This window comes from Mauremys reevesii, linkage group 1 (assembly GCF_016161935.1).
Source record: "Mauremys reevesii isolate NIE-2019 linkage group 1, ASM1616193v1, whole genome shotgun sequence".
Classification (NCBI taxonomy): domain Eukaryota; kingdom Metazoa; phylum Chordata; order Testudines; family Geoemydidae; genus Mauremys; species Mauremys reevesii.
This window is the reverse complement of record NC_052623.1, coordinates 20,412,991-20,701,348: the sequence shown is the minus strand read 5'-3', so window position 1 is coordinate 20,701,348 and position 288,358 is coordinate 20,412,991. Positions and strand designations below refer to the sequence as shown.

General features: G+C 47.6%; 3 protein-coding genes and 5 long non-coding RNA genes across 9 annotated transcripts in view; 2 read left to right on the top strand and 6 right to left on the bottom strand.

The window, feature by feature from the left end:
* The window catches only part of LOC120404777, a 10,542-nt gene extending 8,799 nt beyond the window's left edge, over window positions 1-1,743 (bottom strand). The window contains exons 1-2 of the long non-coding RNA XR_005598175.1: window positions 1,563-1,743; window positions 1,290-1,447 (exon numbers count right to left, since the gene is read on the bottom strand). This is a non-coding gene — a long non-coding RNA (uncharacterized LOC120404777). The remainder of the gene's footprint in view (window positions 1-1,289; window positions 1,448-1,562) is intronic.
* A 43,098-nt stretch (window positions 1,744-44,841) lies between these two features.
* Window positions 44,842-176,840, bottom strand: CAPN5 (calpain 5). 2 transcript variants are annotated; one of them, XM_039512069.1, is made up of 13 exons: window positions 176,641-176,840; window positions 137,578-137,754; window positions 93,895-94,026; window positions 69,120-69,328; window positions 64,890-65,082; window positions 62,457-62,650; window positions 61,121-61,198; window positions 58,161-58,356; window positions 56,919-57,041; window positions 55,801-55,997; window positions 54,916-55,037; window positions 47,473-47,609; window positions 44,842-46,271 (listed from the first exon to the last, which is right to left on the bottom strand). In XM_039512069.1, the coding sequence occupies exons 2-13, from the start codon at window positions 137,737-137,739 to the stop codon at window positions 46,089-46,091; spliced, it is 1,926 nt and encodes a 641-aa protein (XP_039368003.1). In that variant the 5' UTR covers window positions 137,740-137,754; window positions 176,641-176,840; the 3' UTR covers window positions 44,842-46,088. The 2 variants fall into 2 exon arrangements, with proteins under 2 accessions (XP_039368003.1, XP_039368004.1); XM_039512070.1 differs by lacking the exon at window positions 176,641-176,840 and adding an exon at window positions 168,650-168,798.
* LOC120389935 (olfactory marker protein) lies at window positions 81,059-81,558 on the bottom strand. The gene has a single exon (XM_039512071.1). It carries the CDS (start codon window positions 81,556-81,558, stop codon window positions 81,079-81,081), a length of 480 nt encoding a protein of 159 aa, XP_039368005.1. The 3' UTR covers window positions 81,059-81,078.
* A 7,420-nt stretch (window positions 176,841-184,260) lies between the features above and the next one.
* LOC120376392 lies at window positions 184,261-189,257 on the bottom strand. Its single transcript, XR_005587278.1, has 4 exons — window positions 189,172-189,257; window positions 186,821-186,994; window positions 186,138-186,205; window positions 184,261-184,623 (listed from the first exon to the last, which is right to left on the bottom strand). It is a non-coding gene; the product is annotated as an uncharacterized LOC120376392 (long non-coding RNA).
* Window positions 188,662-189,903, top strand: LOC120397966. Its single transcript, XR_005594104.1, has 3 exons — window positions 188,662-188,937; window positions 189,138-189,332; window positions 189,658-189,903. It is a non-coding gene; the product is annotated as an uncharacterized LOC120397966 (long non-coding RNA).
* LOC120397974 lies at window positions 189,642-190,322 on the bottom strand. The gene is made up of 2 exons (XR_005594113.1): window positions 190,243-190,322; window positions 189,642-189,904 (listed from the first exon to the last, which is right to left on the bottom strand). It is a non-coding gene; the product is annotated as an uncharacterized LOC120397974 (long non-coding RNA).
* LOC120397970 lies at window positions 190,169-191,680 on the top strand. Its single transcript, XR_005594106.1, has 2 exons — window positions 190,169-190,219; window positions 191,201-191,680. It is a non-coding gene; the product is annotated as an uncharacterized LOC120397970 (long non-coding RNA).
* A 15,064-nt stretch (window positions 191,681-206,744) lies between these two features.
* ACER3 (alkaline ceramidase 3) lies at window positions 206,745-276,496 on the bottom strand. The gene is made up of 11 exons (XM_039534891.1): window positions 276,243-276,496; window positions 250,461-250,571; window positions 237,633-237,685; window positions 234,083-234,135; window positions 231,267-231,348; window positions 229,889-229,924; window positions 219,425-219,483; window positions 216,129-216,230; window positions 212,027-212,131; window positions 209,751-209,796; window positions 206,745-209,528 (listed from the first exon to the last, which is right to left on the bottom strand). The coding sequence occupies exons 1-11, from the start codon at window positions 276,343-276,345 to the stop codon at window positions 209,475-209,477; spliced, it is 804 nt and encodes a 267-aa protein (XP_039390825.1). The 5' UTR covers window positions 276,346-276,496; the 3' UTR covers window positions 206,745-209,474.
* Between the last annotated feature and the right edge of the window lie 11,862 nt (window positions 276,497-288,358).

Sequence of the window (288,358 nt, the reverse complement as noted above, 5' to 3'; positions counted from 1 at the left end):
ATTTGCATTTTTGGCTAAAAATACTTTGCAAAAATTGTTTGCTTTCCTTAGAAAATATTGACTTTTTGTTGTAAAAACAAACAGCTGAAAACCAAAACTTTTAATTCAGAAATGTCAAGATATTTCTTCATGATATTTTTGATCAAGATGAAATGTTTTAACACTCCTGAATCAAAATATTTTATTTTGGGTCAGCTTGACATGAAACCATATCCTCCTGAGACATCACAGTGCCTTGAGGGAGACTGCTGAGCTGACACGTCCAAGAGCTACTGCAGTTGCTCATGTGTACTCTAAACCACCTGCTGAAAGAAAGGATGGTCTAGTGGTTAGGGTGATAGCAGTGGACTTAGGAGCTCTGGGTTCAATTCCTTGCTCTACCACAGACTTCCTGTGTGATCTTAAGGAGATCTCTCAGACCCATCTGTAAAATGGAAATAATAGCGCTTTCCTACTTCACAGAGGCATTGTTAGGAGAAATACATAGAAATAATAAAGTGTTCAGATACTGTTGTGATTGGAATTGTGTAAATACTCAATTTTTTTTATATGGAACGGCTGCCATATGAGGAGAAATTAGTAAAACTGGAACATTTCAGCTCGGAAAAGAGACGACTAAGTGGGGATATGATAGAAGTCTATAAAATCATGACTGGTGTGGAGAAAGTAAATAAGGAAGTGTCATTTACTCCTTCCCATAACACAAGAATTAGGGGCCACCAAATGAAATTAATTGGCAGAAAGTTAAAAAAAAAAAGGAAGTATTTTTTCACACAACGCACAGTCAATCTGTGGAACTCCTTGCCAGAGGAAGTTGTGAAGGCCAAGACTATAATAGGATTCAAAAGAGAACTAGATAAATTCCTGGAGGTTCAGTCCACCATCAATAGCTATTAGCCAGGATGGGCAGGAATGGTGTCCCCAGCCTCTCTTTTCCAGAAACTGGGAATGGTTGACAGGGGCCAGATCACTTGATGATTACCGGTTCTGTTCATTCCCTCTGAAGCACCTGGCATTGGCCACTGTCGGAAGACAGGATACTGGGCTAGATGGACCTTTGGTCTTACCCAGTATGGCCGTTCTTATGTTTTAGAGAAAGAGTTCTACTACTTCGACCAAGCAATTCAGGGCAACTCTAAAGAGTTTAAACAAAAGGCCTCTGTGCCTAACTATGTCATAGGCAGCAGTCAAATCCAAGAAGATGGCTCCCGTCTTTAGATTTTTTGAAAACCATTTTTGATAAAGGTGGTCAAGGCCAATACCGTTCAATGTGTACATCAATGACCTACCAGCTACACTCTTGCGCAAGTTTATCTATGCTGATAACACCAAGCTCACGCCTTCTCAGAAACTGACATGATCTTGAATGAAGAAGCTCCTGGCAGACTACTGCAGTCAACGGTGCCTGCAGCCGAGCTTTTCTAAGACCATTTCCAGTGTATTCCATCTGCACAATGCAAGCGCAAGCCACAAGTTAAACATTTTCCTTAATGGCCAACACCTGCAGCATGATCCAAACCCATTTTTCCTTTGCTGTGACATTAGATGGGTCATTAACGTACCACAACCACTTGAGAAAGACGGCAGCCAAAGTTAGCACTCAGAACAACCTGCTAAGAAAACTGGCTGGCTCAACCTGGGGTGCAAGTGCCCAGACACTTAGATCATCAGCCCTTGCCCTCTGATATTCAACAGCAGAGTACTGTGTTCCTGTCTGGTGTCACTCGTCTCACACGAAGCTGGTCTATGTAGACCTTAACAAAGCTATGTGTATTGTTACCGGAATTTTATGGGCAACTCTGTTACCATGGCTACTGATACTTGGTAACATAGCTCCGCCCCTTATTCACCGTGAAAAGTCCTCTGTCAAGTTGCTGGCTAAGATTTGTGAGAATAGCGACCTGCCATTGTACGCAGACCTCTTCTACCACCCACCAGCTCACCTGTCTTCTAGACGCTCTTTATGGTCACTTATGCCACCACAGGACATGATGGTGGAATCTGGTTGGCGCAATGAGTGGTCAATAACTACAGTCATTAATCACTCTCTCATCACAGACCCAACCATCTGTCCACCAGATTTTTATTTCCAAGGCACCTGTGGTCATTGCTGAAGCGGTTTGGAACAGGACAGGGCAACTGTATGGCCAATCTCTTTAAATGGAGTTTTTCTAATGACCCAGGATGCAGCTATGGTCAACTTTAGACTATGTCACATTTTCTTGTTGAGTGCTCACTGACTTATTTTGATGGCGGGCTACCGGCTCTCCACCTGGCTGATGATGACACCATTACGGTAAATGGCTGGGTACATTGCGCATATGCCGATAATGATCCTCACGGTGCCTAATGGAAGCTGTAGTTTGAGTACCTCATGCCCCCATTCTCCTTATGGGCAGGGCTCACTGGTTAGACTACATCTCCCATGATGCACCACAGCCATATGACACACCGAGAGGGGTCAACAACAGGGGATATCATGGTGCGTCATGGGAGACGTAGTTTGGCCAGGGAACCTGTACCCCCAGGGAGAAGGGGGCATGTGGTGCATGAACTACAACTCCCATGAGGAACTGAAGAAGTGCAGGCAGACACCGTTTAATCTGAAATTGACACAAAACATTTCAATTTGGTTTGTCAAACCAAACTATTTTAATTCAGGGCAATCTGATCCAAACCCAAACATTTTATTTAAATTTTCTTCATGGAAACTTTCAGTTTTCAGATGAAATTTTTCAGCATTTTAATTTTTCCAGCCATTTTCCAGGAAAGTTTTAGACAATAATAATATTTTGTTTTCTTTTCCAACTAGCTGTGATCAAGGATACAGCAACTAGTGGTGGGGGATTCAGCCTTAAAAAAGTAAGGTATATACTGTTGTATGTGGGTTTCTTAATATAATTTTCTCTGGATACATAAAACAATCATTCTGCATCTACAGCAATCATCACACAACTAAAATAAGAAGTTCAGTTAGGTCTTGTCTGCACTGCGATTAGCACCAATTTTAGTCATTGGCGGTAGCAATCTATGAAGTTTAACGATCCTAGTATAGACAAAGAAAGCTGCCATTTGAACACGTGGAGTTTGAAACTAAGGTTAACTCAAATTATATATATCATGGTTTTCACATTCATAGGTTTAAAAAAACCTGAAGGGACCATTATGATCATCTAGTCTGACCTCCAACATAACACAGGCCACAAAATTTCACCCAGTAACTCCTGCACAAAACCCATAATTTCTGATTGAGCTAAAGTGTATCTTTTAGAAAGACAACCAGTCTGGAGTTAAAGACTTCAAGTGACAGAGAATTCCTATGTAATTTGTCCCAGTGGTTAATTACCCTTACTGTTAAAAGTTTGTGCCTTATTTCTAGTCTCAATTTGTTTAGTTTCAGCTTCTAGCCACTGGATTTTGTTATACTTTTGTCTGCTAGATTAGATTAAAGAGCCCTCTACTACCAGAAATATTTTCCCTCTATAGACCATGATCAAGTCCCCTTTTAACCATATGTTGATAAACTAAGAAAAAGTACAGAGAAGAGCAACAAAAATTATTATGAGCATGGAACAGCTTCCATATGAGGAGAGATTTTTTAAAAAAAGGGAAAAGGGGGACTGTTCAGCTTGGAAAAGACACAACAGAAGGGGAAATGATAAGAGGTCTATAAAATCATGAATGGTGAGGAGAAAGTGAATACGGATTTAATGAACTATGGGGTCATGGGGCGAAATTAATAGGCAGCAGGTTTAAAACAAACATAAGAAAGCACTTCTTCACACAATGCACAGTCAACCTGGGGGACTCAATACCAGAGGATGTTGTGAAGGCCAAAAGTATAACACGGTTCAAAAAAGAATTAAATCAGTTCATGGAGGACAGGTCCATCAATGGCGATTAGCCAAGATGGTAAGGGACTCAACCCCAGGCTCAGATTGCTAGAAGGTGGGACTGATGCATCACTTGGTAAATTGCCCTGTTCTGTTCACTCCCTCTGAAGCATCCGGCACAAGCCACTCTCGGAAGATAGGATACTGGGCTATGTGGACCATTAGTCTGACCCAGTATGGACGTTCTTATGTTCTTATTCAGCTTGTTTGGTCATTTGACCTCAAATCATTGTGATAGCTCTGTAGTGAGCCCTTTCCAATATGTCAAAGATTTTTTAAAGAGCGGGCACTAGTTTTCCCTGTCTACATTTGGAGTTTGCACTGATGCCTGGCTAACTATGGCTGAAATCCCCAATATAGACCAAGCCACAGACCAGATCCAGTGGGTGCCCTTATGAAGTTTCTCCTTGTTCAAAAGCTTTTTAAACAGTTTTGACCATTATGCTCATAGGAAATGTCTTTCAAACCAGTAAGAGCTTTAAATCCATAGACATTTTAGGCCCAGTTTTCAGGTTTATACTTGGCATAAGAGCCAATGGAGTGGAATAGGACACCTTACACATCCCTAATTCTGGGATTCAGGGAGGACTAGTTCAGCCCACCGCATGATCTGGAACAGTTGTATCCGGCTGCCAACAGCCAACCCATATTTGGGGCTGAAGATCTGGTCCTTTAATTGCAACTCATTCTGCTTTAAGGGATGCTGGGCTGGATTTATTAACAGCAGATAGATATTGTGCCATTCCTTAAGCATTAATGCAGGGCACTTCCCGGGCATTAATGAACCCTATGAGCAGCTGGCATTCTAAGAGCAGCTAAGGGATCCCAGATGCCTTCAGAAAATGATTGCAGCCAAAATAATCACAAATATGAACAGACAGTGGAAAAATCCATAATTGGAGGCATTTTTGTAATCAGTCAGGCCAGTTTCAGTTGTGTACAGAGCAGCTCAAGAGAGCTATGATGGGAGGCAGTGCGGTCCTGGCTCTGCCACTTGCTTGCTGTGAGACTTTGGACAAGGCAGTTGGCTTTTCTGTGCCTCAGTTTCCCCATCCATAAAATGAGGATAATGACATTCATGTCTCTTGAATGGCTAAGTTCCACAGATGAAAAGTGCTACATAGGATGATTATTGCCCCGCTCATTAACCAGTCAGATTGCCTGCATTATCTTGCCTCATCACACCATGCTTATTGTTACATGATAAGGGTCTGTCACAGTGCCGACAGAGACACAGCCTTAGGGGTATAAGCAACAGGTTCGGAACACGTTTTCCAGAACACCCCTAGATCCAGGGGCTCGGAGCTCAGTAAAATTGCTACAGTCTTTCATCCCTTCCAAAGCAGACAAAGTGAGTCCCATGCAGGTCACTCTGCGATGTCCTTTCAGATGATACCATACACAGAGATTCTGCTTGTTGCTACATTTGGTGTCCCCCATCCCCATTGTCCTTGGCCAAAAATTCTGCTGCTCCCACTCGTATGCAGCGTACTCCAAGATAGCTGGCTTATGTATGTAGGGCCCGACTGTGCCTCCTACAATGAGAGCACCTGAGTGGGGAGGGGCAGGAACACTTGTGGGCTACCTGGTGGGGGCGGGGAGTGGGGAAATGATTGGGATCGCACTGCCCAAACCCCACGTGGATAAAGAATTTGTCAATACACAAACCCATCCAGGGGGAGGCGCCATGTCTATGCCCTGGCTCCTTGCCTCTTGTTGCCCTGTCTCAGTTCATTGATAATGCCACTTACTCCAGCTCCATGGAGCCCAGGACCACCGAGCCCAGCTGTCTTCAAGAAGCCCTGTCAGATTCATCTCCGTGCCCAGGTCTTTCCATAAATCCCAGCTCAATTTCCCTGATCATCTCCTGGCAGCGTCCTCCTCATCGCTACGCTTTTAGAATCCTGGTGTGGCGTGGGGAGAATCAGACACTGATTTCTTGCTCCTGAAGGGAAATATTGACTGAGGCTCAGTTAAGCTTGGTGTGCATTCAAAACAGGAAGCCAATAGGCCAGATCCACTCCTGCAGAGTGGAGTTGGGGTGGGGGGGGTTCGAAATTACACAGCCGCCCCCCAGCAGGAAGGATGCAGAGTACAAAGCCAAGGTCTGCTCCATTCACCAACTTTTGAATGTTACCAGGTAGCTGGAGTGCTAATGGCACACAAATGTCCAGATTTATTGATAAATGGCCTGTAGGCAGACAACAGGGCAAGGTGCTGCTTAGCAAGAAGTGCCAGTGAGCTACAGAGAGAGAGGTTTTGTAATCAGCACTACAATTGTTTGCTGGGGTAGGCAAGTAGATATGCAACTCACTGATTTGTTACAATTCCTTTGGGACAGGTGTCTCCTACACACCTCTTGGAGGCGGGATAAAACAGGGAGGCTGAGGAGTGAGGAGTTGATTCTGCATTGCCTTGCACCTTGTGCAGTTATTTGCAGCCGGACACAGTGGGTGTACAGAGGCTAGGTAGTGTTATAAAATCCACTTTGTAGGGGTGTAAATGATCACACAAGGGGAATGGCTATGGTGATCAGGCCGTGAACAAGTACTGGGACTGGATTACTATATGTCAGCCTGACACTGATCCGAGGCAAGATAACGGAGCAGCTGATGAAAGGAGGGGGGTGTAATTAATGCAAATCATTATGGAAAATAGATCCTGTCAAACTACACTGATATCTTTTATGAGATTACAAGTTTGGTTGATTATGTCAACACTATTACCTTCAAGAAATCTAAGTATATAAAGGCATCCGACTTGGTACCACACAACATTTTGATTAAAAAACTAGAACAGTGTGAACTTAACCTGGCACACATTAAATATAATCATAGACTTTAAGGTCAGAAGGGACCATTATGATCATCTAGTCTGACCTGCACAATGCAGGCCACAGAATCTCACCCACCCACTCCTGTATCAAACCTGTGTCTGAGCCATAGAAGTCCTCAAATCATGGTTTAAAGACTTCAAGGTGCAGAGAATCTTCCAGCAAGTGATCCATACCCCACGCTGCAGAGGAAGGCTAACTGATAGGTCTCAAAGTGTTAATTGTAAATAGGAAGTTGTCATCGAGTGGGTGTGTTTCTAGTGGGGTCCCACAGGAATCAGTTCCTGGCTCTACTCTATTTAAGATGTTTAATCAATGACCAAGAAGAAAACGTAGAATCTTCACTTATAAAGTCCACAGATGACATAAAAATTGGAGGAGTGGTAAGTAACAAAGAGTACAGGGAACTGATTCAGAGCGATCTGGGTCACTTGGTACACGGGTGCAAGCAAACAATATGTGTTTTAATATGACTAAATGTAAATGTCTACATCCAGAACAAAGACTGTTGGCCACACTTACAGGATGGGGGACTCTATCCTGGGAAGCAGTGGCTCTGAAAAAGATTTGGGGGTTGTGGTGGAAAATCAGCTGAACATGAGCTCCCAGTGTGATGCTGGTCAAAAGAGCTAATGCGATCCTTGGATGCATAAACAGGAGAATCTCGAGTAGGAGCAGAGAGGTTATTTTACCTCTATATTCGGCACTTGTGCAAATGCTGGAATCCTGCGTTCACTTCTGGTGTCCACAGTTCAGGAAGGATGCTGATAAATTGGAGAGGGACCAGAGAAAAGCTCTGAAAGTGATTAAAGGATTAGAAACCTGCCTTATAGCGATAGACTCAAGGAGCTCAATCTATTTAGCTTAACAAAGAGAAGGTTAAAAGGTGATGATTACAGTCTGTAAGTATCTACACGGGGAGCAAATATTTCATAATGGACTCTTCAATCTACCAGACAAAGATATAACATGATCCAATGACTGGAAGTTTAAGATAGACAAATTCAGACTGGAAATAAGGGGTACTTTTTTTTAATAGTGAGAGTAATTAACCGTTGGAACAATTTACCAATTGTTGGTGAATTCTGCAACACTGATGATTTTGAAATCAAGATTGGATGTTTTTCTAGAAGTTCTGCTGTAGGAATTACTTTGGGGCAGTTCTGTGGCCTGTGCTATATGGGAGGTCAAACTAGCTACCCTCTTGGCTTGGAATCTGTTCTCTCAAGCCCTAGGTCAAGACAGAGGCACATTAGCAGGGCCACGCTGAGACACTCAGACTGCCAGTGCCCATACGGAACCTATTCTTTGCCCTTTAGTCTCCAAGGCTGACAACTTGGCATCTTTCACCAGCACTAAATCCTCTCATCTGTCTGCAGCTGAAAAATATGTTTCCAGGGACCAAGGAGTGATCAGTCCTTTGATATATGGACTCTCCATTGGTTTGAGTCTCCACCTCCTTGCACCTTGTGGTCATGTACATGTGTCAACCTATTGATACCTTCACTGACCCAGTGCTCCTTGCACTCATTTATATTGCAGCCGCCAGGGGGGTGGGAGAAGAGAGAAGGGGAGGCTACTCCAATGACTCTTCAGCTGAGTTAGACTCGAGAGTGACAGCTGGGCACGTCTACCTTATTGGTTCTTAAAACATAGTGGCCGACTAAAAACCAGCAGGGCTGTACCGCAAGTAAGGAAAACATAAGAAACATGGACAAAGCTCTTACACTGGGTGTGAAAAGCATGGGTTTTCTACTGTAATCTCTCTCCGCTGGCACTCTCTGAAATCAGCTCATGAAAGACAGATGGAGAACAATCACCTGACAGGCCATACTGCTTCTGGAATCACTCCAGCGAGCTAATTCTCAGGAGCACATGCTAATTAACCACTGGCTAGGAGGAATTCCAGTCTTTAATTCTAAGCACAAATTCTATTCTTCTCTCTTGAAGCTTCAAGTTTCAACTAATTTCTCATCTAAAAATGAATTTGAAGAATACGATTATCTTAAGGAGGAGCTGCATTTTCATACAAGGGCATTCACTAAAAGCATAATTGTACCTAATATAGCACAGCATACAGAACATCCTCTGACCTAACAAGCTGTGAATGGTCAATCAGCATATTCACCATCTTAGATATAGCCCCAAAATGGTCTAGCAGAGAGAGATTAAATACACTGATGCTCTCTGCACATTATCACACTCACCCAGTATCCTCAAAAGGAGAGGTTGGGTTGTGGTTAGAGGGTTTCCAATGTATTTTTACTGTTTACCTGAGAAACAGTAGGACATTAGGACCTCAGGTTTCAGAGTAGCAGCCTTGTTAGTCTGTATCCGCAAAAAGAACAGGAGTACTTGTGGCACCTTAGAGACTAACAAATTTATTTGAGCATAAGCTTTCGTGGGCTACAGCCCACTTCATCGGATGCATGTAGTGGAGAATACAGTAGGAAGATATATATATATATATATATATATATACACACACACACACACACACACAGAACATGAAACAATGGGTGTTACCATACACACTATAAGGAGAGTGATCAGTTAAGGTGATCAGTTAGGACTTCAGCATTACGAACACCTCGGGAATCGAGGTTGTTAGTAACTCTGCAATGTCCGTAAGGCTGAACAAAACGTTATGGTTCTTCTTTCAAAAATGTACAACTGAACATTGATTTAATACAGCTTTGAAACTTTACTACGCAGAAGAAAAATGCTGCCTTCCCTTTTATTGTTTTAGTAGTTTATGTTTAACACAGTACTATACTGTATTTGCCTTTTTTTTTTCCCCCTTTGGTCTCTGCTGCTGCCTGAGCGTGTACTTCCAGCTCCAACTGAGGGGCGTAGTTGATTGGTCAGTTTGTAACTCTGAGGTTCTACTGTATGTATAAGGAGCCTGATCTACACCAAGTCAGTGGTGAGTTTTGCCACTGACTTTAATAGGAGCAGGATTAGGCTCAGGAAGCATAACAATGGCCCTTGAAGGGACTGTAGGCTGATCTCCTGCATATCACAGGTCAGTAATATTCACCCTGTCACTCTTCCATAGAGGAGTAACTTATGTTTGACTAAACCAGATGTTCTCAAACTGGGAGTCAGGACCCCTCAGGGGGTCACAAAGTAATTACATGGGGGGTCGTGAGCTCTCAGCCCCCACCCATATTAAAAAGTGTTTTTAATTCATAAGGAGGGGTTGCACTCAGAGGCTTGCTATGTGAAAGGGGTCTCCAGTACAAAAGTTTGAGAACCACTGGACTAAACCATACCTTCCAGAAAGGTGGCCTTGATCTGAAGACACCAAGAGATGGAAAATCCTTCACTTTCTTTGGTAGTTTGTTCCAAAGGATGATCACGCTCACTGTTAATAATTGTGCTTTATTTCTAATTTGAATTTACCTAGCTTCAGCTTTCAGGCATTGGTTCTTGTTAAGCCTCTTTCTGCTAGATTAAAGAGGTCTTGAGTATCCAGTATTTCCTCCCCAGGAAATACTGACACACTAATCAAGTCAGCTCTCAGGCCTGGTTTACACTGTAGTCAGGTCAACCCACACCCTGCCCTGAGCGATATAATTAAGCTAACCCCTGGTGTAGACAGCTCTAGGACGTAGTTACTGCCTCCTGGGGAGGTGGATTACCTACAGAGAACCCCTCGTATTGACATAAGTAGTGTCTACACTAAAGTGCATGTTGTATCAAGCAGGCAAGGTACTAACAAGCTTCAACAGGACTTTATTTTTTACAGTGGAAACCTCTTTACCAAGCTGCTGCTGCACCCTCTGTAACTCTCACTCAGCCTCCTCAACTTCTCCCCCCTCCTTCCTGTTTCCTGTCCTTCCAGACTCCCAACAGCCAGTGCTCCCAGTTCTAATAATTACAAGCAACACCTAAACACCACAGTGCAACAGTAGCCCAGCTACAGAACTGACACTGTAGGGTTTCAAGTGTAGATAATCCCCCAGTTGTTTTGTACTAAACTGACTGAGCTCTTTAAGGCTTTGTCTTCACTGCCAATTGAAAGACAAAACTTTTGTCATTCACAGGTGCTTAAAACCCACCTCGAAAAACAAAAGTTTTGCGGTGGCAAGTGACAGTATAAACGGCTCGTTGTCAGCAGGAGCGCTCTCCTGTTGACAGCGCGAAGCCTGCTCCTAAGGGGTGGAAGTATTTTGTTGGCAAAAGTGCCGACAAACCGCATTTACACAGCCCGACTTTTAGCGACACGGCCATGTCACTAAAAGCTGTGCAGTGTAGACAAAGCCTAAGCCTCTCACTGCAAGGCATTTTCCCCAGCCCTTGAATCATTTTTGTGGCTCTTTACTGCAGCCTCTGCAATTTTTCAACATCCATTTTAAAATGTGGCCGTCAGAGCAGGTTTCACTATTCTAGTATCAGTCTCCGGAATGCCATAAACAGAGGTGAAACCACCTCCTTACTCTCATTCACTACACCCTGTTAATACATCCAAGGACCCTCCCTGGCTCTTTTTGCAACAGTGTTGCACTTGGAGCTCAAACAGAGTTGTTTGCCTATTGTAATCCCAAAAGCCTTACCAGAGTCACTACTTTCTGGCAAACAGTCCCCCATTCTGGAGGTGTAACCTCGTTCCTTGTTCTTAGGTCCATGACTGTATTTAAAAACATTTGGTTTGGTTTAGTTTACCAAGCGATCCAGATTATTCTGTAGGACCACCCCGTCCTCAGGGTCTCATTCTGAAGGGAGCTGTACAAACATGTAACAAAGGACAATCCCTGCCCTCAAAGGGCTTGCACACCCTGTAAGGGACAGATTTTGAGTTTACAGGAAACACAAACAAGGGACGGAGAATAGCAACACCACCCAGGGACAGAACTGTGACTCAGACATAGTTTGTTCCCTGGTTCCTGTTACCCAGGGTTTTCAGAACCCACAGCAGTGGTAACTTACCCGTAACTGTTTTACTTTAGGTGGTGTCAGGAATAAAATTTGGCTGTGCCTTTAAAAGCCTGCTTTTAAATTAACCCTATACTATGTGGTGTTTTACTTTATTAATTTATGGTGGCTAAATGCACATAATATGGTTGCAATTGTCTTAATTACATTCTGGGGGACGTACACCCCTTAAATTTAGGTAACAGTTCCCATCTTGCTCCCAGCCAGAAATAATCTGCTACTGGCCCATACCTAGAGCAGGTTACTTCTCCCCCGTAGCAACTCAGCTGCACTAGCATTATGGGACAGAGCTGGAGGCAAGGCTCTGCCCACTCCCCCCAGTAGTAGAGACAACCACTCCCAGAGCACCCCCCTCATGACCAGGGTTGTCTCTGCCATGCCTTGACTCCATTTTCTCCTTCTTAAACAAACTTCACACAGTCAAAAGGAAATGAAACATTCCTCAGCTGGAGGCCCAATGTATTCAGGCCTCAGGGCCCAACCCCAGTTCAGGGTCTGTCCCCTTGTAATCCAAAATAACAAAGTCTTTCAAAACTCACACAGTCCTCCTCCCAGTTTCAGCTGGGCACAGGCCCTCCTCCCTGACAATCTGCTTTTTCTGCCTCCCAGATGGATTCTGTCCTTCTCCACAGGCCTTTCCTACTAGTTCTTTCCCCACTTCCCAGCAGACATTGGCACCGATTCCAAGACTTTCCCCCTTCTCTGCAGCTTTGCCTGATTCCTCTCAGGTGGGGCTCATTCTGTGATCTGGGTTGGCTTGCCCCAGCCCGCCAGTGTTTCCCGGATGAGCCAGCCTGTGACACTCCCTCTCTCAGTGGGTAGTTATGGTGGGTGATGCAGATGGTGGCAGCAGCCTGTCAGAAACTGTTCCCATTCACACACCAGGGGTTCAGGGAAGTTTCACAGAGGTGCAAAGCAGCAATTCATACTGGTTAATTCTAGCATTTGATCAGCAGAGTCCTCAGCTGTGAGGAAGAATGGCCTAGTGGCTAAGGGACTAGCGGGGCCTTGCAAGATGTTGGTTCAAGTCTCTTCTCTGGCACAAGCTTCCTGTGTGACCTTGGGCAAGTCATTTAGCCTCTCTGTGCCCCAGTTCAAAATGGGGATAATAGCACTGCCTTCCCTCACAGGGGGGTTGTGAGGATAAATATACTAAAGACTGAAGTGCTGATACTACAGTAATGTGATCCATATAAGTACCCCCTTACTCCATTAGCTAGAGGTGGAACTTGTATCCATTCTCATTGTAAAAGCATCAAACGGGGCAGGCTTTTTTGTGTGTGTTTGAAGTCTGAACCACCCAGATAGGAACATCCCCAAATCAACAATAATTATAATGATTATTTCTTGTTATCCCAGTAGTGCCTGGTGGCCTGTGGCACTAGGCAGCGTAGAAACACAGAACAGAAAGACAGCCCCTGCCCATACGAACTTACAATCTAAATTTAAGATGAGAGAGTCACTAGGTGGGTGTGACAGACAGATCCGATTATAAGGTAGCAGTGAGATGAGTGGCTGTAGCATAGAGTGGAATATGGATGTAGGTAACTAATGTTAGGCATATGAGTTTGAACATCTTAGCCAAAGCATTTTAAAAGTTAGGCAGCCGGGGGACTGTGATGCCTCCTTCAGGCTGATCCAGCCGTCACAGCTCATCAGGTGCCTAACCATTGAAATGCTGAGGCTAAAATGTTCAAACTCACATGCCTAAATTTAGGTACCTACATCCATATTTATCACCTAAGCGGCCTGGTTTTCAAAGGAGCTGATCACCTGCAGCTGAGAGGAAGGATGGTCGAGTAGTTAGGGAGTTAGCCTGAGCCAATCCCCTCCTCTGCCACAGACCTCATGTGTGGCCTTAGGCAAGTCACTTAGTCTCTCTGTGCCTCAGTTTCCCATCTGCACAGCAGGGATAACAGTACTGCCTTAACTCTCAAGGATATTGTGCAGATAAATCCATTAAAAGATTATAAACCCCTCAGGTAATGGGGACTACATAAGTACCTCAGCTAGACAGTTCCTATTAATTCAATGGGAGCTGCTGGTGCTTGTCACCTCTGAAAATGAGGAGACTTATTTAGGTGCCTGATTTTGAAAATGTGAACCTTTATCTAGAACAAAATATTTTCTCTTGCTTATCTTCAGCACCTGCAAATACGACTCACTAAGTCCATTAACTATGCTGTGTTTGTACAGTGCAGGTACAGGATCTTGGGTCACAACTGGGGTTCTTTTGCACTACTGCAATAATAATGTGCTTAGAAAAAAAAGTTACCCTAAGGTCCAGTCCTGCTCTGAAAAGTGTCTGTATGGAAAAGGCACCTTGATGTGCAGCAGATCTGTTCCCTGTGTGTGTTCAGTTGTATCTGCCCACTGCATGACAAAAGTCAGATTTCACTGCATTTCAGTCTGCTTCACCCTGCAAAGCCAATACCGCCCGGAGAGAGTGAGCTGGACCGTACGCCTTGTGGTTTACTAATTTTCAATCAGTTACGCCAGTGCAAAGCCAAAGAAAGCAACAGGGCTTCACAGATGTCCCCAAGGACTTATTTTGGCTCTCAGGATCTATATTGCTGGTGGTCCTGAGAAAGAAGGACCAAACCTTGCAGGGCCGGCAGTCAGACGCCTATTGGAAACAGTTAACGTCTCCCATCCAAAGATCTCAATGTGTTTTACAAGCATCGTTATATTATGATGAATGGTTATTGTTTATTGTATAGGTCCCAAAGATAGGCACTTCAGAGGACAAAGAATGACACTGTCCCTGCCTGAAAGAGCTTTCAAGCTACACTGTGGGCATGAGACAGTGAGTGGTTGTGGCAAACAGCAGGGAGTGGTGGGAACAAAGGATGAAGGTTGCGGCAATACTGTTACATAGTTATTGAGGCACATTATAGGAGTTCAATTAAGGTTTCTTTTCTCTGAACATATATTTATAAGAATAAGATTGGTCTCAGAGAGTGAATATCTTTGATTTAGCGGCAAAGAGTTCTGTGGCACCTTATAGACTAACAAACGTATTGGAGCATAAGCTTTCGTGGGTGAATACCCACTTCGTCGTCATGCATCCAACGAAGTGGGTATTCACCCATGAAAGCTCATGCTCCAATACGTTTGTTAGTCTATAAGGTGCCACAGAACTCTTTGCCGCTTTTAGAGATCCAGACTAACACGGCTACCCCTCTGATGCTATCTTTGACTTGTGTATTGTGTGTATCATAGACGAGGCATGTGCTTAGGAGCGATTGAAAGCCGGGCTGATGGTTTTGGAGACTCAGGAAGAAAGGTTATTCTGTCTATCAAGAGCAGCATGAAGACAGGGTCAGAGACACTTGCAAACATACTGAATTCAGTGTCACAACAACGTGGTGAAGTAGGAAAGTATTATTACTATTTATTACTTGCATTACAGTGACACCTGCAGGCCCCAGTGGAGATCGGGGCCCCATTGTGCTAGGTGCTGTACAAACACATAGTAGAAAACAGTCCCTCTTACAGTCTACATAGACAAGACAAACAGTGGGTGGGAGAAAGGAAGCATCATTAACTCCTTAATTTCAGAGGGGTAACTGAGGCACAAAGAGGTTAAGTGACTTGGCCAAGGCTACAGGAAGCCTGAGAATTGTACCCAATTCTTAAGGTATTGGGCAATACCTTAACCACAGGACCATCCTTCCTCCATTTAATGAAATTAATTCTTCTCTGCCTCACAGGGATTTTCCACTCACAATGCCCTTGTGGGTTAGGGGATTGTTCATCCTGTTTTTACATATGAAGAAACAGAGGATACGTGACATGACTGGAGGGTGGAAGATCTGGGCTTGGGCCTGGTAGAGGTAGGACTTAGGGATGGACAGACACATCAAATCCCCAAAGGGCTCAGAGAGGTTTGGCTTAGGATCTACATTTTTGGAGGATTATCTAAATGTTTTTAAGACCTTCTCAAGGGTGAGTATCACTAATTAGGTTTCCATGAGAAATGCCAACTCGCTACTGTGGGGCTCACTTTCATTGCAATACTCATCCTGAAATCTCACGGTGGATACAACACAGATGAGCATCATGGACATGCAAACAAACCAACAGAGAGATGAAAACGAATGGAGAACCATACTCAGGCTTAAAAACAGGTAGCGATACCTGACTCACAAATGGCCAGCTGCCTCAAACATGGCGATCCATCTGACTTGTGGGGAACTCTGACCTTTCACTCTCCTCCAAACTGCCAAGGGGCACTATCTTGGAAGAGGTAACCACACACAATGCAAGTGATATCTTCAATAGTACACCATTATTATTAATCACATTTATTATGGTAGGTCCTCAGAGCCAACCAAGAAGTGGGGCCCATGGCATGAGGCGTTGTACAAACACAGAGTAGTAAACAGCCCCAGCTCTGACTATCATACAAGGCACGACCCTCTATATGTAACACATCTGTAGGTAGGTCGTGTGTCCAACCCCTTCCAAGCTCAACCCTCTCCAGAGTAGTGTCACCTCTTGGGTGACTGGAAAAGTCACACTCACTGCATTCAGGGGTGGCTCTAGGTATTTTGCCGCCCCAAACACGGCAGGCAGGCTGCCTTCGACGGCTTGCCTGCGGGAGGTCCCCGGTCCCGCGGATTCAGCGGCAGCCTGTGGGAGGTCTGCCGAAGCCGCGGGACCAGCGGACCCTCCACAGGCATGCCGCTGAAGGCAACCTGCCTGCCGCCCTCGGGGTGACCAGCAGAGCGCCCCCCGTGGCTTGCCGCCCCAGGCATGCGCTTGGCGTGCTGGTGCCTGGAGCCGCCCCTGACTGCATTCAACAAATTGAACAGGATACAAAAAATTGTGGGACAAAGAAGAAATTGTTTAACGGTGCCATGTTGTCATTGTCCCCATCCCTCGTTTGCACTTTTGTCTACCTAGACTGTAAGGTTCTCAGGGCAAGGATTCAGTCTTCAAACATCCCTGGAAAGCAACTAACATGCTATTGACACAATATGAATGCTAGTAACGGTGCATGGAATCACAGGAATGAGAGATGGAGAGGACACTGACCGAGCCACGAAATACATTTCCCTGCCTATCTATGCATGTAGATTCTCCTGTGCTTTTTACCCATCCCGATTCCTATCATGGGGCTTCCACTACATCCTTGGAAAGGGTATTCTTCTATCCAGCAGTCACCCCAGTTGAGAAGTTTTCTCTGACATGCAGCCTAAATGTTCCTTTGCTTGCTCTATCTCACTAAGGTACTTTAATGGCCCTCTGTCACCAATGTTTCTGAGTTTCTTACAATCTTTAATGTATTTATCCTCATGCCACCCCTGTGAGGTAGGGCAGTGCTACCATCCCCATTGTACAGAGAGGGAACTGAGGCACAGAGAGGCTAATTGACTTGCCCAATATCACACAGAAAACCTATGGTAGAGCAAAGATTTGAACCTGAGTCTCATGAATCCCAGGCTAGCACCCTAACCAACACCCCATCCACCTATTACCAGCAGCCCCTTTCTCATAATTATAACCCCTTGGATCATCCTAAAGCAACCTGCGGCCCATCAGGGTAATCCGCTGGGGGGCCGCGAGACAGTTTGTTTACATTGACCGTCCACAGGCCCGGCCGCCTTCAGCTCCCAGTGGCCTCGGTTCACTGTTTCCGGCCAATGGGAACTGCAGGAAGTGGCAGCCAGCACGTCCCTGTGGCCTGCGCCGCTTCCTGCAGCTTCCATTGGCCGGGAACAGCGAACCGCAGCTACTGGGAGCTGCGGGCGGCCGTGCCTGTGGACGGTCAATGTGCGCAAACTGTCTCGCGCCCTGCCAACACATTACCCTGACGGGCCGCAGGTTGATCACCACTGTCCTAAAGTCTTTTTGAGGTATCCATATAACAGACACGTGGGTCACGTACAGCACCACCCTCCTATTTCTGGTAACTATATTAAAACATGTACATTAAGGTAACACCCTAGAGGCTTCTACTAGGTTGGAGCCCCATTGTGCTAGGCATTGTACTAACATAGTCAAAGGCAGCCCCTGCCCCCAAAGCACCTACAATCTAAAAGACGGGCCCAAGGATGACAACAATAGAAGGAGGCCTTAGCCCAGACTAGTTGGGTGCATAATCCTTGACCAGTCAGAATAATAATCACGATTTCTGATTAATAGTAAAACTGTCCATTATTTCTGATTCTCCCAAGAAAGCTTGATTTCATGGACAGCAAAGTTCCACCTTGAATTATTCATCTGGCTACTTTCCAGCTCTGATCTCAGTTTATGGGGGAAAGGGCTGAAATCCTCACAAGACTGAAGGCAATAGGAGTTTTGCCATTTTTTATTTATAATTGGAGCTATACCAATCTCCTAGAACTGGAAGGGACCTTGAAAGGTCATTGGGTCCAGCCCCCTGCCTTCACTAGCAGGACCAATTTTTGCCCTAGATCCCTAAGTGGCCCCCCTCAAGGATTGAACTCACAATGCTAGGTTTAGGAGGCCAATGCTCAAACCACTGAGCTATCCCTTCCCCCAATTGACTCTACTGGGGGTAGGATTTCATCCAGAATATTTTGCTAATCAGACTTCCCTCTCTTCCCAGATTGGCTATGGAGTGGGGTTTTTTTAAATAGGAAAGTTTTTAAAAGTGTCTTTAAAAGTTTACTGTTTTATAATTATATACTTTTGGCCAGGTAGGTCACCACACTGACAAGGGAGTCTCTATCTCCGACTTTGCCAGTGCTCTCCTACCGAGAAAGCTGTCTGGTTATAACTCAGTCGGTGTCTTTACACTAATGGATGAGGTCACGAAGATAGGTTACACTTGGAATGAGACGAGAACACCACCCCAGCATAAGAGACAGCAGTAAGATGCAGAAAATGTTAGAATTAATCACAACTCGTGATCCGAATGATACAGATTATTGGTAGACTCTTAACACACCCAGGGGCATTGATTAGCTTAGGGTATTTTTCACTTTAGGGGCTTGAGCCCCAAGCCCATGGAAGTAAATGGGAGCCTTTACATTGACGTCACTAAAGAGCTGATCAAAAGGCCACTGACCAAGGCTGGGTTCTTGGCTTTGCCAAGCGAAATATTCGTCATAAATATGGTGAACATCTAGACTATGGTACTCAGGGCACAAGGAGGAATGGCCATTTTTGACAAACACGGGTAAGTGATATGGGGGTATAATCTCATGTTGGTGCATAGTTATTGACTGTTCAATTATGGCTTCAGCGATACAAATACTTGCAAGAGAAAATATAGATGAGCAAGACCCAGGGGAAGTGGATCAAGTTTGTATAATAAGCTTGTCTGGCCCCAAAACAGATGAAATTTAGATTGGGTTGTGCTGCCGGCACACCCGGGACAGCTCATGCCAAAGCTCCTAGACCACAACTGAACAGTAATGAATGCGTAGTTGGAACCCAGTCTGGCGCATCTGTGTACTCAAATAGGTGTTAGATTTATAAAAATGAGTTTAGTATTTAGACTTTATGAAAGGCCTGTAGGATGCTGCATGTATTAATCCAATTTAGCATCAGTACCCCATGTTCTAAGGTTATATTTAGGGAGGGTCTAGATAATAAATGCTGCATCGGCACAGCTGCACCACTGCAGTGCTTTAATGAAGACACTCGAAGCGGACGGGAGAGGTGGTAGCTGACATAGCGCTGTGTACACAGGGGTTAAGGTCAGTATAATTACGTCACTCAGGGTGTGGACTTTTCACATCCCTGAGCGACACAGTTACAGGGCCGTCCCTAGCCATACGCCAAGTACGCAGCTGCGTGCTGCTCCAGCCCCTGCCCCACCTTTTCCCCATGGCCCCTGTCCCTGCTCCGCCCCAGACCCGCCTCGTCCCGCCCCTGCTCTGTCCCAGCCCCACCCCCCCCACTCCACCTCTTCCCCGCTCTGCTCCCGCCATGCCCCTGCTCCACCCCCACTCCCCTGAGGACTGCTGCAGGGCTGGGCCTACACTCACCGGCGGTGGGAAATGTAGCGACCCAGCCCCTGTTGCGCCACCGGTGAGTGCTGGGGGTTCCTCCTACCCCCCAAACCAGCCCCCCCGGGGAAGCCTGGGGGTCCCACACACACACTGCCTGCAGGGGGGCTGCGTAGGGCCCCAGAATAGCTAGGGACGGCCCTGCACAGTTATCCCGAAGTAAGTGTGTAGGGTAGACCTGGCCTAAGTGTTTGCATTGTAAACCTCTGCAACTGCGTAACTCCCCAAACAGGAATGTAAAGGCTGGCTTCCTATGGCAGGTGTTCGGTCCTGAACACAAGGCAGCCCACTGAAACCAAATGAGCCATTGTGAAACATCAAAGGACAAAGACTTTGTTGATGGCTCCCCCCACACCCATGAAGAGGAGATGTGCACAAGGACTCGTCCCATCAGCTGGAACGCTGAGGGAAGGGAATAAAAATCCCTGACAAGAAGAAATAGGGTCTTTATGCTTCTTGGATTCAGAGGGGCAAAGATTATTAAGGCCATATCTGCACTACGGATCTTCCAGCAGCACAGCTGTACCCCTGCAGATGTGCCGCTGTAAGGTCTCCTGTGTAGCTGCTCTATGTCGGCGGGAGACGCTCGCCTGCTGATGTAGCGCTGTCCACACCGACGCTTTTCTTGGTGAAACTTATGTCAGTCAGGGGTGTGTTTTTTTCACGTCCCAGGACCGACAAAAGTGTTGCCAACAAAAGCGCTGGTGTAGACATAGCTTAAATCTTGATCTACACCCTCTAATGTTTCCCACCCATGTGCGGAATGAATTTTGTTATGTGCATCAATATGGAGGTGACACATCACCTCCATACTGGTGCACCTAACAAAATTCATATGGTGGGGGGTGGGGCCGAGGGATTCGGAGTGTGAGAGGGGGCTCGGTGCTGGGGCAGAGGGTTGGGGTGCAGTGGATGAGGGCTCTGGGGTGGGGCCGGGGATGAGGGGTTCAGGGCTGGGGTAGAGGGTTGGGAGGTGTGTGGGGGTGAAGGCTCCAGCTGGGGGTGCAGGCTCTGGAGTGGGGCCGGGGATGAGGGGTTTGGGGTTCAGGCTGCCTCAGGGCTATGGCAGACAGAGAGGACTCCCCAAGCTCTCTTCCCCCACAGCAGCTCTGGGGCTGGGGCTGCGGGATAGGCGCCTCTCCCACGGCTGTGGCAGGTCTGTGCCGGGGCTGGGTTGGGGCCACGGAAGGGGCGCCTCTCCCCTGGCCACGGCAAGTCAGGGCCAGGCTGGGTTGAGGCTGGGGCAGAGGAATCTCTCCCCGCCACAGCCCTGAGCACCTGCGTGGCACTTAATAGGCTGCCGTGCAGCCGCGCAGCTTAGAGGGAACTTAGGTCTACACTACAGAGTTAAGGCATTTTAAGCTGACCTAACTATGGAGGTGAACACACCACAATATTCCTCCTACCCCTTTAACTCACCTGCTAAGCAGACCTAATAAATCCACCTCAGCGAGAGGCGTAACGCTTAGGTCGACATTGTTAGGGCGACAGTGTCAGTGTAGACTCTGCATTGCTTATGTTGACCTAAGTGGCCCCTAGGAGGTGTCCCACAATGTCCCACCGTAACCACTCTCAGCACTGTTTTGAACTCTGCTGCCCAGCAGCCAGGTACACAGGTACATGCCCTCCCTCTTTTAAAGCCCCGGGAACTTTTGAAAGGCTCTAGCCTGTGGCAGGTTCCCAAAACACTCTCACACTTGGAGCACTCAGAGAAGCCAACCCTCATTATATTTTTATGAGTGATGGGGATTTTGACTGGGCTGGAGCCAGTGTCATGATGATGGAAGAAGCTCCAGATTTTTGCGAATTTGAATCTTCTGATTGGCTGCTTGCCTCATTTGCTCCCCTCCTGGGGACTGAGAAACCAATCAGAGGTGGTGTAGGAAGAGCTCTTTCTCCCTCTCTCTCTCTTCAGCAACTTGAAGCCATTCTCACAGGAGCGGAAAGCAAAGCTAAAGAGCCCAGAAGCTCCCGGCAGCTCCTCCATTTTTCCCCTCCACCCCTGCAGCACCCAGGCTGGAAAGGGGCGACGGGAATGAAGGGCCCAGCCTGGCTACAATATAGACACCACTGTTATCTCACAGGAATTAAATCCAGGCTCTCCAACACAAAGAAACATAGACCGCTGCCATTAGAGCGGAAAGAGCCATCCTTTACCAGGGAGAAAGCAACGGGCTGCTAATCAATCAGGCAAACCACTAGAGGGAGACATGATCCCAGGCCCCACGCCCATGTATTGCGATTAGAGCTGTGCAAACAACTGATTTTCCAGTTCGCTGGCAGTTTTGAAACACTGCGGTGGGGAAACAAATGATTTTGGATCAAGCCAAAACAGAAATTTTTGTCCCATCAAAAAGTCAGAAAAAAAAAAATAGTTTGGGGTCAAACAAAATGTTTTGTTTCATTTTTGGACCTGGTTAGCTGGTTTTAAATAAGAGCAAACGAAATGAAGGGCTAGATTCACAAGGGGACTCAGGCACCATTCACAAAACAAGAATGGGGTTGCCCCCCTTCTACCCAAGTGTCCCTCCTCTCAGGTTACTGCTCCAATCACTAGACTATAGGGTCATCCTCATTCTCTGGCCCAGTGACTATTTAATTATGTAATACAAAGTGGGCCAGCTTCCACGGGAGAGATTGAGAGCACCCCCAGTCCAGACTAACCAACAGCCCTCTGGTTAGGGCAGTCACCTGAGATACAGGACGCCTGGGTACAAGTCCCTGGTCCACTGTGGTGATCGGAACTTGGGTCTTCCACCTCCCAGCTGAGTGGCCAACCACAGGGCTATTGGGCATAAGGGTGGCAACATGGCCACCAGGATTTTGTGAATGGTACATAAGTCGCGTTGTGACTCCAGCCCCCCAAATCAACCCGCTGCATTACAGAAATGTTTGAAATGAACCGGTTTGACATTTCTCGTGTTTTTCTTCAACCGAAGCAATTCACCAAAATCAACATGAATTCGTGAAACGTTTCAGTTGACCTGAATCTGCATTTGGGGGTGCGGGGGAAGTTTTGGCTGCAATATTTTGCCCTGCTCTAATTACAGTGGAACAGGCAGCGTGGAGTAGCAGCCCTGCCACATTCCAAGTACACATTCAAGCATCAGGCGGATGAGGTTGCACATACACTTTCAAAGAGAGATATTTCCATTCTTATTACACACACACCACACACACACACCCACACCACATGCACACACAGTGCCAAAAGAAAGCTGGAGAAATGGCTGCTAGCCCTTCCCCCACCAGAGTTAATTTAAAACAAAAATTGTAGTGTACATATGACATCTAAACGGATTTTAGTTAAACCAGGACAACTTGTGTGTACAGACAAGGCCATAGATATTGCAAGGGGAAGTGATACTGGCAAGACTCACAGTAATACCAGTGAATAAGGCTACACCCATCATGCAGTTTAGACAGATGTTCTGGTCTGTGCAAAGTCCCGTGGTGGCAAATAGATATGAACACTGCACATTACTGCCGTGAGTGTGAATGCCACTCATACGTAGAAGAGTTATATTGTGGACACTGTCAGGGTTGCTAGGCTCTCAAGAACAAATGCTGCAGGCTACTCACCAACTAAACAAATTATATTTACCTTGAGTTTTAAAATCTAGGTTACTTAACATGCTCCTGCCCTTATGACCAGTAAGGCTTTGGTACATTTAATTCCTGCAAGCTGCAGTACAGATACTAACACTCTGCATTTCTATACAGCTATGCTTTTCACTGAAATAGCTCAAAGGAAGAAAAAACAGAAGCAGCTGCGCAATGGAGGCTCTGATGTGGTGGTGATTACTGAAACTCAGTGGAACGAGTCGCATAACTGGAATGTCAGTATAGAGGGATACAGTGTACTGGAGAGATAGGAAGTGACCAAGAGGTGTAGGGGTGATGCCCTTGTAATGCTGACAGACCCTAGTCATCCGGGGGGGGTGGGATTGAACCTATGACCTCTGAAGCTTAGTGTATGAGCCTCTACCGCATGAACTAAATGTCACGTGGCACATACCAAGGCTGTAGCAGACTCATCCATCACTCAGATGGTCTAGGTGCAATCAGAGAGGGACAGAGCAGCACACCAAGCAGACCTGGGTTACTCTATAGCTAGGATTTCCAGAAGAGCCCAGCACTCAAAATTGGGGCCAGATTTTCAGAAGAGCTCAAGGCGTTGGGTGCACGGGGGTGCTGAGATCTTTTGAAAATCTGTCTTTCATTTCGATGCCCAAATGAGAACTGAGCTCATTTGAAAGTCTGGCCCCAAGTTGTGGGTGCTGAGCACTTGAAAATCTGGTCCTGCGCTCTCTTGAAAAGTGGGCCCCACAAGTCAGATATATAGAAGCACCAACAGGAGACACTTCAACTAAGCCACATGATCATAATGTCCTTAAAGTCATTGGGCCAGATCCTCAGGGATCTGTAAACCGGCATAGTTCCACGGGAGCTACACTGATTGACCCCCCTTGAACATCTGGCCCGATGAACCTAGGAAGCTAAGAAGAGTGGGTTGGTGACGTTTTCGGAGATACGATGCAAAGGAATAAAAAACAAAGGAAAAATGCCAGTGAGCGTATGGGCTCTGGTCCACTGGTGCCCCTTTTCTCACGCCAGCCCAAGTGGGGTCGATGAATGGCCCAGCTGCTGACTGGCACTACTTTCTCCTGGCCGTTTGAAGCATTCTCTGCCCATTCTCCCCTAGCAATCAGGCAGAGAGGAGTCTCAGCCCACCTGAGTCTTGGCTTCAGCCAGCAGCTGCAGGAAACATGGCCCATGGTGGACACTTGAAAGGAAATTCTGTTGGCTAGCCAGAAAGCCAGCAATGCAGGCCTGGAGCTAGAGAAATGCTCTGAAAGCCTCAGTTTCCAGCCAGACACTGCCAGCTAGGCAGGACTGCACCCAGCAGCAGGAGGTGAGCAAGAGAGGTGAGGACAGGACAGGCCCTAGCCCAACTGAATAGCACGTAGCTTCTGTCAGAGCCAGTCCAGGATGCCCAGCTCTGGTCTGGGCTCTGGGGGTGCCGTTATTTTTATGATAAATGTATAGCTTTCTTCTGCTCTCTGCTGAGCCAGCTAGTTCTTATGTGGTCTGTATCGCCACTGCATCTGAGCTCCTCCAGTAAAATAGTTTATTTGTAACGGAGTAAATGCAAGTATCAGAGGGGTAGCCGTGTTAGTCTGGATCTGTAAAAGCAGCAAAGAGTCCTGTGGCAACTTATAGACTAACAGACGTTTGGGAGCATGAGCTTTCATGGGTGAATACCCACTTCGTCAGATGCATGTAGTGGAAATTTCCAGGGGCAGGTATATATATGCAAGCAAGAAGCAGGCTAGAGATAACGAGGTTAGTTCAATCAGGGAGGATGAGGCCCTGTTCTAGCAGTTGAGGTGTGAAAACCAAGGGAGGAGAAACTGGTTCTGTAATTGGCAAGCCATTCACAGTCTTTGTTTAATCCTGAGCTGATGGTGTCAAATTTGCAGATGAACTGAAGCTCAGCAGTTTCTCTCTGAAGTCTGGTCCTGAAGTTTTTTTGCTGCAGGATGGCTACCTTTAAATCTGCTGTTGTGTGTCCAGGGAGATTGAAGTGTTTTCCTACAGGTTTTTGTATATTGCCATTCCTAATATCCAACTTGTGTCCATTTATTCTTTTCCGTAGGGACTGTCCAGTTTGGCCGATGTACACAGCAGAGGGGCATTGCTGGCATATGATGGCGTATATTACATTGGTGGACGTGCAGGTGAATGAACCGGTGATGGTGTGGCTGATCTGGTTAGGTCCTGTGATGGTGTTGCTGGTGTAGATATGTGGGCAGAGTTGGCATCGAGGTTTGTTGCATGGATTGGTTCCTGAGTTAGAGTTACTATGGTGCGGTGTGCAGTTACTGGTGAGAATATGCTTCAGGTTGGCAGGTTGTCTGTGGGCAAGGACTGGCCTGCCACCCAAGGCCTGTGAAAGTGAGGGATCATTGTCCAGGATGGGTTGTAGATCCCTGATGATGCGTTGGAGGGGTTTTAGCTGGGGACTGTATGTGATGGTCAGTGGAGTTCTGTTGGTTTCTTTCTTGGGTTTGTCTTGCAGTAGGAGGCTTCTGGGTACACGTCTGGCTCTGTTGATCTGTTTCCTTATTTCCTCGTGCGGGTACTGTAGTTTTAAGAATGCTTGGTGAAGATTTTGTAGATGTTGGTCTCTGTCTGAGGGGTTGGAGCAGATGCAGTTGTACCTCAGTGCTTGGCTGTAGACAATGGATTGTGTGGTGTGCCCGGGATGGAAGCTGGAGGCATGAAGGTAGGCATAGCGGTTGGTAGGTTTTTGGTACAGGGTGGTGTTAATGTGACCATCACTTATTTGCACCATGGTGTCTAGGAAGTGGACCTCCTGTGTAGATTGGTCCAGGCTGAGGTTCATGGTGGGGTGGAAGCTGTTGAAATCGTGGTGGAATTTTTCCAGAGTCTCCTTCCCATGGGTCCAGATGATGAAGATGTCATCAATGTAATGTAGGTAGAGAAGGGGCGTGAGTGGACGGGAGCTGAAGAAGCATTGTTCCAGGTCAGCCATAAAAATGTTAGCATACTGTGGGGCCATGCAGGTGCCCATAGCGGTGCCACTGATCTGGAATATATATTGTCATCAAATTTGAAATAGTTGTGTGTGAGGATAAAGGCACAGACCTCAGCAACCAGCTGTGCTGTGGCATCATCAGGGATACTGTTCCTGACAGCTTGTATTCCATCTGTGTGGGGGATGTTTGTGTAGAGAGCCTCTACATCCATGGTGGCTAGGATGGTGTTTTCTGGAAGGTCACCAATGCATTGTAGTTTTCTCAGGAAATCAGTGGTGTCACGGAGATAGCTGGGAGTGCTGGTGGCATAGGGTCTGAGTAGAGAGTCCACATATCCAGACAGTCCTTCAGTGAGAGTGTCAATGCCCGAGATGATGGGGCGTCCAGGATTTCCGGGTTTGTGGATCTTGGGTAGTAGATAGAATAACCCTGAAGGTATGTTGATTTGCTCCAGTGTTAGTGTAGGGAGTGTCCTGAGTAGATGGTGCAGTTTCTTAGTGTATTCCTCAGTGGGATCTGAGGGAAGTGGCTTGTAGAATCTGGTATTGCAGAGTTGTCTAGCGGCCTCCTTTTGGTAGTCAGACCTGTTCATGATGACAACAGCAGCTCCTTTATCAGCCTCTTTGATTATAATGTCAGGGTGGTTTCTGAGGCTGTGGATGGCATTGCAGTGCAGAACGTTCACTGTACTCCAGCAATCACTGGCTGGTGGCTGGACCCTTGTGGGCCATTGCAGCCAGCTCATGGTTTAGAGCAGGGATCAGCAACCTTTGGCATGCAGCTCACCAGGGTAAGCATCCTGGTGGGCTGTGCCGGTTTGTTTACCTGCAGCGTCCACAGGTTCGGCCGATCGCGGCTCCCACTGGCTGTAGTTCATCACTCCAGGCCAATGGGGGCTGTGGGAGCAGCGGCCAGCACATCCCTTGTCCCGCACTGCTTCCTGCTTCAATCCAGATCTCAGACCCTAGCCAAAAGGGGCCTGATTTTCAGTAGTGCTGAGCTAATGAAATACAGTCCCCATCAGAGTCAATGGAGTTGCAACCTTATACCTGCACTGTGTTTGTCCCAAAGAGGCAAATCAGGGCTGTAGCAGAAGTGTGACGTTAACAACGAGCACAGACTCAGAATACCTAACCCTAAAAGAGCTTTCTATATAGTCCACAAAAGGAGCAGAAACTCCATTATTTATGTACTTATATGGCCCTTATCACTGTAATTTCTGGGCACCTCGCAATCATTAATGGATTTACTATTATCCCCATTTTGCAGCTAAGGAAACTGAGGAACGGAAGGGGCTCAGATACCACAGTGATGAGTAGCAGTGCAAAGCACAACGCAGACAGATGGGTGAATCCCCCAGGTCTGCTACAGTATGTCCAGCAGCAAATAAGACAGGACAAAGCCCCCTTTGGAAATGCACACAAAAATCAATGCTTAACAGGCATGTATTCCTCTGAGACTCATCAGGAAACCAGCATCAATATTTAAACTGCCTCCAGTAAGGTCAATCGACTTGCCCTGCATTCAATCTATTTGACATGCCACAGCAGACAGAGGGCCGGAACAAAAGACCCAACCTTTCCTCCCTTCCCATGCTTCTGCATAGCCAGAGCATAACAATGCACTGCTGGGCCATCCGATACACGCTTGTTGCCCTGAAACAGGCAGAGCCTCAAAAGGAGGGTAATTGCCTTTTGTACTCAGACCTCTGACAGCGACCGTGTCTTTGCCACAGCAACAAAATTAATCGAATGACATCTCATTTCACAATGCAGCCAGGCCTCCTTTCAGCAGAAAGCAGCCTGGCAGGCTGAACGGATCTGGGCAATATGCTTCCCTTGCTGTTGGAGCCAGCTGGTATTTCTGATCTGTTTCACCTGTTATTTATGGCAGAATGTAAAGATCCCAACTCAGATCAAGGCCCCATTGCGCTAGGCACTATGCAGGCAAAAGGGTAGTAAAGGGCTCTGTAGGAGAGGGAAAACAAGAACCAATGGATGGAGGTAAAAGCCAGACAAATACAAATTAGAACTAAGACATTTTTAACAATGAGGATGATTATCCATAGGAACAAACCACCCAGGGAAGTGATGGATTCTCCATCCCTTGATGTCTTCAGAGCTAGACAGGATGCCTTTCTGGACTAGGTGTGTCAGTCAAACACAACTCTCTGGGCTCAGTCCAGGATTGAGAAGGTTAAGTCTAGTGGTCTGTAACATACAGGAGGTCAGACTAACTGATCTAGTAGTTCCATACGGCCTTAAAAAATCTATGAGACATAGTAAGAGACAGATCTTGCTCCAGAGAACCTACAATCTAAATAGACGAGGGGTGGGAGAGCTAAAGGCGTATGGCCCTCATTGCAGAGAGAGAGAATTAAGGCACAGAGAGATCAGCTGACTTACCCAAAGTTACCCAGAGAGTGTATGCCAGAACTAGGAACTGAGCCCAGATCTTAGCCCCACGTCAGTGCCTTAATCACAAGCAGGGCAGGCTCCAGGCACCAGCGAAGGAAGCAGGTGCCTGGGGTGGCCAATAGAAAGGGGCGGCAGTCCGTCCGTTATTGGGGCGGCAGGTCCAGGTCTGTGGTGGCAATTGAGCGGTGGGTCCCTACTCCCTGTCTTCCTCTTTGGCACCACTTCGGCGGCAGCTCAGTCACTCCACCTCTAGTCCTTGGCAGCACTTTGGCGGCAGCTAAATCAGGTTTTTCTTTTTTCTCTCTCTCTCTCTCTCTCTCTCTTTTTTCCGCTTGGGGCAGCAAAAAAGCTGGAGCTGGCCCTGCCCACAAGATCCTAGTTCCTCTTTCTGCTGCAATTTAGTTTGTCATTTGTTACGGAGAGGGTCTAGTTGTGTTTTAACAGTAACACCTTGCTCGTAGGCCGGGCTTTTCATTTGTAAATCTCAAAGCACTTTACAGAGGAGGTAAATAGTATTAGCCCCATTTCTTAGATTGGATCACAGCTGGGATACGTGACATAGCTATGGTCACACAGGATATCAGTGGCAGAGCAAGGAATAGCATCATTAAAATGTAGGCTGGAAAGGGAAATCAAGAAGTTGTCTAGTCCAGCCCCCTGCACTGAGGCAGGACCATGTATATGTAGACCATCCCTAACAGGTATTAGTCCAACCTGTTAAAAACCTCCAGTGATGGGGATTCCACAACCTCCCTTCGAAGCCTATTGCAGATCTTAACTACCTTTATGGTTAGACAGTTTTTCCTAGTATCTAACCTAAACCCCTCTTGCTGCAGATTAAGCCCCTTATGTCTTGTCCTACCGTCAGTGGACATGGAGAACAATTGATCTCTATAACCATCCTCTTTATACCAGCCCTTAATGTTTGAAGACTGTTACCATGTCCCCCCTCCGGCTTCTTTCCTCAGCATGTCCAGTTTTTTAACCTTTCCTTATTGGTGAGATTTTCCAAACCTTTTATCATTTCTGTTGCTCTCCCCTGGAACTCACTCCAATTTGTCCACATCTTTCCTGAAGTGTAGCACCCAAAACTGGCCCCAGTGCTCCAGCGGAGGCTTCCCCCGTGCTGAGCAGAGTGGGACAATTACCGCCCGTGGCTTACCTACGACACTCCTGTGAATACACCCCAAACTGATATTGGTCTGTTCCACAAGCGCCTCAGAGAACCCATGTCTCTTGTTGAGGCCCCAGCCTGAGCCCTGGACCACAATGCCTTCAGTAAGGAGTCCACCGCAGCTTAGCTTCTCTTCCTGCTTCATCCAGCAGCAGACTAATAGATAGATCGCTAACGCTATCACTGACATTGCCATCTTTACACTGAGTAGCACCAGACGCCGTGTCGCCCCCCTGATTTCAGCCTGGGTACCAGTATCAGAATCAAGCCCTTAGCAGACAATGTTTCATCCTGAACGGTTTTCCTCAGTGTGAAAATCTTTGCGTCAGTACAATCCAATCCACCTCCCTGACGTCTCTCACCTTCAAGGGCCTGATCCAAAGCCAGGGATGCCACCTCTGAGGGACAAAAACCCAGGACATCCTGAGCCCACAAATCTGGGCAGCTGGCAGTGTGCGCTGAGCACCCGTACAGACTTCCCAGACAGCCACCTCCAATAAAGAAGGATCCTGGGAAAAGCTGGACAGCTGGCAACTCTATCCAAAGCCCACTGAAGTTAATGGGAGTCTCGCCCCTGCTTTCAATGGGCTTTGGATCTGCTCCCAGGTGAAAAGAACAGATCAGGACTCATAATGGGTCACAACTTGAAGACCTATTCAGTGTTTCCTCAGTCAAGACTCTAGTGACTTCAGTAGGAGTTTGGCTTGAGCGAGGACTCTATAAAAAAACAAGGTTCTCGGATTTAACCCAACAGTAATAACTAAGATTTTGCTTTTCTACGTACCCTTCATCTCAAGCCCTTTGCTAACATGAATGAACTGATCCTCACGTGACTCCTGGCAGATATTATTATTATTTATGATCTGTACTGTGCTATGAAGTAGGAGCCCCAGTCATTGCCCGGTATCCCATTGTGCTAGGCGCTGTACAAGTTGAGACACTGAGATATTACAGCCAAAATGTTCAAACTTAGGTGCTTAACTTTAAGAACTCAAATCCTTATTTAGGAACCTATGTAACTGTGGTCTGACTTTTCCTCTGACTTTAACAGGAGCTGCAGGGGCTCCGAAGCATTAAAAAGTTCTTATTCAGTTTATTATTTGTATTGCAATAGCACCCAAGGGCCCCAATGTGTTAGGTGCTGAATGGATACACAATAAGAGCCAGGCCATGCCTTGATGAGCATATAGTCTAATGACAAGGGTGGGAGGGGAATTGGACACATAGTGATTTGTCACAAGTCATGCAGCAGGTCAGTGGAAGAGACAGAGAGTAATAAATAAATAATAATATAAAAAAACCGAAGCCAAGTTTAAATTAGGCCTGGTCTACACTAAGGGGCAGATTGATCTAAGTTATGCAACTTCAGCTACGTGAATAACGTAGCTGAAGTAAACGTACTTAGACCTATTCATCGCGGTGTCTTCACTGCAGTGAGTCGACTGCTGCCGCTCCCCCGTCGACTCTGCTTGCGTCTCTTGCTGCGGTGGAATACAGGTGTCGACGGGAGAGTGCTCGGGAGTCGATTTATCACGTCTAGACTAGCCGTGATAAATCTACCTCCGCTGGATTGATAACTGCCTTAGGTGCTTAAATCAGACCCATTTTAAGTAGCTGCTCTGTTCCTAGTCCTGTTATTTCCAACATTCAAAGATTCCCCCTAAAAAGTAGGTTTTATTAGCATCCTTAATAATGATTGGCACTGTGGTGTAGTGACATAGTCCGAGACAGTCCCTGCCCTGCAGACCTTACAATCTAATTTCTAAATCGGAGTTGAACTATCACATTTGTGCCTGCGACACCCAAGTTTGCTCCTCCCACTTTTCCACTGCCCTGTTACCAACCGGAGCGGTAAGGTTACCCTTTTCTTATTCGTGAACTTAGTACTGGTGGGAGGTGCTCAGTTTGCTGCTCTGGAAACCGACATCCTCTCCCCACACAGAACAGACACAACAAGAGTGGTGGCAGAACATCTTTCCCCTCAGTCTTGATCTGGAGGGATTATCTCCAAGGGTGAGAGGGTAATTCAGTCCCCATGGCCCAATCAGCCCTTGACCTCTCTCCTGAGGACTCATCTACGCTGGAAACGTTCACTGGCATAGCTACTTCTCTCAGGGGTGTACATCCACCTCCACCCCCAAGAGACGTAGCTAAGCCAACCTAACCCCTAGTGTAGACAGCGCTAGGTTGACAGAAGAATTCTCCTGTTATCCTAGCTGCCCCCTCTCGGGGAGGTGGATTAGCTGCAGGGGTTCTCCATCTATTTACCAGTGTGGGCCACATAGGCAGCTCTGTGTGTGATGTGGGCCACATCCACACAATACAGATACTACTTGGATGGCCTCAGGATGTCACAGGGGCTGCAGCTGTGTGCTGATTGGGCCGCAAGTGGCCCGCGGGAACCACTGAACGATGGGAGAACCCCCCTCCTGTCGCTGCAGGGAGTGTCTGCGTTGCAGCCGTGCTGCTCTTACGTTTTTAGGCCTGGTCGACATATCTTAGATCGAATTAAAATTACTTACTTAGCGTCCTCGCGGTGCAGGATCGACGGCCGCTGCTCCCCCGTCGACTTTGCTTCTGCCTCTCGCCGAGCTGGAGTTCAGCAGTCGACGGGAGAGCAATCGGGGAGCGATGTATCGTGTCCACACTACACGTGATAAATCGATCCCCGATAGATCGATCGCTACCCACCGATCCGGCGGGTAGTGTAGACGTACCCTTAGTGTAGCCAGAGCCTAAGAGCCACAACCAAAATGCCCACCAGTCAATTCATCTGAATCAGCTGATCTCCCTGATCATGGCTCAACTCCTCCCTTAACCGAGATCGGACTCGCCAACATTTTTCAAGCTAAACCCAACCACATGGGCCCATATCACCGGCTGCTCTTGACCGCGTGACATCTCCCCCGAACGCTTGCAATTGTCAGTGTCTGGCTTGAGAAACAAACAAACAGATTCATATTGCTGTATCCCAAACGCCTCTTCTCCTCCTAGGCTCATCTTCAGCTGTGACAAAGGCTCACTCAGCAGCCCGGGCTACGAAGCCTGCAGGATGGATTACTGCACCTCCTTAAATGTCCTCTTTGGCAGGACTTGGCAATCAAGCGTGTGTCAGGGAGGAAATTACGTCCTCGCATTACACCTGCCTTGACAGAGCGTCCATCAGCCGCTCCCGACACGCCGGCAGATGGGGTTTAGCATTGCATTCTTTGTTTATAGGCTTCTGCAGGCGCCTTTACCAAATTACATGAACGATCTGTCAGCCACTGCCACAAAGGCCAGCCTCGGGCCAGTCTGGACACACAGCCACAGAGGAAGCTTCTGGGACAGTCTCTGTCTCTCACTCCAGCCCCTGGAGTAGTGTATGAAGACTGTAAAGGAACCACAACGGGCTGGGAGCCGTCCCCCATTACAGGCACAGCGTAGGGCCGTTAGAAGCTGCAGAGGGGACCCCCTCACAAGGCTGGCAGAGGGCACCGTGGGGACCAAAGAGGTGGGCGTCACAGCCTTTACGCAGCTCGGGGTGAACTGTTGTAAATCGGAGCTGCTAGAGAGTTGCTCTAACTTATTCCAGGGACCGTTTGGGCCCCCCAGAGCAGCCCAGAATCAACACAGACACAGCACAGAGACAGGCCCACTAGCATCTCGCTCCGGGCTTTGGTGATCTGTGGTACATGCTCCCTGCTTGTGCTGCTGGTTAGTTAGGAGTTAAGACCTGCTGCTGAATCCTTGCCTGCCTTTAAGAGCAACTAAGGTCCTGTCTCCTTCCTCACGGGGTGCCTCTGATTGCCCTGTTCCCTCTCCCATACCTGGAAAGCACGGAGCACATCCTGGCTCGCCCACAAACAGATCATTGCATATGGCTGTCTCCTACCGCAGTCAAAGGGAGCCAGTCCCATTAATGCACAGCAATTACAATCTGACAATGCTACCTCAAGTAAGACAAATCAGATGTGCCTCCACCTAAGACAGCCAGTAGTAGTTTCTCCTGATTCCCCCCACCCCCATTCTGCTGGGCTCTGAAGCCATTCTCTGCAGTTCCAGGAAAGGCTTTGCTAACCTGTGAGCTGGCAATACCTTCATTAATCACAGAATAATCCTTTCCATGGTAACCCAAGGATTGTGAAGTCACAAGTTAGCAAGCATGAGACAGAGACACTGGACACAAACAGCTGGTCCAGGGAAAACAAAAAGTGATCGCTATATCTTGCCCAGAGCTACAAGGGGCAATTTACTTAGAAATAATATGGGGAGTGGGGCAGGGAGAGGGTGTTGTACGTATGGAGCAGATTCTGATCTCAGCTCCACTGGTGTAAATCTGGAATAACTGAAGATAGAGGTTCCGCCAAACTTACCCCTGTGGAACTGAGATGAGAAATCTCATCTTATGTATTGAACTCATTCTGCATTCTCTGAATTGCTCCTGGCACAGCACAATTGTTCTAACAGTGAAATGAAAAGCTTTAAATGAAAAAGTCAATAACCTCCACTGAAAAGCCCAGATCGCCAGCAGTCTATCATTGTGGACTCACAATGACTAATAAATACAATTCAGATAAAGCTATTTGGAAATCTGTGGAATTCAGAGTTTGCCATGCAACAGGTGATAACATTCCAATCCTGACCGCCCATCTACCTAGGTCCTGAAGTAGCCCTCATTACCATAGTACCTAAGCACCTCTTAATCATTAAAGGGTTTTTTCCTTACCCGGTAGGGGAATATTATCCCCATTTTGCAAATGGGGAATTGAGGCACAAGGTAGACATACTAAGTGACTTGCCCAAGGTCCCACAGAGAGTCAGTGGCACAGCCAGGAGCAGAACCCACCTCTCTTAAGCCCCTGTCTGAGGCCTTAACCACAAGACCATGCTGCCTCTTCATAGCTGTGTTGTGACCAAGAGCACTCCAGCTGTTCCCGGGAAGCTGTGGGTCCCTCACTGCAGAAATCGGGCTGGAACTGAAGTCCAATACAGCCAGGCTTGATAGAATGAAGCCACGTTTTCATGGAACAGCTTCACTAAACAGCCAAAGCCTGAATGATCAGTAGGACTCTTTCATGGGGCGAGCTCAAAATCCTCCCCACTGGGCCACGGATCCACTCCCACGTGAGCATGGCACCTTGGAGGCTGCAGGAGCGGCCTGGGCCCCTGCCAGCTCCCTCTGTGGAGGGTTTTGGCCAGGGGGCACCAGGAAGTCACAGATCCACTGGCCCATCCCAACTCTAAACTCTGTCCACATGGCTTTGGAGGGAGCATTGCTATGCGGCGGAGAGAGGGATGCAGAGCGCTCCTGTGCGGTATCTCCACAGTCTGCCCACCATGCATTACAGCCACACTACTTCCATGGCACGCAGGGCCTGAAATGGCCACAGGTCCAAGAAGACAAAGGATTTTACCCCCAAGGGTCAGTGTAACTGGAATTGCCTTGCCATTTGGGCCTTTTACTTAGGTCAGAAGCCAACCGCTAACCGCCTGGGGTTAGGAAGAAGTTTCCCCGAATGGTAGATTATTCTATAATTGCCCATGCGAAACACTGGAACTGTCCGCGATCAGAGACAGGCTACAGAGATGGACCCCACCGGTCTGATCCACTCTGCCAATTCCTACGTTCTACAGAAGCGTTGATGTTGGCAAATCTGTTCATGACATGGGATCTGAGGCCATTTTCTCTGTCGTGTCATTATTTGCACAATCTTTGGTCATCCTTTGGCCACAGGCTGGTGCTGGCGCTCCCCCCACCCCCAAGCACAGCAGGTGGGGAGCCCGGCCCGAAAAGCAACGTTCTTCTCCGCCAATGAATTCAGCCTCCTTGTTGTGATGAAGTGACCCAAGCTAAATTAAGTAGATGCGTGGAAACGACAGAGCTCTTTAATCCTTGCTACGGAGGCAAAGCAGGACAATGAGTCCTGGACAAATATGGCTCTGAACATTTCTGAGAAGTTTTCACTTTGAGGCAGAGTTGATTTAGACTCAGACACTAGAACCGACTCATTTATCAGTGAATGTTTAATAACTCGTTAGGTACGCGGCGTCCCGCAGCCCACCCCTACCACAAATACTCCATCTGAAGCCTTCCTTTGCCTCACATGGTGGGGACCCCTAAGGAGAGTATGGACACTGATATGTCTAAAAGAAGAACAGAGGATTCATGGGCATGATCCTGGTGTAATCGAAATCAGCAAACGCTCTGATATTAACAGCTACGATGGGAGAGCCTGAATGCGCTATATGACAGGCTTGGCAAGTGACCTGACAGCTTTCTGGTTAATAACCTACGTTTTAAACAAACTGTCTGAGTGGGGCTGCATTGCTTCGAAAAAGCTCTGCCCCTGAGTCAAAGCCCATAAGGACGCCAGCAAAGCCAGGCAGAAAACTCCACCAGGCAAACAACTATTAAAGAGTAGCCACCGCCGACTCAGACAGAGCTGGGAAACAAAAATGCAAGCAAGCCACCCAGGAAAGTGTTAATGTATTTACCGCCTGTAGACCCAGCAGCTCTAAGAGGCTTTCCAGCAAATCCTTCAGAATCAAACAATCCAGACATCCCGTGCCGTACAGCCCCAGGCCGGCACTGGTTCCTGACTTACCTTAGCAGTACATGGAACCACAGTCGCCTTGGGTGCTCAGTGAATAGTCCAGGTTCCAGGGAAGCCCAGTCTGCCTGGAGAAGAGATTAACGTCCCAGGTAAATGAACAGCCCCCGTCTGAGTTAAAGCACGGATCCTTCTCCTCGCCTGCCTGCCTGCCTGCCTCGCTCTCTCTCTCCGTGCCTGCTTTGCTTACAGTACCTGGTACAGTGGAATTGCCTCCCCATTCATACTCACTGATCCTTCTTATTGAGGGGAGGAGCTGAAGAGCGATTACAGAAGCGATGCTTGGGATTGCACTGACACAGGGTGCAGCCGGAGGCCTGGATTTTAAAGGGCAAGGTGACAGCTTCACGCCTGTCAGAACTTCTCCAGCCCGAGGGCCCGGTCCTGCTTTCCTGAACTCGCCGGGCAGTTTGGATGGTGGTTTGTTTGTTTTGCAGTAGCACCACAGGATCCAGTCATGGTCAGGGACCCATTCTTAGTAGGGACCTAATACAATGACAGGCCACAGTGAGCCTTAAAAGGAGACACTAATACAAGGAATGTGCGAAGAATGCAGGATTGAGCCCCGCTCTAGATACTGGTGCAGGATTGTACCTGCTCAGCTGTCCCAAGCCGGTGAAGCTCACAGTCTAAAAAGCAGGCACCAATCCAAGCAGATGCACGGCCAGACCCCCTGGGGGTGGCACTGTAGCTTCGCCCATTTATCTGTGTGCTAAGAAGCTCCAACCTGCTAAAGAATTTGAAGACAATCAACTTTGTTATGACCGAGTTACTGAAAGGCCAATATTTCCAAAGCAGAGTGGCTAGGCTGAGCTTCCAAACTCAAACTGAGCCACGTAAACGGAACTGGCTTCATTTACAAAGGAGAGTCGAGCGTCCAGAAATCACTGGGAGCACTAGGTGCTCAGCATTGTACCGATCAAGCCATGTATATTTAAATGCCTCAGTAGCAGGGTTTAGGGGCTTAACCTCAGGCACCCAGGTTTGAACATTTTGGCCTCAGCTTGTAAATGCATATGAATGAATTCAATACCTAGAAACTAAGGCTGTCAAGCGATTAAAAAAATTAATCACGTGATTAAAAAAACCCTAATCTATTAAACAATAATAGAATACCATTTATTTCAATATTTTGGATGTTTTCTACATTTTCACATATATTGATTTCAATTACAACACAGAATACAAAGTGTACAGTGCTCACTTTATATTTATTTTTTATTACAAATATTTGCACTGTAATAAACAAAAGAAATAGTATTTTTCAATTCACCTCATACAAGTACTGTAGTGCAATCTCTTTATCATGAAAGTTGAACTGACAAATATAGAATTATGTACAAAAAATAATCTCTAGTATTGTAGTGCAATCGCTATTGTTAAAGTGCAATTTACAGATGTAGATTTTTTGTTACATAACTGCACTCAAAAATAAAACAATGTAAAACTTTAGAGCCTACAAGTCCACTCAGTCCTTCTTCTCATTCAGCCAAACACTCAAACGACTTTGTTTACATTTGCAGGAGATAATGCTGTCTGCTTCTTATTTACAATGTCACCTGAAAGTGAGAACAGGCATTTGCATAGCAATGTTGCATAGCGGAGTCGCAAGATATTTAAGTGTCAGAAGACGTTTTCTGACCTGTGTCACACAAGATGATCTAATGGGCCACAAAACTCTATGAGGTAGTGGCAACACTTCAAGAATGAAGCCAAGTCACAAGTGATTTTGGTTCCCCGGCCTGAGGTTCTGCCAAAGAACCTGCTTGTCAGAAAGTGCTGAGGCCCCACCCGCTGGAAATCAGCCCCCTTTATGGGGTCTCTCTGGGCACCTGAGAACCCAGGTTCCCCCAAATCACTAGGGGCTTTTTGTGAACCTTGGCCTGAATACGTAACACCTGCAGGGAGGGAAATGGGGGAGGCGATGGATTTGGAAAGAGGGCTTGGGGATAGCAAACACGATGACGGCTGGGTGTACCCAGACCCTCTCTGGCTCAGGCTGAGGAAGGCAGCCTGGGCCGCACAGCATTAACACATAGGGTCCTGCCTATGCTCTGGTCTGAAGTGAGCCACCCTGGAATGGATTGCTGACTGCGATGCACAGCGGGGAGAGGAGTGCATGGACTCTGGCATAGAAAGGGTTACACACGCTAGGCAATGTGGGGCCATGCTTCACTGAGCAGAGATTCCCCTTCCCTGCAAACCTTCCAGTCTGTTCACCTGCCCAGCTCCCACCTCCTGTCTCCAGTGACCACAGTGACCTCTAGTGATGACAGCTGGAGCCCTGCTGCCTGTGCTGGGCTTTCACCATGTCTGCTGTGCCAGACACCCTGACTCAGCTGTATGTGCAGCAGCATGAACGGAGCCCCCAGGCACCCCCCTTGCATGCCTGTGAAATACTCAGTGTGTGTGAGCTCGTGTCTCCCTCTAGTGGCGGGGACCAGGAACTATCACAGCTGGCACACACCCAGGAGTTACTCCAGGGGTGGAGGGAGGTCTGTGGTTTTGGTGCAGGTCTCAGGTCCAGTCCTTGCTGATGACCCGTGTTCTCGGCGTCTAGCCATGGCCTCATACAGCTGGTCAGGGAATAACCGTGTGAAGCAGTCACAGCTTCTGCTATGTTAGCCTGAGCCTCCTGCCTCTCCATTTACCCCCTCAGGTCAAAACCGGGTCTCTCCCATGTGGGACGGTGGGGGGCAGTGTGTGTCCTTATAACCCACTGGTCAGGGAGTGCTAGATATTGTCCTGGGTGCCCGATCCAGAGAGGGTATGAGTCTGTCACAGCCCCCAGTTGGAGATGCTGGCTCTTTAATTCGAGCTGTGGAGATTCATGCGTTGAACTCTGGAGGTTCCCCCAGGTCAATCCTGGTGCTGGCCAAAATGGCAGCTGTTATACCTTACAAAGGGCTAGGCATTAAAATCCTGCTGGTGCCTTTTCCGCTCTGCAGGGGGCTGGAGGTCGCCATCACCCACTCCCCTGGCAGGGCCGGCTACATGATGAATCTGCCAGGGCCTCTCCCGTCCCCACCTCCGTCAGGGAGGGGAAGGTGTGAAGATGCGACTGCAGAAGGGGGCCGTGCAGCAGCGCCCACTCCACCACTCCCAGCATGGCCCAGGGACTGGCAGGGGCACTGAGCAGTTCTGAATGTGACAGCTGCGGAGCTGCGGGGTTGAAAAGCAAAGAGACGAGCACAGGGGGTGGAGGAGGATTGCTGGAGAGCCTGGGAGGGGATCGCTTGGCCTCTCACGACACAGGGCTGGCTGGCAGTCGGAAAGAATCACAGAGGCTCTTTCCTCTGGTACTGAACGAGAAACTCTAAAGAAAACAGTCTCATCCCTCAAGTCACTGGGTCTCACTTTTTGTTTCACTGTGGAGCGTCTGCCTAGACCCCTCCCCCTCCCGCCTGACTTCCTGCTGGCGGTGTAAAGGAACAGTACCCCTCTCACAAACGCCACCGTTCGCCACGAGAGGGACTGTCCATGTTCATCTAGTCTGACCCACATAACGCAGGCCAAAGATGCTCGGCCCTTTCCACTCAGCAGCTCCCGCTGAGCTGGGTGGGAGCGGGGTGTGTGGAAAGGAGGACGGGATTTGGCCTGTAACGTACAGTGCTTTGTGCAGAACCACATGGCTAACGTCGGGGGGAGAGGGGGCACGGCGTAATCAGCCCCCAGGGGATAGGACCCACCTTGCTGGGGGAGTCGCATCCAACCGGCTTGCAGTGTGCGTGAAGCCAGCAACTGGCGCTCTCCCACGCACTTCCCACCAATTTCCCCTGTGTGCATCCAGGATCACACGTGTACGCATGTGGCTGGAGAGAAGCAGCGCAAGGATCCTCTGCCTTGGACAGCGACCACTCAGCACAGCCTCCCGCACCCCTTGGGTCACTACCTAACCCCCAACTATTTCATGCCTTGGGCACTGGCCAAATCAGGGTTCCAACTGCGCCCTAGAAGGTGCAGTGCTGGGACCAGGGACCTGACTGAGATTCTTGCCATCAGTTAATCCAATAGGCCCCGTCTCTTTGTCAGGAGCCCCTCGATTCCTGCAGCCTGGCTCTGCTCCAGGCTGGATTAATGCTTAGGCACGTGCCTCGGGCCCAAATTCCTGCAGGGAGCCCAACCTGAGCGGTGTGGTGCCCCATGCGCCGGGTCATGACGCCGCTCACTCACCTTTGGCCTCTGTCAGGATGGGGGAGCAGGCCACATCGGCCAGGCCAAACCTGAGTGGGCAGGTCAGCGCTACCCCTCCTTGTCGCCGCTGTGGGGCCGGCTCCTGCACCAGGGCTCCCCTCGGTGGCCTGACCAGCCTTGCCCTACTCCCAGCAGCCTGGCCCCTCTGCTCTGCCTCGCTCGGCGACAGCGCCAACACCTGCTCCGGGGATGGGAAGCTGCGGAGGGTTCCTGCATGGGGCAGCCAGGAGAGCACTGCGGAGGCGGGAGGTGGACACAAGGTGGATAACAGGGCAGTGTCTGTGCAGCAGGAGCCAGTGGCCAGGGGCACTGGAACAATTTGTACAGTGGGGGTGCTGAGAGCCGTTGAACCAAACTGTTAACCCTGTGCATGATGGAAACCACTTCAAGCCGCACCCCCTAGTTCCAGCACCTATGCCAGTGGTTGAGTAGCCTGGATCGGAGAGGGTTAACTAAGCAACAGCTGAGCAGCGGGAGCAGGCCCTGGGTTAACAGATCCCTTGTGCAGCTGTGCTGCTCAGGACCTTGCTAATATAAATGCACCCACAGTGCGGGAGCATCTCCATTAACTGTGTGCCTAGCCCCAGGGGTGGGTTACGCCAGGCCTGGCTCCGATGACACATTCGCCTCCCCCTCCGGCAGTTCCCGCTCACTCACGCCCTTGTGCTGGGGACCGGGGGGTGGGGTGGGGCGAGGGGTGCAGGGGAACCAGGATCTCAGGCCAGGAGCTGTATTGAGGCTGGCAGTGGGGAAACAACAGAGCCCCACAAAGAGGCACAACAGCGCCACCTTGTGGAGATGGGTTACAATCCTTCCCTCCATGCGGTTGCTAATACAGATCACAGTGGGAGTTTTGCACGCATCAAGGAAACATCAAACCATTTACCTCTTGTTAAATATAAGTGAATTGTGATCCTCAGCAGGCTCTTCTAACTCACAAGCAAGGTCCTAAGTGGCTGTTGTCTTACTGATCTGCCCTCTCCTGCCTCAGTGGTGAAATTCCCCACTGTGCAGAGAGACCTTTGCAACAGTTAAATCTCTCTTAAGATCTATTTTAAAGGGTTGAGAAGGGGATAAATGGTGCCTAGGTCTCGTGCTGGCTCTGCACTGGAGTGAATTTCACCCTATAATCCCAGCCAAAGATTAGCGAAATCAGCAGGTGTGGGGAAGCTAGGGAGGTAGAAGGGACAGCAGCTGTGGCAGGAAGGTGATGAGAAAACTGACCAGTCCTTGTTTTCTACCTCGTTCCATGAACTGATGCATGTTTCGCTCCAGAGGGGGGTGCCTTTCAGTGCCTGGTAATGCCATCCCTGTGTCCATAGTTGTAAAGTGCCGTGGGACCCTTTGGAAAGAAATATCCTATATATATGTAACACTACACGGTACACGCTATCCAAAGCCGCCTAAGCACAACACACCCTTTACAAGCAAAGTGTTACCAAGTGACATAGGGATCATTTTGCCTGCCGCTGAAATGCAGCCACCTCTGGGGTGGAACACGGCAGTTCTTCAACAGCACACAGCAACAATGCACAACTGTTCAGGGCAGGCAGGGAAGAACACTGCACCCAGTTAAATGACAAAGAAATATTCAGCTAGGAAACTGACAACGGCCTGGGGAAAGTCTGATGTTAGCTGCTGAACTCCAGTCTCCCAGATCACAGGCATTCGTGCAGTTACACCCCGTCCCAGCTCTCCCTGCTCTGACGGTTTAAACCATTAGAAACACTGGGCCACACTGTGCACAGGTGAGACGTGGGCCCTCATGCGACTTTCCCCATCCCTTGTGACCTGCACGGGGCCCAGCCCTAGGCAGGTTGGTGAATGCACAGGCTGTGCCAGGGTAATGCCAACACTGGCATGAGGCACCCCCCTAAGAGGGTGAAAGTGCTGTCAGGGCTCCTCCCCCGTCCCCCCAATGTGCTGGCAGGCTGGCCAGGAAGAACCATGCTGCTGCAGGATCCATGTGGGACTCCTGGCAGAAACCCTCCTGGAGCTGTGGGAGGCTGCGCTGGTGCAGGGGTGGGACAGAACTGACAAGGTATCACGCGAAGGCTCAGCCCCAGAAACCTCAGCTCAGAGACCAGCCTTTGCGGGTCCCAGCGTTTGCAAAAGACGAAGAGCAGCAGGTGCAAAGGGGGCAGCCTCTGTCTGAGCAGGGCCCCTGGCAGCTCTGAATTGCCAAAGGCATTTCACAGGGACATTTGTTTTCAGCGCTCCCACCATGGACGTGCACACACGTCTCACCGGCTGTGACTGTGTGGGCCTTGTGAGGAGGGATGGCACCACTGTGGTGAATTAGGAAGCTTGAGTCCCTCTTCTGGAGGGGGGCTGAGGATGTGCCCAAGCCCATTGTTCTCAGGAGTGGGAGAAGTCTCAGGGGTGAGGAGGAGTGTGGTTTTAGCCACAGCTGCTCCCTTCTGTTTCCTCCTTTCCCACTCGTCCCATAAAGGGCTGGCCAGCCAGTCTGCTAGAGGAGGTTAGTGCCTGATCCCAGCAGCCTCCTTCCCTTCCTGCAGGCGGAGTTCTGAGAGTGGCCTTAAAGCCCCAGATCCAACTCCCGCAGAGCTGCCCCCCTCCAGCAGCAGCCCCCCACCCAGCCTTCTGCCCTCCATCAGGCCCTTCCAGCATCAATTCTGGAGGCTCGGTGGTAGTAACCAGGCTGCAGAATATAGCACTGCACAGATTCAGAGGCTACACTGGTGGCCTCTCCCGCCCCTCGAGCAGCTCAGAATTAGGGCACAAAAGGGGTGCATGGAACAGAATCTCACACAATGTGGGGGCAGGGATCCATTGCCATTGGAATGCTGCTTGTCTGGCGTGAGAATAGGCGTAACCTTCAGCCACCGCAGCTCACACGACTCCCTCTTACCTGGACCCGATCCACGTAACGACGTCTGTCTGTGCCGTGGCCGACTGTCTTCCAGGAGGAGAAGAGTCCTCGGGACTGGAAAGCGGCACCCTGACACTGTGTGGCTAGTGGCCAGGTATACCGTGTAAGGGTTCGCTCTCAGATGAGACGGATGCTCCCCAAATATAGTCCTCCCCACACGTTCCCTTTCCCTGTTGAGTGAATGTTTATTAGCATAATCGGGGTGCGCATGCTGGTAGCTGTTTACTGACTTCACCTACAGATCACACCCATGACGTGGCTTGAATGAAAAGCTGGCAGAGAAATCAATTCGAAATGGAAGTTTATTGAAGAGAATCTAAAACGGAATAACCAATCCATCCAGTAGCCCTTGGGTTTGAGAAAGGGTTAGGGAAGACCACGATATCTGGGACCGCGGGCGTTCAAATACAATATATGCAATTTATTTATAGAAGGTACAAGCTGTACAATTTTGGCTTTTTTTTTTTCTTTTTTAACTGCATGTTTGGACTGTTCTTTGATCTGGTGCAGCATGACACTTGGATGCTTTGGGTATACAAAGGTGTTTTCCCAGCCCATTTTAACACACACATGCCACAGTGTTTTATGTAATAAAGTGCAATACTGGATTCTTTGTGAGGAATGAAATGATTGACGGAAATAGCAGGCATTAAATCAAAGACAGCTCCTAGACCAACTAGGCTGACTATAAAGTGCTGATCTGTTCCCAAAAAACCAAACAAAACTAATTTAACTAAAGACTTCTAATCATTTTACTGAAGTGGAAAAGACAGCAACATTTACAATGGGATGTCAACAACGCCCCTCCCAAATCTGCTTTAAAAAGAAAAGATCCAAATAAATGATGTAAGAAAAGATTCTTCCGAGGAGGGGGAATAAAGCCTACGTTTATCATTTTGTTTCTTGAGAGAAAGAAAAACTGACCTAAAAGAATTACAGATATTAAGACATTTTGGTCCTGATACCATATGATGAAATTAAAAAGGCTGTAAAAACTCATCTGTCCTGTCATTATGACTTGCTTGTCTGTAAGAAATAGACAAGATAGTTTGTGTATTGTGTAACTTTCCTTAGGAGCTAGTTCAGTGGTCCCCAAACTTTTTCAGTTGCATCTCCCCCTCCTTCCGGGGGGCAGGAGGTGAGTGGGGCAGGACAGGAGAGGGGGAGCCATGCTCTGGAGGTGGGGAGTGAGTGGGGGAGGAGAGGGAGCTGTGCTCCAGAGGTGGGGGGGGGGAGTGAGGCAGGATGAGGCGGGGGAGCGGTGCTCCGGAGGTGGGGGGGGTGAATGGGGCAGGGCGGGGGAGGGGAAGCCACACTCTGGAGGTGGGGGGTGAGTGGGGCAGGACAGGGGAGAGGGAGCTGCGCTCCAGAGGTGGTGGGGGAGTGGGGCAGGATGAGGAGAGGGAGCTGTGCTCTGGAGGTGGGGAGGGGTGAATGGGGCAGGGCGGGGGAGGGGAAGCCACACTCTGGCGGTGAGGGGTGAGTGGGCAGTATGGAGGAGGGGGAGCCACGCTCCAGAGGTGAGAGGGGCAGGATGGGGGGGGGAGCTGTGCTCCAGTTAGGGGGTGTCTGGGGCAGGGCGGGGGAGCGCTAGCCATGCTCAGGGCAGGGAGCCATCCCCGAGTGCTCCTCCCAGCTCCAGCAGCAGCAGCACCTGCTGCTCTTCCTGCCTCCGGTGGTAGAGGCCAGTTACTGCGAGTAACCAGTGTCGGGGCAGCTGGAGCTGGGGTTGGAGCAGAGCTGGGGGCAGAGCCGGGCTGGGTGGAGCTCCCTCCCCGCCCCCTGGGGGGCTGGCCCAGGCTCCGCCACCCCCCCCAGATGTTCCTCTGCACCCCACAGTTTGGGGACCACTAAACTAGTTAAAGGGGCCAAATTGGCTATTCCATTTCCCCCTCTCCCAATTATCAATGGAAGACGGGGGCTGATACTTGGCCAGGTAGAGCACACACAGCTGAAAGTGAGGCAGCAGGCACTGGGTGGTGCAGCCGTAACCTCCGCCTGGTAAGGTGGGGCCGCTGCCCAAGGAGGAGGGGATTCACTGGTTTGGAAAGACTGTGGACATTTTCCAATGTTTTCTCCTTCCAGCTGCTCTACCGCCAGCGTACAAACTGGGGCCCACTACGCATACAAACGTCCATGTGCATTTACACCACTTGTTATCTACTTTTCTGAGATGCCTCCACAGATGTGTGATTAAAGGAGACGTCAGTGATGATGAATTTCCATACGGTTGTCTAAAACCAAGCAGGTAGATTGAAGAGGCATATTGCTTGGTGAGACCAATCTGCCCATCTCTGGGGGTGCGCGACATCCCCATGTAAACAAACAGCATCAGGATATCCCAGTCTGGCTGTCACAGAATGTACCATATGCCCAGTGCTTTCACACCGGCACGAACCACTTTAGTATTGCCTACAAATGATGCCTCGTGTGAGTAAAAGAATCATTTTGGTTCCCAAAAAGGCACCTTGTTTAACATTGAAAACATAAGACTGGCCCCTTTAAGTGTGATGCATGCATAGTTCATGCCCTCTTGCAGACAGGACATACACTATATATATTTTATATTCACATATATGGCTCGAGAAGAAGAGTCCTGGAGAAGCTAGACATTGGTGAGTTTGTTACTGCTGAGCAGTCTCACAGCAATGCTTCCTGAAATGCCACTGGATTTTTTGTTCCCCTTATCTTGGAGATGAAGGGTTTGCTGTGACAGACGGTCATCGGGGTCACCAGTTAGGGCCACCTGGCCCAGGAACTCATCACTTATAATGTTATGGTTCCAGACCTAGAGAAACAAAACACAAAATGACAAGGTGTCCGGTGGCACTTTAAAGACTAACAGATTTATCTGGGCATAAGCTTTCGTGGGTACAAAACCCACTTCTTCAGATGCATCACAAAATGGGTGCTGCTCCTGTTGGGCCACATGCAAGCTTTCTGCTGCAACCTATTCTGCACGTACAAACGTCCGTACAGGGTATACGGGGGATGCCTTTATCATTCTAGTCTTGCTGTTATTGATGAGTTCTCTTGCAGTAGCACCGAGAGGCCCCAGATGAGATCAGGGCCATATTGTGCTGGGTACTGTACATACAAGAAGCGAGACAGTCCCTGAGCTGAACAGCTCACAGTCTAAATAGAGCAAACAGACAAAGGATGGGAGCAGGGAAGTATTGTTATAAATGGGGACCTGGGACACAAAGAGACAAAGTGACTTGCCCAAGGGCACTCAGGAAACCTGTGGCCAGATCTCCTGGAACTTAACCTCTAGACCAGCTTCTCTCTCCACCTCTGCAGCTGGTGAACCTTGATCTTCCTCCACTTTTGAAATGGTCACTGAGCTAATCGTTTTCCTGGGTGGACGAGTGGACTTTTTAACCCTTGTCACTGGCCATACAGAGGGTATTTTAATGACGTGATGACTTGTGCCCTTGCCTCTCCCAGGATTAAATACACACCTCCTCTGATCCCTGCGGACTGGGGTCAGAACGACAGCATGGAAGCATGTAAGTGACTACATGAGCTGAAAGGCAGTGGAGAATCAGACCCCACATTCCTTTTGTTTTTAGGGCTCCCTTAAGAGGCTACACTTGATGTGAAAAGTATCTGTAGTACCTCATAATGAGCAACTCCTGAAGCCCTTACTGAATCCAAACTTGGGCAAACTCCCATTGACTTTAGTGGGAATTAGACCAATGAAGAGCTTAGTCAAAAAGCTTGACAATTTGTCCACTAGTACCTGCGCATTTTCTAAAGCGCCAGGCCTCCTTAAGCCCACATTTCTGGTTAAGAGCCTGACAAATTAATACTTTTCACTTAACATGTTAAATAACTGAGTCTCACAATCCCCCAGGAGGCAAGTATGAGCATCACTGTTAGGGAAACTGAGTCACGAAGTATTTTGATGAAATAGTCAGTGCTGCCCTGCAGATCAGGGAATAGAACCTGTGTCCTGCCGGCTCCCCACAGATTGGTCTTTTAGTCACCTGTACAATGATGGGCTGTCCTGCCTTCTTGCGATAGAAGAGACCTTTCACATCAAACTCTGGAGCCTGGGTGTTTTTCTGCACTGAAGATCGAATTTTGTTCCCTTCGCACTTTATGATCACATATGGGTCTGCTCCTGGGGAGAGGAAAGAGAATTAACCTCTTGCCACAGCTAACGTCATTCCTCCCAGCCCTTGCTTGGGTCACTCCTGACAGTGGGTATAATAGTCGATAACCCACAAATGGCGGCAGGAAATCAAGCAAACTCTGTAAATAGGGACAATGCTACTTGCCCACCTACGCGTTGTCCTTTGAGATCTACAGACGTCCGGGGGCCAAGGCTCATTTGCATTATGTGTGATGTCACCCTGGATGTGGGCTAGCAGCTGAGCAAACCAGCGGAAGGTGGTTCCCAAACAGTGAAGTGACAACATCACTGTAACATACAAGCCCAGATGTTCCAAACTGACTAGTGATTTTGGGTGCCCAGCTTGAAACACTCTGAAGAAGCCTGATTTTCAGACAACAGGTGCTCAGCACATTCTGAAAATCAGGGGCCTTCCTGCTGGGCCCTCAAAATCACTAGCTGCTTCGGAGCATCTTGGCTGTAGGCCTTGACAAAAAACAGTCCCATAAACATGAACAGAAGAAAACACACCAAGGCCACACTGCAGTGCAATGAAGAACTTACCTTGTTACCAGTGCTAGGACCTCTCTTCACTGCTCAGTGAAAAAGATAAGCACATACGAGACGTAGGTAACTGTTTTTTCGTCTTTGAGTGCTTGCTTGCTCATGCCGATTCCAAGTAGGTGACTCCCAAGCCTTACCTATGAGGCGGGGTCGGAGTTCACAGAATCACTGATTGTAGCACTGCTCTGACGAATGTGGCATCGTCTCTAGCCTGTGGCGTAATGGCGTCATGCGACGTAAAGGCGTGGATCGATGACCACCTCACTGCCCTGCAGATGTCTTGAATAGCAACATGTGCCAGGTATCTTTGCCAAGTCATAGCACGCCAGGATACAGGACATGATCCAAGAAGAGATCCTTTGGGACCAGGCTGGAAGCCCTTTCATCTGCTCCGCAATTGCAATGAAGAGTTGCATTGATTTTCGAAATGGCTTCGTTCTTTCCACGCAGAAGGCTAATGCTCCTCTGACATCCAGGGCGTGGAGCATTTGTTCCCTGTTAGCATGCAGCTTAGGAAAGAACACAGGAAGAAAAAAGCCCTGGTTCGCGTGGAATTGAGAAACTACATTTGGGAGAAAGGCTGGGTGCGGTCGCAACTGCACCTTGTCCTTATAGAAATCCGTATATGGGGGTTCCAAAGTTAAGGCCTTAAGCTCAGACACCCTCTTGGCTGAAGTTATAGCCAGCAAGAACACGACTTTCCAGGAAAGGCAGAGGAGGGAGCATGTTGCTAAGGGCTCGAAAGGAGGTCCCTGCAGTCTAGAGAGCACCAGGTTGAGCTCCCATGGGGGAATTGGCTGTATTGGAAGTATTTTCACACAACACACGGTCAACCTGTGGAACCCCTTGTCAGAGGATATTGTGAAGTTCAAGACTGTAACAAGGTTCAAAAAAGAACTAAGTAAGTTCATGGAGGGTAGATCCATCAATGGCTAATAGCCAGAATGGACAGGGATGATGTCCCTAGTCTCTGGTTGCCAGAAGCTGTGAATGGGCGACGGAATGGATCACTTGATGATTACCTGTTCTGTTCATTCCCTCTGGGGCACCTAGCATTGGCCGCTGTCGGAAGACAGGATACTGGGCTAGATGGACCATTGGTCTGACCCAGTATGGCCGTTCTTATGTTCTTGACCAGAGTCCAGGAGAGCTCTGATGAACTCTATTCTCTGAACTGGGGTTAGGTCAACCTTGCCACATTCAGTATCAGGCCGAACCTGTGGAACATCATTTGAATTAGGCTCACAAGGACCTCCACCTGGGCCCTGGAGCAGCCTTTGATTAGCCAGTCGCTGAGGTACAGGAATACTTGCACCTGCCGTTTCCGCAGGAAGGCTGCCACGACCGACATGGACTTGGTGAACACCCAAGGGGCCGCCAAGAGGCTGAAAGGGACGACTGTGAACTGATAGTGGGTGTTGTTGACCAAAAAGCGGAGGAACTGTCTGTGGGACGGGATGATGGACGCGTGGAAGTACGCATCCTTCAAGTCGAGGGCTGCGTTCCAGTCCCTCAGATCCAGGGAGGGGATAATGGAAGCCGGGGAGACCATGCAGAACTTTATCTTTTTCATGAATTTGTTCAGGTTTCGCAGGTCTAAAAACAGGCCTGAGACCACCCTTGGCTTTCGGGATTAGGAAATATTGAGACTAGAATCCCCTGCCCCTGAATTCTAGAGGAACTTCCTCTACCGTTCCGAGTTGTAGGAGCATTTGCACCTTCTGCATGAGAAGTTGCTCATGAGATGGGTCCTTGAAGAAGGACGGAGAAGGAGGGTGGGAAAGCAGGAGGGACCAGAATTGGAGAGAATATCTCCTGTGCTCAAGACCCATCGGTCTGAGTTGATTTGTGCCCAGGCACGGTAGAAATGGGATAGACGATTCACAAAAGGGAGGGGAAGGCTCTGGAATCTGAACTGGTGTGTCGCCCCCGGGCGCACCTTCAAAAGTTTGGCTTGGAGGCTTGGAGTGCCGGTCTCAGTGCTGGCCTGGCTGCCCATCTCTTATCCTTTCAGAGGTTCCCAGGCTACAGCTGTTGATGATGGAGGGGCCTGTGGCTCCGAAACCACCAACAAGGATCTGGACCCCGGCCCTTTGGGTTGGTGGTAGGCCCATGGGGTCCAGGACGGCCATTGAGCCAGCACTTGCCACTGCGGTGGCCATGACATCATGGGTAGTGGCTGTCCACCTTATCTGGAGTGGCCAGCTTCCCCTAGAGGTGTATGATTCTGCCTCCAAGTCCGATGAAGACTCCGACCCTGGCAACCACGGTGGTGCGGAGCGAGATGGTGCCGGGGAGCTGTGCCGAGGTGAGGGCGAGCGGTGCCGCATCATTGCCGGCTTTCCCCTAGAAGGCACTGTGCCTCTTTGAGGTAACTGTGACAGTGCCAGTGCCGGCACCCACGTGGGGAACTGCGCCATCATTGCTACGAGGTCCCTCGCCTCCTCGAAGGCATCTGGCATGGCAGGAAAGTCCAAGTCCTCCTCCCGACACTCCCTCACTGGGGAGTCCACTAGAACCGGACTCGACGGACCTCCCTGCAAGGCTGGAGACAACAGTGCTGGCTGAGTGGGCGCCGGAGCAGGGTGTCCTGGCATGGGACACATTCTGCCAGTGCCTCCTCGCTCCACTGCTTTAGTGGGAGAGAGACTTCTGTCGGCCTTCTTTCTTTTGTGCGGCACCGGCGAATGGGAGTGGTGCTGGGCACTCACACTGGAGGAGGTCTTCAGCGCCGGGGAGTGGCCGTGCCTAGGGTCCCTGGAGCCCGAGTCCTTTCTTGGCACCGCAGCCTCTCTTATGGCGGCCGTGGCGCTCCACACCAAAGTGTTGGCTTGGGGTCGGACACAACTGTGCTGACTGGGGACGAAGGGCTGACTCCATAAGGAGTCATTTCAGCCTAAATTCCTTCTCCTTTTCAGTCCTTGGGAAGAAGCCGCACAGATTTTGCACTTTTCAGTCTGATGGGCTTCCCCCAAACACTTGAAGCAGGAGTCGTATGGGTCTCCCTTTGGTATAGGCTTCAGGCAGGACCCGCACAGTCTGAACCCTGGAGACCAAGGCATGCCCCGGTCCCCGGGAGGAGAATGTGGTGGGGGGAACCTCCAACTGAAGCTTATCTAAACTAACTAGGAACTACTTGAACTAATACTAAGTTTTCAACTATTTACAGGTATAACAAGAAAGAGTCCACTAGGGGGTCGCTTGCCATCGCAAGAGAAGAGCTGCTCCAACGACCATCACTGGCGGTAAGAAGGAACTGAAGAGGCGGTGGGTCTGCCGGGACCTATACACTGCCGGGAAGGTGTCATTCAGGGGACTCCACAGCCGAGCCGATGGGTACCGCTAGGGGGAAACCTTCCGACGACTGTGCCGACCCGACGGGTACCGCTAGGGGGAAACCTTCTGACGACTGTGCCGACCCAACGGGTACCGCTGGGGGAAAACCTTCCGACGACTGTGCCGACCCAACGGGTACCGCTGGGGGAAAACCTTCCGACGACCGTGCCGACCCGACGGGTACCGCTAGGGGAAAAACCTTCTGACGACCGCACCAAACTGAGGGTACCGCTAGGGGAAAAACCTTCTGACGACCGCACCAAATTGAGGGTACCGCTAGGGGAAAAAGCTTCCGACCGTGCCGACCCGACGGGTACCGCTAGGGGGGAAAACCTTCCGACGACTGTGCCGACCCAACGGGTACTGCTAGGGGGGAAAACCTTCCGACGACTGTGCCGACCCAACGGGTACCGCTAGGGGAAAAACCTTCTGACGACCGCACCAAACTGAGGGTACCGCTAGGGGAAAAACCTTCTGACGACCGCACCAAACTGAGGGTACCGCTAGGGGAAAAAGCTTCCGACCGTGCCGACCTGACGGGTACCGCTAGGGGGAAAACCTTCTGACGACCGCGCCGAGCCAATGGGCACCGCTAGGGGGAAAACCTTCCGACGACCGTGCCGAGCCAATGGGCACCGGTGGGGGAAACCTTCCGATGACTGTGCTGCCCCGACGGGTACCGCTAGCGGGAAAACCTTCCGACGACCGTGCCGACCCGACGGGTACCGCTGGGGGAAAACCTTCCGACGACCGTGCCGACCCAACGGGTACCGCTGGGGGAAAACCTTCCGACGACCGTGCCGACCCGATGGGTACCGCTGGGGGAAAACCTTCCGACGACCGTGCCGACCCGACGGGTACCGCTAGGGGAAAAACCTTCTGACGACCGCACCAAACTGAGGGTACCGCTAGGGGAAAAAACTTCCGACCGTGCCAAACCGATGGGCACCGCTGGGGGAAAATCTTCCAACGACTGTGCCGAGCCGATGGGCACCGCTAGGGGGAAAACCTTCCAACGACTGTGCTGAGCCGATGGGCACCGCTAGGGGGAAAACCTTCCAACGACTGTGCCGAGCCGATGGGCACCGCTAGGGGGAAAACCTTCCAACGACTGTGCCGAGCCGATGGGCACCGCTGGGGGAAAACCTTCCAATGACCACACCAAGCCGATGGGCACCACTAGGGGAAAAACCTTCCGACGACCGTGCAGACCCGATGGGTATCACTAGGGGGAAACCTTCCGACGACTGTGCCGACCCGATGGGCACCGCTAGGGGGAAAACCTTCCGACGACCGTGCGGACCCGATGGGTATTGCTAGGGGGAAACCTTCCGACGACTGTGCACGCCTACTTGGAATTGACATGAGCAAGCACTCGAAGAAGAAATGAGGGTTACAGAATAGTTGGATTATTTCTTGGGGGCAACATGCGTCTTAGGGAGGAGCTTGAGTGCAGAGAGGGTGGTGGCTTGTGGCAAGGGTGACCAGATGTCCCGATTTTATAGGGACAGTGCCGATATTCGGGGCTTTTTCTCATATAGGTGCCTATTACCCCCCACTGCCTGTCCCAGTTTTTCACACTTGCTGTCTGGTCACTCTACTTGGGACAGGCATTCTGTACACTAGGGGGCGACACAGAGACGAGGCTGCAGATTGGAGTGGGAGGTGGGATGAGCAGGGGTGGAGGAGGGAGCAGGATTCTGTGAGGTCTTGAGGGTGAGGAGAAGAGTTTAAGCTAGACGTGATGGGTGGCAGGGGGAGGCTCAAGGATGGGCGTGTTACAAAGTCAGCCTGCCGGGCAAGGCAGATCATTGTAGCAGCTGTGCATTGGCTGGACTGGAAGGAGGTGTCCCGGGGGCAGGCCAGACACAGGGTGAAGCAATCTAGTCAGGGCCCGGGTGAGTGCGTGAGCTGCAGGGCCAGAGAAGAAGGATCCCGCATTAACCAACATTTCCCCGTTAGGAAGCAGGCCAATGTCCCCATGTTTGTAGTGGGGAATGAATCATTGTTTGAGGGCCAGAGCAGCCAGGCTGCAAGGTTAATGCTCTCACAAGAGACTTTGGTAACTGCCAAGGAAACACAGGCAGGTGTCAATGTTCCATCCAAGTGCACACTGGGAATGCTGAGGAACGAACCAATCCTCTTCCCAAGGCCAGAGACTGAACTTCCTCATCTCTTGTTCCCAGAGGAAACTTGGCAGTGATTTACCGCCCCCCTACTTTCCACTTCCCGGGGCTCCTTGCTTCCAGGATTAGAAACAGCTGCAGGATTTCGCAGCCATGTTTTCCAAACGCTTCTTTGGAAAGACCCATGAAAGCCTCATTTTCCACCAGCCAGAGCCAAATTCCACCCATAAATCGCTGCCCTCAAATGTCTGGGAAGGGTTGGGAGACAGGAGAGACACAATTGCCCTGGGAACCACCAACGCACATGAATTGCTGGCTGTGGAGGACATCTTGCTGCTGGTATTGCTCTGCCCTGATCTCAGTGATCTCACATGTAGTCAGAGGGCAGCATGCTTTGCGGCTTGAAGCCAGGGAATCAGAACAGCTGGAATACGGCAGGGAAATGCCATTCCAGAAGCTGCACCTGGCATCTTGGTGTAAAAGTCACCACCTTGCAGCCGCCTCATCACACTGTACCCGGGACCCGGTTCTTCAGAGCCAAGATCTCAGAGGGTGTAGAAGAGGCTCTGTCAATTGATTTCCTTTTCAAAAAGAGCACGTCGTTAGAACAGCAGCAGGGTACGTGATCCCAGAACACTGGTTATCCATGAAAACCAGAGCACAGGGAGGATGAGGAGAGAAGAGCCCTACACCCTATGATCCAGATGTCAGGCTGGATTCTCCGTTCACATCGTTGGAGTGGGAGGTGGGATGAGCAGGGGTCGAGGGGGGAGCAGGATTCTTTGAGGTCTTGAGGGTGAGGAGAAGAGTTTAAGCTAGACGTGATGGGTGGCAGGGAGAGGCTCAAGGATGGGCTTGTTACAAAGTCAGCCTGCTGGGCAAGGCAGATCATTGTAGCAGCTGTGCACTGGCTGGACTGGAAGGAGGTGTCCTGGGGGCCGTGGGCAGGCCAGATACAGGGTGAAGCAATCAAGTCAGGGCGCGGGTGAGTGCGTGAGCTGCAGGGCCAGAGAAGAAGGATCCCGCATTAACCAACATTTCCCTGTTAGGAAGCAGGCCCATGTCCCCGTGTTTGTAGTGGGGAATGAATCATTGTTTGAGGGCCAGAGCAGCCAGGCTGCAAGGTTAATGCTTTAGCATCTGTTGGATCATCAGCGTGTGCTGGAGGCCCTGGAACATGATCTGAAAACAAAGGACTTGGTCCTACTCGCCTTGTAACAAAACCAAAGCGCAACACTGGCTCCCCGTCCCTCAGCGAGTGCAGAACAAGCAATAAAATAAGCCCGCACCTCCTTGGGAATCCTGGTTCTTCAGCCCAGCTGCTGCCAGGACATGGACCTGGGACACCACTTGTGGATAGCCACACATTCCACTCCAGCAGGTGCGGGGAGGCTCATCCAAGGTCAGCTCTCTGCATGGGGGATCAAGAGCAAGGGAGACGTCATGTCAGACACGCCTGGGCTCCCAGAGCTCATGCCTCTTTCTAACAGCAGAGCCGTTGGCTCCGATTCTGGGAGTGCTCCGGGGCTGGCGGAATTTACACCTCCCTACCTACCTTCCTGGCCATTTTCCTTCTTTCTTGCAGAGAATAAAAAAGGGGTGAAAGAAAGTGCAAATTCTAGGGCAGGGTACATGTTAATTGTGGAGCAAGCTCCTTCTAGCTAGCTAGCTATTGTACTGACATGGTGCCCATCACCCGAGCCTGTGAGCACCTCCCCATCTTTAACATATTATCCTCTCAGTGAGATACTCTTCTCCCCATTTTACAGATGGGTCACTGAGGCACAGAGAGACTGGCTCACGGTCGCACAGGAAGTCTGTGGCAGAGCAGGGAACTGAAATTGGAATCCTAGGAACTCCCAAGCCCCCAGTTAGTGCCCTAACCACTGGGCCATTCTTCCCTTCCTCATTTGTTTTACTAAGAAACACCTTAGTTTGCACGTTGGGTCATTAATCCACTAGGTCGCCCAGTGATCATGAACATCTATCAGGTTCTGAAGCAGCTTGTGATCTGCAAATTCACCTGCAAAGTCACATTGTGCCAGAACACTCCTACAGCAGGCCTTTGCTGAGAGCTTCCTTCGGGCCAGGGCAGGGGTTGGGATCCGGGCCAGGGAGTTTACCCTGTTCCAGTTCGGCGCGTGACGCTGAGGATAAGAAGATGGGCTCCTTACCGGCAATCTGCAGGCACATCTGTGAAAACCCGGAGAAGGAACTCGCCCACGTGACCCGGGTCGAAGGTAGTTGGAATGATGACGTAGCGACCTTCCTTCAGGTCTGTCCTCAGGAAGATGCTCCGGGAGTTAATGTAGACGGAGGTGGCCACTTGCTGCTGCACAGTGTGCATCCTGTAATTCCGGTTCAGTTCAACCTGGGCATAGGTCACAACAGGATACTCAGCCCCTCCTTTCAACACCCATGGAATGACAGCCCCTTGTGTGGGTCCATCTGGAGGGACTGAACCCACCGTGTCCGGGTCTAGAAGCAGAAGCCTCTGCAGCTTGAGCTAAAGCATCAGCTCCAGTGGAGGCAGGAGCAGACTCAGAAACCGCTCTATGTGGTCTAGCTACTAGTGAGAGATGACGCACCACACCAGGTAGGTTACAGGGAGGTTCAGTGCTCGGGGTAACAGATCCCTTCTGCTTTGCTGGGTGTATGTGTATTTACTGCCCTACCTCTCTGAAAGCTCGCCCAGAGTCCCAATCTTTCTGATACTAACACCCTCGGTGCCCCCTCCTACCGCTTTCATGCTGGCAGGTATGACTAAGCCAGTGGCACCCAGTCATTTCCCACTCACTGCCGCATGGCCCAGGCCAGGCTTACAATGTAGGCACCTCCTCCACCATGTCTCCCCGCGGTGCTTTTTCTACTACAGGTCTTTGGTCCCTCCGACCTCAGGCCCAAGATCTGGTGACCACAGACCCTGTCTGGGCGATGCACTGTCTTCCCATGAGTATGAGTTCCTGACACCAGCGATCTGTGTCTGAGAGCCTGACACTAGTGGGCAGTGACACCGTGTGTGGGGTGCAATCCTACCCTCCCTGTGTGCTACCAGCTGCAGAGAGGGGAGGGGCCTAGTAACACCTTCAACTCAGCTGACCATGTCCCCTATAGTCATGGGGCAGCTTGACATTCCACCTATCCCCTACTTATGCACTGGGGAGCGCTACCAACAGCAGCGTTCCACCAGGGTCCTGCTCGGGTAGCGGGGGAAGCTTCCTCAGCCATCTGCCCCCTCTAATGCACCCAAGCAGCAAGCACTCAGGCCAACAATGCACATACTCCAGCTTACCTTCTGGATCTCAAACCCGATGGCCAAGTTCTCTCCTTTGCCCTCTTTGCGGCTGGTCCTCTTTGGTTTCTGCTGGATGCTGATGAGCACTTCGTCTTCTGCCTTTTTCACGTCAAACACGTACTAGAAGCAATGACACAGCCGAGAGAGGAAAGGTGAGAGTAAGGCGTGCCGATGGCGAGGGGGAGCCGGGAGAGAAGGGGTTAACTGTGCCAAGAGGGGTGCATGAGCTTTCTCACCTCTGGGTATAACCTGGGCCCAAATCCAGCAAGTGACCATGTGTTGAGTAGACTAAGCCTGATGTCTGGGACCAAATTTCATCCCAGAGACTCAATAACCAGCAGTCCAGGTCTGCTCAATCACTATCCCCTGTTGCTCTTTCCCTGCACTCCTTCCTACCCAGCCTCTCTGTCTTCCTTGGCCTGTGTCTGGGTTTACCACAGAATCGTACTCTACTCCCTCTGGCTACTTCACCCCATCCTAGCCTCTTGCTAGACTCTTTACACCATGGCAGGATCTCAGGGATTACTTACCCCCTGGATTTTCTGCTTGCCCCTGTCAGCCTCCCTCATCCCAGGAAATGACTGATGCCTCTTTCCCCTGCAGCCCCCTTGTGCTCTCAGACTCCTGGCTTTATAGTGCCCCAGCCATTACCCACTGGGCTTCACTCTTACTTAACCCTGCCCCTCCAACCCTGCACTTGTGTGGGGAGTTCAGCACCCACTCTGACCTGGCTCTGTCTGGGCAGGCCCAAGCATGGGTTGTACAGGATTTCTCCCACCTGTCCATCCTATCACTCTTGGATCTGAGCCCCGCACAGTTTGTAATGTATTTACCCTCACAGCACCCCTGTGCTATTATCCCCATTGTACAGATGGGGAACTGAGGTACAAAGGAGTCGGGCGGAGCAGAGACTTGAACCCAGGTCTAGTCTTAGGCTAGTGTTCTAACCACTGGACCATGCTTCCTCTCATTTCCAAAAGGCAGAGGGTTTGCTGTGCACAGACGTGTTTCCTTTGGTTTTGATGCACTGGCTAGCTCACAGCAAAGCTCTCAGCACCACAGACAAGCTCGTTACAGGTGGTTAACCCCAGGACAGCCCCATGGCTGGCTGCTCTGTTTAGGAGTCTGGCAGCCACTCCAGACTTTGACCTCCAATGGCCCAACTAGGCTCCTGTTACCCTGCCAGGCCTCAGGTCACTTCTGGCAGGTCCCCTTTATCACTCCTCTCTGCTGTCTCACCTGGGGGTTCTGCAGGAAGGTGGCTTTGTGGTTGATACAGCCTCCGGAGCGGTTCCTGAGGGGCTCGTCATGTCTTGTCCATGCCCCGCGCATCACCGCCTCCTCCCATGTCTTGTGGATGCTCAGGTGGGAGGTGTTTATGAGACGGCACTTGATGATGTCGGTGAAATATTTGCAGAAGTCTTCAAATGTCATCCTACGACAGGAAAGGGGTCATTGGCAGCGCTGAGCCTCGTGTGCCTACAGCTCACGTTGTGTGGCCAATACACTGCAAGCAGCCTGTGATCAGCTGTTATGTACTGGGTGCGTGATCCTGCCCTAGAGTGGCTACGGGACATGCTCTCAGAGAAAGCAATGAGAACAATCCTTTAGCTCAAGTGGCAGAGACTTGTGCTTTCTGGAGCTGAAGAAGCAGGGTTCTAGTCCTGTCTTCCCATGCATATGCGGGTGATTTATCTACTACTTGTGTCTGTTCTAGGTGGAACACCAGAAGGATTTGAACCCAGCATTTACAGAGCTAAGGCTGGATTTCCAAAGGTGTTTAAGGGAGTTCGGCACCCAAATCCCATTGAAAGACTCCTTTGAAAATCTCTACTTAAAAGTAGGGCTGTCAAGTGATTAAAAAAATTAATCGCACTGTTAAACAATAATAGAATACCATTTATTTCAATATTTTTGGGTGTTTTCTACATTTTCAAATAGATTGATTTAAATTACAACACAGAATTTTTTACTTTACTGGGAGATATTCCAATCTCCTAGAACTGGAAGGGACCTTGAAAGGTCATTGAGTCCAGCCCCCTGCCTTCACTAGCAGGACCAATTTTTGTCCCAGATCCCCAAGTGGCCCCCTCAAGGATTGAACTCATAACCCTGGGTTTAGCAGGCCAATGCTCAAGCCACTGAGCTATCCCTCTCCCCATCAAGTGTACAGTGCTCACTTTATATTTATTTTTTATTACAAATATTTGCACTTAAAAAACAAAAGAAATAGTATTTTTCAATTCACCTCATATAAGTACTGTAGTGCAATCTCTTTATTATGAAAGCTGAACTTACAAATATAGAATTATGTACAAAAAATAATTGCATTCAAAAATAAAACAATGTAAAACTTTAGAGCCTTCAAGTCCACTTTGTCCTACTTCTTGTTCAGCCAATTGCTCAGACAAACAAGATTGGTTACAATTTGCAGGAGATAATACTGCTCGCTTCTTGTTTACAATGTCACCTGAAAGTGAAAACAGGCGTTTGCATGGCACTGTTGTAGCCGGCGATGCAAGATATTTACATGCCAGATGCACTAAAGATTCCTATGCCACTTCATGCTCCAACCACCATTCCAGAGGACGTGTCCATGCTGATGACAGGTTTTGCTCAATAATGATCCAAAGCAGTGCGGATCGACGCATGTTCATTTTCATCATCTGAGTCAGATGCCACCAGCAGAAGGTTAATTTCCCTTTTTGGTGGTTCAGGTTCTGTAGTTTCTGCATCGGAGTGGTGCTCTTTTAAGACTTCTGACAGCATGTTCCACACCTCGTCCCTCTCAGATTTTGGAAGGCACTTCAGATTCTTAAACTTTGGATCGAGTGCTGTAGCTATCTTTAGAAATCTCACATTGGTACCTTCTTTGCATTTTGTCAGAGCTGCAGTGAAAGTGTTCTTAAAACGAACAACATGTGCTCGGTCTTCATCCAAGACTGCTATAACATGAAATAAATGGCAGAATGCGGGTAAAACAGAGCAGGAGACATACAATTCTCCCCCAAGGAGCTCAGTTACAAATTTAATTAATGCATTGCTTTTTTTAATGAGCGTCATCAACATGGAAGCATGTCCTCTGGAATGATGGCTGAAGCATGAAGAGGCATATGAATCTTTAGCACACCTGGCACATAAATATCTTGTGATGCCAGCAGGCACTTTGGCAGCAGTCCTTCACTCGCTCCGGGTCTTCGGTGGAACTCAAGGACCCGCCGCCAAAATGCTGCCGAAGACCCAGAGTGCCGCCGGGTGAGTAAAAATTAAAAAGGTGCCGGCGCGGGGCCCTCTTAGGCGCGGGGACCAATTCCGGGGAAATCGGCCTAAAGCCGGCCCTGGATGCCAGCTACAACAGTGCCATGCAAATGGCAGTTCTCACTTTCTGGTGACATTGTAAATAAGAAGCTGGCAGCATTATCTCTGGTAAATATAAACAAACTTTTTAGTCTTAGCGATTGGCTAAACAAGAAGTAGGACTGAGTGGACTTGTAGGCTCTAAAGTTTTACATTGTTTTGTTTCTGAGTGCAGCTATGTAACCAAGAAAAAAATCTACATTTGTAAGTTACACTTTCATGATAAAGAGATTGCACTAAAGTACTTGTATGAGGTGAACTGAAAAATACTATTTCTTTTGTTTATATTATTTTTATTACAAATATTTACACTGTTAAAATGATACAGTGAGCACTGCACACTTTGTATTCTGTGTTGTAATTGAAATCAATATATTTGAAAATGTAGAAAAACACCCAAAAATACTGACTACATTTCAATTGGTATTCTGTTACTTAACAGCGCGATTAAAACTGCAATTAATCATGATTAATTTTTTTGAGTTAATCGCATGAGTTAACTGCATTTAATTGACTGCCCTGTTTAAAAGCATGGGCTTCTATGGCTTGAGTGAAGGACTACAAGTGAAAAACCCCAAATGCGGACCAGCCACTAGGCGGCGACAAAGAGCCATATTCGCCTAGGGTTCCAGCCACACAGCGCTAATTCCACATGGTCTGACGCGTTCCCCTGAGGTTGTGAACCGGAGCCTTCACTGAAGCTTGTCTGGCATGGATTATTTTCAGACCTCCCTTGCTACATGCCGCGAGTCCCGTGCCAGTTCAATGGGAAATGGTTGGGTGGGAGTACTCAATCCACACAGCTCCCCCTTGACATTGTACAGAACCCAGCAGGGACTCACCAAAACTCCCCATCGTCGTCCACTGTCATCCCCAGCTTCTCTCTCTCGCTCTTGCTCACCTTCTGCCACTCCTCAGAGCTGCCAAGGGGAACAGAAGGGAATCGTTACTGAGCGGAAAAGGGGAGACATCCTGGGGTTCAGCTGTTTATTCAGCATGGGGGAATCTGCCCTGAGTGGGGGCCAGCACGAGGTCTGTGCATTACTTTAGCCACATTTGAGCCCTCCTGTGGAGCAAAGGGGATAGACAGCTGGATGGCATAACGCTCATGTAGCCCCTAGGCTGCTCTAGGTTACACTGGGGGCTAGTTCAACCCCCAAGGATCAGGGGAGTGGGTAAGTGGCTTTGATCTAACATTTCCCTCCCCTCCCTGTGTCCGGAGCAGAGCACACCTCAGCCAGACTGGGGATCTGGCCCACAGAGTTTGCAAACCCCACCAGCTGTGCCAGAGGAGCTTGCAAACTTGAACTTGCGCAGCCTGGCTGATGCACTTAGAGCAACCACCTCAAGCTCCACCCGTGGGGCTAACAGATTTCACGAGCAGCACGGCAGAGCTGCTTGGCTACCCCAGCAGGGCCAGATCCGTGGCTCCAGTGCCAGCCTCAGCAGCACAAAGCAGCTGGAAAGCTGCCTGGAAAGGGGCAGTGAAGTGGCAGCTGAGGTTCCCCATGACACAAAGTGTGTGTGGGGGGGGGGGGAGGGGGGAATAGATCTATGCTGCCTCTACATCATTTGCTCCCCCCACCTGCACGGAGGGGGCATCCGGGTGGGATGTGCCAGGGCAGAGCATACAATTCTCCCACAATTCTCACCAGCTCTAAGGTTCCTAGGGGTGCCGCAGGCTGAGTCCTACTGGGGGCCATCTTGCCTGGCCTTGGATTGGGGGAGCCAAAAGGTGACTTCAAGCCACCCTCTACTCCCTCCTTCAGCTGCGCTAGGTGTAAACAGGCAGAGGATCTGGCCCATAACACCCACTAGACCCTTGATGAACCGTATAAAGTCTGCTGGGCCCCAGGGAGAGTGTTCAGCGCTGCGCAATCCCATCACAAACAGCCCCTGAAGCAGCGCCCGGCCTCCTCAGGAAAAGGCCTGTATACATGGGTGTTGGAGAAGCCAAACTGCCCATTGCTTGGCTGAGACATCATGTGGCATCAGAAACATTTTCAAACAGCGAAGGGCTCCTGAGTTTCACCAGCTCCGGCACCCCTGGGAGACAGTCCAGCCCATCTGCCCATAACACCCCTCGTCACACCACAGGCCCCACAAACACACAGGATCTCGGCTGAGGAACACTGGTGGGTGGGTAGCTGGCAACCCCCTGGCCCCAGCTTTACTCACGTGTCGCTCCACGGGCCGTTCCACTCCCTCTCCCCCCAGGGGTTCCGCAGCCGGATCATATCCAGCTTCTCCGACTTGAAGAAGGCCAGCAGGCCGTGGCCCAGGCGGACTTTCCGCACGTCCGTCACGGCGTAGGCGTGTCCTTTGACGAGGCCGCAGCCCAGGCGGGCTTCCATGTCAGCTGCTGTGGTGGCCTGGCCAGGGAAAACACAAAGCAGAGCCACGGCTTTCAGCTCCAGAAAGGTTATCATAGAATCATAAGGGTTGGAAGGGACCTCAAGAGATCATCTAGTCCAACCCCCTGCTCAAAGCAGGACCCATCCCCAAATTGCCCCCTCAAGGATTGAACTCACAACCCTGGGTCTAGCAGGCTCAAACCACTTAGCTATCCCTCCTTCCTATGACAGTCTGTAGCACTATGTTCACCCTGTTTACAAAACTATAATGGATTTTGTACAAAGTAAGCCTTGTGAGGTATCATTTGAAAACCCATAATATGCTGTTTATTATTGTCCTGGTAAAATATGAGTCACAATATTAACATAAGAATGGCCATATTGGGTCAGACCAAAGGTCCATCTTGCCCAGTATCCTGTCTTCTGACAGTGGCCAATGCCAGGTGCCCCAGAGGGAATGAACAGAACAGGTAAACAAGTGATCCATCTCCTGTCGCCCATTCCCAGCTTCTGGCAACCAGAGGCTAGGGACACCATCCTGCCTAATAGCCATTGATGGACCTATCCTCCATGCATTTATCAAGGTCTTTTTTGAACCCTGTTATAGTCTTGGCCTTCACAACATCCTCTGGCAAAGAGTTCCACAGGTTGACTGTGTGTTGTATGAAGAAATACTTCCTTTTGTTTTTTTTTTAAACCTGCTGCCTATTAATTTCATTTGGTCACCCCCAGTTCTTGTGTTATGAGAAGGAGTAAATAACACTTCCTTATTTACTTTCCCCACACTAATCACGATTTCACAGACCTCTATCATATCCCCCCTTAGTCGTCTCTTTTCCAAGCTGAAAAGTCCCAGACTTATCAATCTCTCCTCATATGGAAGCTGTTCCATATCCCTAGTCATTTTTGTCACCCTTTACACTGTATGGAAAGTTATAAGACTCTACATTATCGAGACACATTCCAAGTTTAGAAAAGCAGGCACAAACCGGTTCCTCAGAGACAAAAGGCAAACTGACAGCTCAGCCAGGTGTCAACAAAATCAGATGGACTATCACCTGGTCAGGCAGCCATTCTTTGGCGGGAAAAAGAGTGTGAGTGAAAAATTTACATTTTGGCAAAGAAGCAGCTGGAAGTTCGCATCCCCACAGGCCTGCTGTCTCCTGCACCCCAGCCGGAAATGAACCCACAGATCCCCACCGCTCTGGGGGTCTCCAGAAGGCAAGAGGCCTCTGAACTCACTCCGGGACCTCCATTACCAGGGTCTCCCTAGCTGTGGCTGCCTCCCAGTCCACCCCTACCCCCCACACCGAGAGTTTTCCCCCAGTGTGGAGGTGCTTGCAGAAGGTAACACAGCTTGGGGCTGTAAGAACTTTTCCTAGCAGGTTGCATGTGGCTAGGGGGATGGAGAGATTTTACTTCTTTAGCCCTGTCCCTGTCCCTGCTCCCTCCCTGTGCAGGTCCCTAAAACCAGGGCGAGCCCCTCCATGGAATCCCAGGAAAATGGGGAGGGACGGTGCATGTGGATCCCAGGTAGAAGAGCTGCCCCATTACGATCGTCACGGGTCTGCAGCTCCAGAAGGCGGAGAGTGGGAAAGCCGAATGTCCTGCAGGGGGAAAGTGAGCGAAGGGAGATGCGTGCTGGCTATCAGGGAACGCTGACGCAGTCCGGCCCTGACACAGTCTCCTGAGGGAAGTGCTGGATGCCTCAGCACCCGAGACAGTTAAAACAGGACCAGGCTGGAGAATACACTGTAGGGAACACGCATTCGTTTGCAAAAAAGCAGGCGGGTGGCTAGATCCCGTACAGAGACTGTCCCTTCTCCAGGCTCTACGATCCCTGACGACATCAGGAGAGGGGTTCCGTTGTTACGGGCAAACCCAGGATGCACTAGCATCGCAGTGACCGAGTGACCATGTCCACAGCGGGTTGAAAGCCAACCGGCCCAGACGCACTGCAAATCAGCCCAACCTTGTAAACCAGCCCAGACGCACTGCAACAGGGACTCCGAAAATAAAATTCTCCCTTAAGTGTCTGCATCACCAAGGGGCCCAATGCTGATCTCCCTGGGGAAGATCAGGCATCACTCCGTCAGCAGAGAGAGCTAAAGCAGACTCACACTATCTACCTGGATTGTCAGCTCTTTAGGGCACGGACCATCCTTCCACTGTGTGTGTGCACAGAGCCCAGCTGATCCCTGACTGGGACCTCTCAGTGCCGCTACCAGACAAACCACAACAGCTGCACACGTCTTACTTTGATAGAGGAACTGATGAGCCCTCCCCGGTTGTGGACCTTCAGCACTCGCTCAAAGAGGAGATTTCGTTTGGCTTCGTCGTTAACATAGTTCCCTTCGAGCAGGTCAATGGGCTCAGAGACGCCGCCGGTAAAATCTACTAGTGCATCCGCTGTGTTGCCTCCATCTAGGGCCTCGTAGCACCCGGAGAGCCTGCAAGAGTGGGGGGAACGAAGACAGCACGTGTGGAGGTTAGCAGCAGTCACAGGGCTCTAGGAGAGAGTTGGAGCATCGTGCGTGCCCAATAATGCCCCCCAGATTGGGCTCTGACAGCATTTCCAGGACTGGGTGAGCCTCGACTGGTTTGTGTATTAAACAGGGGTGGACAAGCGGCTTTTCACGGTGACTGTCCCTCTTCCCGCCTCCTTATCTCTGCCCCCGGTTAAAAAGACAAAGCAAACCCCAAACCACACACACATAGCTAACAAAGCTGGGCCCATCCTTCATCAGATTTGTTGGCTTGCAGGTTGTTTCCCTACCCACTCCCCATTGCAAGGACTGTCTTCCCCAATGGGGCCCCGATCCCAAGGATGCTACCCTACTAAAATAATAAGTCATAAAGAAGAGCCACCAACCACCACCAAATCTTCATGAAAATCTCCGGCCAAAACTTTCCTGAGGTTAAGAGGTTTGATGGACTTCCCTCCCCTTGGATTTCTCATGAGCAGGGACAGGAAATGCTGAATGATTCTTCCCACCCGATTTCTGACTCAAGCAGAAGTGAGGAGCATCAGAAATCTCTCTGTGTGGCCAGCCCTGCACGAGTTTGGATAAGCAGCAGCGTTTGGTCTTTATCTGAACTGAAGCCATGGGCCAAGATTCTCCTCCTGGCCACCATTCCCCTGTAATTAATAGCAGCAAATGGTTGTGGGGTTTAAGGCACGGGAGTGGGGTCCCTAGACCTAGGCTCTATCCTCAGCTACGCCTCAAACTTCCTCAAACCACCCAGCAAGACATGTAGGCCAATGCTGAACGCAGCGGGAGTCGTGGTTGCTCTGAAACTCAGGATGATCATGTAGGTGCTTAACGTCAGGCATGCAAGTTGGAAAATATTGTCCTTAATCTCTGTGGACCTGTTTCAGTGCCTGTAAATTGAAGACACTAAAACTTACATTGCAGGGGGGTTTGGTGAGATTTCACTTGTTCGTCGCTTTGAGAGCTCGGGACGGAAGGTGAAAAGCACAATTATTACGTTCGTTGTTGTCAAACACAGCACAGGGCTGTTCCACACGTTCAGTTCTACGGGAGCGTTTTCTCCCCTCACAAGGAATCTTGATCAAAAGCTGGTAACAGCTGGAGCGGACTGAAAGATGTAATTTCACTTCCTAGGGGCTCCCCCAAATGCTGCCTGGTTTTGATCCAGATGGATATATGTCCCATCTGAACTTCTCTAGCCAAAACCTCAATGAAATATCACACAGAACTGCTGAGCAGCCCCTGCTTCCATGCAGAAAACTTGGGAAACCACAAATTTTGCCCCATTTGGACACAAAACCTTAAAATCACGCAGGGTGCATGACGAACAATCTGGACATAATGACGAAGTCTTGGGATGAGCCAGGCCTCAGTTCCGAGTTTGTGATGGCGAACACCACCAGAGAAGGTTTATCGGTAGCATTTCAACAGGCACTGGGGGAGCATTTCATTTTCATACCAAGCAGGGATGTAGTCATGGGCAGGCCTGGGTGGGCTGCGGCCCACACACTTAGCATATAGGCCCACCCAAATCAGGGCCGGAGCCCCCCAAATCCACAGACTGGGACTCCCGGACCCTGGCTCAGTGTCCAGCCATGTCCCTCTCCTGCCGGTGCCACATGCTGCTGCCCCAATCTCCAGAGTCCCAGCTAGGGGTGTGCCTCGTGGAGGCGGGTCTGAGCCAGTGGCGAATTAGCCACTGGGCCAATGGGCCGTGCCCAGGGGCCCTGGCCAATTGTGGGGCCCTGGCAAAATGGTCACCCCCACAGCAGGGGAGCAGGGCTGGGGTGCTCCTGCTGGGGAGCGGGGCAAGCCCCCACGCCCTGACCCTGCTCCCTGGCAGAAGCGCTGGGAGGGTGGAGCAGGGCAAGTCCCCATGCCCAGCCCCATTTCCTGACAGGAGCACGGGGGAGACTGCAGGCGGAAGGGATGGGGAGGGGCCCCCACTTGTCCTGGCCCAGGGTCCCACAAAATCATAATCCGCCTCTGGCACCAGGGGGGAAGGTGACCCCCGTGTCATTGCCACCCACCCAGTTTTCCTGTCCTAGCTACATCACTGATACCAAGGAGGGGAAAATTCAGTGGTGGGGCCAATGGACAGGTGACAGCGTCAGAATTCACAGTGCTGGGGCACTCCAGACACTCCAGCCCCCAAATGACTTGGACCCTCTAGCTGGGCAAGCTTTGAGCAGATAGCGGAGATGATGTTAACTTAACGTGGCAGTAAGAAGAACAGACTTCCCGGCTTGTGCACTAGCAAGTCCCCGAATGGACGAGCCAGGAGGCTATTGGGAGAGTGGCCTGCTGTTTCCTTCTTAGCCGGAACGAAGATGCTGGTAACCATCTGTGTCTGGGAAATGGGAGTGGTGGTGGTGGGGAGACAGCAGTTTTCATCCTGTGTCTAAGCCTGGAGTCCCCAGCTCCCTGGGCTAGTGTCAGGCCTCCCAGCTAAAAGGAGCCGTTCGCTGACAAGCCCAGGAAACTGGAGCCTCTGGGCCTGAGTTTGATCTCACTTACACTGGTGTGCAGCAGGAGTAATGGCCGAAGCCAAAGGGGTGATACCGACGCAGAGTGCAGATGTGGAGAGAACTGAGGAACTCACTCTCTGTTCAAGGGAGAAACCATTACACGGAAAGCAAAACTCTGGGCTAAGTGCGTGTGATGGCAAACTCCAGGGGATGTAAAGGCTCTGCTCTGGTCTGCAACCTTGCACGGAGATCTCTTGCAGGAAGTTCCAGGTGATTTCAGGGAGGTGGGGCAAGCAGGACGGGGAGCAGTAGCACACATATGGCACCAGCTGCTTTCAGCACGTCGAGGAGAGGCCATCCAGACTTTCTCGAGCGCTGGGTGTCCCCGTATCCACTGCAGGAGGGTCCCGATCAGGATTAGCATGCGGCTAGGATTCAGTGCGAGGCCACGTTAGGGCTAGGTCTCAGGTTTGGATTTGTCACAGCGGAGCTGACGAGGATGCTGCCATGCTGACGGTGTCACGAGCTCAGCAGTTCTCCTGAGATTTTGGCTGCATTCAAGGCTATCATGGGAAACAGCCCCCTGCCCACTTTTTAGACCTAACCTGGAACCAGAACTGGGAAGAGTGGGTATGGATGTGGGGGCTTGACTGGAAAATGCTCCCCACTCCTTTCTGAAATTCAGAGGGACTCCACTAAGTTCCACTAAATGTCCATTAAAATAGTTCCAAACTTTTAGCAAGCTCACCCACTCCAGGGAAGATGACAATCATCCTCCACCCAGTGCCTCCCTTCGCCAGGGATAGATACAGAACTTTACAAAGTAAGGACCCATGATCAGTAATAATCATACCTAGCGTTTATACATAGGGTTGTCAGGTGTCCAGTTTTTTACCAGAAAGGCTGGTCAAAAAGCGACCTGGCAGTGTCCGGTCAGGTGTGCTGACTGGACACCAAAAGTGTGGTTACTGTGGACTGCAGGGGAGGTGTTGGGTCATCAACCCTTGCCAGCCCCTGCTGCCTCCTACCTGCATCTCGTGGGCAGGCAGACTGCAGGCTGCAGCTCCTGTCCAGCCTGGGAGCAGAGGGAGCCCAGCTGGGGGAGGAAGCAGGAGAGGATCTAGTGAGGAGAGAGCAGGAGGGGCGGGGGGAGAGCAGCGAGCAATGTGGGGGGGAAGGGAGAAGTCAGCAGGGGCAGGGTCTTGGGGGAAGAGGCAGGGCAGGGCAGTTCGGTTTTCAGAAATTAGAAAGTTGGCAACCCTTTTTATATGGCATTTGTCGTCTGCAGATCTCAAAGCACGTCAGTATTATCATTCCCATTATGCTGATGGGACAAACGGGCACAGAGAAGGACTTGCCCAAAGTCAACCAGCAGGCCTGTGGCAGAGCCAGGACTCAAACCTAGGGCTTCCAAGTCCCAGTCCAGTGCTCAGTCCACGAGGCCACACTGCTTCCCATAGAGATAAATACACAGAGCAACAGGCAGGGCTGCAGTTCGGCCTCAGCGGCGACTGCTCGTATACCTACTTGGCATAGGCCTTCTCCACCAGGGCACACCAGAACTCGTTCTTGGCGTTGGAATGGCAGTAGATGAGCTGGTTGTGAAGTGTCGGCAGCCGGTCGTCTATCACTACGTCCACCCAGTCGCCGAATCGCCAGAACTGGAAGTGGAAAATCCCAGCATAGTTCTCTGGTTTTTCGGCATTCCACTCCTGTTCCTTCCAGTCTGGGATGACCTGTGTTAGTTGGGGGAACAACGGATTATTCACTTGTCCTGGAAAAGAAACTCCTCCCTCCAGCACTAATGCAGGGAATATTAGAGTGTCGTGGAGCCGGTTAGAAACGAGGGGTCTGCTTCAATGGTTCTCCTAGCCCAATATCCCATCTCTGCTATTGGCCAATAATAGCGGCTTCAGAGGAAGGGCAAAGCACCCGGCAAACAAGCCTGACTGGTGTACGGGGCCTGCAGCAGTTTAACACTAAACAGGTTGAAATGCAGTTACATTGACACAGGTGGATGTAAGAAAATGGCATCTTCTTAGGTCCCACTGGGCATGACTCTGACGTGACCTGTTGACTTTAGTGCTGATTTACATTGGGGGAGGTGAGAGGAGAATCGGACCCTCTATGTCTAGAGTCCGAGGTGCGCACATTACTGACTGCAACAGAGCAGCAGAATTCATCTCATGAGCCCCCCTGATAGCAGGTGCTAGGACTCCAGGGTCGGCTTATTCACTCACCAGGTACTAGAGAAGCGGGGACTGTTGGGCCTGGGCCAGAAGAGATTCTGTAGGGGACAAGTCAAGGTAGGGGAGAAAGCTTAGGCCGAGGCCTTGTTATTTGTACTGTCAGTTAAGCTGTATAGGGACAACAGGCTGACTTGACTGGTGAACTCCACCAGCTCAGACTTCCATTAACCCTGAAGCACCAGCACTGCTAGAGCAGAGACAGATGTTGCCTGTTTATCCTCAGCAAAATTGTCGGCTCAATTCCAAATGCAAAATCCTTCCAACTGGTGATGACGTTTGAGCTGGTGACAGCCCGTCTAGAGCTCAGACGCCAGCTAGGCCTTGTGGTGCTGGCAGTTTTGACTTGTACCCTGAGGTCACAGAAGGGTCAAACACTGAAGCCACCAGCATCTAGTGTAATTCCGCTGGTTTCGCTGCCATTGCTCCCGATTGACAGGGTGGGAGCAGAATCAGGCCTAGGCTGCCTCAGTGCTGCTTCACTTGGCCTGTGATGGGCAAATTCCCTTCCCAGTGACACAGGCAGGAGAAGCGAAGTGGGAGGAAGCCTCCTGGGGGATGGGGAGGAAGAGGAGAACCTCCGGAAAAATGCTGAACGGGAATGAACAGGCAGAAAATACTCTGCGAGGAAACAACGTCACCATAGGCAACTTCTTAATAAGGGATGGCACTAGAGGAGACCTCAGAATCCCCCAGTTTGAAGTACAATTTCCTCTGATCTTCACCAGGCCCGAAACAAGATTGTTGGTGACGCTGATGCATGTAGCACAGGAATTGCTGAAGAGAGTTGATGGGCCTGGCGAGGCAGGCACCCAGCTCGCCTCTGAGTCGGCCTGGAGGAAAGAGAGGGTGACCTACTGTGAACTGAACCCCCATGAGCCATTTCAGGGAGATTCATCTGAAGCCCAAACAGCCCGGCAGGCGGGCTGGGAAATGCCCCCCGCAAAACTCCAGCTCGGCGGCAAACCATCTCTTGGAAGCTAAAGCCAGCAAGAGCCTTGCTTTGTGGATTTATTTACTGAACCGTCTTCCAAAGTCACATCAGCTAAACTGGAGAAAGGTCCCCATGTCTGAACAAGAATGTCCCTACTCACATTCACCCCTTACCTCACAGACGAGTTACCAAGGGATCTCACAACCAGCATAATGTCCCATGGAAACAAGCCCTAAATAAGGATGTTCCTCTGGTTGTGCCCTGGGAAGGCTGGGATCTCCCTTTGTGGCAGGGAGCACCAAAGCCTCCACAGAGCAGCTCCGCAGCCACAGCACACGCTGGGTGCTTGTGTGGGAAGATTCCTCCCTCTTCCCGTGCATCAACTCAGCCTAGCTATTTGCTCCGGGTGCCAGCCTGAAGCTGTGGCCCTTGGCAATGACCCTCTCCACAGAATTCATTTTAGTTTCCATGCTACAGTGGGCACCATCCAAATCATGGCCTGTACCATTCCTGATAGTTAAAGGTACATCAAGATATTAATTATGCCTTCAGTACCACACCATGCCAGCGCAGCTCGCTGCAGTACAGCAGTTCACCGCAGTACCACGCCCCGCCAGTGCAGCTCGCTGCAGCACCATACCCCACCAGCACAGCTCACTGCAGTACCACACCCCACCAGTGCAGCTCGCTGCAGTACCCTACCCCGCTGCAGTACCACACCCTGCCAGCGCAGCTCGCTGCAGTACCACACCCCACCAGCGCAGCTCGCTGCAGTACCACACCCCGCCAGCGCAGCTCGCTGCAGTACCCTACCCCGCTGCAGTACCACACCCCGCCAGCGCAGCTCGCTGCAGTACCCTACCCCGCTGCAGTACCACACCCTGCCAGCGCAGCTCGCTGCAGTACCACACCCCACCAGCGCAGCTCGCTGCAGTACCATACCCCACCAGCACAGCTCACTGCAGTACCACACCCCGCCAGCACAGCTCGCTGCAGTACCCTACCCCGCTGCAGTACCACACCCCGCCAGCGCAGCTCGCTGCAGTACCATACCCTGCTGCAGTACAACACCCCGTCAGTACAGCTTGCCGCAGTACCACACCCCACCAGCACAGCTCGCTGCAGTACCATACTCCGCTGCAGTACCACACCCCACCAGCGCAGCTCACTGCAGTACCAAACCCCACCAGCGCAGCTCGCTGCAGTACCATGCCCCACCAGCGCTGCTCGCTGCAGTACCATGCCCCACCAGTGCCGCTCGCTGCAGTACCATACCCTGCTGCAGTACCACACGCCGCCCGTGCAGCTCGCTGCAGTACCACACCCCAGCAGCGCAGCTCGCTGCAGTACCATGCCCCACCAGTGCCGCTCGCTGCAGTACCATACCCTGCTGCAGTACCACACCCCGCCAGTGCAGCTCGCTGCAGTACCCTACCCCGCTGCAGTACCACACCCCGCCAGCGCAGCTCGCCGCAATACCACGCTCCGCCAGTGCAGCTCGCTGCAGTACCATACCCCACTGCAGTACCACACCCCGCCAGCATAGCTTGCTGCAGTACTATACCCTGCTGCAGTACCATGTCCCGCCAGCGCAGCTCGCCGCAGTACCACGCCCTGCAAGCGCAGCTCACTGCAGTACCACACCCCGCCAGCGCAGCTCGCCGCACTACCGCGCCCCACCAGCACAGCTCACTGCAGTACCATACCCCACCAGTGCAGCTCGCCGCAGTACCATGTCCCGGCAGCGCAGCTCGCCACAGTACCGCGCCCCACCAGCACAGCTCACTGCAGTACCACGCCCTGGCAGCGCAGCTCGCCGCAGTACCATGCCCCGGCAGCACAGCTCGCCACAGTACCACGCCCTGGCAGCGCAGCTCACTGCAGTACCACACCCTGGCAGTGCAGCTCGCTCCCTGAAGTGGTTCTGATCAATAGAAACTGAACAGAGAGAGCCCTGAGAATGAGTCACTCTCTGGAGGGTTTTGAGATTTCCATGAGCAGTTAGTGTCAGTGAAGACATCTGCGCTCCCTCTGGGAAGCTGCCAGCAACGGATTACAGAGCACTCAAACCCACCTCCCCATCGAGTCGCTCCTGACTGCAGATCACACTAATTAATCATCCTATTGGGCCATTGTGTTAATCAACTCACTATTCATGCAGGACTGTGAGTCATTAAAACATTTCTTCCAGGTGGCTTCCCAGCCAGGGTTTAACACAGCCATGCCCAGAGCCCGTAGCCCGAGAGCTCTCGAGAAATCTCAGGAGCCCAACATCTCCACATAAAGCCCTTTATTCGGAAAGGCTGGTGAAAATGCCCTGCACCACAGACATCAATGGGAGCAGTGTGGGAGCCGCAGAGACCAGCAGCAGCATTGCAAACTCTCTGTGCAGCCTCACCAATGTGTCTCCCCAGCCTGTTGGGTCCTTGGTCTCACTGCATTGATTCCCAAGGGGTTAGTGAGCTGGATCCTAGGCTGACACCACCAACTCCTTGCACCCGGGGCCCAGAACCGCTGTTAAGTGATGAGGGCTGTTGTTCACAACTGCCTTGGGCTGGGCTTGGCTTGACCTGAGATACAGGCTCTGAACCCCAGAAAACAGTGCTTAGCTGGGCAGGAGGTTGAGGGTTGTAGTGTCCCCTAGAGGTTCCAATCAAGATCCCCCTTGTGCTAGGTGCTGTACATACACATAGTGGGAGATGGTCCCTGCCCTGAACAGCTGACAAGATGAAGGATGGGAGGGGAAACTGAGGCACAGAGAGGTGATGTGACTTGCCCAAGGTCACACAGGAAGCCTGTGGCAGAGCAGGGAGAAGAACTTAGATCTCCCAAGTCTCTGCCCAATGCCTTAGAGTGCCAGCTCATCCCTCCTCTCAGAGCAGCACTAGCTATGGACTTAGAAGTAGCTTGTGGGTTTTACACCGTTCCTCATAGAAGGGGCACTGCAGCGTGCCATTATAATAATGAAAACACCGATCTCATATACAGGGCTTCTGATCCATAGATTTCAAAGCACTTTACAAAGGAGGTCAGCATCATTGTCCCTATATGTCGATGGGGAAACTGAGGCACAGGGCAGTGACATCCAAGACCACCCAGCAGGCCAGTGGCAGAGATGGACTAGCACCCAGCTTGCCCAAGTCCCAGCCCAGTGCTCTACTCATCAGGCCACACTGCCTTCCTCTCTTCCAGACGCTAAGTGGGTGCCCCCAAAGCCCCAATTCCTCAGGAGGAACAGAGGCCCAAGCCAACGTTAAGGATCACTCATGGCAGGATACACTGAGCTATAGTAGATTCACTCTGAGCAGCTCTAGCCTGTAATCACAAGGCTTCAAGGAGCTGACTTCAATTTCACTTTGCTGTAGAGAATCCCCAGGAGCTCCTCTGGCAAACTTCAAATGAAGGCAGAAACCACACCAGAAATGACTAGTTGTGGTCAAGGAAAAAGGCAAAGTCATTCAATATCACCTTGAAAGCCCATTAGCAACCAATCAAACAGGAACAGAGGGCAAGAGGGGAAATTGACACGCAGCTAATGAAGCTACAGCTAAGTAGTGTCAGAAAGACAGCGATATTTGTGCCATTAGCTGCCATGGGTGCAGGAGGGACATGTACTAATGAGGGCAAAGCAGCCGTAATTTAAGCATCAAGCAGATTAAGATGAGGGAATAGCCACAGGACTGTAAATGGAGCCACTGCTTTCAGGCCGTGATTCAGGAAAGCGTCCCTATTCAGGACAGCATTCAAACATGGGCATAAAGTTGAGCAAGTACTGAAGTGTCTTCCTGAACTGGGGCCTTAAACCCTCTGTCCTAATACCACAGGTCATTCCCAGCTGGTACTGGGCAGGAAAGCAGCCAGCTGAGACTTCTGCTTTTTGGCTAATTCCAGTTCTAGTGTCTCTTCATCCTTCTCTTCACCCAATCCTTTCTTGCCTCTTTCCTGTCTCTCCCCTTTCCACCTGTTGCTTCCTGTCTGACACAGAGAGCGTAAGCCAGAGGTGGGCAAACTACGGTGGCCTGTGGGACCGTCCTGCCCGGCTCCTGAGCTCCCGGTCAGGGAGGCTAGCCCCCGGCCTCTCCCCTGCTGTCCTCCCTCCCTGCAGCCACACCGCCACATGGGCAGCGCTCTGGGTGGCGGGGCTGTGCGCTCCTGCAGAGGAGTGCAGCAGCGTGTCTGGCTCCGGTCAGGTGGCACAGCTGCCAGAGAGGCATGGTAAGGGGGTTGGATAAAGGGCAGAGGTCCTGGGGGGCAGTCAGGGGACAGGGAGCGGTTGGATGGGGCAGAAGTTCGGGGGGGGGCAGTCAGGGGACAGGGAGTGGTTGGATGGGGCGAAGGTTCTGGGGGGGGCAGTCAGGGACGGGGAGGTTGGATGGGGCAGAGGTTCTGGGGGGGGCAGTCAGGGGACGGGGAGGTTGGATAAGCGTGGGAGCCCCGGGGGGCCTGTCAAGGGACGGGGGTGTGGATAGGGGTCAGGGCAGTCAGGGGACTGGGAGCAGGAGGGTTGAATAGGGGTTGGGATCCCGGGGGCGGTTAGGGATGGGGGATCCCAAGAAGGGGATCCCTAGGGACAAGGAGCAGGGGGGGTTGGATGGGTCAGAGGTTCTGAGGGGGGGAGTCAGGGGGCAGATAGGGGGCAGGGGCCAGGCTGTTTGGGGAGTCACAGCCTTCCCTACCTGGCCCTCCATACAGTTTTGCAACTCCGAAGTGGCCCTCGGGCCAAAAAGTTTGCCCACCCCTGGCGTAAGCTGTCTTCAGAGACTGTTTTCTTTGTTACCTGTCTGTACCACCTAGCAGAATGGAGTCCTGATCTCTGAAGAGGGTTCCTAGCTGCTACTATAACCGCTTTGCTAAAGAAAAAGAAGTTTGGAGGGGAATAAAAAGCCAAACAAAAAAGTTTTCATGATTTCTAAAAGATTAACAACAGTGAATATAGATTAGAAAATGTGACCATTCCTCATGTAGGGCAGCGAATCTAAAGGAGACTGTGGAGAGGACTTCGTCATGGTCTACAAGGGGCTGAGATTTCTGACTGGAGACGGGCTCTTGAATCTAACAGAAAAAGGGTTGGCTAGGATTGGGAGCCTAACTTCCTTAAACTCCTTTCAAAAGCCCAGTTTAGCTCATTACTTAGATACAGAGGAATAGTGAAATAGTGCCTTGATGTCTCACTGTTTCCTTGTTCCCCCCATCTCTGGACTCTTGCCTTATTCTTAGACTGTCAGCTTTCTGGGGCAGGGGCCATCTCTGTGTTCTGTTTGTACAGCACCTGGCGCAATGGAGTTTTAGTCCAGGATTGGGGCTCCTAGCCCCTATGATGATAATATGAACAAGGCTGAGAAAAGCTAGCAGGCTGAACTCTGACACAGTACAGCTACTTGTTGTGCTGAGGGAGTGGAGATTGGGCAAAGTGGAGCTGTTTGGAAAGCTGGGGGCAGCTGGGTGTGTATGGGGGTGTGATGGGACACCTGCCCCACACTGGGCTCTAAGGGGTTAATAGAGCCCTTGGGAGACTGCGCAGGAGTTGGAGGGGGCGCCGCAAGCAGCTGCCATGTACAGGGTCCCTGGGCTGGGACCCAGAGTAGTGGGCAGGCCCGGCTCCCGCCCCCCGTCGCCTCCACTCGCTCTAGAGAAAGTGGCTGGACTAAGGAACTGTGACATTCCCCCGGAAGGAGGGAGCACAGAGTGTGGCGCAGACGGAGGGCTGTGTCATGACGAAGATGCCGCAGTCCTAGGAGTGACAAGGGTCCCTGGAGCAGACGTGACTGTGGCGAGACGCCACCAGAAGAGGGCGCACTGGCTAGCAGAGCTGATCCCCGGGACAGCCAGCAGGGGGCACTGCAGTGATGAGTCCCACCCCGTCCCAGGAAGGCAGAGGGGAGAACGGTGTGATGATCAAGGATGGGGGGTTGTTGGGGGTAAATCAGTGTTATGCAGGCAGCGAGGGAAGCCCAGTACTTCTGTGCCAAGGCATTTGCACTTGAAGGGATCCCGATTGTGCTGCTTTCTTACCTCCCCAATGCATCAAGGAAGTAGTGGCGTAGGTGGCTCTTGATGTGTAAATGCCTGGTTGGTTCCTATGGCTCTGCTCCAAGGCATTTGGTGCAGGGACATTGACCCTCCCTCTGCCCCAAGCTCCTTGCCCAGCCACAGACCCCTCCACCCCTACCCCACCCCCTGCATCTCCAGTCTCACCCACACACAAGCCTGTTTCCCCACCATCCCCTGCTAACCCTGTCACTGCCTCAACTTACCTGATACCCCACCCCCGCTGTGCCCCCACATCCCTGCTCATCCCCCTCTCCTCCGAGTCCCATCTCTCCCCAGCTGCCCAGTTTTGCCTCCACAGTCTCTATGTGAGATGTTATCAGAATAAGCGTTGGCATTTGATTCATGGTGTTCGTGGGGACTGGATTTGTTCAGCCAGAGGAAGCCACAGAAATGAGGGGAAAAAGGAGGCAAAACTTCCATTTTAATTTAAAAAATGCTGCCTGCACAAGTAGCTACACTTCACTTCACAAAAAACAGATTGTGTGGTGCTAAACCTGAGCCAGCCAAGTCATCATTAAAGCGCAGCACTGAGGGACTTCAGAGCAAATCCCAGGAGAAGCCGAACCATGAAGTCGCTACAAACACCTCCATGATCTGCAGGCCACCAGGTTCTTGCTTCCTTAGTAACCAGGGCAGCTATCCCTGGATCGTCCTGACAGAGGCATGGACACATGACTGCCTTCAGTCACCACCCCACTCACCATTTACTTTGTGCACTGTAGACCGGTTTAGCCAGCCCTTCTGGCTCGCTCTCAGAATACAAGTCACTCTATGGGACAGCCCCCTGGAATTCCCAGGAGGCACTGCTCCAAACACAGGGTGGCGGGTACGTGCACACGGTTCAGTGACAGCGGAGAAGGCCCAGCCCAAGCCATATTTGCTGCAAGAGAGTCAAGTCAGAGTCACACAATGGTCACAAAAGCACGGTGGTGGCTGTAGTGTGGGCAGGGCCGCAAGGCGTTTGTACATTGTGAGGTGATTTGATTTATCTCATAGCCCCCAAGAGGCCCATGGGAGGACACGACATGGTTGGTACACACCACTGAACCAGCAGGTCCCGTTCATGCCCTTGTAACCTCTCCTCCTAACCACGACTTTGGAACAACTAGAGAAGAGACTGCCCCAGAGAATCCACCCCAGGTTTTCCACTGAGCCCAGGGCAGGCTGGGACAGGATTGTGGGAATGAGTGGGTGCTGTGGGAGCTCATCTCTGTGCCTCGATTCAAGGAGCCCCCAGTCTCCAAGGGGGAATGACTGACAAAGGGCTCCAGCGAAGGAAAGCAGAGGTCCAATAACCACACAGCTCCGGGGCTGATTTTCAGGAGAGCTTGGGGAATTGTTTGTTTGTTTTTTTTAAACCAGTAAATGCCAATTAAGAATTGAGGCATCTGTGACCGGGAAGAATGGCCCTGGGTGGGGAGAACTCAGGGATTTCATTTCCTAACAGGAGGCGGAGAGCGGGGCTCTCTCCAGGGGGGCTCCCCAACTCCGAAGGAGGGAGACTCAAGCTGTGCCTGTCATGAGAGCCACATACAAAGCAGGTGAAGCCCATCTCTGTGCAGAAAGGCTGGTGCATCACTTAATGGGTGCTTGGGACTTTCTGCTCACCCCTGTGCAGACGGTCAGTTTCTGTAATGAGGCCAGACCCTCGGCTAGTGGACATTGGTACTGTTCCAGGGGCATGGAGATTGGCTAACGTCCCATCCCTGAAACCGTGTCATGTGGATCTGAGATACACCGAGGAATCAGAAAATTCTCTCTCTCACTCAACAGCTACACAAGCAGCTAAATATCCAGCTACGCAGCTCACTCCAGGAATGAAGTTATTACGTTTTACAGATCTTAAGCTTTGCAGTGTGTGTGTATGGGGGAAGACACCTAAAAATCATGGGGTGAAGACTGATGGGTTCTCCTTTATTGTGTGTAAGACCAGGGCATTTTAGGTCAGAGGGAGACACATCCAACCTCATTCCTCAAGGGCTTTTATTTTCTATTGTACACAAATACATACCCAGCAGGATAAGCGCAGCATGAACTCGACACAGGCGGTGAGACACAATGAATTACCATTAAAGTGTCCTGACGACTCATAACAGCGATTTCAGTAATGGCTAGAGCTGGGACAGTCTGATTGGCCCATGTGGCATTTCAGGCCAGGAGCCAAACTCCGCTCTGGGATGTGTGTGGGTGGTTTCAGGGGAAGGTTGCCGCTAAAATCCCAGAGCAAAATCTGGCTCAAAGTTGCTACATTTTGTGACAAAAGGGAATAGGAAAAACTTCAATTCCTGATCACCGGGTGTCTCATTTCTTCAGGGAACGGCTCTAAACAAAGACAGAGAAAGTGAACAAATAAAAGTGACAGCACAGAAGAATGCACCTGCCATGTTGTTATTTTCTCCTGGAGAGACCCGTGTTACTCTGGTACCGCAGTGAAGGGAGCTCTCTTCCGCACGTGTCTGATGTTGTCTCACCAGCTTGCGTGACTCTCCGGCACATTTGCCTGCCTTCCTGCCCCACACCATTGCTGCGTACGCAGTGGCTGCCACTCCACCTGCTTCCACGGTCGCCTTGCGGTTCAGAGTCTCTCTTTGGCAAAGAAATGAGCTTTCCCCATCCCTTGCACAGGGAAGCTTGTATAAATCAGCTATAAAAATAAGGATGAACTGTGGGTGAGATCAAAGCTTGAGAACTGAGCTGAGGTGGGTTTGTTTTTCATGCAATGACATAATATATACCTCCGGAACAACCAGTGCTTTGTCCTAAAAACACTCTCAGGTGTAATCCTGTTCAGGACCATGGGACAAAGAGTAGCATGTACTGAGCATTTCCATAGCACTTTTCATCTGTGGCTCTTAAAACTGCTTTACAAAATAGGGTCCATATCATCACCTCTTTCACAGAGGGGAAACTGAGGCACGGAGCAGTTCAGTGACTTGCCCAAGTTCACATACCAAGCTGCACAATGGTAGTGCTGTGAAGAGAACCCAGGTCTCCAGCTTCCACCCATGTAGCCTATACACCAGACCCCTACAAAGCTCTATGCCTGGCAGGAAGTGTTTGCAGTAACAGTCCCTTAGGTTGTAAGCAATTTGGTGCGAGAGAAGTTTCTTATTCTATTGCTTGTAAAGCACTGGGCAAGCTTACAGCCCTAGGTATATAATTAATAACCAATATATTTCCATGTGAGCTTGGAGAGATCACATACCTGGACTGTACTCTACAAAGGACGAGCGCTGCACAAGACTCACATCTGGCTCAGAGCTACAAAGGGTTAAACTCTGCTCAGAAACCTTTGCTTTGCCCCTATAACTTTCCTAGCTCGGCACACAGCAGCGGATTGACCTTCCAACTGTCTTCAATACATAACATCCCCAGGCAGCGCACTGTCCCCGAGTTCAATTCGTACCACAGCAAGGCAAATGCACCATGAGAGTTACTCGCTGTGCAGCAGGGAACAGATGAGCTGCTGACATTAACATGGGTCCAAAGCCTGAAGTCCTCACTGGAGTTTGACCAGCAGGCCTGAAATTTGCAAAAGTGGCCACTGATTTCCGATGCATTAGCTGAGGGCATGAGGGGCACCTTGAGACTCCCTGGGGCATGATTTTCAGAGGTGCTGAGCTCCACAGCTCCAGCTGAGGTCAACGCGAGCTGCAGAGGCTCAGCCCCTCTGAAAACATGCTGCCTTCGGAAAGCCGGGGTACCCAAAGTCACCAGACACGTTTGAAAATGATGGCCTTGAGAGTGGAGCTCAAAGCGCTGGTCTGCGGCACCTCCCTTACTCCACACGACGACGTGCGGCAGAGATCCTCAATATTTCCACTAGACCTTTAACGTCTATGTAAGGCAGTCGGTCGGGTTTGATCAAGGCAGCCCCACAGCTTCCAAGCCAGCTCGTCCCCATCTCGGCAAGCTGCCAGTCAAACAGCTCACCTTGCACAGCTGAACTAACTAGCGTGCAATACTGCGTTCTAGGCTACTAAAGCAACCGTCCTCTCTCTCTCCATTCAGCCACAAGACACAACCTGTTGGGGAAAGTCTCCCGGGGCAGTGGGGAGCAGCCAGGGCAGCATTATAGTCACTTGGCTATTCTCAAACCATGACTGCTGGCTGCAAATCAACAGGGCACAATTATTTTGTCGTGCTGTCCCTTTAAAAGAAATGACCAATCACTGAATCGAAGTGAAGAGAAAGAAACATGAAGAGAGACACGGCTGGGGGCAAGAGGTGAGGGATCTGCCCAGGATGAGATGGATCAGGCTTTGAACACTACAGAGCACTTGAGGTGGGCTGGGTCGAGGCCATCGGTGAAGGAGAGGAGGAAGTACATCACCTTGCGGATCTTGGCCAGCTCCATCAGCCTTTCCCCGAACTCCTGGGCATCTGCCTCGTTACACTCCACTTCCTTGGTCCCTGGCTTCTTCCAGAAGATGCCCACCGGCTCCAGCAGCTGCCTGTTCATGAGGTTGGTGAGGTCGGGCGTCCAGTGCTGGGAGGTGCCCGTCACCATCACCTTCCCCGCTTTCTCCATCTGGATCTTCCAGTGCAGGAAGTGCAGGTTGTGCTGCCGGACGAAATCCACCCGGTAGATGTACTCGTTGGGCCGCAGCAGCTTTTCGCCATCCTGCGGCCGCTCGTTCCTCTGCTGCAGGCTCTGCGCCCGCAGCCGCATGCACTTGGTGAGCTGGACGTCCTGGACGAGGGGGAGCTCAAGCTCCGACGCGTCGCCAGCCATCGCTTCTGCCTCTCTCCTCCCCGGATCAGTTCTCAGCACTGTTTGGCTCTCAACAGGCCACCCTGGGAAAACGCAAACCCGAAGCCAATCGGCCCTCCCTCCCCAGTCCCAGCGGTGCTAGGCAACCTGGGTCAATGACGCAAAGTGCCCTCAGGGTTTCCTCTGGGTGCCCTCTTGTCTCATTTGCAGATGAGGAACAGATCCTGCCACTGTACAATAATCTATAGGGACAGGATCTCTGATGTCAGCCTCCCTGACAACCTCCTTGACAACCGCTCCCATGCAAGCCAGAGCACAGTTGTTTGTATTTAAATGAGGCCTCTTGCAGCGGGGCCACCACGTTACAGCGCTGGGCAGCAGGACACACAGGGAAGCAGCTCCAAGGGCCACCTGATTTCTCAGGGCAACCATCTTAGGGGCCAGGCTGTGCTCAACCTATGCAGAGGCAGGTGGCCACAGGGAACCTCTCTGCAAGGATTGCATCCTGAGCACAGAGGCTACTTCCTGCTAAGGGGGCAGAGAAAGTGGCTCTGCCCAGAGGCATGATGGTACTGAAGGGGTCTAGCAGTGGGGTGGGCACGCTCCCCCTTACAGCTGCTGTGAAGCTCCTGAAGGCAGTGGCTTCCTGTGAGAGGTAAAACCTCCCAGGGCCTCTACTAGGGTGGGACAACTCAGAACCATCCCACAACGCAGAACAATGGCTAAGCGCTACAGCTGGGCTGGAAGTATTTACATCCACAGTTCTAGGAGTATCATGGGATAGGCCTGAGTTCCATGGGTCTGTCCTGCCACCTTGGAGGACAATCATGGGATCCTGCATTTAGATGCTCAGAGTGTGTGTCTCTAGTGCAGACATGGGCAGACTATGGCCCACGGGCCACCGTCCTGTCCGGCCCCATAGCTCCTGGCCGGGGAGCCTAGTCCCCGGCCCCTCCCCCGCTGAGCCCCCTCCCCTGCAGCCACGGCGCTGTTCGTGCCATGCTCTGGACCGCCACTCCCGCTGGGCAGCGTGGGGAGTGCAGCTGGCTCTGGCCAGGTGTCACGGCTGCGAGCTCCTGCTGCTAGTAAGGGGGCAGGGGAGGTTGGGTAAGGGGGTGGGATCCCAGGGGCTGTTAGGGGCCAGGGGTCCCGCGAGGGGCTGGTCAGGGGACAAGGAGCAGAGGGTGGTTGGATAGGGAGTGGGAGTCCCAGGGGGGCTGTCAGGGGGTGGGGGTGTGGATAGGAGTCGAGGCAGTCAGGGGACAGGGAGCAGGGGGGTTGGATGGGTGGAGGATTCTGAGGGGGCAGTCAGGGGGCGGGAAATGGGAGGGGGCAGATGGGGGTGGGGGCCAGGCTGTTTGGAGAGGAATAGCCTTCCCCACCCGGCCCTCCATACAGTTGCGCAACCCCGATGTGGCCCTCGGGCCAAAAAGTCTGCCCACCCCTGCTCTAATGGTTGCAGCACTGGACTGAGGGTCAGGACTCCTGGGTTCTTCTATTCCCAGCTCTGCCGCTGACTCGCTGCGGCCTCTGCTTATAGGGGTGTTGTGGGACTTAACGTTTGGAAACTACTTTGGGAGCATGAAATAAAAAGTGCTGCATAAACATGAGGTATAGTTATTATCCTAGGGCAACACAGCACCAGGCTGCATTGTCACATCAACTCGCAACAGCCCGGCAATGACACACAGCCACACAATGTCATCCCTCAGGGGCATGATTTCATGGGGTCACCATGGTGTTGCTCTCCAGAAGACACACGTGCTCGGGTCATGTCTGAAGCAACGGGCTCCTGAAAAGGTATCGAGAGCTCATCTCAGTGCAAAATGCGACAGAGACCAGGAACTCAGGCAGGGTCGTGTTACTGTGAATGCCAGGGATTGACCCAAGCTTGGGGAGATCGGCACCGAGGTTGCTAAGAGCTGCACAGAGGGACAAGGTGATGGCACCACAGCAAGGAACAAGGGAGGTCTAATAATAGCCCCACGCCTTCCCACTGTCCTAGGCTTGTTTACTGGCTCAGAAGCACCTTTAGGACCAACTTTCCCTCCTGCCCAAGGGCTTTAAAGTTAAAAATGTATTCAGTGACCCTGGAGAACGTTCCGCAGCTGAGCTCCCGGGGCTAGTCACAGGGACCTAGCGGGGCATGTTCTGAACGGTGATGGATCTTTTACCTACTAACCCGTCAGTCCAACGCGCGTGGCAAGGGCAGGAGGAACAGAGCAGCCATGCCGGTACACGGGGTGGGAGAGGGGTTCCCCTGCAGGACTTTGAAATGTTGGCAAAGCCGAATCCTGTGGTCATTACACAGTCAGACCTTCCACTGAGTCAAGTTCTGCTCTCAGCTACCTACAAAGATGCAACCGTCATGAGTCTGGATTACCCCTCCTGGGGATATGGCAGCTGGGGAGAGGACTCGGAGGGCAGAGACTCCATAGCATCCCCTTGTGGAGTTTTAACTTGGATCATTCCACTGGGGCACAGGATTTGCCCCCAAGTTCTCCTCATGGAACGGCCAGTGGCTCTGAGCCCAGGCCCCGGGGGAGCCAGGTACCAGCTCTGGGATCCCTGGCCCCTCAGCACAGCTTCATTGGAGCCACTCTACCAAGGTTTCCCCCAGCAGCATCTGCCCCTGAACACACTCCCTTGGAAGGCACAGAGAGAAGCAACAGAAGAGCGAATGCAGCCAGAGGCTGATTTGTCCAATGTAGCCCATATAGATATATAGACACATGCTAGGTCAGTGGTTCTCAACCAGGGGTCTGGGGCCCCCTGGGGGGCCACGAGCAGGTTTCTGGGGGGCCACCAAGCAGGCCGTAAGTCTGTAGGACAAAGATAACTGAGCCCTACGGCCTAAAGACTTAACCTAAGAATTAACCAGGAAGTGACCTTCTGTCATAAGGGGCCACAAGACAGCAGTGACCCTGTATCACAAATGCCACCAGTCAGAATGCTCCATCTAGTGCTGCTGAACAGCTGACAGGTAACCACAAGACAATAGTTTGTAGCAGCTTTGGATACGTTACAGTAAGAGCAACAGCTTGAAGTAAATGGCCTAGTAACCTATGGGAGAAGAGCCCCCCAGCGTTAGTAGGGTGAGGAAGGATAGATAAGGAAATGAGGCTGAAATCCCTATTGCATACGCATGAGGAACAGAGGGCATTAGCGTAACCCAGTGGTCCCCAACCTTTTCGTCTGGCGGGTGCCAGATGAAGGACCGTGGCAGCGGTGGAGCATCCGCCGAAATGCCGCCAAATTTCTGCAGCATTTCGGCGTCGCTGCCTCTCGATGACGTCGCTTGTCGGCGGCAAGCGGCATCATTGAGATGCGTCGTCGCCGAAATGCTGCTGAAATTCGGCAGCATTTCGGCGGATGCTCCACCTCCGGCCAGGACGCGGGCGCATTTAGATGGGCGTAACCCATTATAAAAGTGGGTACTTGGCCAATGAGCCCCAGGGAGATTTCCGGGAACTCGCCAGGCTAAAGACCACTCGATGGGAATATCTGAGCGCTGGATTACCCTCAGGCTGCTCTGCTAGGTCACAGTGTTTGTGATTAGCTAATGGTGCGAATACAACCCTGACAAATTCAGACGGCCTCCCGAAGTGCAAGCACCATTCCCGCCTGCACAGAGAGCCTCGCTCTCAAACAAACTGCCAGGCTGTGGCCAATCTGGAGGCAGCTGAACCCTGGAAACCCCTATCATGTTAAATTGGAAACACTAAATAACATCCAACCCACAGGTCAGGCAACACCGCAGGGCTTCTGGAGAAGACGTGCATCCTACACCACCACCGATCCAGCTCCAATGATTCTCCTCATGCTACCCGACGCCTGCCGCACGCCGGCTGCAGACCCCCCCACACACTGACTCTCCTCGTGCTGCCCGCTACCTGCCCCACGCCGGCTGCAGACCCCCACCCGTACTGACTGTCCTTGTGTTGCCCGCCGCCTGCCCCACGCTGGCTGCAGACCCCCACCTGTACTGACTCTCCTTGTGCTGCCCCATGCCGGCTGCAGACCCCCACCCGTACTGACTGTCCTTGTGTTGCCCGCCGCCTGCCCCACGCTGGCTGCAGACCCCCACCTGTACTGACTCTCCTCGTGCTGCCCGCCGCCTGCCCCAGGCCGGCTACAGACCCCCACCCACACTGATTCTCCTCGTGCTGCCCGCCGCCTGCCCCAGGCCGGCTGCAGACCCCCACCCGTACTGACTGTCCTTGTGTTGCACGCCGCCTGCTGCACGCCGGCTACAGACCCCCACCCACACTGATTCTCCTCGTGCTGCCCGCCGCCTGCCCCACGCCGGCTGCAGACCCCTGCTGCACTGACTCTCCTCGTGCTGCCCGCTGCCTGCCTCACGCCAGCTGCAGACCCCCACCCGCACTGACTCTCCTCGTGCTGCCCGCCGCCTGCCCCACGCCGGCTGCAGACCCCCACCCGTACTGACTCTCCTCGTGCTGCCCCACGCCGGCTGCAGACCCCCACCCGCACTGACTCTCCTCGTGCTGCCCCACGCCGGCTGCAGACCCCTGCCCGCACTGACTCTCCTCGTGCTGCCCCACGCCGGCTGCAGACCCCCGCCCGTACTGACTCTCCTCGTGCTGCCCCACACCTGCCCCACGCCGTCTGCAGACCCCCACCCGCACTGACTCTCCTCGTGCTGCCCGACGCCTGCCCCACGCCGGCTGCAGACCCCCGCCCGCACTGACTCTCCTCGTGCTGCCCCACGCCTGCCCCACGCCGGCTGCAGACCCCCACCCGTACTGACTCTCCTCATGCTGCCCCACGCCGGCTGCAGACCCCCGCCCGCACTGACTCTCCTCATGCTGCCCTACGCCTGCCCCACGCCGGCTGCAGACCCCCGCCCGCACTGACTCTCCTCGTGCTGCCCCACGCCGGCTGCAGACCCCCGCCCGCACTGACTCTCCTCGTGCTGCCCCACGCCTGCCCCACTCCGGCTGCAGACCACCACCCGCACTGCCTCTCCTCGTGCTGCCCCACGCCGGCTGCAGACCCCTGCCCGCACTGACTCTCCTCGTGCTGCCCCACGCCTGCCCCACGCCGGCTGCAGACCCCCACCTGCACTGACTCTCCTCGTGCTGCCCGCCGCCTGCCCCACGCCGGCTGCAGACCCCCACCCGTACTGACTGTCCTCGTGCTGCCCGCCGCCTGCCCCACGCCGGCTGCAGACCTCCGCCCGCACTGACTCTCCTCGTGCTGCCCGCTGCCTGCCCCACGCCGGCTGCAGACCCCCGCCCGCACTGACTCTCCTCGTGCTGCCCGCTGCCTGCCCCGCGCCGGCTGCAGACCCCACCGCACTGACTCTCCTCGTGCTGCCCCACGCCGGCTGCAGACCCCCGCCCGCACTGACTCTCCTCGTGCTGCCCTACGCCTGCCCCACACCGGCTGCAGACCCCCGCCCGCACTGACTCTCCTCGTGCTGCCCCACGCCTGCCCCACGCCGGCTGCAGACCCCACCCGCACTGACTCTCCTCGTGCTGCCCGCTGCCTGCCCCACGCCGGCTGCAGACCCCCGCCCGCACTGACTCTCCTCGTGCTGCCCTACGCCTGCCCCACGCCGGCTGCAGACCCCCACCCGTACTGACTCTCCTCGTGCTGCCCCACGCCGGCTGCAGACCCCCGCCCGCACTGACTCTCCTCGTGCTGCCCGCCGCCTGCCCCACGCCGGCTGCAGACCCCCGCCCGCACTGACTCTCCGCCTGCCCCTGCAGACCCCCGCCCGCACTGACTCTCCTCGTGCTGCCCACTGCCTGCCCCACACAATGGCTGCAGACTCCTGACCCCAAGAAGGGGGGTCTCCGAGGTCTAAGGAGAGTGGGGCAGGCCCCCTATGTGCCCCTCCTAGATCTGGCCCCAGGCTTTAGCGAGAGTTTTGCCGGTGTATGGCCTGCAGGAGAGGAGCCATTGTGACTGAAAAGAATGCAGCATTTCTTGCTCTAGACAGAAAGAGACTGGGAGAGAGAGTTACGGACAGGACCGCCAAACTGTATGATCCAAAGTCCTGGTCCAAGCAAACTGCCCCATTGCCATCCCCCCCGCTACCACAGGAGCTGTGAGCGATCACCGAGGTACTGAACGCTCATCATGGCAGCGCTCCGATGAGCTGAGGCAGCAGGCGGCACGTCCAGTACACAGCCCAGGGAAGACCAAAGGCTGCTGCCTGCCCTAGCCACTGCAATGCCATATCCGCTGCTAGGAGGAAACCCGGGGGGATTTCTGACACTTTGCACATGACGCACATGAACCACCAAGGCAGATCAGCCTGAATCGGAAGCTGCTTCCCAATTACATCCATAACAGGCCTCTCAGGTGGCTGGGGTAAGGGCTGTGAGGAAGGGAAAAACATGAAAAGCCAGGCTCCTGGGACACGTGCAGTCTCACTCGGAGGAATTTGTCCCCAGCTTTGCCCGGGTGGAAAAACACCAGCTAATGCTCTTGTCAAAGCCAGGTAAAATATAGAAGTGTTTGGTCCTATCTCATGTATAGCCCTGAACACCTTGGACCACAGTGGTGTAGAGGTAAAAAAAGAAGTAGATAAACTAACCTAAACTAAACTCCATAATCCTCAAATGAGAAGTGGGTTTACCCACATTTACCCTCAACTACGCTACTGCTGGGCCCAGTTCTGGTCTCACTCTGGTGTCAATCAATGGATCGTAAAAGCAGAATCTGCCCCAGGATCCCTACCCCATTCTTTCAGTGAGCTTTATTGGCCAGGTTAGTACATTTCCTCTTATCTGACAGTCTGAATCAGAAGGGAAGAGCTTCAAGAAGCCCGGGCTGTGCTTTTCTTTCTGATATTTGCACTCGCGTATTTATTAATCAGTTAGAAACAGATTCTGCTACTGAAGTATATAGGAACAGTATTCCTTTAAATGGCCTGTGAACCCTCTAGTGGGGCTCACTGCGTTTTCTATGTTAGAAGCAGTCAGAAGCCAATCCGCATGTACGGAACTAGCCCTAGCATGGTTGTGTATATTAAGTAAACACAATTACTGGAGCTCCAACTGCACTCATGTGGTTTGTTCCCATTGTTATCGCTGTGTAAAGAGCCGAAGACACAACCATTCCCCTTACCCATGCTTAGGTTGGATATTAGGAAAAACTTTTTCACTCAGAGAGTGGTGAAGCACTGGAATGGGTTACCTAGGGAGGTGGTGGAATCTCCTTCCTTAGAGGTTTTTAAGGTCAGGCTTGACAAAGCCCTGGCTGGGATGATTTAGGTGGGAGTTAGTCCTGCTTTGAGCAGGGGGTTGGACTAGATGACCTCCTGAGGTCCCTTCCCACCCTGATATTCTATGATTCTATGAACAGCACCTTGTAGCCGCGCTGATTTCAACAGAAGCCTGGAGTTTCAACATAAGTAACGGGGGCAGATCACAGCCCTTAGAGTGCTTGCAGCGCTATGAAGCTCCTGATCCCTTCGGAAGTACTAAATGAGAATGATCTTGACTCGTAGAGAAGGACCCAAGTTGCAACAGTTGGATCCCAATTTGGGGTCTGATCTGACTTGTCTCAAAGTTTGGATGGTGTTACGATTGAGGGTTTGGGTCAGCCCATTCAGGAGGCAGCCGGAGTTAGAGTGGTCAGACCTGGGTGTGGACAGGAAACTGTCTGAAGGTTTGGGGGGCAGGGTTTAGATCCAGTGTTTCTGTTTGGACCCATCTGAATTTCTCATTTAAAAGTCACGTGCTATCTGGCTTGGTACCTCTGTGGTTAGTGCCATGAAAAACCCAAATTGCCAAGTCAGTTTACAGATGGGGAAACCGAGGCACAGAAAAGTGAATTGATTTGCCCCAAGTCACACAGCAGGCCAGGCAGAGCTAAGCATAAAATGCAGCTCTCCTAGCTCCCAGTCCTATACTCCAGCTGCAGCACCTTCCTGCCTCCCCACATCTTCACAGCCAGTTCCTTTGGCCAGGGCTGTTTGATCTGCAAGCTTGGGATGTGCCTCTTGCCGTTATTTTGGAGACAGAGGGTGCTGACGGGCTGTAAAATGATGCTGCTGGGGGGCAGAGAAGGAAATGCAACATAGGTCTCCAGAACCTCTCCCCCAATACTGGGACTGACGACAAGGCAAGCCGGCCCCTTGAACTGAAGAACCAAAGGACTTCAGAGCTCTCATGAAAATTATTTTGGCAAGGATCACTAATATAACAACTCATGGCTTGGGTTAGCATTTCCTTTTCTGGAGTGTCCCACTGAGCACTCAGCAAATGTTTGATCTCTTCCCTTTTTTATTATAATACTCTACAGTACGGGCCTGAACAATTCAGCTTCAGTTGACAGTAGTAAGCAAGGCACACATTTTTAACAGTGAGGGTGATTAACCACTGGAGCAAACCAATGGTTTTCAGATCAAGACTAGATGTCTTTCTGGAAGATCTGCTTACTCAGACACAAGTTACTGGGCTCCATACATGAATGGCTGGATGAAATGATTTGGCCTGTGCTAGATCAAGGGTGGGCAAACTATGGCCCATGGGCCGGATGCGGCCCGCCAGTCATTTTAAACCAGGCTTTGAGCTCCCATTGGGGAGTGGAATCTGAGGCTTGCCCTGCTCCGGCGCTCCAGCCGAGGAACAGGGTCGGGGATTGCTCCACATGGTTCCTGGAAGCAGCGGCACGGCCCCCCTCCACCTCCTATGTGTATGGGCAGCCATGGGTCTCCATTCTGCACGCTGCTCCCACCCCAAGTGCCGCCCCTGCAGCTCCCATTGGCTGGGAACCGCAGCCAATGGGAGCTGCAGGGGTGGTGCCTGCGGATGGGGCAGCGTGCAGAGTCACCAGGTCGTGCCTCACGTAGGAGCCGGAGAAGGAGCATGCCGCTGCTTCCGGAAGCTGCTTGAGGTAAGCACCGCCTGGAGCTTGCATCCCTGAGCCTCTCCCTGCGCCCCAACCCCCCTGCCCCAGCCCTGATCCCCCTCCCACCCTTCGAACCCCTCCATCCCAACACAGAGCACCCTCCTGAACCCCCAACCCCTCATCCCCAGCCCCACCCCAGAGCCTGCACCCTCAGCAGGAGCCTGCACCCCTTCCCACGTCCCAAACCCCTGCCCCAGCCCTGATCCCCCTCCCGCCCTCCGAACCCCTCGGTCCCTGCCCGGAGCACCCCAAACTCCTCATTCCCAGCCCCACCCCAGAGTCCACAACCCTAACCAGAGCCCTCAACCCCACCCCTGCACCCCACTCCCCTGCTCAGAGCTCCCCCCCACACACCCTGAACTCCTCATTTCTGGCCCCACCCTGGAGCCCACACCCCCAACCAGAGCCCACATCCCAACCCCAATTTTGTGAGCATGCATGGCCAGCCATACAATTTCTATTCCCAAACGTGGCCCTTGGACCAAAAAGTTTGCCCACCCCTGGCCTAGATAACCTAATGCTCCCTTCTGGCCTTAAAATCTATGAATCAGTAGCAACACTGCAGTGGGCTCTTGGCAGGTGATGTACAATGCTGCCGCATTTTCCAGATTACTAGAAAGAGGAGTGTTGGGAGAAGATTCTAGCCTTTGCCCCAGACCTGAACACAGCTCCTCTTTAAAAAAAATAAATAAATAAAAAGGATACAAGAGGCAGGCAGGCAGGAGCCCCTGAGAATTATGGGCTTGGAAAATTATGAACAAACAGAACAGAATTGCCAGGGGACAAACAGCAATGAGACAGGCAAGCAGAAATAATTAGCTCTCTAATGGTCACTACTTCTGCGAGATCGGAGGCTCTTAGGGGAAGGCCGGAAGCGAATGGTGAGTGGCGAAGGCAATTTGTATACAGCATTTAATAGCCTCAAAGTTAAAAAAAAAAAAATGCCCAAGCTTGCATCACACACACACAGAAACCCTGAGAGGCAGTGAATTGTCAGTGCAATGGAGGGAAAAGCTTAGAAAAGCCTCGTTGATTACCCAGAGAGTGACTGGGTCTGTCAGACAGCCAGAGGTCCCACTGAGGGGAAGCAGGGATGCTTTAACAAATAAACATCCCAATACGGAGCTTCAGTCCACAGGTTTGATTAGGCTAACCATGCTCTAAAAGCTAAACATCCGGGCTGTGCTGCTTCTTGGTTACTAGCAGCACAAAAGGGAAGACAGGGACAGCTTATGCGCCTGCGATGTGGGGCCTGATCCCAAAGCTCCCCGCAGAGGCTGATGGGAATACTTGACTTCAATGGACACTGGATGAGGCTCTTAGCACAGCACAGCAGTGCAGAGTGCAGCAGCACGGGGCTTCCTGAAGGCAACACAGCTACTGAGCTTCTTAGCATACCCAGCACTCCTGTAATCGGTGGCGGACTACTGCACGGGCCAGCGGGGCTCGTGCCCAGGGACCCTGGCCAATTTGGGGCCCACAGAAAAGTCTCCCCCTGCCACGGCCCCAGGGCTAGAGGAGCTCTCGCTTCCTGCCACGGCCCTGGGACCGCAGTGGGGGCACAGAGCTTCTCCAGTCTCAGGGCCACCGTGGGGAGGTGGGACCTGGAGAAGAGCGAGCGGGGCCACGGGGAAGGGGTGGAATGGGTGGGGCCACAGAGGAAGGGGCTGAATGGGGTGGGGCTGTGGGAAGGACAGGGATGGAGTCAAGGCAAGGGGCAGAACAGGGTGGGAGCATGGGTGGCACCACAGGAGAAGGGGTGGAACAGGGTGGGACCAGGGGCGGGGTTGCAGCAGAAGGGGTGGGAGGAAGAGAACAGGGGTGGGGCCGCAGGCTGAAGGGGTGGGGCAGGGCCACGGTTCTGGCGCTGGACCCTCCCCTCCCCCCACTTGCTCCGGCCCAGGGCCCCGGGAGGCCTTAATCCGTCTCTGCCTGTAATACAGGAACTAGCTAAAATAAGAATAATCAAAGCTCATGCTCCAGGGTGTAAATCTCACCCTATACACAACCAACCACAATGGGCCCATGCTACACAGCTGCTTGCATTCCTTGAACCAACCGGCCTACAGTCAGTCTGGGGGCCCCTGCTTAGCTTCTTGATTGAAGCTCAAGATTCAAGGCCAGATCCTCAGCTGATGTACATTAGCATCACTCTGTTGGCATCGATGAATGATCTGGTCCTCAGTGTACAGGCTGCCCCAAGTTTCTCTGCCAGGCAACATTACAGGACAGGAGATGCATGTGTTTTGGAGATGGCAGAGGCAGCAGAACTGTGGGTAGAGGGGACTCGTTATTTTCTACAATTCTGTAGGTTTTAAAAGCCATTAGATGCCTCACTCCCTCCATCATAGCGTTCCTGTTATACCATTTTTCTCAAATTAATGTAACTGCCTCACACGAAATTCCACCTTGTGCTTGCCACCACGTTCCCTCTGCCACCCAGCAGCACCCCGATCCCACCCACAGAGCAGGGGCTGCTTTCGCAAACAGTGCTGCGAGGAGGGAATATTCTGCAGGAGCGGCAGGAATGCATTGCATTGCATTACAGCACAGGGAGACAAGGTGAAGACAGGCATTACTGTCTGACACCTCTAGAGGGCACCACTGGCTCCCTACTGCCGCTGGCATCTGGGAAAGCCTTCTGTAAGCTGCATTTACACCGGCAGTCAGTGAAGCTTGTCTCAGTCGGGGAGGCAGTGGGGGGCTGTTTTTCCACACCCCTGACCAACAAAGTTTTACTAACACAAGTGCTAGTGTAGACAAAGCCTAAGTCAAGCTTCAGCCCTGATTTAGCTTCCTCTCGCATATCCTTTGTAGATGCTCAAATATTGCAACAGGCGATTGTGTAACGTTAACCAGACTATGGGTAGATTCCCATCTTCCCCCACCCAGCTCCAAGCCTTGGGGTGCCTGACAATAACTCAGGGGATAGAATCCCCATATGTAATTAAAACTGTCATGAGAACCTCTGCACTCTGCCCAGGACCGCAGCGTCTGAGCTGCATTAATTCAGATATTACAGAGATGGGTGCAGTTTAAATAACAAGAGAGGGATGAGATATAAACAAAGATAGGGCCAAACCAACCCCCTGGATCCAAACATCCTGAAATTTGGTGTGCGTAAAATCTGGACCCTAAATGTACAACTTGAGCTTGGTTCTGGTGTTAATTCATTAAAACAAAGAAAGGGCCGATATCCTCAGGTGATGTAAACACTGATTTACACCAGTTAAGGATCTGACCCAAAGAATCAGATCTGGTGTGGTGACACAGAGATCAGTGGAGTCACTTCTGATTTACACCAATTTAAGTGTGAGGAGAATCAGGCCTGAAGTGATTTATCAGGTGTATAATTTTAAACCGTTTTCCAGCAGGAGACATTATTCAGGAGACGACCTGTTAACTTCCAGAACAGGTGACACCAAAGCTTTGCAAAGGTGCCTTCACCAAGCACAGGGACTTCCCTACCTTCTGCCACAGAGATTCCCGGGAGGCCAGAGAGGAGCAGGCTGCCACGAACCAGCAGTTCCCAACTTGGCCCTGGTGCAAGTCATGGGAACTGATTCCATCCACAAAGAGATAGGGGTCGTCACAGATCTCCTAGAGGAAGAGAGGGGAAAAAAAACCCACAAAAGGTGAATGGGAAGCAGGGTTAGGCTTGAGAATTGGGGTTACCCTTGTCTTCACTAGTGGCACTGTGCACCCCTCCCCCGGCGCACACACATACACCCCTCTAACTCCAGCTACCATCCTAGCCAGACTAGGAAATCAACTTGTGGATGAAACCAAGGACCAACTGTCTTTTGCGCCGGTGTCAATCCAGAGTCACTCCATTGACTTCAGTGGAGGCGCTCCAGATTTACGCCCTAATTTAGCAAGGTATCCTTGCCCATGTGTGACGTGCTCATGAGCAGCCCCAATACTTTAACAAGACAACTCAGGTGCTTGAGGACCATGTGGGATCAGGGCCATCCCCAGGAGCAACTGAGAGCGGAAACGGCCTCTTGGTGCCAAGCACCATCACCTGGGGGCTGCTCGAGCTGAAAGGGCCAAGCCATTTACAACACACCTTTTGCAGAAAGTGTGTCGGCTCTGCAGCAAAACAAGGCAGACTCTAGTCTCCTGTCTACGGCGTGTGTACGGCGTTGTGCTTGGCACAGCAGAGCCTTTATCTCAACTGGGCCCTCTAGGTGCCACTGTGATACAAATAATAGATTCTGTACCTGTTAGCAGTGGGCGTAGCTGAACCAGCACTACTAGAGAAATGCTAAAAATCCACAGAGCAGACAAGGGAAGGGGCTTTCCCTGCTATTCAGATGCATTTTCCCTTTGTTTAACTCAATTCCACTGACCCCATTCTCCTGCCTTGCCCTTTGCACTCTTCAGATAGGTGGACTGTATCCCTCTGCTCCTAACCTCCATTTTCACTTAGCCGAGCTACAGATATTTTCCTCTTTTAGCCTTTCCTAACAAGTCAACCCCTCCAGCTCCTTCCCGGTTTTGGCTGTTATTATTATTGGTTATTATTTGTACTGCATTAGTCCCTGCTTGACTAGCGCTCCTAGGCGCTACACACAAATAAACAAACACGTGGTTTTGATTTGCCTGGGGGGAGACTTTGGCACATACTCAGGGGCAGAGTCATAGGTTCCTAGGCTAGATGGGAGGATCATCTGCTCTCACCTCCTAGTCACCCCTAATGCAGGTCTGCCCCATGCTCTTGAGATGACACCAACAGGGTTCAGCCCAAGCGCTGCAGCAGGAGGGTGAGATGTAAAGGCTGAAGGAAAATGGCTAGGAAAAGCCATGAAAACAGGGTGGATAAAAATTAATAATTTAAAAAAAAACTCTGATTTTTTTATTTAAAATTGGATTTTTTTGATAAAATGCTTTTTGAGGAAAAAACCTAGCTAAAGGTAGTTTTAACTAAGACACATTATAGCTCAACAATATCTCATCACGGAATAGGGATTATAAATTCTAATTCTATAGCAGGGGTCGGCAACCTTTGGCACGCGGCTCACCAGGGTAAGCCCCCTGGCGGGCCGAGCCGGTTTGTTTACCTGCCACGTCCGCAGGTTCGGCCGATCGCGGCTCCCACTGGCCGCTCCAGGCCAATGGGGGCAGCGGGAAGCGGCAGCCAGCAGAGCGGCCAGCACACCCCTCAGCCCGCGCCGCTCCGCTTCCTCTATTCTATGAGAGGATTTATTCATGTAATGTTTAAGAACAGTTTTGTAAATGAGTTCCAATAGTTCATGGATTAGAGATCCAATCTTATGGGGCGCCAGGGCTTCTGTATAGACTATTTAGGTTAATCTTTCTATCTACCCAATGGGACTCAGTGCTCTGTCTAGAAGATACCATCAGAGATGCTTAGTTTTGCAGTTCTCAGACTGTGGGTTTGTGTCTCCAGAGATAACATGCTTGTTAACAGCAAAAATGTTTTTAAATAAATAAATAAATAAAGGTGAGAAATAACAGACGTCAACCCTATTGTCCCTCTGCAAAGTCAATCCCTTGCCTCTCTCTAAAGGTGCAAAGTTTCAAAAAGTTCAGTGAATAGAAGATTGGTGGGGGCGGAATAGATCTGGACAAGGAGAAGAAGTCTGGAGATACAAGAGTGAAACTGTTTGAGCAGCATATTCCAGAAGTCTTGAGGTCTTTCTGAGTGTACCCTTCATTAATTTGAGATCTATCATGCCATTCTCTCACTAGAAGGGAAAACCTATAATGGCAGCAGGCCGTAAAAGAGACCCAATTTGGGAATATTTTAATGAAATTCCTCGACCTATGGGTAAGACAGGCATGCGTGCAAAATGCAAACAACGCAACAAAGAAATGCAAGGCCTGGTTGCCCCAATGAAACAACATCAGGAGAAGTGTTCCTTCTCAGGAGGAAGTTGCGTTGAAGATGATGAAAGGAGCATGTCTGAACATGCAGGATCTTCCAGTTGGCAAACTTTTTTATTTCATACTTCTTTCTTAGGACTTCCTGTCTTCCTTCTGGACTATTCTTGAATTCTCATTTTTGAGCAAAAAAAGTAGCAGTAAAAGCTATAACAAACTGAAAAAAAAAAATTCAAATGGCTAGTACGCAGCTTGGTCACAGACAATTTTGCAAATGCATCCAAGATGAGAAGAAACGATTTAGAAGAGAGCAAAGAGAGTCCCAAGCTAATATCATACGGTTGCAGTGCTCATTTGATGCACCTCCTAGCCAAAGACTTCAGTGTTCCAGAAATAAAGGCTAATGTCGTTGAAATTGCAAAATACTTCTGTAACAACCACTCTGCAGCAGCCACTCCAAAAAAAGTGGGAGGAACCAAGCTAACTCTCCCACAAGACGTGCGATGGAACTCAGTAGCAGACTGTTCTGAGCACTATATCAAGAACTGGCCTAATCTGATGACAGTTTGTGAACAAAATAATGAAAAAAATAGATGGCACTGTCACAGCCAAAGTTCTCAACATTGGGCTTAAGAGAAATGTTGAACACATGCTGAGTATCCTGAAGCCTATTTCTGTAGCCTTGAACAAAATGCAGGGAAATAGCTGTTTTATTGCTGAAGCTGTTGAAATTTGGAAGGAACTGAGTGAGATCTTAAAAAAAGAGAAATATGGAACGACAGAGTTAAATTACTAGCATTAAAAAAACGAATGGGACAAGCACTATCTCCAGCTCATTTTCTTGCAGGTTATGAACAAACAGGAAAATGAAGGTGAAGACGACTGAGTTAACTGCAGAAGCCAATATTTTAAGTTTCTCATGTTGACCTGGCTGACATAGTTGATTTAATTTTTGGTTGTTTTTGGGTTTTTTTAAGATATTTAACTATTTTAGTTAAAAACAATTTTAACAAAACCAAACTGGATTTTAAAAAACTTGAATGTTTAACTAAATTAAAAAATTCATATGCTTGTTTTGTTAAAATATTAGATGTTTTCTGTTGAGGAAAAAAATCCAGAATACATAATATTGTTGTTTTAGTTAAATAAAACAATTTAAATGCCTGTCTGGTAATGTTCTCCTCCTAATACAGCATGACAAGAAAATCCTCTAAATATAATGATTAACCTGTTGAACTGGAAATAGTTCACCTCCCAGTGACCTCATAAATATCTGCTTCAATTACCTTTGGTAAATGAAATAACCAAACAATCATTCATTTTCTGATATAGCTGTAAAACTAATCTGAAAAGTTTTCAAAATAAATCAATTAAAAATGTATAGTGTGCACCTTCTAAAAATAAAACCTACATTTATCTCTGAGTTGTGAAGAACATGAATTAACGTTATAAGAAATAAAAAGAAAGCGCTTTTATGTAGAAATCCATGATTAAATCGAGTTTTCCTGACTACTGATTTAAATCAAATCCACCCTGCATGAAAAACACCAAGGACTTTCCCCCCCTTTTTCTAGATGGATTTCGGGCAAAGGGCACATTACAGATGCAGAGGTGAATGACACCACCGTGCTTTTGATTTCAGAGGGAAAGGAGAAGAGAGGAAGCAGCAACATTGTCACTGACCCTATAAGGCCCAGAGCAGACATTTCCCCTCGAGGCTGGTTTATCACACACATACCCCGCACTGCCTGGCTCTGAGAGAAGGAAGCCAGGTGAATTCTAACATTAACACAGCCCCACCTGAAAGACAATCAGTGAGTCAGTCACTCTCTTGTCAGGCTGTGTGTGATCACCAGAGTCAGACACAAACACATGCACCCAGGGCTGTGTTAAGCCTTATGGGTCACGCCGGCGGGAGCGCAGGCTCCCAGGCAACCAGCACAAACAATTCTCAAGGTGCTAACCTGCCTCTACCTGGGCAAGAAGGTGGGTTTTCAATCAATCAAGGCCTCCTCTCTACAAATGTTTACAACACAGGCATTATTTAACAGCAGTGACAAATTCCGGCTTTGAATGCCAGTGAGCTACTTGGAGAAGGAGAAAGTGTCCATCTTATACCCAATTGAATGCCCTTATAGACAGGGCCACAGTGTATGTAGAATAAATGAGCCCACGGGCTCTGTCCGGCCCTTCTGACTCACGTGAGCAGGCCCACTGACCCCAGTGGAAACATGCACATGAGGAAGACCAGTAAGATGCAGCCATCATGCACTGGGCCGGATTCACCAGCACTCACTGGCTCCTTTGCACCAGAGGGGCATAAACTTGGCGCAGCTGTTTCTGCCGGAGCAGCACAAAGCGGGCAAGGCATGCTGCTGCCTCTGGCCCAGCATCTTCATAACGATCATTCCCCACACTGCTCATACAACACTTTCCACCCCATCACAGTCAACGCCACTGCACCGGCGAGCAAAGTGAGACAGCGTTTAAGGGACTCCTTCAAGAACAGGTGGTGGGGTGAAATCTTGGCCCCCTTAAAATCAATGGGAGTTTTGGCATTGACTTCAGGGGGGGCTGGGATTTTAACCCTGCAGTACCACATGGCTGCCGCTGGAAACTGGCCAGGGAGCCAGCAGAACCAGCCCCAGTGCAGAGGATCCTCCAGCAGCACAGAGCCAACGTCCCGGCTCCTACCCACCTGCACTCCCTGCTGCAAGTTAGAGGGCAAGGACAGAGATAAGGGGGCCTGGCATTTGCCCTGCGCCGTGCCGATCCCCAGCGACCATTTCACCCTGGTGGCAGCACATTTCATGTTGCTCTTATTACCGCATGGGGTCCAGCTCCACACACAGCTACTCCAGAATGAGGCTCAGGATATGCCACCGTTGCACCGCCTGGCGCCACCCTACGCAACAGGCTTCTTGGGATCTAACCCAGTGGAGTCAATGGCAGCACTGAAAGTAGAACCCAGAACTCACGTGTCCTGGTCCCATACCCGACACAACGGACCACCCTGCCTCCACCAACTCAGTGTAGCCACCAAACCCACCACGTAACAAAATCCCCTGGTGCACCAGAGCCCTGAGCTGCGGTGATTTATATCACAGTGATGCCCAGAGGCTTCAGCTGAGCCAGGGCTGCAGTGTGTTAGGTGCTGTACAGCCAGACACTAAGAGCCAGTCCCTGCACCACAGAGCTACATAGACAAGAGTGGCAAAGGAACGGGAGATGAGCCCAAGCACAGCTTTTGCTATGGAGCAGGACCACACGCTGTCCCCAGCTGTCTTTTAACATCCCTTTCTACCCACCACTGTAGATGTGTCCACGTGCAAACAGCTCTCTGGGAGCACAGCCTGCAATTGCCCTTCCCTTTAAAGCAGTGGTCCCCAAACTTTTCAGGGTTGTGCCCCCCTTAGCCCTGTCCGCCCCACACCAGCCCAGGCTGGGAGCAGGGACGTGGCTCTGGGGGGGGGGAGGGGGAGGGGAGGATGCAGACAGGGGTAAAGGGGCTGAGGCTGGGGGTGGGTCTGGGGCTGGAGCAGAGCCATGGCTGGGGTTGGGAGCAGAGTCCCAGCCGGGAGCCAAGGCTGTGGGGGGGGCAGGGAATTGAACTGAGGCTGGGGGCAGGGCCAGGGCCACGACTGGGGAAGAGATTGGAGCAGAGCTGGAGGCAGAGCGGGGCTGGGTGGAGCTCCCTCCCCATCTCATTCCTGGACCGGGCTCTCCCAGACCCCCCAAACGTTCCTCTGTGCCCTCCTGGGGGGGGGGGAGTGCCCCACAGTTTGGGGACTTCTGCTTGAAAGGACTGACAAGTCTGGGTGGCATTAGAGGACCCTACAGGTCAAGATTTCAAAATCAAGTAAGATTTTGTAGCATTCCCCTCTTAGCTACAAGCATGTGTAGGCTCATGTCTCAGAAACTAGCTCCTGGGTCCTTTTGTTCTGTGCACAGTGCCCAGCAGGATGGGCTCCTGGTCCGTGACGAGGGTTGCTGGGCGCTACTGCACTACAAATAACCAATCAAGAATCTGGGAGGGAAATGGAGCCCAAAGTCAGGGTGCTGGGGAAAGAGAAAATGTCTCCATCCGGGGTGTTGCGATAGCACCCACCGCTGCAGCATGTGGGCACTGAGCAATCTGAGTCTCAATTCCACTGAGGTCAACGGAGCTGTGCCAGCTTACCCCAGGACAGGGCTAGGGAGATTCCCCCTTGTAGTCTCCAGTGTAGGGAGCATGTTGTGGGTGCGGCAAAGGAGCATGCCCAAACTGCTACAGTGCTTTGGCTAATATTGGCTACTTCAACAGACCCTGGGCCATTGGCAATTAAGCATAAGTTAGGGCAGCCCTGAGACTGCTCTAATTTACACCAGGAGGGGGTGTGTGACGTCAGAACACAGGGAGGCAAAAAGTTGGCTTAAAGTCATATTTTCTCCCCTCCCCTCTGTTTCTGTGTTAAGTGGAACTTGGGCAGAGATGAGAATCAGGCCCAGAGCCTTTAAAGCATTTTGGGTCCTTCTGGATGAAAGGTGCTCTGTACAGGTGTGATGGGGCATCTGCCCCACACTGGCCAGTAAGGGGTTAATGGAGCCCTAGGGAAGCTGCACGAAAACAGCCAATAGGAGAGAGGCTGTGAGGAGCGGCCAATCAGGTCCCATATATAAAGAGCCGCAGGGCAGAGCAGGGTCAGTAGCTGCCTGGAGCTGGAGGAGGGTGGCCTATGTCTGGAGTGGGCTGTAACCCTGTAGCCCCTTGGACAGAGCAGTGCAGACAGGAGCCCGGGGAAAAGAGAAGGTGCTGCTGAGACTGAAGAGGGCACTGTGGCTGCAGGGAAGTGACCAGGGAAATGCAGCGATAGCAGAGGCAAAGGAACGCAGTAAGTGACGGCAGTTCGGAGTGTCCCTGGGCTGGGACCCGGAGTAGCGGGTGGGCCCAGGTTCCCCTCACTCGCCACTGGGGAAGTGGCTGGACTAGGAGCTTAAACTTCTCCTGGGGGGGGGGGGGAGGGGGAAACAGTGACATGGCCAGAGGGCTGAGCCACAAAGAGTCCCTGAGGCTGCGAGAGGGACCGCAGGCAGACGCAGTGATGGTGTGCAAGCTGTGCACGGGGGGCGCTGGCCTCGAGCTAATACCCAGAAAGAGCAGGAGATGCCGGACTAGCAGTGACACGACCATGACAAGAGCCACACCCCAAAAGTGACTGACTTCAATGGAGCCATGCCACTGTACACCAAGTGAGTGCCTGGCCCTTGGACTTTAAAGTCCATTATGAAAAACAAACGTATTGGAGCAAATGGATGTGCTATATTTTGTGCTTCATGGCATGACTCCGTCTCCTACAGAAAAGCATCTGCATTATTCCTTTTCTTTCCCCAGTGCTGACTTGTTGGTTTTTCCCCACCATGATTTCAGCGACAATTAAGCCAGAAACCATCCTCTTTGCACTTTTCTGCCAGTCTGATTCCATAGCGGGATGCGCTCAGTAAATCACCCGACGTAACTGGCTTCTTAACTGGTCACTGTCCTCTTGTAAATATATCCCGAAGCGGAGTATTGCCCTGGATTCAAGCAGGGGTCTGCTTCATCTAAAGCCATCTGTCTGCGGGGCGGGGAAATAACCATGCACAGGCTGCATGCCAAGATCACTTTCCATTAACAAGGTTTTACAAGAAACAGACCATTCCAGTTCCTCTGCCGAGCTGGATCATCCCAGAAGAGTCCAGCTCAGGGAGTCCTGGGTAAAGCGGCTGCAGTAGCCCAGGCTGTCAGATAGGCTTATCCTTCTCTGGCCCACAGCACCATGCTCTCTACTGAGAGACAGTGAGATGGGAACAAGCCTCCTATGCTGCCAAGGCAGAACTGTAAGGGTGTCTCTCCACTGTAGTTTACTCAGGGGTCACCCCAACCCCTCATTCTGCCCACACAAAACGCCCTCTCACCTGAGGTTGGTGGTGCTTTAACCCAGGTGAGCTGGCCTGGCTGAGAGGATAGGCTAGAGCAGGGGACTCAAACTCAAATGACCACGAGGGCCACATGAGGACTAGTTCATTGGCCCGAAGGCCGCATTACTGACATCCCCCCACCCTCGCTGCCCCCGACAATGCCCCCACTCCACCCCTTCCCTGCCTCCATTCCAACCCCCTTCCCTGAAGTCCCCACCCCAACTCTGCCCCCTCCCTGCCTCCAGAGGGTGCAGGAGGGGTGTGGCGGGTGCTCAGGGGGGAGTGCAGGAGGTGTGCAGGGTGCAGCAGAGGGCTCAGGGCAGGGAGTTGGGGTGCAGTCAGAGGGCTCAGGGTGCAGAAGGGGTGTGGGATGCAGCAGGGAGTTGGGGTGCAGGAGCGGTGTGGGATGCAGCAGGGGTTTGGAGTTCAGGCAGGGGGCTCAGGGCAGGGAGTTGGGGTGCAGGAGCGGTGTGGGATGCAGCAGGGGTTTGGAGTTTGGGCAGGGAGCTCAGGGCAGGGGGTTGTGGTGCATACGGGGTGTGGGATGCAGCAGGGGGCTCAGGGCAGGGAGTTGGGGTGCAGTCAGAGAGCTCAGGGTGCAGACGGGGTGTGGGATGCAGCAGGGGGCTCAGGGCAGGGAGTTAGGGGGCGGGGTGCAGGAGGGCTCCGGGCCAGAGCCCAAAGCTGCTTACCTAGAGCAGCTCCGGGGTGGCAGCGGCGCCCACCAGGGCCAGGACAGGCCTGCCCTGGCCCCAGCAACCAGCTGGAACCATGTCCCTGCGGCCCCTGGGAGAGGGGGGTGCAGGGCTCCGTGCACTGCTTGCTGCTCCTCCAGGTACCTCCCCCGAAGGTCCCATTGGCAGCGATTCCCCGTTCCCAGCCAATGGGAGCTGGGGGGGGGGTGCGGTGCCTGGAACCAGGGCAACACACCGGGCCCTCCCCCACCCCGGCTGCAGGGACATGATGCCAGCCACTTCAGGGAGTGGTGCAATCTGCTGTAGTTTGCCCACCCCTGGCCTGGAGGTAGGCCGGGGGGTGGGGGGCACAGGCTGCTTGGCGGGCCGCAGGAAATAGCCCCGCGGGCCGCGTGTTTGAGATCCCTGGGCTAGAGCTCGGCCGGTAACCCGCCCACTGTGCAGTGAGGACGCAGGCTAAATCACTTGAGCACTGATAGTCCTCCAATGCCTTCCCACAATTCCCCCTCGAAGGACAGACGAGTTCTCAACAATTCACTTGGAAAGCGTCAGAGCGGTTCAGCGTTACTGCAGCACAAAGAACCCTGGGATACACCTGCAGGCGTCCTAGGGACCCGCGTGGGGGAGCGCAGCACTGGTGAGGCACAGTAACCTGGGTAGGGCTTCGCGGTGGGGCTGCCCCCACCTATCATCCGAGAGAACGCTGCAGGGAACACACACCCTGTGACTGATGACACACGAGGCTCCATTAAACACATGGGAAAGGCGGCTGCTCCTCTTCTGCAGTGGTCCCTGCCCAATACCACAGAAGAGAAGCCCGTATAGCTCCTGGATACCTCCTCTGAGCAGCATTCATTATTACAGTAGTGCTTGGAAACCCCAGCCAATATCAGAGCCCCACTGTGCTAGGCACGGTACAGACCACAGCAAGAGACACTCCATGCCTCACAGAATTACAATCTAAATAGACGGGGCGGGACTGAGGCACAGAGCAGGGACATTACTTGCCCGAGGTCCCCCAGCAGTGGCAGAGCTAGGATTAAAACCCAGATCTCAATTCCTAATCCGGTGCGCTCTCTACCACAGCCTCCACCTGATGGCTCTAATTACTTAGCATCCCACTGAACCAGTAGCCCTAATTCCAGCCTCTGTCTGGACCATTTGCTTAAAGGTAACTTCCCTGCACTTGCTATCTCTTCACTGTTGCCCCTTCCCGAAATCACTAGAGGAAGAGCCCATAAACCTCACAAGCCCCCAGTTTCAGCTGCTGCCACCTTTCTACTGCAGCTCCAGCCCGGTATCTCTGCATGCAAGCCCAGCTCCACCGTACTCCACCCACGGCGGCTCTCGCTGAGCCATTGCTGCCCCTAAAGTTACTATTGTGGGGAGTCCATACAACTCTGCTCCAGGCAGGGCAGACACTGCTGCCATCTCTGCACCACAGCCTTTGCCCAATGGACAGGGAGCAGTTCTTAGTAGCTCTTCCTAAGGGAGCGGAGGCCAGGTCTGAGAGGCTTCTGCAACTGGCTTTAACTGATGAACCCATCTATCACTGGGCCCTGGTTGGCTCATGTTTGCTCCATCTGATGGTTCCTTTCTCTGTCCTCTCTAGCTCTGTGAGATTCCTTGGCTGAAGGGCTGCGCCTGTTTGCTTTGCAACCTGCTCAGTGGCTGGAGTTTTCTGCTGTGTTTTGAAACCATTCACCCTTATTCCCAGGGTGTTGATGGATCTGTGAATTCCTTTGGATTCAGTCCAGGATCCTTGGGAGGGGGGTTGTTGTCCTCTTTATTTCTAGACTAATGTTTGGCTAGTGATGTGATTTAGACTCTCATCCTGCAAACACATCACTACAAACTAAACTTTAAGCACATGACTAATTTAGTTCAGTAGGTCTAACCATACGCACAAAGTGTAGTGTGCGCTTAAGTGCTGGCAGGCTCACGACTGGCCATGTCAGGGACATATTGGTTTAACTCAGGCTTGCAAAATCATCAAGAAAATTTAATAGCCCAGGCACAAGATAAACTTGCCCGTCCTTACCGCAACAATGACAAAACAACCTGTATAGAAGTTACTCAACTAGGCGAGCAAATACAATTTCGGCTCCAAAAGGAGATGGGAAAGGGTCAGATGGAGTGATCAGAAACGTTTGGGCCAATGTTTTCCAAGTGTTAGTATTTCTGAGGGCCCCGGCGTGATGCGCCTTCGGGAGATGTGGTTTTCAGAAAGTGCTGAGCCCCTCCCCTCGGAAAATCAGGGCCCGGTATGGCGTCTGAAGTGGGGCATCCGGAAACAGAGGCATCCAAAATTGCTAGTCACTTTTGAAAATCGTGGCCTAGATACACTTGTATCTGCTACTTATTCCGACCCCGCACACAAAGACCTGCAAGTTCCGTGCAGCCCACCCCGTGCACGCAGGACCTGTTTTTAAGGTCACTTTCGAAAAACACACTCGCAATGAACTGCGTGGTACTTTCCTCGTGTACCTCAGAAGAAAGCCCTGGAGAGAGGACACTAGAGTTGGCAAACAGATCTAAAAGGTCATTTTTCGGGCTTAGCCATCTCAACAGCGTCCCTTTAAAGGTTTCTGTCGTTGGTATCCAAACGTCTCACAAAGCAACGCAGAAATCATGGTCAAAGCAATTAACCAGAGAGAGAGCCGCAACCGCCAACGGGCTGTGAGCACACCGCGCTCCATTGAGACCAGCTGCTGGACAAGCAGAGAACAAGGGAAGGAAAAAAGATGAAATAAGAAAGGCTCCTCTAACAGCAAAGCCTCTCCTGACACTGTTGTCCACTTCCTCTCGCCCACGCTCTCGTGCATTATTTATGGCCGAGGCCAATGCGAAGTGCTCTGGGGGCTGTTCCAAAGCCCATGAATGGAAAGACTCTAATTGACTTCAGTGGGCTGGGATCAGGCTCTGAGGATATACACAGAACACCAGCTGCCTCTAAGCCACGTTTCTGAAGATTAGTTGTTTTGATATTTGCAACCACAGACCCATTAATAACAATGCTACATAGATCTTACTAACACTTTTCAGCTATAGATCTCACAGTGCTTTAAAAAGCAGGGAAGTGTCATTCACTTCCACCCACCCCCCAACAGGGCAGTGGCAGAGCCAGGAATAGAATCCAGGTGTCTTGAGTCCCAGTCTAGTACTCTGACCACTGGCTATAGCTGCCTCGTTAATTCACTGCAGCACTTTCCTGATGCCAGGTTTCATACTGACAAAACACAGCTTGATTCCCAGTCCCTTTGCATCGTTCCATCTTAGGGAAACCCTCCAATGGCACAAATCCTTCTTTCCACCCCTTTTGACATGGAAAGCAGGCCCACACTGTTTTCCACTTGATTCTTAGCCAGCAAAGTGGTCCCTAGGGGGCCACCAGCTGGCACAATTTAGAGCAGCCCTTAGGTTGCTCTATGTTACACAGGGGGTCATTTCAATTGGACTGTGGATTGAGAGGGAGGCACAAAAGGTGGCTTAGAGCCGTCTTTTCCTACTCCTATCCCTGAGCCCACCAATTTGTAGAACAGATTTAAAAATTTTATTAAAGTTAATGTTTAAAATTAAATATACACAAGTTAAGAGGGAAGGTACTGTACATCTGGGGTCAGGCTTGAGTTATGAGGGATTACAGGTATCGGCTGCAAGGATGAAGAGATACATACATATTGGTAGATTTTGACTGATTCCTAGAACAGCTTTTCCCCTCACTTAGTGAATTTAGCACTTGTGAACGATGCCTAATGACCAGGCGTGGCTTTAGCGTGGGATCATTTGCACTCACAGAAATCATGAAACCAGGCAAACATACACTTCTCCTGGCCCAGTGGGATGGGGAAGTCCCAGTTAGGAGTATGTACTGTGCCCAGGAAGAACCAGTTGAAAGCAGTCTAGAGTCAGCTTAGCCAGATACACAGGGAGGAGCACAAACTAGCAATCTTCTTAAACATTGCAGGACTTGAGGCAGTTGATATCTTTAATAGCACGCAACTAAGTCAGGCAGAGAGGTCAGGTTATGACACAATTTTGCAGAAAGTTGAAGAGTGCCGTATACCTAAAAAGAACGTAGACCTTTCAAATGTTTCATTTCACCTTAGAAGACAAAGGAAGGAGAGTCCATTGAAGAATTCCTAACAGAGCTGAAGCTAACGAGCCAAACCTGCAACTATGAACAGTTAATTGACTCAGTTATAAGGGATCCAATTGTAACAGGAATCAGAGCTCCAAAGCTGCAAAAAAAGACTAATGGAAGATATGGATCTCACTTTGGATAAAGCAGCACGACCTGTGTCAGGCAGCAGAAATCACTCGCAACAGAATAAAAATAACGGAAGGAAAACAGGACACGGTTACTCTCGATAGAGTGACGAGAGAAAAAAAAACCCAGCAAACACTAAGTCAGTACAAAAAACAAAGAGGAGCAAAGCACAAGAGTTTGCAAGGAACACTTCAAGGATTGCACGAAACGTGGACACAAACACAGACCTCAACAGTGCCCAGCGTTTGGGAAGCACTGCAATATTTGTAAGAAATAAAATCATTTTGCCAAAGTCTGCAACCAGAATCAACAACTGCAGAAGGGGAAGCAAGGCAGGTATGCTGATACAGTAATCCAGGAAGCCAGCACAGCAACACAGGAGAGGAGCTCTATCTAGGAGCTGCATCTGAAGAGGAAGGAACGGATGAATGGACAGTTTCTTTAGAGACTAATGGGCTCTTACAACCTACAGATTGGACACCAGTACTCTGGTAAATGTTGTTTCAGATATTAGTGTTAAACGGCTAAATTAAAAACCAGAGAACATGATGGGCAAACAGGACAAAGCGAAAGCTTATAATGGAGACCACATTCCTATCAGAAGTACATGAGTACTAGAATAAAATGGATCAACTTTGTGATAGTTCAAAGGAATAAACCATCTATACTGGGTTTAAAACACACGAAGCCCTTGGGCTAATCCAAAGATAGAGGAGATGAGAGACACATTGTCCGGAACATTTGATAAAACTGTAGTTGAAACAGAGATGGAGTCAGACATAGTGCAAGTCAATTGGATAAAAAAGAATTGTCCTGTCTCAAAAAGGAAGTGCAATGAATTTGCTGTAGCTCTGCTAATGATGCGACGTAACAGAGGGTAATTAAGGCTAATTGCCACAGGGTGGCCAGGACATGACATACCAAGTCCATATTTCCAGTTCAAACCAGAACTGTCTGTTATTGATGGCATATTGTTTAGAGGAAATAGAACAGTAGTGCCAAAGATGTTACACGCTGACATGCTCACAAGAACACATGAAGGTCACTTGGGCATGGAGAAATGTAAACACCGGGCCTGAGAGATACTGTGTTGGCCACAAATAAACAATGAGAGAGAGAGAAAGCTGTTAAAATGGGTCAAACGTCAAGAATACCAACCTAAACAGAAAAAAGAGCCTATTTTGAACTGTTAAGAGCCTAGTCTAAAGTTGGTGTGGATTTATTTACATATGCAAGACTATGTTTTGGATTATTATTCTCATTATCCAGAGGTTGTTTTTTTAATAAAACACCACATCAAAACATGTAATCATGTGCATGAAAACTATATTTTCCAGACACGGAATCCCTGAAGTGATCATGTCTGATAACAGGCCACAGTTTGATGGATGTGAATTTAAAAGATTGGCTAGAGAGCACGGGTTTAAGCATGTAACTTCAAGTCCCAGGTATCCTCAATCAATCCAACGGTCTTGTAGAGAATGGTGTGGAAATTGTTAAAAGGACTTTTGAAAAAGGCCACTGACTCAGGAACATATTTGGCTACACGGCGCCACAGAGCAGCACCAATGAATCATGGACTGTCACATGCAAAGAGATTGTTTGGCAGAAAGTTGAGAACAAGACTCCCTAACTTAGTATTGCCATTTGGGATCACTACTGATTTAGATGTGCATAAGCAACGTCAGTGTAGAATTGAGGTAGGGGCACCTAATCCTTGTGCTGTCTGACATACACCTCTGGCAGTGCAGAGGTGGTCAGAAGGGTGCAGGGACAAAACAGGAAAGTGTGACATTCTAGTGATGCCACAAGGGCCCAGGAGCTGTAAAACCCCACAGCTCATTAATGAACAACAATAGTTAGCCTGGCTTATCTTCAAGGCCCTTTACAAACCCTACCTAACCCTCACTAGAACACTATTAGAAAAGCATCCCTTCCCCTCCCCATTTTACAGAGGGGGTGGAGCTGAGGTATAGGGCCCAATCCTTATGAAGACACATCTGCATTTGGAGAAAAAGGGGGAAGTTGATAGCAATGAATATAAATTGGCAGCTAGGAATAGTAGAAAGTTGATAAAGGAAGCAAAAGGACACAACAAGAAATCTATGGCCAGCGGAGTTAAGGACATTAAGGAAGAGTTTAAGTATATTAGGAACAAAAGGAACCCTAACAATGGTATTGGTCCATTACTAGATGGAAATTATGTATGTAGGAAAATCCAGATGATACGCTCATAATATGATGACGGTGAAATACTTTCCATTTCAGTAACCTAGAAGGATGTTAAACAGCAGTTCCTAAAGTCAGACATTTTAAAATCATCAAGTCCAGATAACTTGCATCCAAGAGTATTAAAAGATCTGGCCAAGGAGCTCCCTGGAAGGCTAATGTTAATTTTCAACGAGTCTTAAGATATTGTGGAAATTCCAGAGGACTGGAAGAAAGTTAATATTGTGCCCATAATTTAAAAGGGTAAATGGGATGACCCAGGTAATTATAAAACCTGTCAGCTCATAATCCCAGACAAAATAATGGAAAGGCTGATACAGGCCTCTATTAATAAAGAATTAAAGGAAGGGTATGTAATTAATGCCAATTTTTATGAGGAATACATCCTGTCAAACTAACTTTATCATTTTGGGGTGGGATTACAAGGTTGATAAAGTTAATAATGTTGATGTAATAAGCTTAGACTTCTGGAAAGCATTTGATTTGCTATTGAACTAGACTTTGCTATAGGAAACTAGGAAAAGTAGATGACCAGCAGAGCTGGACCCTGCAAAGCTTCACATGAGCAATCCTGATTCATAGGGCCTGATCCAAAGCCCTGTGAAGTCCATGAGAGACTTTTCGCTGACTTCAGTGGGCATTTGAGCAGGCACACAGGCAACGCCATTGATGTCAATAGAACTTCTTGCATTAGCAGGCTCAAACCTGACCATCCTAGTGTTGAGTGTCCTCAAATCCTATCAACCTCAATGGGACCTGAGGGCTAAGTGCAAGCACCCCAGGGGATCCTGCCCAGAGCTAATCTGAACTTGACATAAGTAAGTGAACATACGTACTGGTCCCCTGTGTTCCCAAGAGCCCCATGCAAACTGTGAGTATGGATGGCGAAAGGGCCAGCTCCCCAACATCAAAATCATTATCAGATCCAACCCGTGGCAGCTACGCTACGAATCAGTTGGTTTTAAAGCTTTTTTTTTACTGGTCTTGCTTGCTGCAGAAATAAGGTCAAGATTAACTCAGGCATCAAATTGGAGCTCCAGTCTCTGAAGCTACTTTATCAGCAAGGCGCCGAGGAGCATGGTGCAGAGTGTTAATTTTAGAGTTTTCATGCCTGGCTGAAAATGAAGGGATAATAGACCAGAAGCAAATTAGCTGCCACATTCAAGCTAAAGCAGTCAGAGGTGTGGGGTGTGTGCACATCTCCACAGAACTCCACACAGTATATATTAAACCAACAAGGAGTCCAGTGGCACCTTAAAGACTAACAGATTTATTTGGGCATAAGCTTTCGTGGGTAATAATCATGGAGTGAAATTACAGACATATATAATATTACATGATGAGAGAAGAACCTCACTAGAGGACAACCAGTGTGGACAACCAGTGTGACAGGGATCATGGGATCAGAGCTCGTTCGCGCAATGAAAAATGATGAGAGGTGTCTCAGGAGAAGAGAAGCCTTTTTAGTGAGCCAGCCAGCCCCCAGTCCCCCCTAAAGCCCAAATTAATTTTAAAAATTAAAAAAATTTAGTTCTTTTAGTTCTCTTTCTTCTCTGTGTCTTTTTTTTTTTTTTTTGGTTCATATGGCTACTTTAAATCTGATATAGAATGTCCAGGAAGATCAAAAGTTCTCTCCTACTGCTTTTGTATGTTTACATTCCTGATGTCCAATTTGTGTCTCCCCTTTTTTGGTTTTTTGTGATACAGACTAATACGCTTACCTGCTTATACTATGATATATATATATATATATCGGCTCTGCATGGCGCGCTGCGCTGCTGCAGAGGGTCTGGGCTATCATGCGTGGGATGGATAGTAGGGTTCAGTTCAGTACACAGAGCAGCAGCCAGCAGCAGCAGCACAGCAGCAGATATCACTGCAATCAAGGCCACATACACACACACACACACAGCACACACACACGTACGAGTACTCTTATGCTAGCTAGCAGCTCTGCAGCCTCCATGACCATAGTATGTGAGCACCTCACAGTCTCTAATACATTCATCCACACAACATCCCCTGAGGGAAGGAAGTGCTGTTTTACAGATCGGGAACTGAGGCACAGAAAAGGAAAGTATCTTGCCCAAGGTCACACAGGAAGCTTGTGGCAGAGCAGAGAATTGAACCTGGAACTCCCAGAGCCTAGGCTATGGCTGTAACCACTGGCCCATTTTTCCTCCACTGTCTTCCATGGCCCACACATGTGCTTATGTATCTTGCTGAATCAGGGCCTAGCTCAATATCTACCTGCTACACTAACGCTGCCACTCACAAACCATGGGGCCAATCCTGCGAGATGTTCCCACTGAGATGAGATGGAATTGAAGGCCTTCAGCAGTGCTCAGAATTCAGCCCTATTTACTTCTATGACTGTTACTGCTGTATATTAACACTGCTGTAGGAACTGCTGGAGAGGGCTTCCCCCCCACTTTTAACGCAGTTACATTAACATGGGGAAAGAGTCTGAGCCTGCTGACTTCAGTGGGAGTTTTGCCTGAGAACATTCTGCAGGATTGATCCCGTCCTTCTGGTGCCTGTAAGATAACAGGCTCTTTTGCTAATTTCTTATCAGAAGCTTGCTGCTGTGAGCCCCTGGTGCTCTGAATCTTATCAGACCAGGTCCCCCGTGGGGGCAAGGGTGGATGTTATCTTTGTACAGCACCGAGTGCAACGGGCCCTGTGTCAGACTGAGGCCCCGGGCTCTGCTGGAATACAAATAAGGTCATGTAAAAGCAGGGTGGTTTGTCAAGACCCAAGAGCTATTTAAATAAGAACAACAGAGAGAGGCTGAGAGGTGACAATCATGTCAGTACATTTCATAGGCTTCAAAACAAGGTAGTCTAAAGAAGCAAGTTAAATGACAGGCAGACCCTTTGCTGGCAAGAAGCAAAGCTTTTGGATATGCAACCGGCTGCACATTTTATTGCATGTCACAAATACATTAACAGCCAAATGGTTCATAATAGGCAGCAGGTTTAAAACAAATAAAAGGAAGTTCTTCTTCACGCAGCGCACAGTCAACTTGTGGAGCTCCTTACCTGAGGAGGTTGTGAAAGCTAGGACTATAACAATGTTTAAAAGGGGACTGGATAAATTCATGGGGCTAAGTCCATAAATGGCTATTAGCTAGGATGGGTAAGAATGGTGTCCCTAGCCTCTGTTCGTTAGAGGATGGAGATGGATGGCAGGAGAGAGATCACTTGATCATTGCCTGTTAGGTTCACTCCCTCTGGGGCACCTGGCATTGGCCACTGTCGGTAGACAGATACTGGGCTAGATGGACCTTTGGTCTGACCCGGTACGGCCGTTCTTATGTTCTTATAGCTCAGAAATGCGAAGGCTGGAGGGAATGCTATTCCTTAATTACAGCTTCCCGGGTAGGGGATATTTTGCTGGGCTATAGGAGGAAACTACAGGTGTGGATGAGCACCACTGAGCTCTTCTGGAGAGAATCAGAACGGCTCAGCTGTGTGTCAGAAAATCTATACTGCACCCAGATAAAAGGAGATTCTCCTTTAGCTCAAGTGCTAGAGGTCTATAGTTCTGGAGCATGAGGATCTAAATTGTAATCCAGATGTTGCCATGAGGTTTGGGTCATCATGGTATGCAGCACAGTGGCAATTATGAAGTCCTAGGCAGCCACTGATTTGTTACAATGCTATATTGGTTGGTATGGATGGTTAGAATGGCAAAGTGCTGCTTCACTTTCTAGAGTTACCTTCTTCTAGCAGAGTGAAGGACAGGAGGAACTTAACCACTGACTCTTCCATTATCTTTACCCTCCAGCCTCTGCCTGCATCCAGATGGGAGAATACCAGATCCTGCTTTGAGTGAATCAGTTCACTGACTCCCGTCCCCTCACAGAGAAACTCTTGGGACACCCTAGCTGCAATTGTGCATCCCTTACTCACCCCCCAGGTGCTGAAGGGAATGGAGTTACTCACATGAGGAAGTGCTTACTAACATGAACAAGGATCCACAATGTCGTAGGGTTAAAACAGAGTAACATGCTCCGATCTTTGAGCACCTCCTAGCGGTCAAAAAGGGGGACACCAAAGTTAGGAGGAAGTAAAGAGGACTAGATATAATGGGAGAAAAGCACCTGGCCCAGAACAAAGCAGATGAGAAAAAAAAAAAAATCAGCCACAATAGGTCAACCTCTGAGTGATAAAAACTGCACTTTGCATAGCAGCGGCCATGTGTCTTTACAGAGTTAAATAATATCAGACAGAGAGAATAATGAAGGCATGCATAAGGGAGAAAAACCACTATGGGGAGCGATACATATTTTGGCAGAGACCTGAACTGAGATGGAGGACTGGCGAGGAGGAGGATGCTCCTGATCCCAGGAGCTGCAAAGACGAAAGGGAATTTATACACTGGCGATAGCAAATTCCTGTGGAGCAACAGAAAGGAGGGGAATGGAGGCTGCGCGGTGGGAAGCAGAGGGAGAAAGCGGTATCTTGATCGTTATCTGCAGCTGTTATAGGACACCAAAACCACTGCAAGGCATTGAAACCAACTATCGAAAGGGATTTGTGCTCCCCGGGAGTTTGCTGAAGGCACTTGCTTGTCGGGGTCACAAACCTGCCCAGAAATTCATCTGGAATCTCTGAGTACAGTGCTGGCACCACCTCTTGTGATGAGAAATCTACAGGATACGTGTACCGTGTATTACAGTGGCATGGCAGAGGCTTAGTACATCGTTCGCAGTAAGCCTGCTTCAGCAAGGAGGAGATGGTGCTTCTGACCATGAGCAAAGCCAAATATTCTAGCCCTGCTGTAATAACGATGAGGGCATAATGCTCTCTAAGACATCAATTGCCAAAAGAGCAAGCAGGTTGGCTAGTTGGGACCTGATCCTGCAAAACTCCAGTAAAATGGGAAAGGGTATCATTGATTCAGATAAGGCAATAGGCTTTTGTAGGTACAGTTCTGCCTTCCTGCCTTAGGGTTTTGTCACGCCATTTATAAAGGCAAACCCAGACATGGAAGCACTGGTCCTGGCAGGTGGGGGTGGGGGGTGTATCTGTTTGGTGGGGAGGCGAGGGATGCATGGGAGAATGCCTGGGAATTCTACCCATTCACACCAGCCAGGCTAGGTTTCTGTGAAGCGAAAACAGTTGTTACCAGGGTGGATAAAAATCAATATTTAAATTTTAAAAAAATCTGATTTTTTAATTTAAATATCAGTTTACTCAAAAATAAATGTATTTTAAATTGACAACCTATGTTAAGGCCTAAATGTATTATGATCTATTAAAATCATTTAACAAAAATAATATTAAGCAGTACGTGTTTGCTGCCAAGTTTTAAAGTAATTCAAACCATGAAATTGGGGGAAATCACTGGCTAAGCACCTGGAACCAATGGTTTTGAGGAAGGGTGGTCCAATAGTTAGGGCTGCAGACTGGGATTCAGGACACCTGGGTTCAATTCCTTGTTCCTCTACAGACTTCCCATGTGTCTTATCAAGCGGAGTGCCCCAAGGGTCGGTCCTGGGGCCGGTTTTGTTCAATATCTTCGTTAACGATCTGGAGGATGGCATGGACTGCACTCTCAGCAAGTTTACAGATGACACTACGGGTAGGGATAGGAAACAGAGGGACCTAGACAAATTGGAGGATTGGGCCAAAAGAAATCTGATGAGGTTCAACAAGGACAAGTGCAGAGTCCTGCACTTAGGACAGAAGAATCCCATGCACTGCCACAGCCTAGGGACTGAATGGCTAGGCAGCAGTTCTGCAGAAAAGGACCTAGGGATTACAGTGGACGAGAAGCTGGACATGAGTCAACAGTGGGCCCTTGTTGCCAAGAAGGCTAAAGGCATTTTGGGCTGTATAAGTAGGGGCACTGCCAGCAAATCGAGGGACGTGATCATTCCCCTCTATTCGACATTGGTGAGGCCTCATCTGCGGTAATGTGTCCAGTTTTGGGCTCCATGCTACAAGAAGAATGTGGAAAAATTGGAAAGAGTCCAGTGGAGGGCAACAAAAATGATTAGGGGGCTGGCTGAGGGAGGAGAGGCTGAGGGAACTGGGATTGTTTAGCCTGCAGAAGAGAAGAATGAGGGGGGATTTGATAGCTGCTTTCAACTACCTGAAAGGGGGTTCCAAAGAGGATGGATCTAGACTGTTCTCAGTGGTACCAGATGACAGAACAAGGAGTAATGGTCTCAAGTTGCAGTGAGGGAGGTTTAGGTTGGATATTAGGAAAATCTTTTTCACTAGAGGTTGGTGAAGCACTGGAATGGGTTACCTAGGAAGGTGGTGGAATCTCCTTCCTTAGAGGTTTTTAAGGTCAGGCTTGACAAAGCCTTAGCTGGGATGATTTAGTTGGGGTTGGACCTGCTTTGAGCAGGGGGTTGGACTAGATAACCTCCTGAGGTCCCTTCCAACCCTGATAGTCTATGATTCTATGAACCAGAGTTTGTGGAAGTGCTAAATCAGCTTTTGACAGTAGTAGCCTCCTCTGAGGTGCAGAGAGAATATCTTCTTCATTTCAGTTTATTCAACTAGTTCAGTTCAATGGCTAGTTCTTCAAAGAAACCAACTGAGAATTAAAAAAGCAGAAAAAGCTTGTTTTTCTTTTCCAATTTATGAATAAAAATAAGGTGTGAGGATGAGATCTACTAGTTCTATAATCTCGAAGGACACGGTGACCAGAAACAATCATTTTAATTAGCTAACTATATGTTTTGATAAATTTTGATAGAAGAAAGCTTTTCTTACTGTATCCATCACATCTAAGGTAGTTTAATAAAAAAATTAAAATGCTTTTTTGTGCATTTTAATTGAATTCCAATTTCCATCCAAACAGAGCTTGACACAAATCACAAGTTAATAAATCAACCATCTAATAAAAATGAAATGCATCATTCACCATTTTCTAAAATAATAAAATGTAAAAAATAGGGCTGTGAAACGATTAAAAAATAATCACAATTAATTGTGAAATTTAAAAAATAGTTGTGATTAATCGCAGCTTTAATCACACCATTAAATAATAATAGAATACCAATTTAAATTCAGCATGGAAGCATGTCCTCTGGAATGGTTTTCGAAAGCACGAATGGGCATACAAATGTTTAGCATACCGGGCATGTAAATACCTTGCACTACCAGCTACAACAGTTCCATGTGAACGTGTTTTCTCACTTGTGACATTGTAAATAAGAAGTGGGCAGCATTATCTCCCATAAATGTAAACAAACTTGTTTGTTTTAGCGATTGGCTGAACAAGAAGTAGGACTGAGTGGCCTTGTAGGCTCTAAAGCTTTACATTGTTTTGGTTTTGAGTGCAGTTCTATTAAAAAAATAATTATTCTACATTTGTAAGTTGCACTGTAATTCTTTTGTTTCTTTTTTACAGTGCAAATATTTATAACAAAAAATAATAATATAAAGTGAGCAGCGGACACTTTGTATTCTGTGTTGTAATTGAAGTCCATATATTTGAAAATGTAGAAAAACATCCACAAATATTTATAATCAAATTAAATTGGTATCCTATTATTGTTAAACAGTGCAATGAAAACTGTGATTAATTGCAACTTTTTGTATGTAGTTAATTTGTTTCGCATGAATCGCTTGCATTAATTGCAAATGACAGCCCTCATAAAAATTAAGAATAAACATAAGCTAAGCTATATAATTGCTTAAATAAATGTGTACAGATATAGTGTATACTCCTGGTTAACAAAAAAAAAAAAGCACCAAATTTAGAACAGAGGGAATATTAGATTGCAAATCAACATGTTTTAATGCAGGGATCTCAAATGCAAATCACCACGAGGGCCACATGAGGACTAGTACATTGGCCCAAGGGACACTTCACTGAAACCTTTTCATACAATGATACAAAAGTATAGTCAATAATGAAAAAAAAGAATAAGAGTAATATAGTATGCTATTAAAAGTCAATGTATTAGCCCCGGAGCACCCACAGAGTTGGCACCTACGGTGGGCCGCACAAAATAACTCTGCGGGGCCAGCTGTGTGTTTGAGAATCAGCATTTCTTTTAGGAAAATAATTAAAGCACAACTGCAAAATACAATTAGAAATTGACGTTTTAAATCAGCAAACAAGAAACCTTGATTTAAATCAGTCCCCCCGGATCCTTACAAGAGACATGGATAACACTGAACAACTAAACAGCTGCTAACCTCATCCCCACTGCCTTGTTCAGCCCAAACAAGGCGAGTGGGGAGAGGAGAGGTGGTGGCTTCACAAGAGGAGGAGCTTATGTGGTGCTCTTAGGCCTCTCTGCCACTAATCCCCTTCCCCATATCTCTTCCGCAGCCTCCCACACCTCCCTCCTAACCCCACTGCCTCCCCCGGGCCTGAGCTCCACCAACCCCTCTCCCCTATCACCCATCCCTCTTCCCTGGGCACAGCCCCAAACTCTTCTCCACCTGTTCCCCGACACTTCTCCACCTCTGATTCCCCTTCCCAGTCCCCAACCTGCCCCCTCCCCACATTCTCCTCCCTGCTTATGATTACATTATCCCAACTGTTTGCTTGAGTCTTTCTTCCTCCTTTAGTTAATCAGTGCTCGTTTCCCTTGACAATTCTTCTGAAGTAAAATCAGAGTCTGCAGGTGGGTTTTAGGCACTTTAAAATATCACTCAAACCAGAAACTTTAGTCTCATGGCAGACCTTTCAAAAGCAGCCCCCCCCCATTGCAAGGAACACACCCACACGGACATTTGCTGAAAGCTGCCTCGGTTAGGGCTCAAACCTACAGAGTATGGGTGCAACTCAGGCTCAAGGACCACGGAAGGTCATCTTGAGCCACTCAATTACTGACACAGATGGCCTGGCAACCCACTGGCTTCAATAGAGCCCTAGTCTTTACCCTTTGAGGCCCATCTGTTTACCACGTGCTGACCTGCAGTGCCAAACTTTACCACAGTACTGGTTCCCTGAAGGGGCAGTGAATGCCAGACACAAGCCGAGATAAATCCCAAGTAACAGATCAGTTTAGGAAAGATCAGACCCATAGACTGTACCTATGTGTGCACAAAGAGAAGACGGAGGGGATTTTGTAAAATGGTGGGGTTTTAGGGGAGCTGTATCTTGGGAATCCCTTACTCAAGTGACCCAACATTTGAAACACTAACACTACTCAGCAGTCCCATGAGGCACGGAAAAGTTCAAGACAATCTACTTCAGCATGTGGATTTTAAACCACTTTGAACAGTCCACCTTTAAATGGAAAACAATACTGAAACTGAACTATAGCAGAGCTGGCACTGGGCTAGAACAGAAGTTGCACCCGTGTAAGATTTTTTGGCTGCTGAAAGAAACTATTTGGCTGGAGTGAGTTCACACTGTGCTGCTTGTGCTAACCCATGTTATCATGGGTATGTCCATACAGCAGCACGCCGGATCACTAAAAGCATAGTGCATTGTGGGTAGGTAAAATACACTCAGGGTTCAATCGGAACATAAAATACGTCCAGTCGACATACTAGTCTACATCGGGCCACAGGCCAAGGTCATAAGGACCTAAGGATACTGGCTTAATACACCCAAACCCAGCTCCCACTGGGAGTTGCCTGCATGCACCTGAAGGCAGAATTTGGCCCATAATAGTTAGAAAAGCAGATTGTTCACCTCTCACATGGATTCCCCGAGTCTTTGCGTGTTCCAGGCTGTACTCAATAAAGGCCCTGGTTTTGCTTTCAATGCATGGGCAGAATGTACAAGTTTTAGAAAGAGCCACAAACTCCACTCCAGTCTACTTTGGCTCAGTGAGGAGAAAAACGAGCCCCAGCCTTTTGCTTAGCTAATCATATTTCTAAGTGGATACGGCTAAAAGCTAAGCTCTTCCCCAGTCCCTGCCAGGAGCAAGCCAGCCACTTGATTTGTTTTCTCCCCGAATCCATTTCCCAAGAATGAGCTTTCTGGCAACGCTGCGTCATCTCGCAGATTAACGCAAAGGCAAATGGTAAACAACGCCAAGACCAATTACAGAATTAAACAGCTGTTGCCTCTGCAAAGTTTTTGGCATCCCCAGTGAAACTCCAAGTCAGAATGAAGAGCAGGGAGGGAGCGAGAGCCGTGCTGGAAGGAATAATGCTCATCAATGCCAGGAAAGGCTACCACACCAGATGTGAGAGAAAGGCCAACAAAACAGCAACACACCCGGAGGGCAGGCGTCGGCCTGTAGGTCATGAGCTTTGTCCCTGCAGTTTGATCAGTTGTGGCTTTATGAAGGTCTAGATCGGGGTCGGCAACCTATGGCACGCGAGCCAATTTTTAATGGCACGCTGGGGCCTGCCGGGACCCCAGCGTGCCATTAAAAATCCTGCTGCCGCGGTAAGCTGCAGGGTCTGCGCTCCCGGGCTGGAGCGCCGGGCCGAGCGCAGCAAGCCGCAGGCCCCTCCCCCGCCTTCTCCCCTCTCCCGGAGCCCTGCCGCCGCTGCGCACAGCGCTCTGGGGGCCGGGGCTGCGCGCTCCCGCGGGGCAGCGTTTGGCTCCGTGGGGAGGGAAAGACGCTCCCCGCTCATCCAGAGCCCCGCCGCCGCACGCAGCCCCACCCCACCCCTCAGAGCACTGCGTGCATGGCGGCAGGGCTCCGGATCAGTGGGGAGCCTCATGGTAAGGGGTCCGGGTCTGGGGGGGGTTGGATATGGGGTGGGGGCATACAGGAGACAGGGAGCAGGGTGGGTTGGATGGGGGGGTGGGATCCTGGGGAGGTGGTTAGGGACGGGGGTCTCTGGAGGGGGCAGTCAGGAGCGGGGGTGGATGGGGCATGGGAGTCCCGGGGTCTGTTAGGGGTGGGGTGGATAGGGGTCAGGGCAGTCAGGGGACCGGGAGCAAGGAGGGTCCTAGGGAGGCAATTGTGGGGGGGCGGAGGTCTCTGGAGGGGATGGTCAGGGGACAAGGCGCTGGGGGGGCTGGATGATTTGGGAGTTCAGGGGACTGTCAGGAGGTAGGGGTGTGGAGAGGGGTTGGGGCAGGTACGGAGCGGGGGCGGGTTGGATGGGTCAGGAGTTCGGGGGTCCTGTCTGGGGGTGGGGAGCAGTTGGATAGGCATGGGAGTCCCGGGGGTTCTGTCTGGGTGTGGGTGTGTGGATAAGGGTTGGGGCAGTCAGGGGACAGGTAGGGTCCTAAGAGAGCAGTCAGGGGACCAGGGGCAGGGAGACTTAGATAGGGGGTGGGGTCCCAGGAGGGGGTAGTCGGGACAAGGAGCGGGAGGGTTGGGGGTTCTGGGGGGGCAGTCACCCAGCCCTCTGCCCTGAGCCCTGCAGCCCCACACACACACCCAGCCCTCTGCCCTGAGCCCTGCACCCCCACACACACCCCAGGCCCCTACCCTGAGCCCTGTACCACCCAGCCCTCTGTTGACTCCTTCACCCCCCCCCCGCATGACCCCAGCCATGATTCTGGCACCCCCACACATACCCAGCCCCCCTACCCTGACACCTGCACCCCCCTCATGTGCCTAGCCCTCTGCCCTGACTCTTGCATCCCCACCACATCCCCAGCCTCCCATGCACCCCACACATCCCCACCCCCACCCTGAGCACCAAATGGGAGCTCCTGCACCCCCACTCACATTCCCACCTGCATCCCTCGCACCAAATGGGAGCTGCCCAGGTAAGTGCCCCACACCCGAACCTCCTGCCCCAACCCTGAGCCCCCTCCCTCATTTTAGCTCCTGGCCAGACCCTTCACCCCCAGCCCTGTGCATGGTCCTGTTGTGTATTTGGTTGTCATGGTTTCTGAAAGCCCGAACTGTGCCATATGCCATCAGGCCGAAAGTCGAAGCGGACCCGGAGTGCCTGGTCACCAATGGAGTCCTAATACCAGTTACCCATAGCTCATGGGCCACTCCTCACTGTCAACCCAGTGTTGTGTGCAGAGCAATACCCGCTTCCCCGCATCGATGACCTCTTCGCAGGCCTGGCTGGGGGACAAAAGTTCAGTAAGATTGATCTGAGTCAAGCATATTTACAGATGCACGTCGATGAAAAGTCCCAAGAGCTGTTGACTATTGTGACTCATAAGGGCTTTATCGATACTGTCGCCTACCCTTCGAATAACATCGGCTCCGCCCTGTTCCAGAGAGCTATGGACCAGATCTTGTGTGGCTTGTCAGGAGTTCAGTGCTATCTGGATGACATCCTGGTCACTGGAAGAAATGAAGAGGATCACTTAAAGAATTTAGAGGCTACCCTGCAAAGATTGGAAGAGTATGGCCTACGAGTTCGCAAAGACAAGTGTGAATTCTTCAAGCCCTCTGTTGAATATTTGGGACACATCATCGATTCTGCAGGTCTTCATAAGGCCCCTGCAAAAGTTAAAGCTATTGTGGAGGCTCCCCCACCACGAAATGTAAGCCAGCTGCGCTCGTTTCTAGGACTACTGAACTATTATGGAAAGTTCATCTCACAGTTAGCCACACTGCTAAAACCACTTCATGAGCTCCTTGGGCAGAACAAGGCCTGGAAGTGGACTGAGGCCTGTGATGTTGCATTTAACAAAGCTAAGGATGCATTGTTAAATTCTGAAGTTCTAACGCACTTTGATCCATCCTTACCTCTGCAATTGGCCTGCGATGCCTCCCCTTATGGAGTGGGAGCAGTTGTGTCACACATTATGCCTTCGGGAGAAGAGAGTCCTATTGCTTTTGCTTCACGCACTCTAAGCAAAGCAGAAACTAACTACGCCCAAATCGAACGTGAGGCATTAGGAATTGTTTTTGGAAGTTTCATCAGTACCTGTTTGGGCGAAAGTTTACTCTTCTTACAGACCATCGACCTCTGACGTCAATTTTGGACCCTACACAGGCATTCCCCATTAGCTGCTAGTCGTATGCAACGTTGGGCATTGTTACTTTCAGCACACATATGAAATTAAATATCGAAATCCACTCTGCACGGCAATGCAGATGGCCTCTCGAGGTTGCCTTTGCCGGTCAAACATCAAGATAGCGCCCAAAAGGAAATCTTCTACTTTGAACAGGTAGAGAATACACCCATCACTGCTACTCAGATAAAGAAGGCAACTCGCGTTGACCCAGTATTGTCCCAAGTTATGGACCTGGTGATGCATGGAAAATCTCGACAAACCTCTCCGGTCTCATCCGACCTTGTTCCCTACATGTCCAAACGGATGGAGTTATCGGTCCAATCTGGTTGTTTGTTGTGGGGGAGACGTGTCATTATTCCACCACCACTGAGATCACAGATGTTAGAACAGCTACATTCCGGTCACTGTGGAATAGTGCGCATGAAGGAAATGGCACGAAGCTATTTTTGGTGGCCTGGATTGGACAGCGCTATTGAAGAGAAGGCAAAAGCTTGTCTGTCATGTCAGGGTGTGAGGAATGCACCCCAGTGGGCACCCCTACACCCATGGGACTGGCCTGAAAACCCGTGGCAACGTGTTCACGTTGACTTTGCTGGCCCCTTGAAGGAAGCATGTTCTTGGTGGCAATAGATGCCCATTCTAAATGGCCAGAAGTCTCTATAATGCAGTCCACTTCTGCAGAGAGTACTATCCAAAAACTACGAGGACTCTTTAGTCGTTTTGGTCTGCCAGAACAACTTGTGAGCGACAACGGACCGCAGTTCGTTTCTCAGGAGTTTCAAAATTTTATGAAGGCAAATGGGATACACCACATCACGTCAGCACCATATCATCCGTCCACCAACGGATTAGCTGAAAGATTTGTGCAGACAATGAAAACGCTTTGAAATCAGCAAGGGGACAACACTCCATTCAAAAGCGTCTGGATATCTTCTTACTTTCCTACAGAAACACCCCTCATGCTACGACCCAGGCATCCCCAGCCTTTCTAATGTTGGGACGACAGCTGCGCACTTGCTTTGATCTGCTGAAACCTTCTGAACCCAGACAAACTGTGCAACATCAGCAGCAATATCAAGTCATCAGACGGGCACCCAGAGCAAAAGACCTTTAGCCCGGGACAGCCAGTTTTGGCTCGGAATTATACTTCCAGAGCTAAATGGGTCCCGGCCACAGTCATCACTCAAACAGGACCTGTTTCCTACACAGTCCGGACTGCAGAGAATGTTACCTGGCGGCGACATGTAGATCAGCTGTTGCCAGGTCATGCCAGTCCTCAGGACCCATCTGCAGTTGAGGGGTCTGACTTCACCTCTTCTGGTGAGGCACCAAATCACGAGTCACCTGTTCCTGACTGTTCTCCTCCATTACTGCCGGCGGCTGAGATACCCCTTTGCCCAGCACGAGCTGATACCACCTCCTCACCCGTTCGTGCTGCGGACCCTGAGCCCCTAGTGCAACACCAGAAGTTCGCCGTAATCCACCTAGAGACAGAAGGCCTCCTCATCGGCTGGATCTCTAGCTAGGGCGAACCCATGGTTATGGGGCAAAATAATCCCCAGGGTTTAGCCGGGAATGGAGGCAGTCTACCCTCCTTCTCTAGTCTAGTGTGTGTTTTGTTTTTTTTTTATTTAGGGGATGTTCTTATTAGGGGGGGAGGAATATGTTGTGTATTTGGTTGTCATGGTTTCTGTTGCTATGGCAACTGAGTTAGAGTATTATGGTATGTAAATAAAATGGAGGTTTTGGTTAGCTGCCTGCTCTCTGGCCTCAAGTGATTGCTTCCTACACCGGCTGCCCCAAGGATATAACAGGTCCACTCCCACCCTCAGCTCAGTGCAGAGAGAGGAAGATGGGCCAGAACCAGGGAGAAGGTAGGTACCCACTGTATGTGGGCAGGGCCGGGACCCCAGACCGGCAGCGGGCTGAGCAGGTCCAGCAGCCGGAATCCCGGCTGGCAGGAGCTGGTGGATGGAACCCGAGTGGCAGTGGGCTGAGCCGCTCAGCCCACTACTGGTCTGGGGTCCCAGCCGCCGGCCCCGCACAGCCTGCTGCTAGTCTGGGGTTCTGGCTGCTGGACCCTTGCCAGCCGCAGGCCCCACTCAGCCCGCTGCCAGCCTAGGTGAACAGAACCCCAGACCAGCAGCACGCTGAGCGGGCCGGTAGCGTAAGATCAACATTTTAATTTAATTTTAAATGAAGCTTCTTAAACATTTTGAAAACCTTGTTTATTATACAATACAACACTAGTTTAGTTATATAATATATAGACTTGTAGAGAGAGACCTTCTAAAAAAACATTAAAATGTCTTACTGGCACGCAAAACCTTAAATTAGAGTGAATAAATGAAGACTTGGCCCAGCACTTCTGAAAGATTGCCAACCCCTGAGTTAGATTTAAACCAGCCACACAAGCCAGGCAAAGGGACTCCAAGTAGTGGGCCTGATTCTCCCTGCACACCACCTATACGCCGGTGTAACCCTACTGACGTCAGCGAGGCTACTGCTGATTTACACCAGCATAAGAGAAGGACCAGACCCCATGAATCTGAAAGGGCTCCCTCCTTATACAAGAGCCCAGTCTGATATGGGGCTGAGTGTTACCTGAAATTGGGCCAGCTAATAAGCATAGGGAGGACTAACGACTCACCAGAGTTTGGCAGAAAGCTGCACATTTATTAACTGATAGCTAAGCTCAAAAGAAGGCGAGGGGTGTCCACACTCTCACACTCACGCTCCCAGGACAGGCACGGCACTGGAGATGTCAGGATCCTTCAAGGTAAGTGTCCCACAGCGCAGCGACGGATGGTGTGATGAAGGTAAGTCTTCCCATGGCACGATGGAATGCAACATGGCGAACCACTGGCCAGGCAGTCTGGGCGAAGGGCCTTCACGGGAATTACAATTTTGTGAGTGCACTGCTGAGCACATGGCCCCTTCCCCTTTTAAGGACTTGCTCCTCATGGCCTGCGACTAGAGATGGCCGCGTCTGATTGGTCACACTCCACCTCAGGCAGTATCCAAGCAGTGTCCATGCATTTGGCGTGTGATCGCTGCCTAATCAGAGTCCCAGACATCTTGTCTATCTAGGAGCTCTTCTGATCTTCCAGCTGCTCAAGCAGCCCATTCATCCCACAAGCATCCCAGGAGGGAGGGGGAGGGGGAAAGCCATTTCACAGGTATTCAAAGAGAGAGAGGAGACGGGGTGGGAGGGCAGTGTCACAGACCTTTTGAGCATACAGATCACTGCTGCTCCTAGAGTACCACCAAACCCTAACGATTTCAACAGAAGCTGAGGGCAAGCAGCAGGTCAGTACTTCAGCACTCTAACACAGCCACTTCCAAACTCCCACCGACTACAACTGGCCCACTCCCACGTGTGCATCTCTGCAGGGCTGGGACCCTCAACGTTGTTCCGACTGTATTTTTCAAAGACTATTTTATAAATGAAACTAAACGCACTTCAGAACCTTTCCGCAGCATGTTTCCAGCGGACTGCGCTGCCTCGGCAGGGAGCCAAGGTGCGTTCTGGTCCACACAGCCGCATGGCTCGCCCTGTGTTACTGTTTCCGAGAAGGGAGATATGGATCAAAGCGCGATCGCTAGCAGGGGCTCAGGATAGCAGTGAATGTTTCCAGTGACGATTAGGCTGGGAGAACAGCTGCGTGCACTGCCTGCACTGCTAGAGCCCAGTGGCACCTACCACATTTGCTAGAATGTTTCTAGCCTCAAGATTCAAGGTAACTAAGGCTTTGTCTACACGACCATTTTTGTCAGTAAAGCTGTTGTGTATTTGGTTGTCATGGTTTTTGTTGCTATGGCAACTGAGTTAGATTATTATGGGTTAGCTCAACCGGTTTCAACTGGCTGAGTGAGCTCTCTGTATATCTGTAAATAAAATGGAGGTTTTGGTTAGCTGCCTGCTCTCTGGCCTCAAGTGATTGCTTCCTACACCGGCTGCCCCAAGGATTTAACAAAAGCTTTGGTCGGTCAGGGGTGGGAAAAAATCTGCTCGTTGGGGGTGGTTTAATTATGCCGGCAGGAGAGCTCTCACCTGCTGGCAAAGAGCGGCTACATGGAAGACCTTACCGAGGTATGTAAGGTCTGTAGTGTAGACAGAGCCGAAGTTCCACGGTCAGTTTCTATTCATGCTGTTGTCTTCTGACAGCCTCTGCTGAGTGGTAGCAGATGTCTGGGGCCCTGCAGGTTGGCTTCCCGGGGGGAGAAGTCAGGGACGTGCAGTCTGGCTGTGCTCTAGGTGTAATTTGTTTTATTTCCACGTGCACACACGATTCCTCCCTCCAAGAATCTCAGCCACACAGGTACCTGATTCTGCCTTCACGACTGACTCTAACCAGAGACCGCAGCAGAGAGCAAGCAAGCCCTGAATCTGCGCTGCTCTGACTCCCAATGCTCTGAATTAACAGATCATTGAGTGTAAGGGAAAGCTGGTTACTGAAAGCATGAGGTGAAAGATGCCTCCCTCTGCAGCTCCCCACAAGGCAGGGGCTCTTCTAGCAACATTCTCTGGCTCCTCCCCTTAGCCGCCTGCAAATACCTCAATCAGTAGGGAGGGCAGCTTGGAGAGTTCCCTGAATGGCAGCAGAGTAGCCTCAGGCTCAGAGATCATGTTCAAGAGCGGGGCCGGGAGGCTTGGATCATTTTCGCGAAAGCTTAATAGCAAAAAAAACCAACAACCTTGGAGAAAAAGCCAAGGAGAAACTCAAGCCTCTTTGCCGGATTCCATCAGCACAGCTCAGAGAATCCAGCTGCCTGAGCAATGAAGAGGCGGCTCGCTCTATAGCGAAGACACCGCTGTAAACATTTCCCCTGCAGATCTGAGGCTGGAGACCGCAGTGGGAGGGATGAGAGGAGAAGCTCTCCATTACATGCACTGGAACAGCTCCAGGGGGCACTTGGAAGAAGAACACTGAATAGCCATATGATAGTAGCGCACAGATCCCAGTCCACACCAGGGACCTCTTGTGCTGTGCAAACACATAGGGTGAAATCCGATCCCTCCTGAAGCCACTGGCAAAGCTCCCATTGACCTTCAGTGGGGCCATGATTTCACCTACAGGGCCCGCCCAAATTGCGTACAATCAAACAATGAGCAACATCAAGGGTGTAGGCAAGGGAGACAACCAATAGCCAGCGTATAATGTTTACATGTGTACAGACATTTTGAAGTGTTGTAGCCGAGTCGGTCCTTGAATGTTACACACACAAGGTGGAGGAGAGAATATCTTTGATTGGACCAACTTCTGTGGGTAAGAGAGAGAATCTTAAATTTATAACTTTGCTGGACACTAAAAATTATGGTCGTAATACTGACGTGGGATTTATGGCTTATTGCAACAACCTGTAACCCACTAACCCCCCTTTTTGTCCTCTGACTACAGGAGTGTCAACAGGCCACTTCACCTTGACTGGTCATATAGTTTAGCATAAGTAGTTACCACATGTTCCATCTGTTTGATTTTGCATGTGGTTATGACACTCCTTCAGGTCTGGGAAAGGTACCTGAAGAGCTCTGAGTAGCTCAAAAACTTGTCTCTCTCATCAACAGAAGTTGGTCCAATCAAAGATATTGTCTCACTCTAGTGCAGGGGTTCTCAATCTGGGGGTCAGGACCGCTCAGGGGGTCACAAGCTGTCAGCCTCCACCCCAAACCCCACTTTGCCTCCAGCATTTATAATGGTGTTAAATATATAAACAAGTGTTTTTAATTTATAAGGGGGGTGGGGAGAGTTGCACTCAGAGGCTTGCTATGTGAAAGGGGTCACCAGTACACTAGTTTGAGAAACACTGCCCTAGTGGACAGAGCATTGGTTGGGACTCAGGAGATCCAGGTTCTAGTCCCAGCTCTGCCACTGGCCTGCTGGGTAATTCTGTGCCTCAGTTTCCCCATCGGTAAAATAGGGGTGGCGATACTGGCTTCCTTGGTAGAATACTTTGAGATCTGATTAAAAACACTGTATAAGAGCCAGGTATTGTTATTAACAATTTCAGTAGGAGCAAGACTAGACCCCACTTTATGAAGTTTACACACACACACACACACACACAGTTGTAAGAATTAAGACAGAATCTGGGCCTGTAATTAAGAATTTCATCTTTTGCAGCAGAAAGTAGCTATTCTCCCCACTAAATCCCAAGCTTTGCTGGGGTGACTGACAGGAAGGAAACCCACTGGGGCTTTATGAAAAAACCCGTGAAATCACTTGTGGAGGCTTCCTGACCTTTAGAAGATTTGCCTTCTGTTTACAAACAAGCGAATGGAAGCTGCAAATGAGGCTGATCTTTGTTTCCATGTGCAAAAGAACCTCGTGGATTAAAGTGGCAGCAAAGGAAGGATTTGGGGCCAGATTCCCTTCTTTGCTGAATTTCTGCTCCGCACAGCAGGGCTGCCTTGGAGCTGCTCTGATTTACACCATTTGGCAGTGGTCCCTCTGGATCATCTGCCAGCTGAGCACAGCCAAAATGCAGTCCGTTTAAACCCCTCCTCCCCACCCCTGATGCACCTGGACCCTCAGGGGGAATTCTCAGCCAGCCAGATCCAACCACTTTCCAGCTCTGTCTCCATGTAGTTTGCAGGCAAGATTACGAAATTCAAAGCCTGATTTTTGCAAGCTTCTCTCACATGAGTAAGCCCAACTCATGCGATTAGTGCTATTGACTTTCTACTCATGTGAGGAAAGGTTCTAGGATCAGGCCCTAAAGCGTATATACTGCCCTGAGAGCTTTACTGACTGGGTCAAAGTTGTCCATGCTCAGACTGAGCTATCATCAATGACATTAGCACAGCTTTCTGTCAGAACTGCTTGAGCTCCTCCCTGCCACTTCTGGCTCTAATGCTATCAGACGATCTCGCAAGACGGAGACACCCAGGGATTTCCCATTTCAAACTCCCCTCCCTGTAGAAACACCCCCCCACACACACACACACACAAAATACCTTTCATCTATCATGGGGGCCACAAAGGCTAAGAGCGAGAACTGTCACTGCTTGGATTCTGAGTTTTCTCCCTGGGAAGGGAGGTTTGCAAACACACGAACAGGACAGGAGTGGACTGTAGCTACTGTTCTGATTTCCACAGAGGTATGGGGCACAGATGGCTCAAGAGCAGAGGTAGCCAAACTTTGCCCAACTGCAAGCGGCATAAGCTTGCCAAAAGTCAGAGAGCTGAATGTAACAAGCATGAAATGGAGCAGATTGCAGCCATCCTTATACTTCAATGCAGAGCGGATTAGCAGTGCGGTGTGCATTAACAGTCACCAGTGTCTTTCGGGTAGATTGCCTATTGCAGAAATATTTTCAGAAGAGCTAGAAAAAAATCCTCCCCTGCGCCCCCTTCAGATAACGACCCTCTCCTTTCTTCAGAACCAGTGAGTATTCTCTGAACAGTTAGGGCCAAATTTTCAATGCAGACCTCTGTTTTTATGGGTATGTTGGTGGCACCAGGCATGGCCCAGTGTTGACAGAGGGGTGGAAAATGACAGTGCCAATGAAGGCTCCCTGTATTAGGCCTCTGCTTGTCCATGGTTAGACTTTAATTAACCCCACAGGCTAGATGGAAAGAATGGAATGTGTGGCAACTAGTTATCAGTACCAGGAGGCAATTATACAGCCTGCTTGCACCTGGCTGAAGGGAGTGAAACAGAATGACCGGTCAAGAAAAGTTACTAACGAGATAATATGTTTTTTGCCAAGTATGATCTAACCTGTTTAGAGTAATTGCTACGTTATAATGTATTTGCTGTATGGGAACTAAAAGGAGGGAGAAGGGGGAAGGGGAGCTGGGCATTGGAGACATGCTTAGCTAAAATCATGTATAAAGAGAGAGCTGCTTGTATGGGGTGTGCTTGATCTGAGACCTGTCTGTGTCTCCGAGCACGGAGATCTCAAATAAACCTTTTTGCTTCTCCACCCTGGTGTGTCTAATTGCCACTGTTGCTGTCGCCTCAGGCCTTTGTGCCGGCAACAGGTACAATTACACACCAGCAAATATTAATAGTAACGGTTAGACATTTGGATGAAATGTAGGTTATTCTATTGATGAAAAGAGATATTACTATTTGGTCAGTGACTCTCAACCACTTCTGTTCTCATGACTTGAGAAAAAAATTGAGAGCCCCTTTCCCATCCAGCCATAAAAAAAAAGGAGGGTAAAACTGGCTTATGATAGCCCCACAGTAAGGTGATCAGGACTAATTCACTTTGTCCGCTCCCCATTTATTTGCTTTATCTGTGTTTAGACTTTGGTACAGGGATTGTCTTATTATATAAATGTACATTACTATAGCAATGGGGTGCTATCATAATAGAAATAAACACTAATCACTAAATACTAATAACTAATATATACATACTAGAATAGACATAATACCCATGCATAGAATATAATACCACAATACTGTAGAAATAATAACTAAATCCTAAAATATATATATATACACACATAATGCATATATATATATGCATTATGTATAATATATACAAATATTTCATTATTAAAATAAATAACTATAGACCAATGAACTGAACACTGATAATAACTAAGTACTGTAATGAACGGCATCTGCATGGATTAGCAGGTGCTACCTTGTGCCTGCAGAAATGAGGGCTGGTGGGAAAGCTTTGGCAAGCTCTGGAAAGGTCAGTTTCTGTTGTCCAGCCCTGTTTGTGTCATTCCAGTGCAGGTTTAACAGGGTTTTCCACATACCATGTGACATCCCAGGGCCCACACTGTTCCAGGAAAGCTAACAAACAAACAGCTGCCTTCTCTGTCGACACCGAAAATGGACAAACACGGAGAATGGGCCCAGCTCCCCTGCAGTGAAGAATGGGGAAAGCGAACCTCTTGGGAGACAAATCCTGGCCCTGCCACCCGAACAGCCTCTTTGCAGTGGAACCAGTCTGGCTCTGCCGTGCAGAGGGAAGAGGGCTGGATGTGGGAGAAACCTCCTGTGTGACACCGGTGCTCCCTTCCTTGCAAGTCCCCTGAGCAGCAGCACACAGGGGACGGGAAGAGCAACTTGGTGGCCACTCCACAGCCACAGGGGAAGGATTCTTCCTCCAACCCACACAACTTCCTAGCATTCATCACCCCGGCAAATCACGCCAGGTGCTGGATGGACCCTTCACTGCAGGAGACAAGCTAACGAGATGGGAAGTCCTCTGACCCCCTTCCTCTCCCAGTGTCGTAACTGGATGTCGGCAGGAGCTGCAACACAGCATGTGGATGCGGCATTATTGATCATGCACAAGGTGACATGTGGTCCTGCAAAGTGTTGAGCACCCTGAACTCCCAGTGACACCCACCAATGCACAGAACAGGACCCTGAGACACTTCTGAAGCAGTACGCCATTAAACACATACAGGCACAGCACTGCTGGAGGTGCTGTCTTGCAGATGAGACTGAGCTGCTGCTCCTTGCAGCGCTTATCCCAGCCTCCTGCAGTTTGGCCAATTACTCTTTGTCTGCGTCAAAGTGCCCCCAGCTGTTGCACTTTCAGTCTTGGGGCCCAAGTCTGCAAAAATCTCAGTGACTCCAACAGTGCAGGTTACACTTGTAATGTCCCCTGGTTTCGCCCTACACGCAGCTGCATTTCAACCCTGGACGGATGGATGCATGGATGGAACACACGAAAATTATGTTACAAGAATGTTAAGGTTATAAAGTCAAGCACTCAGAAGTTAGGACATGCCAGGATTCAGGTTGCCTGTGCAACCATAATTCAGCCCCCTTGTGCATATGCATGATGATTAAGGCTGCGAGTTTGTCACGGAGGTCACAGATTTTGTGATTTTCTGTGACCTCTGTGACTTCTGCAGTGGCTGGTGCATTTGGCCCAGGGGCCGCCTGAGCTGCTCAGGCAGCCCCTGGGCCAGCCGCACCAGCCGCTGCTGGAGCAGTCTCAGGCCACTGCCCCCTGCCCCCCTTCATAGCAGCAGCATGAGTTTGGGTATGGGAGGGGGGCTCAGGGCTGAGGCAGGGGGTTGGGGTGTGGGAGGGGGTGAAGGCTCTGAGCAGCACTTACCTCAGTGGGGCTCCCCAGAAGCACCAACATCCCTTAGCTCCTAGGCAAAGGCACAGCCAGGCAGCTCTGTGTGCTGCCTCCGCCTGCGGGCACCGCCCCCGCAGCTCCCATTGGCTGGGGTTCCCGGCCAATGGGAGCTGTGGAGCCAGCGCTTTGGGCAGAGGCAGCACACAGAGCTGCCTGGCCACGCCCCTGCCTAGGAGCTGAGGGAGGGGAATGTTGCTGCTTCCGAGGAGGCGTGGAGCCAGGTAGGGAGCCTGTCACCCCCACTCATCACCAGTGTGGGGGGTCTCGGGCCGCACACCCTCCCCTCCCCCCCCCCGCAAGCACCCATAGCACACGCACACACACACACGCCCGCCCGCAAGATTTAGTCAGGAGTATATAGTACAAGTCATGGACAGGTCACGGGCCGTGAATTTTTGTTCACTGCCCGTGACCTGTCCATGACTTTTACTAAAAATACTCATGACTAAAACGTAGCCTTATTCATGATACAATCTTTAATTGCATGATCATATACTAGTTTTTCCACAGGACCCCTGCCTCATTTTGTGCACAGAACTGGCCGGCTCTGGGTCCTTGGGATTTCCCGTGAACTGTATTTCATTAGCTAAACACAGATTTGTGGGCCAGAGTGATGAATGGAACCACATCTAATTAGGGAAGAGGAACACAATAAAAGGCAACCACAAGCTGCCAGTGTTGCGAGAAGATGCCCAGTCTAGGGGCCAGTCAGGGGAGAACTGAGTCCCAGAGTTCCTCTGCAAGAGCAAGAAGCCAGCAGGGAAGAGCCCTGCAGCACCAACTACCCAAGTCAGCTTTTGGAATTGCTTTGCTCAAACCTGCGGTACAGGGAGCAGCCCCCTAATGGAACTATAAGGAGTCACCCACTTTGGCCTGGCACCGGGCCTCAGGACGTGAGCCCTTCCCTGCCAGAAAGCGGGCCCAGCCAGAGAGCTGCAGAGTCAGAGCTCTACTGGGGCATCTCCAGCACAGCCCAATCCTTCTCCGAGACCAGCGGTGGCCAGGGGGAGATTGTTTGTGGTGAACCTGCTAGGGCTGCTCCTGTAACCCACAGGCTCGCCAGAGCAAGCCAAGCGGTGTCTGTTGTGCTCTTGCGCCCAGATTGAGGAAAGGGTGAGGGTGTGTGACCCTTTGAGCACCCTAATGCCAGATGGCACGGAGTTCCCTGGTACGTCCCAGTGAGTCCCGGCTGGCCTGACCAACGCAGTGCACCGCACACACTGATGTCGTGGTATTTATCCAAAGGGTGGCATGTAACAGATCACTGGAAAATGAATAACTCCCCGATCGTTGATATCCGTGTGTGGTGTATGTACAGCTAACCTACTCACACAGCCTGGAAATATGGGACTTAAACTAGGCATGTCAGGGGAAGTTGATAAATGTTTTTTTCCAGACACAGGGAAGGGGCTGACACCTCAAGCCAGGTGTGGCAAGGACAGAGAGCTACTGGTTTGTGTCGGAGATTGTAGGAAGATCATCTGCACTGTAAAAATCACAAGTGGGAGAGAAGCCAGCTTGGCATCAGCACAGCGTCTACACCAGCCGGCACAGTGTCTACACCCAGGAGACAGAGGGAGCCTTATCTGGGGCTACATTTCAGCAGAGTACATTTCAACGCTTACTGGTCTATGAAGAGAGGGGAGAGAATCCCTAAGTTATCCTTCACTTGAGGAGACATAAAAAACGAAGTGCTTTGGGCGGTGGGATTGGGTGCCAGAAGAATGACTATGGTGAGAAAACGTGGAGCAAAGGACTCTAGTTCGGTAAGTTGCATTTCACTCTTAGTAGTGAATTTTGTGGCCATTTCTATCCCTATTACTTCTACTTGGTATCACTGAAACCTGGGTCCTTTTGCTGATTTTACTTGCACTATACACCAACTCCGTGCAGTGACTGAAGGGGAAGACTGTGTTAACGCCAGTTGAGCTAACAGGCTTCTGTGTACTGTCTCTTTAAGGGAGCAGTGAACCTGTTACAGTGCTAGGAATGCTACAGCGAGAGGGGCTATGCACTGCACAAAGACATTTCTGGGGTGGGGGAGAGCTGGGCCTGGAAGGGTTGTTGAGGTCCCTCTGCAAGAGTAACTGGGCGATGGAAGCCTGGGTGAGACCTCCATGCTCCCGTCCTGAGAGCCACAGCAGAATAGTATTGTAGGCACCCTGAGCCCCTTACTTTGGGTTTTACCCAGATCAGTATCGCAGGGCTGGATACCACACTGTCACAGAGCCATAACACCTGGCTATGGCAGACACCCACTAGGCCAGCTGGCCAGGCCCTGCCCAAGTGTTCCCTTGAGCCCATTATGTATTTATTTAGATTTAGAGTAACGAAGATGCCACTCTACGGGTATAGGAACCTGATCATTAATTATACAATAAATACCAATTCAATTAAGCCTCAGCAGCATTAAAATCATCAGCTCTCCAGGAACTCAGCCAGTTGCTTGCTCCGGCCTATCCATCCAGCCATGTTTTTATGTAGTGCCCAACACCACAGTATGGCCACATCCACACGCGCTAGACACAGAAAAGGCCCATTGGCCCAACCAGTCTATTCCCTGGGGCCAGCCCAGGTTTGTCCCCTATTGTACATTTTTCTAGTGCTTGGTACAGACTAGCCCCATGGTGTAGGCTGGAAGCAATGGGGCTCCCGCCAGTCCCCATATGAAAACTGACTGAAAAGATACCCCAACGCATCCTTAACGTTACACGGGAGCTTCCCATAGAGCAGAGGTCCCTAAACCCCACAGGGGTGCAAAGCAGCGTTCGGGGGGCACGGCTGGAGCCTGGGCTAACCCCCATAGGGGGTGAGGAGGGAGCACCACCCAGTTCCACTCCTGGCCCCAGCTGCCGGCCACACCCAAGGCTCCGCTCCCAGCCCTGCCCCCAGCCTCGGCCCCCTTACTGCGGCCCTCTGCCTGGAGCCGAGGCCCCATTCCCAGCTCCGGGGGTGCGGCACGGACAGGGATAAAGGGGAAGGGAGGGAGCAAGGGGAAAAGGTTGGGGACCAGTGCCATAGAGGAACCGTGCTGGTGCAGCCAGTCCGTTTTCAGCAGGGCAGCGCAACCGCTTCGGCGGTGGCCCGGCGCAATGCTGCTCCTCCTGCCATGCACGGCACACAAAGAATCAATTCAGCCCTTACCCTCCCTTTACACAAAGCCTTTTTATTCCCTCCCCCACTCCCTCCTGGATAAAGGCTCCACTGTCACTCTGGAAAGACGAGCCGGCTTTGCAGAGAGAGACACGATGGTTGCTCAGAGCAGCTCTGAGAAATCTTGCCAGGTAGCCTCCCCGCCCGGCACAGCGGCCAAGGCAGCGCTGGCGGCGTCTCCCTGCAGCCAGGGGGTTGCTCTGGGAGGACCTAAGGTGCGTTACAGGCTAGGTTAGAAAGTGAGCCCAGCAACAGCTCATCAGGTTGGTAATGAGCTACACAGCAGAGCCCCAGCCAGGGGAGTGAGAGAGGGAGAGAAAAGCAGGACAACCACCCTACTCCCTGCTCTCCTCCTCCCAGCCCCCAGGACTGCTGACCCAGTACGCTGCCCCCACACCAAGCAAAGGTGACCCCGCAGTCCCTCCAGCCAAGAGTCCCAGCTCCCCGCTCTGCTGGCTCACAGGCCCAGAGGCAGTGCTGGGTGGGAGCCCAGAGCTCAGCTCCACTCAGGCGGCCTCAGCAGCTCCTCGCGCACTACTCCCATCCCATCCTCATGGCCCTGCGAAAGGTGCTCCCTGCCCCATGGCTCCAGACGAGGGGGCTCTGGGTCCCCAGTGGCTCCCCCATGCCTAGCACTCTCTGAGGGGCAGGGTAGGGCTAGGCCACGGATCAGTCAGGACACGGCTCCATGACCTATTGCCCCCCTAGGCAGCCTGCTAGAGCAGGCAGTGCCCAGATTCCCAGAGGTTAAACACCGACAGAAGCTGAAGCGAATGCCTCAGTCAGGCACTGCACGCAGCACTGGGAACACAGAGAGCACCCCGGGGAGCAAATGCCAGGTGCATCAAACTGCTGGCAGCTGATCGCAGCGCCCTGCGTGACCTCCCTCTCAGCCAATGAGAACGTCGCCAGGTGCAATTTCCTTGTGCTGAGGAGACACGGACAGACAGAGACACAGGACCACAGGTGACAGCCCCGTCCTTTCCACGTGATCAAGGATGCACCATGCTGCTGGCCCCTCTGCACCCCGGCCGTGTTCACCTCGCGTCCCAGCACCACCCCGTGTCTCTCTGTGTATTTCCAACCCATCCATCTCTGTGGTGTGTAGGCATCTCTTGGGCTACATGTGGAGCAGAGAGGAAAAACAGCTCCTGAAGGGGACCAGCAGGTAACAAAGTCCAGAGCTATAGAAATCTCTGGGAGACCTTTGGGACAGAGGTTGCTGCAGCTGACAAGCCATTAAATAAGGGGTTAGGACTGCGTGATAATCATCCAAAACCAAATAAATAAAACCCAAGCACTAGCATCTTAGCAGCACTTTGCAAACATCGGTTAGTCCCCGAGAGGATTAGCAACAACATCGAGCCCTCCTATAGCTCAGAACTATTATTATATTCACTTTACAAACACAGTTGAGTTACGGTTACAAGTCACCGTCGAGGGACAAGCCCAAGGTTGTGTGCTGAGCTAGTGGCAGAGGAAGGAGCAAACATCCTGAACATCTGCGACCCCAATTGGCTTCAATGAGCCAGACGGGACTGCCATTGAAGACAAGGCTGAAACTCCCACTGACTTCAGTGGAGCAGAACCGGTCCCAGTGGGAGCTGCCGGTATCCGGGATGTGACCTGTAGAACTCAGGAGTCCTGACTCCCAGCCTCCTGTTCCACCCACTAAACACATTGTTGTGCCACATGTCCGACAAGCCATGCTGCCCTTCAGACAGCTCCCTGGCTCTGAGCGCACACCAGCAATGTACAAGAACAGAGGCTCTTGCAGAGGGTGAAGGTAAAGGAAGGGTAATCCAGTGATTAGCGGGCCAGCTTGAGAGTCAAAAGACCCAGGTTCGGTTCCCTGCTCTGCCACAGACCTCCTGTGTGACCCTGGGCAAGTCTCTCTGTGCCTCAGTTCCCCATCTCTACAATGGGGATAATAGCACAGCCCTACTTCCCAGAATTGCTGGGAGGATCGATACATTAGAGCTGGTGAGGAACTTGGATTCTATGGTAACAGGGTACCTATGGCGGATAGCGCGCTGGGGAGCAGAGTTACTTGCTTTTGAAGGTGTGACCCCCAGGGAGCAGCACAAGGATGTGCACAGGGAGGACATCCGAGCCTCACTTACATTCGGACGTTTCCACTGGACGCCTTGAATGCGTGACTTGTAGAAGAGGGAGTCGTCAGTGGCGGGGAAGAGCGGGTCCTCGAACAGCACCTTCTGCCGCTGGCAGTCTTTCTTCAGGGCCGAGAAATGCTGATTCCCGTAAGGCTTCGCCGAGGAGAACATCCTTCACCCCAGCCGCTAGGGGACAAAGCAACATGGATGAGATGGGGTGGGATGAGACACAGAGCCCTGCCTAGGACCAGGCTCACCCATCCCGCTCCCAGCAAAAACATTCAGATACATGGAGGAAATGGACCACCTGAATGATGGGAAACAGAGGTTTCCACTAGGTTAAAGCTCATCTAACAGGCCACCAAACAGCACAACGAGTGGATCCCATTTGCCCACATCTGAGCACCTGAGGTGTCACGGAGACCATGGTGCCGGGTGCAGTATAAAAACCCAAATAGTGCTATGCCTGCAGCCTCCGGTGTCCTAGTGAAATAACCAAGTCCCTGTCGGAAGCATGCAGCCCGTCAAGCCAACCACAGGGAAGACGCTGCCATGAAAGGTCCCAATAAAGGAGTGGGTGTGTACCACATTTTACCAGGGCTTTGATGAGCGGGGAAGTTTGCGTTGCGGAAGGACATTGGCCCCACACACCCCATCTATGCCCCAGTGGGAGAGAGGCAGAAACACTCACCCGCCCGCCCGCCCCCCACACCCTGTGAGCAACATACGCGTCTAAGCCAGGCGATAAGGAATGTCGGGACCCAGCCCAAAAGGCTGGTTCAGCTACTCCTCCTTCCAGGCCCTATACCCCCAGCTTAGGGCCACGCAGGGCAGGAGCACTGCACCAGCGTTGTTCAAGGCATGGGCTCCCATTGCCCTGTTACTATGAACTGTAACAAGCTATGCCTGAGCTGTGTCAGCAGCCAGCTTCACCCCTACATCCCTTCAAAGTCAGCAGGAACACAGGAAAAGTAACACGATTGCAACGGGGAGGTGGACGTGGCCCCAGAGGTCTGCGACACAGGACACGCCCCCAGAGATGTTAGCAAGCAAAATCACACCCTGTCCTGAGATGACGCAGGACGCTCTACCCTCCCCGCCATCCACATTTAGACACACACACTCCATGACTTCAGTGGCGACGCCAGGTTTAATAGAGATTCTCAGATGCCCCAACCTCTTTTAATTAAAAAGGCCTCCTGGCACAGAGCCACGTCTTTCTAGATGAATTACGCTCTCTCAACAAGCAGCTGGTTTCCTGGGCGCAGACGTGATTTTACCAACCCAGAGGAGACATGGAAATCATATCCCACGTACCCCCAGGAGATGCAGCAGCACCTGAACCGGTCCACCCTAGTTCTCCACCAGCGTGGTGGCTCCCATGCACTGCACACCGGCTCCTTTGATTGGCATTCTAGACTCCCCCGTCCATGCCTGCCTCCCACAGGGTAAGAGTGTCCTTACAGAGGGCCTCTGCACCACTTGATGCACAGGATAGAATATGCAGGGGTCTTGGTGATGGGCAGCGAGTGAGCCAAAGTATTATTCTGGTAACTAGGCATCATCGCCCAAAGACATTGGGAATCACTGATTAATGGCTAGAAAGTTAGAACAAGAAACTGTATAAGGATTGGTGATGAGTAGCTCCTTGTCCAGGGGATTAGGCGATGGACACATCTGGGCATCTGTTTGGAAGCAATTAATGTAGTTAAATTATTAGGATTAGTATGGAGAAAAAAACCTGGCTTCTAACCCACCCCTATCCTAACCAGGGTAATTATTTATGATGACTGCTGAGCAAATCTGCCTCCTCTCGCCTGGGTGAGATGAAAACACTTAATTTAGGAGACTTCTGCTGAGAGCAAACCAAAGATTTTAATTCGCCTTATTTATCAACCTGATTAGCAGCAAAAATGCTCATTACTCAGCGCCTAAACGAACCCAAAATAACATCCATGCTGATTGCACTGGAGGACACTACCCGGGTTCTGCCGCAGTTATGGCTCATTTACTGAAATAGTCATTTTCTTCTGCTTCACCCCAGTCACTCTCAAGGGTCCTGAATCATCTCAAGTGATGTGGACTCTCCTGGGAGCCAGGAACAGCAAAAGGCTTTGTGGATTCTGTTCTTTACTGTGGCCTGAGAATATAGGGCTTACATCATGCCTTGAAGCCGCAGGGATGCGTGTGGAAGTGCACTGCCGGCACTTGAGCAGGTATCAGTGTCCCCAGAAGGAGCCTGGGACATTCCAGGGTGCAGCATGGCCGCCTTCTCCTCTGCTCAGAGCCAGCTTTGAGGACCGGTGTGGAGCAAGAAGCCTTGTCCCCACTGGAGAAGGCTGCCGCTGCCAATGGCACAAACCTCAAGCAGGCCTTCCACTCGCTGGGCTATGGATGTGGAGACAGCATGGGCTCGTAGACAGGGTGGCTCAGGACACCTGTGTTCTATTCGCAGCTTTGCCACTGACCTGCTACGTGACCTTGGGCAAGTCACTTCATCTCCATTTCCCCTCCTTCCTTTGTCTGCCTTGTCTACGTGGGTGGGATTCACCAGGGTGTTTAGGCACCTAACACCTACTGATTTCAAATTAATGAGCATTAGGTGCCTAAATACCTTGGTAAAGCCTGCCCTTAGATTCTAAGTTCTCCAAGGCAGGGACTGTATGTTACTGTGGCCAGGTCTACACTACATACTTACATTGGTATAACCACATAGCTCAAGGGTGTGAAAAATTCAAACCCCTGAGCAACACAGTTATACCGACCTAACTCCCCATGTAAACATGCTATGTTGACGAGAGAGGAGCTTCTCCCACCAGCACAGCTACCGCCTCCCAGGGAGGTGGATGAACTATTCCAACAGAAGCCTTCTTGGGTGTTTTCACTAAAGCATTACAGCAGTGGGGCTGAGCCATTGTAGCTCTGTACGTCAAGACAAGCCCAATGTCTTTGTACAGTGCCTAGCGCAATGGAGCCCGAATTAACATTGAGGCCTCTAAGTGTTCCTGTAATAGAAATCCATTCTGTAGACTTTTGAAGCCATCTAATAGAGAATCTCAGAGACTTATATCCCTGCTACGTAGCATTTTAGGGGTCTGTTTGAAAACTGCATAAAAAGATTCTTCTTCTTTATTAAATTCTACGCACTTTTTGCAGCCTTTGGTCACACTTTATATTAAGGATCCATTGACAAATAGTATATGAAGGATTAATAAATGATTATTAGATGTTTTAATAAATGATTAATCACTTGTTACATAATCCAACAGGTCAATAAGTGGCTTTTAACCATCTTCAACACCCACTACTTACGTTTGTAGCAAGCGTATAACATCTGCTTATTTATTAACCCTTTATAAATAAAACCTTAATATCAAATGTGACCCGTTTTTCTTTTTTTAACAGACAGTATTGCTGAACCATGAGGATATTCAGCTTTTTACTCTTTTTGTATCCAAACTGATTTCCATTCCCTTGGTGAGAAGCATAGAATCATGGAAGATTAGGGTTGGAAGGGACCTCAGGAGGTCATCTAGTCTGACCCCCTGCTCAAAGCAGGACCAACCCCAACTAAATCATCCCAGCCAGGGCTTGGTCAAGCAGGGTCTTAAAAACCTCTAAGGATGGAGGTTCCACCACCTCCCTAGGTAACCCATTCCAGTGCTTCATCACCCTCCTAGGGAAATAGTATTTCCTAGTGGCCAACCTAGACCTCCCCCACTGCAACTTGAGACCATTGCTTCTTGTTCTGTCATCTGCCACCACTGAGAACAGCCGAGCTCCATCCTCTTTGGAACCTTCCTTCAGGTAGTTGAAGGCTGCTATCAAATCCCCCCTCACTCTTCTCTGCTGCAGACTAAATAATCCCAGTTCCCTCAGCCTCTCCTCGTAAGTCATGTGCCCCAAACCCCTAATCATTTTCGTTGCCCTCCGCTAGACTCTCTCCAAAGCATAATTCTGAACATAGAACAGCAGATAATCCAGAAGAGTGGAGCGTAGCAAATGTTCTTAGATTTGAAATGGGTTTTATGGGTGATCCGAGAAATTGCATGCCAGCCAGCCTTGTATCTGAGCCTGGCAAACTGGATGAAATGATCATAAAAACCAGAATAGTGAAACACCTGGAAGATCAGGATATGGCAGAGTATGACCAGCATCGTTTCAGCAATGGAGATTCGTGTCTCACTAATCTCTCTGAATTCTTTAAACGTGTCAGCAATGCAGTGGATAGAAAGGAGAACCTGATGACAACTGATTTTCGCTCCGAAATACTCTGCATAAGGTCCTGCACAAGAGGCTGCTAAGAAAGCTAAGTAGTCATGGATAAGAGACCAAGTACTGTCGTGGATCAAAAACTAGCAGACAGACAGTCAAGAGTAGGATTAAATGGTGAATTCCCATCATTACAAAACAGCAGGCCTGAAGGTTCCATACTAAGTCCTGGGTTGTTTAAATGTATTAATCAACGATCTGGAAAGGGGGGTGAGCAGTGAGGTAGCAAAATTTGCAGATGACAGAAAGTTATTTAGTTTAGCCAGGATCTGAGCAGTCTGTGAGGAAATTCAGGGAGACCTTCCCAAGGTGCAGGACTGGGGAACGCTAGGCAGATGAAACTGAATGCTGATAATGCCAAGGAGAGGGGGAAATGTAAACCACTTATACAAAGGCACCAAAAGGAAATATTCTGTCTCACAACATGTGATTAAACCGAGGGGCTCATTGCAGCCAAGAACTAAACGAGATTCAACAAGGGACTGGCTGTTTCTGTGGATAGCAAGGCTATTCAGAGTTACAATTAAACAACAACAAAAATTTTGGAAGGGATATTAAACCTCGTGCTTTGGGTCTGAAGCCAATCTACCCAGAAAGCAGGAACCGCAGCAGAGAGCCTCAGAGCCAGGGTCTGCAGATTTGGGCTTGTGTTACAGCTCTGCAAATATCTATGGATGTTCCGGCTTGGACTGGAGTTTGGGCTTTGAATCCACCCCTCTCCCCAGGCTTCAGAGCCTGAACCCAAACGCTTCCACAGCTACTTTCCATGCTGTCGCGCAAGCCCAAGTCTGCAGACCCAGGCTCTGATGCTCGCTGCTGCAGTGCCAGCTTGTTGTGTAGACGTAGCCTGAGGGATTGGATACTCTGAGGGTGCATCTACACAGCAGAACAAAACAACCAAAACCCACCCGGCAGCGAGTCTCAGAGCCCAGGTCAGCTGACCCAGGCTGGCGGGTCTATCGCGGCGGGGTGAAAAGAGCAGTCTAGACGTGCAGGCTGAGTTGGGAAGGTCTCAGAGCCCGGGTGTCTACACTGCTATGGTTAGCCCTGCAGTGCGAGCCCCTGGGCCCGCGTCTGTTGACCCAGGCTCTCTGACTCCCTGCTGTAGGGGGCTTTGCTGTTTCGACGTACCCTCAGAGATCAGGATGAGACACACACGGGGGGCAGAGAGAACCCTACTTTAGGGCAAGGTGGGATTAACACCTTCTTGAGCCCCTGTCACTGGCCCCTTCCAGAGACAGGATACGGGACTAACCAGACCTTACGTCTGCTCTGGTCTGGCAGCTCCTATGGGAGGAGAAACAATCAAGAAGCACCAGGTAAACCAGGTTCTTGTTCAAGTCTGAACGAAACACCTGTTTTAGGAACCACCAGCCATCCAAATCCTGCCGCTAAGGGGAAAACAGGCTGGGACTCCCACATCACAGGAGCCTGCACTGTTTGGCTTTTGATACAGTGCTTCATACTGAGTCAAGGGTGCAGCGAGCATGGACTTGCACCTGCAAACCAAACGCTTCCCTGTTCCTCCAAGGTCCTGGTCACATGACTAACCCGCCGTCAGGCCAGCAAGCAGAGGAAGGTGGTCAGAGCACTAGCCTGGGGCTGGGGAGACATGGGTTTAATTCTCTGTTCTGCCAGTCGCTTCCCCCTGTGACCTTGGGCAAGTCACTTAGCCCCTCTGAGCTTCACTTGCCCACCTGTGCAATGGGGATACGGCACTGCCCTGCCGCACAGGGGTTTTGTGATTAGTACAATAAGATAGTGAGGCGCCCAGATACTGCGGTGATGGGGGCCGTGTGCTGATTTGGACATCATGCTGAGCCTGTCTTCACATGCAGAGCACAGGGGAAAATAAACCCTCCAGCCAGACATAAAGCTACCCCCAAAGCAGAGCACAGGAACCAGCTGCACTGCACTGGGGGCTGGAAAGATGTTTTGGATCCTGGAATATTGGTCAGGCGGAGACCTGAGCCCTGTGGAAATCGTGCCCCATGCAGGGGAGGTGCAGGGCACCAGTAGAGTCACTGCACAGCCACTAATAGAGCTTCTGCACTAGATGCCCCTGAGCTCCCCAGGAGCTGCACCATGTCCCTATGCCTCTCCCATCCTGCCTCTGCCCTCCTGTCAAATCCCTCCTGGATACTGACTTGGGGACAGTCAGTGCTCCATGGTGCACAAAGGACGGTCTCTCTGCAGCTGGCAATCCAGCACCAGTTCCGCTGTCCTTAAGGATACCCAAAGCCTCTCCCACTGGCCCTAAAATCCTGCCATGACTGTCAGCACCCACACACAGGCACCAAGGAGATGCCCAGCATGAGCAGCTTTTAAAAATTAAAATGGCTTGACATCAACCAGGACGATAACACTGGACACATCAGTACTCAAAGATAATGGAGCAAATAATCAAGCAAGCAATTTGCAAACATCTAGAAAATAATAAGGTGATAAGTAAGAGTCAGCATGGATTGGTCAAAAACAAATCATGTCAAACCAACCTGATGGCTTTCTTTGACAGGGTAACAAGCCTTGTGGATAGGGGGCAGCAGTAGATGTGGTATATCTTCACTTTTGTAAGGCTTTTGATACCGTCCCACATGACCGTCTCATAAACAAACTAGGGAAATGCAACCTAGATGGAGCTACTATAAGATGGGTGCATAACTGGTTGGAAAACCGTTCCCAGAGAGTAGTTATCAGTGGTTCACAGTCATAGAATCATAGAATATCAGGGTTGGAAGGGACCTCAGGAGGTCATCTAGTTCAACCTCCTGCTCAAAGCAGGACCAATCCTCAACTAAATCATCCCAGCCAGGGCTTTGTCAAGCCTGACCTTAAAAACCTCTAAGGAAGGAGATTCCACCACCTTCCTAGGTAACCCAACCCAGTGCTTCACCACCCTCCTAGTGAAAAAGTTTTTCCAATATCCAACCTAAACCTCCCCCACTGCAACTTGAGACCATTACTTGTGCTGGAAGAGCATATCAAGTGGAGTTCCGCAGGTATCAGTTCTGGGTCCAGCTCTTTTCAATATCTTAATCAATCAATGATTTAGATATTGGCATAGAGATTACATTTATAAAGTCTGCGGATGATACCAAGATGGGAGGATAGGATTAAAATTCAAAATGATCTGGAGAAATGGTCTGAAGTAAATAGGATGAAACTCAATAAGGACAAATGCAAAGTATTCCACTTAGGAAGGCACAGTCAGTTGCACATAAACAAAATGGAAAATGACTGCCTAGGAAGGAGTACTACAGAAATGGATCTGGAGGTTATACTTGATCACAAGCTAAATGTGAGTCAACAGTGTAACGCTGTTGCAAAAAAAGCAAACATCCTTCTGGGATGTATTAGCAGGAGTGTTGTATGCCAGTGGTTCTCAAAGCCAGTCCTCCGCTTGTTCAGGAAAAGCCCCTGGCAGGCTTGTTTACCTGCCGTGTCCGCAGGTTCGGCTGATCATGGCTCCCACTGGCCGCGGTTCGCTGCTCCAGGCCAATGGGAGCTGCAGGAAGTGGTGCAGGCCGAGGGATGTGCTGGCCGCCCTTCCCGCAGCCCCCATTGGCCTGGAGCAGCGAACCACGGCCAGTGGGAGCCGCGATCGGCCGAACCTGCAGACACGGTAGGTAAACAAACCAGCCCGGCCTGCCAGGGTGTTATAAATAAACAGATAGTTAAGGGTTAAGGTCTCTTTTACCTGTAAAGGGTTAACATGCAGTACCTGATGACCACCTGACCAGAAAACCAATCAGAGACAACATAATTTCAAATCTCTGTGGAGGGAAGCCTTTGTCTGTGTTCTTTGTTAGAGCTCTCTTTGGATCTAAGAGAGGTCAGTCATGTCTCCAAGTTCTCCTGGAGTAGTTTCTACTATTTAATAGTGAGTATTAATTAGAAAGGCGGATTAGTCTTTTGAGTTGCTTTTTATATTTGAAATTGTGTGTTTGCTAAAGGAAATTCTTTATTCCTGTTTGCTGATATTGCTTTTACTGAGAAAGGGGGAGGGGAAATTCTCTCCAGAGATTGATAAATTTAGACCCTGTGTATTGTTCCAGCTTGGTATCACAGAGACAGTTACTTTCTTTTTATTCTAAAATAAATTCTTTTCTTTTCTTTGGACTTGGTTAATTCCTTCTTTTGTGGAGATTCAAGGGAAGGGGAGGGGGAGGTGAGTCCCTCTTTGTGTTGAGTCAAGGATTTGACTCGGTGTAATCTCTCCAGAGCAGGCTGGAGAGAGGGAAGGGGGGAGGGGAACTGGCTGTTTCTCTCTCTCTGGTGAGATTCAAGGTGTTTGGATCTGTGTTCCCCAGAGGAAGTTTTTGGGGGAACAGGGAGTGTGTCAGACACTTAAAAACTGACTGGTGGCAGCTTTTACTAGATCTAAACTAGGATTTTAGTTTAGAGGGAAACCAAGGCAGGTCCCCACATTGGAACCCAACAGCTCCAAGTGGGGGTGAGACCTATGACACAGGGGCTTTCCCTGAACAAGCAGCGGACTGGCTTTGAGAACCATTGTTGTAAGCAAGACACAAGAAGTAATTCTTCTGCTCTACTCTGCGCTGATTAGGCCTCAACTGGAGTATCGTATCCCAGGTCTGAGCGCCACATTTCAGGAAAGATGTGGACAAATTGGAGAAAGTCCAGAGAAGAGCAACAAAAATGATTAAAGATCTAAAAACATGACCTGTGAGGGAAGAGTGAAAAAACTGGGTTTGGACATGACAACAGTTTTCAAGTACATAAAAGGTTGTTACAAGGAGGAGGGAAGTAAATTGTTCTCGTTAACCTCTGAGGATAGGACAAGAAGCAATGGGCTTAAATTGCAGCAAGGACTGTTTAGGTTTGTGGAAGCCAGTAAATAATTAACAAGGTTTTGAAGAGAGTTAGGTTAACTGTGACCCTGTGTGGTGTGTGAGGGAAGAAAGAAAGATAGACAGAGTGAGTTGTGTGTGTGTTATATTAACCTTTGCTGCAGTGCAGTCAGTCTCTTGTTTTTCTAGTGAGAGAGAGAGCTTATGTATAAAACAAAATGTGTTGTTTTTTTTTTTTTTGTTATTATTATTTATTGAGAAATTGTCTAAAAAAGGTATAAAGGCTTTGTGATTGGTTTTACAGTTGAGAGACCTGTCCAGGGACCCTGTGTCTATGGCACTCTCTCCTCCATGGTAATTACTGGAGAAATAATAAAGCATTTGATTTTGCTGCATCAAACAAAAAGTGACTGAGTTTTTTTTTTTTTTTTTTGGGGGGGCTTTGGGATGGCATGGCACACCACGGACAGACAACTAACTACTAATCATCCTTTTTCCCCCCACCCATGGCGCCACATGAGAGGTATGAGACCTTTTGAAATCTCTATTGGGGTATCGGAGGAGGACTTTCCGTGAGGACGTCTGTCTCTCTGTTGGGCTCACGCCATCTGGACAATAGAAAAAACTTCCTGTCAGGGTGGTTAAGCACTGGAAAAAATTGCCTAGGAATCTCTGTCATTGGAGATTTTTAAGAGCAGGTTGGACAAACACCCGTCAGGGTGGTCTAATTCTTAGTCCTGCCAGGAGTGCAGGGGACTGAACTAGGTGACCTCTTGAGGTCCCTTCCAGTCGTACAATTCTGTGATGGTGGCTGCCCACTGGTGGGGTGAGGAAGAAATGCCCCATTACCTACATTGCCAATTGTGCAATGCTGTATGTGGCAAAGTGCAGTATATGAGCCTGATTCTTCCCTCTGAATTCAGTGGAGTTACCCCACCTTGAGCCGGATGTAATTTGAGGAAGAATCAGTCCCTTTGGAAAGCGCAGTTACTGACCACTACTGGAATCCAGACCCTGACTTGGTGGGCTAGCCTGTGCTCTTCTCCAGTTTGGTGACACTGATGAGCCTGATTCCCTTCTCGGACAATCTTTAACTGGTACAATTCCAGTGACTTCCATGAGTTGCTCCTGATTAACACCAGGATCAGATCACGGAGAAGATTATTAATAATGAATTAAAAGGAATTGGTGCCAGTGCGCGCTATTTTCTTCCTGCTCTCAGCTTCAGTTCTTCAGCAGACCATTTGGGAGCCTTAAAATTCCACCGGCCCTGCAGGAAGGGAAAGCCTTTACACACAGGACCTCTGGGAGGTTGCACCTCCAGTGCATGGCACAGCGACAGTCCTGTACACTTTGATGAGTCACCCAAAAGGTGTTCCACAGTCTGCCAGGAAGCCCCCTGGCCTGGACAATACAACAGAGTGATACGTTTTGAGAGAGGAAACAACAGTTTCCCCAAGAGGCTAATATAAAACTCACCCACTACCTCAAAGCGTTGTGAGGGTAAAGGCATGGGGGGCTGGAAAGGACTTTCATATCCTTTAGACGGAAAGTGCCAAACTTTCTTTGTTTTAACTCTGCACTATTCTGTGGCCAGACTTACATCTGGTGAATTGCGTCGACTTCAGGGCCTTAACGCTAACGAGGCATTTGCTCTTGACCTCAATGGGAGCAGGACTGGGCATTTATGCTGTAAGCCCCTTGGGACTGCAGCTCCCTGTATTTATTGTACAGTGCTGTTTACACGCTGTTATTTGTCCAGCGTCATCCGAGCCCGTGCAGAGCAGAGCTGGGGCGCTGGAAGAAAGAGGGGTAAAGAAAAGCCGAAATGAAGAGCCCCATAAGGGAATCTGGGTATGAGCAATCCATTGACCCTAAGTATAGATGATTTGGATGGCAAAAACTGGTGATTATTATTGTTGTTTGTATTACCGTACCACCTAGGAGCCCTAGTCACGGACCAAGAGCCTGTTGTGCTAGGTGCTGTACTAACACAGAACAAAGAGATGGTCCCTGCCCCAAAGAGTTTACAATCTAAGTATAAGACAAGAGACAACAGCTAGATGACAGACAGACGAGGAAATACAAGGAAACACGGATAGTGCTGTCAGCAGGACAGCCAGTGGTCTCAGCACATCCACAGATTGAACTGTTGCCAAGTTTTTTCTAGGCAAGACATCCAAGGAAAGTTTTGAAGGAGGGTTTTGAAAGAGGATACTGAGGTAGCTTTGCAGATGTTTACGGAGAGCAACTCCCAAGCACAAGGGGAAACATGGGAGAAAGCACGAAGGTGCTCGTTTGAAAATTTAACAAGAGGCCGCCGGAGGCTGGGATCAGTGCAATCGGAGGCGGAAGTCGACATCTTGGTAGTGAAGGAGGGCGGATGGGAAGAGGGATATGAGACTTATCTTGACCTTCACAGCCTTGATAGGATAGAGGAGGGGGAGGCAGGGGAAGGAAGCAAAGAGAGGGGTGACATGGTCAAAGCAACAGAAACTGGGTATCAGCGGGGCAAGATTGCATTTGTCCAGGGCAGAGAGAAGGACAGAGGATGAGGAGAGCCTGGACGAGCATTTTAGCTGCATAGATGGCTAGCAAAGGCCGTAGCTTAGAGATGTTATGTAGAAGGAATCAGCAAGATTTAACCCTAGTTTGGACTGGAGATTGGGTATCTTTCTAAGAGACGTGCTTTAGCTCAACTAGAAGTTTAGCTGATGCAGAAACCACTTGGTGAAATGCTATGGTCTGTGTCTGTAGGAGGTCAGGCCAGAGGGACTGTAATAATCCCTCTTGGCTTTAAAATCAAGGCCTACATGGTAATTACATCTCCCAGCGTAAGAGCTCTGGGTGTAAACCAATCGCTTTAGGCTGTGCTTTTTAAACGCAGAGGTTTGTGTTTCCTTTGCAGGCTAGAACTCTGATAGGTTTCTTCCCACCTACAATCTCCACTGTGGTCCTCAGAGAGCTGTGCTAAGCTCCTATGCTATGATTCAGTAGGTGGCACTCTCCCCCTTAGCCAGTATGGTATTAGGGGACGCTATTACTGGATGTACCACCATCCATGTAAGATGTAAAACATGTAAAACAGAGGTCCCAACAATCTGTGATCACTGAGTCTACACAGCAGCTAGACACCAGCTGACTCTGGCTCACGGGCTTGGGCTGCGGGGCTGTTTCATTGCGGGCTGGAGCTGGAGCCTAGGCTCTAGGACTCAGCGAGATGCGAGGGTCCCAGAGCTCAGGCTCAGAGTCTACACGAGCCCTGCAAGCCTGAGTCAGCTGGCACAGGCCAGCCACAGGTGTTTAGTTGCTGTGTAGACATACCCAAAAGAGCCAATGCCAGAGTCTTGCAAAAGTAAGGTTATTAGCTTGTGAAATTCCAGCTTAGGCAACTACTGCCTATAAACCTATATTCCCCCTACACTTTTAGTTGATACAGCATGCTTCAGTTCCTGACCTAAACGTTGGCAGGGTGCTGCTGTGAGCTGTTAAACAGCTGGTACTTTCCACCCAAGAGGTGGCTGCATTTCAGCATGGAGAGTGAAGTGATTCCTGTTGGTAAAGTCCTTTGGGAGCCCCTGGGATGGTAGGCACTGTGTAAATATAACTTTAATTATTATAAACAAATGACTCACTGACGGAAATCAATTTGGTTTGCAAAGGAGACTCTCAAGTGAAACGAGAAAGAATGTTGCAGTTCAAGAATATTTGTTAAAACCCATTAAAGAGCAAGGCAGAATTCTGACACTGCCTGCTCTTAAATCCATCATTGCCTCTAATTTACACGTTAGATTTGGCACATTAAAATGCTCTAGGCAGCCTAACTGCTTTTTTCTCTTGCACAAAAGCCAGGAGAACCAAGTTCAGAAACCACAAAGGAGTATTGGAAACAGACACTTCCATGGCTGAGGCAAAATAAATACACCCTGGGCGAGAACAATCAAGGCCATCACATCTTAACGACAATGGAAAGAGGATGCACAGACCCGTGGATTAAAACACTGGTGCATTAAAACACAGCTTGAATCCAGATGTGAGGCACAGCAGTTAAGAGGCTGAAAGGGCTAAAATGGGAGAGACATTGTCCTGGAGGAGGTCAGTCATATGACTCAGGTATATTATGGAATTCCCTTTATTGCCTCCAGAGATTTGGGGGCATTGGAGCCAGCCAGCACTGCCAGCTGGTAGTGATTATGCATATAAGTGCTGAAACCAGGATAACTGTTTATTATACGGGTAGGGTCCGATTGCAAACTAAAAGACTAGTCTCTTCCCCCTGCAGAAATTCCACCCCTCCAGAACAGGGGCTGCTACGGCACAACATCTGGGCTTAACGACATGACTCTGCATGCAGTCTGGCATGGCAACACATGCCACTTGGGGCAGCTTCTAGAATTCAGTGGCCTGATCCCAGCACGGTACAGTGGGAAGTTTCCAGTAGGTCTTTAGCCTTCTGATCATAGGGGGGAAATCCTGGTCCCAACGAAGTGAGAGGGAGTTTTGCCATTGACTTCAATGAAGCCTTGATTTCTACCAGAGTGTCTTATTTTCTAGCTTCACGTTATGTTGCTAGCAATACCCGAGTTCTTTCAATGTTTGCGGTCTGCAGTGAAGCGGAAACTCTGCACTTGATCAAAGCCCATGTGACCAGATTCCCTCCTTATAAACAAATACATTCAACAAAGCTGGGAAAATACCACACGCGCAGCAAGGCAATACTGCTTTGTGTGACCTCGCTCCTACTAAAGACACAATCAAACAAGCAGTGAGTCAGCCAACTTGTTTTTCCACCTGTTCATGGGAGACTCAGAACAGCTTGGGTGTTACCAGATCCACCAAACCATAAAACAAACTATTTCACCCAGTTTCTACACAGAACATGGACTGACAGAAATCTAGGCTGGAAGGGACCTCAGGAGGCTGAGTCCATCTCCCATGCCCCACACTGCAAGTGGTTTACGTACATCTCCTAATTAAACCATCCCTGACAGATACTTGTCTAACCTAGTCTTAAAAACCGCCACTGACAGGGATTCCACAACCTCCGTTGGAAGCCTATGTGACACTGGCAGACCAGGTGTCAGCTCATGCCAAGGTCCCCGCACCTCAGCTGAATACGAACAAATACATAGTTGGAGTCCGTCGGGCTCACCTGTCAGTATTGTTAACATGGGCATTAGAACTGTAAGCATGTGTTTAGTCTTTACGGAACGCTTGTGAGTTGCTGCCTGCATTAATGTCACTTATAACATTTGCACCCCAGACTGTAAGGTAATATTTGAGCATTTGTACTGTGACTATGCAAATCACCAGACAGGAGAGAGACATTAACCAGTGTGGGGATGTCCCTGGGTGTTCTGCCCAACAGGGAAGGCTAAACACCACCAGATGGACTATCCCGCCATGAAAACCCCTAATAAGTGGGAACTAGATCTCCATGCTGCTTGGACTCTGAGTGGTATATAAAGGACATATGAACCTTGCTTATTATAGAAGCTTCTACTATCTTTTGAAATTTAAGATTGTAATTCATTTGTGGGTTTATATGTTTACCTGCTTTAACCTCGTAAATACCTCTCTTGTTTCCTTTTCCTGTATAATAAATCTTTAGATAGTTTATTATAGGATTGGCTACAGCGTTGTCTTTGGTATGAGATCTAAAATGCAACTGACCTGGGATAAGTGACTGGACCGTTGGGAGTGGGAGTAACCTGAATATTGCTGTGATTGGTGGTGTAAGGGACCATCTATCACAAAGGCAGGCGTACCTGGGCGGCAAGACACATCAGAGCACCCCAGGGGACTGCCTGTGACTCCATGTTAAAGCTGTTATGGTGCCTGAGTAGGTTACACTTATGGATGTTAAATGTTAACCAGTTAACTGGTAAGCATTAGTCTTACTGGCTAAACCGTCTTCGCTGTTAATCCCTGGGCTGGCTGGACGGCCGGCCGGATCGGCCCCGACCGCGCCGGCCCTTTAAACCGCGCCGGCCCTTCATTTGAATGAAATATTTTTTAATCGTTTAAATGGTTCACTTTTTAAACTGCATTTACATCCCTAGTTACAATTGATAACTGGCTGGTGAAATCCAAGATTAGAGCTCTCAACCAGCCTGGGGTTTGTGCTCTGCTTCTTCACAATCTGCCCTGAGGTTGGTCCATGTGCTCTTCCGAGCCACCGCCAGACAGCTGGTCAGTCTATTCCAGAGCGTAACTGCCCTTCCAGTTAGAAAGTGTTTCCTACCATCCAACGTAAACCTCCCTTGCTGCAGATTAAGCCCATTACTACTTGTCCTACCATGGGTGGACATGAAGAACAATCATTGTCCTCTTCATCACAGCCCTTAACATAGTTGAAGACTCTTTTCAGGTTCCCCATCAGTCTTCATTTCTCAAGACTAAACATGCCGAGTTTTTTAACCTTTCCTCACAGGTCCGGTTTTCTGAACCTTTTATCATTTGTGTTGCTCTCCTCTGGACTCTCTCTGATCCTTGCAGTGCAGAGTCCAGAACGGGACTCCTGTCGTCACTACCACCTCGCTGGCTGTGTGCGCCCTGAGGAGCGATGGCGCTGACGACAACAGCAAAGTGGCAGTGGCGGCAGCCAGCAGGAGCGAGGCACACAGCCAGCGCTGCACCTACCCCGCAGGCAGGAGGTAGCGGAGACAGATCACGGGCTTGGGGAGTCCCACCAGGCAGCAGCAAGTGTTGGGTCCGGGTCAAGTCTGAAAAGGACTCAACACACTCAGGTCAGGCTCAGGCTGGGTTTTAAACTGGGGTCCAAGCAAACCTCTACCCTGTATTGCTAAGAACTGAAGAAGACACCCCTGGAGCAAAAGTGATAAAGGCCTGTGATTCCGAAGCAGCAAGTTCTGGGTTCGAGTCTAGCTCTAGAGTCACTGAAGTTCCAAGTGGCCATGGGATTATTCCTACTGTTTGCCTAGAGGCCTCAACCAAGATCACAGCCCCATTGTACAGACACATAGTAAAAGCTGATGTCTGCCCCCAAAGAGCTTATGGTCTAGTGAGACATGGAGTGGGATGGGAAACTGAGGCACAGAGTGGGGCAGTGACTTGCTCAAGGTCACCCTGCAGGTCAGTGGCTGATCCAGGAAGAGAATCAAGGCGTCCTTCTGGCCCAGTGCCCCACCCTGCCTGTCAGTGGGCTGCAGGTTCGGTACACTCTATTTTATATATCATGGCACAGTACAAATGTGCTAGTACAAAAATATCTACATAGCAGCTTTATTTTTGCAAAGCAGTAAATTAAGCCATCTCTCAGCAAACGTGGGGACATTCTTCAGAAGGTGGGGATACAGCCATGACAAGAGGCCCCGCGTCCAATGATGCCCAGTATGTGCTCTAGGAAAGGAAGAGGGAACAGGTATGTACCTGGCAAAATAAACACAGCTGCCCAGTGATGGAAGATGGAGGAAAACACATTGTCACTGCTACTCTCTTGGCAAGAGGGTACAGGCAGGAGGTGAATTAACCATCGGTGGAAGGAGGAGCGGGGTCACAGAGCCACTTGTTCATGCCTCAAAGGCGACTGGGTGGGAAGTTCTCCTTCAGGTGACACAGATGAGATTGTGCAAAATGAAAAACAATCCCTTCCTGAGAATCACCAGGAAATCCAGAGACACAAAGCGGGAAACAAAAGCCGTCTGGGAGAGCCAAGCCCTTGCTGCAGGACACAGCTTGCGTGAGTCTGTCACAGAATGAGAGCAAGGAGCCCTTTGCCAACCATGATTCTGCACAGCTATGGTGCTGGGCAGGTCAAAAGAATGATCCATGTAGTCCCCTATTTACTAGTATCTCTCAGCACCTCACAATATAGATCAGGGGTCGGCAACCTTTCAGAAGTGCTGTGCCGAGTCTTCATTTATTCACTCTAATTTAAGGTTTCACGTGCCAGTAATACATTTTAACGTTTTTAGAAGATCTCTTTCTATAAGTCTATAATATATAACTAAACTATTGTTGTATGTAAAGTAAATAAGGTTTTTAAAATGTTTAAGAAGCTTCATTTAAAATTAAATTAAAATGCAGAGCCCCCCGGACCAGTGGCCAGGACCCGGGCAGTGTGAGTGCCACTGAAAATCTACTTGTGTGCCGCCTTCGGCGCGCGTGCCATAGGTTGCCTACGCCTGATATAGATTGTATTTATCGGCTGAGCCCTCCCGGGAGGTAGGACAGTGCTGGTATCCCCCTTTTATCGATGGGGAACAGACACTGGGAGAGTAAGGCCTGGTCTACACTAAAAAGTTAGGTTGACCCAGCTTCGTTGTGCAGGGATGTGAAAAATCTGCACCCCTGAGAGATGTAGTTAAGCCGACCCAACCCCTGGTGTGGTCAGCGCTAGGTTAATGGAAGAATTCTAGCTACTGCCTCTCGGGGAGGTGGATTCCCTACACAGATGGGAGAACCCCTCCCGTCGGCATTGATAGTGTCTACACTGAAGCGCTACAGCGGCAGCTAGAGTGTTTCAAGTGTAGACCAGCCCTACGGGTGTGTCTGCACTGCATCGTAAACCCAGGTCTGTGGGACCCGCGCTTGTGCACTTGGTGTTTCCAAGCCGGCACTTGAGCATCCACTCTACAATTGCTGGACCGCGCTAACACATCCACACTGCATTGCGTAGACCTTCTGACTCAGGTCTGTGGCTTGAGCCATGTCCACACTGCAAAGTGACGGGGTTGGATCTGAGTCACAGTGGGCCCTAGGACCCAGGTCTTGAGTGCTCACTAATCTGAGTCAGACTGATTTATGTGTGGATGGAAGGGGAGCTTGGGCTCAAACCTGAGTCAGAGCCCAGGCTTAGAGTGCAGTGTAGACACACCCTAAGTGATCACCCAAGAGGTCTGATGCAGAGCAGGGAATAGGGTCTCCTGAGTCCAGCTCAATGCCCTGCCTGGACACAGCTTTTTTTTTTTAGACATTGTGGAGAAACTGTGTAAACCTCATTTAAATCGGGTTCCACTTGAAAAGGCTTTTGGCCTGCAGTGTTGGGAATACACCTAAGGGAAATTGCTGAGAGTCACTGGTTTCGCCTCACTGATGCAAATACCAACGGGACTCCCATTTATTAGAACCACTTAGAAGTTCCTCATTCCTCACACTGAAACGTATACGAATCACTGGCCCGTTACCAGACGGTTGCTGTTGGATACTAACAACTCTGAGGAAGTGGGAAGAAAGCGACCAACAACAAACAGCCTAGAACAACATGTTTGCTACATAGCTTGTGGTGTGTCTGGAAAACACAGTTCCCTGGCAGCTCTTACGCTTTCTAAAGCAGCAGAGCCGATTTCCACTGTGCCCAGATCTCATCCCACAGCAAGTTCCCACGGGGAAACAGGGTCCTTTCAACCCCATCTCAATTCACTTACTTCGGATCTTACACCTTCATCACAGCTGGTGAGACACAGCTGTCTCAAATCAGTTTCATTTTTCAGTTTCTCCTGTGGCATCACAATGCTTAAGCATTTTGTTTCCTAACACCCCAGGGGCAAGTTTCTTTTCAACCCGGTTTCCACTGGAATTAAAAAAAATAAAATAAAAAATTGCAGAAACGTGTGGTCAACCTTTTTCTTGTTTTGTTTTAAACCACAAAAGCTCAGAATAGGAGCATGTGGCCAGCCCCTGCTTATGCTCCAAAAGAGCCCCGGCAAAACAATGCTGGAGAAACTATTCTTTATGAGAATATTTGTGTGTGCGCAAAATTCACTTGTTTCACTATTGCAGCACCTTTTAGACAAATTATTTCAACTATTCAGAAAAGAAAGAATTGGAGCTATACCTATCTCCTAGAACTGGAAGGGATGTTGAAAGGTCATGGAGTCCAGTCCCCTGCCTTCACTAGCAGGACTGAGTACTGATTTTTGCCCCAGACCTCTAAGTGGCCCCCTCAAGGATTGAACTCACAACCCTGGGTTTAGCAGGCCAATGCTCAAACCACTGAGCTATACCTCCCCCCTCAGAAATACTAAGGCCAGAAGGGACCACTGCAATCATCTCATCCGACCTCCTACATAACCCAGACCACAGAACTTCACCTAGTAATTCCTGCATCCAGCCCTCCCTTCTGTTTGGGCCATAGCATATCTTTTAGAGAAATATCCAATCTTGGTTTACGGGCTGAGGAATTATCCTAGCGGTGGAATGAGCTTGTAAATTGCAGCTCAGGGAGAGGCGCCAAGAATCCCTGGGTTCTAAGCCTGATGCTGTCAGGCTCTGATACTGACCAGCCTGCAGAATATTTTGCAAACACATAGCACGTTACAAGCATTACTTAGTTAGGACTCCTAACATCACCATCGAGCGGATAAATACTATTGTGCCCATTTCACAGAGAGGATCAAAGAGGTTAACTGCCCAAGTCACAAACCAAGTGTCAGAATCAGAATCCAAGCCACCTGAGTCCCAGTCCCAGTGGCTAGATGAGACAAATGAAAACAGGCATGTCTGTTTCACAGGCATCTCAAGTCAGTTTCAGTAGCCCACTTCTCCTGTGCTATCACAATGGTTCAGCATTGGGGTTCCTAACACCACGGGGGCAGGTTTCACTTCAAACCTGTTTACAATGGAATCTTAAACCAAATCAAATCAATAAATACCTGCAGAATCATTTGTGCTGGGTTCCGCTGTGGTAAACAGATTTTTTTAAACCACAAAAAACTTAAAATTTGTTCTAAAGTGGAGTGTAATTAACTAATGTTTGTGAAGCGCATGAAGATATTCTAATGAAAGTTTCCAGGGGCCTGATCCAAAACCCACTGGGATCAAGGGCAGAACTCTCTCCGGCTTCAGAAGGCTCTGGATCAGACCCTGTTACTAACAACAACAGTGTCATCAGCATCACATCCAGCTAGACACTTGCAGACACGTTGTCTAGATAGAGTGTCTGCAGACACTCTGCTCCCTATTGCCGAGGGCCAGTTTTGTCAGGCGGTTTTAACATTGCAAGTGCGGACCCTGATTTCACCTATGTGACATGTTTGGACAAGTCAGGACCCTAGCCATCCAGGCCCTGCAGCCCCGGGCACCAGTTAGTTCTTACTGCAGAGAATTCTTTCCTGGGTGTCTGGCTGGTGAGTCTTGCCCACATGCTCAGGGTTTAGCCGATCGCCATATCTGGGGTCGGGAAGGAATTTTCCTCCGGGGCAGATTGGCAGAGGCCCTGGAGGTTTTTCGCCTTCCTCTGCAGCATGGGGCACGGGTCACCTGCTGGAGGATTCTCTGCAGCTTGAGGTCTTCAAACCGCAATTTGGGGACTTCAATAAGTCAGACATAGGCTAGGGGTTTGTTATAGAAGTGGATGGGTAAGATTCTGTGGCAGGAGGTCAGACTAGATGATCATAATGGTCCCTTCTGACCTTAAAGTCTATGAGTCAGGCTGGCATAAAGGGGGTGCAGGACTCTATAGCTGGGGCACACGTCAGGGAGGTGCTCTGGGGCAGGGCGCGGGGGAACCAGAGGGGCAGGAGGGGCCATGCAAAGGCAGACTTGCTCCTCGGTGAGTCCATGCCATGCCAAGCTGTGACCCAGGGACCTCCAAATGCAACTAGCAGAGGGCCTAAGGGTTGCATAAGGGTTACAGGAATCCCCTGTGCTGGTATTTACGGTCTAGTTTACCGAAGGGGGTCGTGCAAGGTGTCTAATGAAAGCCTGTGTCATCATCCCCATTGCAAGATGTACGTGTGGGAACAGATGAGGAGTTGGGTATATACACTTCATGGGAGGTTCTCTAGGTCTGCAGTTAAAAAACAGGCCACTCAAAGGAAGCGTGTCTGGAGACAAACTCCTCCAGACAGGGGATGGGAGACACTTATCTCGGTGGGCGGGCACTGTCTAAGTGCTGCAGAGACTTCAGAAGGAAGCTAACAGGAGGAGGTAACCAGTGGGATGGGGAGGGGGTGACTGATAGAGGTAAACAGCAGGAGGTAGGGGGGAACCTATCTTGAGCTAAAGAACAAAGGTCTATTCTGGTATATTGAGGTGTGCAAACAGACACCCTAGCATCCTTCACCTAGGAGGTAAACTGACAGCAAGTTTGCTTCAGGAAAAAGGGATCTCAGTCAGGCTTGGTGGCAAATGCTGAAGAGAACATTGGGCGAGATCAATTTCTTTAGCCGAGAGGTTAATCGTTTTAGTTTTGTCTCTAGAAAGTGTGTTACGATTTTGCTTTCTCCATAACCATTTTCCCATCTCTGCTACGGGTTATTATTTGACCCTCATTTCTTTCTTAAATACATTTCCTTTCATTTTCTAATTGAACTCAAGTGCTGTGTGTAACACAGGAGTGGTGATCTAACGTAAAACCAGGGAACGCTGTCCTGCTGGGAACACAGGATCTGGGATTTCTGTGGGTATCCAGCGATCGGGGCTGGATACCACAGGGGGACACCTTGAAGGGACTCAGAGACTGGGGTGCATCTGTTATCAACCTGCAAGGCAAAGAGGGGGCTGGTGGAGCGCAGAGGAGAGTGGCTGACAGGCTGGCTGTGTTAGGGGGCTGATGCTCAGCTTGTACTGACAAGACTCCCTTGTGCCGGAGGCAGGGGACAAGCAGGTGATTCTCAGCCCTGAGATGGGTCACACAAGGCCCCATAGGGGGATCTGAAATAAGGGCACGAGTTAGGGCAGCTTTCAGGCTGGGACAGCCCCAGTCACCCCTGCATGGGGGAGGCCGTTTGCACCTCCTCTCTGTCCCTGCGCTACGCCTCCCCCGCCGTACGCAGAGCTGGTGTAAGCATTTCCACAGGGGCACTCTGCCTTGCCACGCGTGTCGCTCCCCTCCTCTTATCAGCACTGGGGATATGTGGAAAGAGCAGGACCCCAGCACCATGCACAGCTCTGACAATGGCAGGATATCCTCGGCTCAAGAAGCACTTCCACCTAGGGAGTCACTGGAGGGCACATTCCTGGCATTCACTCGCGAGCTGCCAAGCAGCGCACAGACGGAGCCCGCGGACGCTGCTGGCACACGGTTCCAGACCCCCAGTGATGCGCTGCTATCTCCTGGGAGCGCCTAGTTCTCCGAGAGATGCTGAAGGAGAAGCGATTGCAATGATGCAGTCCTAGGCCCTGATCCGAAACCCACCACAGGCAGCAGAAAGTCTCCCGTTGACTTCAGGGGGCTTTCGTGGTTATTGAACCCTTCTATTGCAACAGTGCCGGAAGGCCTCAACCAGGGAAGGTACTGTGCAAACGTGTGGTAAGTGATGGTCCCTGGCCCACGGAGCTGACAGTCTGAACCGCAAGACAGGACAGGGGAACGCGAACAAACAGGGGGAGAGAGAGAACAACAAATCTGACAGGATGTGCACAATGCTCAGCCCCTCAGCAGCGATGCTTCCTGCGGCTAGCAGTAGAGGCAGATATGCTAGCGGACAGACCCTTGGACTGGACCTCAGCAGACTTTGGGGGGGTGGATTATTTATTATTGTACTACTCTAGTCAGGAGCAGGACCCCATTGTGCTAGGTGCTGTACAAACATAGAACAAAAAGCTGGTCCATGCCTCAAGGAGCTTTCAGTTTCTTCCAGCTCAGCCACTGACCTGCTGGGTGACTTCAGGTAAGTCATGTCCTAACCCGTGCCTCCGTTTCCCCATCTGGTCAAATGGAGATCGCAATACCTGGCCTTCTTTGTAAAGTGCTTTGCGATCTACTGATGAAAAGCGCTGAGTAACAGCAACATATTTATTTTGCACGTTGCAGTCTCCTTCCTGTATTCTGGGACTTGGACTAGGGGGTGGTGGTGGTTTTATGCATTGTGACTGGGAGCTCTTCCCATTCACAAGGGAGAGAAAGCAGGAAAGTGCTTGTCAAAGAAAGGCAGACTCAGGCAACAGAGGCTTGAATCTCTGGGAGTCGAGATAACAGGATGGAGAGGGAAAGTAGGGCTGAACTGAGGAGGACTCTAAGTGAGGACCAGGTGTATTTGACAAGGTGAAGGGGTGGGGGCGATGGAGTGATTTAAAGATGGGGTGACAATCAGAGTGACAGGCCAAGAAGATCTTAGCTGCAGCACTGTGAATGGGCTGGAGGGATGGCGGGAGCCAGCCAGGCTAAAGAGCAGGAGATGAGGTCAAGCCCTGAGGCTTGGACAAGCGTGGGCACAGAGCCGAGGTCTGACTGCTGAGTGGTTGCGCAGGAAGAAGTGACAACTGGAGACGCAGCCTGGACGTGGGGGTGGAAGATGAGGGCAGAGTCAAAGACGAAGCCAAGATTACAGGCTTGAGTGACAGGGAAAACGACGGTGCTTTCCACCGTGGTAGAGAAAGGACCCTCCAAGCAAGGACCAGTTTCCCACAGTCCTAGATGCTATACAGACAAGCCACCAGGAAGACAGTCCCTGCCCCAGAGAGCTCACAATCTGCATATCAGCGAGGACACCACAGGTGGATGAAACGCACACATGGAATGGGAGCCGGCTAGGAGAATAAGGCTACAGATAGAAGAATGTAGCAGAAAACCCACCTCATCATCTGCCTGCCCGGTGCCAGATGGGAGTGATAGCAGTGGAGTTGCGTCTGCTCGGCACGTCAGAAAAACCAGGCCTCTGGCTTCTTGTTTGACAGCACCCACCTGTGAAGTGCGGCTAAAACCTGCCTCCCCCTGCCACGCTGTCGCCGATGAGCTGTAGGTGCGGTGCTTGTACAATCTAAAGTCCTAGACCACTGCTATGCAATATCGACCATGTGGTCCCATGGCTCGTGCGCTCTGAAGTGTAGCCGTTTGCCTCACACCCTGCCTCCATGGGCTATGCTCAAACCACAGCTTCCTTTCTGTGCCGCCGGCCAACTCGTAACACCAAAACCACCTTCCGGTGAAAGAGCTGCACTGTGCAGACAAGGGGGGAGGGACGAAGAAGTGCTGGGGGGGCAAATGTATCCGCCTTACAGTAGCATCTACCAGAAGCCTCCAACTGAGATCAAGACCCCAGTGAGCTGGGTGCTGTACATATGTACAAACACACACCCGATGTAATTACACAAGACAGGCAAGGAATCGGCAGAGGAAACAGCGACCCAGAGAGGTGAAGTGACTTGCCCAAGGATGCCCAGGAGGTGAGTGGCAGAGCATGGAGAGCGGAGACCCGCCCAGTGTTGTACCCACTGGACCACACTGCACCAGCAAGACCAGTCCCTTTCTCTTTGGAGATCTGGGGGTTCTTGGAGTCTGAAATTCAGGGGGAACCTTGCGGAAGAGGCAAAAGCCAAACTCAAAGCAGCAAACAAGTTCCCACAAAACTCCCGGCTCCTTCCAGCCCCGTTAACCTGTCTGGAACAGCTAAGCCTGTCGGCAACAGCCTCTCCCCCACACCAGAGAAACCTGTGCAGGGCAGGAAGTCCCACGCCTTCCTTCCCAGCTTTTCTATTGGGGGGAAAGGTCAGGAGTTCCTCCTGTGCCACGTGTAGGAGCAGGGTGCTTCAGCCCCCTAAAAGAGCAAATAACCCGAGACCCACACATCTCAGCACATCCAGATGCCCAAACCACCCCCCACTACAATGCTGGCATTAGCTACCCTCTGTGTCTGTGCAGTAACAGCCGGGCAGTGGCCCCAGTGGGAACTAACCCATTGGTCCTGCTTTGAGCAGGGGGCTCCAGTATCAGAGGGATCTGCAGTGGGAGCTTGGGAAGGGAAGGCTCCCTCTCCTTCCTGGCTCCACTCCGCTCACCCCAATGGAGAGGCCATAATTGGCCCATCTCCGATGACCGTTCCTCTTTGCTGTGCACAGAAGCTGCACATACAGCACACGTGGCCTCCCGGGCTGCTCCAAAGCACGAAGCACATATCAGAACATGGAAGAAGCTGTTATGTCCCAACCCCCCCCCCTCCCACCCCATGACTTTTCATCTAGAGCTCAAGATGCAGCATACAACCAGTAAAGAAAGATCTATTACTGAGCTCTGCAGAGCATAGAATATCAGGGTTTGAAGGGACCTCAGGAGGTCATCTAGTCCAACCCCCTGCTCAAAGCAGGACCAATTCCCAACCAAATCATCAGGTGTTGTCAAGCCTGACCTTAAAAAGTTAAGGAAGGAGATTCCACCACCTCCCTAGGTAACCCATTCCAGTGCTTCACCACCCTCCAAATAATATATGGAGATATACCTATCTCATAGAACTGAAAGGTCATTGGGTCCAGCCCCCTGCCTTCACTAGCAGGACCAAGTACTGATTTTTTGCCCCAGATCCCTAAGTGGCCCCCTTAAGGATTAAGCTCACAACCCTGGGTTTAGCAGGCCAATGCTCAAACCACTGAGCTATCCCTTCCCTCGGATAAACCCCCCTTAAAAAAAAACACACTTCTCAGCATATCAATTCCTCATTTCCTCCCTCTGTGCTCTCAGTGGCCCTGACCCACTTGCTTCCTGCCAAGCCAGTTAATAATTACAAGCAGCAGCAGGAGCTGTGAAAGGGAGAGTGGGCTCATGAAGCCACACATCCTGAGCAAGCCCAACTCCCCAGGGCTCGTAACAAATCACAGCTCTGGTAAATTACAGGAATCTTCTTCCAGGCCTCACTGTACAGACACAGAGACAGTCCCTACCCCAGAGAGCTTTCAATCCGGCTTGAGACAAGACACGAGGGAGTGTCACAAACGAGCATTTGGGGGATCATTATATTCTGGGAGGGAAGGGGGATGGGGACTATGACCTGGAGGATATTCAGACCCCTTATATACAAACATCTCTTCCCATCAACGTTCAGATTGCATGGAGACGCACACCCCTTCTCCACCCAAAGACACCCAAGAGGAAAAGGCCTTTGAGTCTCTCTAATGGAACGGTGATACTCTCAGAGTTTCAGTTCAGCTCTAGGTTCATGACCTAAAGAGTTTATGGTCTAAATCATTGGGCATCTGACAGACCTGATTACTTATTAGCCTACTGTAAGCATTAGCCATCCCCTGACTCATGCTTTGCTTTGCTGTGGCTGTTTCCCAGGAACTCCCTGTTAGTACCCACATGGGTTACCCTTGGGATGTTGTCTTTGTAGGTGTGGACTGAACATACACTTGTGTTGTCTACTGCAAAAGAATCTCCCATTAAAGCTAATGGAAAGTGCCTCATTGTCTGCAAAGGGAGCAGGACTGGGCCCCTACCCAGTAACACCAGTCCGGACCAGTAGTTCTCAACCAGGGGTACACATACCCCTGGGGGTACTCTGAGATCTCCCAGGGGTACATCAACAGGCTCCATAATAAGCACTAGCGATGTCAGTACAAACTAAAATTTCATACGACCTGTTCATTCTGCTCTATATACTATACGCGGAAATGTAAGTACAGTGTTTATATTCCAATTGATTTATTTTATAATGCTATGGTAAAAGTGAGCGAGAGTCAGCCATTGTTCAATAACAGTGCGCTGTGACACTTCTGTATTTTTCTATCTGATTTTGTCAGCAAGTAGGTTTTAAAGTCAGGTGAAACTTGGGGGTAACGCAAGGCAAATCAGCCTCCTGAAAGGGATACAATAGTCTGGAAAGGTTGAGAGCCCCTGGTCTAGACGTTCGACACATGCCTCAATTACCTGAATGGTATGAGGGTAAGGGGAATGGTTCAGGTTGGGCGGGAGAGTTTGTAGTGGAAGTAATGGACTTTGGGGACCAGGACTGAGAGGTCTGGAGTTCAGATAACCGAAGTTTCACGGTTCCAGAGAATTCCTAGCGTAGATAAACTATAGCACGTGGCTACGCCCCCGCTCCAACTGCCGTTGGTCCCATTACTGTAACAATCATTTATAGAGCTGTAAATATGTACTGCTGCTAGCTCAGTGCCAAAGAGATCACAGGTCCCTGCTTTATGAGCACAACACTGAAGAGTTGATAGGGCACATTAATGGCCACTACTACGGACGGCATTGACACACACCACACCACTTCCTGATACAAGGAAGGTCTAGGCGGTCTGCAGACTCAGGCAGACATCCCTGCCCCGGGTCACATCTTGAAGGCTTTCCTTGAAACTCCAAAGGCTAGAGAGAGCTTCATTCTCCTTTCAAACGAAAACGGAGAGAAGGAAGACTATGCTGTCAGACTCATAGGGAAGCACCTGCCCAGCTCAACCTTTAGTAGTGACTCATAGCCAAGTGCCAACACAGGCTTGGCATATCTACAATGGGTGCACTCCCCTAATTAAGAGTTGCTAGAGATCTAAATTGGCTTAATCACCATGGTGATACATGCTCTATCTGGCTCTGCATCCTGGCAGGACTGCCCTCAGCTGTTTTCCTCCTCACCTGCAGGTGTGGCAGGGCCATGGATTTTTTTCCCCATTGGTTAAATTATGCAGCACTATAGACCCAGGGAGGTGCCCAGGTCACCTCCGGTTCAGGACAATCCCAGAGTTCCAGGATCTCTGCATCCAGGGGTTTAGCTCAACCCTCATAGACTAGTCACAAAGTCCAGATCCAGGCGAGACTGTCTCCCAGCGTTTGGGGATGTTCTGGCTCACCCAACAACTCTAGTGGAAAACCTTCCCCGAGCCAGGCCCCCAGTGAGAGTCTGCTCTGTACGCAGTAGACTCTCAGGGAAGGCCCGCAAGGCACATTGCCCCAGCCCATGTTACAGCAGTTTCTGGGCTGAAGAGTTCGTCCTGCCCTTTCTGCACTCCACAGCTCACACCATGCTGGACGGCAGGGCCTGCATTCCCACTACAGAGCCGTGCATTTATCCTTTGGCTGCCCGCGCCAGAACGTGCCGGGCTGAGGAGAGTGTCTGAGGATCAGAACCGATCACGTTAAGGCCACATGTGCAGTGGCATGGCACGGCAGGCACACCAGGCTCTGCCTATGAGATGCATGTCCTTGCTTGTGGCTGGGGGGCATCTACAGCAAAGGCCCGCGCCGCACACGGTGACACGGTGTTTTGGGTATGGGCCGCACAGGCCCCCGCCCCCACGTGGCACATTTTACGTGGTTCCATAGGAGCGGTTCCCCTTACCCCCACACAGCTCATGTGGGCGTGGCCGCATGCCCACTCCTAGGATGTGTGGGCGTGGCAGGACGCCGTGCCCCTGCCCAGGCTGCAGCGTGGCAGGGCGTTTTCCTGGAAGGGTTTGGTGAGGCTTCTCCTTAGCATTTCCCCTCAACATGGTGGCCCAGAGCAGCACGCCTGGGCTTTGCTGGCTGCCAAGCACACCCACCCGGAGCTGTACATCCTGGCAAGGTCCTGGCCAGCTCTTCCGCTGACAGACGTTCACTTCACAGCAACTCTGGGGCAACTTTAGTGGAGCAGAACAGTCACCTACCTGTTGTGGTGTCACTGTCCCTTTATAAACCCTCCTCTGTTCGCTCAGGTAACTCCTCATACAGAGACTTTAACCACATAGCAGCAATCCCCCTGCAGGCTTTGTGCGCTAGTCACCAGAGCCGTAACAAGGAATTTTTGCATCCGAGGAAGGGGCTGGCTCCAGGCTATTCAGTGGCAATTCGGTGGTGGGTCCCTGAGTCCCTGTCAGAGGGAAGGACCTGCCACCAAATTGCTGCCTCGTTTCATTCTTTCTTTGGTGGCAATCGGTGGCCCTGTCCCTGAGTGCCTCTCAGAGAGAAGGACCCGCCGCCGAATTGCCGCCGAAGAAGTGGCAGCGGTAGAGCTGCCGCCGAAGCACCGCCGATCGCAGTAGAGCCCCGCCTGTCTGCTTTGTGCTCCCAAGGCAAGTGCTTCACTTGCCTCGCCCTTGTTACGGCACTGCTAGTCACCTCCCTGACAGCCACACGGCACCTTGCTCCCATGTGTAACTAGAGAGAGAATCAGGCCTCAAACAGTTACTCAGGCAACAGGCTGCTTCTCACAGACTTTAAGGCCAGAACCGACCATTGATAATCTAGTCTGCACGTTGCAGGCTCCAGAACCTCACCCACTCATTCCTGTGACAGACCCCTAATCTCTATCTGAGTTACTGAAATCCTCAGATCATGATTTAAACACATCAAGTTACAGAGAATCCACTATTTGCACTAGTTTAAACCTGCAAGTGACCCATGCCCCATGCTGCAGAGGAAGGTGAAAAACCCAGGGTCTCTGCCAGTCTGACCTGAGAGGAAATTCCTTTCGGATCCCAAATATGGAGACCAGCTAGACCCTGAGAATGTGGGCAACACCCATCAGACAGATACTTGGGAAAGAATTCTCTATAGTAACTCAGAGCCCTGCCCACCTCCCCTCAGTCTAGTGTCCCATCTCCTGCCATTGTGAATAAACTTTACAGGCGGTGTTAAAAAGATTTCTCCAGGACTCCACAGGAGCCATCTGCATGGACCAGGGTGAGGAGGGCTTAACTCAACATATTTCAAAGACTTCTGCTAATCAACAGCCATTTAGCACAGCTAGTACCTCCTCCCACTCCTAGTGAAGTCAGCAGGACATTTTACAGAATCTCGTAAAGACCCACAGCGACCTACAAACAACAGAGCAGAGACAGACCTGAGCTACAAACTTGGGATCCACCTGTCCTAAAGCTTGGGAGTTCATTTGGATCCAGGGTTTGGGGTCAGGCTGATCTCTGAGGAATAGTTTCTATGGGTCAGGAGTTCCCCTCACAACAGTCCCTAAGAGAGAGGAAGAGGGTCTTGTAGTTCAGGCACTGGACGCAGTCCAGGAGACCTGGGTTAAATTCCTGGCTCTGCCACAGATTCCCTGTGTCACCTTGGGCAAGTCACTTAGGTTATGTCCACACTGCACACTAAGCCCGGGAGCTGCCTCAGATTTGAGCCCAACCCTCTTTTCCATCCACACAAATGAACCTGAGTTGGGCCAGCGAGCATTCAGGTCCTGTGTCCTAAAACTCTGCTAGGGGCATGGATCAGCGCCCAAGTCCCACTGTGACTCAGGTCCAAACCCTGTCATTTTGCAGTGTGGACACAGCTCACACCGCAGACCTGAGTCAGAAGATCTGCATAGTCAAGTATTGACGTATTAGTACGGCTGTGAGACCCTCGTCCAGAAATTGTAAACCCAGATTTACAAGCCAGTGTGGACACTCCAGCTCGGGTTTGGGAAAACAGAGTACAAGTCCATAGACCCAGGTGTACAGTGCAGTAGAGGTACCCACAGTCTCGGGGCTTGTCTGTACAAACTCTTAGCTCATGGCAAGCTGAGGTGTAACTGCCTTGCCCTGAGCGTCTGCTGCGAACTAGAAGTCCCCTAGTGCAGTTTGGTCCACTCCTGTTCCCAAGTAGAGTACATCAAAGTGCACGAGGGAGCTTTTAGTGCACGGCAGCAGGATCCACATGGACACGTAGTGCATGGCACACTAGTGCGAGGAAAACGGACACCCCAGCTTGCCACAAACAAAAGTTCGTATAAACAAGCCCTCAGACCCTCAGGGCATGACTGCACTGCGACAGAAGACCTGTGGCTAGCCCTGGTCACCTGACTGAGGCCGGCAGGAGGGTGGGGGCTGCAGGGCTATAAAACTGCAGTGTAAATATTCAGGCTCCCCGCTCCAAAGCCCAAACGTCTACACTGATATTTTATAGCCTCCCAGCCCAAGCCCCAGGAGCCCGAATCAGCTGACCTGGGCCAGCCGTGAGCCATATCGAGGCTCCTTTATCACAGTGTAGACATTACCCTCTGTTCCCCACCTGTAGAATGGAGATAATACTTCCTGTGCTGTTTGCACTGTGACCTCTCCAGGGTCTCTCTCTTACTATGTGCACTCACATCACCTAGCACAATCGGGGCTGACCTCCGCTGGGACCCCTGCTGCTACAGTAACACAAAGAAACACAAGAAGCCATGCTGACAGTCCTAACAGGCTGCGGGAGGGTACCTAGGTTACCTTCCCCTTGTCAGGGGCACGGAGAACCCCAGCCATGGCTCTTTGAAACAAAGGAACCAAGGTATCCTCAGTGGCAGCTGACAGAAATTTACACCCTCTCTCAGTGGAGGTTCGACCTGGGCCTGGAAAGGCCAGCGTGTGTCTCTAAGCACCCCACATGCCTGCAGAAGACAAGCAAGTCACAAGGATCCCCTGAGACTTACCCGTGACAAGTGGGAGAATTTCACTTCCCCAGGCACTTGAGAAGTTTCCTTTAATTACATCAGCCTCTCTCGTGACCACTAATTCTGTTAACTCCCTCACCTCACCACAATATCACTGTCACTGGAGTAACGGAACCCTGCTGTGAGACATCACCAAGAAGAGCCTAGGAAATGATCAGCCGGGCGACTTCATAGCCACAGGGGCTGATGCTAGACCCCAGCAACAGGTGCAAGGCACCTGGGCACCTTGCATAAGGGCTTGCTCTTGCAGCCTTCACCTGAGCAAGCTTCCCACTCACTTTGATGGGAGCTGTACTTGCGTAAGAACTGCAGGATCAAGCCTTTAATTGCTTACTGGCTGCTTTGTAAGCCAGCCGGTACCCCCTGGAGCACAGTTCACACAGCCCTAGAAAACCAGTAGAACCAGCTCTGCGCAGTCTGACTGTGCTGGGCTCTCCCGGACAAGGCCTCGCTAAGGAAGGTGTAGCTGCCAGAGGGTTTTTCTTGGGGCAAGAAGCGGCTGCTGAGGCCTGGAGGGGCTAGATTTTTTAAGGGATTTTCTCTGCCCTACAGTGGGAATGAGGGAGGGGACAGAACAGATCAGACACTTTCAAGCAGCTGAGGAAAGGAAAGCCAAAGAATATGGGTAAAACAGAGCCAGCTGTGTCCTGTATCCAGCCCTCAGACCAGACCCTGGGGGTAGCTAATGCCTGTGAGCCATCTCCAGGTGAAAACACATGGAGACAAGGCGTTTTAGCTTAATGCAGGGTAACGAGGCAGGGTCAGCCCTATACCTGTCAGAGGCTGACCCTGCCTCGTTACCCCACAGGAGAACTAACACGCCTTGTCTCCATTGTGCTTTCACTTCAGGCTCACTCAGGGGTGTTCGTCACCCCCACACAGAGCACACAACTGGCTCAGCAGCCGACACAAAGCCACACACTAGGGTGCCTTAATCACAATTGGATGGTCATTGCATTACACTGTTGTTATACTACCTAGCTCTTATGTAGCACTTTCCATCCAGTGATCTCAGGGTAACAAAGGACGTCAGCATCATTATCCCTATTGTACAGATGGGGAAACTGAGGCAACTGGTGGTGAAGTGACTCACTTAATATCACCCCACAAGCCATTCACAGAGCTGGGAATAGCGCCCAGCTCTCTCCTGAGTCCCGGTCCAGTGCTCCATCCACTATGCCACACTGCCTCCAACAGGGCAGAGTTAAGGTTTTTTTGGGTCTTTACTATGAATTCCTGAGTATAGTTGGATTGCTTTTAAGTGCAACTTTAACTCTAAATTTCCTGTGTTTATAATGCTTAGTTTGGGGATAATAGCCCTGTAATGTTTGTTCACCCTTAAATTATTGATACACACACTGAACCTATCTCCATTTGAAGGTAATCTTTCTTCTGGGAATCTAGAGAGTTAGAATTTACATGGTCTTCCCAAGTAACAACAGGGGGAAAAAAACCCTCTCTGTTCCTCAAGGGCGGGTCACAAATGCACAGATCTCCTCCCTTGACACTACTAAGGAGAGGGAAGGGCTTTCCCAAATCACCTGAATGCCCTCTCCTGGCCTGGGTACTCAGACACTGTGCCAGAGCATTAGGACACTTGATGAAGAAATAGGTTTAGAGTTACACTGCCTGGAACGATTAAAAGGAGCAGGATATAATTATATGGTGGGATAATACCTGGCACAAGTAATAAAAATTCACCACCTCTGGGCGTATCAGGGGACAGAAAAAACCATTACATTGCAAGTTGCTTTCTAGGGGGGAAAAGTCAGCGTATTATTATCATAAACCACCTATAATACACCATAAATATACGTAGCACATTTGCTCCAGAGTAGACCAAGGACCCACCCAACTTCCACTGAAGATAACTGGAGTTGGATCAGGTCCAACAAACAGGTCCCATGCCCAGATCATCATCCAGCTGGACCCCTGGTCAGTATGACTAGGCCTTGCAAAGGTATCTTCTCTAGCACTAGGGATGCCGGCTCCCCAACCCCACAGTGATTCCAAGACAGGTACAATGATTCGTAGCAGCAGTTTAATAAAAACCAGCAGGCAAGTGTCAATCCACATCACAGGGGAGGGAGGGCAGACGACGCTGGGAAAATAACAGGCTACATCTAAAGGGAAAGAACAAGAAAAAAGATATCCTAGTCTCTTCCCAACAAAGAAAAGCTTTTGAGGGGCAGGTGGAGAAAACCCCCTGCTGAAAGAAAAAGAACATGTTCAGATCTGTGTCTGTTCCTTTTTTAAAACCCTGTGGAAAGAAAAAGGGGTGGAGAAGAGTTACCTCAGAAGCATGAAGGTAGTAATTCCTGTTTCCATTGTAGCCAAGGGGAGTTACCCATATCCTCAGGCTGGAGAATCAGGCCCATTGTTTAACACAATGACTCTACTCCAGCAGAGGTTTGCTTTAGATTCAGCACAAGGTCAGTATTAAAGTGGCCCCAGCTACATACATAGCGATGAGGTGAATCAGAAAACTAAGGGCAGGAAAGGGGGAACTTTGCTGCAGTGGGGAATGGGCGGGACGGGCCACATACAGAATCTCAGCTAGTGTAAATCAAGGTAGCTCCAAAGAACTCAATAGAGCTGCTCCCATTCTCCCCTGGTGCAATCCTGGCCCACTGTCTCCAGGGCCAGCTCCAGGCACCAGCCCAGCAAGCAGCTGCTTGGGGCGGCCAACGGTGAGGGGCGGCACGTCCGGGTCTTCGGTGGCTATTTGGCGGCGGGTCCCTCACTCCCTCTCGGAGCGAAGGACCAGCCGCCGAATTGCCGCCGAAGACTGAAGTGGCGGCGATAGAGCTGCAGATCGCAATCGTGGCTTTTTTTTTTTTTCTTTTTGCTGCTTGGGGCAGCAAAAACCCTGGAGCGGCCCTGACTGTCTCTAATGAACTGGAAGTGCTTGAGCCAGGGGAGTGGGAGCAGCTCTCACTGCTGCATCCATGCACGGTCCAGGCCCCTAAAGCTGTGTCTACGCAGGGATAAAAACTTGCTGCTGGCCTGGGTTCAAGGGCTGAAAAATCGCTGTGTAGATGCTTGGGCTGCAGCCTGAGCTCTGGGACCCTGCGAGGTTGGAGGTCTTTTATCCCTGTGTAGTAGATCAGGCCTTCTGCTGCCTCCCGTGTGCCTAGGTCTTCCCACAAGGCTTTGGGATGCTGGGGAGAGAGCCTGCCAGACTCGCCCTGTGACACCAGAGCACAAGAGAAGGATGTTCAGGACCCCACCCCCAGGGTCATATCCTATAGGATGCAGTTAGAGGAGGCTTCTTCTTGAGATAGTCGGAAGATGTGAGCAGCGGCTGAGAACACTAAAGAGTTGAGGGGGGAAGGGAAGAGGCTGTCGGCTACCCCCCTGCTTGAGTTAGGGGATCTGACCCTGGGGATTGCACCCTCAGCAAGTTTGCGGATAACACTAAGCTGGGAGGAGAGGTAGATAGGCTGGAGGGTAGGAACAGGGTCCAGAGTGACCTAGACAAATTGGAGGATTGGGCTAAAAGAAATCTGATGGGGTTCAACAAGGACAAGTGCAGAGTCCTGCACGTAGCACGGAAGAATCCCATGCACTGCTACGGACTAGAGACCGACTGGCTAAGCGGCAGTTCTGCAGAAAAGGGCCTGGGGTAGACAGTGCTCAGGGAACGAGGCGGGGAATCCTGGAAATAACCAGCTGTGAGCATGTAACTAGAGACTGTACGGTAACCAACATGCACCAGTGGCCAGTTAGGGTTGCACTCAAAAGTCAGGGAAGCACAATCTGAACATGCTCGTAGGGCCCGATCTAAAGCCTGGGAATCGATCAGGCTCTTAATGTGAGGAGGTTTTGTTCTTGATTTTCTAGGTGTTTTGTTGTTTTACAAAGAGGTAAAAGCAAAGCCGCCCCTTAGCTAGGCGATGTGGCTGGACGTCGCCAGGTGCCAGAAGCAAAATTACATTTGCACGATGCAAAGTCAGAAATGTAATATACCATGAGGCAGAATGCTTTCCACGGTGCCCCTCCCTTCCTGGGGCATGCTGATCTTTATGCTCCAACAGTGGGAATTTTGCTGCCTTTACAGATGCAAAGTGTCTCCTCCTAAATCGTTTCATGCATGCACAGGCAGGCCCACAGGACCAGCGGCAGGAACATGGGAGATCAGGGTTGATTGCCTGCTCTGCTACAAACTTCTTGTGTGACCTTGGGCATGTCACCTAGCCTGCCTTTGCCACAGTTCCCCCTCTGTAAAATGGGGATAAGAGCACTTCCATAACCTCACAGGGGTGCTGGGAGAATGAATGCATTAAAGGATTGTGAGGCACTCAGGTACCACAGTAATGGGAGCCATATGAGAACCTTAGATAGATGGGCAGTTCAGGGACTCCATATTCAATTCTGGTATAACTGCACCTCTGACTGCGCTTGCTACTGCAAAAGCCAGGCACAGACTAAATAATTTGGGGGAAAGGGCAGCTGCAGGGTAGTGGTTTATCTAGCAAAGGGGCCTGAGAAGAAATGCAGGGGAAAGTCAATGGGGTGGGGAGGCCATTGCTAGCACAACGTGGTCCTGGCCCAGGACTAGGGCTCGTGATACTGCAATACAAATGTAAATAGCAGCAGCAGCAGCCTAGCAGACCGTTGATCGGTCTGTGGGAAGTTTCACTTCCTCACACAAGTCACCAAAATGGCCTGTTAAGTCACCATCCAGACGGGCTCCTCAAGAATAACCCAGCCCTGTATTTTCAGTTTCACCTCTGCTGTGCCCCTCGTCTCGGCAGATCTCTGGCAGAAGAGAGTGGAGGAGCAGAGAAAAGGAGTCTGGACAAACAGCGCTTGTTTCAAAAAACGTCCAATGCATGTAAGAATAACTATTACCCTACCAGTCAAACAAATAAGAAGCATGCATGTAATATGTGCAAAGCTAGAGAACAAACATGTAATATACTGGTGTGTGTGTGGATGCACATGCGCACACACTGCTGCCCTCTACAGCATATATTTATAACTATTCAACTTTGGGTCATAGACCCTGTACTGCTAACAGCTAATGGAGATTCTCCTTTAGCTCAGCTGAGTGCTACAAAGTACACCGACTGCACTTCTTCCAAGGAACAGTCCTGCAAGGTGCAGAGTGTAATCCCCTCCCTGGAGGGGCCGTCAACAGGGATCAAACCCTGGCTCTTTAGCTTCAAAGCACAGATTCTACAACTTAAGCAGAAGGGCTAACTTCATTAGCTGTGAATGGCAGGCAGTGGCCTTTCTCTGTAGATCTGCCACGCAGCGGGACAGACGCACATCTGGCCAGCATGCTACACTGACTGCCCACCCACAGAAGTTGATAGGAACCAAGGGAGCTCTTTATCTTCCCAGATCAAGTCCCTGGTTCTTAGCCCTGTGCCAGCTCTTTTGTCTTTGACTTTCCATCATGACTGCCACTAAGGGTCCAATCCTGGGATGATCTGGCTGTAGGCACTCGCAGCAGGTGGTGTCACTTATGCACGTAATTCCAGCCGGCGTAATCTGTTACCTAGAGAGAGGATTGCCTTGTGCTGACTCGAGCACAAAGTCAGCCACATGGAAGATCGCTGTGCTAACAAGCACCAGCACATACAGCATCGCTCTCTGAAATCACTATTGGTTACACAACAGTGTAGCAATAAAATCGGGCAGCTGGAACACCGCCACCTGCCAGATAAAACACCAGCTCAGCCATGTGGCGACACACAAACATGCCCCTGCCTCTTTTCAGAGTGGTCCACGAGCACTTTCCCTGTCCTCCTCCCTACTCCAGCCAGACAGATGCAGCAAGAAAAAGCAGCCAGAGAATGTAACAGGAATTTTCCTGCTCACTGCCCTGCTTTTACCTCTGTTTCATGGCTGATTATTCACCCCCACCCCATCCCCAAACAAACCACTTACTTTCCTGCACCACAAGGCTCAGAACACGCAGGAGCGAATACTATGGCACCCCCTTGGCTAGGCAGTCCTGGTCTCCGTGATAAATCCGAGTGCCAAATGTGTAAGCCACACCCACACCCCCCTTCAGGACATGCAAGGCAGGTAAATTAGCTGTGTGCATTTGTGCCTGTGATCCCTACAGAGCAGGCAGCGTCCCTGGCTCCTAGATGTCTAAGGGGAAGTCTATATGAGGCTTCTTTGCCAAAAGTTTCCCTCTGGCTCAGCTCACCAGCAGTAGCAGGGTTGGTGCAGGGTCCAGGCAGCTCCTGGCTTTTCAACTCCCAGGGGCCTGACTTTCAGAGGTGTCACGCACCCCACTGACTTCAGCTGGAGGTGGGGGTACTCAGCACCTCCGTGAATAGACCCCTGGTCAGAGCAGGCTACAGCAGCAGGACCCATTGTTGCCCTAACACAAGGCAGTGCATGGGGGTCTCTGGATGGGTACTGACATTAGGATTTTTTGCCCAAAATGTTCCCCCGTTGCTAGCCGCAGCACAGTGCCACCACTGGCAGGAGCACAGGGGCCACCAGCGACATAGGGGCGCCTACACCGCAAAAACTGACTCGCAGCAGCGAGTCTCGGAGCCCGATCAGGCTCACACTGCAGGGCTAAAAACAGCAGTGTAGGTCCGGCTCCAGCCTGGAAACCCAACCAAGGGGGAGGGTCTCGGAGCCTGGGCTCCAGCCCGAGTCCAAACGTCTGCACTGCTATTTGTACCCCCATGGTGGGCTCTCAAACTCCCTGCCTTAGCGGTGTGTCTGCTGTGTAGACGGACCCAGGAGGCTAAGGCCCCGATTCAGCAACGTACTTAAGCAGCTGCTTAACTTGAAGCACATGAGCACTGTTGACTTGAGTGGGAATACTCGTGTTTAAAGTTAGGTGCTTAATTAGCTATGCAGCGTTCCTGAACTGGGGACCTCTGGAGGCAGGGGATTCTCATCAGCAGAGGACCCTCAGCTCTGGGACCTCTCCCCCATCATCACTCAGAACTGCTGCCCCTCACCACTCGACTCCTTGAGTTCTGCAGTCCAGCTGGGTGTGGCTGGTGTGGTGATGGCTATTGCCTCCTGTAGGTAGTCGATACTGTGTTTACATTTGGCAAAGGCTCCGGCAGCCAGGTGTGCATATGAAATCCCTGTGCAAACACCAGCAAAGCCACTTACTCCAAGTTCTCTTGCTCTGCATCTGCCTGGGTCCCAGGCAAAGGTGAAATGACGTGCAGTTTGACAGGAGAGTTCAAGTAAAGACCCTAACCCAGCACCCGCCAGCCTGCCAGAGCCCAGAGAGGAGGCAGAACACCTGCCTGCATCTGAAGAAGTGGGGTTTTTACCCACAAAAGCTTATGCCCAAATAAATCTGTCTTTAAGGTGCCACCGGACTCCTTGTTGTTTCTGCCGCTCCTTGTGGCTCCTGCGGCGTGACAGGCACGCTGCAAACTTGGGAACACATGGAAACCCAACCTGAGAACCCACAACCCACCGCAGAAGAATAGACACGAGGCAGGGGGAGGGGGAGATGCTCCCCTCCCCACATGGAGCCAGGCAGGCACCAGACTCCGCATTTCCCTCTTCATTCGCCTCGAACACTGGCTCTTTTGTGGGAAAACATCCCCCTCCCACCACTTCCAGCCATATCCCCCGCAAAGCAGCAAGGGACCCCCCCCACACACACACACACCCCTGCACCTGGAGGAGGATTTCACCCCCACACACACACACACCCCTGCACCTGGAGGAGGATTTCACCCTCCTACACACACACACACACACCTGCACCTGGAGGAGGATTTCACCCTCCTACACACACACACACACCCCTGCACCTGGAGGAGGATTTCACCCCCCTACCTACACACACACACACACCTGGAGGAGGATTTTTAGCCGGGGGGGGGGAGGAACACCCCATGCAAATGGAAACACGCTGGCGCCTGCAGCAACCCCTTCAATCTCCATGCCACTTCCCCACTGGTGCGGTCTCCTAGCTGGGCGCCTGGCTCTGATGCCCAGCCCGCCCCCGCGGTGCAGCTCACCTGCCGGCTGGGCTCGGCCCGAGAGCGGCTCCTTCCGCAGCAGAGCACCCAGCGGCGGCCAGATGTTGCCTCCGCTCTGCCGCGGCAAGGCTGCGTGCCCGCTCCAGGCAGCAGCGCCGCCCGGCCCCCACGGGGAGGGGCTGCCACGGGGGTGGGGAGGCAGCTTGCGCCTGCGCTGGCTGAGACTCGTTCCCAGGGAGGGAGCCTAGCCCGTGTGTGTCTCTCTGTGCAGGGGGGATCTGCTGCAGCAAGGGGGGGCTGGGACAGTGATTCCCCCCTTTCACAGCTGTTCGGAGCTGGAATTTAAAGTCGCCAGGCTGGGGGGTTTAAGTGGGGGAGATGCACTGAAACTTGAGTTCAGGAGGCTGTTGGCACCGTCCCACGTGACATGCTCACAGGCACACTAGGGAAGTGAGATCTAGATGCAGTCTCCACAGCAGGGTGAAGGGCCGGACTCAAAGAGTCGTTCGTGGGTTTGCTGCCAAAGGGGAAGGATGTGGTGGGATCCCACAGGGGTTTGTCCTGAAGCAGGACTATTCACTGTTTTCATTAATGACTTGGATAATTCAGTGGCGTGTACATTTCTAAAGTATGCACATGACAGCAAACGGGAAGGGGCTGCAGGTCTGTTGGAGGAGAGGATTGCAATTCAAAATGCCCCTGAGAAATGGGACAATGGGGCTGAACGGTGAGATTCAATAAAACGCAAGTGAAAGGTGCTGCACTTAGGAAGGAAAAAAATGTGATGCACAATTACAAAATGGCAGGGTGGGTTTGATTTCAATCACTAGTCAGGATGACTTGATTTAATCATGGATTGCCACAGAAAAGTGCATTCTGGAATATGCTGCTCAAACAGTTGCACTTTTGTTTCTACTGCCTCTCTCTCCCTCCTCACATTTATCTCCAGACTTCTCCTTGTCCAGGTCTATTCTGCCCCCACCAAGCTTTTATTCATTGAACTTTTGGAAACTTTGCACTTTTAGAGAGAGGTAAAGGATTGACTCTATGCACACACATTTGCAGAGGGACAATAGGGTTGAGGTCTGTTATTTCTCACCTCTATGTATTATTTATTTTAAAACATTTTTGCTGTTAACAAGCACGTTATCTCTGGAGACACAAAGCCACAGTTTGAGAACTGCAAAACTAAGCATCTCTGATGGTATCTTCTAGACTTAGCACTGAGTCCCATTGGATAGATAGAAAGCTTAACCTAAATAATCTATCCAGAAGCCCCTGGAACCCCATAAGATTGGGTCCCTAATCCATGAACTATTGGAACTCGTTTACAAAACTTTTCTTAAACATTCCATGAATATATTGTCTCATAGTATAGAATTAGAATTTATAATCCCTATTCCATGATGAGATATCATTGAGCTATAATGTATCTCAATTAAAACTATCTTAAAATAGGTTTCTTCCTCAAAAAGCATTTTATCAAAAAAATCCAATTTTTTTTATTTTATTTTTTTAAATCATTGATTGTTATCCACCCTGCAAAATGGGAAATAACTGTCGAGGTGGTAGCACTGCTGAAAAGGATTGGGAGCCGGGGCTATAGTGGATCACAAATTGAACTGAGTTGCAAAAAAAGCTAATATACTGGGGTGTATTAACAGGAGTGGGGTGCATGTAAGATACAGGAGTTAATTGTCTTCCTCTTACTGAGGTCGCAGGAACAAACCATCCCAATGTGCAGAGAGAAGAGCAAATATGGCAGGCGACCAGCTTGGCTTAACAGAGAAATCTTTGGTGAGCTTAAACACAAAAAGGAAGCTTACAAGAATTGGGAACTTGGACAGATGACTAGGGAGGAGTATAAAAATATTGCTCAAGCATGCAGGGGTGTAATCAGAAAGGCCAAAGCACAATTGGAGTTGCAGCTAGCAAGGGATGTGAAGGGTAACAAGAAGGGTTTCTACAGGTATGTTAGCAACAAGAAGAAGGTCAGGGAAAGTGTGGGATCCTTACTGAATGGGGGAGGCAACCTAGTGATATGATGATTTGGAAAAACCTGAAGTACTCAGTGTTTTTTTTGCCTCGATCGTCACAGACAAGGTCAGCTCCCAGACTGCTGCACTGGGCAGCGCAGTATGGGGAGGAGCTGAGCAGCCCTCAATGGTGAAAGAACAGGTTAAGGACTGTTTAGAAAAGCTGGATGAGCACAAGTCCATGGGGCCAGATCTCATGCATCTGAGGGTGCAGAGGGAGTTGGCTGATGAGATTGCAGAGCCATTGGCCATTATCTCTGAAAACTCGTGGTGATCAGGGGAGGTCCTGGACAATTGGAAAAAGGCAAATCTAGTGCCCATCTTTAAAAAAGGGGAAGAAGAAAAATCCGGGGAACTACAGACCAGTCAGCCTCACCTCAGTCCCTGGAAAAATCATCAATCAAGTCCTCAAAGAATCCATTTTGAAGTGCTTGGAGGAGAGGAAGGTGATCAGGAAGAGTCAACGTGGATTCACCAAGGGCAAGTCATGCCTGACCAACCTGTTTGCCTTCTATGATGAGAGAACTGGCTCTGTGGATATGGGGAAAACGGTGGATGTGATATATCTTGACTTTACCAAAGCTTTTGATACGGTCTCCCACAGTATTCTTGCCAGCAAGTTCAAAAACTATGGATTGGATGAATGGACTATAAGATGGATAGAAAGCTGGCTAGATCGTCAGGTTCAACGGATAGTGATCAACAGCTCGATGTCTAGTTAGCAGCTGGTATCAAGCCGGTATCAAGGGGTCTGTCCTATGGCCGGTTTTGTTCAACATCTTCATTAATGATCTGGACGATGGTGTGGACTGTACTCTCAGCAAGTTTGCAGATGACACTAAACTGGGGGGAGAGATAGATATGCTGGAGGGTAGGGGTAAGATCCATAGTGACGTAAACAAATTGGAGGACTGGGCCAAAAGAAACCTGATGAGGTTCAACAGGGACAATTGCAGAGTTCTGCACTTAGGACAGAAGAATCCCATGCACTGCTACAGGCTGGGGACCAACTGGCTAAGCAGCAGTTCTGCAGAAAAGGACCTAGGGATTACAGTGGACGAGAAGCTGGCTATGAGACAACAGTGTGCCCTTGTTGCCAAGAAGGCTAACCGCATATTGGGCTGCATTAGTAGGAGCATTGCCAGCAGATCGAGGTGTTATACCAATAAAATAAAAACCAGCAGGATCTTATTAAAGGGATAAGGCAAAATGCCACGTTTATTGTGAATACAGAAAGGATCATAGTAAGCAGTCAGTTATAGCTATAACATTCCATTCAATTTCACATTCATTCACACATTCATTCATACACACACAGGTTCTGCGAGGTTGTTATCATAGTTACCAGCCTTAGATTTGCTCGTGCCAAGCCACTGGCCAGGTGGCCTGGACATGAGGATGGAGCCGAGTCTTGTCAGATTATGCGCATCCGATGCTCCTGGAGGGTGGTTGCAGAACCAGACTCAAAGTTCTCAGTCTTCGGAGTCTGTCTTTATAGGGATTCATCCTCATTCATATCTATAGGGTTTGCTTTGTTATGCTGCTCTCACATTTGAAGTGATAATCAATCACTGTTCTCACGTTTGAAGTGATAGTTCATCATGCAGTGACGGCTTGTTGTTATCTAGTTCTTTCCGTCCTTGGGGATGGATTCCGATTTGCCCTACGGGGTCATCTGGTTATCTCCATCCTGTGCATTCTGCGGCTGAATGTTCCTGGGTATTTATTATTTATTAGGCTGGCACTTCAACCTTTTATTACTCATTCAAACATACAGTTACAATCACACCCTATTTCACTTAACATAACTATTCTCAAATCACTGGGGCATGACAGACTCCAATGAATCTATCCATGCCACATGTCACACATGAAAAGAAAACAAGCAAGATAGGAATGTAAAAGTGGAGGAACAACAAATCTTGTTCCTGAGTTTAGAAAAAACATCTGTAATGTGTTGTTATCTTATCACTTTTAGGACAAACTCTTTGTCTCTGAATGTTTTTTCTACAATTAGCATAGACTGCAAACTGGCAGGCCTGTTTCAATTAGCACAAACTCAGCAGGTTGAGAGAGCAGGCTGAGAGACAGACTTCTTTCTAATGGTCAGGCCAAAGCCAGAGTCTGTTCTGGAATCATTCTTTCTTACTTTTTCCACAACATAAATGTATTAATTATTACTTTTAATCCAACAAGTGATCAATTGTTCTCCATGGCCGCTGAAGGTAAGACAAGAAGTAATGAGCTTAATCTGCAGCAAGGGAGATTTAGGGTAGATGTTAGCAAAAACTTTCTAAGGCTATGGCTACACTTGCACTTCAAAGCGCTGCCGCGGCAGCGCTTTGAAGCGCTAAGTGTAGTCAAAGCGCCAGCGCTGGGAGAGAGCTCTCCCAGCGCTGTCCATACTCCACCTCCCTGTGGGGAATAACGTACAGCGCTGGGAGCCAGGCTGGGAGCCAGGCTGGCGCTTTGCAGCGCCGCAATTTGCAGCGCTGGAGAGGGTGTGTTTTCACACCCTGCTGCAGCCCTGCAAATTTGCAAGTGTAGCCATGGCCTCAGGGTAGTTAAGCTCTGGAATAGGATTCCAATGGAGATTGTGGAATCCCCCATCACTGAAGGTTTTTAAGAACAGGTTGGACAAACACCTCTCAGGGATGGTCTAGGTTTACTTGGTCCTACACCTCAGCCAAAGGGGCTGGACTTGATGACTTCTTGAGGTCCCTTGCAGCCCTACATTTCTATGGAGAGCACGCCCAGGCAGGAACACAGGGTGATCTCTGCAGGATACACAGGAGAGGGAAGCCCAAAATCTCGCATAAAACCAGGATCATACAAGAAGGGGAGTAATTGGGGATCCAGCACATGGGCAAAGGCTGCAAATTCCACCAGTGATTCACTGGCAGTGGAAAGTTATTATTGCATTGGTATTATGGGACCAACTGCAGGCTCCATCTGGCTTTGTGCTGTATAAACAGATAGCATGTGCCACTCCCTGCCCCAAGAGTTTACAATCTAAACAGACAAGCCCAACAAAGGGCGGGAGGAAGGAAAGATTATCACCCCAATTTTAGAGCTGGGGAACTGACACAGAGAGACTAAACAACTTGCCCAAAGTCAGGGATGGCAGAGGCAGAAACTGATCCCAGCCCAGCGTATTAGCCACCAGACCAACCTTCCTTGGACAAAGTGTTTGCAAATGAACCAGCACTAAGAAACTCGCCTGTCATGTCGGGATGTTTGCACAGGCAGAGCAGCCTTGCAGAGCTTATATGAAAATGGACAGCCCAAGAACCCAAATATACCCCAATGGTGGAGGATAATGAATACAACCATGAGAACACACCCACTCACTGCAGAACAGAGTGGAGCTAGTACTATCTTGTAGGGCTGGTAACGGGTATAGTAGACAGAGCCTGGAGTAGGGGGCCTAGTGCAAGATCTGAGGCCTGAACCCAAGTCAGGCCACGTATTAAAGCAAATGCTTATAAATTCTCTGTTCAGTACAGGAACTTGGCAAAGTTGCCTCTAGTGCACTAGGCACTAGATATTTACGTCAATATATTCCAGCTAGTACAGATACATCCCAATCTAGAACAAGATAAAGTGTTCTGACAGAATAACAAATAGGGATGTTTTGTCCCAGAGATCAGGAACAAGGGGAGGTAAGAAACAGATGTCATGAACCAAGTCTGTGGTCTTTCTTTATGACTAACATCCAGGACTGCTAGAGAGCAGGCTGCCTTATCTGCTGTAGTAGTGATGCATGGGCGCTGTTAGTAGTGATGCACTGGCGCTCCAAGGACAAGCACTGGGCAGCCTGAACAGCATCACCGAGGCAACGACATTCCAGCTTTCCACTCTTAACAACGCTGGGCTATGATTCCAGGTCCTGAAGTTGATTGTGGTGCCCCATGAATGCCACAACTAGTGCTTGTGGGACAATCCCAGAAAATCTGGAATCTGCCAACATAATCCTCTTGCCAGACACTGGTTCCCACTTCATTAGCTGTAAGGCAGAGCCTTAGACTGGACTTTCTAGCCCACGTAGCTGTACTAAATGGATTCCAGCTGCCACCACCATAATAATCAGAGAAATAAGAAACAGAAAACCCCTTTTACGACATCTACAAAAAGTAACCCAATGAATAGCATTATATGGGCAGCAGTGAAGCCTAGAGGAGAGAGCACTGGACTGTGACTCATGAGGTCTGGGTTCTATTCCCCGCTTTGCTACTGAACTTGGGCAAGTTGCTTTGCTGCTCTGTGCCTCAGTTTCCCTGTCTTGCAGAATGGGGATAATGATACCGCCCTCCCTCAGTGCTTTGAGATCTGCTGATGAATAGCACGGTATAAGAGTCATTTACTATTATAAATAATGACTTATTATAATAAAGCATCAGTAAAAACATTATAAGTGAATGAGATTAGATCTCAGCCAGAGCAGGATTGTTCCAAACGGCATACTGTGATGAACAGGCTACCACTGCCCTCTGCTGGATGAAATCAGATGGTTTTCCTCTATGTCGTAGGTCCTATGCTGCTAACAGCAAATGGAGATTGCCACCTCAAGAGGTATCCAAAGTGAAATCTTTCCAATGATGGTGAGAAGAGAACTCAGATCTTTCTGATTCAAGGAGCCATAGTGTGCAGCACATCAACAACCCAGGACTTGGTGGAAGTTTTGCCACTGATTTAAGTGGAAGTGGGATTCAGTCTTGTCTTGTCCACTCTAGTTTTAAAGATGGCAAGCAATGGAGCTTCCATCTCTTTTTGCAGGAGACTATCCCACTGTAGAAATGGTTTGGAAAGTAAAGAAGAGTCTATGATCCTACTCATCATCTCTTTCCCTGTGTCCCCATCCTCCCACTGGCAAAACAAATAAATAAAAATGATATACACACACGTCTGAGGTTTTGTTCTGAAATGTCAAGTCTTTTGTTTTTAGCCTTTTTCCCGGAATATCCCACTGAGAAGGACGAGCTTCTGGCTGAGAAAAGCCACTGGCGCCTCCCTGAAGCCTACTCCTAAAATCTTAAAGCAGGAACTGCACTCAAGCCCCTATTCAACATGACAGCCCCATCCAAGACAATAAGACGTCTCCCCTGCTTGAAGATAGACACATGCCAGGGTGCTAGAATGGGGCAGGGAGGCAACGCCTCCCCCAAACTGCACCCATGGGCATCCTCAGCCCCGCTGCTCTGGACGCCGGAAGCCATGTGGGCGCATGACAGCTCTTGAGGCTTCCCTTTGCTTCCCTGTCATTTTCTGCAGGGAAGCAAAGAAATCTGCGGAGGGACCTGAATTCTGCGCCCGCGCAGTGGCACAGAATCCCCTCAGGAGTAGTTTGTACCGCACCTAGTGCATTGGGATCCTGGTCCATGAAAGGGATGCCTAGGCACTATGACAATATAAATAACATGTAAATGAAAATTATCGTGATGTCCTGTCACTCTGGAGCAATGTGCAAATGTGCCTACAAAGAGGCCAAGTGAAGATGCTGGAATGTTATTCAGTAGGGAATGGGAAGAGATATGATCACTTAAACACTAACCCATAAAAGGGATTAATAGCAGTAATAGGGAAAAACCAGAGTTAAGCCCAGACATGAGATAAGGCAGAGGGGTAGTAGTCAGCAAGTGATTCATTCAGCAAATACAAGGGCGTTTCACTGTTGTTTCAGGGAGTTTAAAGAATCGAGGAATCAGGTTTCTTCTTTATTCCCTGAATAAATATTTGTTGTCCCTGTTGGCTCTGGGGTCATAGCAAGAGCCCCAAAGGCCTGAGTCTCCTCACAGCTGTTTTAGAGCAGTGTCACTCCGTTGGCTTAGGGGAGTTATTTCTGAACGACACTGGTACGACAGAGGAAAACCAGGCCCTGCACTGCCATAGGAATTACCATTCTGGATCAGGTCAAGGGACCACCTCGTCGGATATCCCATCTCCGACGGGGGCAGCACCAGAGGCTACGGAGGAAGGCACCAGAACCCTGCAGTGAAGAATGAATGGAATAATCTGTTGTGAAACAGAGGCTCCTCACTTTCCCAGAGAGCTTGGTAGCATAAGATGGGATTTACTTTGGGCAGGTCACACTTAAACCGCTGCAGTGGTGCCACTGTAGCGCTTCAGAGAAGATGCTACTACTCTGATGGGAGAACTTCTCCCATCGGCATAGTTAATCCATGTCCCCGAAAGGAGGTAGCTATGTTGATGGGAGAAGCTCTCCCACCGATTCATGCAGCGCTGTCTATACTGAGGGGTAGGTTGATATAACTGCGTCACTCAGGAGCTCTGAGCGACGTAGTTATACCAGACCCTACTCCTGATTTCCTGGGGTAGTCCACTACCTACTGCTGCTTCTCGGTGTACTTGGGACCAGATCCTGAAAGGCATTGGGACTCCTAATGTCTATTGAAATCAATGGAAGTTAGGAGCATAAATATCTTTGAGAATCCGGGCCTTGGTCGTGAGTTTTTTACCATCCGGTGACAGTTAATTCTGTCACTCCTACGCACAAGGGACGTTTCCTCTTAAGCCGCATTAGCTGGAGGTTGGTTTATGCCCTGTGGGTTTATAGCCCTTCCAAAACTCTTGGGCCAAGATGAAGCAACTAGTGATCTTGGGTATCTTGATGCTACTTCACACACCGTAAAGGGGCCTGGTTTTCTGAGGGCAAGAGTCCTGCTCTGTCAGTAAATCAAGCCCCTTTGAGGAGACTCAAGCTGGGCACCCAAACTCACCAGCCACTTGTGAAAATCCTGTCCCATTGGTTTTGTATTTTGGTTTTGTTTAAACCTTTGCTATTGTATCTCTGGCTGGTTTTGTTATCTCTATAAATCTCCAGCCCTTTTTGGCACCCCGCTAAGGTACAGATTAAGCATGTTTGTGTTTTCCAGCCAGTCCCAAGGGACATCTGTCCGCATCTCAAAAACCACACCCCCAGTAAATAATACTAACATTTAGCAATTATGTAGCTATCTAGCTTTCATGTGCCATCAAATTCACCCATGCAGAGGGCCAGCACAAGATCTGTGCACCATTTAAGTTCTCAAAGCAGGGCCTTCTGCACAGGGGGTGAATTTCAGCCACAAGTATTTGGTCTTCGTTCATAGATTTTAAGGCCGGGGGAATGATTAGATTTTCTAGTCTGGCTATCTGCATTACACAGGCCAAGGAATAAAGCACCTCTTTCAGAAAGACATCCAGTTTTGATCAGAAGACATCAAGAGATGGAGAATCCATCACTTCCCTTAGTAGTTTGTTCCGACGGTTAATCCTCACTGTTAAAAATACTTCTGACGCTCACTGAGCTGTTTGCCTCAATAAAACCCCATAGACCATTGGTGGGATGGTCCAGTGGTTAGGGCACTAGGCTAGGACCTGGGCAATCTGGGTTCAATTCTCTGCTCTGTTGCAAACTTCCTATGTGACCTTGGCCCAAGTCACTTAGCGTCTGTGCCTTAGTTCCCCATCTAGACAATGGGGATAATAGCACTGCCCTACCTTGCAAGGTGTTGTGAGGATAAATCCATTAAAGATGGTGAGGTGCTTCAATACGCTGGTGATGGAGGCTGTAAAACAGGGGAAGCGCAGAACTTATTTTATTCTAGCTATAAAGGAAGCAGCACAGTTCGCTAGTCACTTGATCTATTTAAGCAGACACTCTGCTGATGAGAACGCTAGACATGCCGAGGCAGAGGGATTTATGTATTTATTGCTGATTATTTAAACAACTCCCCCTCTAGAGCTTGTCACCTGCCTGATTCTGAATTATTTGCTGTCAAGAATAGATGTTTAAGAAAACTAAGTGCTAGGCCAGGTCATTCCAGGTGATGTTGCATCACTCATGGCAAAGATAACGGATTAATTGCTTTCTCCACCGATGCCACCAGGACCAAGTGAGCAAGAGAGTTACATGCAAAGGCCAGAAAACCGCAGCAAGGAAAGCATCTTGTTAGAAGCAGCTCTTGGATGAGCAATGAAATTTCTGGCCCCCAGCCAGTGCAGAGAAAGATTCATAGACAAGACTGTTATGATCATCAATCTGACCTCCTGCGTAATGCAAGTCATGGATCTCCGCCTAGTGCTTTCTGTAACGAACCCATGAACTTGTGGATGAACAACAGATTGTCTTACAGAAAGACATCCAATCTTGATGTCAAGACTCCAAATGATGGAGAATTTACCACATCTCTTGTGAAGCCGTTCCAGAGGTTAATGACTCTAATTGTTGAAAACATGCATCTCATTTCCAGTTGTGATTGCTTCAGTTCCCAGCTCTCGGATGTTGTTCTGCCTTTTTTTGGGTAGACTTAAGAGCAGTTTGGTGTCAGCAATCTTCTCCCTGCATTACATAGTGCCTGTCATGACAGGGAATCATAGCCCATATTAAATAGAAGAGTTTATTAAAGAAAACAACTGCAACCTAAGGGCTGGTCTACTCTGAAAAGTTATATTGGCATAGCTCCGTTGCTCAGGGGTGTGAAAAATAGCAATTTAGCCGGGGTAGCACAGGCTACAGCTTAGGTTAGCTCCCGAGAACGTACCCAGGGGATCCAGACAGGTTTCTACTCAGGCTACCCCAGCTACACTGCTATTTTTAGTGCACCAACTCAAGCACAGCTAGCCCATGACTGTCTATCCACCCTGGGACGCACGGTGCCAGCTGCTGTGTAGATATAGCCTCAGTGTCCCCCCCCACAGGCAGTTGCTGACAACTTGCCCCCTCCCCCCAGGACAATGGAGTCTTCCTAAGTGTGTGTGTGAGTGGGGTGGGGGGGCACAAGGCCCCGCCCCTGCCCCTCCTCTTCCTCCCGAGGCCCCGCCCTCTGGCCAAGCTAAAAGCCAGACCTGGGCCAGGGAGCCTGGGCCCCTCCACCTGCCAGGAGTGGGTGGGCCTGAGAGCAGCCCCCAGCCTGTGTCCCTGCCCCCGGCAGGTGCGGGTCCTTGGCTCCCCACACCTGCCCGCGTGGTTCTTACCCCGACCCGACTTCTGGCCTGGCCTGAGGGGCCAAGAAGCCACAGCCGGGCCATGATAAGAGCCTCCCAGGCAGCTGTGGGGAACCGCGGACCCTCCATCTGCCCTGGGCAGGGGTCCCGGGGGCAGGGACGTGGGCCGGGGGCTGCTCTGGCCCCTTCCCCAGCCAGGTGGAGGGTCTGCAGCTCCCCCACAGCTGCCCACGTTCCCCGGGCCACTTTTACCCAGGATGGGCTCCAGAATCTGGGCTCCAGATTCTGGCCCCCTTCCCCCATCAGGGGGAAGGGGGCCAGGCCTGTTGCAGGGGGCCTGGCCCGTCCACTTCCAGAAGTAGGAGTGCCATGGCCCCTCGACCCCCGCCCCCTTGCTCCCAGGGAGTCCTTTTAATTGTTTGTGGTCTTTTTGCTCTCTAGGATTTGAGCCTTGGCAACCCAGCTGCCCACTTCATGGCGCAGCTACTGATATCTTAACTCCCCCGGAGCTGTTAACCCCAGGTGTCTTCTCCTGGGCATGGCTTCACTTCCTCTAGCAGCCTGTAACTTTATGCAGCCAGGCAGGATAATATCAAAGGGGACGGGTCACAGCCAGGTCCATGACCCCTATTCACAGCGTGACCTTCCCAGCAGCATTCGCCCCAGCAGCCCCTCATTCCCTTTCTTCGCCTGCACAAACGGAGGTAAACGGGAGTTAACCTCTTATTCACTGGGGACCGGTTCATGTTCCTGCACCCGGTCACGTGAATGAATTGGAATTTTGGAACAAGTGGGTCTGTGGGCCACCTACCCCCTTGAAAAAATAACTGGGTAAAGGCAGGAAAGAAAGCAGGACCTCCCGCCTGCTTATTTAAGAGTGAGTGAGGAACAAAACCTCAATAGGTCTTTCTGTTGCTCTTGGCCATGCTGATCAGCCTCTTGTGAGTCCAGGGCACTCTCCCACTAGCAGGAAATGCTGCTGTATGGGAGAGTGGACTCAGGTGTAACCTATATGCCTAATAGGGAGATATCTGTTTAAGAGACCCATTGGGGGAGGTAGGAGTGAGCTGTGTCTGGGTCATTGTTGCTGGGCAGATTAAGCACTCCACATCAAGAAGCTTCTGGAATTGGCTGTGGTTAATTTTGGGTCTGCTCCAATAGGTTCCCTATTGCTGGGGTCAGACTCCATGAGGGCAAGCGGTCAGGGCAGCTGCTTTGCAGAAGGCCACGTGCCCTGTGTGAGTTGAGAGAAGCTGAGCCCAGGAGCAGGAAGCAGGCTGTTGTCCCTAACTCTGAAGCATTTTGCAGCCGGTCAGTGATATTGTTACCCTCCAACAGGGAAGCCTGGACAATGGTAATTATAGCAAGGGGAAACTGGAAGGGAAAATTAACCTCTTCTGCTTTAATTGTAGGCTTTGAATGTTGTTTTGATTTTAGCCAAACTGTTCTAGTTAAATTGTCTCAACTAGTGCGAGTCACCAACTTTTCTGTAATTGTAGTAATGGGGAGTCATTTATATTTTGCTATTCTGAGTCTTGTATTTTCTTGCAACAGGGTTTTCTTTAAATCTATACACTTGTGACTTAACTGAGTGGTTGGTTAATCAGTTAGCTGACCGGCTAGCAGTGATTTCAGCAGAGGAAGAGTCTGCCTGGATTCCAACTGAAGATTCCTACAAGCAAATGGAGGGAAGATGTTTTAGAGTCAGCAGACTGTATAGATTTGGTGATCAAAGACTCTGAGACTTAGGTGAACTAAACCTAAGGGTTTGGGAAACTCTTCGCACTGTTTCTGTGGGGACTGAACTGTTCAGATTTTAATTTTTCTTTGTTTATGTATAACTGAAGATAATGTCTGTGGATTATAAAATAGCCATGTCATGCTGAAAAAATTAGATTGTTTCTTTATCATAAGATTTTGTAAAGTTATTTAATTAAATTCATTTCTTTAGTTCCTTTTGGGACTTGAATGTGGGGAGGTTGACCCTGTGCAATCCTTGCTGAAAATCCTTAGAGACTGAACTCTTGGTCTCCAGCTACTTTTCTATGGGTGTTGGTTTTTTTTGTTTTTCTAGGCACTGGAGATGGGCAGTGAATGAACTCTAGCCTGCCCAAAGGTTACATCAGCACAGCACTGCCATATCTGGACAGAAGGATAACCCCAAGCATAAGAAGATTAAAGTTATTCCACCCTCTCTGGAGGCAGAGCAGCTGTGATCTTGAAGAGAGAGCATGGAACAAAATACCTCTTCTGCCACAGTTGCCTCCATACTATAATAAGGATACAGTGCAGCAACCTAGCTGATGAACAATTATGCAGTTCTTTCCAGTCCTTGTCATTCAGTGTTGATTCTAAGACAATGCATTTCCTCACCTTTTTTTGGGGGGGCAGAGACTTTAAGGCACCTGCTCCCCTACTTGGTGTAAACTTTGCTTGTGCCAATCAGAAACGAACACAAACAGGTTTGATGTCGGGTTGGTAGCCTAGGCCTGCCTGCCAGGCAGGCAGAGGAGAGGAGAAAAAAAAAAATCCTGTGTACACCCGTAACCGCCACCTGCCACCCCTCCTGCCTCTCTCTGCTCTCATGTTTCAAACAGAGCTTCTACGTTGCCGGTCGTTATCGTTGGTTTGTATTTGTAAAGTATCAGTTATTACTAACATTTCCAGTCCTTAAGAGTAAAGATCCCAGTCACAGTTCTTCATGTGTTCTATGAGGCAAGCCTGCACGTGGCATCTTTATACATGGACATTAAAGCTTCAAGAGCGTGGAACGATCTTCACAACATGTCATAGAAGCCCCTAAAGTTTCCAGGTTTGAAAACATTAGCAGTGGATCCTGGAAACAACATCTAATGACTGAATTACAAATAACCAGTGCTGGATGGTCAGTTGTACAAATGAATGTTCAGTCATAAGCCTCACGCTAGGCCAACATAGAATGTGAGCAGATAAGATCTCAGAGTGCACATGTGTCCTGACTAAATAATTCAAAACAATCCATATGATAAAAATTAATCTTTCCTGAAACACTGATGAGGCTCCATGCCAGAGCAAGGCACATGTGTTAACATCATGGGTTGGATTCAGTGGTAGCTGTTTGAAGCACTGGGGATCTGGAGATAACAATTACAGGCTAGTGAGGAAGGTGGGAAGAAAGCAGATAGGCAAGATTATCCAAGGTATGTTTAAGCCACCTGTTACCATGGTATCTAAGTGCTCAATGGGTTAAGAGCAACAAGCACTAAAAGCTTCTAATTTGCTGATTTATAGTAAGACTGGCAACATCAGGGACTCCTCTCACCGCTGCATCTAGTAACTGGCTCCATCTACAGGCCATATTTAGTGTGGGAAATCAGCCCATCTTCACTGAGCTGACCTCCCATCACAAAGGGATCAGTATGGAGAGCCTTGGATTAAATCCACCTCTGCTTGTGCCACACAAAGTTTCAGGAGAGATTTCCTCAGTGCCTCTTTTTTCCATAAGTTTTTCCATCATAGCCAAACACTGGGTTTTCTATAATAAACAAGATGATTGGAAAGAAATCACTAACTCCACTCCCACGACTTAGGGAGACAGGGATAAAAAACCCAATTATTTATTTTGTCCTTTTTTTCAGTTGCTTGTGATTTATATCACCGAGGGATCAGAATCAGACCTAACAAACGCTGACTCTGAATGCAATTATGCCAAGTGCCTTTCAGATGATTTTCCTAGAGGGACTGCTCGGGGATTCCAGGAAAACATTATTTGAAAAACTTCAGTTTCCAGCGAAGAGATTTCTAAAATTCCATTTTCACCAGCCATTCACCAACCCACAGTCTAAGGAGAATTATGAAGGCAAAGCTATAAGTTAGAGCCTTTTTCACTTAGGTCTGACTGCAGAGAACAAGCTTATCTGTGACAACGGGACAAATTCTGATCTCATATCAGTGTTAATCAGTGCTGACTTCAATGGAATTCCTGAATTTACAGTGGAGTAACTGAGATCAGAATTTATTTGGCCTTTTATCTAGTTCCTTCTGCTTCAAGTTACAAGTCACTGTTTAAAATGCTATCCCATCATCATAGTGATATAATAAAGACTTGGGGAAGGCCATTTTTCTAAAGTGAATCTTACTAGAAATTATGAGCTCTGCTATATCTCTGTTGCTTTAAAAAAAAATGGGCATTTTTTCAAAGTTGCGTCCCACTCTAACAATAAGCCAGGTCTATAGCATGTAAATATAATATTGCATTAATAGTTCTGCCTTAGATTGGCCACATAGCATTAAGATGCATTTTATGAACAGCTTGAAGTGTGATTAACAGACTCTTATCTAATGTAACGTGTGCCATAAATACCTTCTCTTTCACACATGGACATTTTGGGCCAGATACTCAGGTGGTAAAAATTGGCAATGTTCACCAGCCAAGTATTTGGCCTGTTTTGTATTTCATGCTTTCAGTAGTTCCAGTACAGAAGGTACTGCTGTCTAAAGGTTAGAGCCATGGGCTGGACATCAGGACCTGCTCAGGCAACAAGACAGACCAATTATCCTGATTCAACCATGCACGTTGAAACCGCTGAAGTAGAGAATGTGTGTATGTACCCATGCCTTCTACTGGAAGAAAATCAGAGCTGCCATAGCCCCTCTGCTGCTAACAATGGAGGCAGGAGTTGACTGGAAAGAGTTCCAGGTTGGCACCTTTTCTGATGGGAGAGGGTCCTGGGGAGCCCAAGTGGCTGGGTTCTGTGCTTCCAGAGCAGGAGTATTTGAGTTCAGTCTCCACTATTGCTGCGAGGTTCCAGTTGCCCATGGTGAGCAGCATACTAATGACAATGGGGAAGTCGCAAGTGGCTGCAGATTTGGCAGGTTACACAGTAAATTCTCTCTCGATGTATGGTTCACGGGAGTTTTCCAGTCCCTTGGAAAGCTGACGCTTCTCTGTGGATCAGGTTGTGTCTGCCTCCTAGTGGCCACTAGAATCCTCAGGATGCTTGCTAGACCCACTGTATGTGGTCCTTGGGTCCAATCCCACCGCCATATCTTGGGCCAGGACAGAACACTCCTCTCCTGCCTCACTCCAGGTGCCTAGAGCTCACCCAGTTCCACTAACACACCATTTGCCCCTCTTTGACTCTCTATCCCAGGGATTGTTCCTCTTCATTCACAGGGCCCCACATTTTTCAGGGCCATCACCCACTTCCCAGTCATCAGAAGGGCACGGCTTGAATGCCTGTCCCACCAGGCCACAAGGAGTGGTCCTTCCCCTAAGGTGGTCTGACAAGCTTCACATACGCTTAAGGGAAAACTCAGCAGGGGTTCCTTGGCTGAAATAGCACTCTGCATAGTTTCACTACATTAATGGGCACTCTCCCAACATGCCTGGGTTTTCCACATTGGTAACCTCTTACCAGGAATTCCTAGTCACCCCCAGGGGAATTTCCCCTAGATTGTGAGACTGACTGCGGGAGGAGAGAGGTAACCCTTCTGAACCCTACAGCTAGGGCTATCCAGGACCCTCTCCCCTTGAGCATTTCCCCCAGCCTCCCCAGGTTGGGTCACTTCCCACCTAGCATGCCACTCAGCTCCCTTGGCCTTTGTAGGCCTCTGCTCTCTCCACTACCTCATCACACACGATGGCCAAAAATCCTTTACCCAGCTTTGGGCTCCCACAGATAGGATCTGCAAAAATTGTTCCAGAACCACCTGCTCCATGGTTCTCTCTACAGAGCACATCTGGACACAACTGATGGGTAGCGAGGTCCTGCAGCTGCCAGGCTACTAGACACGGATGTGCTCCCCATGGAAATGGCTCAAGCAGGGACGGGTGACAATGTGTCTCCAGAGTCAGTCCCAGCCTGTCTAAAATGGCTGATTTTTCTTCAGGACACAAGCCTGATTGCTCATTGCTGTAGGCTCATTATGCTGCCTGGGCCTATCCCATCAGAAAAGGTGCCAACCTGGGCACCCAAGTCAACCCTTTCCAGTCAGAAGCACTGGCCATTTGCTTAAAGATGGCAAGGAAAGCCTCAGGGTCACCTTCTAGACCCAACTTCACTGACCCAGGGCCAGGCCTACCTGAGCTTCCCTCTCTAGGATCAACAAGATTCCCTGGAGCCCACTTCCAAAGTGCATCAAAAACCACTTCTGTTGCTGGCCCCCTGGGAGAATTGCATGGGGCTGATTCTGCCATTCCTGGTGGTGTTGCTGCACCACCTCCATGAGGCGGAGAACATCCTCCATCTTTTCCCTTTCGCATTTAAAAAAAAAACTAAGGGGGAGGCCCCCCCAGTCCAGCTGTCACTTCTGCAGCAGTCTTTTCCACAGTTGTTTTTGTTTTCTCTTTTGCTGTCTTGATTTCCCCTGAGTTCCGGAGATCAGTCACGTGCTCGTGTTCTCCACCACATGTAGGGCTGCTGGCCTGTCTTCCCCAGCCCGAGGAGGAGTCACGCTATGCCCACAGGCTGTGCAGCCCGTCCATCAGGGCACAGTTTTAATCTTCAACAACAAAAAACCCTCACAAATAAGGCAGGCTGCAGGGACGCAGAGGCCTCTCCCCTGGCATCTCTTCCCTCTTCTCCAGGGCCTGCCACAGGAGCTAACCACCTTCCTGCAGCCTGCTCCATCTGACATCTCTAAGCCCCCTGGATAAAACATCTGAGCCCTTCCCAGCTGGGCCTGACAATCCAGCAGGGTTAGCTGGCCCCATGCTCCCTGGTTTTTAAAGGTGCAGACCACCCTGTTTCTGGGAGATTTCTGCTGGTCAGCCTAGCAATTGGAGCCCATCTCCTGTGTGTTCTGTTTACTGATCCAGCTGCATTCTTGCCTTCTAGTCATACCCACGTCCTAGCTGTTAGTTACATGGAGTCTTTCTGAAATAGATCCGGATATTGAAAATATACTGACAGTGCTCAAAACTACACTCACGTTACAAGTACAAAGTGCTTACTGATAGTGCTAATGCCTGTGTCTCAACATTTCCTAGCCTTTAAGGGCAGAAGGGTCCATTGGACCATCTACTCTGACTTCCTGTATTTTACAGATCACAGAATTGTGTCGAGTTACTCACGGTTTGAGACCAACAACCTGTGTTTGGCTAAATATCTTGCAGAAAGGCATCCAGTCTTGATCTGAAGACATCAAGAGACTGAGAACCCACCACTTCCCCGGTAGTCTGTTCCAGTGGATAATCACCCTCACGCTTAAAACGTGTTGCCTTATTTCTAATTTGAATTTGTCTGGCTTCAGCTTCCAGCCATTGGTTCTTCTTATGCTGCTCTCTGCAACATTAAAATAGCCCTTTGGTAACCTGATATTGGCTCTCCACGTGGTACTTCTACAGCATAATCAAGTCACCACTCGATCTTCTTTTTGATAAGCTAAACCGACTGAGCTTGTGAAGTCTCTCACTGGTAAGTATTCCTCTCCCCCAGCTTTGGAATTGTTTTTCTGGCTCTCCTGGTATTCTGGGTAAACAGCACTGACAGGAACATGGAACTGACCTTATCGGTTATGAGATACCTTTCTCCACAAATTTCAGTAAGGTGCCCAGCGTTTTTGAGTTGACTGTAGTGCTGATGGAGGGTCCCAGACCAACAGCCTTGGAGCCGAACAGGCAATAGCAATGCGAGTCTCTTCCATACCATCCTGCCCCATCCTTCAATCCCAAAGAGAAGGGCTGAGACGGAAGCTCAGCCTCCATACTCCATTCAGCCCTTAGTTTCTCTACCAACATCCCCAGCGGGGGTGACAAGTAGCACTCATTGTGGTGGTGGGTTTGTGACGCTTGCCCACTAAGAACTGGGCTGCTACTCACTAGATTCACTTAGAGGGGTAGCCGTGTTAGTCTGGATCTGTAAAAGCAGCAAAGAGTCCTGGGGCACCTTATAGACTAACAGACGTATTGGAGCATGAGCTTTCGTGGGTAAATACCCACTTCTTCGGATGCATCCGACGAAGTGGGTATTCACCCAGGGAAAGCTCATGCTCCAATACATCTGTTAGTCTATAAGGTGCCACAGGACTCTTTGCTGCTTTTATAGATTCACTTAGTCCTCTGATTAGCCATTGGGGCGGCTCCAGGCACCAGCACGCCAAGCGCGTGCCTTGGGCGGCAAGCCACGGGGGGTGCTCTGCCGGTCGCCGCGAGGGCGGCAGGCAGGTTGCCTTCGGCAGCATGCCTGCGGAGGGTCCGCTGGTCCTGTGGCTTTGGCAGACCTCCCGCAGGCGTGCCGCTGAATCCGTGGGACCGGGTACTTCCCACAGGCAAGCTGCCGAAGGCAGCCTGCCTGCCGTGTTTGGGGTGGCAAAATACCTAGAGCCGCCCCTGTTAGCCATCAACTGCTAACCACTTCAGATCACTCCTAAATGGCATCCTGAGTGGTAATTAATGTGTATAAAAGCCCTCTGAGGGCAGTGTATTTATCTTCATTGCATACATGCTCCATTGAATTGTTTTAGGTGACGCATTCCAGTTTTTTTAGCAGTAGGTGGCAGCACCAGTCCAAAGTTACATCAAGTGGCTGGGAGTAGATTCAGCAATATTCAAAGTGGAAAACAGATGTAAATTTTTATCCAGGAGGGTAATTAACCACTGGAACAGCTTCCCAAGGGATGTGAGAAATCTGCGATCCCTTGGGGTCTTTTATAAAAGTCCGGCACTAGTTCAAGCCACAAATTGTTGAACTCAAAGCAGGGATGGCTGGGAGCAGTTCTCTGGCCTGTGGTGGTCAGTGGGGTCCCTTCTGGCCATGGAAAGTGAAGTTAATGGGAATTTGTGAGCACGTTCAGGGAGGGAATTGGAGACTCTTTGTGGAACACAAATAGGATACAGAGTCCTAGACAAACCAGCGTTGGTTCCCCCTTTTCCTGTATGGGGAGCAAAAAACTCTGACATGGTTTTGAATCAAGTTACTTATAGAGTACAGGCCATGCCCTCAGCTGGTACAGCCTATGAAGGGCATGCAGAAAAGTTACAAATACTTTCTTTACCAAAAAAATTGGAATAGCGCCTGCTCTCACTTGCCTTCTGCATCTGAGGTCAGGGTCCTGGGTCCCCCAGGTGGAGGTGATGATAGCACAGTTCCTGCAAGCCGTGGAAGTGGGGAGCAGTATCTGACTGTTGCAGGGGCACTGATAGAACTGTATTGTGATCATACAGCTAGGCAGGTAAAGTAAAGGAGAAACTTCTTGTGATCCGAGCATCGCTGGTCACAATGGGCTTAACATGGTGTGTGTTCAAATATTTTTGGTCATTTTCAAGTCTCCCCTTGCGTTTCTCACTCACTGATCCGGGATGTTAAATAGTGTATTTTAAATAGAGATGGCAAGATCAGGGGCAGATTCAGCTCTGAACTCTGGGGGTATCTGGATTTGGGGTCCTGCTGTTACCCAATATAATAATGGACCTTAGGTCAGACTGGAATCCAAGCATTCCCAAGAGTTACTTGGGGTGGTGGAAAGGCCAGAGCCAGCTTTTATTTTCGAACACTGTTTTCTGCAGCAATATTTTAAAAATTGGGTTCATGCCCTTTCTTTTTTTTTTTTTTTTTTACTATGGACAAACAAACAAAAAAACCCCCGACCTGAATGGTAGTTGAGGGTCTTTTTACTGTGCACCTTGTCTACACACAAGTTTTTTGCACTAGTATAGCCCTGTTGGTTAGGGAGTTGATTTTTCCTGCACAAGAATAGCTCTCCTGGCATTAAGCACCTTTATACCAATATAATTGTGTTTACACTAGGTGGGGTTGTACCCTTTAACTAGACAAGTATAGTTAAATTGTGTGTGGAGACAAACCCTTAGAAATATCAACTGTGTCAACTTCTGTCTCCTAGGGACCTATGTGAAAGCTTTTGCTAAAGGGCCAGTGGGAGAGGGTATCTCAGAGCACCTTTTTTGAGGGCTCTCAGATCTGCATCGAAGAGACAGAGATATGAATCTTCATCTTAGACGTCCCTTTTCCAAAATGTTCATCAGGCAGTTAAGTGAAATCACTGCTAGCAGCATCCCGAAGTGGGGTTTGTTTTGAAGAAGTCGATCTAAAAATCCCTTCTCTGAATAGCTCAGCTTTCAGGCTCTCGGCTCTCGCTTAGGGTGACCAGACAGCAAATGTGAAAAATCAGGAAAGGAGGTGGGGGGTAATAGGAGACTATATAAGAAAAAGACCCAAAAATTGGGACCGTCCCTATAAAATCAGGACATCTGGTCACCCTACTCTCGCTATCACTTCACTAGTCCTCTAATCAGAGTCTCCCAGCCAAGACAGGACCCCATTTCTCATGTAAAAAACAAGCAGCAAATCTGGTGTTTAACAATGTGATTAATCGTGATCAGTTTTTTTAATCAATTTTTTTGAGTTAATCTCATGAGTTAATTGCGATTAATTGACACCCCTAGTATTACTTACATTCAGAATAAGGAGCCAGTCTCCAGGGCAGGCCAACAGGGATAAACAGTCCAAACCCAGGTCAAGCTTTTATTGGAGGGTAGAAAAAAGTGCAATAGTTAGTACTGCTTCTCTTCCTGTTTTAGTTTCACACATCTCTGCAACTTTCCATTTCCACAGACAAGCACAAGTCCCCACCTTCCATGAGAATAGCTGCGCTTGCAGTATTTCCAGTGCCACCGAAATGAGGAAGCTTCAAAAGTCCCACAGAAAAACCTGCTGCCAGACAACTTCCAAACCAATGTGATTTAGGAGGTACCTTATCTTCTCCCGGCCCTCGCACATTGCTGAGGGCCTCTCTGAAAACATCCGCTCAATGTGCGGCAGCCGTCAAAAAAGTGAACAGAATGTTGGGAATCATTAAGAAAGGGATAGATAATGAGAAAGAAAATATCATATTGCCTCTATATAAATCCAGGGTACGCCCACATCTTGAATACTGTGTGCAGATGTGGTTGCCTCATCTCAAACAAGATATACTGGAATTGGAAAAGGTTCATAAAAGGGCAACAAAAATTATTAGGGGTATGGGAACAGCTTCCATATGAGGAGAGATTAATAAGACTGGGAGTTTTCAGTTTGGAAAAGAGACGACTAAGGAGGGATATGATAGAGGTCTAGAAAATCATGACTCGTGTGGAGAAAGTAAATAAGGAAGTGTCATTTACTCATTCTCATAATACATGAACTAGGGATCAACAAATGAAATTAATAGGCAGCAGGTTTAAAACAAACAAAAGGAAGTATTTTTTCCACACAATACACAGTCAACCTGTGGAACTCCTGGCCAGAGGATATTGTGAATGATAAGACTATAACAGGGTTCAAAAAAGAACTAGATAAGTTAATGGAGGATAGGTCTATCAATGACTATTAGCCAGGATGGGCAGGGATGGGGTTCCTAGCCTCTGTTTGTCAGAAGCTGGGAATGGGCGACAGGGGATGGATCACTTGATGATTACCTGTTCTGTTTATTCCCTCTGGGGCACCTGGCATTGGCTACTGTCGGTAGACAGGATATTGGGCTAGATGGACCTTTGGTCTGACCCAGTATGGCTGTTCTTATGTTCTCAACCCTTCTGGGGACAGGCTGAAAAAGCCTTTCAGTGGAATGGCTCCAGTTGCTGTAGACAGCGTGCAAATAAATGCCTTTCCTTGGGAGTAGAGAACCAAGACAGCATAAGAATGAGGAGGCTGAAGTTTATCTAAAAAGGAAGGTAATGTCACAGTTATCTAAATAAATCTGTCTCATCCCCGTAGTTCCCACAAAAACACTTTACCAGGTTTCATGTAAAGCGTACCTGAGTTGTTGCTGGGTCTCTCTCATCCAAGTACCAAATCCTGGTTAGTCCAAGGTAGTACTCCTGTGGGCTAAATTCGGACAACTAGGGAAGGTAGTTATAGCAGACACACGCCTGCCGACAGCAATTCCAGGCCCCAGGGCAGAATAGTCAATGGGCCCCTGCTGGTGACCAGTGAGTGGCCGGCAGCACTGCTGGGCACGCTTCCATCACGGCTAAGGCTTCCCCATGCCTGCCTGGCTGCCTTTGCCGCTGCTGGTACCACCCTGCACACACCTAGGAGCATAAGCGCCAGATTTCCCCAGGGGTGCTTGATCCCCCCCCTCTGTCCTAGGCCTCTTCCTCCAATGCCTCACCTCTTCCCACCCCTGTTCTGCCCCCTCCCCTGACGGCGCCCCATATACAACTGGTGCCTCTCCATAGTGGGAGAGGCATAATCTAAAGGGCAGGTCACACATGTCATCCCCCCACCCAACCTAGGGCCACCACACTCCTCCCACCCCATGTTACCTAGGGGGGGCACTGTCCTCCCGCTGCACCTGCCCTCCGAGCCAGTTCTGCCGCTCTCTCTGGCGGGCAGGAGCCCAGGTGGGGAGCAGCTTTTAACACCAGCCTCTCCCAGTCGCTGCTCTGCAGCACTGCCCGGTGGCTGCCTGAGAGCGCGTAGCTGGGGAGGAGGCCATTCCAGACCCCTAATCATTTTTGTCGCCCTTTTATGAACCTTTTCCAATTCCAATATATCTTTTTTGAGATGGGGCAACCACATCTGCACACAGTATTCAAGATGTGGGCATGCCATGGATTTATATAGAGACAATATGATATTGTCTGTTTCATTATGTGCCCCTTTCTTAACGATTCCCAACATTCTGGTCGCTTTTTTGACGGCTGCTGCACATTGAGCGGATGTTTTCAGAGAGGCCCTCAGCAATGTGCGAGGGCCGGGAGAAGATAAGGTACTTCCTAAATCACATCAGTGTGGAGGTTGTCTGTGAGCTTTTCTGTGGGACGTTCGAAGCTTCCTCATTTCGGTGGCACTGGAAATACTGCAAGTGCAGCTATTCTCATGGAAGGTGGGGACTTGTGCTCGTATGTGGATGTGACTGTCCAACACACACACACGGGCAGCAGGGAGCCCGGGGGCTGCGGGGAAGGTCCCTGGACCAGAGAAGGGGGCAACAGTCGGGGCAAGGCAGGTGCAACACACACACACCCCTCCCCCAGGGATTTCCTGGCTGCCCACAGACAGTTCAAAGCCCCCCCCCCCCCGCATCACTACGGAGGCTGCCCTGGGACCAACCAGCGCAGTAGCTGCCCCACCCCCAGCCAAAGGGTTTTTTTTTGGGGGGGGGGGGTCTCAGCCCAGGCCCCCCCAGCTTCAGCTCGAGCCCAGGCCGGGTGCCCCTCCCCTCGCTCGGCACTTACCGGCTCTGCCTCGTGCCCAGCGCTTCCCGCCTCAGCGGGCCCCGGAAGTGACGCACCCGCTGTACGCCAGGCGGGGGGAGCGGGAGACGGAGACACGTGTGGCTCTGGCCGTTAGGGCGGCTGGAGCACGTAGCTATGAAGTGGGGCCCTCCTCAGGCAAGGGGTGAACCCAGCAGCCCCAGCCCGCTGCTCGCCTGCGGGCCGCACAGTGAGCCCACGGGGGATGCCTGTTGTGCAGGCCTGGTCTAGCCCTTTTGCCAAGACTGACTATAAAAGCTTACTCCACTCCTTGGCTCCCCAGTGTCTCTTGGCCTCTGCCAGAAGCTCCCTTCTTGGGAGAAGATCCCAAGACACTCTCTCCTCTAGACCTCCCGCCTCCCTTCTACTGCCCTGAAATCCTTCATTAGCACGGCCAGCCCAGCTCCTCCCCACTGGGCCTGGCCCACCCCCAGGGGCCCGAACTGCTCTCCGGCTCCAGTAACTCTGCCAGTGTGGGGTACATACCATTGCAGTCCAGTAAAGGGGAGGGAGGTATATAAATACCTTTACAAGTATATCTACATAGGGTCATTTCCTTTCCATGATCGCTGTTCAACTGGACTGCACACTTTTTGGTCTTAAAAGCTAGGGTTGGTATTAATATAAACAATACAACTTCCCAGGGTTACCCCCCAATATCAGCGGAAGTCTCACTGTGCTATTACCTTCTATCCCCACCCCCAGTTCTAGGTATCTCTAATGCAGGGGAAGTCAGCAGGTGGACTGCGGGCCAAATCTGGACTGCCAGACGCTTTTGAACCAGCCTCCACAATCTTTTTATTTACTAATTATTATTTCTGCATTATTTTCTTTGGAGTCTGGACCCCGACTACACCTTCATCAAGAAATTTGGACCTTGACAAAAAATAATAGACTACCCCTGCAATGGTTGAGACCCGCAGAGGCATTTTTACTAAGTCTTCAGAATTGCATACCTAGGGCCTGGAGGAACCAGCTCGACATTTTCAAAGGAGGTGGAGGTTTGAGGTTTTTAGCCTTGAAGCAAGGTGGAGGATCCCTTTTGGTTAAGGCTTTGTTGCATGGCTCAGAACTAAGGTACTGGCTTTTCTCATTCCTTTCCTGGCAGGGCACTGGTTGAGTTGAAGGAGATTAATATTGCTGCTCATATGGACAGCTGCAAACTCATGTATCCTAATATTGCTACATTTGACATAAGTTGTTAATAGGGAGAGTTTCAAAAACAGTTAATAGATTTAGGAGCACAAGTCCCATTGATTTTCAATGGGACTTTTGTTTCTGGACACTAAAAAGATCTCTTAACATAGTAATTTTATAATGCTATTTGTTTTAAAAAAATTACACTGAACTCAAATCAATGGAATGCCAAACCTTTTGTCCCTGCTGAATTGCATATCCAAGCTGAGATTCCTGTTCTGTGCTTTTAAAACAGAGGCATGTATCCTTAAATATTAAAGAGCACCGATAAAATCATCCTTTCAGATGACTGATTTATCTAGCTCAGTGCCCTATAAAAACAGGAAACATTACAAAAAGTCTTATTTAAAACAAAATTCTTTAATAATGTTAACTATAAAGACAATTAGTACTTGAATGCAGCATGGATAATAGATTAAATACATTATTACTTAAATATCTCAAAGCTGATGTGTTTTGCAAAACAAAAAGGGTTGACACACATAAGCCCAGGGTTAGTTGCCAGTTGTTTCCATATGAAGATTGAGTGCAGTATATCAAAATATTTACTAAACATTTCTTAGTACAACTGCTATTACATATAGTCAACCCCTATTTATATATTTTTTGTTACAGTGAATTAATCTGCAACAATATCTTGAATTGGAAAACAAAGATTACGCTAAAACAAATAGTGTTGATGTTAGAAAGTTTGGTCATATAACACATTGGCTATTCCATGTCCATAGACAGGTTATCTTCTAAACAGTAAACAATGCATTATCAGTGCATTAAACTGGGTTCAACAGAGTCAACATCAATTTGACAGAACATGAGACAAGCAGTAACCAAATCACTCTACAAAGTAACTGTTGCTTATGCTCCTAGAATCTCCCTTCCCTCAGCCCCGGGAGCAATACTGTGCATGGTCAAACACTGGAGTAAAATTCTGTTGCAAAACACTGACTGAGGCCTCAATTCAGCGAAGCATTTAAGCCAGTGGTCCCCAACCTTTTTAGTCTCCCAGGCGCCAGACGAGCCACGGAGGACCGTGGCGGCAGACAAACATCCACCGAAATTCCGCCGACAAGTGGCAACGTCAATATGCCACCGAAAAGTAGCATCATCCAGAAGCGTTGCTGCTGAAAATTGGCGGCGACGTCTCTGGATGACGCAGCTTGTCGGTGGCATTTTGGCGGATGCTCATCCGCAGGCCAGTATGCGGGAGCACTTAGACGCCCCGGCGGCACCTTGGCACCCCATTGGGGACCCCTGATTTAAGCACATGCAAAAGTCTATTCCTATTCAGCAGAACATTTAAGCACATCCTTAAGTCTCATTCAGTGGGACGTTGTGTGCTTCAAAGTTTTGTAAAAGAGGGATGGACTTAAGCATAATTTTAAGAATCGTCTTAAGTGCTTTGTTTAACTAGGGCCAGATTCATGACATGCCAGATAATCAAATGGGTCATTAAACTTTCACTTGCAAAATCTCATCAATGCATTCTCAAGATAGGTAACTACCTGATTTGTGCTCAACAGTTGTTGGATTCTGTGTGCAAAAAATGTCCAGGTGCCGATTTAGAGGCCTGTACCAATTTGACTCAGTTCAGTTTGTGACTGAACTACTCCACTGCAAAACAGTAATTACAGATTTGTAATTGAAAGTAATTAAATGGCTCCACCAAGTGAAAACAGAGATTTTCAGAGCCAGCTAGGGGATTTAGGCACCAATTCTATAACTGATAGCCTGCCAACGCTTGTGCCTGCCTGGAACTCCCAAGAAGCCAATGAGACTCTCCATGGGAACAGCAGTCCACCCAGGTGCTGTCAAACGGCAGGCTCACGAGTGAATTAGCCACACAACTCCCATTGAAATAAATGGGGGCTGTGTGGTTAAGTCCCCTGGTTGGCTTTCAAAATCTCAACTGATTCATAGTACGATAGGATGGAAATTACACTTATTGGGCTAGTTGAGGAATAAGGCAGCAAAAGGCTGGATAATGCAATACTGCATATTTCTGGAGGTCCACTAAAAACACCATTTGAATTCTGCATTATAGGATTTTTTTTGTAATAGCTAAATAATCATGTAACAAAATCCACCACCCCTTGGGATCTTGCCCACACTATCAAAAAAATATATATATAATTTCATGCTCGGAGAACATGGTGACTGAGAAAAATCAGGCACTTAGCAGCATCAGCTAATTGTATGTAGTTTTGTATGCTCAATGACAAAAAATGTTTTAAAACTTAACTGTGTCATTACATTATCGGATTTTCAAAAGCAAAGAAAGTAGAGAACATCGCTGACATGCAAGAAACATTTTTGTTCATGTACAGAAAAATCCATTCTATATTCCATCCATGTAAAGGTACACTGCACGATCCAATATATTGCATAAAATATTCCGTCCACAGTACCTCTACAGCAAATAATTCAGAATCAATATTAAAAGTTAAGCATATAGGCTTCAAAACATTCAAGCCTATTACATACAGGTGTCTAAAGTGCAGTTAGCAGGAAAGGTGACTAAAACTTATGCTACGGGATTCTCTGTTTATTCTCTTGTTGACTCCAGTGAAGATTTACTATGTTCTCCTGCCTTCCATCAGTAAACGTTTCTCCAGTTAGAATTTTTCTTCTACAGCTATACTGGTTTTGGAGCATTAACCAATCTGTACATTTAAACCCTGGTCCTGCAATTTACACAATGCAGGTGCAGCCCCACTAAAATCAAGAGATTGCTTTATCTGCATATTGTCAATTGTAAGATCAGGCCTTAATGTTTGCAAAATAAATAAGGTCTGACTCTCAGAACCACCGAGCTGTTGAGGAAAAGAGTTGCCCTGACTTAGTCTCTTCCTGAGCAATCACTATAATTTAAGAAAAAAAATCTTCCAGTATGAAGTGTTCCTCCTGGCCATTCATCTTCTGCCATCAGATGCCAAAAATATGATATAAATTGATTTTAAATTACTAACGGATAAAATGCATTTAATAAACGTTAGTGATTGCTGCCCAACTGCTGAATCCACAGCAAACAAGATTGGTGTCAAAAACACTGAGGGTAGTGGAAACTGCTGGGGTGCCTTGCGTGTTTGAAAGTCAAGTCACTTGTTAAGGTGCCTAAATACGGAGTAGGTTTAGGCTTGTATTTTTGAGAATCTTGGCTGGTAGCATTAGCCTCCCCACTTTTAATTTTATGTCTGATAAATGTAACCAGCTGTTGGGAACTAGATGTTGCAAGCAATCAAATTCAAATAAAAAGAAACAAAAAATCAAGTTGCTTTGAACTTCTCATTTAACTTAACTCCTGCCAAGGAGTGAATACATTAGTACATGTTAAGCCACCTAAAGGTAACATAAATGCACAGATATGTTGGCAAGCAGGTTTAAATTCAGATATCTAGAATTAAGGCCTTGAACCTGGGGTCTTTCTGTTCATAACACCCACTAAAAAAAGTCAGTCAAATTTGAGTGCAGATGAATAGGATCAAGTGTATAACCAGAAAGCCTCTGACAGGTATCTAACAAGTCCACTTACCTAGAATGAATATATTCAGCCATAGATTAGTTCAATACTTTGCAATCCTGCTAGTGTTGCAAGGTCTGAGTTAGTCTACTTGTCTTTATCTCTGCATCCTTAAATTAAGGGCACTGATAGTGTGCAATATACATGATAGAGGTAGATGTGCAAGTGATAATTTTATTGCATAGTCCAAATTCTAACTCTATGGTGCTTTTAAAATGATCAGTTTGTTTTAAACACTTGCTGGTCGTGCATCTCCTGGTGTTAGAACTAAAAGAAGAAACAACATTTTCTCTCCCATAAGGAAGAGTTCTGGAGATAACTAATACTGTTAGCCAACTTGAATTTCTGCTTTCAAGTAAGATGTAGGTGAGATTCCTCCTTGCTGGTAGGTCTGAATCTTCCACATCCTATACTTGTTGCAAAAGCACTTTTCATTGTTGAGCTGCATCTGAAAAATCCTGACTCCTGATGTATGGGAGAAAGCGTGGCGTTGATTTTTATTGTCAGAGGTTAAATGTCCTAATGTCTCTAAGGCAGAGGTTCTCAGACCGTGATCTGTGAAACACATGCTGATGGTCCACTGGGGAATTGATTAGTCACATGGTAAAGGCCCTCCTGGTTTTTCATAGATCTTTTTAAGGTCAGAAGTGACCAGTGTGATCATCTAACCTGACCTCTAGCATGACACAGGCCACAGAGTTAAATTTCCAACCTTTAAATTGCATCAAAATACACTTGCTACTTTGCAAATGTTACTTTTCCATGGACGTAACAGCCACAGAGATGTAGTGAGCTCACAAATGGGAAGGGAAGATGGTCCATGTGACAGTCTTGTCAGCTGTAGCCCACTCTAAAAGTTTGAGATCTGCTGCTCTATGGATGTGTCTATACTTCAGGCACTACAGCAACAAGTACAGCACTACAGCTGTGCTGCTGCAGTGCCATAGTGTAGATGCTACAGCGACAGAAGAGGTTTTTCCATCACTGCAGTAAATCCACCACCCCTTTGAGAGGCAGGTCAATCTAGCGGTGTCTATACCGGTGCTTAGGTTGGCTTAACTACATCTCTCGGGGCGAGAGTTTTTCACACCCCTGTGCGACGTAGCTAAGTTTTAGGTGTACACCAGGTTTCAGAAAATAAATACCTCTTTGATCTGCTTGGTCGCACAAGGAATATAAACAAGGAGCAATGTAACAGATACACACACGTTCTTTACACGGTAGTTTGGTACATCTATTTTTCAAGCAACTGAACAAGGCTGTCTAGGTGTCATGTTTGAAATAAGAATATAAAGTTTATTCTGTCCTGACATTTTCAATAGGACTTACAATTAGTAAGGTAGTGCTTCCCAACACATCCATCACTTTAGATGACTATTTGTAGTTAGAGACTTACACATCTCAATTACATTCTTTATGTAGTGGCAATGTCTTGAAGAGAGGCTCTTGGGGAAAAGTGTGTGTTTTGGCTACTTAAAGTGAAAGAATAAGCCACCTTGCAAAACATTAAGCTAAAAATAGAAACCCCAAAACTGTTTTTACATTTTTGAGCAAAAAAATCAAACAGAAGCAAACTGATAAGACACGTTAACACTTATTTGACATCCCGACAAATTAATTTTACATGATCTGAAAAGGAATGTGCTACCTTGCTTCTCACAAGCACGTAGGCTGTTGAGCAAGTTTTTTGAAACATCTTACACAAGCACAGAGACATCTCTTCATCAGGAAATTGGCTTTTAGCACATGGCAGTGACTGCACATACACAGGTAAGTCCTGAAAATACATAACCCCCCGACTCTGCAACAAGAAAAATAAGGCCACTGGGGGAAAAAAAGTTTTTTTAAAAATATTAAGTAGCCAGGAGGCCATCAGTGACTGCTGATATGTTCTGCATGCTGCAGATATAAAGCAGAACTGCTGCAATGGGATGGTGCTTCTGGCCCTAACTCAGCAAAGCATGTGCTCGACTCCCATTTGTGGCAGAGGTGACTAAAAAGATCCAAAGTCGTGCTCCTCGGGCAGGGCACAGGCTTGCTTTGGGGCGTTTTGCGGGGAGAGAAGAGGCAGCCTCTTTGGCTGTATTTTGGAAACCGACTGCAAAGCTCTTCTCAGAAACTACTTTTTTCCAGATAATCAAGGCGCCCAATTCAGGAAAGCCCATGCTTAATTCCCATTGACTTCAATGGGACTAAACACGCTTCCTGAATAGAGACGGGTTCCTGACTAGTGACTTTAGCTATGTTTAAGTTGCAGATCTATCAGATAATGTTTACCCAGACTGCAAGCTAGCTGTCAACTGCTAGTCAAACCACCATTTAAAGATTGACATACTGATAGTGGTACTATAGAAGGCCTCTAAAGTGTGTGGGTAAATTGCAAACACATTCAAAAGGAAAAGATAATTTTGGTTAGTATTGATTGTAGATTACAGGATCTAGTCTTATCTTGGAAGAGGTAAAACAAAAACAAAAAAGATACATGGCCAAGATGTTGCAGATCTTTGAAGCAGCTTTATGGGTGCCCTGGCCCCACTCCACCCCTTCCCCCAAGGCCACACCCCAGCTCCTCCCCCTCTCTCCCAGAGCCTCCTGCATGCCGCAGAACAGCTGATCTGTGGCGGGCAGGAGGCTCTGGGAAGGAGGGGGAGAAGTTGATCAGCAGAGTTGCTGGCAAGGGGTGGGGAGAGCTGGCTGCCCATTTTTCCCAGGGGTGACCCAGCCCTGGACACCCATGAAGTCAGCACCTATGACCACAGCGACTGCCGCTCGTTGGGGGTGGTTTAATTATGATGACGGGCGAGCTCTCTCCCGTTGCCATAGAGCGGCTGCACGGGAGCCCTTAGAGTGGTGCAGCTGCATTGGTACAGCAGTACCGCTGTAAGGTCTCTAGTGTAGACTTAGCCTCAGAGCTCTGTCAATTCTGCTGAGGAGATCAAAAAAAGGCCTGGTTTTTGTAAGTACTGAGCACCCTTCACTCCAACTGAAGTCAGTGGGAGTGAAGGATATTTAGCACCTCTGAAAATCCGGTGGATATTTGTAAGATTGTAAAATATATGGCGGGGGAGGGGAGAAAATTTAAAGCTAGACCAACACGGATATAAACAAGCATTTAAATGAAGTGGCTGTGAATCTGTGAGCACGAATGATTTGCAAATGAAAGCAGGGTTAGGAAAGGGTGTTCAGTACTTGCTAGGGATATTCAGAATGACCAGAAATGGCCTCCTGGATTCTCACACAAGTTAGAAGGATTTGGGACAGTTGTTAAGTTTCCTCACATAGCAAGAATGTCTAAGTGAGTCTAAACCCCTTTTTAAAGGGTCCTTGAGCCATTTCATTAGTGCGCCCTATCCCCAGGCACTGCTGGAAAACACTCCCGAGGGGTCCTGCATCCTCAAAAGAAAATGGAAGCCTGACCTAATTTAATACAATCTCTCTACGCGTCCCACTCCCTTGACTTACTGCAAACAGCAACATATAAGCATGGTAAAAGAGAGCCCTAACTAATTACATACCTCACTAAACTGTATAAAGGTGCAAGCTTGAATTAGTTCAGAAGGATTCAATTCATGACAGGCCCCCTGGATGCTTAGACTGGCCATCACTTGGCCTACCATCTTCATAATTCAGTTACTAATATTAGTTTAGCCACGGACAACTGAATGAAAACAAATGCAACCCATTTCAAAAAATGGTAAGGTTTCTGTGACCAGCACAAAATATTAGCCCAGTATCTTCAGCTATACAACATATACACAAAAAAATATTGTGTCTTAATTTTGTTTTAACACCTTAACAATAAAACTGTTCTAAACATTATTCCCATAATGCGCCAACTCTTCACTTTCTGTTGTGTCTGGCAATACCAGTAATACAGAGAAGTCTATTTCCTGCTACACAACCCTTGAGCTGATGCATAATTTTGCCACATCAATGTCAACAGCGGTGGAATTTCTTTATTCAGCCAGTGGTCACACTTGGTTGGTTGGATCTCTCACAATCAGTGCTCCTTGGGGGGTTCCACCAGGAGAATAGGCCATATTCCAAAAAGAAACTGAAAAGAAAAGGGGGAAACAAGATTTGCTTGCAATGTAGCTTCTCAGAACAGAAATACAGTTCACTTGTTCTCAGTTTCTTGGAATTAATACACAGAACACAATGTAAAAATAAAGCCAGAAACAGGAAGGCCTGGCCAATGAAGTGTGCTTAAGTGTAAGCCAACTGAATGGCCCACTTCTACACTGCATCAGTAAGTACAAAATGTTTGACAGCTTACCTTCACCTTTGGCCTGTACTTCAGGAAAAGTGTCCTTGTGTATAAGCTAGGGGGAGAAATCCAATAAGCATTTAACAAGCAAAGTGCTGTAAGTCGAGGTACACAGCTACACTTCAGGCTTTGTCCAGAGCAAGTGCAACACTGATGACAGGAGTGATCCCCATGATTTCCTGACCGTACCAGGAGCACTTCTGTGATCACAGCTCAGCCTCAGCTTGTTCTGCCTGGGTTTACCTGGCACAAACGGAGGACTAGTCACAGAGCCCTGTTTTACTGGCTGTCACACAGAAGCAACTGAGCTATGTCTCCCCATCCCCACCCTTAAGGAAAGGGAGAGAGGAAGCCGGAAGAGCATTCCCTCTGCCACAGGGGAAACAGCAATCAGGGACTTGTCCCTCCCTAGCCTGGAAAGGTGGGAGAAAAACACTCCCAGGGGTAATGCACGCAAAACCATTCACCCTCCATTTACAGCACTGTAAATCTAGCCTACAATATTTAAACTATCTGCATTAATTTGCTTTCTGTGAAGAACTTTCTATATCTAGGTGTACTCAAGCCGTGCAGCGCACCTGCCTTCTACACCGAGCAGCTGCATTCAAGAGGACAGCAAGAAAACACTATCACAAGGAGGCTGTTGGGACTGTCCCTAGTGAAAGAACCAAAAGGAAAATAACCAGCTTTATAACTGGCCAAAAGACCCCCAAATCCTGCTCTCAGTGTGGAAAAAATTGTTTGAGAAGCTATTAAAATTCATACACTAGTTGGAATACCTCTTAAAGGTATTTATTTTATGATTAGGGTCTACCAGTTTCATGGCTGTGAAAAATGCCTCACGGACTGTGAAATAAGCCCTTCCCTGTGAAATTCCATGTCCCCTTGTTCCTAAGAGCGCCCCAGCAAAGGGGCTGGGCTGGGGAGGGACAGGACTTGTCCATCCCCTGCACAGCTGCTTTGGAGGACAGGGGAGGAGAGACCAGACCCACCTCCACCTCCAGGAATGTCCTGCGGCTGCAGGAAGCTCTGGGGTTGCTGCCTTCAGTGTCCAGCTCAGAAGGCAGCACAGAGGGTGGCAATCCCATGACCCCCCTACAACATTTGCAGACCACCCCACTATCGGGATTCCCACAATTCCCTTTTGGGTCGGGGCACCCATGGTTACGATACCATGAAATTTCAGATGTAAACATCTGAAAATGTGAAATTTTACAATTTTCAAATCCTATAGCCATGAAATTGACCATAACGGACTGTGAATTTAGTAGGGCCCTATTTATGGTTCAGAGGAGCGACAAAGCCATTTTGATGACGCGTTGCAAATGAGCAACAAAAATATTTTACCTTCCAGCCTAAACCCCGTTCTAATTCTGATCTAAAATAGACAGCCGTAAATAAAGAGCCAAAAGTGATTGGAAACTTTGAAAAGCACCTCCCGTGACCATGAATTCAGCACCATTCTTGCAAATACTTATGCTCATGCTTAACTTTACTCCCATGAGTAGCCCCACTGAAATCAGAGGTGCCTGGACATCAATGTTGTATTCTAGATGAAGACAGCACCATCGTCTCCCTGCTCCATGAGATACCTGCACCAGTTTTCAGCAGTGGTAGTGCTCATAGAAAGTTAAACACGGGTGTAAGTGTTTGCAGGATTGCAACCCGGAGGAATACAAACATTTAAGTTAACATCTAATGTTTGAAAAATGAAGCAATAGAACCTCAAGTGCATTGGCATTTTCACTGCTGGACAGTGAAAAACCATAAGATTGCCATTATGAATTGCAACCCACCCTGCAGCACAAACAATTCTACACTCTAATATATAGTACAGACGCTCCCCTGGTTACACAAACCCAACTTACGCAAATCTGCACTTCCCGAAAAAGTTGCGTAAGTTGGGGAGCGTTTGTATATAGTCTTCTTAGACAGATTTCTCTACCAATTACAGAAACTTCCGTCCCACTAGTTTAATAAAAATGGTTATTTTTCCAATCCTTTCAGCTTATATGACATTTAAAGGGCAAGATGGAACTGGGAAAATACCTGTTAAAAACTAATCCTAAAACAGTTTCATGAACATCTAATGTAGGCAATGCCTGCTACCAAGGTAAATCCCCCAATACCCACAGAACAACGCATAATTATGGAATAGATATTTTACTAGTGTGTCTGGTACTCTAAAATGATGCACTCCCAACTAGCAACTCAAATCTAAAACCATTTATAGAAACCCCACATACTTTGCTTAACAAGCTATGGGGAAAAAGGCTGTTTCCTACCTTAGTAGGATATGAAGGTAAGAGCCAAGGCCCGTAAAAATGTGCCACCAAGCATGAAACTGTGTCACGGCTCCCACAACAGGAGGCATCTTCTCTCGTACTGCCCTGTTCAAAGAAACATATCACAATGCACTTTTTTCCAGACTACGCAGTCCCAAGAAGCAGTGTTCACTTGTCAGATCATGTCACGGTTTCTGTATCTCAGCCATGTACTTCATGTGGTCAGTCTTTACTAAGTTAATAACTACGTGGTTTTTCCTATTTCTAGTTTGGGAAGATGTTTGCCGAACCAGTCTTCTCATAGGTTTGGAAAACTACTGAGAGTCTTCTACTTGAAAGGAGTACTTAAATGGTTTAGACCCATAACTTCAAGTTTCATACTACTTAAGACACCAGAAAATACTAATGCATCTTACTTCTTTCCCACCAGTTTCCTGGCCAGTGTGAAAAAACAGAAGGTTTGAGAGAGAAATTGGAACCCTTCTGAAAAAACTAACTCTGTATAAACTCAAAAGCTTCTCTCCCACCAACAGAACTTGGTCCAATAAATATCTTACCTCACCCACCTAATCTTGGGACTGACATGGCTACAACAACACTGCATACTCACTTCTCTGTATCTGGTAGCCACTTCATCCCCCCCTCACCAACCTCATGTGAAGTTTGTCTTGCCTCTCTCCCCTTCCCAGTGTGAGGCAAGGACAGACTGGGTGGACAGCTGTGAACCAAAGCACCAAGGACAGCAACTGCCTGATATATAATTCAAAGCGACTCTGGGTTTGTGGGGCCCCAGAACCTGGGCTCCAGCCCAAGCCTAAATGTCTACACTGAAATTTTATAGCCCTGCAGCTGAGCCCTGGGAGCCCAAGTCAGCTGCCATGGGCCAGCCACGAGGGTTTTATTGCCACGTAGACATACACTGAAGAGTTTTGCTGGTAGGAAGCAGAATTCAGGGCAGAACTTGAAATGCTCTGCCCAGTTGGTTGACACTTGGCACTTTTAAGGGAACAGGACAAAGCAGAGAGAAGGGAGTCAAGTTCTCTCAGCTCCTTTTCCTCATCAGAGTTCTAGAGACAAATATGATTAAGTTGGCTTTATTTTGAGGTGGAGAGAGACAGTTTAAATATCTTTTCCTTCCTTTTAAAAATCTATTTTCACATTCAGTAATAAAAATTGGATATGGTAGCGGATTTTATTTATTTCCTGTAACCCGTTAACTAGTTAGTGTTAATCCTAGAGCTGGGTTGAGGTGGATATGCTTGTGCAGACACAAATGTGCTCATAAATAGCCAGGTTAATGTCATTCTGCATTAAGAACAGAAAGGGGAACCTCCACAATGTATGTGTCACACATCAACACTCCTGGATCCATGCTCATAGTCTTGAGTGGCAGGGGCTCCCATAGCTCACAATTCAAAACTTGGTGGCTCCATCCAGGGGGGTGTTCTGTGCTAACCTAGCTGTGGAACCGTAGCAACCTTTAGTTATTTCCATCAGTTCCATTCTCTGTGGAAGTTGAAACATGTTACAGAAGTGAAGTACAAAAAGCTTACAAAATCCTGAAATTTAAGAGGAGGCAGGTGAGTTAGTGTGACTCATAACTTAGGGCATGTCTACACTTACTGGGGATCAACACTGTGGTGATGTATGCACCAGGGGTCGATTTAGCGGGTCTTATCGATCACAGATCGCTCTCCCATTGACTATGGTACTCCACCAGAATGAGAAGCATAAGGTAAGTTGACGGGAGAGTGTCCGCCATCAACCCAGCACAGTGTAGACTCCGCAATAAGTTGACCTAAGCTATGCTGACTCCAGCTATGTTACTCACTTAGATGGAGTAGTGTAACTTAGGTCGACTTACCCCCGTAGCATAGACAAGGCCTTAGATTTCCAAAGAATAAAAATTACAAGCAAGAAAACTTATCTTCTCCAACAGTACCAGCTGTAGTAAGTCACCCCTGGAGATTCCAAAGCTCCAGGGACTTCGGATTAAAGCTATGAAACAGGTATAGTTGAATTAAAAATTACTGCAACAGGCAGCAACACACATTGTACGGTAGGAAGTACACTGACCTTTTTTCCTTTTGCCAACTGGAGATGGAAAAAGGTGCTTCTAGCTATTGATGCAATCTACTAAAATGCAAACTGCAGGCAAAGGGCAGACTCCCTCAATTGATGGAGTGGTTTTGACCTCACCATTGTGTCAGCATGGCTGAAAAAGTAGTCAGTCCTTGTGCCAGTACCTGCAGCTTCAACGAACACCCTGTCATTTGTGCTGACAGAGTCATATCCCTGCGCCAGATGTATCAATAACATCAAGTTTTGGGCATGAGCTTCAACTGACATAGCTGGCACATTCACAGGTCTGAAAGCTCCAAGAGAACTCTGCTAGGACGAAGTTTCAGCTGGCCCAATGTTATGCATACATCATTAACAGCCACAACTGTGGTGGAAGGAGAATGTCCGGTTATACAATATGCCCTGCTGGGTTCTCGCCCAATACAGTAAACTACTGGTGCAATGCTATCAAAGTTGAAGTCAGTACAGGCCAAGAGAGTGCGTGGACAGAGGAGGTGAGATCACAGGAGTCAACTGGGATCTTCTTGATGCAGGCCTCAACCTGTCCTTATAGAGAGATGAGTAAACATCCTTCAAATTGGTGGTTAATACTATTGTTACCTTGCCAGACCTGTGCTCTAGGATGCATAAACTTGACATCCAGTTGTGAAATTTGACAGTGGCTTTCTGTGAGCTTTTGTTTTTGAGGCCTTCCTGGCTGACTTTGCATTGGATTGACTTGAGGTGTTGTGGGGAGGCCAGGAGAGTCTCTTCAAACGCCACGACAGGACACAAATGCCCCAAACGATGCAACTCTGTCAGACTAATTAGCTGTGATTCACCCTGAAACTCCTCCAAGAGTGGTCACTGTTCATTAGTTGACAGACATACACCTATACTGGATGTTTCCTGATCTTGTGGGGCTGCTATTTTTGACATTTTGCTGAGAAATAAAAGAAGAAGAAGAAAAAAAAAAGGCAAACCTGGAAAGATAACAGGCCCTAAAACTCCCTTTAGTGACCACAGTATGTTTTTTTAAAGTCTAGAATGAGACCCCCCAAAAAAGATAGAAAGAAAATGTCTCAGCCAGGTGGCTGAAGGATATTGAGCTCACAGTTCTGACTCCAGATCAGTCAGCAGCAGTTCAGCCATGGAAGCCTCTGCAGTACCAATGGCAAGAAAAGGACCAAATGTTGTAGGCACTAGAGGTCACTATGGGTATGTCTATACTGCAGTTAAATACCTGCAGCTGGTCCGGGTCAGCTGGCTTGGACTGCGGGCCTGTAAAACTGAGGTGTAGAAGTTTGGGCTTGGGCTGGTGCCTGGGCTTTGGGACCCTCCCCCCTTGCAGGGTACCAGAGCTTGGACTCCAGCCCGAGCCTGAACATCTATACTCCAATTTTACAGCCCCAAAGTCCAAGCTCACGCAGGCCAGCCACAGGTATTGTAGTGTACAAGTATCCTATGGTTCCACAGCAGGGGGAACCCAAGGCGTCTTCTTACTGGATATAAAGCTGTTTGAATTTTGAGCTATGGCCATTCTCCACAGCTAGGAGCATGGACATAGGAGTGTTCTGTTATCACCACGCTTTGGTGAATGTGCTTTCAAACGTGTGAGTATATTTAAGTAAAGAAACAACTACTGATTAAGCATCAAGTTTAGCATCAAAACTCTCCGTCCATGAAAGAGGTGCTTAAACTACATATATCAAACTTTTTCAAGAACTAGTTTCAAAGTAGCTGTAGATAAGATATTTAGTATTTCATCTCGAGGGCTGCCAACAAAATTGCCAGTTAAATTCCAATTCCAGAATTTCTACATAATTTTTCAAGCTAACAATGCTTAGAATTTGAGCAGCCCTTAGAGGTCTACTGTGTTGCGAGAGCTAATCAAGAGCAGACTGGATAAAACACTTGTCAATATTCTGTGGGGCTTATACTGCACATATCAGGAGATAGACTCAGAATTATTCTGCAGAAAACAAAGCAAGCCATGGAACTCAGAGATTAAAAGAGATGCAGACAAGTTGCAAATGCTTACCTCAATTTGTCACAGAAAATGTTGTCTACATTCCAAAAAAAAAATCCCATTAAAAATACACTTAAGGATGTATAGCCCAGACCCCTAAGCCATGGGTATACCCTGGGGGAGAGAAGCAAAGTGAAATTTAGTTTTTAGGATACAAACTGCATTTAAAGTACATATATAAATTACACTATTTATAAGTCAAATGCCTGGTGGAAAAAAGTTTAAAATTCCTTTTACGGGACACCATCAACTTGAAATTTAATCACATTTTAAGAACTGAATTAAAGGTACAGTACTGTCAGGTAAAACATATCCCATTTTGGGGGTGATCACTCATTTTCCCCCTAGACGTTTCTTACCCTGACGGCTAGGTGTGAAAAAAACCCAACATAAACAAGAGAGGAAAACAATTAAACTGGCTATTCCAATGCATGGACTAAACTGAAAGAATTTTTCCCCCTCTCTAATCTCTTTCAGTTATTCTTTGGTATTACTTCTAACAGTGATAGGTAAGAGAGTTTCAGACAGAAGCGTTCTGGGTTGTTGTTGGTTTTTTAAAGTAGACTGGGTCCCTTTAACATTCAAAGCAAAAATTAAAGCGGCATACCAACGCCAATCACTAGCCCCGCGGACAGTTTTAGAAAAAGTCATTTCAGATTGTGTTTTACCAACAAGAGCCATTAGGAAAAAAATCCTATTTAGGATACAAGACAAATGTGCTGAAGAACCACAGATGTAAGGCAGCACATCGTTCATAAATCCAACCTTACTGTTTGCATTCATGTAGGCCACAGAATCTTTAACTTCTTAGTGGAAGTAGGTGAAGTTTGTTCCTTTGACAGCACTAGGACAAGTCCTCAAAAATATCCAATTCCAACCCCAAGAAGCTACCATGAAACACAGTTCATGTTATTTTTATCACCACGAATACACAGTTCAGATTTTGGTTTAAGATGCATTCCTGAGTTGCTTATTGTCTTTTGCATTATTTTTGTGACTGTGATTTATCATCTATAGAAACAGCAATATCACCGATAAGAACATATCCTGTATCAAGACAAATGGACAGGGCTTTTTAAATGTAAATAAAATTCTTTGACAGCAGTGCTCCCTGTTAATATACATTTTGGAGTTATGGAGTCTAGTGATTGGCATTAGGCATGTCGTTTATACGCTTGTAGATATTTTTTCCTCAAGGCAAACACATCAGACATACACTGCATGTGTTACTGAGGGGGTAAACACAAAACCCATTCACGTCATCAGCAGACTGATTTCTAACTAGCATTTATTTAGTCCCATAAATATAACAGGCAAGCTGAGCCAAAGCACCAAAACGTCCTTACCCAAGGAGCTTACTTTCTAAGGGCGCAAGTTAGCTGAACATATGAACGAGCAAAGAAAGGCATACATTATATACCGGGGTAGGCAATCTATGGCACACGTGCCAAAGGTGACATGTGAGCTGATTTTCAGTGGCACTCACACTGCCCAGGTCCTGGCCACTGGTCTGGAGGGCTCTGCATTTTAAATTTAATTTTAAATGAAGCTTCTTAAACATTTTAAAAACCTTATTTACTTTACATACAACAATAGTTTAGATATATATGATAGACTTCTAGAAAGAGATCTTTCTGGCACGCGAAACCTTAAATTAGAGTGAATAAATGAAGACTCGGCACAGCACTTCTGAAAGGTTGCCGAGCCCTGTTATATACTGTTAATTACAGCTGGAATGGCTCATTAAATAGATGGGGTTATGTGTTTCATGGAGGAGGAAAGAGAAGGGGGTTTACATGCATTATTAACTAAGAGTCTGGTCCACGAGCACAGGGCAGCATAAATGAAGGCACAATGTGGGACTGGGTGAAAGAGACCCTCTGAGCAATCAAACTAGGAGGGTGTGCGGGGAACGAGAGGCGAATGGTGAGGAGACAGGTAGAAGCATAGTTCTGAAGAGTTCTGGAAGTAAGAAGCCAGAGCAGGAGTCTAAGGAAGGGAGGCCCAATCTGAGTCATAGAAGACAAAGATCTTAGGGGCTGGGTTTGGATGGATTTGAGGAAGAGAAGATATTGGGGGTGGAGGGGTGTAGGTAAAGGAAGGATATTTTTGCAGTTAGGCACTAGACTGTGCCTCAGGATAGCAGAGTTCAGGAAGGGATGAATTTTGGCAATGTGGAGGAAGTAATTACAGGATATGGCAAGGGTCTGGATATGAGAGAAGAAGAGTGACTGAATGCCATCAAGTATTGGGTAAGAGAGGAAGGTGGGGTAAGAGAAGGAAAGGTTTGGTTTTACGCATTTTAACTGGAGTGATAGCAGAATATATAAGATAAGATGTTGGAAAGATAGGCAGAGTTGTTGGGATCTACAGGGCTGGAAAGACAGTAAAACTAAGCTGAAAACACACACACTTTTTATGGTAGAAAAACTCAAGATGGATATATATTGCTCAGAGCTAAGCAGTATCTGAACCCCTGAGAGAAAAGATCACTCAAGCAGGAGAAACATAAAAGAGGAGAGGGCACAAAGCGAACCAAGAAACTTAAATTAATATATTTATTCACACTGGCTGCTCTGTTTCTTCAGTTTAGCCAAGAGACTTTTTACTGGTTCTCAGTTCTTCCAGTACTTTTGATACCATTCCTTTTATTTTTGGGAAAAAAATTAAATTCCCAACTTCACGTATATCATACTTTAGCCATTCAAAACAGTAACTTCAACAAAACTTTTACCTTTTAGCATCCAAGTACTTTACATGCTAATTTTAAGTACTGGGCTGCAGGGAAAACATTAACTGAAGTGCTTAACCCCATGACAGACCCCCCACTTCAGCCAGCTACTAGAATTATTGTTTGAGAACTGGCAGTATTTGAAGTACTTTACAAAACATAAAGAAAGAGAAAGTCCCTGTGCCTGGACAAATCTACAAACTACCGGTCCAAAGCTACCGTCAAAACAGTTGACAAAAGACATTCTCTCCGGCGCTTTTCGTCGGCAAAACTTGTGACTTTTGAGGTGTGTGTGTTTGTGTTTTTAACATCTCTGAATGACAAAAGTTTTGTTGTTCAGTTGCCACTGTAGACAAAGCCTAACTTCAATGAAATATCTTTACCGAAAGAGATGAATCACTCCTCCATTTTCACAAGACAGAGAGCATATGACTTTGCATCTCTCACTCATTTGGAGAAGTGGTCGCAATGCCAGTTTCTCATGTTAATATGTTTTTAAAATGCACAACCCTTAGATGCAAACACCTAGTTAGAACATATCTACTTGTAATGCTGAGCTAAATAAAAAGTCACTTACCACAATACAATATATACAGACCGAAGTACTATAACAGAAACCAGTGCTCCATACACAATCTGCAGGAAAGTGGAGATAAAATTCAATGTTAGTGTGTCACAGGCAGGTATTATTGAGTTTGTGTACCATACTAACGCAAAAGACAACTAAATGTTTGTTGGTTTATCATCTATAGTATCTTTACTGACTTTTTCAAACCATCATTTTCTCTATTTCTCAGTATAGAGAATAGTTTCCCCCCTTTAAGTTTCCAAACAAAAGAAAAACAAAAACAAAGCCACAGTACAAAATGCCTCCCAAAATAGAAGCATGGTTATATCCAGGTCCAACTGTTGGAGAGGTTTAGCTCTTTTTTCTGGAGATAGGAAAATCCAGATTTCAGGGACAGGTCAGGAATTGAATTAGAAAGCAAGCACTAGGCAGCACTCTTGTATCCTAGTCACTATGGTGAAGACAAGGAAAAGTGCAGTTCACAGCTCAAAGGGTAGTCAGCATCCTGCAGTTGAGTTTTGATTAGGGAGCACATCACCATGTCTTCCCTTCTCTGTGCACTTTAATTCAGGCCTGCACAGATGACAGTGGCCTTGGACGGTGTCTAAAGTGGCAACTCCTTCACAGACAGCGTTTGCGACTAATGATACCGTGCAGCATTACTGAAGGCAGAAATCTGAATAGACTTCACTGCGTCTACCATTCAGCAAAGCCCAAGGGAGCATTCTAAGTTAACTATGGCGTATGTTCAGCATTGAGGCCTTGTCTAAACAGGGATGAGGTAGTGTTCTATGAGTAGACCAACAACTCCATCATGATATGCCTGTTTATCTGAGAGGACCTAGTGAAACTGGTCAGCAATTATAATGGTATTAGTGGGGGCCCTAGGAGACAAACTCGCCCATTAGCTGATACGATTAGCCCCAATACCAGTCTCCACCAGAAGAGAATTTATTTTACAAAGAGCTTGGCCACACCATGACATGGAAAGCTGTAGCGTAATTAAGCCAACTATGATGTTTATAGAGTGGGGGAAATCCTAGAAATGGGACAAGCTGCAGAAGTGGCTGAACAAAAGGATTTTAGGAGTTGCCATAGAGGCTAAGTTGAGGGGAAAAAAAGTGAATTCATTTCCGTACACTTTTAGGTGAGGTGGATTCTCATGAGGAATAAGATGATCTTGCAGTTAACACACAGCACATGGCAATGAATCCACAGGAAGAGTTGTATAAACAGAGGACAGGGACACATGAGGATGGAATTCTTGACACTGGTGTCAGCACCACACATTGCTCTTTGGGACAAGTTGACTTTTTGCAACTTCAGCTGAGAACATCTTAGAGTAGCCTATGCAAAGCGCCTCTTATTAAACGGTCACACACACTCTCTCTCTCTCTCCTTTTAATAAATCTTGTTTTACTGAGAAACCGGCTGCTGACTTGAGGACGCTTCACTTAGTCAGCCAGAGAACAAGCACCTGGCACCCTCAAAAAGAGAGGTGCTGTAGGATAAAGAGTTACTGGAACTGAAACCCCTGTGCTGGCATTCTAAATTTTGGTCAATAGGGAACAAGCAAATGCATTTATTCCCAGTGAGGTATACTACAAAAAGCTGGGCAGATGATACAGAGCGGAGCAACCATGAGACTGAATGAGATGAGAGGTGGCCGTGGGGTTAGGTAACTATCTCATAAAGCAGAGATGGGGCATTGATTAATGTTTCCTGCCCCCCAAAAAGGAAGAGCAGGCTGAATTAAATTAAGTGGCAAAATGAGACAAAAAAAGAAGGGGTAATAAACTCTTAGCTGGTGTATATCAGCACATCACTAATTTATACCAGCTGAGAATATGGCTCAGGAAGGATTGTACCCAAAGACACCACCCCAGTGTGAAAGGCAGCAATTAGGAAAAGAAATGAATAGGAAATAATTTATGGCTGCCCACATCTTTCCCACATGCAGCAGGGGGTTGGTGACCTCCTGAGTTCTCTTCCAACCCTCATCTTCTCTGATTCTATGATAAGCCCCCAATGGACTCCTCTAACAGTGTAAGTTATAAGGTCAACAGCCCAAATGAGAACACATTAGCAGAAATGATAGTATCTGGCACTTTTCACCCATAGATCTCAAAGCACTTTACACAGGAGGTAAATATTTTCCTTATTTTACACATGGGAAAATAGAGACAGAGGTGAAGTGACTCGTCCCCAATTATGCAGCAGTCTAGTGGCAAACCAGATTAAGACCCAGGTCTCCTGCGTTCCAATCCAGTGCCACACACACACACTGGTCCATACTACCTTCCATTTACCATAGTATTCTCCTGGTACATCAACAAATCAGTGAGATGGACATGGAATCCTTGGCCAATAAACCATAGCATGAAGCTAGGCAGCAGCAAAGTAATATTTCAAATTGCACAACTTGGGTATTAATTTTTAAAACGTTTCCATATGCAAACCCTTTTTTGTTTTGCAGCACACTTCTAATCTTCCTCTTTTCTTCTTTTCCTTCCATTTACCCTTCAGCCATTTTAAGATAACTCCGTCATTCAACAGAGAGGTAGAGGAGAAGCCAGGAGGGTTTGCCCTGGAGGGACCACAAAGGGGAGAATACAGGTGCACCTGCCCTAAATTGTGATATCCTCCAGATCCCTCTCTATTTTTCCTTCCCCGTTCCCTGACTTTCCTTTGTTTTTCCTTTTAGCTAATCCCTTCATATCTTCCCTTCTCACTCTTGATCTACATTAAATATAAATATTTAATAAACAGAACTCCTCCGAGAATTATATTGAAAAACCAAGACCACTACAAAACTGAGGAACTAGTATGGCATTTGCAAACCAACATTTTACTGACACTGCTTGTACGTTCTACCCCTTTCCCCACCCTTTGTTTTGTTTATTTAGCCTTCGGGCCAGCAGCTGTCCCTCTGGCAATAGAATAACTGGGGCCTGTAGTCACCATCATAATACAAACAACAAATTGGTCTGGTTATTGGCATAACAATACTGTAACTGTAGCAGCTGGGGAAAATCCCTTCACAAAAATGTAAAGGCAGCTATTGAAGGATTGTATATTAGTCTCAAATCAACCTTTAGCATTAAAGAGGAGAGGTTATGGTGACTGGCAGTACACAAGAATGTCTACATTTTACTATTGATAAGGCTACGATTCTGTCACGGATTCTGTGACTTTCCGGGACCTCTTTTGGGACAGGGCTGGAGCAAGTGTCAGTCCCGAGGCCAACCGGATCCCTGAGCCTGCCGAACAGCTGACCGCTGGCCAGCCCAAGGCCTAGCAAAGCAGCAGCCCCTGGCTGCCAGAGCAGTGGCTGGGGTTGGGGGAGTCCTTGGGGCTGGAGCGGCTGCTGTTTGTCCACCCCACACCTCCACGTATTTTTAGTAAAAGTCAGGGACAGGTTGCAGGCTTCTGTGAATTTTCGTTTATTGCCCATGACATGTCCCTGACTTTTACTAAAAATACCCAAGACAGAAACTTAACCTTAACTATCCATATGCAACAGAACGGACTCAATTCTGACCTGAGTCTTTATGGTACTTAAAGTGAAGCTCCAATCCAGACTATGTGAAAAGTGCACAGTGCACCAGCCCCATTTGTGTTCTGAGTAAGAGCCAATTAAAGTTGTTACTAAAACAGTCACTACTTTTTATTCACCACTGCAGTACAGAACTAAACAAAGGGATTTGCAAGCATAATTCCAATCCAGTTTATGCATTAACAGAGAAGTAAAGTCTTATTACCTTTATTGGGGAGATATGTGACCCAGAAACAACCCCGCTAGACTTGACATAGTTATTGTTTGTTAATACTGAGCCAATGGAGGAAAGCTTTATACATATGTACATACTGCCTGTGTTTCAATGTCCAGAGGGAGTTCACGCCTTGCTGCAACCAGAGGCTGAGTCCTCCATCTTTGTGCCTCTCCGTACTGTGTATAGTTTGAGGTCCTTTTAGTATTTCCAATGCATTAATGAACACTTCTATCTTGTCTTAACCCCGATTTCCAAAAAGGACAAAATTTAAAATGATCTGTTTCCCTTTGACACCCAAATCAAGAGACTTGTTCTAAAATGTTAGAAAACTCACTTAAAGAGACAGCACGCTAAAGGACAACCAAAGGATAGTTTTGATCATTTTCCTTACTGCATTCTTCTTACTTACAATTTCCATCTCTAAACATTCCTCTATTTCTGCCTGGATAGACATTTCTGCTATACAGACAGATTTCTGTCACACTGGTTAAAATAGTAGCCAACGTCCAGCTTTTATCACGTAACAGACTTACACTGGCTCTTTGTACAAGTATGAAAGGCTTTCACTCTGTCTAGCGAAACATCTGGCTTACGGCCAGCCCACAGGCCAGGTAAAATACTGGCTAAAAATGTTACTCTTTGTAGCAGCTACTGACAGAATGAAGAAGCAAAAACTGAAGGAAAGCACTTTTCCTTAGAGCCACTGACTTGATCCCTCAAAATCAGTGGCTTAATGGCTTGGATAGAAGATAGTCATAATAATGCAGGGATAAAAATTAACTATTGTTGTGAATGGAAAGACATCCATCGTTGACACATCTTGAAAAAAAAGAACAAGAATTTAAAGTAGCGTATTAGTAATAAAATGAATATATATGTTTGTTGTTCCAGTTTCTCACTCTTTCTCAAATAGTTCTTCCTGACATACTCCAAACACCACCAACCTCAGACCCAAAGCATTTAAACATTGTAAAGAGGTGCTGTGTCCATGAAGGGATTATAATTGTAGAGTCATGCTACAGTAGTTTCTTGCTGGAGGAATATAAATGGAGCCACACAGCAAGCTTTAAGTAATGCTTAAACCCATCCTATACATTTCCTAGTCTACCTTTTAAACTGAATTTAAAAAGTTTCTTCCCGGCTCCCCACAAAAGATAAAAACACTTATTTGTTTTCTTTTAAAAGCTTTGCTCATATTTGCTTCAGTTAATAGGTAATAAAGGAGATATACCAATCTCCTAGAACTGGAAGGGACCTTGAAAGGTCATTGAGTCCAGCCCCCTGCCTTCACTAGCAGGACCAATTTTTGCCCCAGATCCCTAAGTGGCCCCCTCAAGGATTGAACTCACAACCCTGGGTTTAGCAGGCCAATGCTCAAACCACTGAGCTATCCCTCCCCCTTTATGTTGCTTCTCTCTGCATTTCTAAATATGGCATTAAATAACTGCATCACTTAAATTATAATACTTTGAAAACATACAAGGCAGCTTTATGTAACTCTGCCTCTTGCAGCATCTGCTTTAAATTGGACTAGAGAAAACAGCAGGCCAAATAAGAAAGTTTGCAAAGCAGCTTAAATAAAAGGAAGCAGAATAAGCGTCTCTTCAACTTTTGTTATCACAAAACACTGCCCTCTCCATTGTATGTGGCAAAAATGAAGCTGCACATTATTCAGGCTGCCACAATTTTTCACCTTTGCACTGGAAAATACACCTTAGGCTTATCAGTAGTAAATACTTTGCCCTTAAAAGTAGGTAACACCTTTCATCTGCGGGACCTAAATATAATTTACAAAAAACTAACTGAAACCAGTATTTTGCAACTGTTTCACACGAAATGCAGAAAGTTGAGTGACTCACACAAAATCACTTTCTGTATCGAGTCAGAGGCACAGTTGGGAAATACAGTTTGGGGACTCTGAGGGAGACTAGCCCCAGACTCATCAGACTGCATTTCCAGTGGGGACAGGTTCAGTTTTCTGCTATTTCCCATCATTTATTAACACTGCTCCTGGCTTTCTGCCCCAGCCTTCATTAAATTGGCTAGCATCAGTTTGTCAGCTTCAACTATTATTGCAGATATCAGGAACTGTACCAAGAGAGTCTGGGTTTTTGTACATCACACAATATTTATCAGTTAATATATTTTTCTCCAAAACAAAATGTTTAACATTAAATATTTACACATTATCTATCCTGGAACTCTTATTTGCAGTTTACAGTACAAAAAACAGATGTCTACACTATAGGACTTAAATGTGTACTTGAGTTTCTGAAAGATGCTTGGGCAGGGGGGAGGAATCAGATGTTTAAACTGCTACTTATATTACATCACTATCTAGAAACCCCATCCAAGATTAGGGCCCCACCGTGCTAGGCACTGTACAAACACAGTGATGGTGCATCTTCACTGCGGAGTTACTTCAGGTGATCAGCATCCAGGTCTGAGCAATTGAGTTAGCTTAGCCCGGTTGTGAGCAGCCCCACTGCAAAGCCCCACCCATGATATTTTGTCCTCACTGGGGCTGTACTCAGGTGTGTCACTAGAACTTCTGGGGGCATATCCCATAGTTCTTTGTGCTGCAGCCAGTTGAGCTGCTCTATGATTCTTTCCTGGTAAATTGTGGGAGAACTTATCTGTCTTTCTGAGCACACAGAGGCAAAGTGTGGGAAGTCACTAGAGGACTATTAGCACTCGAGTGATTTCGTCTGCTTCCTCACTGCAAAAATAGGTGGGTTACCAGCACAAGTACAAGCCTCACTCTTGTTTCAGCCTAATGCCCAGATAGGCCAACTAGCTCATGTTAGCAGCACCCCCAAACTCGAGGGAGAGGTTGTGTGTGGACAGAAGGGGGAGGGTAGAAGCAACACTTGAGTAAGAGCCCAAGTTAACTCTGCAGTGAAAACATCTCTTGAGAAAGCCTCACCACCCTGAAGAGCTCACAGTTTAAATACACAAGACAAACAAAAAGGTGGCGGGGAAACAGGCACAGGAAGTTGAAGCGATTTGCTCGAGGTCAGTGGCAAATCTGGGAACAGAACCCAGGCCAGGACCCTTCACTGGCTCATGCTGCCTCTCTGGTAGTATAAAAGAATTTTAAAGGAAAAAGGAACAGTGTTCATTTTGCACAGCAATCTGAAAACCTGGAAGGTAAGAAGCTTTTTCCCCATCATAAACTGTTAAATCTCCTTTAAAGTGTTTTAAATTACAATTGGACGTCTGATCTACCACTAGCTGCAATGTACGGTTTTCTTTGCTCAGTTTCAGTCCATTACTCCCGTTTACGCTCTTTGTGCCACCATAAACAATTCCACTCCTTCCTTGATGTTCATACACTTCAAACCCTTGGAAAGTTAATCAATCCCCCATCTTTTGTCATTTAGCCAACTTAATCATGCTCTTTGAAATCTTTCCATTCATCAATCCTTCCAGCTCTATATTTATTTTTGTTGCTCTTCTCCAGATTCCCACCTGGCTAGAGCCTCTATACGCAGTGTCACAAATGGGATTACTTTTTTTTTCCTTCTTCTTTTTCTTTAAAGCCGCATGATGGTCAAGTATCAGATATAATTAAACAGTTTCATGATTCCTTTTTGTTGTGAAGAACTTCTGACCTTTCAAATGTTCAGACTGCTGAGAATGAACAGAACGGGTACAGTTCTCTTGCAGCTTGAGTTTTTAAGCTAGACTGAACTGGAATGTTTCATTTGAATTGAAATATTTTCTAATCAGAGAATGGCAGCAATACCCATCACTCCACAGGAAGGGTTTTACTTTTTCTTTTAAAGTCTGATGAATATTGATACTTATAAAAGTAAGATCTAACAAACACTAATAGTATCAGGCATAACGAGAGAGTTCCTGAATGCAATCCTGCTACCACAGTTTAAAACTGCCCCCCTATTCCTACTACAGCCGGGGCCAAAGTATAGCCAGTGAATCTGGCCCTCTACTTGAATTAAGTGTGGCTCATTGAAGCTGAAAGCCCCAGCTGCCCATCAAGTGAGTGGATCAAGATGGTACATGATGCATTGGGAGATCTAGGCTCTCAAGGCCACACCTTTGTATTAGAGATGAGGCCACCTCTAATTTATTCCGTTAAGAAAATTAAGTGCAGCCTTCAGTTGGCCAAAGGATGGACAGGCCGCTCTTACCATTGCAGCACTGGGATTTCTAAACCTCCTGGATACCTACTTTCAGTGTGGAGGAGAGACTCACTGTACTTTTACCTATTTCCTTACTATGCCATAAACAAACAATTAGAAGCCCCTCTACTTGTAAGCAATTTAGGGGCATTAGCCAGGAAGAAAACAGAAGAACAGTAAAGAACGTAAGCAGCTGACTGAAAAATGAGGCCTGGATCATGGGTACTGAAAGAATGCAGGACTCTTCTGTTGCTAGGAGGGACTAGGACTTTGTGGACTAGGAGATTGAGATGATACAAAAAGCATGTTACTCTCTACGTGAACACACCTATTTGCCACTTCCTTTGTAAAACTGACCAATGTATAGGGACTGGATGAGATAAGTAATACCAGGAATCAAGTCCCGTACGGAAAAAAATATTGTTTGGCTATTTAAGAGCGAGTATAGACTTGGGCCTGAAAGTTAAACTGCAATTATATATAAGTAATTAAGTTAACATTAATTCTTCAGAATGCATTCATTTCACTAAACATTTATTGAAGTTACACAACAATTCCCTGTGTACTCTATCTAAAATAAGGGGCAAATACTGAGGTGGAAAAAATACCTAGCTTAGTTACACAATCAGAGAAATATTCCTTCCCGATTTACAGTGCATTTGGGTAAATTCCATGCAAAAATGAATGCAGTACTGGAACATTTGGAATTTGTTCATTTCCCTAATAATTAACAATTTGGAAAGAGCTGTCATAGCAGAAAAACCATATTTTTAAGGAGCTATGTATTTTTCACTGTTACCCGTCGCAACTTCACGGTGAAATGATGACTGAGGGCATGAAGGCTACATTCTGAACTGAATGGAAACCAGATAGAAACATTAAAGCCAAGAGGCAAGGATTTAAAGTTTCCTGGAATTCTCCCTACTGCTACAGGAAAGGGACCTCTTAATTTGCATCATGTTTAGGAGCTCAGACGTTACAAGCATACCAAGCTGGCTGCAGTCAAGCTGTAATACTTTCACAGCAGTGTGTAATACTGCTCAGTGGGCATTTGGCTTAAAACAATCGGCATCAGGAGCTGAGCACCCGCAAAACACATTAACTGTCCAGATGTTATCCTGTCAGTCATCCATGTGGGGAAATATCCACCCCCATTCTGTGTAGATACATAATCGTGACTGCTAACCTTTTGCAGTTGTAAATACCAGCACAAAAAAGGCAACACTCCATATTGGTAGTACTGACCCTCTCCCTATCAATACACAGATCAATCTCTAGGCATGCAAGTGACCACGGGGGCCTGAAAACGCAGCCTGTCACATTTCTCTAGAAGATGCAGGCTACATTGAGTTTTCAGTCAAATATAGGTGGGTACAGATAAAGGGAAGATGACACATCCACGGAGGGAGGCAGAGGGAGAGAACTGCTACTCAGTACTCCATCGCTCTCATAACAGACCTAGTAGCCCTGCTGCTGAAGCCCCTTAACTCATCTGCCCTTTATAGCTTTCCTGGTATTTTCATGCCAGAATGACCTGTGCTTCTGAAGCCCCAGAGTCAAATCACTATGAACTCAGATTTCATAGTGGTAGCCGTGTTAGTCTGTACCAGCAAAAACAACAAAGATTTCTCCCATACTGTTACTCACCTTCTTGTCAACTGTTTGAAATGGGCCACTCTCATTACCACTACAAAAGTTATTTTTCCTCCTTTGGTATCCTACTGTTAATTGAATTGCCTCGCTAGATTGACCTTACACTTGGTACAGCAATTCCCATCTTTTCATGTATTTATACCTGCTCCCGTATTTTCCACCTCGTGCATCTGATGAAGTGGGTTCTAGCCCACAAAAACTTATGCCCAAATAAATTTGTTATAGTCTCTAAGGTGCCACAAGGACTCCTCGCTGTTTCTGTGAGCTCAGAGGCATAAATGCCAGGAAAGCCACAGAGCACCAAAAAGTTAGGGTACTGAGTATATTTCCATATATTGAGTCTCTTCTCTTCAAAGGCAGCAGATGCGTTTCTCTCACACACAGCAGCCTTTATATAGCAGCCAGTTTTCATCCCTATCTTCTGACAGGAAATAGGAGGAGCCAGCAGAAAAACAAACTGGCTGTATCGCTATTAAGGAGCAACTAGGGCTGGAGAGATGGGTCACATGGCTTCCCAGCAGCCAAAAAGAGAGAAGAAGAAACAGGTGTCCCTTGCTCTCATGCACCCCACCCCACAGTAGCCCTGGTTATTTATATAAGGTAGCCAGTGAATATCCAGGTAAAATATTCACTCAAATACTGACTTCACCCCATCACTCCTTGACAATGAAATACAATCATTAAGTTTTGACATAGTTCTCCAATATTTTTTTCCAGGTCACCAAATGACAGGACTTCAGTACGCCAGTAAAAAAATGCGAAAGGTACAATTATTTTTTTTGCAAACTGTGATGTACAAAATTCTCAAACATGACACCAGCATGGCTACAGCAACACTGCATACATTATTTAACAAGACTGTCTTTATGCTAAAGAATTAATTGCAAAGGAATAAGATTTACCTGATGAAATACCGGCTCTTTCAAATTTAGGTAAATCTGCAAAGAGTCAAAGAAAAAGTGTTACACATACTTTGTTTTGCATACGGATATCTTTATGATTTTCAATATGTAAAACAAAGACTTAAGCCATGTTAGAATAAAAATACAACTATCCACCTACACAGTACTAAACTTGATTAAGCATCGGAGTTCTTTCCCCTGACAACAGCAAGTACCAATATTCTTTGAGTCCCTCCAGATTTATGTCACTATTTAAAAAAGTAGTTTTAATAGCAACCCTAAACAGATAGTTTTAGATGTGAACATCTCTCAATTTATTCAAACTGCAATACACATACAGTAAGTTAAAAGTGCATTAAAATTTTAAACATATCTAATCCTTGATAAATACTGAAACAGGCTGAACTATAGTCCTCATAGGCAATTAATTTTTTCTTGAAATTATCAATCTGTGTCTGTTAAATGATATCTCTAAATTCCCATGGATGCTAATAAAAAGTCACAGTAGACTCCTACTGCTAAGGTAGTGAGTTCAAATCCCGCTTTGGAAAAAAGTGGGCATTGTATCTATGAACAGAATTATTTTTTCATTTCAGTCTCAATCTGATCTGCTCCACAACATGGCATATCAAAAAGGCTCAGAAGAACAGTCAATGCATATAAAGATGCAAAATCTGCAATACATGAGGATAACGGTCAGCAATGAAACTGGTAGGATTACTTGGCTTTGTCTCCCATCACCAAATATAGAGATTCCACCCATGTTAGTTTTAGGTTCTTAGGAAGCATCCCCCCAAACAGACAGAGAGCACACTGAACCAAGGAACAGAATCAAAATTAACTTTAACTGTGTCATATTTATGTTGATAATTTTAAACAGTTAACTTTTAGTTGTGGCTGGTTTTGATTTCTATTTAGCACATCTATTGCTTTCTAACTGCAGATCTCAATGCACTTTACAAAGATGACTGAGCATTATCCTCATTTTACAGATGAAACTGCCCAAGGTCTCAGAACAAGACAGTGGAACAGTCAGAAGAGCAGACCATTTTTCTGACTCCCAGTCCCAGGACCTAGCACCTGGATTGTCTCCCTATACGCTTTATATGAACGAACTTTTCTTTTTCCACAGAAAGTATTTTGGATCAATTTTTATTTACAGGAAGCATTGAAGTTTCCCATAGAAAAATTACATTTTGCACAATGCAATAACTAAATTAGTCTCCCCAGCTTTGAACAGAATAATTCACCGCATGCCCAGTTTCAACAGCAACCAATAAAGTACAAGAGATGGAATTCTGCCAGTTTAATATTCCTTAAGTGTCAGGAAAATCACTAATGCCCATATGAAAGTTCTGCATAAGAAAAAGTTACTTACTATGCTGACTATGATGCTGAAAGTTATTAATACAAAAAGCAGATGATAATTGACACTGTTCTTGTGCTTGAAACATTCGTACCTGAAATAAAACAGAGGAAAGTTACGTGTCTTACTTTATCATATATAAATGATAAATCCTACAAGAGGTAATAATATTAAAAGGAATCATTTGTTGGAGATTAAAGGAAACGTGAGAAAAGTGACACGAAACTCATGGCCCTGTGAGAAAAATTGGACTTTCCCACAAGGCCCTGTCACTTTTACAGATGGAATATATTTCACTTGTAATAAATATTGGCTTGATATTTACTCTTAATTATAGGTCACTGTATGAACGACTTGTTTGGGAAAAATACAAGCTAATATATTCAGGGAAAGATAACCCAATGAAAAGAAAAAGCCTGGGAAGAACTAATGCCTAAAAAGACTTACTCTTTCATGGAAAGCAAATTAGACATAAGTTTGATGTGGTTAGTAGAAAAAAAAACCCACTGAAAAACGTTTACATAGTAACATGTTGCCCAAAATTGCATTGCATCAGAAAACAGGAAACTGAATGGCTGTGGTGCAGTCACACTTAGATTATGGGGTACTATTCTGCGAACCACATAATCAGAAAAGGGTTTGATACACTGGAAAGAACTCAGAGAACAGCAAACGTGACTAGGGCTGGAGGAATGGATGTGTAAAGAAAAATTAAGACCTAAGTATGTATAGCTTAGCTAAACGATAAAGGATTAATATGTCTACAAACCATCACAGAGGAAGCAGAATTACTTAGTCTTATGGTAATGGGATGAAAGGGAGGAAAAATATATACTTATTATCTGCAAAAAATCTTCAAGACAGGAAGATGTATGGCTCTGGAGTATCTTGCCAAGGGAAGTGGTGGGAATTCCACTACTTGGGATTTTAAGTTAGATTGAACCAAGGGCTAGGGAACGTTCTGTATTGAACAATCCTACTTTGGTAAGAAGATGAAATAGATGATCTCTCTTCTTGAACTTCCATAATTTTACTAAATATAAGGACATTATGTAAAGCACATAAATTTAAGAATTTATATGCGGTATACTACTCACTGTACACAATTTTAAGCAGATTCTGTGCATAAGCTTCTCTTTGGTCTTTTATACTTTTAAAAATATGGAATAACCAATACGAACGAAGAACCGGTGTTTGAATTTTGGTTTTTTCTTCTCTGAATCACATCCAATTCAGGCAAAATAAATGCAAAAGAAATCTCAGGGGGACAGGATAAAAAAGATGGAGAAAAGTTGTTCTCTCTTGCCACAGAAGTTTGGACAAGAGACAGTGAGTTCAAACTACAAATTAAATCTCAGGAAAAACTTCCCAGCTGTAAGAACAGTAGGACAATGGAATAGACCACACAGAGAGGTTGTTGTGGAAGCTCCTTTACCCGAGGTTGTCAAAAGGAGGCTGTATAGCCATCCATCTTAGATGGTTTAGATCAGTGGTTCTCAACCTATTTACCACTGTGGGCCGCATATGCAGCTCTCTGTGTGTTATGTGGGCCTCATCCACACAATATATATACTAGCTGCATGGCCCTGAGGATGTCACATGGGCCACAGCTGTGTGCTGATTGGGCCGCAAGCAGCCCACGGGCTGCGGGTTGAAAACCACTGGTTTAAACATAGCAAATCCTGCATCTTGGCATTAGATGACCCTTGCAGTCCCTTCTAGCCCTATGGTTCTATGATTCTAGGATGGGTTCAGATTAAAGTGAAACAATTTTAATAACATTATGGACCAAAGTTTTACATCATAGCTGGTGTAAACTGCAGTGTGTGCAGCTATGATAATTTACCCCATCTGAGGATTTGGTCCTACAGTATTCCACTTAATCCACAAGCCACAGGCAGACTTCAATAAAGCTACATCAATTTACACCAGCTGAAGATCTGTCCCTGTTTTTTAAGTAGTCAAACAAAACTCATTGCTTGCAACCAGTTCATAACAGGAATAAGTAGACTGGTTTCATTAGCTGGATTTTCAAGGCAAAGCCCGCCATGTTGCTTCAGGGACTGGATGTGGCAGGTGGGAAAGACAGTATTGCATAACTAGACTCATTTGCTGGAGTTGCAAAATGCTACACAGCTCCCTGAATCAAGGAGGAGAACTGCTTTGGATGTTGTGCCAAAACGTTATATTAGTTTTTCTAGGACACTCTCTACAAAGTATTTAGTTTCCTTAATAAATTTTTCTTTTAAAAGGGGTGTGGAAAGCAGGTTTGACGAGAATTTAGAAATTTACATTTGGAACACAGGTTATATCACATTGTCCCTAATGAACGATAACCCTGCTGTTTTTGCAAGAGTTTCATTACTCTTGTTGTCTACATGCCAAATAATGCTTAATTCTTACTGTGTATAGTGCTTTACATTTGCAAAGCATTTTTACAAACATTAATTCAATGTCCCTGTTAAGTAGGGTGGCAATCTGATTTGTTTATTAACATTTCTACAAGGCTTATCACAGTATTGTCTTACTTTATCCAAAATGTTATGCCTCATTTACAACTTGGGAAATAGACAAAGAAGTTAAACAACCTGCACCTGGTCACACAGCAGGTCTAAGTTAGCAAAGCTAGGACTTGAAGTCAGAGTTCCTGGCTCCTAGTCTGCCTATTAGATCATGATTGTTTACTGTTAGTAAAACAGCTGACTGCATTCAGTATAGCATAGATGTTTTAGCATCAGTTTCAATGAGAGCAGATTGGGTTCCATGTGTTGGCCATTACATAAAAGTACCTTTCCAATATTAAAAACATTTGACAAAAATGTACTTACAGGCAGTAGACAAACACACAACAACTGTATATCATTGGCAGCTCATCCAACAGCTACAAAAAGCAGAGAAACACCAAAAAATGAAAATCGCTTTTAACTCATGCACAGTGGTGTAAGTTAACCAAGGGGAGTCACTTGTTAAGTAGGGGGCTTTAACAGCTTTCTGATACCCAGCTTCTTGACTATATTTTCTATATGACAGTGTCAAATGCCTCTCAACCTTAGAAAGCAGGTGAGTTACTATGCTTGCTTAACTGAATCTTTCAAATATTACACATTACGAGAAAGCATGTGTTCACAGATCTCTGCCATTTTCACCACTCTCTCATCCCTTTTAAACATTTACGGAATTTCCAGGAAATTAAAAATCCTATAGTACAGGACCTATCTAACCCACACACTTCATAACCTGCTCAAAACTTTTTGTGGTATCTCTCCAACTCTCAATAAAAATTAATCAGGAGGTTGCAGTGAAGCCTCCTTAAAACCTCACTATTTTTGCAGACAATATTATAGAACATTAGTACATTATGAAATATTCTCTGATGCAGTAGCCTTGCTTTTCATTTACCTTCTTTCTAATTTGAAAATTAAGTAAACTGTAGTAAGTTGCAATAATTGGGTCTTCTAATCATGACTGCAAATTAATGCAGTTTTATCTTAAATCATTTTTAAACCATTAGTAATAGGATCACACCATTTTGTCTAAAAGAAAACAAAGTTACTTTTCTGGAGGAAAAAAGTCTCTGGGAAGTAATACACCCACCTTAACTGAGGAGGCAAAAAAGACCTATGAAGAATAGACACTTCTGCTGAGGATGCTTGTTTTGCATTTGAACTTTTGCATTACATACACAGAATCAGAACGTCACCTTTTCCATCTGCACTCCAGTGAGTGCTTACACGTGAATTTGAGAATGTGGAGTTGATTTGTCACTGAAGATAGCAATAAAGTCATGAGACTGACAATCTTGAAAAAGGGGTCATAAACATTTTGAACTTAGCAAGTATGTGGTCTAAATAAATAGTTTCAATTAAAGAACAATGTTTATGTTTCTTTACTTTGCCCTTCATTTTTTTCCAGGGGGAAATGAATTTTCCTGGGAAAAGGTAAAATGGGGTGCAAATAGGGCCAGCATGCTTTGCTGCTGGAGGCAGTGGTACCCCCCTTTCTGAAGGTTATTGAGTGGGATTGCCAGGCTGGAGCTGTGCTGGTACTGTGGCTCCTGGCTCCCAGATACCACTGGTGCAGGGGCACTCAGCGGGGCCACAGCTGCAGGTGGTGCCAGAGACACTGCAGTCCTACTCTAAGCGCTGAACAACATTAAAGAAAACAAGGAACAGAGGGGTAGCCGTGTTAGTCTGGATCTGTAAAAAGCAATGAAGAGTCCTGTGGCACCTTATAGACCAGCAGACGTATTGGAGCATGAGCTTTTGTGGGTGAATACCCACTTCGTCAGACATGGGTATTCACCCATGAAAGCTCAAGCTCCAATACATCTGTTAGTCTATAAGGTGCCACAGGACTCTTTGTTGCTTATTAAAGGAAACAACTCCTGATGGTAACGGGCATATTCCTTTGCATAAAGCCAGCCTGGTACTGCTCAATTTGGGAAGAAGGCCTCTGAACGCATTGGCCAAAATAAGCATTCAATTTTTAACTTTCACGTTGAAAGGCAATTAGGTCATTTTAAGAGAGTGGCCAAGTCTCTCAAGAATGAGAGCCAATTAGCTTATCTTGTTTTTGGCAAAAGAAACTTAGAGAATTCAGAAGAGACGACCAACAATACCAGGATAAATGAAGCTATTCATTTAGAAGATTCAGCACTAAAGATGAACAGCCCAGAGTTTGCTTATACCATTTCTTAGCATTTTTGAAATTTCAATTTTCAAAGGTCTGGTCAGGCATAGCCATGTGATTAATCCATGGAGCTCCTTCTTTAAAAAAAAAGTTGTTAATAAACTAAGATTCCATGAAAGAAAATAAAACAAAAACAAAAAACAAATACTATGGCCAACACTTTCAAAACTGGACACCTAACAATTAGCCTCCAAAGTTCACATTTTGGTAGTTTTCAAGGACAAAATAGTAGAGTAAATCTCCTAGAGGTACAAACAGATTCCATCTAGGGGAGAACCAATTCCCCTCAAAAGACAGCATGGCCCAGGCACAAGAAGGAGGGTGTGAATCAGTCCTTTCAGAAGTCTTAACTACTGGATGTCTGAGCAATGAGGAACATTGGGTAGCGACATGGTGAGCTGATATAGCTGCCCACCAAACAATTTTGGCAGCTGGCAGCCCCTGGAACAATTTTTCTGAAGCCCTTGCCTTTTCCCCTTTGCTGTACAATTCTGCCTGATGGTCTGTTTGCAGTACTGAGTTAATGATAGCTCCTGTGAAAGTTACCACTTGAGCCGCTATGAATAACTACTTTTCATTGTTGAGCCACAGACCCTGTGAACAACAGCATTGTCTAAAGGATGGAATGTACTTTTTCTGACTATGGGGACTCATCAGCTAGTAACGGGGTAATTGTGAATCCCTCACATTTAGATTAGCTGCTTCTACAGCTAGACATTGAGTTCTGTGGCATAATTTGTACCAGAAGTGGCCTTTGCAGATGTAAAGCTTAGGTACTTTATACATTCTGACCTCAATGACAGACAATAATATGCATCACTGAGTTTGACAGCCTCCAACAAATCCCATGGACATCAGAGAGAAGATTATGGAGGCCATCACCATCCTGATCATGACTCAAGAGGATGAATTTGTCTCATGTTCTCAGATCTAGGACAAAGCCCTTCAAGTCTCCTTGGGAATGAAGCTATATTGGGACTAGAATCTCCTTTCCCACCAATGTATTGCTGAAGAACCTTATTCCCAAATGGAGAAGCAGCCAACAATTAATGCTTTCCACAGAGTTTCGACTTCAGTGCCAAGGGCAGATGCACATCTAGAAGTGCAGTTTTATACTTCTACAAAATTAAGCAATACATGGGGATACCAATGGACAACAAAATAATCCTAGACAATAATGTTCAGTAGCAAGTCAAAGCTGTAATGTCGTTTAACGTTACAGCATCACAAATGAAAACTCTGTGACAATCTCATAACAGGTAACATCCCTTTTAATAAATAGCGAATTGATTACAGTACTAATTTAGAAACCCGTATCCATTCCTGCATGTACATCAATACCAATGGCTAACAAAGTAGGGCTCACACAAGATCTATGCTGAAAGGGGTCATGTCCAGTGCCCTATAAGGAATAGGTAAATTTATTTTACAGATAAATCGAACGAAATTAGATTAGCTAAGAACAAATCCCTAAAATGACACATTCTGTCCACCTTTAGAGTGAGAGATCTTTGCCAGCTCTGCCAGACTTAAAAGGTACATGCACAGCCACCTGTTTTGATTCCTATGAGGGAAAAGCAAATCAACGAGGCATTTAGTTACAGAATTAAAAAACCCAACAAATGCACACTTGGGGACAATAGTGAGATACCTGCATAGGGTTATTCGCATCTGCTGATTAGTACTAACCTGCATTTCATACTTCAGGGTCATGTGGAAGCACCAGGATCCCAATCCAACAGCTGAAATCAAACCAAAACACAATTAGCATAAACGTTCGTTAAAAACAGATCACAGTTTATTATCTTAGCAAATTAACTTCACTGACAACAGATCTTTAGACATTGCAGACAGGGACATTTTCAGTCATCTATCCAATTTTTTTAATGCCCTTTAATTGACACCTTGGTCTTTAAAAGATCCCACTGAATTTTTTGTAAGAGAATATTTCCCCCAGCATTCTTTTCCATAAAATGGTAGGAGAGCACTGAGCATTAGGCTCATAAGAGTATTGTATTCCCAAATAGTAAATGCATTAGAACCATTAAAAACGATGAAGAGAAATAGTTACACAGTATTGTCTTCTGTGGCTAAATAAAAACCACAAACCGGTGATATTTTTGTTGATGTTCAGGTGAAAGGTTTTAAAAGCCAAAATTTACAGAATCTCAGACCACGGGAAACAGGATTTAAGTTCAGATTTCAAAATTAGAGTCAGGTGCAGCTGTGGATTGCAGTTTATGTAAATCTAATGGAACTATTCAGAAAAGACTAGCGGGTCTTTTCCATTTCTGACTTCTATGAAGTTCTTGATATATGCACCTGGCTTTTTTCATTTGACAAATTTGCCCTCTCATCTCTGTATTTACTTCTGACGTTAGTTTAAAGACACCACCTTACCTGGATATCATCTACCTTGTTTTCCTTAGGCCTGATGGAGACAGATTCTTAAGCCATGTCTACACTCAGACTTCGGCCAGCATAGCTATGTCGGTCAGGCACGTGGCCCTTGACCAATACAGTAGTGTGGGCAGAAGCCCCTGGTGTAGAGTTACGCTGGTCTACACTACTGCTTACGTCACTCAGGAATGTGACAAAGACCACCCCCCGGAGCGACGTAAGTTACACTGAACTAAGTGCTGTGCACACCGTTGCTCTCCCGCCAACATAGCTTCCACCTCTCACGGAGGTGGAGTAATTATGGTGACGGGTGAGCGCTCTCCCATCGGCATAGTGCGTCGTCACCAGATGTGCTACTGTGGGGGAGCTGCATCAGTGCAGCTGCGCCGATGTAGTGCTCTAGCGTGAGCTTGCCCTCAGTTATAGTGGTAAAGCCATGCTTTTATGGATAGAGTTTGTTTTGCGCAGGGAGAGGGGAAATCAGATATCAGTAAAAGTGTAGCTTTGGTGGTATAATTTGCGTCCACACTAGGAGCACTTTCCCAGTATAGTATACCGGAATTCCCACACAGGTAAACTGCTGCTAGTGTAGACACAGGCTTAGGCTTTGTCTACACTGCCAACTGAACAACAAAACTTTTGTTGTTCACAGGTGCTTAAAAAAGCCCCACTCTGAAAGACAAAAGTTTTGCCGTAGCTAAGTAGCAATGTAAACGGCTCATTGTTGGCAGGAGCGCTCTCCTGTCAACAAGGCAAACCTCGCTCGTAGGGGGTGGAAGTATTTTGTCAGCAAAAGTGCCAACAAACAATGTTTACGCTGCCCATCTTTTAGCGACAAAAGCTGTGTAATGTAGACAAAGCCTCAGAAATTGTTCTATTTAGATAAGACTTGGTGGGGCAAAGGGTTAGCTTTGGCAGGGGGTTGGTAGTCTCCCCTAGTACTTTCAAATGTGACAAGACATGTTCCTTGCCATTCAAAACAAAAATACAATATTTTTTGCGGGTAGGAGGAAGAGCAGATTGTGTATATACCCAGACATTAACCTTTCTACCTAAAACTCTCCCTTAGTTTTAAATTAAGGTATTTTTCATTTTGTCTTAAACTGCTCTGTAGTGTTGCACTCCACACCAAAGATCTAATAGTCACATTTCAGTAATGGGTAAATAGATCACTTTCTAGAATACATACTGAAGTTTGTCAGACGTGCAAGTGCCCTTATCTACAGGCGTTTTGTTTTTTTTATGCTCTATTAGACTGGTATTACTATGTCCCTGTGTCTCCTTACTGAAGAGGAATTGCTAAGTGTGTAATTGCTTATAGTCACATTTACAGTCCAACCATATTATTTAAAATGTATTGTCATAGATATCTGAATTTCATTAGCGCTCTGGGGAAACTGGACACCATTGTCTATGGTAAGCTTATGCACTTCCATTGTTCCCAACTGAAATTTCATTAAAATTATTACTCATTTAAACCTAACACCGTGCACCTGCATCTACACGTTCTTTTAAGAGAATCTTTTCATATCACGACCAACATTTACTCCAACTCCATTAAGATTTAATTGGGAAATTAACCATGTATCTGGCTACACCCTACAGTACTATCTGACTGTCATTCAATTTGGAGATCAATAAACTCATCATAGCAGTGCGCCAGTTAGTGTAACCTTGACTACAGTGACATCAGTATTTTCTCTATAAAATCCTTTCTGGTTTATAACAGCTATAAATTTCACCTTGGCCAGAAACATGGCATGCAAAGTTTCAACTTGTTTTTGTAATTAACTAAAGTATATTGTTAGTTGTAGATTATTAAAGTTATAAATCCAGAAAACCAATTAGAATCCCACTCCACACATACAAAATTAGAAGCTGTTATTTCAGATTTTTTTTGGAGCCCTTATACATTCAAAACTGTTGCAAGGACTATGTTGTAGAACCTTGGTGTTTCTTTTATTATGAAAGATTATACTGGGTTGAAAGATATTCCTTAAAATGCTTAAAATGAGAAATGCTCTTGAGTCTGTTAAATTCTAAAAAACCATGAATGCTTTAGGTGCAAGCACTGTACATGCACTATTTTAATAAAATCTATAACGGAGGTACCAATATCCTGTCTTGGTGCAATCACGTCAGATTTCCTAAATAAAGCAGGATCAGATCTGTTCAGTATTTGGATACAAGCACTCAGTGAGAAATCCAGGGTGCTGCATGATGTGGGGCTGGTTATTCAGTACGTGGCACTTTCCCCTCTGAATCAGTGCCCTGGAGCTGTGAGAATTGTGCTTAGGGTACTATCTTTTGGAGGAGACAGAAAACCCAGGCCTTGAATATTTTTGGTCATAAGAGCTCATGTCAACTTTATGCAAAAGTAATGATGTCACTCAAGTCCTGATAAAAGCCATCTAAAGTATATTTTGCCCATCTAAGAGAACCCCTTAAATTCAATTTTGTTTGCATGGTGGTGGCTTCTTTGCTCCAACCCAGTAGCAGTTAGTAATCCATATACTTTAAGTATGCACACTGAGAGTCTGGAGGATTGGTGCTTCTATATACTACATTGGTTAGTTTTACTGTGTGACTTTGGTATATATTCACAGCAGCCAAATAGATCAGCATCAATCATAAGGGCATCCAGTCGACAGTCAGCTGAGAAGCCACTGTGCTCAAGTGAAAAACCAAACCGTGTGCCGAGATAGCAGGTAACTATGCCTTTTCAAAGCAAGGTAATTTTGAAAGGAACTACTTAACATGACAAAAGGTTTCAGTTTTTTGTGCAAATTATAAGTTGGACTCCTTGTCTGTCACACAGATCGTGGAAAGTCCATGACTCTCTGTGACTTCTGCAGGGGCCAGTGTGGCTCATCCCAGGGCTGCCCAATAGGCTGGCTCCAAGGCCAACTGCTCAGGTGGCCCCAGGACAGCTACACCAGCTGCTGTTCCAGCAGTCCCGGGCAGCAGTCCCCGGCTGGCCGGAGCAGCCGCAGTCCACAGCCCCCCGACACGCCCTCAGCAGCAGCTCCCACGCCCCAAGATTTAGTCACAGGTATTTTTAGTAAAAGTCATGGACTGGTCACGGGCCGTGAATTTTTGTTTATTGCCCATGACCTGTCCATGACTTTTACTAAAAATACTTGTGACTAAATCGTATCCTTAATTATAAACATACCCAGCATTTGTCCATCACCACGCACAGATGCCCCTAACACGCTTACCAAAATAACACAAACAAACAAAAAATCACAGTATTTTAAGACTGCAGTTTCAGCAAGTTTCTAAACTGAAAAAGGCACTGTGGATGTCACGCTTGCAGGTTACAGAATGCTGATTTGCTGCATCATGCTATATCCACTGGGCAGACAAGGATCCCATTCCACTCTGCTCATGATCTAAGACTAAGGCCATGTCTACACCAGGAGTGCTTCACCAATACATCGGGCCCTACCATATTCATTGTCCATTTTGGTCAATTTCACCATCATAGGATTTTAAAAATCATAAATTTCATGATTTCAGCTATTTAAATCTGAAATTTCAGGGTGTGATAATTGTAGGGGTCCTAACCCAAAAAGATGGTAGGGGTGTGTGTGTGTGTGTGTGTGTGTGTGTAAATGAGAGAGAGAGAGAGAGAGAGAGAGAACATTATTGTGGGGAGGTCCTAACCCAAAAAGGAGTTGTGTGGGAACAGGGTGGAAAGGTTATTGTGGAGGGGGTTGCAGTACTACTATCCTTACTTCTGCTCTGCTGCTGGCAGCGGCAATGCCTTCAGAGCTGGGCAGCTGGAGAACAGCAGCTGCTGGCTGGGAGTCCAGCTCTGAAGGCAGCAGCACAGCAGTAAGGATGGCCTGGCATGGTGTGGTATTGCCACCCTTACTTCTGCGCTGCTGCCTGCAGAGCTGGGCCCTCAGTCAGCAGCCGCCACTCTCCGGCTCTGAAGGCAGAAGTAATGGTGGTATCTTTAGGAAAGATGTGGATACACTGGAAAGAGTCCAGAGGAGAGCAACAAAAAAGATAAAAGGTTTAAAAAACCTGACCTGTGGTGAAAGGTTAAAAAAAACCTGGGTATGTTTAGTCTTGAGGAAATTAGACGGGTGAGGGAAGAAACCTCAGAACAGTCCTCAAATATGTTAAGGGCTGTTATAAAGAGGATGGTGCTCAATCTTTCTCCATGCCCATTGAAGGCCGGATAAGAAATAATGGACTTAATCTGCAGCAAGGAAGTTAGATATTAGCAGGGGTGGCCAACCTGAGCCTGAGAAGGAGACAGAATTTACCATGTACATTGCCAAAGAGCCACAGTAATATCAGCAGCCCCCTCGTCAGCCCTCCCCACCACAAATCCCAGCACCTCCCGCCCACCGGCAGCCCTGCCAACCAGCGCCTCCCCCTCCCTCCCTGCACCTCCCGATCAGCTATTCTGTGGCATGCAGGAGGCTCTGGGGGGAGAAGGGGAGGAGCGAGGGCACGGCAGGCTCAGGGGAGGGGGCGGGAAGGGGTGGAGTGGGGGCAGTGCCTGTGGCAGAGGCAGGGGTTGAGCAGTGAGCAGCCCCCGGCACACTGGAAAGTTGGCGCCTGTAGCTCCAGCCCCGGAGTCGGTGCCTGTATAAGGAGCCGCATATTAACTTCTGAAGAGCCGCATGTGGCTCCGGAGCCACAGGTTGGCCATGCCTGGATATTAAGAAAAACTTTCCAACTATAAGGGTAGTTTAGCTCTGGAACGGGCTTCCAGGGGAGGCTGTGGAATCCCTGTCATCAGAGGTTTTTAAGAACAGGTTAGACAGACACCTGTTGGGGTATGCTTAATCCTGCCTCAGCCTAGGAGGCTGGACTAGATCTCATGAGGTCACTTCCAGCCCTACATTTCTATGATTACATCTCTATGTTGCTAATTCAAATTCAGCCAATCAGGGAGAGCAGAAATTTAAATTTAGTTTGTGAACATTTTTTAAAGAAATAAAAAAAACTAAAAAAAACCCCTTCAAAATGAAAATTCTCATTTCAAAATTCAAAATTTTAATTTATTTTTCATTATTTCCCCCATCCCTTTTCCCCTCTCTGAAGGGGGAGAAGGAGAAAAAAAGTGCTACTTTCTCTCCCTTTAAGTTTTAATTTTTTTTAAACTTTCCCACTTCCCCATCAAGAAAGGTAAAAAAAAGGAAGATAAAATAGTGGGAGGAAGAAAAAAAAATCTGATTTTTACTCTAATTTTTTCTTTAAAGATTTTCCTGTTACCACGAAAAATGAAATTTTTCGAAACAAAAATACACATTTCCATTTTGCTTCAAAGGTTTTAACCACAAAATAAAAACAGAACGAAAACATTACACAAAACTGGTTTCGTCAAAAGCCATTTAACAAAACAAAACCAAAACACTTTGCTGTGGAGCTCCTTGAAATGTTTCAATCAGAGTTTGAGAGCCACAGCTGTTACGTAATGGCCTATGTGAAATGGTACGAGTTCTTGATATTCTGTCCTGAACTGGCACACGATGCATATAAGTATATGGTATGACGTGATGAGCAGGCCAGGGAATCCTGATCTGACATTAATGAGCATGCTACGAACTAGAAAAGGAAGCATGTAGCTGAGCACCTCATATGTCTGCCAAGGATCACAGAAAAATCCTTATTTCCTCAGAAGCACCCATTTTTTATCCAAAACCCACCTCTTTTTAAACCATGCAACTGAAATAACAGAGCAAGCATGCAAGGGGCTCGAGATTTATTTCTGCTCAGTAAAGAAGAGTAATTATACTAAGGTAAAAAGAACAGGAGTACTTGTGGCACCTTAGAGACTAACAAATTTATTTCAGCATGAGCTTTCGTGAGCTACAGCTCACTTCTTCGGATGCATCCGAAGAAGTGAGCTGTAGCTCACGAAAGCTCATGCTGAAATAAATTTGTTAGTCTCTAAGGTGCCACAAGTACTCCTGTTCTTTTTGCGGATACAGACTAACACAGCTGCTACTCTGAAACCTATACTAAGGTAGAGCAGTTAAAGTAGCCTAGTACTTAACCTTACTTGTGTCCATATGTGGCCTCTACTCTCGCTTTCAGCACAACACACCCTTATGTTCCCCGTTCCTTGCCTCGCATTACAGAAAGACTTACATGATCTAGGCACTTCTAGAAAAGTATTCACTTCATAAAAACCAAACCCACAATCAGACATTCTGAAAGTACTTCCTCAAATAAGTAGAGTATTTTCAAATTGGGAACAAACATGAAGAGAGAGGAATGAAACACCACAGAAATTAGCTTCCCATGTGGTCATCTACATATTGAGAAAGAGACAATTAGGTTCTGATCCAGGAAGCAGAGGTCTAGGTTACATTGTTAATAAGAGTTTCCCAAGCATGTAACAGACTAGAGGTCAGTAAGCATACAGAAATTAGCCAGCTGGAACCTCTTCATTCAGAAGTTTTGGCACCCAAGAGGAGCAACATGGCTTTTCAAAGTTAAAGGGGACAACAAGCTGCAGTAGTTAAACACATACTGTGTGTCACCCCTCAACATTTTTATGTTGATCCTCACCACTTCAAATTACGGGAGGGGGGCATATCTAAACAGTGTGATAAGTACAGCAGACACACCCTGTTTTACAGCAGTGGAATGTAGCCTAAAATATACGTAATTAAAGTAATATTGAAAAGGGCTGGAAATGTAAGATCACACTAAGCTATCTTATATTTAGGGCAACATAGTCCTTTTATTTCTGAAAGCATTAATACAGGTTTCTTGGTACTAGCAATTGCAGATATTTAACTGTCAGTTGATATATTATTTGTCTGAGTGGTGATGTAAGTGCAATGCCATCCACAAATTTCAGGCTATGCATGGCTGTTATTCACATGGCTCCATAAAAGAGACTTCCAAAGCAGTATCTACAACTGGAAAGAATTTGACATTATACATGGGCTCTAGCCAAGGACGTGTACAGGTCACATGAACTCTCCCATGCTTCACCTCTCAGAATGGATGCAAAAAAATGTTTGTGAGGATATGTATTTGTAAGCAGTTTAGGGAAAAATCTGAAACTTTATATGATAAATGATGCTTTATTAGACTGCTTCTATTATGTAGGGACTAGTTTAAAAAAGAATCCAACAAAATTAAACTTTAAAAATAAAAGAAACTCCTTTATCAAGTACCGCCCCTGGATTTCATTTCTTGGTTGTGTGTGAAGTTATTTTAAATACTAATCCATAGATACCTTACTATAAAAAAATCCCCACAGAATATTATCCATCTATGGTTTTCTTCTCTTGCATTTCCCCCCCATAATCTAGGGACAAGAGTGGTCCCAGCTACTCCAACAGCCAAAAAGAGGTCTACATGGTTAGAAATAGGTGAATGACCCCTCAACTGAAAGGTTCTAATAACTAATTCCACACACACCTCTCAGTTTCATTTAAAGCTAAGTCTTCTAGGCTGGTTATAAATTCTTATCAATCTGTGGCTGGAGTGCAGAATCCTTTCTCCCTTGGCATCTATTTATCTTTGGCACAGTTTGATGATTTAGCACTAGAACTTCCTTAAGCATGCCAAAAATAATTATAGAAGAGAATTTAAAACACAAAATAAAACACTTCAATCTTTGACAAAAATTTCAGGACAAATCTGGGAGCTATGCCTCCGATGTACACTCTTGAAGTCCAACACCTCTGATAAGAGAAAGCAGGACCAATACATACCAGACATAGACCTTGAGGAGACAAGGAAAAGGTTAGATTAAGATCAAAACAACTACAGAAGTGCTTGATACAAGAAGTTGGATCAATTCCCTTCAAGAATGAGCAATATGAAAGTATTAGAGATGTGATCCCCAAGAAAATAAGTAGTACATGGGAAAAATATTCAGAGAGACTCTCTAACAGGTCAAATTCTAATCAGGCATTGCAATATCAAGTGGAACCTGGGGCTAATTCTGGTGGCAACTTCAATAAAGGTTAAAAGTCTTATTTCTTCTCCTACTGAGTTCAATGACAATCCAACCCCAGCAAGCTGAATGGTAGCAGAAATAAGCCATTAAAATAGCGCTCTGGATCCCAAAGAAGAATTTAAGTGTAACTCTGTAAAGTTGGTATCTAATATGAACAACAAGGAGTTTATCTAAACAGCTGGTTAGAAACTCCCTTCTTCCTTTTCTCACCAAATCTAGATGCTAGCACATACGTAAAATGATGGGTGCTTCTCTAGTTCAAATAGGTTTTGCTCAAGGAGGAAGTAGATGTCAGCTGCAAAAATCTCAGGGCAAGAAATAAACAAAGGACTATACATACTTCCTGGGATGCTATGGTATGACAGAACACTGAAAGATGATCCCAGAACCACCTAAATGCTTGAGAATTAGATTAAACATCAGGTCCCAGGGAATTTGGGGTGATTGTTGGGTGTTACAGTATCTTTCAAGAGTTCAACACATTATGTCTTTTTACTGTTTGCCTTTGATACCTACTAATAGCAAAATCTTTAAGTATTAACATCTTAATTTGTTGAAACGAAACCATAATGCTCTTATCTTTACTTCATAGCAATTCTGCTGCTTTACTGTTTTTGAAGATTAATAAAAAGTCTGAATTGTTAAGCCAAAGCAAGTACAGGACCTATGTTAAATGCCTTTTAATGAAGCATGGTACCTGAAGTCAATTCACTTAACAGATTTGGACTAAGGATTGTGTGGAAGCCAGTAAATAATTAACAAGGATTTGAAGAGATCTTAATGAATGTTAGTCAGTTAGCAAGAGTCAGGCCATACTGTGACCCTAATGACGTGAGATTTGTAGAAGCAAGATAATGTGAGACAGAGTGAACTGTGTACAAAGTTATTGCGACCTTGCATTGATAACCAAATGTGCAGTCTTGTTTTTTTCTTAGTAGTGAGATAAATAAGATAGCAAAGAGGCTTATGTATAAACAAATGCAAATGTTTTCTTTTTACTGTCTCCAGGATTGCTAGCTATTGTCTGTAACAAAGGTATAAAGGCTTGATGTAATTGTTTACCAGTTGAGAGACCTGTCCGGGACTGGGGTGACCCTGTGTCCTATGGCACTCTCTCCCTCCATTGTAATTACTGGAGAAATAATAAAGTATTTGATTTTGCTGCACCCAAACAAAAAGCGAGAACTAAGTTTTACTCCGACAATTTGGGGGCTTGTCCGGGATGGCAACGTCCACGGACCCACAGATGGCTACTACGGATCATTCCCCTTCGAACCCCATGGCGCCACATGAGAGGTATGAGACCTTTTGAAATCTCTATTGGGGTATCAGAGGAGGACTTTCCGTGAGGACGTCTGTCTCTGTTGGGCTCACGCCATCTGAACTTATTGACTGTGCAGCAGGATCAAATGCAAAGTGGTATTGGGGAGAGGCCCCAATAAGGTTAGGTTATAGCAGTACTGGGAACTGCTGAGTTGGCCAAGGTAATGCATAAGGTAATGCATAGGTAAATGCATTAGAATGCACCGGTGCTGAGGGGTTTTTACCGCCTCAAGAGGGGTTGTCATACCGCCTCATGGTATTGGTCTGGACCAGGTAAAGATGCATCGTGGTTTAAAAAAAAAAAAAAATTTTAAAAGAGATAAAAAGGTTTAAAAAGGGTTAAAAAAAAGGAAGAAAAGAGGCCTTGGTGTGTGTGTGTGTGTGTGTGTGTGTGTGTGTGTGTACACCAGTGTGAGTGATCGTTATCGGAAGACACCCAGAGTACCCTGTGAAGCGGAAGCTAATGATCAGGACTGCTCTAACGCAAGCCCGGTAACTAGTGGATCTTTAGGAGATCCGACAATTGTTTGCTTTATGGATTGCATCTGTATTTGTTCATCTGTGACCTATTGACTGTAAGGAGTGAACCCTGTTAATAAAGAAGGGCTGTTGTGAGCAAATGCATTCCCTCTGGTACTTCTTTATGAGGAGACATTCTGCACATCTTCACTTCGATAGGTTTACCTTTCAGTTACGATCTTAAAAAAGGTGTCAGAGTTCTTAGCACATTTGTTCTAAAACAAATCCTCAAGACTCTGGAGTGTAATTGAGTCTGTCTGCTGCCCATGGCTAGTCCGCTGAGGCCACACCCACACTCATGGAAACTATTCTAAACGGTCAATCTCCACAGCTAATGTTGCAAGCCAGTACCTAGGTGATGTAGAAAGTGGTACTAGAAATTCAGCAGGCAGCACGTACTTTTCCAATGAACCAATGGTCCACAGTATTAAGGATGTTGTGAGGCTGAAGGAGATGTTTTGATACAGTACAGTGATCACAAGTGGTCATTTTTTGAAGATTCCATGGCACTTTTTACAAGCGCATTAAATTGTGTATGTTGGCCAAACTCCAACTAGGCAGTTACATTTGACCTCTCTAAACTGTCCTACAGTTATAAGTTAGACCTGGTCTACACTAGAAAATTAAGTCGGCTTAACTATGTCGCGCAGGGGTATGAAAAATCCACAGTCCTGAGCAGCGTAGTTAAAGCCAACCCAACCCCCAGTGCACACAGCACTAGGACAATGGAAGAATTCTCTCAGGGAAGTGGATTGTTGACAGGAGGGGTTCTCCCATCAGCACAGGTAGTGTCTACACTACAGTGGTGCAGCCGCAGCACTGAAGCTGTAGCATTTCAAGTGTAGTATACAATATTCCCTTCCTGCCAGACTGTGGCATAGCGTGTACTCTGTTAGAGCTGCCACTTTTCACAACAGCGGTGGCTACATTAGTAGTGATGAAGTGATTCCTGTGTACATCTTTTATTTCAGTTTAGCTGATAGAGTATTTATGGATTTTGGGGGGATGAAAGGGCGAATGCAAGATTCTTTCACTCAAGACAGGCTTCTCCATGCCAGAAGTAAATTTCACATCTGGGGATGTCTACACAGCAGCTGGGAGGTGTAATTCCTAGCTCGGGCAAACATACTCAAGATAGTGCTTAAACACAGCAATTTAGCCACAGCAGCACTGGCAGATGTTCAGGCTAGCCTCCAGAGTATGTACCCAGGGCTCGGGCAGGACTGTACTCGGCCAGCTAAGAGAAGGCCGCTGCAGACAAGGAAACATGCTATCACGTATAGAGGACTGTCAAATTTGATGTCACTTTGCAATACTACAGTGGAACCTCAGAGTTACGAACACCCAAGTTACAAACTGACCAGTCAACCACACACCTCAGCTGGAACTGGAACTGTGCAAGCAGCAGCAGAGTTTAAAAAAAATTAAAAAAAACCAAATACAGTACAGTGCTATGTTAAACGCAAACTACTAAAAAAAAGGAAAAGCAGCATTTTTCTTCTGCATATTAACATTTCAAAGCTGTATTAAATACATGTTCAGTTGTAAACTTTTGAAAGAACCACCATAACATTTTGTTCAGAATTATGAACATTTCAGAGTTACGAACAACCTCCATTCCCAAGGTGTTCATAACTCTGACGTTCTATTGTATACTTTCTCCCTGTTTGGTAAGAAACAGAGTGACTGGGGCAGGAAAGGAGCTGTTAAGCTCAGGGTTTGTTTTTTTTTTTAATGCTTTCAACACCACAGTTATTTGAGCTTCTTAGAAGCCAGTCTACAGGTTAATATTACAAAGCTCTGTAAAGAGGAGAGTGCCCTCTAGCTACTGGGAGAACGCCTTGAATGTGATTCAGTGTTTGTCTTGATGCAGGTCAAACCAGTAAAAGGTATGCACTAAAACTGACAAAATAGATGGAAACCTGGCGCTCACTCAGTTCCTCCAAGGTGTCTGCCCACTTGTTTTATTTATGTTTTATAAGTGTTACAAATTAAAAGACTAACACAGTGTTAAACTGTTTGGTAAATATGGGCCACACAACAGAGCTTCTGTAAATCAGCCTAAAAGGGACACAGTCTATGAAAATGCAATACACTGGATGAGGACACAAGGCCAGATAGGGCTTATTTTACTACATCAGACAGTTATTTTGTGAATTCCAATTTTCTTTATCTGGCCTAAACAATACTAATAATCTCAAGACATTATAGATTATATAAAGAACGGAGGTTGAAGTGAGAACAGAAACACATGTTCCGATTTTGACTATACATATCTCATCTGAAATCCCTGTATCATTAAAGTGCAAGTCAAGTTTTTCACATACCTGTGAGACAAAAATATGCAGCTAAATATCGTTTTTCAAGGCCATCTTTATAGGTCTGAATCGCACCATAGATTGGAGGTAGAATGAAAATCAGGTTACTCACTGTGTTCCCTGTAGGATAGAAACCAAAGCAGAGATTTAGTATTGACCAACATGCACTTGAAATAAACAAAGCTACATTCATTCAAACAAGACTTCAACAGTTGGCAGTAAAAAGGCGACACCTTTTCTCCAAGCCTCTTTCTGCTTTAGCACTTTATCCACTGTTAGATTTTGCTACAGTCTGGGTAACCTCACATGTGCCTAGGTAATATTACAATACAACATCAGACCAAAGAGTAATACTGGATGAGGCTTATGTTTATGGCAAAGAAACAGAAAAAATATGGTTAATCTTGGTAGAATACAAAGCACATTTTATCAGAAATTCTTTCAGCAAATATAAATCCTCAAATAGCAAAAGTTTTGGTATTTTAAGGAGCTGCTTTTTTTAAAAAAAAGCAGCTCCTGGAACACTTTGGGGGCACTAACATGAGCAGAGAGTGCTCCTTCCTTTTCTCCACATGCTCTTCCCTCTGATCCCTCAAGACAGGTTATACAATTTTCATTTTAGATTTAATCATGTAAGTTAACTGCAGGCAACACTCTTCCCTCATCGGGGTTTAAAACTTTTACCATACACCAACTAACCAAGGCATATTTCTAAAGACAGATTTCAGTAGGACCAGCACATTCTTAGTGCGGTCCAGAAGCAACAGACTGCTGGGACGCGTGACATCTGAACACAAGAGCTCTGCTACCAACACAGATCTCCAGTTTTTAGCTGAATAAAACTTGAAGGCATTTGCCTAAACACTGAGCTTGGCTGTATTCAGATACGTATAACATGCAATCCGATAACACAAAGACCAAAAATAAGTGTCACATTTTAGAACTTCAACTAATCTATGATACCATATGCCACAGCAAGAAAGTAGTGCACCTGCACAGATTCTATAAAGAATGGCTCTACCATACTGACTGGCTAGTGTTTTTAGATCCACTTTGCATGGGTATACTATAAATTACTTCACAAATTGCAAAACAACCGTGGGTAAACCCTTAAGTAAAGCAATAGGAATTAAGCAAACAGGCTTGGTCTGAAGGGAGTGCAAATTCAGCATCTTATCCCTGCCTGATGTAGTCAGATTTTAGGAGCAGAAGTTATGTACTGTAGTTACCAAATTAAATATAGACCTATACTTTTCTTTAAAGGCGCTGATGCATCTGACAATATAAAGCACAGAGAAACATGTATTTGCAGATTACATCAGACTAAAACAAAGAAATGCTCAATATTATGCCAATATCAGAACCTTATTATTCAAGGATCTCCAATAAGAGTTAAATTGTATAAAACCTTGAACAAACAGGTGCATCTTGTGAAACATGCGAGTTAATTTGGGGCATTTTGACCAATATCGCAGCTCAATATAGCACCTACCACAGGAACTCATCTCACACAAATACCTACTCCCCTCAAACTACTTGCCGAAAGGAAATGGGAAGAATCAAACTATGCTCAAGTGTTTTAAAGTCCAATTTATTCCAAGAACCACTACCAAAGAAACATGCTTTACATATTTAAACACTTTCCTGCAGTGCAAAACCCCCAGACACAACAGCGTTATTCCAGCATGAGAACCGGAATGTGAAATTAGATACTGATGATGTAACTAGCCTGTTTTCACTGTTAAAGCTCAGCAAATCTGAAAATGCAGCTAGTATAAACGCTGACAAATTTAGATTGTTTCCATTTTAGATGTTCTTCATAAGCAGATAAATCTTATCTGAAGTGAGTACCTCTTTAACAAGCTGCTTTCCCAACATGATCATGCTTCACAATGGCACAACCACCAGTTTAAACCAGTTATAAACAAAGCTGATCTGGCTGCAAGTCACTGATCCCCAAAGAAAGGCCCCAGTCTTACAACCAGTGCTGCAGAAGCACACTCCCTGCACCCAAGTGAATCCTTACTGAGGTCAACAGGGCTGTGCAAAGACACCCAATGCCTATCTGACTGCAGGATAAGGACCTACCCTATGGGATCTCTTCATTCTTCATTCCCCTTGGGGGTCACCAGCCCAATGACTAGTGTCAAGACGACTATTCTCTATTCCAGTAGATGCGTCCCTTTAGACAAGGCTAGATAATACTGAATCTCTCCTTGATCATTAGTTTGGGGAGAGGAGGAGAGCAGAGCCATCAGATAAGGAGAGAGAAGATCGTAGGACCTCAGCAGGCTAAAGATGCCCATTCTCTACCTTGTGACACATCCCTAAAGCGGGCAGTAGGTAGCCTCAATAGAATTCGGGGTGGAAGAAGCTCCCGTTACAACAAAAATATTTAATGTATGTATTGTAAATATTTTAACTTGGCCATTATCTTGTCCTCCCACAAACAATGGAAGACGGCCATGTAGCCTGAAAAAGCAGGGTAAAGTTTCTTTAGAATATTTCTTTGGTCCTGCTAGTGAAGGCAGGGGACTGGACTCAATGACCTTTCAAGGTCCCTTCCAGTTCTAGGAGATTGGTATATCTCCAATTACTTATTTTATTTTATTTTAAAATCTGGCCCTGTGTTCTAAGTCTTTATAATTTTCTAGAGTGGCTCTTAAATGCTCTGATTTCCCAAAGCAGTTATTGCAGATCATGCAAATCTCATAATTTCTTAAAGGTGACTATTAGTATGAAATGATTCATAGTATGCTAAGAAACACGCAAAAGAAGACTCAAATATAAAAATATGGAATTAAAGGAACATTTGAAAAAAGACCTGTTCATAACTGACAAAGCAAATCATTTCAGAATACAGCCCATTAAGGCTGGAAACTTCAGACTGATATGAGAACAATGTACATTAAGGCAAGAGTTTTAGCTTTAATTCTCTAAATATTTATAAAATTGAAGCTCATGTAAACTATTTGCTACAGTCTTATCAGTGAGTACATTCCTCACATCTCAGGCTGTCTTGCAATGAGAGGAAGTGCCATCACTCTTAACAAATTGTAGATACTACTTCCCGCGTTGTTTTAGCGCATGGTATTGACTAAATGCTCTTGGCAGGCATCAGGTGAACCTATGAAAAATATTGTAAGCTTTGCACTTTTGGGCTTCCCCTACTGCTCCAGATGGTGGAGTCCCCCCCCTTATCCTCCCTCCCACCTAGTATGCACTCTCACCCCACCCAGCTTTATTCATCTGAAGAGCACGAGACTCAAGGCCTTCCTTGAACACACGTTTGCCATCACCACACAAATTATTAAAATCTTGTTGATTTGTTAAAAGCATCTTTTTCAAGATTATACTAACCCAGGCAGAGTAATTTTTTTTTAACCTAAGTGTTAGTTTAATCTGTCATCATGGTAAAGGGAAGACAAGTAGATTTCATGCTTTGCAAATTTTCATGACAATTTCGCAAGGCTATTTTAATACACAGCATTGTTCCAAAGTGACATTTTATTTGCCAAGGAAGTCCAAGTACAGTACTGTACCTGTATGAAAACAAATGTATGCAAATATCAATTTCACAGTCCTCTATTAGGTTATATTTCACCATATCTGCAAACTATCCAACATACATAATAGGCAATTACAATTTCTATGGAAAATTCGAGAAGTCTATTACTTTGCACGTATATTCACAGAACAATTTTTCAATCCTTCAAACATATATATAAACCACAAGTGTACATGGCTCTGAACAACAGTTTCAGTCATGCCAAACAAAGATATGACAGTCTAAGGATGAGCCTGAAGAGTACACACGAAAGGAAACTGAAAGGCATAAACGGGTACATCACAGAACGGAGCTTGGTGTTAGCTGGACTATTTCGTAGAATAAATGGGCTCCCATAAATTTGCAGAACCTAGATTTTGTAAATCTTTAATTCCTGCAGAATCAGCTAATTTCTGAATTGGAAAGTTACTTCTACAAAACATGTGAAGGAGAATATGATAGGATAAAGTAAATGAAGCTAGACAATTAAGTCTGTTTTCAACAAAATATGGCCATTAGAAAAATCCAAGCATGGAATAAAAATGCAACGAATTGTAACACATTTAGGGTAACAAATGCAGGGTTTCCAGTGAGGAAAAGGTACTAAAGAAGTTAAAAAATACCTCATTAAACTTTTGGCAGGGCAACCAGTGTGACTTGAACATTTCTAAATTACCCTGGTATATATATTTGTACTAAGGATGAATGAGAGATTTATGAATCATGAGGGTCCTTTCCACTGTTAAAATGTTCTCTCTCTCTCTCTGAAAATAGGAAAAGCCATCAATTTTGACTCTGCTGTAGTGAAAATAGTAAGTTCACGTAGGGTGTATTTGACAGTGTGGCAAGGACATTTTTGCAGTTACATTTTTTTTAGTTTTAGATTTGTGATCAGTAACAATGAACATCACATTTCTTCCATTAAAAATCTGTATTGTATCATACCACCACTTTAAACATGGGGAAAAAAAAGGCAAGGCAGCAGCATTTTTAAACAGATCTTTAAAAAGGAATACCAACTATTATTACAAGTAACTTCTAAGTTTACTTTAACTAAATGATTCAAGAAAAAAACCCAACAGTTTTACTTTGCACATCTGACAGCATTTTGCATAGTCACTGTCAACTTATTTCCATTTGCGTGGATCTTGCACATAGCAATAGGGAAAAGAAAATACAAGTATGAGATTGTGAAATCAAAGATTGGGTGGAAGGTGAAGTGCCTGAATCTTCTTTCAGTCTGTTTATTATTAGGCCACAAGTGACTTAATCTTGTCACTTTCAAAAATATGTAAAGTTCTAAGGACTTATTTTAATAATCAAACCTTTAACTTTTGGCAATCCAGTCAGAGCTGCAGTGCAAGTGCAGGGTGTCTAATATGCTTATTTAAAAAGTGGGAAGAATGGTATGTATTCAAGCACACCAGAAAGAGTGGACACCTGCTTGTGCCTAAAAACTGGATTAAGTTAGCTGTATCACGTAGGGGTGGCTCTCTCTTTTAGAGAAAACTTCATGTGATGCTCTGGGGCAGGCAGAGGTTTCTTTTCATGCATAGGGCGCCGGATGAATGAATGGAAAGGAGAGGGAGAGAGGGGAAAGGAAGGGGGGTTAATTATGTGGCATGGGTGACAGAAGGGACAAAGGGCATGGAAAGAAAGGGGTAAAAAAAAAAGTGGGTGGGAACTAACGTATGCATGGGTTTGAAGGGTAGGATGAGAAGCTTCAATATAATGCAGAAGGTGAGAGACCTGTAGAGGGTTTGATAATTTTTTGGTTAAAGAATTAGAAAGTCAGTAGCAATTTACTTGTAATACAGGTATAATTTCTAGGGCACCCATCAACATGATATCAAAGTGCCAACAGGGAAATTAAAATTTCTGTTGTATAGACAATATTTTACAATTAGACCACACTGAGCAGTAAACACTGCTCGGAATCCTTGAAAAGCCGAGATCATTACTAGATTACCAGAATACAGGCCTCACTTCAGAAATTCTTCAGAAAAAGAATCCGCATTTCTTCAATTCACTAACTTGTATCTTTTGCAGTTCTCTCTTCCGTCATATCACCAGGAAAACAGCACAGCAATTAGCTTTTCATTTCCACAAGCCATTTTTAAATACACAGTATCTTATATTTAGCAGTCAACAGTGACACATACAGAATGAGCCAGGAAATCCTGTATCCAACTGATATTTCAGGAGGACCTCAAGCACACAGAATAGAGTCACTCAAAATGGAATCTGGCCAGTGTGTACCATCACTAATCTCCCTACTTTTATAAAATGTGCCACAGGAACTTCAGTGACTGAGTACTCAGGACCTCTGTTTTACTGTCATCCAGACATACAGTGCAGTGTTGCATTCGGCTGGAGCACTGGATCAATACTGACTGAGGGAATAGTGTTAACCACTGAGTAGAAACAGCTAACTTCTTGCATCCTCCATTTCCCAGGGAGGTCCCCCCTTTCATATTAACTAGGCCTGTTCTTGTTTAGCTTTGGTAATTTATTGCGATTACAATCCATGGTGGCACCCAGCTGCACCTTTTTGTAAAAGCAACCTAGATAATATTCAAATATATCATACAAATCTTTCAAATAGTAGTCCTGTAACTCCTGTGTGTAGGAAAACAGAGAAAATATTGAAGGAAACAAATAATTAGACAAACGTTAACTGAACCATATAAGCAATAATTGGAAACTCGGTGAACCCATAAAAATGGGTAATGAGAAAAAATAATGGCTAGAACTAATGGGTTACTATAAAGAACAGTGTTAGATCTGGCTTTAATGACGAAGAAATTTAAACAGCAGATTAAAGGACTGCATAAATGGAATTAAAATCAGAAGGCAAACACTGCAGAGAACCAAGAAATTATACAAAGATCCAAGACATACCATACAGCATGGAGGTATATCCCATCCCTATACAGTATTGGGTAAGTACAGTATTCACATCTTGGCACTGTGTTATAAGGAAAAAGATAACTGGTCAGAGATCAGAGAACAGCAAAGAAAGTATCGGGAGTTAAAGGGATGTTCTTAAAAAAAAACCCAAAAGAACTAAGTATCTATACCTTAGCTAAACAACAATTAAAAGGGAATGATATGATAGTCTACATATTTGGAAGATGTGAAGATCAAGGAGTGAGAGGAATTCTTTGGGTTGTTACATGGGGGCATTTTAACTAGTAGCAATTAAACAAAATTAAGAAAAGGTAAATGTAGGTAGAATTTCCAGAAAGTGAGCTCTGTTACGCACCGGAAGTGTCTCCTAGTGGGAAGCCCCATAACTTGGAACAGTCAAAACTAGACTGGACAAAACACTAGAAGATGAACTGCAGAGAATAATATAGCACTGCCAGGGAGATGAACTGGATGAGACATGAACACACCACCAACTCTACCACCAATGGTAAGACACACGAATGCTATGAGTACACTAAAATTCAGTCATGCTATGTCTCAGACCTGACAGGAATAGCTAGCTGTTTCAAAGATGCTGAAGCACTGGTATGGGGCCTCTCACACTGGACCTGCACTGACAGAAACAGCACAGGCACAATACTGAAGGCTTGCTAGGTCACTCAAATGTTATTATACAACATACAAAGACCTGTGCTTCCAAAACTTCTGGGCTGCTTCCCCCCACCCTTCATTTCTCTAGTGCGCAAAGATTTGTTCTGGCTTCCCAGAAGCCTTTTCAGAATAAGAGATTAACTATAACAGCACGAGTTTGGCCTTTATTCCCAATGACCCAAAATATGCCATTGCTATTTTACAAGTTGTTCTGATCTGCTATCTCAAGAGATACGTAACGGCTTATGGGCTTTACATCCCTTACTCCAGATGCAGAATTCATTCTCACTTGAGGACTGTAACACCAATTCAGCTGATGTTTTTATATCGAAGTAAAAATGTTACCTACAATATTTGACTTTACATTTGTCTTCTCCTAACATAACGAATAGTCTGGAAGGTAGTTAGTGGCAAAAGCCTTCCACGCTCCTGACTAACTCAGAATACAGAAGAGAGCTCAGTTCAAACTTGTAAGGGACGTGGGTGTATTTTTCAGTGTACTGGGTTCTTTTTGGTATGCATGTCTTATAAAAGCACTTGTAATTCAACTGCTCATAAAGTGCCCTGGGGTACCATTAAATTATCCCTTACTTTACTCTAACCTTCATCTAACTCTCTGTAAAACATTCTGTGATACTATATAGTAAGACACTAGCTATATAAAAATCAGTATGTTCTACTGTTTAGCTTCCGACATTGTAACTTTCCTCCAGAGTGGATGAGAACAGATATTTTTAAATTTAAATCAGATGTTTTTACTGAACTTAAAATTTTTTGTAAAAATAAACCTGTTTAAAATGAAATCTGAATTTAATACAAAATACGCTAAGCCCTAAACGTCTTATAATCTTTTAAAACATTTAAATAAAAAAAATAAAATATTCTGAATCCATGGGCCTCTATCAAAAACTGAGTTAAAAAGTTGCTTGCCTATATTATAAAGAAAGAATCAGGGGGAAGACATCTAACTTTTGAGGTCAAGCTTTATAAATATGGCACAAAAGGTCAGCCTAAGTAACTTAGCAGATGTTACTTAGGAAATGTCATCTTCAAGATACTGATGGTATGTCTACACTATCTGCCGGATTGGCGGGCAGCAATCAATCCAGTGGGGATTGATTTATAGCGTCTAGTCTAGACACGATAAATCGACTCCCAAGCGCTCTCCCGTCGACTCCTGTATTCCACTGTCGTGAGAGGCGCAGGCAGAGTTGACGGGGGAGCGGCAGCAGCCAACTCACCGCGGTGAAGACACCACGGTAAGTCGATCTAAGTATGTCGACTTCAGCAATGTTATTCACATAGCTGAAGCTGCATAACTTAGATTGATCCTGCTCCCCGCCCACACACACACCCTAGGGTAGACCAGGCCTTAGGCAAGCAGGAACTTCCACTCCAGTCACTTTCACATAGGCATATTTGAACATTTTCCCAGGAGGACCTGAAATAATCAGTTAATTCACTGACTACAGTTAATTCCCCTAATATATCATACAGTTGTAAATGTGAAATGTGTTTTGATAATAGAAGTTTATGTAGTCAAAACATATGGTTGTTTTATTTAATAAAAATAAATTTCATACACTGTTGTGTGTTTAATTAAATTCCAGTTACCATCCTAATATAGCTTGACACAAATCATGAGCAAAAAGTTAATTATCTAGTATAAAAACAATACATCATTCATTTTCCAACAAATGAATCTGAAAATATTAAGCTATATAGTTGCTTAAATAAATATATATCATTAGAGTGTACCCTCTTATGTCAGCCTAACTCTGTAGTGTAGACCAGACCCTAGAGTAAAGGCTCTATTTACTTGAATATCAACATGTTTTAATGGCTATATCAACTAATGAGAATGCACCTTTCTTTAAAAAATAACTGAAGTACAAATGGAAAAGTTGATTAAAATTGAGGCTTTCCACTTGGTGATTTAAATCAGTCTATCCTGCTTTCATCCTTTTGTGCATTATGCTAGCACTGTAACTATTCACTTGCACTCATTTTTTTTCTTTGATTTAACACGACACATACCAAGCCCAGAATTTAAACCATCAGACATTTCTTGATAAGAAATTGATATCCTAAGTATCACACAAATATGACAACCGCGTTCATGCTGCAGTTTAACACAAATTGCTGATATTTACTTGCTGATGGTTTAAAAATACTTTTAGATAAAAAAAGTTTTGAGTACTTACATGATTCCCATCACAATAGTATCTGAACACCTTGTAATCTCTATGTATTTAGCTTCACAATGCCTCTGTGAAGTAGGAAAGTGCTATTATTACCATTTTACAGACGGACAGAGGGACTAAGATCACACAGGAAGTCTGTGGTGGAGCAAGGAATTGAACCCAGAACTCCCAAGTCCCATACTAGCACCCTAACCACTAAACCACTGATGATTTCCTGTCTGTAGAAGGCTGGGTGAAGGAACTGAACAAATACCTAGATAGTAAATTGTCAGGGACTACAACCTTTGTTACTTGTTTCTACAATGCCTAGCACAATGGAGCCCACTCCTTTACTGGGATTGAGAGATGTTACTGCAATCTCTTTTTGTGAGATCTCCATTACTGGAGGTTTGTAGCCATGGCACCCCATTCTGAATTATCCTTTGCAAATCTCTTTGTGGATGAATAGCCATTTTGATCCACTCACGGCACCATTGTCTATCCAAGATCATCTTTCTCTGCTTCCTTTTTTTCTGCCCTCAACTTTCCCTTCCAGTGCTGTAAACGTGCCTTGCCAGCTGAACCTCTTAAAATATGTCCTGCAAATCAAATCTGTCTTTTCATGAGATCTTTAACTAGCATTTCCTGAGTTCCAATAATTTCCAAAACGTTTTTGTTCGTTACGTGAGCAAACCAAATTTTCTACTGCTGCGATAGAAATTATAAAATGCCTCTTCCCTGGTTTTCAAGACAAGATGCAGTAATTCAAAACCCAGACGTGCCATTGTCCTTTTTTGTGAAAGGACAGATCATGCAAAGATATCTTCTACCATGGTCTTTCTTGAAGAATTTTATGATTTGGCCCTGACAGTCTTACAAGAGTAAAAGTACAGCCTTACACAATAGACCATCCAATCACATTCTGCAGCCACAGAGTCTGATAGGCCAAGATGAATGGAGATGCAGGGAAGAATTCCAAGGCAACACCACAGAATAAAAATAGCTGCCAGACAACATACATTCCTCAACATTTTCCAAACTTAATTCTTCTAACCACCTAACAACACAGGTCACATCTAGGTCTGCATGGAAGCTCACAAGCATCCTAAGATTCTCAGGTATGGTCTCCATCTCCAGGACATCAAATCCTTAGGGACTGCCACAGTATTTTCTACAACCTTAAAAACGACAGATGCTATCTTCAGACATCCTTTGAGAGAGCAAACCGGAAGTCTAGATCAGCAGTTCTCAAACTGTGCGTAGGGACCCAAAGTGGGTTGAATACCCCATTTTAATGGGGTCACCAGTGCTGACATTAAGACTTGCTGAAGCCAAAGTCTGAGCTCTGCGGCCCAGGGCTGAAGCCTGAGGGATTCAGCCCTGAGTGGCTGGGCTCAGGCTTTGGCTTCAGCCATGGACAGCAGGGCTCAGGTTACAGCTTCCTTGCCCAGGGCCGAAACCCTCAAGCTTCAGCTTCGGCCCCCTTTCTGGGTGGTGGGGCTCAGGCTTTGGCTTTGCCCCCGGCAGCGGGGCTCAGGCTTCAGCTTTGGCCCCGCTGCCATGCTTCAATCCCCCTTGTTGGGGTTGTGTAGTAATTTTTATTGTCAGAAGGGGGTCGCAGTGCAACGAAATTTGAGAAACCCTGCTCTAGATTATTAAGAAGGGCTGCACCTTCTTATTGGGAGCATTCCATTCACAATCCAGGATGTCCAGAATGCACTGGACTGCAAGACATAATAAACCTTTCCTATAATTCGCTGAAATGAGGTCCTGCCATCTCTATGACTGTCTCTTATTTAAGACCTTTTGTGGGGGTGAGGACAGTATCCTGCCTCTGGGGAATTCATTCTTTGCCTGACAAACTCATAGGACATTCCAAACTTAGAGAAGACAGTGCAGGTAAGTCACTTTCAAGTTGTTGTAAGATTTTGCAATAAAATTGCAGGCGTGCAGTTAGACGTGTCTAATGAAGTGTCCAGACAATACAGGAAGTGTATTGAAAGCAAATAAAATGCTTCATTTACAGCTCCAAAAATGCAACAGAAGTCTAAACAAATCACGCCGGGATTGTGAAAAGTTGGAATTTTCTCTGCAATATTAACTCTAACATTACATCTTTACTGGTAATAGCAAAACAAATTCTGGGTCGCAAATTTGTTTTAAATGCTGTCTTAAATCAAGAAGCAGGCGAATGCTGAAAACCCGGAGGTTAGGAAAGAAAGAGGAAGACAGCCAAGAAATGGGCCAATTGTTAAATTTATGAGTGGCCCTAGAGTAATAATAATTGGAGATATACCAATCTCCTAGAACTGGAAGGGACCTTGAAAGGTCATCGAGTCCAGCCCCCTGCCTTCACTAGCAGGACCAATTTTTGCCCCAGATCCCTAAGTGGCCTCCTCAAGGATTAAACTCACAACCCTGGGTTTAGCAGGCCAATGCTCAAACCACTGAGCTATCCCTCCCTCTAATGTCCAATATCATGGCTATGACCAAACCAATATATTAGGATAATCCAGGGGTTCTCCATTGTGGTAAATATTCTTTGAGGAACAACCTCTCCAACTATAGAGGATGGTAAAAATCTCTCTCATGACAAACCCATATCCTTGGATGCCAATTTCCATTTCTATTCTGGATGATCTATTTGTCTCTAAGGTGGGGCCATGTTACTCCACCAGAACTGTGGACCATATTACTCTAAGAAAGGAAGTTTTCAGGTAAATACAGATACATTTTCCTGTTCTTCTCTGTGTTAATGTGCACAGATCCATTCCTATGAAAATCCCATTGTAGTGTGCCTCCAGGGAGGGAGACAGGATTATTCTTTAAATTTGGACATCAAAAATGAGTTAGATTACATGTATTACCTCTCTTCCATCTTCCCCTGGACAGTAAGGCATGAAGAAGACTTCTACCAAAAGAAAGGAAATGTCATTCACTAAGATCAGATGACCACTATGCAGAATTTGATGAGTTAATGGCTGTCTAGCAGATCTCAATATAGGAGACATGACTACTCTGCCCTGAGAATGTTGGTGCTCTTGAGAGCTGGACTGCAGCTTAACTGAAGGAGGAATGCTCTGACAGTTGTGCAGACTACCTGTCCAAAGCAGAAGTACAACACTGGGTCTCATCAGAGAAAACTCACCACTTCAAATAAAAAAGCCCTCGTTTGATAGGGATAGTAGCCATCATGAGGCCCACTCTAATAGATAGGAAAGGACAACGCTTTCTGTAGGGGTTTAATCTGGATAGCGTGGTAGGGAGCAGAATGAGGTTCCAAAGTCATGCTCTATGACCTCAGGGGGTTTGAATAAGGTTGATGCACTAAGAAAACATTTAATGTTGAAATCTATACAAAAACAATCCATGTTGTGTCTGGTAATCTCCACCCACTACCCACAGGGAAGTGGAGGGGGAGGAGGCAGCTGAATTCCATCGTCAAAGGTGTGGCAATTGGCACCGGTTGTATGGACTCAGGAGTGCTCTTCCATCTGGTGCGCTGCTCTTCGGGCTTCATTTTCCTCATGAAGAGGGGGGAGAAAGGCTGCTTGCCCCGGAGCCAGTTCTCTTCCCAGTCCTGCCTGGCTCCTCTCCTGCTGGGGATCACACACCCTTCCTTTTGCCTGTGGCTTTTCCCAGCCTCGCTTGCTTGCTAAAGCCTGCAGGGGCACCAGCCGCCGCAAATGCCTCAGAAGGGGAAGGAAAGCTGGGGGGATGGTCTCCCCAAAAATCAAAGACTGCCCTGGCACAAAGCTGGGGATTACACGAACTGCCAGTCTAAAAACTGGGAATAAACTTTGGAATTTCCCTCCTAAAAGCTGCAGCAAGGAGGGCTGGGGGAGCCACTGACCACAGCCTGGAGATAGAAATAAATGAAGGGAACTTCAGAGGGAGAAGCATTCCTCAGCTGCCAGTGACGGACAGGTCTAGTTCTTCCCGCCCAGCAGGCACAAGTACCCACTCTAGTGGACCTGAGGACCATAGCATGAAGAAGAAAGCAAAGATGCTACAGAAGTTAACAGCATCGATTCCCCACACTGCCCTAGAAAAGATTCCTGCTTGCCAATAAGGAATTAATTTGTCAAGTGCTGATAATATTTAGTGTATCGTATTGAAATCTGGTAAGACCCACTGAACAAACTTTGATGAATTCTGAGCTAACACAAAAGCAACATACTCCTGAGGCCCCCGATCCCATGGAGGGGGTCCATCCGTTTGTCTCTCTCCCTCTCCCTTATATTAATTTACATACACACACAAAACCTTATATCTGAATGGCCTCCCGATGACTCCAGTTGGACTCATCATAATGATCTGCCTGCAGGCAGGCCACCAAAATCAGTGGCACTCCATTCAGATGCAAGGATCCATGCTCAGAGATCCTTCTGCAGGACTGCTCTACAACTAAACTTTAGGTCTTCCTACGTTGCTCAGGGCTGTGAAAAATTTTGCACCCTGTGTAATGTAGTTAGGTCAACCTAACCCCCACTGTAGACAGAGCTAGGTTGACAGCAGAATTATTCCATCGGCCTAGCTGCTGTTGCTCGAGGAGGTAGACTTATCCCAACAATGGAAAAAACCCTTCTGTCACTGTAGCAAGTGTCTACATTACACAGGCATAGCTGCAGCACTACAGCTGTGCTGCTGTCCTGCTTTCAGTGTACACAGACAGTGTATACACACTCTTAGGTATCACATTTGACTATGTGGGAGGAGGTGGTTTGAGCATTAGCCTGCTAAACCCAGGGTTGTGAGTTCAATCCTTGAGGAGGCCACTTAGGGATCTGGGGCAAAAACTGGTCCTGCTGGTGAAGGCAGGGGGCTGGACTCAATGACCTTTCGGTCCCTTCCAGTTATACCAATTTCCTAGATCTCCAATTATTACCTTTTATTACATAAAGAGGCATGTCTTTTATGGAATTATAACCAGAACTGCATGATAAGAAACCAAAACATGATGTTTGCCACATGTCGTATGCATGGTTAAGAGACACCATCAATTAGAAATCAATTATTAAAAGAAGAGAAAGTTAGAAGTAATTTCAGGCATTACACCTCCCAAAGTTCCATCATCAATACTTTGAACTCAATCACATCTCCTCTTTTGCTGTATGAAAGACTCATACAAACAACAGGGAAAACAGACAGTACAGACAACACTGTCAAAGGCACAAAAAACAAACTGAAGACATTTGTGTGTCACTCAGTAACAGTGATTATAGGTATTACCTGGAACTATAGAAGATAAAGTATTATACAGGCGTGTTATCAATGTGTTCCTTTAACTTCACTCATTTTGCATAAGTGTAAAAATTCTTAAATTCTTTTTGAAGGTGCAAATTCATATCATTCCATTCATAAGTCTGTGGGTGTTGGGAGTTTTCAGACAAGAGAATTAGAACAGAGGCATTTATATGATTTAACATTTGGAGTGGCAGCTGCCCAGATGCCAGCCATATGAATGTTGAATTTGAAGTACTGAACATGATGTAATTTGGTGCTTTAAGTAGCATTAAAGCATTTTATTGCCACTGATTAACTACGCAAATATTAACAGGTAAACACAAATGGCACATGCTCATACCACTTGTTAAACCCTTTTCAGCATGCCGGCAACGGCAGATAGATGAAAACTGATTGTTCAATATATCTGGACTTTCAAAAAGCCTTTGACACAGTGTTAAGCAACTAAGTAGTCATGGGGTAAAAGTTGTGTCGTGAATTAGAACTGGACTGGAGATAAAAAGGGAAGGATTAAATAGTTGTCTGTCAGCTAGGCAAAAGTTTAACAGTGGTCTGCCAAAATTGTTTTGTGCTAGGGCTGGTGTTTAACATATTCATTTGTGACCTAGAAAAGAGAATGGACAGTAAAGTGGCAACATCTGTCAATGACAAAATAATTAAAATCAAAACTAGGGAAGACCATGAGGCAATGAAGAGCAGTTTCTTAGCTTGCTGCTCTAACTACATTACCCCTTCTTTGCTCCCCCACAATTCACTGTTAACATATGCAAAGTAACGCAAATTGGAAAAATAATTTCAACTACTCGTACAGGTTGGTCAGTTCTATATTGACTTTAGCCACTCAGAAAGAGAGACCAGGCATAATCATGAATAGCTGTAACCACATCTTCTCCATGTAAAGTAGCACTCAAAAAGCAAACAAAGTGTTACAGTAAAATAAGTTAAAGTTAAGACCAGATTTCTGTTTAATGCTCCACTCTTCTAAATGCTCTAAAATCTACACAGTTACTTGGATTGCCTTAAAATTTGCTGTCCCTTATGGGGTGCAGGATTCTGTTAGTGATCCAAATTTGGGGCCATTTCCTGAGATACAGCATTTCTTACAATTGAGTGATTCTAGCAACCTTGTGTTGCTCACATAGAGATGAAACAAAGACTCAGATAATTGCATCAGGATGTCCAATGCTAGCGGGTGACCCCAACAGAGTACGAGGCACCAAGCAGACTTTTGGGCAAACTTATTTGTAAAAGATTTTGCTTCTTTTTAGAATATCAGAAGCCTCACGTGTTAAGACATGATACACTAAAGCTACTGCACTACGCATTTGCAGTAAGAAAGGCTAACGAGCTGGAAAACAATGTCTACAGTGTAATAAACTACCCACAGCTGGCCCATGTCAACTGACTTGGGCTCGCAGAGCTATACAATTCCACTGTAGATGTTCGGGCTCCAGCTGGAGCTTGGCTCCAGGACCCTCTCCCTTTCTAGAGTCCCAAAGCCTGGACTCCATACCAAACCCGAACGCATACACTGAAATTTTATAGCGCCATGAGCTGGATTCGACTGACATGGGCCAGCTGTGGGCAGTTTATTGTACAGCAGACCTACCCTTTGTCACAAGACATGAATTGCTCGGATGAAATGTCACAACACCAAATCTGAGCTTCACATCAGGCACAGAGTTTAAATTCAACCCAGGGTAGAAATCTGAGGCAAATATGCAAGCATGTTGCTCCAGTGTGCCTGTCTCAAGGAGGGATTCTTATTTTAGGGAAATAACTATTTTTTTAAAAAAGAAAATTAACTATACAAGCAAATGCTCTCTGAAAGGGTGATTGGGGTGAAGAGTGGGGGAGGGGCTGGGGAGCAGGTGATGGGGAGAGGATATGGACTAGGACATATACTTAGGCAGGGTTGAATACTGGAAAGGGGACATGGGGGTGAGTGATAGGGGATGGAGAGAATAGGGGCAGGGGTGCCTGTCAACCCCATGTTCTCCTCCCATGTCTGTGCACCCAACCCATCTACAGGAATGTGACCCCTGACCCTTTCCTGCCCTCCCTCATGTGAGGCAGATTATGGAGGGCGTTTGCCTATCTGGGGGATTGAGCGCCACTGCCTACCCCATATGTGAGCTGGGATCTGGGTTCACTGCCCCTCTTGAGGTGTCTGAGACCCACTCCCTGACCCCCGTGGGTGTGTACACCAGGACTGGGGGCCTCTGCCCATCTATGGGGGTCTGAGTCCATCCCTGTTCCCCCTCAGGGGGCTTGCCTTTCTGGGGGTGTCTGAGCCCCTCTCTCCCTACCCACATGTGATCCAGAAACTGGGGAAACCCTGCCTCTAAGTGGAGAGCTTAGAACAGGAATGCTTGGAGCATGCATCAACAACACTGCTAACATAGGGTGAGAAGCTGAGAATGGGTTTACTTAACTTTACTCAACTTTCAGGGGTTGGCAAACTTTTTGGCTCGAGGGCCACATCTGGGTATAGAAATTGAATGGCGGGCCACGAATGCTCATAAAATTGGGGTTTGGGTGTGGGAGGGGGTGAGGGCTCAGGCTCTGGGGTGGGGCCAGAAAAGAGGAGTTCAGGGTGCGGGAGGGGGCTCTGGTCTGGGGGAGTGCGGGCTCTGGGGTGGGACTGGGGATGAGGGGTTTGGGGTGTAAGAGCAGACTCCAGGCTGGAACTGAGGGGTTCAGAGGGTGGGAGGGGGATCAGGGCGGGGGTTGGGACACCGGGGGGTAGCTCAGGGGTGCAGGTCTGCTGCATGCTGCCCCATCTGCAGGCGCCACCTGTGCAGCTCCCACTGGCTGTGGTTCCCAGCCAATGGCAGCATGCGGAGCAGAGCCCCCTGGCTGCCCTTACAAGTAGGAGCCAGAGGGGGGACATGCCGCTGCTTCTGGGAGCTGCGTGGAGTGGCCCTGACCCTGCTCCCCAGCTGGAGCACCGGAGCAGGGCAAGACCCAAACCCCAGTCCCCAGTGGGAGCTTAAGGACCAGATTAAAATGGCCCATGGGACAGATGTGCCCCATGAGACGTAGTTTGCCCACCCCTGCTCTACTTCCTGGTTTTCAGAAGGTTTTTTTGCTGAACTCTATGTTCCAGAAGGACATGCACTATCACCAGGCAACCTTAACTGTGTTAATACAGTTTTTTGCCACTTGGTAAAGACTGAGATGAAAAAAATTACTGAAAACATGGTAGTGCCATTACATAAATGGATGGGATGCCCTCACCTTGAGCTGCATGCACAGTTCTGGCCACCTCAACTCAAAAGAACAGAAATAGAAGGTATCTTAAACAGGCAACAAAAGTGATTAGAGATACGGAGAGAGATTGAAAAGAGAGTTTAGTTTATAAAGACAACAAAGAGAAGGGGATATGATAGAAATATGTGAAAACAGATGCCGCAGTGAAGATAAATTTAGTGTTCTAACTTACCCACTCACAATACAAAGGGGCATTCAGCAAAACAGAAAGGGAACAGGTCTAAAACTGATAAAGGATTTTTTTTTCTTAAGTATGACACAGAAATGCTGTACCAATGAGATCAGAGGCCAAGAGAGCAGCAGGATTCAGTAGTAGAAGTTAGTGGGATTTAGATGAAGGGTCGACATTCACATGAAAAATGAGAATATCCAGAGTAACATGGGACAGGATAACAAAAGTCTATGACAAATACATACCCTTGTGCATCAGGACACAAGACACCCACTAACAACCAAGGGCTAGGAAGAAATTTCTCCTAGAGATAGATTATTCATTCCATGGTTGTCTATAACAAGAACCATTACACCTTTCTCTGAAGCATCCAAAACAGATCTCTATCTACAAGGGGCAGGCCACTTGTCTGAACCAACATGGCAAATACTGTTTCTAAATGCTGTTTGCATGCTAAATAAGCATGATTAGGATGCTGGCATGCCTCTTCTTGTGACAGTTGTTGATCAGAAGCAAAGAGAACATGTCACTAGCCCCATTTTAAGCCTGTTCCCTGACCAGCGCTAATGGTGTCCTTGGTCCCACCTCTTGTCAAATTAGAAGTCATGTTTTGGATATTCTCTATATGTATTGGTTAATAAGTAATACTGAAATAAGGATAGAAAAGACCTGCAAATCTGAGAAGTGATCAAGATACAGACATAGTTTAATAATAATGTATTACTCAGGGAGAAAGCACGCTTAGGCAAAATTTCAGGTGGCTAAAAATCGCCACAGAGCTTTGATTTGAAAACAGATAATTGATTGTATAACTGTTCAAGATGCACCATTTCCCTCAGCTGGGGGTCCTGACCCCCAGGGGCATCACGGACGATTTCTTTTAGCTTTAAGTATTAATTTAAATATGGGATAGTTTCCATTTTTTTCAACATAATTACTAAATACATATCTCATGTTCTCTAAGACAAACCCTTGTTATGTTCATATTAGTGGATGACAGAGAGGGAACACGACTTGTCAAGCTGATATTCGAACCAAAAACAGGGGACATGGTGATGTAAACACCACATGGGCTCAATTGACATGAAGCACCCTGGTCTCTAACCATCATCTTTAATTAGAAATAAGGAGATGACACACACAACAGCAGCACTTAAGATTGAATGACAAGCCCAGTAGTTTAGGGGTGGGTGGGGTTTTTTTTGTTTGTTGCTTTGGTTTATTTACTGTTTACAGAGTTTGCACAATTCAGTATGCGAACACTGGGGGCTGGAACGGGTTGGTTCAAAACAAGTGCTTCAGTATCGTTGTTGTCCTCTCACACACAAACAAGTGCCATCAGCACTGCACTCTTGACCAACTCTAAAGAACAAACTAGTAAACCTGCAGATTAGACCAACAAAGGGAATAAAATACAGTTAGAGGTAAAGGTCACTTTAGGCTTCAAGGTTTTAAAAAAATAATTGCCTTTCAAGACCTTTGTTTCTTTTTTCTCAGGCAGAAGAGAGGGCGGGAGCATTTGGAGTCTATTTAAATGAAATAAAAAACCACAAAGATTTTATTTCCCATTGGTATCGATGATCCAACAAGCTTTACCACAGAATGCAGATATGGAGGAGGAGAAAAAGGGAGTTGGAAGATGTTTGAGAAAGTGTTGTGGAAAATCGGTCAGGTAAGTGGATAAAGGAAGGCAGAAGGGAAATTTTATTTTTGGAATTGTGAACACCAAAAACATCCCAGACAAGATCCTTTGGGTTCGAATTGTTGGCTTTTAGAGGTATTGAGGAGCAATGGAAATATTTAATAAAAGAAACAGTATATACTACATAACCTCACATTCACATCTCTGAACACATAAATTTAATCAGCAGCCATCATTTACTACTCATTCAGAAAATGAATAGGAAAGAAATACACGTAGGCTTCCAGAGCAGCACATGAGCACAATGTCTCTGTTTGTACTTAAATTAGCATATCAAAAACATTTGCAAAGTGGCACAATGACTTGAGTTGCAAAACAAGTCTACGGGCTTGGCTACACTTGAGAGTTGCAGCGCTGGTGGAGGCTTTCCAGCGCTGCAATTAGTAACCGTCCACACCTGCAAGGCACATCCAGCACTGCAACTCCCTGGCTGCAGCACTGGCTGAACACCTGGTCTGCTTGGGGTGTAGCGAGTGCAGCGCTGGTGATCCAGCGCTGCTCATCAAATGTGGACAAACACCAGCGCTGTTATTGGCCTCCAGGGTATTAGCAGATATCCCAGAATGCTTTTAACTAAATTACTCTCTTTGTTTTGTTATGCAGCCTCTCTTCAAACACCTCCTGTTTGCTGTGATCAATCTGTACCTGACTGTGAACAATCAAATGAGATAACCCCTGTGAATGAGGCAGGCAGGGAGTGAGTGTTTGCTTGACAGAAACAGCGGGGGCAGAGGGGAGAAAGGGAGTCCGTTGGAGGCTGTTTGCAGTTAAGGGTAAGGGATCGGGAACATTTTCTGATTTTGCAAGACAGGAAGCTAACACACAGTGTTGGCTCCAAAAATCCACTCTCTCTCTCTCCCCCGCTCCCTGTCACACTACGCCCCACCCCACCCCCCTCTTTTGAAAAGCACGTTGCTGCCACTTGAACGCTGGGATAGCTGCCCATAATGCATCACTCCCAACAGCGCTGCAATGTGGCCACACACCAGCGCTGGTAGCTGTGAGTGTGGACACACACCAGCACTGTTCCTACACAGCTGGATGACCAGCACTGTAAACTCCCAGCGCTGCAACTCTCCAGTGTAGCCAAGCCCTATGTTAAGGGCTTGGCTACACTGGAGAGTTGCAGCGCTGGTGGTGGGTTTACAGCGCTGCAACTTACTCACCGTCCACACTTACAAGGCACATACAGCGCTGCATCTCCCTGGCTGCAGCGCTGGCTGTACTCCTGCTCTGCCTCGGGTATAACTATTGCAGTGCTGGTGATGCAGCGCTGCTCCGCCAGTGTGGCCACCAAAAGCGCTGTAATTGGCCTCCAGAATTTTCCCATAATGCTTTTAACTAAAGAACTCTCTTTGTTTTGTTATGATGCCTCTCTTTGTTTTGTTGTGAACTCGGGGCTCCCTTATCTAAAAAACAAACACAGCTCCTGTTTGCTGTGAATGAGGCAGGCAGGGGGATGAATGTCTACAGCTAGTGTTTGCTTGAGGAGAGATTTAAGAGTGAATAAGGGGTCGGGGAAATGGTCAGAATTTGCAAGGCAGGGAGCTGACACAGTGGGAGCATGAACGAGGAGGTGAGAGGAGCCGAGGATTGCACTGATATCGCCTTGGGCAAACTTAAAAGAAAGGAAGGGATTGGAACTTGCAAGGCAGGGAGCTGACACACAGTGTCAGCTCCAAAAATCCACTCTCCCTCTCCCCCCCACGCTCCCTGTCACACTCCACCCCACCCCCCTCTTTTGAAAAGCACGTTGCAGCCACTTGAATGCTGGGATAGCTGCCCATAATGCACCACTCCCAACACCGCTGCAAATGCTGCAAATGTGGCCACACTGCAGCGCTGGTAGCTGTCAGTGTGGCCACACTCCAGCGCTTTCCCTACACAGCTGTACGGAGACAGCTGTAACTCCCAGCGCTGCACACCTGCAAGTGTAGCCAAGCCCATACAGTGTTTTAGTAAGCCTGGTTCACACTTAAAAATTAGATCAACACTGCTACCTTGCTCAAGGCTGTGAATGTCATGCCCTGAGAGCCATAGTTAGGTCAACCTAACCTTTGCAGTATACACGGCTAGACTGAAGGAAGAAGGGTTTTTTGGCAATGCAGGAAGCCTCTATGTTATAGCACTATAGCAGCACAGCTACAGCTGTAGTGTAGACATGCCCTAAGATAAGTACAGTAAAAGCTTTTTTATCCAGAATGTTGGGGGAATGGGAGGTGCCGGTAAGTGAAAAATGCTGGTTAACTAAGAATGAGGGAGTTTGGGAGGTGAGGGGGCTCTGAGAGGGAGTTTGGGTGCGGGACAGGGGGTTGGAGCCTGGGAAGGGATGTGAGGTGCTCATCTCGGGCGGCTCCCCGCAAGCAGCGACCAATGCCTGAGGACCCTAGGCGGAAGTACGACAGGCAGCTCTGCACACGCTTCCCCCGTCCGCAGGTGTTGCCCCTGCGGCTCCCATTGGCCGCGGTTCCAGGCAAGGGCAGCACGCAGAGCCGCCTAGCCACGCCAACCGGACTATAAATCAGACTTTCTATGAAGATTAGAAATGCCAGTTTATAGAGCTTTCCAGTTGGTACACGATGACACAGCTTTTACAGAAAAGAGAACACATGGTTTAACCCTGACAGTGTCCTGCAAGTTTCAAATATCCAATGGCTTATTATAAATTATTTGGAATAAAAACTGGATGCAAAAATTAAGAAATATTGTCATTGTAGTGAGTGGCTCTCCAGTGCTTGTAACACAATGGACATCCTGCTTTTACAATCTAGTACAAAAATCGGCATACCTCTACCTAGATACATGCAGGTTTACCGAACAAGTCTTGTGCCTTTCTGCCTCATGAGAAATTGCTGGTTTGTTACCCAAGGACATACTGCTCATAACACAAACTTTTTTCTCCTCCATAAACAACATAATTCTAAAAGCAAGCACCAATGTGTTGTATACTGCTATGTAATTGTTAATGCAGTTGCATGTTGGTCTGAGGTTGGTTTTTTTAATATATCTGGTATCATTGCAAGTAATACCTACAAATAAAATAAAGAGAAACTTATTTTACAGTATGCTTATTTTGTGCATTTGAGTTTCAAATAGGATGTGATAGTAAAAATCACAAAGACTGAGGGACACATACAGAAGGGAAAAATACTTCAAATTCATTTTTTAAATTCACTAGATAGCGATCTGACAACAATTTTAATATCCAAAATAATTAGATACAAATAAGGGATTTCAGAAGAGCTATAAACCAAAGGTCATGAAAGATGCCATGGTTCTTTTATGAAGGACAGGTTGTTATCCATTTGCTCTGATTTAAATTACAACTCTAGTTGATTCATATCCTCTAAAACTGAGTTTTATCTTTTCTCTGACCCTCACATTCAGAACACTCTCCACTACTGTGATGTCATCTTTGTCTTCTCTTTCTTTCTCCGCTTACTCATAGGAAGTAGAGATGGAAACCTATTGGTTCACCCTGGTCTATCTCGACAATAATGGAAGATTATTCCATAATGTACATGGATTAGAGCAGTGGCTCTCAAACTTTTGTACTGGTGACCCCTTTCACATAGCAAGCCTCTGAGCGAGACCCCCCTTATCAATTAAAAACACTTTTTTATATATTTAACACCATTATAAATGCTGGAGGCAAAGTGGGATTTGGGGTGGAGGCTGACAGCTTGTGCCCCCCACCCTCCCCATGTAATAACCTTGTGACCTTGAGGGGTCCCGGCTCCCAGTTTGAGAATCCCTGGATTAGACACTAGAAAAATCTAATTTTACATTTGTAAAGTAATGGGGCCTCATCCACTTCCCTGGAGAGACTATTCAATAAACTATACCTCACTATCAAGGAGCATGCAGATGTTCAGTCTAAATTTTTTCTTTTTAAATTTTATCCCAGTACTCCTAGTTATATCCACTTTTACTATACTAAATAATTCTCATTCCTTCTCGGGGTTTACACCCTTCAAATCTGCTGCTTCTTTATAGCTCTAAAATTATTTTATTCCTCTCCATATCTAGCACCTACTAGTGTGGGCTAACACGTTATGTCCCAACTTCCTCATTTTATAGCCTTTCAATGCATACAAATACGCATCTTACTAGTCACTACTCTCTTTCACCCATAGATCTATAAATGGTTAAAATTCGGCAAAAAATAATAAACAATTGAAAACAAGGTCTCACAATGGAAAGTTTCAGGCAACCTTAAGAACAGGCAGCACTACTAGCCCCACTTTTAATACTGACTTTGTTTTTCTAATCTCTCTAACACTGCTGCTCTTCTACATGCCTTCCCACGGCCACTCTCTACAAAAGCTTCTCTCATGATCATTCCCTTTATCTTTTTCATCTACTCCAATGTTTGTGACAAAAGAAAACCCAATAGGAGCATCTGCATCACCCTCCTGTATGCCTAAAACCTTCCAAAAATGGATGACAAACTTCCTCCCACTCATTCAAACACTTCTGAAATCATACCTAATCTGTGAGGCATCCAAACTAAACTCAGCTATAATTTTTTTCTAATACAAGGCTCCATACACTCTGGGGGAGGGATCTGTTTTGTTTTATCCTGCTCTCCTAGACTAATTGTGCAAACAAGAGCCCTTAACTTTAAGCCCACACATAAACCTTTGCAGCATAAGGTCTCTACCATACATCAGCACATATGCACTATGACCACCATCACCCTTAGACAGGACACAAAAATACTTAATTGGGGGGGGGGGGAGATTAAAAAACAGGTATAACAATCAGTATTTTTCATAGCACAATCTGCACTGCCACGAATACAATGTGAGCATCTCCTCTCCTGTAATCCAAGGACAACCCTAGGCACAAAGCCTGACAGCTTGCTATGCCACCTTCGGCCCCTAAAAAATAAAACCAGCTTGATTAATAAGTCCTGCCTGTATTAATGTATCCTTCCTCAAGTGCCTTTTAGGGAACAACTGCACTTTGCTTTGTCCTTCTTAAACCGTCACTTCTTCCTACCTCCCTTGCAAAGGGCAGGGAATGTGCCTCACTCTGTTTAAGGCCTATGCAAACTCATGGCTAGGCTTAGAGGAATTGGATTTTGTATCTATATAATTTGAACAGATATCAATTATAAGCATTTTCAAAATTATTATCTAAATGTTCACAGTTACAGAAATTATGGAAGGGTCAGACAGTGGGGTGTGTGTGTGTCAGATAATTACTTAATGACAGTAGATGCTGAGTTTTTTGTTTTTTTTTAAATAAAGTTTTATAACCATTATAACACAAATTGTCAACATCGCTGGTCAAAACATAGGAAACAAATATCCTTAAATCAAACTCTAATAAGTCTCTAAGCAGCATTTTCCCTACATTGCCTATTTGTATATTTCGATTATCACAGATGGAGATTGTATTTAATCAGTTTGCCAGTGTATGGTGAAACTGACCTTTACCAACGTTTCCTGGTAAAACTCTAATCCTTCCAAGCCTGGGTAGGGCACTATGCATGTGATTTTTTTTATTTAGAATCTCCCTTTCTCGTATCTTTAAGGCCCCAAACCATCCCAATATCCATAGCCAATAGCCGGTTGCCATCATCAACATCTCATCTCCTGCTCCAGCAGCAACGCATCCTAAGGCTACCCCAGAGTCAGAGATTACAATGCCAGCCCAGAAGGGACCCGTGTGAACATCTAATCTGACCTCCAGCACAACACAGGGCAGAGGGCTCTGCTGAATTCACTCCTGTTTGAACTAGCGAGCCTGGGGCCACCTTCCACTGGCTCCTGCCCAGAGCAGCTGGGATGCAGCACTGGGATAACAGGTTATCGGTTTACACCAGCCCCGAGCCAGGGGCTGTCGCTTTCCCTCCCCACAGCAGGGAGCTGGGGAACGAGGGGCTGCTGGGACCTTCTCCCACTTCCCACTAGGGCTTGAGGGGGCTGCTCCCGAGCCCGGCCTGGGCTCCTGCCCCACATGCAGGAGGAGGGAAGAAGCCACCCCCGGGCATGGCGGGGACTGAGCAGCCCAGCTCGGGGGAAGGGAGGCAGAGCCCCGGCTGGGCCTGCCCCGGCCCCGGCCCGCCGGCACTCACAGAACTCGGCGATGTAGTAGGACACGGCGTAGTTCTCCTCGCACCACTCCAGGGTGGAGGTGGGCGCGCCCCAGTAGCCGGCCCTGTCGGCGGCGGGAGCCATCGCGCAGCGCTGCGTGCGTGCGTGCGAGCGAGGCCGGGCCGGGACGCTCACTGCGCGGCTCGGGCCGAGGCGGGGGGAGGTGGCTCCGCCCACACGCCGGGCCCGGAGTCCGGCCCCGCTCGTTGCCGTGGAAACCGGCTGCGGCCTTCAGGGCGTCAACGCCTGTCGGGACGCGGCGGCTATGAGTTGGTGCGGCCCGTTCGTGGGCGGCAGGACGGGGCAGGAAGAGCTGGGGGCAGGAAGGTTTGGAGGTCTGGGGGGCGGGAAGGAGGTAAGGTGTGGGGTGCTGGGGGCAAGATAGAGGGAAGGTTTGGGGGCAGGACAGAGGGAAGGTTTGGGGGCTGTGAGCAGGATGGGGGAAGGTTTGGGGTGCTGGGGGCAAGCAGGGACAGGTTTGGGGGTGGGAAGGAGGATGGATTTGGGGGGCTGGGGGTAAGGAGGGACAGAGGTTTGGGGGGCTGGGGCAGGAAGGAGGGAAGGTTTTGGGGGGCAGGACCATGTAGAGGCTGGGGGCAGAAGGGAGGGATGGAAGCTAATATCTAACATGATTCTAATGTCTTAGAATGTCATTTCCGATTTGTGCTGATGCTGTTTTACAAGGCAAACAGTAATACTGCTCTGTGCTAACCAGGGTATTTTTTGTTTCTTTCTTTCTGGTAAGTTTCATTTTCTAGTGCTCCAGAATTTGAGTTGCAAACTTGGCAACTTCATTTCTAAAAAACCCCACAGGTTTCCTTTTATATTCGAGCATGAACAAGAAATCATTCTATTAATAGTAGCTTTGGGCCTTTTTCTTTTTTTTAACCCCCTCAATACCTGCATTTTGGGGCTTTTCCCTGATTTGGGGTATCACTCCTGCTCACCGTATACAAGTGGTTCCTTTAGTTATTACTGTTTATATTACAGTAGCACCAAAAATATGCCAATTGATTTGCAAGCACAGAGGAAGACAATTCCTGCCCCAGAGAGCATATAATCTAAAAAGACCAAGCAGGGAAGGGATACAACATACAAGTACATACTCAGTCCAGGAATGAGCTCTATTGGGGTACACCCCAGTGCCAATGAGGATCCCCGTTGATTTCAGTAGGGCGGCATACAGGTACAGGAGTTCATTCACACAGACCACATTGTAGGCACATCTTATTATTCATCTTTGTTTCCTTTTCTCTCTTTTTAAGTAAAACACTAACTTCACCTCCTACAATTTAGCTCCGTCTTCCTCTTTCCCCAGGTTCAGTTCCAGGGATCCCCCTTTTAATATCTAAACCTCTCCTGCCACATAATTGAGCAATTCACTCATAAGCTAAATAAATGAGTAGATGCTTTAAGGTTTGTCTAGGCTAGCTAAACTAAACCTAAATTCACTCTCTGTTCCTAGAGTAGATGCAAACACATACTCACTCACATGAATAGTAACGACTTGTGTATTTTTTTATTGTGGCATAAGCATTTCTCAGGGGCATAAAATGTTTGTGGCTTCAAAACATAATTGCTTCAATGTTAACAATAAAAAGTATTTAGACTTTCAGTACATTAACATTATTGCAAACTTTTAGACATACATGCCAGATTTTTCAAAAATAGACTCCCAGATCTATATTTAGGCACCTAAGGGTGGGATTTCAAAAGCCTCTGATTTAGGAGCACCGGCACCATTGACTTCAAACTGCAGACTCTGATGGAGGAGTATAGCCTGGTTGAAGCATTTCAGCTTCTTGACTTGTGGAAGTTCAGTATATTGGAAGGTGATGTTGATTGCAAATATAGCACAGATTTATCAGTTTTGCATTTCATTTCATATTGTTCACACAGTTAGGATGTGAATCATAGAAATGTAGGTTTGAAAGGGACCTCAAGAAGTCAAGTCCAATACCCTGTGTTGAGGCAGGACAAAGTAAACCTAGACCATCCCTGACAGGTGTTTGTCCAACCTGTGAGGCTCTAGACTGGACTTTTTCACCATAGATGAGCATTTAAAGTGTGAAACTTCTTAGAAAAAAAAATTCTGTAAAATCTGAAATTCTGCTAGCCATTTGGAAACTAATTAAAGAAACAAGTACTGTACAGACCATCTAGTTTGCAAATTTAATATTAAAATATAGGAAGGATATAAAGACTGAGCAATATGCAAATAAAACTATCTACTGAGAGCACAAACCCATCAGCTGCAGACAGGACAGTCACAGGTTTTTGTAAAAGCCGACCCCTTGACAAGAGCTGCAGTATGGTTTTGGCAATGATTGTGGAAGTGGGTGATAGGTTCACAGGTTCCAATTCCAGGGGTTGAGCAACTGTTGGGAATCCCTCTGATATTTATGACCAAGTGATGGCCACAGCTATCAGCAAAAGGAGCAGGAGAAAGAAGCCTGCCAAGCACTGCAATCAATCAACGAAGGAGGCAATGCTTAGCAGTGGGCCAGAAGCCCCTAAGGCAGAGGCACTTACCCATGCACTGGGCTACATTCTGATTTGTTACACTAGGGTACAACTAGAGTACACTGACTTCATTGAAGTCATTCCTGATTTACAGCAACGTAAGAACAGAGTCAACCCTGTATCCACCACCTACAGCTCACTCGGATCTTGGCCTAGGTTTCTACTAGTAGTTCATGTCTCCCTCCCCAACGGACACCTATTGCCTTTGAAGCCACTATCCCTACATCCCTCCAACAGAAGGGGGTTCAATCTACCAAGTTTCTCAAAGCAGACATTTGAGGGATTTGCAGCATGCTGTGCTTCAAAGCTGCACCCTGGAACCCTATATTCACCACTGTCACATAATTATGATTTGTTTTGTACCAAGTATGCCATGTGATTGTATGTGAAGTTACAAAGTTTTGCTGTGCGTGTGCATTACTGAAATACGTTGTAAGGTTGGGAACACTCACAACAAGCCTTTCACGTGCAACAATGGAGGAGCCAGACACACTGATGGCCTGTTAAAGGAATCCACGCCCCTAAGATCTATCCCAAGAATCATATACAATGGAGACTTCTCAGAGATAGCACATACACAGTGGAGACTGCTTGACCCATGTCATAGCAAAGCCACTTTCCAGCAAGCTGGACGAAGCTACAAAAGAGGGGAAGTGACATGATCACTTGGCCTCTCACCTCCCACAACTCAACACCTAGAAACATATCTGGAGGAAAAAGACTGAACTGGGGAGGTGGTTTCAGGCTGGAAGAGAATTCCAGCCTGTGTATGGAAGATCTGTAACCGACTTGTATTATCTACCAGGGATAGACACTGCTTGATTCAAATCCTGTCTAGTTTATATAACTCAGATTGTGATTTTACTTTTATTTCTTAGGTATCCAACGTTGATCTGTACACTTATTACTTATAATCACTTCAAATCTATCTTTCTGTAGTTAATAAATCTGTTTTATATTTTACTCAAAACGGTGTTTTGCTTTAAGTGCTTGGGAAATCTGCTCAGGAACAAGAGCTGGTGCATGTCCTCTCTACACTGAAGGAGGGGCGGACTGGGTTATAAACTTACACTGGTCAGGCTGCTGACCAGGGCAAGATGGTACAACTTAGAAGTGCAAATCTGGGGAGCTGGGGGAAATTGGCTGGAGCCTCTCTATTGTTGGTTCATGAGTGGCTGGCAAAAGCATTCATTTAAGTCAGTTGGGTGCGTCCTTGCCAGTGGATGTCTGTGTAAGTGCTGTACCTGGAGAGGTGTGCAGCTTCTCACAGCATCGCAGTGTGAGAGGGAACCCAGGTTGGTAAGACAGGGCTTAGTGGTACCCCAGTTCCAGGTGGCACCCTAGGGAACCCATCACAGGGGGTATTTATCTTTTTCACAGCCAAGTTTGAGCCTAGCAGCTGGGTGCTGTCTTTCCTGGGGCTACTCTGATACTGGCCCAGAAATATAAAGCAGTCCCCCTGCCTTTCAAATAGAAAGTAAAGGCAGATAGCCAGATCCTCAGCATGTATAACTTGGCATAGCTACTATTGACTTCAGTAGACCTATGCTGAATTACACCAGCTGAGGATCTGGCCCTGGGGTTGTAAAACCAGAAACACTGTCAAATTAGACTCAAAAAAGTGAAGGGAGAGGTTTTCGAAGGCACAAATGGTAATTATGAGCTGAAATCCCATTGACTTTCAAAGGAAGTTAGGTGTGTGACTGCCCCTGGTACTTTTGAAAATCTTCCCACAAGTTTAAAAAGCCCCACAATAATTGTTTATAATACTTTCCTTAGATGAAAGGCATTTCCAAATGTAAAGAATTAACTTAAATTTATTATTGAAAAAGCAACACACTGTAAATTACATCCAATTTTGCATGACACTTTCATACTCAGATATCAGTCTGAACACAATTTGCTTGAACCTTGAAGCCATTAAATAATCAATTCTTCTTTGTAACCCTCATTGTTTTTAGTACACAGAGTGAACAATAGGCTTCTGTTGCTAATTTAACACCTGCAAATTTGCATGCTTAGCCAAAGGCTATGTAGTCTAGTGGATTAAGGGCCTAATTCTTCTCTTGTGTACTCAGGCTTTACACTTGTGTAACGCCATTGAATTTAATGGAATTATTTCTGATTAATACCAATGTAATTGAAAGGAGAATTAGGAGAATTAATGGTCATAAACTCATGTACAAGCAAGAACTGGGAGTCCTGGCACAGTCAAGAAACTATGATGTGATTGGAATAACAGAGACTTGGTGGGGTAACTCGCATGACTGGAACACTGTCATGGATGGGTTTAAACTTCAGAAAGGACAGGCAGGAGAGAAAAGGTGGAGGAGTTTGTTTTTTTTTAATTTTAAGCACAGATTCAGATGTCCCATTTCTCCTCGACCACTTTTACTTGCTCTTGGCTTTATGACTTTCGTTTTTCTTAGGCAGCAGCACGGCCTGGATATTGGGCAGAACACCCACCTGAGCGATAGTGACTTTCCCCAGTAGTTTGTTGAGTTCCTCGTCGTTACGGATGGCGAGCTGCAAATGGCGGGGGATAATTTTCTTGTTATCGCGCGCAGCGTTGCCAGCCAACTCGAGAATCTCAGCAGTCAGATACTCTAAGACAGCAGCCATATATACAGGGGCTCCAGGGCCAACTCGCTCAGCATAATTTGCACTGTATGGAAGAGAGCAGTATGATTGCTCAGAACTCCAGTATGAAACTGGAGAAAAGCCTGTTGAGTCTCTTTGGGTTAAGTTTAGAGGTGAGAGCAACAAGGGTGGTGTTGTGGTGGGCATCTGCTAAAGACCACCAGCCCAGGAGGATGAGCTAGACGAGGTTTTCTTCGGATAACTAACAGAAGTTTCCAGCTCACAGGTCCTGGTTCTCATGGGGGACTTCAACCACCCAGACATCTGCCGGGAAAGCAATACAGCAGTGCACAGACAATCCAGGAAGTTTTTGGAGAAAGTTGGGGACAACTTCCTGGTGCAAGTGCTGGAGGAACCAACTAGGGGCCGTGTTCCTCTTGACCTGCTGCTCACAAACAGGGAAGAACTGGTAGGGGAAGTAGAAGTGGGTGGCAAAGTGACCATGAGGTGATTGAGTTCAGGGTCCTGACGAAAGGAGAGCAGCAGAATATGGACCCTGAACTTCAGGAAAGCAGATTGACTCCCTCAGGGAACTGATGGGCAGGATCTCCTGGGAGGCTAAAATGCGGGGGAAAGGAGTCCAGGAGAGCTGGCTGTATTTTACAGAAGCTTTATTGAGCTCGCAGGAACAAATCATCTTGATTTGCAGAAAGAATAGCAAATATGACAGGCAACCAGCTTGGCTTAACAGAGAACTCTTCCGGGAGCTTAAACACAAAAAGGAAGCTTACAAGAAGTGGAAACTAGATGACTAGGGAGGAGTATAAAGATATTGCTCGAGCATGCAGGGGTGTGATCAGGAAGGCCAAAGCACAATTGGAGTTGCAGCTAGCAAGGAATGTGAAGGGTAACAAGAAGGGTTTCTACAGATATGTTAGCAACAAGAAGGTGGTCAGGGAAAGTATGGGACCATTAAAAACATAAGAACAGCCGTACCGGGTCAGACCAAAGGTCCGTCTAGCCCAGTATCTGTCTGCCGACAGTGGCCAATGCCAGGTGCCCCAGAGGGAGTGAACCTAACAGGCAATGATCAAGTGATCTCTCTCCTGCCATCCATCTCCATCCTCTGACAAACAGAGGCTAGGGACACCATTCTTACCCATCCTAGCTAATAGCCATTTATGGACTTAGCCACCATGAATTTATCTTGTCCCCTTTTAAACATTGTTATAGTCCTAGCCTTCACAACCTCCTCAGGTAAGGAGTTTCACAAGTTGACTGTGTGCTGCGTGAAGAAGAACTTCCTTTTATTTGTTTTAAACCTGCTGCCTATTAATTTCATTTGGGGACCCCTAGTTCTTGTATTATGGGAATAAGTAAATAACTTTTCCTTATCCACTTTCTCCACATCACTCATGATTTTATATACCTCTATCATGTCCCCCCCTTAGTCTTCTCTTTTCCAAGCTGAAGCGTCCTAGCCTCTTTAATCTTTCCTCGTATGGGACCCTCTCTAAACCCCTAATCATTTTAGTTGCCCTTTTCTGAACCTTTTCTAGTGCTAGAATATCTTTTTTGAGGTGAGGAGACCACATCTGTACACAGTATTCGAGATGTGGGCGTACCATGGATTTATATAAGGGCAATAATATATTCTCAGTCTTATTCTCTATCCCCTTTTTAATGATTCCTAACATCCTGTTTGCTTTTTTGACCGCCTCTGCACACTGCGTGGACATCTTCAGAGAACTATCCACGATGACGCCAAGATCTTTTTCCTGACTCATTGTAGCTAAATTAGCCCCCATCATGTTGTATGTATAGTTGGGGTTATTTTTTCCAATGTGCATTACTTTACATTTATCCACATTACATTTCATTTGCCATTACTGAATGGGGGAGGCAATCCAGTGACAGATAATGTGGAAAAAGCTGAAGTACTCAATGGGATGGGTTGCCCCCCTTAGGATGGCACCTGATGTGCTGAGATACCACTGAGCCCACCTGTTATGCCAGCCTGGGTACCCTTTTTACCTGTCTTACTGAGCTAAGCTATTAAGTCTCCAGCACGCACGCGCACACACACACACACACTTGCAGAACGGCACAGACACTGAGATGAGCTCTGGGAAGGCTCAGCTTAAGGGACTTGCCCCAGCACTCAGGTATCCACCTCCCTTGGAGTGCAGACCTAAAGGCATATTATGAAATCCACCTCCTCTCTCAATGTGGAGGAAGGTATACACAACTTCTTGCCCCCACCCCCAGTTAGAAATCACAGAAATTAGGTTTAATGATAAAACAAAGTTTAACTATAAAAGGCAGATTTTAAGTGGTAAGAGGGGTAGCAAACAGAACAAAGCAGATTACTAAGCAAATAAAACCAAACACTTAAGCTAAGCTTGTTTCACTAAAGAAATTGCTTACAAACAGTAATTTCTCACCCTAGATATTGCTGCAGGCAGATTACAGACAGTCTTGAAAGGCAGATGCACTGGTCTCCAGCTTTAAACCTCAGTCATTATTACTCACAAGCTGGACCCCCTTCCTGCTTGGGTTCAACCCTTCTCCCCTCAGTTCAGTTCTTGCTTCCGGGTGTTTTTTCAGTCTCTCTTTGGGTGGGGAGGCAGAGGAGAACCATGATGATGTCGCTCCCCTGCCTGATATACCTGATATAGCTCTTGTGTAAGATGGGAACCCTTTGTCTTCTAGTGGAAAACCACTGTCATTTCAAAAGGAGAGGAGGGGTATCTAGTACTTGGTGACTCAGACCCATGGCTGCATGGCTGTGGCAGCCATTGCCCGTAGGCATCCATAAGAAGACTAAGCTACTTCACAGTCCTTTGTCTCTGCTAATGAGCCATTAGCCCAGTCTGGTTTTTCCATTGTTGTTCCATTCTACTGTTGTACCTGGGGGGCTGGTTGGGGATGACACCCAAGGTAACACATTGGAAATACAGTTACAGAGTAAGTATCAGGGGGTAGCCATGTTAGTCTGTATTCACAAAAACAACAAGGAGTCTGGTGGCACCTTAAAGACTAACAGATTTATTTGGGCATAAGCTTTCATGGGTAAAGTGAGGTTTTTTACCCACGAAAGCTTATGCCCAAATAAATCTGTTAGTCTTTAAGGTGCCACCGAACTCCTTGTTGTTTTTGTAGATACAGAGTTAATAGTCCTAACTTCAGATACAGAAATGATACAGGCATACAAATTGGATAATCACATTCAGTAAATCATAATGATATCTCCAATGATTTTCCAATGATATCTCACATAAGCCATCTTGCATAAAGTATATCTCAGTTATGTCATTCATCATAAGCATATTTTCATAAATAATATGGAGTGAAATGTCAGACCTTCCCCCTGACATTACTGCCAGAGGGGTGGTCATTGACCAATGCGGAGGCAGTATACCTAAAATTCCTTTAAAGTTATCCATAAGTGCTTTGGGAAAGTTCTGGGTTTCTGTTCCCAGGTTGCCTGAAAACATTGTGGTGTGTAGCACTGTGTACATAAGGCACATGTCAATATCTTTTAAATTATAGGTGTCTTGGCATTTAGCCACCAATGCCATGAGGCAGCGTGCTTCGGTTTCCTCTTCCATACAGGAGTCTAGACTGGTTATGCTTTCCCTGCCGTGCCAAGCTCTAAACCTGTTTACAGGTACTAGTTGAGAAGCAGTATTCTCATAGGACTTTCTTGTTACCATTCCTAATCTGTACCAAAGATTTTTCCAAAAATACATGCATGTCACATATTTTTAAAGTATTTACCACCAGTATCAAATTCTTTGTCTTAACCCACAGAGTGTGTAGTAAGAGACATAAAATTACCAACAAATTCATGACAGAGAGGCACTTCCAAGTATGTTTATCATACCACGTCTTCTGTATGGATCAGTTTGTTTAGCATTCATTTTGTATTTCGCATCACCTCAGTAAAGGTTCTTAGTTTAGGTATGTCTTTGGGGTTTTGGCAAGGAAAGGGTGTATGGGGACCTTGTATGTTACTGGCCCACTCCCTGTGGATTTGCATTTCCTCTCCAGGATTAAGCCCATGGGAAGAATCCACTTCCCATCCTGGGATTCCTTTGAGCTGCCCACCCCTATCACTCAGTGTTTGATGCTCAGCTGTTGAGAGGGGTTTACCTGCCCGGAAGTGACTGTCTCCACCACTTTGTCAGAAGGTTCATTAGCATATTCACTGACACCAGAATGCTTGGAAGACACACACACCCCTCCACGTCTTAAAGGGACAGAGTTAGTTTTCACAAGTAAAACAAGAAAAACATTTTGCAATAGTTGGACCTGAATTGGGATACTCTCAGTCACCCCTCTCTCTGTTAGCTTTATGGCTGCTCCTCTCAGGGAGGTCAGTTACACAGTTCCCTCTTAAAACCTGAGCCACAGGTGAGGTGCCGGGGAGTGCAGAGGCTAGATCAGCGAGCTCAACGGCTCGTGATCACGGCTTGATGTCTAGTTGGCAGTCGGTATCAAGCAGCGTGCCCCAGGGGTCGGTCCTGCGGGCCAGTTTTGTTCAACATCTTCATTAACGATCTAAATGATGGGATGGATTGCACCCTAAACAGGTTTGTGGATGACACTAAGCGGGGGAGGGGAGAGAGAGATACACTGGAGGGTAGGGATAGGATCCACGGTGGCCTAGACAAATTGGAGGATTGGGCTAAAAGAAATCTGATGAGGTTCAACAAGGACAAGTGCAGACTCCTGCACTTAAGATGGAAGAATCCCATGCACTCCTACAGGCTGAGGACTGATTTTGCAGAACTGCCGCTTAGCCAAAGGACCTGGGGATTACAGTGGATGAGAAGCTGGATAGGAGTCAACAGTGTGCCCTTCTTGCCAAGAAGGTTAATGGCCTATTGGGCTGCATTAGTAGGAGCATTGCCAGAAGATCAAGGGAAGTGATTATTCCCTTCTATTCGGCACTGGTGAGGCCACATCTGGAGTACTGTGTCCAGTTTTGGGCCCCCCACTACAGAAAGGATGTGGACAAATTGGAGAGATTCCAGCGGAGGGCAATGAAAATGATTAGGGGGCTGGGGCTCATGACTTATGAGATGCTGAGGGAACTGGTCTTATTTAATCTGCAGAGGAGAAGAGTGATGGGGGAGGGATTTGATAGCAGCCTCCAACTACCCAAAGTAGGGTTCCAAAGAGCATGCAGCTAGGCTGTTCTCAGTGGTGGTAGATGACAAAACAGGGAGCAATGGTCTCAAGTTGCAGTGGGGGAGGTTTAGGTTGGATATTAGGAAAAACTATTTCACTAGGAAGGTGGTGAAGCACTGGAATGGGTTATCTAGGGAGGTGGTGGAATCTCCATCTTCAGAGGTTTTTAAGGCCTGGCTTGACAAAGCCCTGGCTGGGATGATTTAGTTGGTCCTGATTTGAGCATGGGAAGACCTCCTGAGGTTTCTTCCAACCCTTATATTTGATGAAGAGCTCTGAATTGGAAAGCAGAGAACCAGTTTAGCTCAGTATCTTGTTTAACTCAACCATTTAAATGATTTACCCTTTTCTAATATGGCTGTTTTATATATTGACCAAAACCTTGTACCACTGAAATCCTAGAGAATATTGCTATTGAATTCAATTGGACCAGGGTTTAGTGTTACATCAGGTGTAGCATACAATTAACATTTCACTTATGATTGCAAACCACACCTCCTCCCATAGGAATATTGAACATGGCTGTGCGGTGCCTCACATTTTAAATATCAGCAGATTGTAAGATAAAGGCTGAAACTGTCAGTCTTTTAGACCAGGTCTACACTAGGAGCGCTTTGCCAGTTTAGCTATACTGGTATAGTATGCTAGCAAAGTGCTCCCAGTATGGACATATGCCAGCGCCAGTATAGCTTATTCCAGCTTCCCCTCCCTCCCTCCCCACCCTCCACTCCACTACCCCAGCAAAATAAGATACCCTGGCAAAAGCACAGTTTTGCTGGTGTAACTATGGGCTTTTGCTAGCATAGCTGTGTTGATCACAGATCCCACCTCACCACACACCTGACCAACACAGCTTGCTCACAACAGTTTGCAGTATTGACCTGATCTTAGAAATGAAATCCCAATACGCTTTACTGCTCCGCAGCAGAGCAGTGAGCCTCTGTTTGGTGATCAATCGTCCTATGGTGGCAGTCTCAATACCCAAGCAAACTCTATGAGGTGGATAACTACCGGGCTCTCAAACTCACTTCCCCCTTGGTTCAGGAGAGTTCTGCTTTGTTAACTTTCTGAACAGGCTACAAAGCCCATCTCTTACCTGGGGAATAAATTGTGCTTAGAAATATAAGGCCAGATTCGCCCCGGCTTTAAGGCCACTTTGTACAGCTGGGAAGGGGATGATTTTCCCATTGGAGGGGGATCCTCTGGTGTTGTACAGCTCCCACTCCAACCCAGTCCCTCAGGCTGGCGTTAGGGATATGGCTGGGGGAAAGACGATGTAACAGGGGCTCTCTTATACCCAGCTGACCCATGGCTGTTGCAGTAGCCACTGGGAGCCATTAGCAACCAGTAGCTAGATCAGTAAGTCTTATCTAATATTATGGAACCACTGTGAAAGCATCTAGAACAATGGATAGGCACTTGTTACCAATCAAAAATAAATAAGTAAGGTTCACCCTAACTGTCTTTCTTTACTTTCTGAAATTGTTGGCAATTCCCACCAACTATTCCAGCCAGCAAGAATATTTTCAGCATTGCAGCAAACCTGGTGCTGGGTGGGCTGATCTTCTGCTAAGGCTCTACTTAAGTAGTCAGAATTTCTACCCCTAATTACTCTGGTGACACAAAATTGTCTCACCCAAAGCAATGAAATTATGAATAACACCACTGGTATAACTGATCCTCTCTCCTCAATCTTCTACCCTCTCATCTGTCTCATCTATGCAAGTCTGTCGTTTTTAATGCACCTGTGTCCAATGTGTTTGTGTCATTTTAGGTTACTGATACTTTGTGCTGCATA

What these genes read in the sequence shown, in the direction of transcription:
- CAPN5 (XM_039512069.1), bottom strand. Translation starts at nt 137,739, where the DNA reads ATGTTCTCCTCGGCGAAGCCTTACGGGAATCAGCATTTCTCGGCCCTG. An exon ending in GGGAATCTCTGTGGCAGAAG is followed by an intron (nt 69,329 to 93,894) that starts GTAGGGAAGTCC and finishes CAACTAACACAG; the next exon opens with GTCATCCCAGACTGGAAGGA. An exon ending in CCTTCCTGCAGAACCCCCAG is followed by an intron (nt 57,042 to 58,160) that starts GTGAGACAGCAG and finishes CATTGCTTCTAG; the next exon opens with TACGTGTTTGACGTGAAAAA.
- LOC120389935 (XM_039512071.1), bottom strand. Translation starts at nt 81,558, where the DNA reads ATGGCTGGCGACGCGTCGGAGCTTGAGCTCCCCCTCGTCCAGGACGTC.
- ACER3 (XM_039534891.1), bottom strand. Translation starts at nt 276,345, where the DNA reads ATGGCTCCCGCCGCCGACAGGGCCGGCTACTGGGGCGCGCCCACCTCC. An exon ending in ATTTTCTGTGACAAATTGAG is followed by an intron (nt 212,132 to 216,128) that starts GTAAGCATTTGC and finishes TTCTTTGAACAG; the next exon opens with GGCAGTACGAGAGAAGATGC. An exon ending in AGTACAGGCCAAAGGTGAAG is followed by an intron (nt 209,529 to 209,750) that starts GTAAGCTGTCAA and finishes TTTTCTTTTCAG; the next exon opens with TTTCTTTTTGGAATATGGCC.